This window comes from Oryza glaberrima, chromosome 10, assembly GCF_000147395.1.
Source record: "Oryza glaberrima chromosome 10, OglaRS2, whole genome shotgun sequence".
NCBI classification, from domain to species: domain Eukaryota; kingdom Viridiplantae; phylum Streptophyta; class Magnoliopsida; order Poales; family Poaceae; genus Oryza; species Oryza glaberrima.
Window position 1 is genome coordinate 21389355 of NC_068335.1, and position 265362 is coordinate 21654716.

General features: G+C 43.0%; 36 protein-coding genes, 2 long non-coding RNA genes and 1 pseudogene across 45 annotated transcripts; 19 read left to right on the forward strand and 20 right to left on the reverse strand.

The window, feature by feature from the left end:
* Window positions 1–1320: 1320 nt before the first annotated feature.
* On the forward strand, window positions 1321–6458 carry LOC127786141 (uncharacterized). 4 transcript variants are annotated; one of them, XM_052313472.1, is made up of 6 exons: window positions 1321–1473; window positions 1837–1905; window positions 2019–2157; window positions 2973–3199; window positions 3345–3602; window positions 5738–6458. In XM_052313472.1, exons 2-6 carry the CDS (start codon window positions 1861–1863, stop codon window positions 6062–6064), a joined length of 996 nt encoding a protein of 331 aa, XP_052169432.1. In that variant the 5' UTR covers window positions 1321–1473; window positions 1837–1860; the 3' UTR covers window positions 6065–6458. The 4 variants fall into 4 exon arrangements, with proteins under 4 accessions (XP_052169432.1, XP_052169429.1, XP_052169431.1 ...); XM_052313469.1 differs by having other exon boundaries at window positions 1719–1905; window positions 5738–6456; XM_052313471.1 differs by having other exon boundaries at window positions 1778–1905; window positions 5738–6456.
* A 1326-nt stretch (window positions 6459–7784) lies between these two features.
* LOC127785746 (O-fucosyltransferase 30) lies at window positions 7785–9888 on the reverse strand. Its single transcript, XM_052313147.1, has 2 exons — window positions 9403–9888; window positions 7785–9239 (listed from the first exon to the last, which is right to left on the reverse strand). Exons 1-2 carry the CDS (start codon window positions 9843–9845, stop codon window positions 8171–8173), a joined length of 1512 nt encoding a protein of 503 aa, XP_052169107.1. The 5' UTR covers window positions 9846–9888; the 3' UTR covers window positions 7785–8170.
* Window positions 9889–10399: 511 nt separating this feature from the next.
* On the forward strand, window positions 10400–13880 carry LOC127753479 (hexose carrier protein HEX6-like). Its single transcript, XM_052278964.1, has 3 exons — window positions 10400–10689; window positions 11229–11548; window positions 12566–13880. The coding sequence occupies exons 1-3, from the start codon at window positions 10533–10535 to the stop codon at window positions 13649–13651; spliced, it is 1563 nt and encodes a 520-aa protein (XP_052134924.1). The 5' UTR covers window positions 10400–10532; the 3' UTR covers window positions 13652–13880.
* Window positions 13881–14533: 653 nt separating this feature from the next.
* Window positions 14534–17613, reverse strand: LOC127753481 (transcription factor MYBS3). Its single transcript, XM_052278965.1, has 3 exons — window positions 17191–17613; window positions 15565–15773; window positions 14534–15285 (listed from the first exon to the last, which is right to left on the reverse strand). Exons 1-3 carry the CDS (start codon window positions 17465–17467, stop codon window positions 14815–14817), a joined length of 957 nt encoding a protein of 318 aa, XP_052134925.1. The 5' UTR covers window positions 17468–17613; the 3' UTR covers window positions 14534–14814.
* A 712-nt stretch (window positions 17614–18325) lies between these two features.
* LOC127753483 (uncharacterized) lies at window positions 18326–19823 on the forward strand. Its single transcript, XR_008012568.1, has 3 exons — window positions 18326–18485; window positions 18695–18773; window positions 19744–19823. It is a non-coding gene; the product is annotated as an uncharacterized LOC127753483 (long non-coding RNA).
* A 1525-nt stretch (window positions 19824–21348) lies between these two features.
* On the reverse strand, window positions 21349–22591 carry LOC127753482 (uncharacterized). 2 transcript variants are annotated; one of them, XR_008012566.1, is made up of 3 exons: window positions 22172–22591; window positions 21816–21953; window positions 21349–21677 (listed from the first exon to the last, which is right to left on the reverse strand). It is a non-coding gene; the product is annotated as an uncharacterized LOC127753482 (long non-coding RNA). The 2 variants fall into 2 exon arrangements; XR_008012567.1 differs by having other exon boundaries at window positions 22288–22589.
* A 121-nt stretch (window positions 22592–22712) lies between these two features.
* LOC127753478 (U-box domain-containing protein 35-like) lies at window positions 22713–28601 on the forward strand. Its single transcript, XM_052278963.1, has 10 exons — window positions 22713–22848; window positions 23302–23533; window positions 23636–23754; window positions 24029–24150; window positions 24229–24425; window positions 24728–24981; window positions 25157–25258; window positions 25354–25782; window positions 25989–26747; window positions 26964–28601. Exons 2-10 carry the CDS (start codon window positions 23353–23355, stop codon window positions 27147–27149), a joined length of 2349 nt encoding a protein of 782 aa, XP_052134923.1. The 5' UTR covers window positions 22713–22848; window positions 23302–23352; the 3' UTR covers window positions 27150–28601.
* A 9883-nt stretch (window positions 28602–38484) lies between these two features.
* LOC127786144 (homeobox-leucine zipper protein HOX1) lies at window positions 38485–39977 on the forward strand. The gene is made up of 3 exons (XM_052313474.1): window positions 38485–38789; window positions 38870–39210; window positions 39306–39977. The coding sequence occupies exons 1-3, from the start codon at window positions 38591–38593 to the stop codon at window positions 39696–39698; spliced, it is 933 nt and encodes a 310-aa protein (XP_052169434.1). The 5' UTR covers window positions 38485–38590; the 3' UTR covers window positions 39699–39977.
* Window positions 39978–47032: 7055 nt separating this feature from the next.
* Window positions 47033–50892, reverse strand: LOC127753159 (phosphatidylglycerophosphate phosphatase PTPMT1-like). Its single transcript, XM_052278626.1, has 6 exons — window positions 50317–50892; window positions 49790–49912; window positions 48936–49029; window positions 48326–48408; window positions 48155–48244; window positions 47033–47664 (listed from the first exon to the last, which is right to left on the reverse strand). Exons 1-6 carry the CDS (start codon window positions 50584–50586, stop codon window positions 47242–47244), a joined length of 1083 nt encoding a protein of 360 aa, XP_052134586.1. The 5' UTR covers window positions 50587–50892; the 3' UTR covers window positions 47033–47241.
* Window positions 50893–52765: 1873 nt separating this feature from the next.
* Window positions 52766–54720, reverse strand: LOC127785757 (formin-like protein 1). Its single transcript, XM_052313155.1, has one exon. The coding sequence runs from the start codon at window positions 54447–54449 to the stop codon at window positions 52974–52976; it is 1476 nt and encodes a 491-aa protein (XP_052169115.1). The 5' UTR covers window positions 54450–54720; the 3' UTR covers window positions 52766–52973.
* A 5836-nt stretch (window positions 54721–60556) lies between these two features.
* LOC127785965 (transcription factor MYBS2) lies at window positions 60557–66092 on the reverse strand. Its single transcript, XM_052313291.1, has 6 exons — window positions 66047–66092; window positions 62077–62514; window positions 61461–61681; window positions 61301–61375; window positions 61119–61166; window positions 60557–61037 (listed from the first exon to the last, which is right to left on the reverse strand). Exons 1-6 carry the CDS (start codon window positions 66090–66092, stop codon window positions 60876–60878), a joined length of 990 nt encoding a protein of 329 aa, XP_052169251.1. The 3' UTR covers window positions 60557–60875.
* A 145-nt stretch (window positions 66093–66237) lies between these two features.
* On the forward strand, window positions 66238–68102 carry LOC127753119 (phospholipase A1-Ibeta2, chloroplastic-like). The gene has a single exon (XM_052278588.1). The coding sequence runs from the start codon at window positions 66238–66240 to the stop codon at window positions 67990–67992; it is 1755 nt and encodes a 584-aa protein (XP_052134548.1). The 3' UTR covers window positions 67993–68102.
* Window positions 68103–74433: 6331 nt separating this feature from the next.
* On the forward strand, window positions 74434–80286 carry LOC127752704 (serine/threonine-protein kinase D6PK-like). The gene is made up of 4 exons (XM_052278102.1): window positions 74434–75011; window positions 75108–75206; window positions 75899–78519; window positions 79181–80286. Exons 3-4 carry the CDS (start codon window positions 77495–77497, stop codon window positions 80094–80096), a joined length of 1941 nt encoding a protein of 646 aa, XP_052134062.1. The 5' UTR covers window positions 74434–75011; window positions 75108–75206; window positions 75899–77494; the 3' UTR covers window positions 80097–80286.
* A 189-nt stretch (window positions 80287–80475) lies between these two features.
* LOC127752705 (uncharacterized) lies at window positions 80476–81921 on the reverse strand. The gene has a single exon (XM_052278103.1). The coding sequence runs from the start codon at window positions 81565–81567 to the stop codon at window positions 80653–80655; it is 915 nt and encodes a 304-aa protein (XP_052134063.1). The 5' UTR covers window positions 81568–81921; the 3' UTR covers window positions 80476–80652.
* A 1642-nt stretch (window positions 81922–83563) lies between these two features.
* On the reverse strand, window positions 83564–86111 carry LOC127785966 (aspartic proteinase CDR1-like; annotated as a pseudogene).
* Window positions 86112–88389: 2278 nt separating this feature from the next.
* LOC127752892 (protein ROLLING AND ERECT LEAF 2) lies at window positions 88390–92401 on the reverse strand. The gene is made up of 4 exons (XM_052278333.1): window positions 91120–92401; window positions 90790–90977; window positions 89524–89747; window positions 88390–89431 (listed from the first exon to the last, which is right to left on the reverse strand). The coding sequence occupies exons 1-4, from the start codon at window positions 92210–92212 to the stop codon at window positions 88633–88635; spliced, it is 2304 nt and encodes a 767-aa protein (XP_052134293.1). The 5' UTR covers window positions 92213–92401; the 3' UTR covers window positions 88390–88632.
* A 9905-nt stretch (window positions 92402–102306) lies between these two features.
* LOC127752905 (ethylene-responsive transcription factor 5-like) lies at window positions 102307–103509 on the forward strand. The gene has a single exon (XM_052278348.1). It carries the CDS (start codon window positions 102401–102403, stop codon window positions 103139–103141), a length of 741 nt encoding a protein of 246 aa, XP_052134308.1. The 5' UTR covers window positions 102307–102400; the 3' UTR covers window positions 103142–103509.
* Window positions 103510–105144: 1635 nt separating this feature from the next.
* LOC127752901 (uncharacterized) lies at window positions 105145–111058 on the forward strand. The gene is made up of 12 exons (XM_052278343.1): window positions 105145–105397; window positions 105518–105602; window positions 106753–106804; window positions 106900–106920; window positions 107007–107060; window positions 107544–107594; window positions 107789–107851; window positions 108801–108866; window positions 108973–109011; window positions 109676–109798; window positions 110351–110443; window positions 110550–111058. The coding sequence occupies exons 1-12, from the start codon at window positions 105286–105288 to the stop codon at window positions 110733–110735; spliced, it is 945 nt and encodes a 314-aa protein (XP_052134303.1). The 5' UTR covers window positions 105145–105285; the 3' UTR covers window positions 110736–111058.
* Window positions 111059–112029: 971 nt separating this feature from the next.
* LOC127752891 (protein ARABIDILLO 1-like) lies at window positions 112030–120919 on the reverse strand. Its single transcript, XM_052278332.1, has 12 exons — window positions 119270–120919; window positions 119014–119172; window positions 118847–118927; window positions 118614–118745; window positions 117828–117955; window positions 117631–117718; window positions 117158–117252; window positions 115854–115917; window positions 114619–114794; window positions 113313–113534; window positions 113041–113125; window positions 112030–112716 (listed from the first exon to the last, which is right to left on the reverse strand). Exons 1-12 carry the CDS (start codon window positions 120686–120688, stop codon window positions 112540–112542), a joined length of 2826 nt encoding a protein of 941 aa, XP_052134292.1. The 5' UTR covers window positions 120689–120919; the 3' UTR covers window positions 112030–112539.
* Window positions 120920–121470: 551 nt separating this feature from the next.
* On the reverse strand, window positions 121471–126497 carry LOC127752894 (uncharacterized). Its single transcript, XM_052278335.1, has 6 exons — window positions 126202–126497; window positions 123777–124265; window positions 122858–123079; window positions 122680–122764; window positions 122427–122537; window positions 121471–122064 (listed from the first exon to the last, which is right to left on the reverse strand). The coding sequence occupies exons 1-6, from the start codon at window positions 126316–126318 to the stop codon at window positions 121676–121678; spliced, it is 1413 nt and encodes a 470-aa protein (XP_052134295.1). The 5' UTR covers window positions 126319–126497; the 3' UTR covers window positions 121471–121675.
* Window positions 126498–128497: 2000 nt separating this feature from the next.
* Window positions 128498–131528, forward strand: LOC127752902 (uncharacterized). The gene is made up of 7 exons (XM_052278344.1): window positions 128498–128751; window positions 129199–129287; window positions 129436–129511; window positions 130167–130216; window positions 130299–130610; window positions 130762–130800; window positions 131136–131528. Exons 1-7 carry the CDS (start codon window positions 128610–128612, stop codon window positions 131322–131324), a joined length of 897 nt encoding a protein of 298 aa, XP_052134304.1. The 5' UTR covers window positions 128498–128609; the 3' UTR covers window positions 131325–131528.
* A 581-nt stretch (window positions 131529–132109) lies between these two features.
* Window positions 132110–138139, forward strand: LOC127752890 (uncharacterized). The gene is made up of 15 exons (XM_052278331.1): window positions 132110–132620; window positions 132712–132785; window positions 133366–134340; window positions 134514–134580; window positions 134663–134725; window positions 134899–134962; window positions 135060–135153; window positions 135250–135333; window positions 135421–135510; window positions 135606–135633; window positions 136013–136492; window positions 136575–136636; window positions 136716–136825; window positions 136910–136997; window positions 137124–138139. The coding sequence occupies exons 1-15, from the start codon at window positions 132239–132241 to the stop codon at window positions 137460–137462; spliced, it is 3000 nt and encodes a 999-aa protein (XP_052134291.1). The 5' UTR covers window positions 132110–132238; the 3' UTR covers window positions 137463–138139.
* An 873-nt stretch (window positions 138140–139012) lies between these two features.
* Window positions 139013–141323, forward strand: LOC127752904 (peptide methionine sulfoxide reductase A4, chloroplastic). Its single transcript, XM_052278347.1, has 2 exons — window positions 139013–139666; window positions 140842–141323. Exons 1-2 carry the CDS (start codon window positions 139127–139129, stop codon window positions 141091–141093), a joined length of 792 nt encoding a protein of 263 aa, XP_052134307.1. The 5' UTR covers window positions 139013–139126; the 3' UTR covers window positions 141094–141323.
* Window positions 141324–142277: 954 nt separating this feature from the next.
* LOC127752911 (nucleoside diphosphate kinase 1) lies at window positions 142278–144723 on the reverse strand. The gene is made up of 4 exons (XM_052278354.1): window positions 144567–144723; window positions 144429–144477; window positions 143902–144133; window positions 142278–142607 (listed from the first exon to the last, which is right to left on the reverse strand). Exons 1-4 carry the CDS (start codon window positions 144621–144623, stop codon window positions 142490–142492), a joined length of 456 nt encoding a protein of 151 aa, XP_052134314.1. The 5' UTR covers window positions 144624–144723; the 3' UTR covers window positions 142278–142489.
* A 977-nt stretch (window positions 144724–145700) lies between these two features.
* On the reverse strand, window positions 145701–146837 carry LOC127752908 (PRA1 family protein B2-like). The gene has a single exon (XM_052278350.1). The coding sequence runs from the start codon at window positions 146749–146751 to the stop codon at window positions 146113–146115; it is 639 nt and encodes a 212-aa protein (XP_052134310.1). The 5' UTR covers window positions 146752–146837; the 3' UTR covers window positions 145701–146112.
* Window positions 146838–152852: 6015 nt separating this feature from the next.
* LOC127752909 (cyclin-P4-1) lies at window positions 152853–155163 on the forward strand. The gene is made up of 2 exons (XM_052278351.1): window positions 152853–153242; window positions 154299–155163. The coding sequence occupies exons 1-2, from the start codon at window positions 152893–152895 to the stop codon at window positions 154582–154584; spliced, it is 636 nt and encodes a 211-aa protein (XP_052134311.1). The 5' UTR covers window positions 152853–152892; the 3' UTR covers window positions 154585–155163.
* Window positions 155164–158738: 3575 nt separating this feature from the next.
* LOC127752896 (RNA-binding KH domain-containing protein PEPPER) lies at window positions 158739–162196 on the forward strand. The gene is made up of 6 exons (XM_052278337.1): window positions 158739–159118; window positions 159869–160124; window positions 160672–160826; window positions 160904–161176; window positions 161409–161603; window positions 161694–162196. The coding sequence occupies exons 1-6, from the start codon at window positions 158813–158815 to the stop codon at window positions 161883–161885; spliced, it is 1377 nt and encodes a 458-aa protein (XP_052134297.1). The 5' UTR covers window positions 158739–158812; the 3' UTR covers window positions 161886–162196.
* Window positions 162197–162880: 684 nt separating this feature from the next.
* Window positions 162881–165566, reverse strand: LOC127752910 (mediator of RNA polymerase II transcription subunit 31-like). Its single transcript, XM_052278352.1, has 6 exons — window positions 165351–165566; window positions 165135–165254; window positions 164646–164742; window positions 164480–164558; window positions 163815–164131; window positions 162881–163238 (listed from the first exon to the last, which is right to left on the reverse strand). The coding sequence occupies exons 2-6, from the start codon at window positions 165238–165240 to the stop codon at window positions 163229–163231; spliced, it is 609 nt and encodes a 202-aa protein (XP_052134312.1). The 5' UTR covers window positions 165241–165254; window positions 165351–165566; the 3' UTR covers window positions 162881–163228.
* A 3020-nt stretch (window positions 165567–168586) lies between these two features.
* LOC127752899 (trihelix transcription factor ENAP1-like) lies at window positions 168587–170164 on the forward strand. The gene has a single exon (XM_052278339.1). The coding sequence runs from the start codon at window positions 168721–168723 to the stop codon at window positions 169729–169731; it is 1011 nt and encodes a 336-aa protein (XP_052134299.1). The 5' UTR covers window positions 168587–168720; the 3' UTR covers window positions 169732–170164.
* A 2769-nt stretch (window positions 170165–172933) lies between these two features.
* Window positions 172934–173631, reverse strand: LOC127752912 (60S ribosomal protein L27-3-like). Its single transcript, XM_052278355.1, has one exon. It carries the CDS (start codon window positions 173564–173566, stop codon window positions 173156–173158), a length of 411 nt encoding a protein of 136 aa, XP_052134315.1. The 5' UTR covers window positions 173567–173631; the 3' UTR covers window positions 172934–173155.
* Window positions 173632–174146: 515 nt separating this feature from the next.
* Window positions 174147–178407, reverse strand: LOC127785967 (phospho-2-dehydro-3-deoxyheptonate aldolase 2, chloroplastic-like). The gene is made up of 6 exons (XM_052313292.1): window positions 178398–178407; window positions 177326–177852; window positions 176063–176340; window positions 175499–175775; window positions 174853–175098; window positions 174147–174533 (listed from the first exon to the last, which is right to left on the reverse strand). The coding sequence occupies exons 1-6, from the start codon at window positions 178405–178407 to the stop codon at window positions 174264–174266; spliced, it is 1608 nt and encodes a 535-aa protein (XP_052169252.1). The 3' UTR covers window positions 174147–174263.
* A 735-nt stretch (window positions 178408–179142) lies between these two features.
* On the reverse strand, window positions 179143–181967 carry LOC127752900 (serine/threonine-protein kinase SAPK3). 2 transcript variants are annotated; one of them, XM_052278341.1, is made up of 9 exons: window positions 181646–181967; window positions 181369–181443; window positions 181001–181102; window positions 180859–180912; window positions 180681–180773; window positions 180454–180550; window positions 180052–180152; window positions 179849–179947; window positions 179143–179583 (listed from the first exon to the last, which is right to left on the reverse strand). In XM_052278341.1, the coding sequence occupies exons 1-9, from the start codon at window positions 181766–181768 to the stop codon at window positions 179323–179325; spliced, it is 1005 nt and encodes a 334-aa protein (XP_052134301.1). In that variant the 5' UTR covers window positions 181769–181967; the 3' UTR covers window positions 179143–179322. The 2 variants fall into 2 exon arrangements, with proteins under 2 accessions (XP_052134301.1, XP_052134300.1); XM_052278340.1 differs by having other exon boundaries at window positions 180052–180156; window positions 180458–180550; window positions 181646–181964.
* Window positions 181968–183168: 1201 nt separating this feature from the next.
* LOC127752906 (calcineurin B-like protein 1) lies at window positions 183169–187209 on the forward strand. Its single transcript, XM_052278349.1, has 8 exons — window positions 183169–183495; window positions 183636–183718; window positions 185037–185096; window positions 185211–185319; window positions 185400–185452; window positions 185673–185753; window positions 185853–185965; window positions 186795–187209. The coding sequence occupies exons 1-8, from the start codon at window positions 183417–183419 to the stop codon at window positions 186856–186858; spliced, it is 642 nt and encodes a 213-aa protein (XP_052134309.1). The 5' UTR covers window positions 183169–183416; the 3' UTR covers window positions 186859–187209.
* Window positions 187210–187514: 305 nt separating this feature from the next.
* On the forward strand, window positions 187515–192422 carry LOC127752903 (putative casein kinase II subunit beta-4). Of its 2 annotated transcripts, none has more exons than XM_052278346.1 (5): window positions 187515–187950; window positions 190683–190901; window positions 191165–191274; window positions 191367–191532; window positions 192053–192422. In XM_052278346.1, exons 1-5 carry the CDS (start codon window positions 187740–187742, stop codon window positions 192184–192186), a joined length of 840 nt encoding a protein of 279 aa, XP_052134306.1. In that variant the 5' UTR covers window positions 187515–187739; the 3' UTR covers window positions 192187–192422. The 2 variants fall into 2 exon arrangements, with proteins under 2 accessions (XP_052134306.1, XP_052134305.1); XM_052278345.1 differs by having other exon boundaries at window positions 187516–187950; window positions 190680–190901.
* Window positions 192423–194589: 2167 nt separating this feature from the next.
* Window positions 194590–198918, forward strand: LOC127752895 (phosphatidylinositol 4-phosphate 5-kinase 4). Its single transcript, XM_052278336.1, has 3 exons — window positions 194590–195698; window positions 197815–198073; window positions 198181–198918. The coding sequence occupies exons 1-3, from the start codon at window positions 194728–194730 to the stop codon at window positions 198352–198354; spliced, it is 1404 nt and encodes a 467-aa protein (XP_052134296.1). The 5' UTR covers window positions 194590–194727; the 3' UTR covers window positions 198355–198918.
* A 532-nt stretch (window positions 198919–199450) lies between these two features.
* On the forward strand, window positions 199451–202547 carry LOC127752898 (metacaspase-1). Its single transcript, XM_052278338.1, has 5 exons — window positions 199451–199925; window positions 200534–200864; window positions 201509–201629; window positions 201846–202061; window positions 202227–202547. The coding sequence occupies exons 1-5, from the start codon at window positions 199562–199564 to the stop codon at window positions 202284–202286; spliced, it is 1092 nt and encodes a 363-aa protein (XP_052134298.1). The 5' UTR covers window positions 199451–199561; the 3' UTR covers window positions 202287–202547.
* A 270-nt stretch (window positions 202548–202817) lies between these two features.
* Window positions 202818–206298, reverse strand: LOC127752893 (beta-amylase 3, chloroplastic). The gene is made up of 4 exons (XM_052278334.1): window positions 205597–206298; window positions 204436–204646; window positions 204120–204230; window positions 202818–203953 (listed from the first exon to the last, which is right to left on the reverse strand). The coding sequence occupies exons 1-4, from the start codon at window positions 206115–206117 to the stop codon at window positions 203159–203161; spliced, it is 1638 nt and encodes a 545-aa protein (XP_052134294.1). The 5' UTR covers window positions 206118–206298; the 3' UTR covers window positions 202818–203158.
* A 4967-nt stretch (window positions 206299–211265) lies between these two features.
* Window positions 211266–243398, reverse strand: LOC127786357 (uncharacterized). 2 transcript variants are annotated; one of them, XM_052313736.1, is made up of 63 exons: window positions 243086–243398; window positions 241199–241302; window positions 240973–241107; window positions 240838–240888; window positions 240570–240664; window positions 240381–240498; window positions 239705–239806; window positions 238954–239136; window positions 238716–238876; window positions 237879–238049; window positions 236920–237009; window positions 236532–236847; window positions 236317–236421; window positions 236142–236237; window positions 235994–236061; window positions 235596–235716; window positions 235338–235514; window positions 235034–235243; window positions 233985–234094; window positions 233318–233414; window positions 233010–233108; window positions 232784–232933; window positions 232639–232713; window positions 231809–232300; window positions 231347–231679; window positions 231134–231265; window positions 230872–230985; window positions 230603–230787; window positions 230413–230521; window positions 229603–229746; window positions 229184–229474; window positions 228407–229060; window positions 228062–228250; window positions 227023–227126; window positions 225963–226252; window positions 225783–225867; window positions 225383–225700; window positions 224954–225295; window positions 224387–224873; window positions 224064–224227; window positions 223091–223250; window positions 222677–222937; window positions 221437–221625; window positions 221282–221324; window positions 220996–221120; window positions 219968–220888; window positions 219820–219893; window positions 219382–219724; window positions 219202–219300; window positions 218980–219129; window positions 218121–218302; window positions 217531–218040; window positions 216981–217158; window positions 216753–216889; window positions 215833–215959; window positions 214795–215016; window positions 214357–214716; window positions 213380–213538; window positions 213025–213300; window positions 212722–212922; window positions 212561–212613; window positions 212335–212443; window positions 211266–211970 (listed from the first exon to the last, which is right to left on the reverse strand). In XM_052313736.1, the coding sequence occupies exons 1-63, from the start codon at window positions 243180–243182 to the stop codon at window positions 211629–211631; spliced, it is 12585 nt and encodes a 4194-aa protein (XP_052169696.1). In that variant the 5' UTR covers window positions 243183–243398; the 3' UTR covers window positions 211266–211628. The 2 variants fall into 2 exon arrangements, with proteins under 2 accessions (XP_052169696.1, XP_052169697.1); XM_052313737.1 differs by lacking the exons at window positions 240973–241107; window positions 241199–241302; window positions 243086–243398 and having other exon boundaries at window positions 240381–240490; window positions 240838–240889.
* Window positions 243399–250819: 7421 nt separating this feature from the next.
* On the reverse strand, window positions 250820–252741 carry LOC127785769 (BOI-related E3 ubiquitin-protein ligase 1-like). Its single transcript, XM_052313164.1, has 4 exons — window positions 252276–252741; window positions 252080–252186; window positions 251689–251996; window positions 250820–251583 (listed from the first exon to the last, which is right to left on the reverse strand). The coding sequence occupies exons 1-4, from the start codon at window positions 252350–252352 to the stop codon at window positions 251020–251022; spliced, it is 1056 nt and encodes a 351-aa protein (XP_052169124.1). The 5' UTR covers window positions 252353–252741; the 3' UTR covers window positions 250820–251019.
* Between the last annotated feature and the right edge of the window lie 12621 nt (window positions 252742–265362).

Genomic DNA, 265362 nt, shown 5'->3' on the forward strand with positions numbered 1-265362 from the left:
TCACAAATGAGGATAAGAGCAATGGACGAAAGCAGGAAAGGCAGCCAGCCTTTTGCCCTTTTATAAGCAATGACGGTTTGTACCGACCTAATCGTATTTCTAAATGGGCCTAAACATATATTTGGGTCTAAAACAGTCGCTCCCGTCTATCACATTAAGGCTTTATTTGGATAGGTCGACATTTCTATGGACCACATTTATGGGCTGAAGTTTTATTGAATTTGTCATCCTGTACACAACACAATAGAAAAAACTTGGGTTTACTCATATTGTAGCCACCTTTCCTTTAAAAATGTTCTTTATGAATTTTCAAAAGTATTTCGTTTTCTATTTATTCTGATGAAATCTATACCAAATATAAAGTTACAACCCACTAAATCTAAAACTCGATATGCAATCATGCCACAATCAATTATTACATATCAAAGCTCATGTAAGCATGAACATCATCTACAATCTACTGAATTCTACAAATTAACAAGCAAGCATATCTTATCATCACCACTCATATCATTTCCACAATATTTCAAAGTATCTATTTATCATTTTTATAATACTTAAAACATATATCTATCAATATATTCAGCATCAAAGCGCAATATCATTTGTTTGTTTCATGATTAGTATCGTAAACTCTGACGTTTCATTATTTTTTGCATTCTGCTTCTTGCAATACAAATCTTGATCAACAATCTAATATTTTATCTATTGAATTTATTTCTCTCCAAATATATATTAGTAAACCAGTTTAATTTGTTGTTAATAACTAATATCCTTTTTACTCCTAACTCGATTATTGAAAAAATATATTGAAGATTGCTTCGTAATTCCCACAGCAAAGCGCGTGTGGAAACACATAATTAAACAAAAAGTTGTATCCACTTGAGCCGTAGGCTACAACAGACAGATAGTAAAGTCTCTACAACAAAGAGCGTCTAAAGGTATGCATGGTCCATACTCATTTTATTTCAAATTGTTTATCATTCTAGTAAATTTTATAGCAAATAAAGAGCTATGGCAAATTACATTATTCCCCTTATTTATCAGAGTACATTCCAATCATTTTTCAAAGTAGTCATTAACTCTGATTACTAATTGTGGCTGCATATATAGGGTAGGGAGGGAAGATCACATTTAAAGCCTTGGGACATGAGAGTGACTATTTTAGTTAAAAAAAATGAATTGCTAATAATATGAAATGGAGGGAGTAATTGAATATGCCTTTTGGGCTGCCATCTGCCCATTGGGCTGTGACCATCCGGTTTGAGCCCATTTTACTGACCTGTCTCCCTGGGCTTTGTTGCGCGAGCACGAGCCATGGCCGACGTGGGTGGGAGAGCTCGAGCTCCGAAGATGGCAACAATGGCGGCCGGCGTCGCACTGCACCTGCACCTACAAGGTGACGCGGCCGGCCGCCGGATAAGCGGCGAAGCTGCCCAAGTTCTTCTCCTTGGGCTGCTTCTGCTTCTACTGGTGAGTTCAGAGTTCAGACTCCAACTTGGGTCAGATCTCGTTTCCATGACTCCCATGTACCCATGTATTCTGAATTTATGATCCTAGCTCAAAATTGTTTTTTTCTCTTTTTGTCATTTCCTGTTTTGATGAAACATGCGCATCATTCAAGTATTATAAATTTATAATTGGTGCCAGCCCCAAATTTGCGGAGGTTGGTACGAATAGGATTGTTTTTTTGTCCTCATGTATTTGTACTTTTGTAGTCCTGTTGAATCCACCAGAGACTGCTGCTTATTGCTGAACTGCCACATATTGCTGCTAGGAACTCACAAATTTTCAGGAGTTCTACTCGATAAACTTATCAGCACATTGCACATCCAGCTTTGCCTCTGAGTGCTTCCAGGGATGAAGGTGAAGGCAATTAGAGTCCACAAGATTGGTGGTCCAGAGGTGTGTGTTCTATACCAAGAAGAAAACTCCATCTAATTTCCTTTTCCTTATAATTCATCTCCTGCAAATCTAATCCATTTGGGAGTAAGCAGTTCTTGTTCTGATGTCCAAAGGTGCTAACTTGGGAAGAGGTGGAGATTGGGGAGCCCAGCGAGGGGGAGATCCGGATCAAGAACAAGGCTATCGGTGTCAACTATGTCGATATTTATTACCGTACTGGGTTGCATCAAGAACCTCTCCCGTTTGTTCCTGGTACGGATTTTAGTATTTTACCATCATCAATGATAGTGATGTGCTGAATGTTTTCAGATCTGGTGTATGGGGATTCTGATAACAAAATTCCAACTTACTTTGTTAAATCTAATGTCAGTTCATGGCCCGGAGAAAATTCTTGGTTGCCATCTGAGCTTATAGAGTATACTGGTAGGCTAAGGAAAAATTTTAGGACATGTTCATATTGTAGCCAAAATAAACCTTACCAAACCAAAATTTTGGCAATTTGGCAATATTGTCAAGTTTTGGCAAGATTTCTTATTTATTTACCAGAGTTTGGTAAGAAACTACATGGATGCGTATATTTGACAATTTTACCAAAAAAAAATAGTATGGTTTAAAATGGCATCAATCTGAACAAGCCCTTACTCTAGCACTTTTCAGTCTTCTATCACTGTTCACTAACTAGGCAAGTGAGCAGTGATATAGGACTTTTGAACCTTGTAATTTCTATGTAGGATTTCTCAAATCACTACAGCCAATCACCATTTGCATACGAAGAATCAGACTCGGTGTTATGCTTGAAGAGTCTTCCCCTGAATAAAGTTCTTTGGTGTTTTTTGTACTAGCCAAGCACCGAATTATCACAAGAAGTGCAGTTTGTGACTTCTAGAAAAATTGAAAACACACAAAAGAAACTGTTTAACTAATGAGTATTCAATCGAATTTATCAGAAATTATTTAATGGTATGCCGAAAAGGCAAGATCGCACTATCCATTTGCAAATGAACAGTCAAATTTGTCGAAAATGTGAATGATCTTATTCTTGGAGCATTGACTTTGTGTTCATCCAGGCAAGGAAGCAGTAGGAGTAGTGTCTGCTGTTGGACCTGGGGTAACAGGTATCGAAGTTGGCGATGTAGTCGGCTATGCTGATACTCCAATGGGCACTTACACTGAAGAACAGATTATACCGGCAACACTGGCCATTCCTATTCCACCTTCAGTGGACCACATTACTGCAGCATCTGTTTTACTCAAGGGAATGACTACATATGTCCTTGTGAAACAAGCCTTTAAGGTGATTGTTTTGTGCTAAGCTGATTCAGTAGTTCAGTTCCAACTTCCATGATTTCAGAGACACAAAACAAAAGAAAACAAAACAGAAACTGATTTTGATTTCAGAATGCAACTTAGAAACACCTCCATGTTGGTCTCTTGTGCAGATTCAGGCAGGCCATACTGTCCTAGTCCATGCTGCTGCAGGAGGAGTTGGCTCTCTCCTTTGTCAGTGGGCGAATGCCCTTGGTGCCACCGTTTTCGGGACCGTTTCGACACAAGAGAAAGCAATCCAAGCAGCCGAAGACGGGTGCCATCATGTGATCATCTACACCGAGGAGGATTTCGTAGCCCAAGTTGCTGAAATCACATCGAGGAAGGGTGTTCATGTTGTTTATGACGCTGTCGGTAAAGACACCTTCAAGGTAGCAAAACCATCCTACTCTCATTTTGCAACACCTTACAATCACTTTCACCTTCTTTGATCTTGACAAAAAGCATTGCCATGAAAATCTATTATATACTAAAAGTCCATTAATCTTCCTACAAACGCTCTCAAGTAACCACGTGGCTTCCTAAAAACACTCTCAAGCCGCCACGTGGCACTCTAATAAATTGGAGAAAATCCTACAAATTCTGAGAAAAAAAGCAAAACATCTAGCCCTTAATTTTACTTAAATTGGTGGACCCGATATTTCAAGCCATTAGATTAAATCTATTAAAATCATTCCTTCTAATATGGATCTGATCCATATGATGGAGAGGAAGGTACGATGTAGTATTCGTAAACAGAAAAAAAAACAAAAAAGATCTTTCCTATCCGATGCATATGGATGGAGAGGAATGTACATATGTACTAACAAAAACACAAAAAAAATTACATGTAACGTAACGTACGATCGTATGATCGGAAATTAAAAAGGATAAAGCTGAAAAAACTAGATTATACATAAAAATCCTCTGAACTTTCTAGAAAACGCTCTTAAGCCGCCACGTGACTCCTACAAACGCTACTTAGCCGTCACGTGGCGCTCTAATAAATTAGAAAAATCTAAAAAAATTCCGGGAAAAAAAAGGAAAACATCATATCATTGATTTTCACTTAATATGGTGGACCCATCATTTTATCTCCTATTATCTCACCTCCTCACTTTTTTATCCAAATTTTCTAGCTAGCATAAGCCATTAACGCATGATTAATTGAGTATTAACTATTTTAAACTTCAAAAATGGATTAATATGATTTTTTAAAGCAACTTTACTATAGAAAATTTTTGCAAAAAACGTACCGTTTAGTAGTTTGGGAATCGTGCGCGTGGAAAAAGAATCAAACAAACTCCCTTTCATCTCCAAACGAACACACTACATAAACAATAAGAAATGCTATATTAACTATCTATTATATAGTAAAAATCAAATAAACTTCCTACAAACGCTCTCAACCACTACAACAAAAATCTCATCTAGAGGCACTTTTGTAGAGGCGTTTTGCGAATTGCTTATAAGATTATAAGTTTCATAGTGTAGAGACACTTTATAAAGGCACTTTAAAAATTGCCTAGGAAACTTTTAGTCTAGAGACATTTTTAGCTCAGTTTATTATAGTTTATCTTGTAGAGGTAAAGGCATTTTCTTGAGACATTAAACTATGTAGAGACACTTTTTGGAATGATAATGTGTACTAAAGGACTAAATATAAGTAAATAAAGGCATAAATGTTCAAGTAGTGACATGGAGTTGAGTTGGTTAGTGCATTGAAGATAAAAATGATTAGTCCAAGAGATCATTAGTTCAAGACTTGATAAAAGCAATAAAAACTATTTTATTCTCCTTTTTTGGACTGGTTTTATATGTTTGTGATATAATTTAATGTCTCTTGAAAATACCTCTACCATCTTATAGATATTTTATAAAATGTCTCTTCGTTTGTAGAGACAACTCACCATAAGACACTTATGAGATATTTTTAAAATGCCTTCTACCATATTGTAAAGACATTTGAAAGGTGCGTCTACAGTATTAGAAAAATGTCTCTATAAAATATTTTTCTTGTAGTGAACCTGTCACATGCGTGGTGTACTACAAACACTCCTAAGATGCCATATGGCTCTCAAATAAATTAAAAATCCTAAAAATTATGATAAAAAAATAAACCATTGATTTTCCTTTAAATAGGTGAACCTAATAATTATAACTATTATAATAAATACTTTTTAAAAGAATTTTTCTATTTATATTGATTCACATGCATAACTAATTGCACATATATGAGAAGTAATTAAAGAGAGGGCTAGCAGGATAGTAAAAAACCAATGAAAGTTTGTTGAGATTTCTTCACGAAAGAGAGATATAAAGACACTTAATTCAAAATAGAAAATATATTACTTTAATTTTAATTTGTTTTGTTCGAACTATTTTCGAAACAAACTAATGCGCATGCCCGCGCAAATGCGCGGGCTATTTTCCTAGTTGAGATTAAATGTTGAATCATAGGCTTGACATGAGGTAAATCAGCTGCCTGAAACTGAATATTTTTTTGTCTGAAACTCTGAATGTGAAGGGATCAATGGAGTGTCTGATGCCGCGTGGATGCATGATCTCTTATGGGCAATGTTCAGGGAGGCCTGACCCTGTACCAGTGAGTGATCTGGCGTCCAAGTCCCTGATCTTGGGCAGGCCAGGGATGAGGCACTACACCGCCACCCGCGACGAGCTGCTGCACGCCGCCGGCGAGGTCTTCGCCGGCGTGGCGGCCGGCGTTCTGCGCGTCCGCGTCAACCATGTCTACCCGCTGCATGAGGCGGCTCGCGCGCACGCGGATCTCGAGGCACGGAGAACCTCTGGATCTGTGGTGTTGTTGCCTGCCATGCCAGCAGCTGACAGCTGATGAGAGTATCCTGTGGCATTGATGTTGTTAGAATATGTGTCGAATATACTAGTCCTATTTGGTTACAGTTGGACTTGGAGTTGTAATAGGTGTTAGGGGGTGAAGTTAGAGTCAAACTCTGTAACCCGGCATCTCTCTTAAATAGAGAGGGGGGCACCACAATGTAACCATGGCGACTACAATGTAGCGTAGACACGCAGGGAGATGATGGCGGCGTGGCCATGGACTCGTAGCGACTAGGAGCTATATTGGTTGGGGAGGAGCGCCCATAATCAGAGCCCCGGGGATGTAGGCTTCGGCTAAACCTCGTTAACAAATATCGTGTGTTCCTGTGTCGTCATCTGGCATGTCTTGGGTGATCAATGATTGAAGCGATCGGGAAGGTTAGTCGTCGTTCCGCTATATCGGCTAACTTTTATAACAAGTGGTATCAGAGCCCAAGGTTTGGAACCCGGAACAATTTCCATGGGTCACATGGTGGAGAGGCCAGGTAACAAGTCTTCGGGGTCACATGGGTTGGTGTGACAGGAGAGATTGTTGGGCCTGAGGCCAGGTAACAAGTCTTCGGGGTCACATGGGTTGATGTGACGGGGGAGATTGTTGGGCCCGATGTGTGATGGGGGAGATTGTTGGGTTTAGTCCCACATCGGTAATTGATGGTGGGGAGCACGACTTAAAAGGTGGGGGCGGTCCTCACCCATTAGACTAGTCTTTTGGGTTGTGTAGGCCCAGGACCTAAAAGTTGTGGCTCCGGTTGGACCTGTGGTGGAGCAGGCCCAATGTGACCTGGGTGGCCTACGGTTGGTGGGCCGGGCTGCGCACTCCAACAAGTGGTAGACTAACCTTTATAACAAGTGGTGAGAACAATTTCCATGGGTCACATTGTAACAAAGTGGTATCAGAGCCCAAGGTTTGGAACCCGGAACAATTTCCATGGGTCACATGGTGGAGAGGCCAGGTAACAAGTATTCGGGGTCACATGGGTTGATGTGACAGGGGAGATTGTGACTTAAAAGGTGGGGGCGGTCCTCACCCATCAGACTAGTCTTTTGGGTTGTGTAGGCCTAGGACCTAAAAGTTGTGGCTCTGGTTGGGCCTGTGGTGGAGCAGGCCCAATGTGATCTGGGTGGCCCATGGTTGGTGGGCCGGGCTGCGCACTCTAACATATGTTCTTGTGTAAACTTTGTCAAAAGAAAAAAGAGAACACTTTTGTTCAGTGATGCTAAATGTGATCTAGAGTAAAAAATTCATGGATCATCCAGCCTCATCGTTTGGTGGATGGCTGAAGCTTCATAAGCTGTAGAAAAATGAACGGAGAAATGAAATATAATTTATAAATAAAAACTTATATATTTGTGTTTTAGTGAGTTAAAAGTCAATGCTAGAAAATAAAATACTGTGATAGAACATCAAAATCAACTTTAAAATTAAGTTTTTAAAATCTAAATGTTAGTTGCGACTAATAAGTACAGGCAAACCAGATGGAGGTGATCATCATTCTGATAAACCTCATGCTGGCATGTCATTTCAAGCGGTGAACTTGAAAGATTTAACAGTTTAGCCAACGCTGATGGTACTGTCAGTCCGACAACAAGAGCAATATATAGCTTCGCTGCCTTTGTTTAAACATGATCCACAATTTGCGTCTGCATCTGCTTCACTGCTCAGTGAAGTGATTGGACATGATCTCAATTTCTCCCAAACAAAGACATGGATTTGCAAACCACAAACAGGAAGTTTGGCGAATAGATCAAAGTGAGCTATTTGATTCGAGCAATTCTTCTACAGGCTATCACTGTCATCAGGGCAAAAACTGTGAGGATGAAGGATACATTACATACCAAAAAATAAATAAATGTATCCAAACTTACAAAACTGAATGATTAAGGCACACGTTATACCTTTCTACTCAAATTAAAAAAAACAAAAAAAACGTGGGCTTTCAGCATTATATACTCATGCAGTCATGCTGCACTGGGGATGGAAGATCTCAAGGATTCAGCTTCTGTTGTGTAACGGCTCTCATATTGCTATCTACAGTCGACGAGTCAAGTAACGGTGGTTAGTTTTTTCAGGCAGTTTGCTCGAAGGATGTGTGCAGTTCTCCTACAATTGGCAGACATTGTTCTTCCTCATTGTTTCTATGCTTCCTGCTATGGTTGATCCAGCAGTCCCCACAAATCCTAGTGATGCACAGCTACAGACAGATTCTTCAACATATAACAAAATTTCTGGTAGTTGAACTGGATCACAATCCTTCCTCGTGTTTGCTATGTTTTTGGGAATAAATCCAGATCTCACACCATGTTCAGCAGCCATAAGCCGCTCTGCGGTCTGTGCCACCAGTTCATCACTTTCCTTCAGGGTGTGCAATTTATATCTCCCATCTTTTGCAATATCTGCAAGATAGGTCTTTGACCAGTTTGCTGGTGGAAGATCAGTCATCATGAACATGTGAATAGGACCACTACCCTGGGTTTTCTTCATTTCCAACGCAACAGCCTTTAACTTCTCCTTGAGTGCAGAAAATGTAGCTTTCCAGTGATTTTTGAATTGCCCATCTAACAGCCTTAGCTGTGCACAAAGAAATGGCTCCTTGATCTTTTTCCTAGCGAACTCCTTCCCTGCAGCAATGATCTCAGGGGCAAAAGGGAGGAACTCAACCTTCTCAAGTATAGTCTGTAGCCGACGATCCTTTGGCGATTCGTGGATATCAAAATATGACTCTGATCCCTTGTATGGTCCTGAGAAAAGTGTCCCAAATGCCAACAAGGAAGCATCCTCAGCTTCAGAACCAGGCCCCAAAGCCTTGTACATATCTTTGCGCCTCCTAACGTATGATATCTTTTTCCTCTTTTTCAAGTCTTCATCTGGTTGAAATGAATCAAGCGCCCCATCATTATTCTCTTGATATGTCCAGACTGTTGTTCGGCAATCGTCCTGGACAGGATACACACAGCCATTTTCGCTGCCCCCTAAACCGGACAGCATCGATCGGCATCTATCGTAATCACCTGGCAGCGATCCACCACCAGAGACAGCACAGCACAAGCCAGAGAAGCAAGTCTTGCGCATGTCTACGCCGCACCACAATGAGACAAACATCCTGAAATCAATCGTTCTAACCGTAGCCTTTATCGGCGATAGATCAATTATGTCACCCATGGATACATACCTGCAAGTTAAACAGATGAAAATAGCAATAAATATTTGGCTTTGTGTCGAATTTACCAAATGAACATGGTAATCTATGGTGGAAACCGTGAAATTTGGAAATTGCATGCAAAGAGAGTAATCTAGGATTAACCAACCCCACTTTGGGGGAGTGAGATTTTTACCTCCGCTCCCGGAGGAGCTGCATGGAGTGGTCCCAGACGGCGGCGCGGAGGTCGGAGGCGTCGGCGACCCTGAACTTGGGGCAGCTCCCGAGGACGACGGCGTGGTGGTCGAGCACCGGGGGCACGACGAGGGTGCGGTTGAGCAGCGCGGCGGCGACGACGGCATTCCGGAGCTCGCCCACCTGGTTGCTGAACCCGCTGTGCGGCGCGTACCAAAGAAACCTCTCCCCTTCCAGCTCCGGCGACCGCCCACATCTTCTGCCCCCTCCTCCGCCACCGCCTCCGAAGCCGGAGAAGGGGAGGATGGAGCGGAGCAGCGAGGAGTAGGCCGAGGAGAGGAGGAGGGAGGCCGGGATGAGGAGCACGAGGACGGCCACGAGGAGGGGCGCGTGCGACCGGGCGCTCCGCTTCCGCCACCGCCCGCGGCTCGCCGGCAAATCCATCTCGCCGCCGCCGCCGCCGACGCCGGCGAATCGGATCGGATCGGTAAGCAAAGCCGCTCCTCCCCATGGCCCACCTGCCAGATATCACGCACACTCCCACGTGGGCCCAATATGTCAGCCCGCTAGTTCAGGATGGGCCACATTAAGCTGGCACCCACCTGTCTGTCCAGAGTCAACAGCATGGGCCATGTTAACTTGGGCTTTATCACGTGCAGCAGCAACACAAAGGACAAAAAAAGAAGAAGCCCATAACCTACGGAGCCACCGACATGTGGGGCCCACTTAAAACAAGATATTATCGCGCTCTCATGTGGGCCTAACCTTGTCAGTCAGCATGGGCCACCCCGCCCATCTAGACTTACGTACTCTAAGTTGGGCTTGTTAGGCATGTGCAGCCCAGAACGTACCCCCCCCCGGGGAGGGGGGGGGGGGTGGGTCACTGACAGGTGGGGCCCGGAGAAACTGCCGAAGGCGTCAGGATCCAGAAGCTCGTGACGCGTGCGGCGGCTTGCCCATGTCGGCATCCGCCAACCCCTCCTCGCCTTCTTCTTCTCCAGTAATAAATCCACGCAAAAGCCTCGCCGCGCACCACCACCCAGCTCTCTCCACTCCACTCTCGCGTTCTTGTGGAGTCGTGCTCCACTCCGGGAAGGAAGGAGTGGGTGGGTAGGTGAGTGGAGTTGGTCGATGGCGATTGGGGCGTTCGTGGAGAGCGGCGGCGGCGGCGGCGGCGGCGGGGGAGGGGGAGGAGGGTACGGCGGGCGGGTGACGGCGTACGTGGTGCTGACCTGCGTCGTCGCCGGCAGCGGCGGGATCCTCTTCGGCTACGACCTCGGCATCTCCGGTTCGTGCCGCTTCCGCCGCCGCCGCCGCCTCGCGCGGTTGATTACTTCCTCGCTGTAGTAAATCTATCTCATCTGTTCATCTCGTCTACTGCTTGTGAGTTGTGACTGTGTCGTGTGCTGGCTCGTGGTTGGGCCTGTCTGCATCTGCATGGGCCGGTGTTAATGGCTGGCTCGGGCCCAGTCTACGTACAAGAAAAGGTTTGCAAGCTTTTTTGTCATGAGGAATTAAGAAGCTGCATTTCCAGCTCAAAAGATCTCATCTTCCAGCAGTAATGCAGCTTCTCATCAATGTTGCCAACACTTTACTCTTTGTATTCCTTTTTTTTTTTTGTGTGTGTGTGTGAGATGGAAGACGAGGCTTCTTGTTTTGTGTGGAGAGTATAGATAAAGATAAGTAATGTAGTTTGGATGATCACGCAAACATTGTTCAAGTTCTCCTGCTTAATCTGTCCACTGATGTTGTGACTTAACTACCACTAGTACGGAGGAAAGATCATGCTGAAAGCTCATGTACTCGATCGTGTATGAATTGTGGCAGGTGGTGTGACCTCAATGGACTCGTTTCTGAAGAGATTCTTCCCGGATGTGTACCAGAAGAAGCAGGACACCAGAGTGAGCCACTACTGCGCGTTCGACAGCGAGCTCCTCACCGTGTTCACCTCGTCACTCTACATCGCCGGCCTCGTCGCGACCCTCTTCGCGTCGTCCGTCACAAGGAGGTATGGCCGCCGGACGTCCATGCTGATCGGCGGCACCGTCTTCATCGCCGGCTCGGTGTTCGGCGGCGCCGCCGTCAATGTGTTCATGCTGCTCATCAACCGGATCCTACTGGGAATAGGTCTCGGGTTCACTAATCAGGTATAATTCTCTGCACATTTGATTTCAGGTCAGTAATCTCTGAATGAATGTGAATCTAGTTCAAGAGATAGTGCAGAGATATCTGTCACACATGTTTAGAGTGCCTGTTATATTAAAGAAAATAAGGAACTCTGTTAAACTATTGCACAATTCAGATAAAAAAAAACTTGTACTCCGTATGTGGCATGGTACTCCTTATGTTGTTTTAGAAGTCACTAGTACATCAAGTTCATGCCATCATGCACATCGTGATGCTATCTAGAGTTCTAGACACATGTATCAAAATCATAAATCTTGCATGCTGAACCTAACACCACACACTTGAAAACGAAATGCAGGCCATGCGTGTCGTGTGCACAAAAGTCAAGTCTTCATTGACTTGGGTTTAGAGGGTATAGACAGCGGGTTTATGTGGATGTACTTTGTTCCAAGTTGATAACACTCGACAAGAAGTGGAGCACTGACAAACTACATGGTTGTCTTTATAATATTAAGGTCTTGTTTGTGTATAGATCATTGCATTGACTTGACAAGTCATATTTTCGTTTTTGTGGCCATAACGAGTGAGTGGGTCATTAAAAAGTTAAGAAGTTTTTACAGCCTGTTGAATCTCTGTTTTGGAGAGGGACAGTGTTGACATATTGTGTGGAGATACAACGCAGAGGGAAAGCAACAAACTATGTCGTGGTCTAAAAACTTGGCGATTTACTGCCTAGATAGGAATTAGAATGGCTTATGAGAAAAACAGTGACTGTTCACTGATCCAATCTCACACTGTGCAAGACAAGGGAGATCCGGAGATAAAGCCCAATCTTGCAATCAAGATTTTCAGATAACATAGAAAAGGGATTCCACTTTGTAACTAAACTTCGTTATGCACATAATTTTCCTTCTGATGCATACTCCTAATCCTAGACTCTAATTTTTGCATTTGTTCTTTCTTAACAATAGTTTCCTCCTTCCCAAAGGACAGTGGTAACTGTACTGACGCCTTTGCTATGAAACTATATTTTGCAGTCAATCCCACTGTACCTGTCAGAAATGGCGCCTCCACGATACCGTGGGGCGATCAATAACGGCTTCGAGCTCTGCATCAGCCTCGGCATTCTCTTCGCAAATGTTCTTAACTATTGCGTTGTGAAAATCACAGCTGGATGGGGCTGGAGGATATCCCTATCCATGGCTGCAGTTCCTGCTGCATTCCTAACCATCGGTGCGGTCTTCCTCCCAGAGACACCGAGCTTCATAATCGAACGCGATGGCGACACTGACAAGGCAAGGATCCTACTCCAGAGACTTCGTGGCACCACTTCAGTCCAGAAAGAGCTTGATGACTTAGTTGCTGCTAGCAACCTCTCCAGGACAGTTCAGTATCCGTTCAGGAATATATTCAAGAGGAAATACAGGCCACAGCTTGTCATAGCACTCCTGGTCCCTTTCTTCAACCAGCTTACTGGAATCAATGTGATGAACTTCTATGCACCGGTTATGTTCAGGACGATTGGTCTGAAGGAGAGCGCGTCTCTCCTATCCTCAGTGGTCAATCGACTCTGCGCAACTTTCGCCAATATCATGGCGATGATCGTTGTCGACAGGTTTGGGCGTAGAAAGCTCTTCCTTGTAGGTGGTATTCAGATGATCCTTTCCCAGCTTGCTGTGGGTGCAATCCTGGCTGCAGAGTTCAAGGACTATGGATCCATGGACAGAGAGTATGCTTACCTTGTGTTGATCACCATGTGTGTGTTTGTTGCTGGCTTTGCATGGTCATGGGGGCCATTGACATTCTTGGTCCCAACTGAAATATGTCCACTTGAGATCAGATCAGCAGGGCAGAGTATTGTTGTTGCAGTGGTCTTCCTGATGACATTTGTGATTGGACAGACATTCCTTGCAGTTCTATGCCGCATCAAGTCAGGGACATTCTTCTTCTTTGCAGGATGGATCTGCTTGATGACAGTGTTTGTTTATTTCTTCCTGCCGGAGACAAAGAAGCTGCCCATGGAGCAGATGGAGCAGGTCTGGAGGAAGCATTGGTTCTGGAAGAAGATTGTAGGGGAGGAGGAGGAAAAACAAGCAGAGAAAACAGCTCTCCCTAGCATGTAAAGCCCTATGAATTGGAATGTATTTGACCATACAAAAACCATACAAAGTGTAGGGTTCTAATTAGCAAATGTAAGTTTGTAATTCTTCTGTCTAAATGTAGTGTGTTGAGGTGGTCAGTTGCCGTGACTGGCTCTTTCAGATGGTAATTACAAAGAAATGTAACATTAATGTTGTAACAAGGGTGCCATTTTGTTTCTGATTCCAGATGAAAAGGAAAAACTATTCCATATTCTGCAGGATTAAACGTTTCTGCTGTTCACAACAGGTAAAGTCACTCCACTTCAGGGAAAGACAGCAAAATCATTTCTTTTACACAGACTTTAGATAACCCTTTTTTTTGGGGTTCTTGGTATATGCCAACTTTTGTAGCCTGCACCAGAAACAAAAATGAAGACTTTTGCTAAAGATGTAAAAGTGGCATGATGTCCTGGATGACCAAATAATTCATGACAAATGGATTAAAAGAGCCCAATATCTGAAAGAGACCGGCCAGCAGCCACTAATGTCACCAACCACATATGTAACACTTGGTGCATAATTCAAGAGGGAGCATCTCCTCCAGAATCAGGATTGAAAGGTACAACCTCATAGTAAATCCTCGGAATATAGCATGTGCAGCATAAGAATATATCAGTGTTGTGCTGGGTAAGAAACCACATGAACGAATTAGGAATAAATAATCATGCTGAAATTATAGCAATGCTTGCAATTTGCAAACGATAAAGCTAGACGCGGGTTGCTGGAATAACAATCCATCTCCAACAAAATAGTACAGAATATAACTGAATGGCCAGCTCAGACCCTAACAGAATTGAAAAGCTGGATTCATCAGCACTCCATTGAGCAATCTAGATCAGGTAAGAGCATAGATGCATAATGAACTGAGATCCCTTCAAAATGACTGACTAATATTTTTTTTTCTTATAAAAGAGTTTACAACAGTACAACCACGAAGATCAGCACTACCATTACTGATTTTGTTAACATAGAGTGATTTATCATGTGTGCCAGACAAACAACAGATACATTCATACATAGCATAACTTACAGCACATGATACAGACTACGGAGAACGGTTAATCTTAAAATAAAAACAAAAAAACAAGGAGGCAAAGCTTATTTTGCCTGGGATTCATCTAAATGCAGTTGTGTGCAGAAGGAGATCATGCCTGTGCCCTTGTTGGTGGATTTGCATGGAAAGCTGATTGTCTATTTTGACCTCCTACCAGATTTAATGAAAGAGAAGTAGACACTGTCTCTTGATTGGACTCTCCTATGCTGAGCTTCGACATGCCAACAAGCTCATCAACGTTGATTGGGCTCTTTGAATGAACTGGAACAGGCTTGACAATCTCATGTGTTTCTTGCACAGGACCATCTTCATCTTTCCGATTTTGCCAGAAAGGAACCGAGAATTGCAAAAAGGGCGAGAAATAAGCTGGAACAATCACTGGATAGGTCGACTGCAAATTATCTGGCATGATAGCAGAAGCGGAAGAGCTCTCTGCAATGGCAGAAGTATCTGACTCCATAGAATCTACCTCCTCCTCCCCCCTCGGTGGAGGTAGTGCTGGTTGATTTAATACTTGGGTCTCTGGTTCTTGACCTCCAGGAAGTGGTGGAAGGTCCATAGACTGTAAAACCACCAAAACACAGTTCAGTTCCCCCATTAGAGTACAGAGAAAACAGTACAACCTTTCTAATTCGAACAAGGATGAAAGTGTTCTCAAGTCTTCATGCAATACATAAATAAACTACACAATTTGTTCAAAAAGATAAGTTTTAGCAATATGATATCTATCACCACACAAATGAGCAATCTCCTCGTCTCAATATAAGAATAGACCCAGGCAGGCTTATTATGCTACATGCCAATATCAGCACAATAATCGAAATAAGATCAAGCAAGCTACCTCATCTGGCACCATGTCAAAAAGGCTAGACCTTCTTTTCCTTCTGGTCATATTGGATTGGCGTATAAAATATTTCTGAGCATGACTGGCTACTTGAGTAGGTGTTCTTGAGACCACGAAATTACGAGAGATTCCTCGCCAATCACCTTTGCCAAGCTTTTGCAATCCAAGCAAAAACCTCCGGTGTTCTTCTTCAGTCCAAGGAACACCTGTCAAAGTCATCTTAATCAGAAACATGGCACACAGAATGTGGCCTGCAGGCACGCAAGTAGCGAGTAATGACTGGAGTACAAGAAGCTGGAGAACTGTAATAGTTAAGCTCCCATCATATACTGACAAAAATACCAACAAACTTGGGACTACTACACAAAATAACAGTACTGCCTATCACCAAAGGAAAATTATCCAGCCCAAAAAAGAGCCCGTTCCTAAGAAACAGGGCGCACAGAGAGAGGACTCCAATCTTAAAAGTAAAAGGATTCTATGAGATTCCAAGAGAAATGCCAGAACATAAAAGGGAAAGAGACAAATTTTATGTCTTTTGCCACCTTAACAAGTTATGCAGAAGGTTAACAAGATTAAAACATTGTCAATCTGGCATAATCCTCTTAACAGAATAAATGTCAAAAGAATAGCAAATTGTACATTTCAAGGCGATTTCTTTTATCCAATTTAGTGCCTTTCATTACAAATTGATAAAGGACAAACATATACTTTTGACTTTTCCAATACATTTAAGTCAGTAGGCATATAAGTCTAAAACTGCACTCCAAGCATCAAATTTGGATGGAAGTACAAGTTAATGAGGCAATGACAACGCAGTCTACCAATGGCATGACCTCTAGTAAGGCCGTTACAGTAGGAACTACTGCCACAGTAAAGATCAAACAATCACGTGTTGCTTTGAAGCTTTCACACATTAACATAGGCATGCCATTAGGAAGGTTCTTGGGTTTTGAAAGCTGACAGCTTGGAAGACTTTTCTTGGACCAACACCGCGAATATAACTACGCAGTAAACTAGAAATCATTCTTGCAGAGGCAAAGGATCAAATTAAAAAGTTCCACAGGATCAGCCATCATTACTCGTTGGAACGATCTGGTCTGATTCTAAATTCTTACTTATCCTAGACAAATATGGAGCTGAGCATGAGTTTGACAAAACGTCCTTGTGATCTCATCAAACAGTTGGAGGCATCTATACGCCGTCCTTGTACCGAGAGTAATTAATTGAAGTGGAGTGCCTTGTACCGAGAGTAATTAATTGAAGTGGAGTGGCGTATGCATGAGCTAAGTAGTACCAAATCACTCATCCATGACCATCAGTACAATCTGCCCATTAAATGCTTTCTCTAGCGTCTGTCCTACTTGGAAGAAACAACTAGCAGTGACTGCTAGTAGCAGTACTCCATCAAATCTCCCAAATCTACACGCCGAAGCAGCAAAGGAAGAAGAACATACTAGTAGGAATAATAAAAAAAAAAGAAAGAAGCACAAGAAGAAGAAAAACCTGAGGTTGGAGAGGATCTAGTAAGTCGCATCAGGCCAGAATGGTTTTTGGGATGATTAAATCATTGAAATTAAGGGGTTGGGAAAGAAGAAGAAGGGGGGGGGGGGGGGGGCTGACCCTTCTTGCGGTCGCGGGTGGCGGAGGAGGAGCCCTGGACGAAGTCGTCGGAGGCGTAGCCGTCGGCGGCGGTGGGGGCGGCGTCGGGGCCGTCGGCGGGGGAGGCGCCGCCGCTGGTGGATCCGGCGGCGGAGGAGAGGAGGGAGAGGTTCCCCATGCTGGCGCTCTTGCGGATGGAGCCATCGGTGAGGCGCACCCCGAAGATCTTGACCCCGCGGTTGGGGCACGTCCGCGAGTTGTGCCCGTTGTGGCTGCAGTGCGAGCACCGCCTCGTCATCCCCCCCTCCGTCCCTCCACCTTCCAAAGCTTCCCTTCCCCCACCTATGGAGATCGATCGATCGATCGAGTGGAGACGGAGATGGTGGTGGTGGAGACGACGAGGAGAGGGAGGGGGGAGAAGAGGAAGGGGAGGAGAGGGGTTAACTGCTGTGTGGTGATTGGTTAAGGTGGTCGGAGAGAGGCGAGGGCCGTCCACGTGGCGGATATTCGGGGGAAGGGGATATACGTGAGACGAGGGAGGCAAGTAGCGGCGGCTTGTGGGTCACGCCTTCTTTCTATCCGTCCACGCGGTTGGGCTTCCTTCCTTCGGCTGCTCTCCTCAGCCTCAGCCTCTGCTTCGATCGTTTCGTGTGGTGACTGGTGAACGATCCACAGCACACGGCCCCCAACAAACTCTCTCTCGCTGCTAGCTCGTCAAACTGTCGTGGTCTTTCTTTCTTTTCTTTTTTTTTCTTTTGAGCGATGTCATGGTCTGGTTTAACTCTTCTACTCGTAACTAAACAGACGTTAACTAAAGATGAAAAATGCACGGATTATTCTACGCCAAAAAGCTTATGGATTCTAGATGTGTTGCTTCTTGGTGTACCATGTAACCCTAATGTGCCATGGGCGAATGTAAATCCTGAATAGTTGAGGATTAGAGGTTTGTCTTACTATAACTATCAATACCAGGTTTTGGTTGATTTTATCAGCTAAATGCCAGCTAGATAAGGAAGATAAATCACACATATCCGATTCCTAAAGACGGAGAGTTAGTTTTGTGAACAGTAGAACTAATTCCTAACCAAATTGGAGATAACCCTCGAGCCCCACCAGCGCCTATATAAAGAGATGAAAGGCAAAGGAGAAGGGATGTCGTACTCTTTGCCTAAACCCTAAAACTTGCACTAGAAAGGATTCGTGAGGTGATCTCGAGAAGCCCTCGATGGTGAAAAAAGAAGAGAAGAAAAGAAACCGAAGAAGAAGAGAAGGAAGAAACAAAAGGAGAAAATTAACACCGATGGCATCTCAAGCAGGTCGGTGAGATTACAATTCTACATAGGTGATTTTGTATAGGCTAAAGCATTACTCTGTCAGCCAGATGTAGTTGGTGAGCCTTTTGTCATATCGTCATACTGCCTGTAGTTCGAGACAAAAATCATATTTTTCGAATATTTTACTTTTTTGGGATGGTTGCTACGATGCAGTTGAGTGGTTCAGTTGTGATTGGTGATTGTCTGTGTAGGATGCATCAAGCGGTATTTCTGATTTGGGCCTCTGGAAGATGGATTTGAGTGATGATGTGTACCAATTGCTTTCTGAAGGTACTTGTCTGCTTCGCCATTTCTCAACAACTGATAAATTTGTCAAATGTATCCGTTCATTTTTACTTGGACGTTCATCATTCAGTTGATTTGATGTACTTTCCAAGCTTTGCTTCTTAAAAGGACAAAAGAATATTTCTATATTTGTCCGGCCAAATTATCTTTAGAACACTTTCCATCTTGAAAGGCGTCAATGAAACTGTACTGTGCAAATCTGCCATAGGCATTTTTGATTTGGTATTGTGCAAACAACTACAGCATTCAAGAACTGTATCACAAGTTCACAACCCACTTTCTATCACTCTTGCTCATTGCACATTCATATCTTGTTTCAGAGAACTGTTTACTCCACTGTTGTTGCTTATATTTCCCTTCAAGTTTGGGACCTGATTCTGAATTCTTTCAGAACAATGGTGCACGTTACTGCTGATCAGCACTATTCGGTCAATAATGCAGTGCAGTCATAAGTGCACCATTTCAAGTGTATTTGTTAGTTGGTACTAAATATCTGTGCATTACAGTGTTTATATGATACTAAAACTCTTCATGCCAGAACATTTTTAGTTTAGTAAGAAACCATAAGGTCCAAAATGGTTGGTTCAGTGTTCAGACTAGCAGCTCGGCAAAATCTTCTTACTAATGTTTCAGATTAATTATATTGCTGCCATATACTGGGTGCGTATGATTGAGAAAATTAAATCTATTAGGTAACATAAATATAAGGCGTGTAGGCTTCTGGGCTCTGGAGTACCGTTGTTTTGTGCAATGTTCAACTGAGTTGTTTTTAAACTAGAGAATGAGATATAAACAGAAAACAAATCATGAATCTTCTTATTCTTTTTAATGAACTGACTGTGTTTCTTTATCATTGTTGATCCAGCCGAGCAACTTTTTTAAGTTTATCTTTTATTTCCATACATCTTATCTCTTTGTTTTATTGAAATGGATTTGTTTATCAATTCAATACCAGTGAAGCATATGAATCTGATGATGGAAACTGTTGCAACGGCACATTCGGAATATGCCAATATGGAATGGCTACCCTTGCCTGCAGGTATGCTATCTTTTTCACAACTTTTAATTCATCAAGTTCTGTTCTTTCTTTAGATTATCACTCACGTAAACAATATATATCCACCTGTTGATATGGTCCTGTACTCCAGTGTCAGTTTTTTTATATATAAAAAAAGATATGGTCCAGTCACTGCTGATGGATCCTAACTTATATTTTATTCGATAATTTGAAGATATATGCTAGTATCTTGCAAGGGATATTTCGTCCAACTGCATCAACAAAATTAGGCATCAAGATTTGGATGTTGGTAAGCACATCCTCTCTCTAGATCGGTGCAAGTGCAACCTCCGTCTTGAATCTTGATGACATTAGATGAGAATATCTCCACACGAAAATAATATAGGCCATTGCTCACTCAGTTGCTTACATACTCTGTTTTACTTTAGATTATGATGCCTTTCTACTTCAAATAGGTAAATACTCTTTAGTACAGAATATAAAAAGAAGGTAATATCTCTGTAACAAGCAAGTCACTGTCAAAATTATCCTAACACCTTCAAGTTTTTGCTATTTTTATTAACTGCGCCCTTGATTGATCCGTGACTGTCATTTTTCTTTGACGCGTTCCGTGATAGTCATGGCTTAGGATTACCGTGCATAAGGGATAAAGGTGCATGCTGATCGATTGCCGACTTTTTGAGTGTTTAGCCACGCTTTTTCTTAACTTATCCTCTTTGGTCGGTTCAACCCCATGGATGCAATTTTAATTAGTTGCGAGCAGAAAGCATATTGTTGGCTTAGATAAGCTGTCACTGTTTCCTGCTTGTAGCAATATGATAATACAGAATGCAGTAGTAGACCGACAACATTGTCCCCCGGTTTTACGAGTGGTAGACCGACAATAATCCACCTCTCGCGGTGGATCCCTTTTGACTTGAATTTGAACTCCAACACGAGGATGTCAAATATTTTTCTAGAACGCTCACTTTGTTTCACATTAGAAGACAATAATGCTAATGCCATTTTTACCTATCAATCCTATTGGAGAGACAATATTAATATGATGGTGGAGTCCATCCACGAGGTCCATAAATATGCGTCTTTATAGTAGATGTTAAGTCTAAAAATTATACAACCTTTATCAAGTTAGTGTCATGTGGTATGCTATGATTCGTTTATATATGCATCAACCTATAATCTATATAAGGAATTATGCTTCCTATAGAGTAAGGGAAAGGAATTATTGATGCTATTTGAATGTGTATTACGAGGACACACTGATAGTTATGTACGTGTATGTATTTCATGTGACCTAAAAAGTGCACTCACTCTTTCTGCAAGCATAAATTGAGGCTTGTTCAGTTTGCTATCATTTTCAACTTTATCAAGTTTTGGTAAAGTTACCAAAAAAAAGTGGCTACATTTAGTTTGTTGCCAAATTTTAGTAAGTACATATAAAATCTTGCCAAAATTTAACAACCTTGCTAAAATTTTTACAACTTTACTAAAATTTGGTAATGCCAAAACTAGATAATGTTGAAAATGGTAGCAAAGTGAGCAGGCCCTAGATTCATACTCCGTATATATTATCCATGTGGGCTGCAGGCACACAACTGGTGAAACACATGGTGACATTGGAGGTTTGGGAACCAGGGCGAGCATGGTATCACTTGAGCGTGACCCGTACGAGCACGGCAGGGATGACGATATCATCGATCGGACCCGTGGCGCGCGCGTGCGGACCAAAAATCCAAAAATCCGGACGACAACGAGACAGCCACACAAACGCGATGAGGCCGCAACTTGCACACACAAGCATGTAACGCACCTGCCTCATCCAACGCGAATAACAGTCGTGCAGCTCAAGGTGTGGCCGACCGTGCGCGTACCTGTAGTAGAGAAACGTACATGGATTTATTTTCTGGCTAGCTTCACGAGTGGTTAGCTAATTGATCTGGATTCAAAGACTCATCTATTCTATTTATTTGATATTAAATTCTTCTCTACTATTTGCGTTTTTTTCGTACCTGTATGTATACGGAGTACTTATATATATAAGGGTAGTCTGGTACACGAATTCGTAGACGTTGCACACCAGCTTCCACGACAAATAAATAATCCTGCGAGCTGCAGCTGCTCATCATCAGCTCATCCTATCCTACGGACTGCAACAACCAACACAAACACAAGTCAGTCCATGCCGAAAGAAGCCAAAGAAAAATGCATGGAAAATGTATACACCACATCATCTTGAACCAAATCACCAGATTAATCAAAGCCAACGAACGTACGGCAAGGTGATCATGATAACTATAGCAAGGATGTAAAAACAGGAGTATTATATTTTCAAGAACACGAGCAATCAACGGATCTGAACCTGAACCTGAACAAATTAAGCAATAATCGAAGCACACGCCACGGTTGTCGACGATCCCCTCGCACTCCATGCTATCACCAGTTCACCACGAGCCCAAGAGGCAAGCACTGAAAAATCCTTACCCCTCTTTCCCCGAGGGCCGCACCGCCATCTTCCCCTCCGGCGAAAGCTCGAAGAACTAGTCGCCATCCCCGAACGAACACACCCTAGTACATACCATAACCCTACCCAGCAAAAACGCATACAAAATCAAATTAAACGGGGACTTCGCGAGCTGGAACGCGAGGGAAGAGGAGCAGGATACTTATCTACATGCCTAGCCGGCTGCCGGAGGGCGCCTCCCCGGCGTCCCTGCCATCTCCGGCTTCGCCGCCGCCCGACGGCGACGCGCGCCTCTTTTTTTTTTCTTTTTTGAGCCCGCGCGTCTCTTGCTCTATTTCGGTGTTTCAAATGGGCCGAGATAGGTGGGCCTTAATGGGCCTTAATCAAATGCGAACTATACTGTAATATTGTCGATTTGGGCCGAAAATTATCCATCCAGTACAGTCACCTGACAAGTAGGCCCTACGCGCCGCACTTGTCTCGCGCTGCTGTTTTTTTCCCCCTCCTCGGCGGCGATTCCCCTGCCTCGCCGTCGCCGGAGTTGGAGACGAAGGCGGCGGCGGCGGCGGCGGCACAGAAAGGTCAGGCCTCTCGACCGAATCCCTTTCCCCTTCCCGTCTTCCGCCCCGCGCAGTCAGCAGCAACAGACGAAGGAATGCGGTGCGAATGCTTGCGAGTAGAGAAATCGATTTCTGGCTGCCGTTCATCTGCGCGTTTTGTTGCGCGCGCGCGCGCGCGAGGGAGGGAGGGAGATCCAGTAAATGGCGCTTTGTCCCGTTGCTTGCTCGATCCTCCTGCCGGCCGTGGGGGTTTTTGCCCCCCGATTGGTTCCGATAATTTGTCCCGTGTTGTAGATGGTGAATCGGTGATGACCAAGGGTTACCTTAGATGATAGGAAATGATTAGGAGTAGCGTATTTCCTCGTGATTACTGGAGCTGATACAATGCAGGATATTTTTAGCGCTGATTTGTAACATGGCAGGATTAATATACCATTGTTGTGCTGTTGATCACACCATATTTCCCTTATGCAGGGTATTTTGTATTAGGGATATAGGCAATGCAAAACTGCAAGCTGCAAAGCCATGGCCATCCAAGATAAAGTTGAGAACAACGACCCAACTGTGACTGTTGGGTTGGCCGTGAGTAGTTCCAAATCCAGTAAGTACGCCGTGCAGTGGGCTGTGAAAAACTTCTGCACCAATGGGATGGTTAGGTTCGTGCTTATCCATGTACTGCAGAGGATCACCACGGTTCCGACACCGAGTGAGTGCATATTTGATGTGTTTCCTACTGTGTAGATGTATACTTTCGTTTGTAAATCATGTTGTCACTTAAATATATCTCTTTTTCTTGCTTCTTTTGTAGTGGGCAACTATATCCCGATTGATAAAGTACGGGCTGACATTGCCAGCGCATATGAGAAAGAAGTCGAATGTAAGGCCCGAACGATGCTCCTTTTCTACAAGAACATGTGTGATGAGAAGGTATGACGTTGCCACTTCAGGCCATCCTTTTTTTCTTTTCCGTTCCAAAATGAACATTCCTAAGGGCACACTGGAGCCAAATATAATGAAATACAACTGAATAAGCACAATTCACAACAGTATTTATTCAGGACATTTCATAATGTTAATTTTGTTCAGAATTGTACTTTCGTATAGAGTCAGAAATTATGAGAACAGGTTAGAACTCAGCAATGATACTCATAGTTTTAAACATCCTGCTGAACATGTGTATACATTTTCTGATCTTGTTCAGGCTAAAGCTGAAGTACTGGTTGTCAAAGGTGAAGATGTGGCAGAAACCATTTCCAATGTTGTTTCAATGTACGAAATCCACAAGCTTGTTGTCGGTGACTCTTCTCAGGGCAACTTTATTAGGTACTTAACATGTTCTGTAATAAATAATGGTGAACTGCATGCATCAAAATGCTGATTAATTTGGTGGAAATGTCTTAGGAAATCCAAGGGTACTAGGACATCTTCTCAAATTTGCAGAAGTGTTCCAAGCTTTTGTGCAGTTTATGTTGTCTCAAAAGGTGGTTTATCCGCAGTTTATTCTCCTGGATTTGAAGGTCACAAGAGTTCTGAGCTATTCCTGTCCAGTGATAGCTCCAAAACTGAAATCCATTCAGATGATAAGCCCTCATTATCAGGTGAAGTTATCTGTCCGTAAAACTGGCACTGGAAATTTTCACTGTGTACTGTATAGACAAGATAACATAATGACTGCTTCCAACTTTGAACCTTTTCGTCCTTGGTACTCTTTGAAGCTGATATAGAATGGATCTTTGCTAGTCTTTGAGAAGTTTGTAGCACCTAGCTTCCTTTTCAAATGTTTGCTTGGCTCTTTGCATTCAATAAGAATTTGGAATCGAGGTCGTTTGGTTTTGAAATTCAGCAAAAAAGAAAAGAAAAAAAAACAGTGCAAGAAATTTATCCCTTTTGTCCAATGCAGATGCCACACCTTCGAGAAGCTTTAGATCAAACTTGACATGGGAGAATCTGGAAAGTTTATCATCCGCAGACCATGATAGACCGCGCTCCTTACATGAGTATCTTACTGAAAGCACTTCAGCATCTGTTGGTGATAATAACAGTAATTCTCCATGTGCTAGCGGTCAAACCCCTCGACCAAGTAACGTGCTTATCTCAGATAAAGCTCCAATGACAAGCAGTCCCCTGCAGGAATTGATGCTTTCAGAGGACATGGTGAGTCATTTGATTTTTTCACAGTAAAACTGTAATAAATTTTTTCACAGTAGTATAATTTTGCAAATGATACATCTTTAATGAATTGAGGATGAGCCTTCACTGTTTAAACTTCTTAGATAAGAATAGTTCCTTTTTTTTCTGAATATACAGTAACTTAATTTTCTCAATGCAGGATGATGTAAATAGCGAGCTTGAAAAGCTGAGGCTTGAACTTAGGCATATTAAAGGAGTGTGCAAACTTGTTCAGGATGAGTCCATCAATGCTTCTCAGCATGTAAGTTTGGGAGTACTGTGTTTCAACATAATTAGTTGGTTACTTTATCTCCAATAGTCAGCAACTTAATTGTCATCTTGACAATCATATGTTAGGTGACTGACTTAGCTGCAAAACGTGCTGAAGAGGAAGCCCGGCTCAGCGAGGTCTACTCCAGGATCAACAGAGTCAATGAGCAAGCACATCAAGAGAAGGAACAACGGAACGCTTTGGAGGCTCAGTGCAGGCATGTGAGGGATCTTGCAAGAAAAGAAGCTTTGCAGAAGCAGATTTTGCAGCTGAGGACTTCGAAGGAGGCTGATAAGATGCAAAGGCTGGAAAAACTTCTTGAATTAGATGGGATGTCATACTCAACATTTACATGGGAAGACATTGAATCTGCTACATCATCGTTTTCAGAGGCACTTAAAATTGGATCAGGATCTAACGGAACAGTGTACAAGGGCAATCTACGTCAGACATCTGTTGCCATAAAAGTCCTCACTTCTGACGACAGCCACAGGATCAAACATTTCAAACAAGAGGTATTCCTTGAACCATTAAAGGTTGAGCAGTCAAGTCCTAATATCATCATGATCTCCGGATCTTCAGATATATTCATAGGCTAAGAAGTAAATTGCGATAACTTTGCTATGTTCAAATATGCAGTGCTACTCTTCTTGCATATATAATGCAAGATGCCATCATTGTTATCTCTAGGAAATTCTTATAAGATGCCCCTGTTCTGCAGCTTGAGGTTTTGGGTAAGATCCGTCACCCACATCTGCTGCTGCTCATAGGTGCCTGTCTGGACAGACCATGCTTGGTGTACGAGTACATGGAGAATGGCAGCCTTGAGGATCGCTTGCAACTCAAAGGAGGCACAGCCCCACTCCCATGGTACCAACGTCTTCGCATTGCTTGGGAAATAGCCCTGGCCCTTGTCTACCTCCACAGCTCGAAGCCGAAGCCAATCATCCATCGTGACCTCAAGCCTGCAAACATACTCCTTGATAGCAATTTCACCAGCAAGATTGGCGATGTGGGCCTTTCAACATTGCTTCCGCTGGGGGATGCCTTGTCGACAACGCGCACAATTTTCAAGGACACAGATCTAGTTGGCACACTGTTTTACATGGACCCAGAGTACCAAAGGACAGGCCAAGTGTCAACAAAATCTGACACATACGCCTTGGGCATGGTTTTATTGCAGCTGCTCACTGGAAAGCCACCTGTGGGGCTAGCAGACCTTGTGGAGCAAGCAGTAGAAAATGGTCACCTTGTTGACATCTTGGACAAGAGTGCTGGGAAGTGGCCTGCACAAGAAGCACATGAGCTAGCGCAGCTTGGCCTAAGCTGTTTGGAAATGCGAAGCAAGCATAGACCAGATCTGAAGTGTAAGGTTCTTGTGGAGCTGGAACGGCTGAAAAAAATTGCCAGTGCTGTCTCTGACCCTGTACGGCCAGTGATATCTGGACCACCAAGCCATTTTATCTGCCCAATACTCAAGGTATTTTTTGGCTTATTGCAATACATCAGCTTTAAGTGAATTACATCACAACTACCTGTAGCTCATTGTCTTGTAAGAATGTTTCTGTTTCAGAATTTGAACTATATTACACTTCAAGGTGGTCTGTAATTCAACTTTTTACTCTTACCTTGTTGTATCCATTTTTTTCGAAGGGTCTGAGGTGAAACTTCATTTTGCTTTTTTTCCTCCCTGTAGAGGATAATGCAGGACCCATGCATTGCATCTGACGGGTACTCGTACGACCGGGTCGCTATCGAGATGTGGTTGTGCGAGAATGACATGTCACCGATTACAAAATCGCGGCTTCCTAACAAGGATTTGGTTCCCAACCATGCTCTGTTATGTGCAATTACAAGTTGGAAGGCAGAAGCAAGGGACTGATTGAGTGATTGTGCTAGGTAACTTCTCTAACTTCACATGGATACGGCACTCGAAGGCTGATGATGTACATGTTTTTGCCTTGGTGATGGCCTCCTTAATCTCTAATACTGTAGATACTGCGGTAATGTTCTTGTAAAGCAGCAGTTTTGCAGCATTTTCATAGACCATCTCTGAGATAAATTTTGAAGGGTTTAGAGTAGGAGTATCAAGAAGGTCATTTTGTAGGTTGGACCAGCAGAAAGTACAGTAGTACACTTCTGCAGTATTGCTTTGTGATAGTTTATACATATACATCGAAAGGATAGGAAATTCCTCTTACTTTCTTATCTTAGTATTGTGATGACTACTCTATAAATTTAAGAGTTGAGACAAATTTCCGGCATAGACTCCATGTTACTGTTGTGACTATGATGGCTATAAACTTAGTATTTCTTCCGTTCCAAAATATAGCAAGTTTTAATTATGAATTTAGATAAACACTTATTCAGATTTATAATTAAAAGCTGTTAATGTATATTTTGGGATGGAGGTGATAATATTTAAACTACCTCTGAGAGTAAAGGGTTAGCAGGTGGTCGTCGTATCCCATAGTGTTTTGCTAGTACTATTATTATTGTTACGAACCATATTTATAGAGTAAGGTATTTGCTGTACTTAGCATGTTCTGTTAGTATTAGCAAACTTGGACATGTGGTCTTCAGCTGTACATCCATGTAGCCTTGTTCAACTCGATCAGCTCCAGGTGATGAGATGATCATATCTGACCAACAATTTGGACACATCAGGTTTAACTAAACCACTTAGGAAAAAAAAACATAGCTTGAGCTGCGTGTAAGTGGATGATGCCAGCAGCTGTTCAAACTACTCCAAGTACTACTCCAGTAAGAAAAGAAAAATGATTAAGGAGAGATGAGTTAGCAGCAGTGGCATGACGAGCTAGGAGGCCGGATTGTCGGGGCTTTGGGGTTACGTGCTTGTGACATGTGGGCCCCAAGCACAGATGACGTGGACACTTTCACGTGTATATGCAGCTAGCTAGCTTAGCACTACTAGATAAGTATAAGTGTGGCACACTTGTGATAGTGTGAAGGTTAAGAGTAGGAGGAGGAGTACTAATTATAATCATCATGGTGTCATCATCAGGCAAGGTAGAGTCCCCCGACAGCATGCCGGTTTGGTGTCACCACCGCCACGAGTCCATGAGTAACATTTATTAGGGCCAATGCATTGCACGCACGCATGATTGCTCACATTCTGTTGCACTAACAGATAAATTTAGTACTGTATGACAAAATGACAAAATTAGTCCATGAGTAGTACCAATGCATGCACGCACGCACGCATGATTGATCACATATTGTTCCCCTCTTGTATCAAGATTTGATTGATTCCAAATCTAGTGATCATCATAAATATGGCGTAGTATGAAAATCAAACCTTGCTACTCCCTCCGTCCTATAATAGATGACGTTTTTGACTTTTTATTTGCAACGTTTGACCATTCGTTTTATTTAAAAAATTAATACAAATATAAAAAAGGATAAGTCATATATAAAGTACTTTTGATAATAAAGCAATTGACAAACAAAATAAATAATAATTCAATTTTTTTTGAATATGACAAATGATTAAACATTGACAAAAAAAAAACTTAAAAAGACAAGTAATATGGACGGAGGTAGGATGTTCTTGGCCTCTTAATTAATTGTTCTTTCTTGGTATCTCCTGACATAGTATAGTAACATACTTTAACTAATACTAATGGCTGGCCATTGACTGAGTACGTAGCATATACGCATTTGATCATGTTACTCATAGCTGCTACGTCGTCACGTCAACGTGCATGTAGTTAACTTAACAAACAATCAGTTGGTTATCCATTTCCATTAGGTGCATGATTACATTATTATTATTTATTGGATCAACCATGAATTCGCGGCTACCTCCGGCATGATCGACACACCTACCTGCATGCATGGAAGCCGGGGTCGCGCCACGTGCGCACGACGTGGCATGCTCGAACGCCATGGAAGCTGGGATTTAACCACGCACGACTAAACAACAAAGTAGAGTAGTATACTTAGTACTCCTATTATTGGAATTAAAGAAGTAATTAATGCTGTTGACAAGAGTTAAATAATTATAATCAACACGCACCTATTATTGGAACTTGAATTGCAAGTCTCTCCCTCGTTCGTTTCCGGAGATTTTTGTTTTTTTTAAATAATCTCCGCTAGTACGGGATCTAGCATGTATAAAAGTTTTAAAAAAATAAAATAAATATATTTTAAATTATAATAATTAATATTTAACTAATCATATGTTAATAAGCTATCCCTTTTTTAGTCGGGTCGGCTTTGCTGACCAAACATTGAATTAAGAAGGAGAAAATTCAGAACTGTACAGATAAAAAAAAACAAAAGAGAGCAAACACACATCCCGAAAAAATCAGAGGTGACACAGCTCTTACTAACAGAGCAGAAGCTCACACACACCCTTGTGCTGCTAATTAGCTGATCCCTATGGATATGGGATCCGGATCGTCTGCAGTACCGCAGAGGGGTACTGTTTATGTGAGAGGAACAATGAATTAATGCCATGAACAGTGTCGCTTTACTATAGCTACAGGACCTAAAACACTGTTGAGTACTGTTTGGTACTGTGCTAAATTTACTGTAGCGCAAAATCTGGTCCTTTCACTCTCGATCGGACGGTCCACAGTGATCTTAATGCGCAGCACTGTTTATCCTCTGCATTAGTACCTCTAATGCAGAGGATCCGAATTCATGGATATGGGGCTTCTTGCTTCAATTTCGCACAGCAGACCGGCCGCTTTCCAAGCTTCCCATTCTTCCACAATTGTGGCACAAAGATGGTCCGCTGAGGTTGCTCTTCCATCAAACACTCTAGCATTACGTTCCTTCCATATGAGGCATGTCACAAGGATCACCCCGGCGTCAAATGTCCTTCTGTCTTGCTTGCGCACTGATTTTCGGACCGAACACCACCAAGAGGAAAGATCTTCTACCGGCACCGACATGGGCGGATCTACCCATTAGGCATGGTGGATCGACCATCCCAGCTACGACTCGTGTCGCCCCACACCCCCAAGACCCTCTCCACCCCCTTATAATAGTTATAGGCCATCAAAATTATCTATAACAAGGTTTAGACGTCTGTCTCTTCACAATGCATGCACGCCATAAACAATGATCAAGACAATTATACGATTGATATATAAATATGATATGTGTTGTGTTCGATTGCTTATCGAGTAAATATCTTCATTCTTCGTCTCATCTATATTTTAAAACTGTGTCCGCCACTGGGCACCGAACAGGAAAGGCTAAGCCGATCTCGAATCCTTGTCCAAACCTGCTTTGTGAAGGGACAATCATGGAAGATGTGGGAGCAGGACTCGCCGTCGTTTGCACAAAGGTGACAGATCGAGGCCATTTGCCAACCCCGGCGCTGGAGGTTGTCGGTAGTTAAACATGCACCACGCATCGAAGCTATCCCGTTTTACATGCTGCTAATTAGGAGTAATATGCTTCTCCAAATTGAAGGTTCAAACGGCTAGCACTATAAATCTGAAGCAAGTCGTTCGTAGCAACGCTAATATGCATGCATATTAAAAGTCGGAAGGAATAATTGGCATGGATCTATCGCTAATGATCGATCCATCGTTTAATCTGACGCTCACGGAAGCAAGCTACTCCTACTAACCCATAAAAAAATAATATAGTAATGTACTCCCTCCATCCCAAAATATTTGACGCCGTTGACCTTTTTAAAAATGTTTGACCGTTCGTCTTATTAAAAAAATTAAGTAATTATTAATTCTTTTCCCTTCATTTGATTTATAGTTAAATATATTTTTATGTATATATATAGTTTTACATATTTCACAAAGTTTTTGAATAAAATGAATGGTCAAATATGTTTAAAAAAATCAACGGTGTCAAACATTTAGGGAAGAGGAAGTATATGATATATTCTACTACTACAAATCTAGATATATCTTTGATTTTTTTTTCTAGATTTATGTAATAAAATGTGTCACGTCTAATCGTATATTTGTTTTATGTGGGAGCTAGGTCACTCGCATGCACCATTTCTATAATCAACATTCAACAAGGACCTAGGAAGACAGTCCTCTAGCCATCGACGGACGATACATGGATGGATGCATCAGGCCAGCTAGCGATCGATCGATCTGGCGTCAGCGTATATGACTCTGACCTACTACTAAGTAGCAGAAAGACCTAGTAGCAGTCGTAGCTGGCTGTCCAGTTCACACATACGAGATCAACTGATGATTGATCGATTAACACGTGTACAACCATGCATGCATGCTTGGCGATAGATGAATGATCATGCATGCATCAGGTCGTCACTCGTAATCTCTGGTCATCTTTCGACCACAAATATAATAATTTCTAAGTTATTTATAAGAGGTTATGTTTAAGAAAAAAATAATTTGTTGTCCTTGATGGTTTGTGATTAAATTATGGTTGGAGGAAATTAAAACGAGAGGTGACTGTCAGGGGCGGCTCTACCTTGGTCCATGGGGATTAGGGCCTTAGGGCCCAATGGAGGCTCGAGCTTTCATTATTGACGCGAGAACCATATAAGCCTCTATTTTTCTTTACCATATATAAGATAGAAAAGGGTTATAGTTTTGTCTAGTTTGTTTACACCCAGCCCGGCTGCTATTTCTTTGTGGATCTCTGTCACTTGTGACTATTAAAATTAACAAACAACATCATAACATCATAGAAATGCTTATGATTCATAAAATTTTAAAACTTAAAACGTTTATATTTATAGATAAAGAGAGTAGCACATGCTGTATATGTGGTGCGCGTGCAGTGTGTCCACATGCATGCATGAGCATGACGGCAACACGGCATGCATGCAACGCATACAGGCAGGCAGCTTAATTGGTCGACGGATGGTCAATGGATGGATCGATGGAACCATCCAGCACAAGTGCCCTCGCGTCCAAGTTACTCCAATTTGTCATTACTAGTATCACGTACACGGTCCAATCGATTGATTCTTGTCAACTCGATCGATCGATCGATCTCATGGGCCAAGCTATCTATCTATTCTAGTATTAGTCTTCCAAAACATAATGAATCATTGATTGATAGATTGATTGGTCGATGCCTCCATGGATCATACTAGTATACTTCTTTCTTAAAAAAAAAAAAACTAGACCTATTGCTTTTATCGTCAAGATTAAAGAGAAATTAACTTATTTTATACGTGACAAAAATTAAAGAGTATATACAATCAATGAATATCAAGATAATCAATGAATATCAAGATGACTCATCGAGTTCTGGTCTCAAATATTTGATTTGTCCTTTCATTTAAATCTTATACGCATAGAGACTCTAAATCTTGTGGAGGAAGCTAAGTATGGGAGAAGATGGTGGAATTGCTAATATTGATGACATGAAATTGCACGTACACTACGTGCATCCGTTCGTGCAGCGGGCCACGTACGCGCGGACGTGGCGAGCTTGGCCACCAGGAAGAATGCATGCAGGTACAAGTGTATATGGTAAAGTACACGTCTAGATGCACAACGACTTGCTAATCCAGTGACCCATCCATGGTTACACACGTGTACATGTTACTGGAGTACTACGCGTGAGTGTGATAGATAGATAGAACATCTCGTTCGTATGTATATACCGGTACACGTACGATCGACGGGACAGACTAATTAACTACTAGTCAAAGCTTGAAATATATGGAAAATAGTAATTAATTAATCCACAGTTGATTAGTTTGGGTACGTGATTGATAAGAGTACAGATATATATCACATCACCAGGAGAAAAACCGAAGAATGCATTCATGCTACACGTTTGTACTCATGGTCGATTGGTCCTCAGCTGCTGCTGCTTACAAGTTGGTCAGTATACTCTCTACGTGATAGTAAAGGAAGTCGTTTATTCAAACCTTAAAAATAGAAATTATAAATAATTTTTAAGTTATTGAGTTTAAAAATATAAAAATTATATGAATAGATTTGTCTTAAAAAATACTTTCATAAAAGTATACATATATCACTTTTTAATAAATATTTTTATAGAATAAAGTTGTGTTTTGGAGACCGTGTCGCTATCCAAAACGACTTCCTACAAGTACGGAGAGAGTATACTTTTTTTTCTTCTCTTTGATTAATCGACTGTTGACTCAAAATATCCAAATAAAAGATTTGTATCAAACAAATTTATATACTACTCCCGCAATATATCAACCTGGTACTAAATGATATATATATCTTAATACTACCATTATGGACGGACTCTCCATCCAGATTCACAGTAGTATGACATGTTTCATCTAGTACTATATTCTTATATTTTTATATGGAGGGAATATCAAGTTATGTATGTTTTAGAAAATTCAGACAAATATATTTTTTCTTTTTTCCAACTTTCTTTCTTTTTTTTTCTTTCTTTTTGTGTGGAGACAAACCAAATATGTACTGGAATTTACTTTATGGATCGGGAGAGAATGTCAAACTGAAAAAAAGCTATGAATAAACCGCGAGCGTCGACGACGATGCCACCAGAGAGAGAGATGAAAAAAAAAGTGAATAAAGAAAAAGAAACAAGGAGAGGAAAAGAAAGAAATGGGTGATGAGTGGCTCCAATGATTGGAAGCAAAGCAGGTGTGTGTTGTCGGGGGAAGGCGAGGCAGGGGAGGCCCACGTGGAAGCCTGCCGCGTCCGACGTGGCCCCTCCCGCCCACGTGAGTAGGTGGGCCCTCCCACCCCGGTTTCCCCTCCTGCTTTCCCGCCTCGGCCCACGTGACCCCTGGGCCCACTAGCCCACTACTACCGGCTGCTGCTCCCGGCTCGGCTCGGCTTAAAATCGAGCTTGGCTTGTCGAGTTCCAAAAAAAAAATCAACCTAAGAAATGTGACCTCTAGTTTATGTATGTGGATATATGAGGTGTCCATATTCATTGATCTAGGAGGGGTCACATCATTCCCTCCTAGGCCGAGTTTAGATCCAAAGTTTTTTCTTTAAACTTCTAACTTTTCCATCACACTAAAACTTTTCGACACACAAACTTCTAACTTTTCCGTCACATCGTTTCAATTTCAACCAAACTTCTAATTTTAACGTGAACTAAATACACCATTGATTCTTTTTGGGACAGATGACGTAATCGGGTTGGCGTGGGGGCAATGCAGTGATGGGCATGATTGGGGCGATGATGCGGCGGCGGCAGGGAGAGGAGAGGAGATGATGGTTGGGTGGAAGGGGACAGCGTGGCCGCACGCCTCGCGTCGGCGTCCGGCAGCACGCACCATGGTCCATGGGCCACGTACGACCCAACTGTAGTGCATCGCCGCCGCGCCGGATTGTGCCACGTCGTCGATCTTGCTCTCGTTCATCAGCGACTAGTTCATGTCTTTTGTTGAAATGCGTAAATTTCACTATAAGAAATATAAAAAGTGGCTGCTGAGAATGGTTTCTGATCCGGGTTTATGTTTTTAATGGAAACCATGTTCAATCTGGGTGTCCACCGTAACTGCCGTGGCGGATTTATGCCACGCCTTGCTCGTAGAATCTAGGCATACCACATACTATTGATACTAAGGTCGTGTTATTTCCCCATTTTTTCCTGTTCGTACCTTTTCAAACGGCTAAACAGTGGAGTATGACTTTTGCAAAAGTTTTTTATATACAAAAGTTACTTTAAAAAAATTATATTAATCCATTTATCAAGTCTTTAAGCTATTACTTAATTAATCACGTATTAATGGGTAACACCGGAAACCACGGGGAACTCCACCTTCCAAACTCAGCCTAAGTATAGACGCAAACGCTTGTATAAACACACTTATACTCGCTCCTGTAAACAAATGCATGCGTGTACATCTATCTATATGAGTACCTCTCAAGATAGAATCTGCATGTTATAAGAGTTATGAAGTCACAACAGATTTATACCGACATTGTTAAAAGGATAATTAGCTGTAAATACGAGCATCCATGTAACTGATCTCATAATTTCGTTGGAACACATGTTTTTGTACGTACCCCTCTATCCAAAAAAATTTAATCCTAGCTATAAACCTGGACATATACGTCAGGTTCGTAGCCAGTTTTTGGGACGTAGTAGTAAGCGATAGGAATCGGTTTAATCGATAATGGACTTGATCGATACAATTAGCTCTATTGTCGTATATATGGCTGGCTGCTGCAATACACGGTTGTTGCCGACACTCTCGACTATTAATTACCAGGTTTGTTATCGCATTCGAGGATGTGCACATGTTGTGTTATTAGTGATGGATTGCTTCAATGTGGCTTACTTATTTCACTCTCATCTTTTCTTAGGAATATGCGGAAGATTTGTAAGCCTTTTTTTTTTTTGAGGTTGCAACCAATTGTCCATACTTTCGGTACGGACTACGGAGACTATTCCACTGATAGGAGTACATCTGTTATCTTTCTCTTTTTCTCTTTTTCTTTGTGGCATCTCTGTCACATCTTGGGCTATATCTTCATAAAAGAAAATAGGCACCCCAAAAGTCAACAGCTTAAAATGGAGCAATGTACTACTGCTTATACTACCTCCGTCCCAAAATAAGTGCAGTCGTGGATATCCGTGCCCAACGTTTGATCATCCGTCTTATTTGAAAAATTTGTGAAAAATTTGAAAATATTTAGTCACACATAAAGTACTATTCATGATTTATTATCTAATAGCAATAAAAATACTAATCATAAAAAATTTTCAAATAAGACGAACGTTCAAACGTTGAACATGAATAGTGCAAAACTACACTTATTTTGGGATGGAGGGAGTCCCATTTTAAGCTGTCTAGTTGCTTCGTCCGTCCCTAAAGAGATATAGGTCCTGCTTGGGGAGCTAAGGGTGTGTTTGGTTGCCTGGCTCGTCCCTGGCTCGCATCTCGGATGCAACTTGTAGACTGTTTGGTTGACTGCACGTGTCCCACAGCCAGGCCGAATAGATGCAAAAAGTCTCTCGCAGCCAGGCTGAGCAGGAACGACCGAATCGAGCTTCGCTGCTCATCCTGGCTCCACGCATGCAGCGGCGCCGCACCCGCGCATGCAAGCACTGCACCCGCGCGTGCAGGGAGAGCCGGAGAGACGATGGGGTCCCCGACACCACCCTACCTTCTTCCTCATTTCTTCTATCTTCTCTTCTCTTCGCTATTGCCGGTCATGGCCACCAGCGGCGACCATCTCCATCTCCGCCGGCCAGATCAGGCTAGCTGCAAGTCCTGCTCCTCCCTCTCTTCTTCAGCAAGGGCTCGCCAAGAGCTCTCTACCGGCGGATCCGGAGGGCATGAGCTCGCCACTGCCAGATCTACCTGCACGGAGATGTCGAAGTATGAGCTTGGCTTAAGCTCGTCGTCGTCGCCAGCGGCACCACTTTCCTCGCCGGCTTGAGCTCGTCGCTGCGCGGACACCCTCGCCGCCACAGACAGCTACCTCAAATCCATCTCCTACTCACCTTTTTTTTTTCGCCAGATTCAGAGGTTAGAAGCTCGGGCCTGCCAGATCCGAGTAACCACAACACCCTCCCGGCCGCTAGACCCGCTGCACCGACGGCGGCGAACATGCCTAGCTGGGTGGCACGAGCGGCTAGGTACCGGCGGCGGCAAGTTCCTCTGCGAGCTCTGTTCTCCTTTTTTTTTCTTTCTTTTTTCCACCGAATGTCATTAACCACTGATAAATATGGTATATGTACTGCTGTGCAACTGTATATGCTCATCCGATACTGTTTTCAATTATTGTTGTCAGGAGCTCCGAAATCAATGCTTTGTATATTTTGCATGTACTATTAAATCTGATATATATATATACCATAAATAAATACGCTTTTATTTCGTAGATGGTAAGAATTTTCACTATTAATTCTAAGTGAGGTAATCTCTCCTTCAAAGAAAGAAAATACTCATACCTACTATCCATACAACCAAACAAACAAAATCTCTTTCAAACCGTATCTTTGGTGCAAGCAACCAAGCAGAATCTCACGCTAACCTGGCTAAACCAATACAGCCAACCAAACGGTTGCATATGTATCTACCTAGCCAGGCCAAACTCAGCCTTGATGGAAGAGATGGGCCAGGCTAAAACAATGCAAACAACCAAACACACCCTGATTCTGAGAAGCCAACTTCTGAGAATCTGAAAAAGATATGTTTTCCAGTTTTTGACTTGTAGTTTACAACTACAGCTTTAGAATCTAGAAAAAAACTTAGACTGTTTGGAGAGCTTCTGATTTCTAAGAGAAGCTGCAACAGTTAAAAACTCCCCTAAACTGGTCCATAGTTTTCAGTGGTCAAAAGTGAGATTATACATGAGGTTAAGCAAATAATATACTATTCATTAATACTTGGAGAGAACAAGGAGAGGAGAAAACTAGGGGAATGAGAGAGTATTATTAGTTCGATGGTTAAAAAAATAAATAAAAAGATGAAATAGTAAATAGTATTAAGGAAGAAAAATATTTTTTGTGAGCTAAAATTTTAAACTATAATTAGATTTTCTTTTGGACAAGGAGATTAGAGATTAATGTTTGGGAAAGACTCTGCTGGTATCTCTCAATTACGGAGGAATTGAGGGTGATTGGATAAGATAAAAAGAAAGATAATCAAATAGACAAATAATACTACTCTCTATTTAAGATATAATAGTACATAGAAAAATAGGGTTAGGGGAGTATAAAAAAATCTTAACATTTGTGAATAAACATAACACACACTAGGAAAAATGTTTCACTATATTAGTAGACAAAGTGGATAAGCCTCAGGAGATATACTTAATAGTCCAGTGATAAAAAGACGTGTGGTTTCAACCTTAAGAATCCTCACCACGATTATAATTTCTTCTTAAAAAATATTCGAAGGGGCGTTTCTCTCTCTATATTTTTTTATTTTTTTAGCGTAAAGCCGTAAAACCTCAGGTTGCGAGCTATGGGCAGGCTCAACTGAAGGCATGGCCAGGAACCAGGGTCAAAGGAGCAACAAGTCATGTCCGGTGGGCCCCACCCGGCCCCAACCCCGGGGGACAAGTCAATGAGTGCCCCCGCTCCCTCCGAACAGGAGAAGCTGCTCATCATTTGCGCTGCGACGCTGACGCGTGCGCCCATTCCACGCAAAAGAATACTAGCAGCCCATGCATGCACAATACTACTACTACTAGTATTTTCTTTGACTTTTCCTGCACCCCACAAAATATCGCTTTTGATCTAATCTCCTCCTTAATTACCCCCTCTAATCAAGCTCCCCTGTCTCCCCCACGCTTTAAAAGCTTCCTCCTCCTCCTCCTCGCCAACCACCACCCTCAGTCCCTCACCTCCATTTCCATCAAGCCCAAGAACGAACTCACCACGCTAGTGTTGAGAAGTGGAGAGAGTTGAGAGGAATCAATGGAGATGATGGTTCATGGGAGGAGAGACGAGCAGTATGGCGGGCTCGGGCTCGGGCTTGGGCTTGGGCTCAGCCTCGGCGTCGCCGGTGGTGCAGCCGACGACGAGCAGCCGCCGCCGCGCCGTGGTGCCGCCCCGCCGCCGCAGCAGCAGCTGTGCGGCTGGAACGGCGGCGGTCTCTTCTCCTCGTCTTCCTCCGGTGAGTATAGATGGACGGACTTACGTCGAAGTCGTGCGTGCATGCATGGATCGATCTTACGAAGGTTAGTTTGTGTGCAGATCATCGGGGGAGGTCGGCGATGATGGCGTGCCACGACGTCATCGAGATGCCGTTCCTGCGGGGGATCGACGTGAACCGTGCGCCGGCGGCGGAGACGACGACGACGACGGCGAGGGGGCCCAGCTGCAGCGAGGAGGACGAGGAGCCCGGCGCGTCCTCCCCCAACAGCACGCTCTCCAGCCTCAGCGGCAAGCGCGGCGCACCATCTGCCGCCACCGCCGCCGCCGCCGCCAGCGACGACGAGGACTCCGGCGGCGGATCCCGCAAGAAGCTCCGCCTCTCCAAGGACCAAGCCGCCGTCCTCGAGGACACCTTCAAAGAGCACAACACCCTCAATCCCGTAAGCAAAACAATCAATCAATCAAACTAATTACCAATCCACCATGAAATCGATCAAGAACAATCCGATTGACTTGTTCTTGCTGGATTGATCAGAAGCAGAAGGCGGCTCTGGCGAGGCAGCTGAATCTGAAGCCGCGGCAGGTGGAGGTGTGGTTCCAGAACAGGAGGGCGAGGACGAAGCTGAAGCAGACGGAGGTGGACTGCGAGCTGCTCAAGCGCTGCTGCGAAACGCTCACCGACGAGAACCGCCGCCTCCACCGCGAGCTCCAGGAGCTCCGCGCCCTCAAGCTCGCCACCGCCGCCGCCGCGCCGCACCACCTCTACGGCGCCCGCGTCCCGCCGCCCACCACCCTCACCATGTGCCCCTCCTGCGAGCGCGTCGCCTCCGCAGCCACCACCACCCGCAACAACTCCGGCGCCGCCCCCGCGCGGCCGGTGCCCACCCGCCCGTGGCCGCCGGCGGCGGCGCAGAGGTCGTCGGCGTAGAGACCCCACTACTGATTAATTAGTTAATTAGAGATGAGTAGTGGCTTTTTCTTAATTAGCAGGGTACTAATTAATTACTTAATTAGGGTTGGACCCCTGTAGTTTTCTTGTTTATACTACGTGTATAATTTAGCTCTGGTTTTGAACTTTTTAGTTAGTTTCATAATCCTTTTTTTTCCTATCTCTCACTTCACCCTGTTTGTTGTTTACTCAGCAAAGAATATGGTGTCTTTGTATAAAGTGATGCATGAAATGGATCATAAAAGTTTTCAATATTAATTCCTTCATATCTGTAGTGTTCTTGGACTACTAATTACTGCCAAAAGAATGATATGATTACTACTGTATTGATGCTTACTATCCCTCTTGTGGCACTTGAGATCTCAGGATAACGATGGCTGATTTTCCTTGCTTTGTTTTGTTAATCTCCTCATATGTATAAGACCAGAGTAATTAATTAATTAATTAACAGGGGTCGAACTGTCAACGGTGCAATTATTAACATCTCCGAGTGCAGGCATCAGTGAGGATGAATTCCAAAGAGGAAATCTTCTCCTTTTCTTTCCATTCCCTGTGATCTTATCTTTGAAGCATTCTAAGCTTCCTGACAGGAACATCTAGCTAAGCTATAGCTAACTTCAGAGATGCAAAACTTGCAAGAAACAAAAGGGGATCAGATCAAGAAACTGAAGCTGAATCTGAAGCAACAGTGACAACAGTCTCTGCAAATCAATTAATCAGTCTCTGAACATGTGTGTCGCTGTTAAACAGGCAGTCAATTAATCAGTCAGAAGGTTTAGTGGTAGCTGCCGTCTGAACCGGGCAAGAAAAGATGAGCAGAATTTGACCTCTTCCAACACACAATCTGCAGCAACTTTTGGCTCATATGTTCTCTGGCCATCTTGGCGAAGCTACTACTAGTAGTACGGTGATTGCAGGGGAAATATCTCATCAAATCTGGATGAAAGCTACTGAAGATGAGATCATTGGAACAAGACGAAGTTTCCTGGACCTTACTGAACTTGCGTCAGACAGATCATACCAATCCAGTATCACTGGAATAAGGCCCTATATATTCTAAACATGTTTTTGCACGGATTATTGAGACGGATTTTGTTTACTTTGATGATAAATCAATATTTTGAGAAATAAACTTCAGTGATTTATAAATAGCTTAAAACAAGTGATCTAAATAATGCAGTAGAAGATCTTTTTTATGAGAAATTGTATAGACAAAAGATAAGCTGAAAATAGCATGCCCTAATACTTGGGATTAACATAGAAAAGCAAGCAATGGCTTAATTAGTAGTACTCGTAGATTATGTGTGAGTTGTCGCTACTATTAGTTAAGTAATCCATAGCTTAATTAGTAGTAGGTGCAGGTGTGCACGCATGATTTGGTCTGGTGATGCAATGCAATCTTGGTTAGATTTGCGCCTAACATAATCAGGATCATTAGCCTCCCCAGCCAGCATGCCATGTGCAGGATGCCACTAAACTACTAAAAATCATTTGGCATCATCATCATCCAACAGAGGCATAATGCGTGCGAGGTGATGCATCATTGTTTAACCAAAGTGATTAATTATCTCATTAGGTGTACTACTCTTGTGTGCAGGGCTTAGATGTGGAGGGATCACGAAGCAAACAGGTCCCACGCGGAGCCCCTCAGCTTAAATCCGGGAGCAAAAGCTGCAGAGATGAGAAGAAAATTTGCTAATTCATGGGACACATTTGCTCCCTGCTTTTGCTAACACCTAGTACAGTATACTATACCCCTCTTTTGCTGAACCTTGCTTTGCTTGATGAAGTTTTCAAAGCTGGTAATCAATGATGATGCCTGTCAGTTTACAATACTTTAATTGTACACTAATTGTGTTTTGTGCAGTTGTGGACTTGTGGTGTGCAAATGCAAAGTTGCTTGGTGATCAATGATTGTGCTAGTATTGCCTGCACAAAGTCCCTGATTAGAAAGGCTGAAATGTTGTGCTTACTAAGTAGTGTTCATTACTGGGGCCAATGCTACTGTCTTTTCAATTCTTTTTTCTCTCTCTTTTCTTTTTCACATGCTTTCCTGGAGCAGAGTGTAGTTAGTCAGAGCAGAGAAAGCGAGGTTAATACGAGTTTATTAGCAGGATTAGTACTCAGGAACTGCACTTTTACTGTTGCTGCGACTGTTCAGTCCAATACATATTCAGAAGGGTTAGGTAGGACATCCAGATTCCAGTTGTGAATTTCTTTTCTGTTCCTGAGCCAGCAGGTCAGCTCCTGCGCGTGCACGTAGCATCTGATCTGATACGGTGAAGCATTGTTCGCTTCTGCCTCTGAATTCTGATCCTTCCTTGGCGTAGAATGGAAGCAATTCAGAAGACCAACTCGCGTAGCTCAACTGATTCATCAGCAATTCGCATGTAGATCCTTCTGTCTGAATATGTGATCAAGCCAATGGAAATACACTAAGCTACATCGAGCTCCGGCCATGGTCAGGTCCAAGGGTTGAACTTCTGACCTCATAGATGACGCTAAGGGCATGTTTAGTTCGCGAAAAGAAAATTTTTGAGTGTCACATTGGATGTTTGACCGGATGTCGGAAGGGGGTTTTGGACACGAATGAAAAAACTAATTTCATAACTCGTCTGGAAACCGCGAGAAGAATCTTTTGAGCCTAATTAATCCGTCATTAACATATGTAGGTTACTGTACCACTTATGACTAATCATGGACTAATTAGGCTCAAAAGATTCGTCTCACGACTTCTCCCCAACTGCGCAATTAGTTTTTTTAATATATATTTAATGCTACATACATATGTCCAAGAATTCGATGTGATGTTTTTGGGGAAAAAAATTTGGAAACTAAAACAGGCCTAACACAAACAAACAAACAAGAGTAAATCACAAAACCCCAGGTTTTGAGACACATACAACATAAAACCTCGGGTATTATGACTTGTTTCGAGTAACACTAGATTTTGAGGCAAAATGTTTCAAAAAGCCATATGTTTACATCAAATACTCATAGTTTTATTATTGTATATGTTCACATTAGTAAACTCAAAATACATATACCACTCGTGTACTTTATCTTCTTCCTCACTTTTGTATTACACCATTTAAAAAGTGCAACACAAGTACACAACCCCTTAATAATGACACATTAACCAGTTACTTATATACATAAACAGCCATACTACCAATAACCGATGCTCGTTAAAATAAGTCCAAACACGTATATCATGGGAAATACTTTCATAATATATAATTAGTCAAAAACAATGATATTAGCTTAAACATGGGGTTTCTTGAAACATTTTGCCCCAAAACCTAGGGTTATTCGAAACAAATCTTAATACCTAGGGGTTTTGCATTACGGGTGCCTCAAAAACTGGATTTTGTGAAATTTACTCAACAAACAAAGATGCATTACTCTCTCCGTTTCATAATATTCGCACTATGTTAAACTATGTGATTATTACTCTCTCCGTTTCATATTATAATCACATAGTTTATATGAAATCAAACACTTTTACTTTTTACCATTAATTTTTAAAAACATGTATAATTCAACATGATAATTTACCATTAATTTTTAAAAACTTGTATAGTTTAACAGCGTGCGAATAATTATATAGTTTAACATCTATATTTTTAGAATAATCATTAGAAATACTTTCATAATATATAATTATTCGCACGCTGTTAAACTATGTGATTTTTTAGGAATTAATGGTCAAAGATAAGAATTTTTTTTATTTACAACACATCTAATTTAATACGGAGGGAGGACATCATATGCATAGAGGCCATTGACCTGAACAAGATGCAGTTCAGTAATCCGTATGCATGTGTGGTTGACAGCACGATGCATGCAGAAGCAGTTCAGAAGACGAAAATTTGTTGGTTTGGTTGGTCTCGTCTCTGTACTGAACTTCACACAGATGATGGCTATATGTCACTGACTTATTTGTGCTTTCTGAAAACCAACACACACTACAGAAATGTCAAACGAGGAGAAAAAAAGGATGTTCAGATCGAAGAAAACTCATCCATGGTGCCCATTTTGACCCGGAAATCAACTGACGATGATGTGTGCTGCTGAATTCTCATCACCATGTGCCATTTCAGGAGGCATGACCGGTTGGTTGATCAATGCAGCGATCAACCATTGCACGTGTGCATCTGAATTCTCTTCCTGCATTGCAGCCTGATCTCTCCTTCATTGAGAAATCTGAAGCAGTAGCACAGGCCAAACTTGCGTTGTGATGTACTGAACTTTCTCAGAAGCGATAGCTACTTGGTCAGACAAATCTGTTAGGATCTTTAGTGGTTATTTCTGCACGTTTGTTGAGGATCGAGTTCGCATGAATAAACAGGACAAATGATTGATCCAGTTAGAAGGAATTAACAGGTCAAGATATTATGTTTTTCTTTTCCAACACATGGAATGGCTTGTCTGAACATCTGGAAGAAACTGTACTTCTGAAGAACAGAACAGGAAACTGTCGATTAAGTTAAATTTCAATTAGAAGAAGCATGTTTAGTGCATCAAATCCATAACCAGTGATGTTGCCGTATTTAATACATGCAAATAAAGCATATGGAGACTGGAGCTAAATACAATCACATTTCAGCAACCTCAGTACAAACTTACATGAGCAGTAAATACAGGTAGAACAGAACCCACTGGTAGTTTCTTGGCAAAACTTCTAGACAAATTTGTCAGGATCTTCTTGGGTGAATATCTTCAAGTTTTGTGAAGATTCGAGTTCGCATAAATCGACAGGAAAAATGATGAATCCAGTTAGAATTATAAGTCAAGATATTCTGTTATTTTCCAACACATGGAATGGCTTGTCTGAAGCTCTGAAACTCTAGATGAAACAACATTAAAAATTCTGAAGAACAGGACAGGAAGAAGTCGATCAAGTTACTTTCATGCACAATGCAAATCCAGATAACTAAATCGGCTGAAGAATATTTGGTGCAATTGTATGCCTCTGCTCAAAATGAATAAAGAAGGCATAAATTCATTCTTGGACAGAGAAAATTCAGAAAAAGCATCCAGTAAAACATGTGGAGTGAAAATGCCAAACTGCCAGCTTAACTTGAAAGCAAGCACAAATAATGACAAAATACATTATTCCTCTGATATAAAAACAAATAAAATGGCAACTTGGACAGCACATTTGTCTACAGGCATCATGCTGAAAAATGACGTTGTCAGTCAAAGTCAATAAAAAAGTAGTTAGTGGTTAGTATATTTACTAGTAGTTGATAGTTCCCCTTCTTTTTTCAGTTGGGTTTGCAACTTTGCATAGCTACTGCTGGTTCCTGAAATCACACTGCAAAGCAAAATGGATAAAAGCACGTCATTATTTTTTTTAAAAAAGAATTCAGCTATCAACAATAGAACTCAGTTCAGTCGGCACTTTATTCACAAATAAGAAAGGGTTAATTTAATCTATGCCATTACAAATATGGTATATTAGAAAAATATAACATTACAATTCGTGTTATCGGCTCGGTGCCACTGAGAATTTTTAAAATCGGAACCATGCCAATCCCGTCACTATTTCCGTCCTCCTCTCTCACGCCGACAACCTCACCGTCATAGCCCACCCACCCCACCCCCCCAACTTCAGAGAATTTTCTTCAGTCTAATTTTCTGATTTATGCTCTGAAGAATTTGTCAGTCTTTGTTCCGAAGAAGTTTTAACTGCAGTTCTCATGGTGAAACGCAGAGAGAATCAGACGGACGTGCGGTGGCGAGACGGATCTAAGTGGGCCGACACGGCCCAGGATGACGTGGGTGACATGTGGGCCGCATTTGGCCCATCATGTCCGCGTCAGATATGCAAGCAGATTGAGGAGTCCGTTCCGTTCACTCGTCGCCGTCGCCGAGATGAGCAGCAACCGCAAACGCGAGCTCGAGCGCCTCCGAGGCGCGGCGCGGTGGCTCCTTCTGCAACGACGCCGACGCCGTCGTTTCCCTCTCATTAATTACAGATCGGTAGAGCGGATACCTCATACATTGTTCCATCGTCACCGTCCTGAAGTTGTCGTCCATCGGGGTGGACACTGGACAGCAGAGGGTATCCTCCAGACAAATAGGATGGAATGTGGAAACTCCAAGACAGGAAACTAAGAAATAGTATGGGCAAATCAATTCTATTAGCTCGTTCAAACAAAAAAAAAACATGGAAAATTAAGCTTGGGTGTTGCTATGCAATGAAAAAAGTGCCACGACTTAGATTTCACCGTTTTGTTATATAAGACTTTATTTGAATTATTTCACTGTCTGTATTGCACTTCTGATAAATTAGGCTTGAATTGTGTTATGTGCTTGAGGTTTTTGGATTGTCTTTACCCTTTTGAACTAGATGGGCACACCCATGATAAAAATCCTGGGTCTGTCACTGGTCGACGGCCGCCGGGATCGCGTCCATGTCCGACGATGCCAGCCGGAGTCGCTCGCCGGTGGTCTTGCAGCAGCTTGAGGTGTTGATACGATCGATGTATTGCCGCTAAACTGCACTGTACCAGACTCCTCTGGTATTTGCTCATTTCTAACAGAAATGGTGGCTTCATGCCCTAGTTCAAAAAAAAAAAAAGATCATGTATTGCCGGTTTCTGATACTATCCATAGATGTTCACAGAATCACAGTTAGCTCCGTTTGTAACGTTGTCTCACGTTTGGATCCAATCATCCCATTCAAGGGGGTTTCGGAGACTAAAACTCCGACCTTTTTTGCGACGGCCCATGAAGAACTGTACGTTCCGTGCGTTCCCCGTGTATGTAACAACGAAGATACATGGATTGGCTTGGTTTGTGGCCTAAATAGAGCTTACCAAATTTTGTCAATACCAAATTTTGGCAAGTTTTGATATGACTAATTTTGGTAAGGCAAAGTTGTGTTTAAATTGAAGCCAAAATAGACAAAATTCACTATTGAAATAACCCATTTTCTTAGGCATGCTAAAATTTGGCTTCAAACCAAATAAGACACTGAACACTATTGAAATTGCCAAATATTGTAAGCCTAATTTATACCTCAAACCAAACCAGCCCTATATGACTATATACGGTAGAAACTACAAAGATGTCCTTGATGCTGTTAATCCATTCATTATACAGTGGGCATGAATTCATGGAGTTTCTTCCTATTAGACGAGAGCCAACACTTCCATGTCTTCATCGGAGAAACTTTTAGCTACTAATCACATTCAATATTCTCTTCGAGCAATGCACAGCAGTTGCGTGGAAGTTAAGAGGAAAAATATATGATAGTTTCCACCGAATAATCAAGTGGGCTAGTTGGGACACATGGTCAGCGATTTGAGATACCTTGTCATTTACCTCTGTACATGTAGAAGTCAACTTATTACAGATATGTACATACCCAAGCAACTGCACTCTTTGCTTGCTGAGGAGACTGGAGTTAAGGACTTCACATTGCATTTGCATGTTCTTGGCTTTAATATATACGGATGACATGCCAGACAAAAAGTTAAAAGAAAGGTCGCGGCGAATGCAAGTCGAACGATCATGGATTAACCATGACACCTTGAAGCAAACATGGGTGAGGTTTGGCGAGTTGCTCTGCCTCAAGGGAGCAGCTCTCGCTCCCCACGCTATTGTTACTCTCAGGGACAGGGAGTGCCTCCTTGTTCTTACGGGGGGCACGGCATCGTACCCACAGGTATGAGAACCCTGCAAAGGCCGCCTGGCTCGCAAACTGCACGCGGTATACTAGGCTTATCTCCCACAAGCCACTGCCCACGTTAACGGCCAAGGTATCCGCATCATACCCTTCGAGGTCCGATTTGGAAACCATGACGAATGTCTTCTCGTCAAATGCAATGAGGTTGCGAGTGGCAAGGAACAGCGGTGGTTTCATTATTGGGCTGTCCAGGCAAATGGATTTCCCAGATTTCTTCACCCTAAGCTGGTAGAATTGCTCAACAGCCTACAAAATATGGCATGCGACACATCAGCGTTAATGAAGTCTGACTGTTGAATATGAACAAAGGAGACAAAAACATAAAGGTGTTCCTTGCATACTGTAAAGTATCTCCAAACATCTAAATCTAAAAGATTGAGTTGAACCGGTTCACAAAACAAAAGGTAGGGGCAGCTTGATAGCCACAGTGTCTATTACTATCATGAATAGTGGACAAAACCTTATCTCTTTTCTGGAACTAGCAAAAATGTAAGGAGCTCCTTGACCACTAAAAATCATTTCAAATATCCAATAATAAGTTGCATATATTAGTGTCTAACAATTTTTTTTCAAGATGGAAGTCATATAAATGGGTCCGGTTGATATTGAAAGCAGTCCTATTTAATTCTGAATGCATAATATTTTTTTTCACAATAAGAGCATTCTGAATTTAAGAGAAACACAACCATGAAATCATTCTGCCCACAAGCACAGAATTTTTTTTGTGGCAGCTTACCTGCCGCTGTGCAGAAGCTAATAGCACCCTTGGCCTGCGCAAGCGAACATGTTCATAAGCTTCAGCCGGAGTCATTTGTTTGTATTGCACCTAAGTACAGAGTTAATGGTCAGTATCAAATTTCGATTATATAATTAAGTCGTATCTGCATGGCCAAATAACCTAACATACCAAGTAGCAAAGAACAACTGTTGTGCTCCGTCCACGTCCAGCTTTGCAGTGAACATATGTCAACTTCCCACACAAAGCATTTCCTTCCAAGATTAAAACAACATAAATAAATACACGAGACAAACCTAGTTAAAAATCACAATTGCAACAGCACAATAGGATCTCTACGAAATTAATGAACTTAAATTTTTGTCCACCTCCCCATTAGAGGAAGTGAATATCACAACATGCACGAAAAGTAAAAATGTAGAAGAGCAAGCAGAGCAAAAAAGGCAGTAAATAAAAGGTCTTAAATTTTTTGTATCCACAACGTAGCAGCATATTCAGTCAAGCTTCAAGAGGAAACTGCAGTAGCATACTGCAAAACCAAATGGCGACGGCCATTATATTGGTAGAGTTAAGTACAATGCACAAATTATTTATTACAGGGTGTTGGGACCAACAAACATAAAAAACATCTCTTACTACAAACAAACCAAACCAAACATAAGGTATCAAATCACAAGTTCTGATATCTACTCATGCAATGAACAGTACAGTCAAAAACAAACTAGAATATACATAGTGATTCCGTCGTATTATAGGATATGCAATTTGAGTAGATTCTTACTGTGGATGAAGTCAGCAGCCCGGCAAAGGTTCTCAAATGATGGTGCATAAAGATAATCTCTAGTTGGTAACACCAGGTTTTCAATTCCATGAGCCTAAAAAACAAAAAGACCATTTCAGTTGTGTGACCTAGAACTGCTAGTTATTTGAACATTCGCTCATGACCAGCAGGCAGAAACAGATATATGTAAAATTTAGGGAAGTTAGCATGGACATGGCACATCAGTTGTAAATTACAAAAAAACAGCGCCAGCGTGATTAGATAACATGTAAAGATTGCACCAAATGTACAGTTTAACGTAGAAGAAAGCAGAATGTTCAAAAAGGAGCATGTTGCATGAACATTTCAATGCCTAATTAGATTTCTTTTTTCTGAACTAACACAATGTTTGCTATAACCTTGTCATTTAGGTTGACCATGAGTAGTTTACATATCACTGACCTAGGATCTTCAATCTACCTTAACTACCACAGTCAGGTAATAACAATATAGTACCTAACAAACAGCGATTTGTGGTCCCATCAGCTAAACAAAAGGGCGCTTCTAGTATTTTTCTCAAACCCTTGATCTGATGGGTGGGCATCTAGATGGCAAACACAGAAATCTCCAGTAATTGCTCTCTTCACATTGCAGTATTGCACCACTGAGACCACTGGAACCTGATTATGCTATATGCCAGTGTGGTTTACAACAAGGCCGTGCACCTCCTCGTTATCAGAGTAACAACAAATAATATGCAGGAGCCATACTCGCAGGAAAGAATTAACAAACAGAAGCAGCAAAACTTACAGAACTACATATTATTCAGCACATTTGATCAGTCATTTAGTGGAATGATTTGGCAGTGTGACTACCTCATACAGGCACCTGGGAACCAGCCTCTCGTAGGATTCATTCAGTGTCACAACACCGCAAACTCCAAGCTCCTTCAGCCGCAGAACATCGCTGGGGAAAGGAACAGCACCGAGCAGAACATGCTGATCGAAGCAAAAGAAAAGTACACAATTAGAGCAGAGTAAACTAAAACTCTAAACAGATCGAGAAATCAATACTGCAGAAAAGGTAGTGCCAATCACCCACATACAGGTCCAAAACACTAAACGAATCGAAATTGAAACAAAAATCCAAATACGGCAAGAACTATAAACGAAGAAAATCTCTTCTCCACTATGCATATGCAGTAGGAAAGACCTAACCCTAAACGTTTGGAGTGCAAACTGCCATGATGGTCAGCAAACCACCGTAAGAAGCTACATTACAGGGCAAAATCCGTCGGCGGCACAAGATGAACGCGAAAGCCACGGCGATCAACAACCAGAAGAGGGGGGAAAACCTCCAAAAACAACCGAAATCAAAAGAGGGGGTAGGAAATTTTCCCCACCTCGTCGACCTGATCCCACCAGTGGAAGTGCGGCTCGAATCGGTTCCTGACGACGTTGTACACCAGCGTCGGGTAGAACAGCATCCGCGCGCCGACGCCCACCGCCGCGCGCTTCGCGTCGAAAGCCACACGCATCACCACCCCACCCTCCTCCTCCACCGCCGCCGCCGCCGCCCCACGACGCAGCTGCAGCAGCGCCCCGCCGCCACCACCACCACCACCATCCCCACCTCCTCCGCCGGAATCACCCGGAAGCTCCTCGATCCGCATCTCCCCCTTCCCTCCACCTCCTCCACCCCGCCCAAATCGACCCGATCTGGACCGATCCGATCGGGAAAAAAAACACACACACCAGAAAAAATCCCCCCCAAAAAACAACGAATCAATCGATCAGCGGGTGGAAAAAGGGAAGCTCCGCAGCGCGAATCGGAGCAGCTGGGCGGCGCGAGGTGGTGGTGGTGGAGCGGAATCGAATTGAATTCGCGATTCCGCAACCGCGCGGAAGAAATCGAGAAATCCCCTCCCCTTCCCTCGCGCTCACGCCTCCCCACCCTCTCCTCTCCAAAAAGTCGAAACTGCCCAAACCGAGCAGCAACCCCCGCGCATCCGATTAGTAGTACACCCGGCCGCGCGCGACCCCTCCGTCTGACATGTGGGGCCCACTTCCACCGACAGGTGGGGCAGGGTAACGGGGCGGGGGCGGGGGCGGGGGCGGGGGCGTGGGTCCCCTAGAGGTGACATGGCGGCCGTTGATTTGTGGATGGGCTTGGATCCGAGCACTGACTCGAGGACGCGGACGCCACGTGGATTTGCAGAGGTGGGGTTAAGGAGATCGTGTGGGGGGTTAAACCGCTAATCCGGTAAAGTGGATAGTTCCATGCTTGTATAGGACGTTAATCGCTTAATCCATTGCTTCATCTCGCAGGGCCTTCTGTGTGTTTATGTCATTATCTTTCTTTTTTGTTTGTTTCGTTTTGGAACAAATGCACGTATAGCTATAGATTTCTTCACGAAAATAAAAGTAGAGATGTCTAATGTAATGGACATGAGTTATGGTGTGATGTAGTCACTCAAAGTATAAGGCGAATTAGTTGTTACGTGCCTAAAAAAGAAACATTCTTCTTAAGAATTTTTTCTTGTGCCGTATTACTTATGGGGTGTTAAGATTCAGGGTGTAAAGTTGGCACGTCATATCATATATTATATAGGGTGTCGCATAGGGTGTTCGGACACTAATAAAAAACTAATTACAGAATCCGTAAGTAAACCGCGAGACGAATTTATTAAGCCTGATTAATCCGTCATTAGCAAATGTTTATTGTAGCACCATATTGTCAAATCATGAAGCAATTAAGCTTAAAAGATTCGTCTCACAAATTAGTCGCAATCTGTGCAATTAGTTATTTTTCTAATCTATATTTAATATTTCATACATGTGTTCAAACGTTCGATGTGAGAGGGTGTAAAGTTTCTTTTTCCAAAAAAATTGTTAATTTACCAAAATATTCATTTTATATCTACAACCGTGTAGATAATGCATCACAGACGCTCGGTTAATAATCTGTGTCAAGTTATGCCTATTTCAATCTGTTTCAAATTGAGCCTATTTCAATCTATTACTAATTGGAAATCCAAATAACTCGTGAGTTTCAAAAGTAGCATTTGTAAAGTTGAAAACAATTAACATGATGATGACCTGTTGATATTCCTCCTAACTTTTTGCCTACCTGTTCTTTCCAGCGTAACACCTCACTCCTTCACTCATGTCTACACATTCTTGGAAGCACAACAACCCATGGACATTGGGCATTCCTTTCGATGCCTTGATATGGTGTATTGTTTGTTTGTTTTCAGAGCAAAACTTATCCCCAAATCAATTTCAGCATGATGCCAGGATGATAACTGACAAAACAACCGACAACGATGCGTCAGCAACGCACCAAGATTAGCCTAGCGTGCTTCCAACAACCAACCGATCTAATCTAGTTCTCAACAAGCTGACATAGTATACAGTAGAGAGAAAAGTACAGAGAAATGCAGTACTGAATGCAGCTTGGTCACCACAGGAAAGAAACTCTCAAGTTAATTAATTACAGGCTTAATTACAGCTACTGGTGCAACTGGGTAAATTTGGACCACTCATCCAACCAAGGATTGGAATCAAACCAGCAAGCTAAAGTCTAAAGGGTAGCCTCTGATCAGGATCAGATTCTTCACCAGCTAACTGAAGCTGAATGCTGAATGCTTAGATTGCTTGCTGCTGTAAAGGGAACTGAACTGAACTGAATGAATTACAGGCTGAAACCTGAAGTTGTTTCAGTTAAGTTCAGAAGAAGATACAGTAGAAGTAACAGATTACTGCTATGTTTTACTAGCAGATTAGCTCATGGCAAGATTTTTAGATAATGGAACAGATATCCAGTTTGATTGCCAGATGCAACAGTCGATCTCCTTGCCCAGACATTGAGCATGAACATGCACTCACTCTCATTCATCATCTACATGAATGTAATTTGTTTACAGGTGGTTCTTGATAACTACTAATTAGCTATCACAAATACAAATAGTACCGTACTATCTATCTCTGCTCAAAACGAGAACAAAAAAAAAAGTAAAAAAGTGGCGCCGGTGATCGCCGGCGGCGGGCGGCGGGCGAGCTACTTGCCGTGCTTGACACCACGCGGCCCCGCGGATTTCTTTATCGACTCGATTCTCTGCAGCCTGATCTGCTCCCTGAACCTGGCGATGAACTCCTCCGCCTTCTTGTCCACCTCGTTCTCGTCCACCTCCGGCGACGACTCCCTCCTCGGCGAGTTCCCCCTCGTCGAGAGCTCGCCGTCGCCGTCGACGTCGCTGTCGTCGTCGTCGCTGCTCTCCGAGGACACCGTCACGTTGCCCAGGATGGGGTCGCTGCTGCCTCTCTCGTACTGGAACCTGGGAATGGATTGGTACGCCCTGTAGCCACCGTACGGATCGTCTGAATCCGATCCGTGAAGAAGAGCCGGCGCGTCGCCGGCGACGGCGACGTCGGGTTGTTCTTGGCTCTGGCTCTGGAGTGATTCTCTTCCTCCTCTGATTGTTCTCACCGATTTGGCAACTGGGTAGTACGACGAGGAGGAGGAGGAGCTATCTATGGAGATTCTTGGCTTCGCCGACGAGGAGTTGCTGCTGCTACGGCTGAATTCGGAGGTAGTGAAGCTGTGGGAGGTTTGCTCCTGCAGCTCCTCCTTGAAGCTCTTCGCCGCCGTGCGGCGTTCGGCCGCCGGCGGATGGTAGCCGTGGACGAGGAACGGAGGTGGCGGCGGAGGCGGCGCCGGTGGGGATGACTTGTACGGGCTCCTCCGCCTGGAGGAGTAGTCCTCACTGGCCTTGGCTAATGTCTCCTTGGACAGGGACGACGCCGGGGAGAGCCTCTTCGGCGACGGCGAAGGGGGGCTCGGCGCCGACGCGTCGAACCTCCCCGACCGTGACCGCCACGGGATCGGCGAAGGGAGCACGGTTTCATGGCCGCCGCCGCCTCCGCCGGGCGTGTCCTGTGAGATCCTGCGCGGCCGCGCCGCCCACGGCTCGCCGCCGTCGCCGTAGCCCGCGCTGGAGGACGACTCGCCCTGCGGCTTCAGTGTTCTTACGGGCAGCGACAGCGGCGGCGCCTGCTGCGCCGCCTCCACGGCGTGGCTCCGGCCGCCTCCTGCGCCGCCGGTCGCCACCACCACCACAGGCTCGTCGGGGTGGTGCATCGCGCTCCACGACCTCACCCTGTTGCCACCCGGGCTGTCGAGCGCCACGTCGCCGCCACCGTCGTCGAACACCAGCGAGTCGTGGATCATCTGCGACACGTACCCGGCGGCGTCCGCCTTCGCCTGCGCCGCGGCATCCTTCTCGTCGCCCCGCCTCCCGGCGTCGTTCCGGCGGCTGAACAGCCCGTACGACACGGCGATCCCGACGACGAGCAGGTGGAGCAGCTCCCACACCTTGGCAAGAAACGCCTCCCCACGGCCGCCGCCGCCGCCACCATCTCCCCCCGCCGCCGGCGCCTGCGGCGACGGCACGAGGGGGAGCAGCAGCACGCACGCCGCGAACACCGCCGCCCTGAACGGGAAGCTCTGCAGCAGCGACGCCTGCGCCACCGCCATTGGAGGAAGAAGAAGAAGACGAAGAGGGGGAAGCGGGAGGCAGCGTGACGACGCTGTTTTTAAGCTGCTTTTGCTAAGTTTTTCTCTTCTTCTTCTCTCTCTTTGATAGCTTTTCGCGCGCAAAATAAAAGTTGTATCAAATTCTCTCTCCCTTTGGCTTGGGCTTTATGGCCAACCATGCGTTGGAGATGCATCGAGATTACTAGAGATGGTATCTCATCTCATCTCATCTATTCTCTCTTTTTATTTTGTGTTTTTCTTCCCCTCTACTCTCCTAGGCAAGTGTGTGTAGTTTGAGATGGTGAGGGAGGCTTGAGGAAAATGGTATAACTTAGCTAGTAAGGGAGGAATTTTGTGTGAGAAAAAGGAATATATGCACTTCTCTCCTGGTCTTCTTTTGTTTTTCACGTTTATCAGTCTCGGCCTCTGTATCATGTGATGCAAGTAACACACCGTTTAGTACGCGTGAGTCAAAAACATAAAGAAAATATGAAAGAATATGCATTTTTTTCGAGAACGGCGAAATAAGATGTTTGTCCTAACTATGATATTTTATTTTTACAATACATATGTATTATGATTGGCAGATTCCTAACAAAATTCCTATTATCCAAATGCACATGCGCTGCATATATGAGAGTTGTTCTTTTTGAATAAAAGAAAAAAAAAAGAGCTCTAAACACGCGAGTTGGAACACGCAAAAATATGAAGGAATATGCATTTTTGTGAGAACGACAAAAGAAACGAACTGAAACAAAAAAAGATGTTGTACAAACTATGGTCCTTTATTTTTGCAGCACATGCATTATGATTATCAGATTTTATAACAAAATCCATAATATCCAAATGCACATGCCCTGCATATATATATGAGACTTGTTTCTTTTTTTTTATAGGAAAAAAGTGAGCAAGTACTCAAAATCATAAAATATGTTATCTCAGATAAACATAGCATTTACACTACAAGTACGCCTTTGATTCGCTCGTGGATGTTACGCGAATATTGTGCTGCTTCAACGTGATCGAGCTCTTTGTCTTCTCTCACTGACGCGTCTCTGACGAAATGCTGATCGAGCATGCATATGCATTACCCACCCTGCAGCTGTTAATCTCTTTTCAGGACAGGACAGTAAATCCAGGTAAAACTGCAAAGGTTTTTTTTTTAATCGAACTGCATTTCATTTTATTAAGAAGTAAATTCAGGTAAAACTGCAAATATTTTTTTTTATAAAAAATGCAGAAGAGCTTCATTTCATTTCAGTGAGAAGTCAGTTTAGGTAAAACTGCAAAGATCATAACTACTGCGAGATTACAATATTAGTTTCCATGAAATGGGAATTAACATAACATATACTTCAGTCATCAAGCAGCTGCTTACTCTGCACACTAGTCATCAGTGAAGTCAGCTGCAGAACGTACGTATCCACCAGCTGGACAGTGTACCTGATCGTCAGTTGAGCACTAAAGTTACTCTTGTACATATCCAAACTAAAGGTTCATGAAAAAAATACATCTTTGTGGATTAAGACGAATATAAGCTCGTTCAACACTTTGCAGTAAACTACACCTAATCCTGCATAAGCTAGGAGTAGTAATTTAAAGACACATCATAAAGTAGAGCCAATTAACCAGCACACAGTATGGATTGGTGATTAGATGAGTTCGATACTTCGATGGTGATTGGAACAACAAAGATTTTTCACACAACTGAAACTCTGTACCAACTAGAACATCGGATATGCAGACAGAGAGAGAGAGCAATGCAATGCAAGGTGATCTGGAGACCTGAAAAAAAGAAGAAGAAAGAACATGAACATTTGCGTGGTTAAAAACCAAAGATTCCTCACTCTTTTGGGTGGCGTACGCAACTACTGCTTCTGCTGCTGATAGCTTTTCTGCAAGCTTAGGTGGGTTTCTGAATGCTGATGGTAGTGTGGCGTTCATGCATGCATGTGGTGGGATTAGTTGCGTTGATCTTGTTTTTGAGGGCAGCATGAGATGCTCCTACTCATCTCGGTTCCCTTTTGGCTTTGAGCATCTTTTCTCCTTTTCTTTTTCAAATGGTTTGGGAATTCAGCTGCTCTTTACTGACTCATCACCGCACGCCAACTTTGATTTTTTTTTTTCGTACTACATCAGTCAAATTTTTGTAAGCGAGTGTCACACTTCAGTTGATGCGTGAATCGACAGAATCTGTTGCTCTTGGTATTGTGAAGCAGGCAAGCAGCCATGGCACATGGCAGTGACTAAAGTTCAGTCTTGACTTCCAGTGCTCGAACTGCTCTAGCAACTTTCAGAAAACCTCTCAAACTGAAAAAAATGTACATCCTCGTGGCTCTTCTCCTTAGTATTTTTTCCGCGAACATGCAAAAGACTTGCATTTCTCTGTACGCTCTTTAGTAATAGAAAATAGAACGTTCACAAGATACAAATGATGAAATTATTCAAGATCCTTTAGGCCTTGTTCGGTTAATCTCCATGAGGGAGGGATTGGAGGGAATTTATCAATTTTGCTATATATTTGTCGACAAATTTTACCCCAAAAATTTGACAGATGTAATTACAGTACAATCGTAGTGTAATTACACTGTAACTTGCATGTAATTACACTGTAACTATAGTGTAACTTGTATGTAACTTTCAAAAATCTCTCCGTAACATGTTATTTCGATAAAATGGAGGTTGTGGGAATAAATTCTTTCACATATGTGTGTGCTATGATTTGTTTTCTTCATCACCAAAACAAATCTTGTAATAGATCTAACGATTCAAAATTATGTGAAACTTACATATAAGTTACACTGTAGTTACATGCAAGTTACAGTGTAATTACATATAAGTTACAATGTAATTACACTACGATTGTACTATAATTACATCTGTCAAATTTTTAGAAGAAAATTTGTCGACAAATGTATAGGTGGTCCCGAATTTATTCCACACCTAATATGATGTGGAATTATTTCTCTTCAATCCTCTCCAATCTCCTTCAATCCCTCCAAACCAAACAAGGACTTGTTGATATTTTTCAGCGAGGTATATGTGCTGGATTAGGCATGGGCCAAGAGTTTTGTTGGGCTTCTGAATGGGTTTTGTGGCCCACGTTCAGTCCCTATGTGTGCTAGAAACTATATGGGCCCGCGTAACAGTGACATACGAGTGTGGGCAGCTGTTGGGCCCACGTTCAGGTCCATAGTATCCAACGGCCACATGAAATCTGGCCCATAAAATGGCCATATTGATCGAGCTCGTGGATAGGAGGCCAATTGGGCGTCCCAGCCCAACACGGCACGGGCCCGCTAAGACACGGCAACTGTAGCGGGCCGTGCCTTGCTGGTCCGTCGGTGCCAGCCCATGGGCTAAACCTCTGCCGCCGGCTCTTGCCCCTTACCGGGCTTCCGTTGCATCGCTGGGTTGGGACGCGGATCTGCTTGTTCATCTCATAGATGAGACGAGATGAGATGAGCCTTCACCGATTGATGGTTTTGAGAGAAGTCCTTGAGAGCGTTTCTGAATAATGGATGGAATTTCTGAGCACCAAACGGGTTTTGACTGGCGTCCTGCGATATCAAATGCTAAGATTTCTGGAGAAGCTAGCTGCAATCATCCCATTTGTTAAGACGAGAAGATCAATTGATAATGACACCTGTGTAGATGATCAATTGATAATGTCTCGTTGCACATTTGCAACTTTCAGAAAAATTCAGAGTCCAGGCCATGCCATCCTACTCCATCCGTTTCAGGTTATAAAATATTTTTGACTTTAGTCAAAATCAAACTATTTTAAGTTTGACCAAGTTTATAGAACAAAATAGTACTCCCTTCGTCTCATAATATAGCAACCTAGTATCGGTCTACTGGATATGACATTTCATAGTACCCTATATATGAAATCTAGACACCATCCTATATATCCAGATTCGTTGTACTATGAAATATCCAATTGGTACTAGGTTGTTATATTATGGAACGGAGGGAGTAATATTTTTGACCCAAGATAAATTTATTATAAAAATATATTTAATTATTAATTTCTATAAACTTAGTCAAATTTAAAGCAGTTTGACTTTGACCAAAGTAAAAATATCTTATAACCTGAAACGGAGAGGGTACTTTTCAGTGATTCAGTCCATCCAAGATGAGAGGGCAAGACCTACAATTAGTTGCATCTTTATGTTTCTGAATCTGGTTTGCTTCAAAATTTTCTCACTGTCGGACTACCACGTATGTATGTTCAGAAATTTCAGATTCAGTGCTGCAGCGCCGCAGACTGAATTTTCACGGCTCATTTTGACTGAAACTAGGGTGAAATGAAACAAAGTCAACACCTGGGCACTTCAAGCAAAGATAAGTCTTGTTCCTTCCCATGAATTCAATTGAAATAGCTACAAGTAAAGCACCCTGTGCTGTGATAATTTCCTATGAAATTTCACTAGTAGAATGGAGTGTAGTACAGATAAACTACTCATGACTCATCCTTTCTGCATCCATTCTACTAGTGTTTGTAGTTTATCTGTACTACACTCCATTCCTATGAAATTTCACTCTGTAGTGTTCGTAATTCTTCACTCTTCCCAAGCTTCTCGGTAAGTAACTTGTTGACTGAAAACAAAAAAAAAATGCTAGAGAATCAGTCGATGAGCAGGCAAGAGCTTGGGAATTAGGAGGAAATGCTGCCATGCTTTCGTTGGCCGTAGCAATTTCTTGACTAGATTCTTGTACTAGGAAGCTGCTCGCTAGCGTAATCACAAAGACACGACTTGACCTCGTACTTAAGGAATACTACTACTAAACCTACTTCAAGTACCAATCTTCCAATACATTAACTCAAGATATCATCAGAATCTTTGGTACTCAACTCGTGCAAGTGGCTGGATTTTGACCAGATGGTCGGTTGCTGTTTGCCAATTTCCTTGGCTCTTCTTGCTGATGCGCAAATTAGGCCAAACTAGGATCTATCTATCTGTCTGTCTACTTATTTATGGCTAATTCTTTTTTCCTGATCAGAAACGATCCACCTCGAGATCTTGTCAATAATTTGCAGCCGCAATATCTCCAACGAGGTTAGCACCAACAAAATAACAATATCATCTCCTATGCTAGTGACATTATTCCATTGATTTGCCACCTCGAGAAACAAAAAGTTGTGACAACCCTGAAAAGAAGAAAACAACTGCAGAAAAGGATCTCCACTCCACCTTATCTCTGAAGATCATATTTCCCAATCCTATGATCCATTTCTTTATTCCTGCATCTCTCTCTTTCCTTCCTTTTGTCGACGACAGGTTGCCGTCGACTCTGCACCAGCAACGGTGGGGGCATGCAGGCACCGCACCGACGACGGCGATCGAAGAGGCCAAGAGGCAAAGTTTTGCAGTGATTTTGGTGAGTTTCAAGCATGCAAACCAAGCAGCAGCAGAGAGATTCAGTTGGGAGCCACCTAGGCATGCCATGCATCTTTCTTTGCAAAGGTTGAGACCCAGCAGCAGTGCAGCGTGCTTGACATCTCCTTGTGTTTTTCTCCTCATCATGGACCACTTATCCTATCGAGATCCACATATCCTGGCCTAGATTCGACCACATCCCATCCATCTCCCTTTTCCCTTCCTATGCAGCTCCAGAGACCTGCAGTAGACAGACTCTGCGTAGCATATGGCATGATTTCTGCATATCCATTATCTTGCTAGGCCTAGAGATCTTAACAGTTGGGCCATTATTGATGCAAAGAAAGCTGGTGCTTTGCTTCTTTGTGGAGTAGCTGTAGTTCACTGTTGTGTTTGAGTTCTTAGCATGCAAAGCAAGCATAAGTGACCAGCATGTCCTGACAGTAAAAAAAAAAAAAGAAGAAAGAAACTGAATTCTGCATGATTCTTCACTGGCTTTCATTCTCTGCTGTTAGAAGCAAGCATAAGTCTGGAATGAATGCATGATGACAAGAGAGATTGTTGTGTTTTTTACGAGAGTGGCATGAATGGATTGGCTGGGACCAATGGTCACAAGGACATGAAGGGGAAGGGTCCAATTATTGAAGCACTGGAAGAAGCTCAGAGCCACACAAGAAGATGTCCCAGCTGCCTCCTGTGATAGGAACAGGAAACAAACTAGACTTATGAACAAGATGGAGACCCTTCATGATCTCTGCATCAATATACTCCAATTTTGCAACCGTACAATACAGACAGGCTACTATCTGGTTTTCTTTTCACCAACTTATACCAACCAACCAAGGCTTAATTAAACATGTCTCGGAAGGTACTGACATTCTCACTGTATTACATAAGACTGCTGAAAGAGACGCCACATGACCCAAATACAAAGTTAGCATGACAACTACAACAACAACAACAACAACAAACAACAACAGCGGCGACGAAGAACAGTAGCTGAAGCCGATCCAGATTCCTTCGGTGGAGAATTGCGTCTGGATCACAGCACCTTGATGGCCGCCTCGATCGCGCAATGAGGAGGCGCGATACTGAGCTCTAGACTGCTGATGGATGATGATGCCATTTCCAGTCCAGAGATCATGGAGAGCGACATGTCCTCGGCGGCCTTTAATCTCTTCACATATTCAGTTAGTTCATCAACCTGACAGAAGGATCAGTTTGTGTTAGTTTTGGTCAGACTGTTGCTGGGTTCCATGAAGATGTTCTCAGATGCTGATTTTACCTGCACGCTATCGCCTCTAAAGCCTCTAGCAACTGGATAGCTTAGTATCTGCAGCAATATTAAAGATTCAGTCTTCAGATAGGATTGTTTGTCTCAAGTTACAACCAGTAATCATCTAAGGGTAATTACAACTCAGCTTGTGGCTACAAAGAAGAAAAAATGGAAGCAAAGTAGAAAATTACCGGGACATCGCCGCGATCTGTATGAATTATATCCTGGGTAGGAGGCTTAGTTCCAACACTCTGAGGACTTGGAAGCTGCAACAGAAGGTTTCAGACAAGAGCATTAGCTGCAAGATCCCAACATGTGTGGATCTGATCAAAGAAGTGCACTGTCACTGACCTGATCATCACTGCACTCAGCAACAACATCAAAGAGGCTGGCCCGGCGCTTCTTCTTGCCAGGGTTGGTCTGCCGGAGGAAGTACTTCTGGGCGTGGCTGGCCACCTGAGTCGCCGTCCTGCTGGTCACAAAGTTCTTGGAGATGCCTCTCCAGTCCCCTTTCCCCAGCTGCCTCAGCCCTTCCAGGAATTTCTTGTGCTCCTCCTCAGTCCATGGTACCCCTTCACAGATTAATCAATCAAAGGCAATTAAGTGTCACATGATCTTCACAGGAAGCAACAAACAGGGAATAATTAATTACTCCTAACTAGTAAAAAGTTTTTCAGGTCTGAGAACCTGCTTGTGGATTGTTATCGATGTGTTGTTGACCAATTGACTGACACACAAAAGGTTAATCATTTTTCTCTCTCTTTTGGAAGAGGGGACTTTCAACCAATTTTGTTGGTTGCTCAATCAAAGATAATATTTTTTTTGTTTTTTTTGCTTTCACGGATCATCAAATTGCGTCAAGAATTAACAGTGAGTTGGAAGTTTCAGAGTAAAAAAAAAGGAATCAGGTGATGGAACAAGTAATGAACAGTAGATACAAGAACAGACAAAAAGGGTGGTTGCTCACCTTTCTTCCTCTCCTGCACCTTGCGGCGGCGGCGCTTCTGCTGGCCGGAGGCGAGCTCGGAGTCGTCGGAGGCGCGCCGTTTGCCGCCGTCGGCCGGCACCGGCAGCGGGTCGATGGAGGTGAGGTTGGGCATACTGGAGCTCTTCTTGATGAACAATCCACCCTCCACCTCCTCCTCCTCGTACTCCTCCTCGTCAACTCCGCCGCCGCCGCCGCGGACCTCGACGCCGAACAGCCGGAACATCACCGGCGGCGAAGGCTTCCTCTCCGCTGCCTCCTCATGCTGCTCCATCTCGATCGGTGGCCGGTCGCTGCGTGGTCGCTTTTGGTGGTGAGAATGAGATGAAAATGGCGGGTATGAGGTATCGTCGCTGCGAAGGGGGATTATTATTGGGCTCGCGACGGTTTGGAGGAGCCTACTGCTCCCACTCCTCTTCTCTGTTTATTTATAGAGGGGTTTGTTTTTATTATAAAATGTATATGTATTTGAAAAGGATAATAATAATAAAGTTAATTTATTTTAACAGCAAAAAAGGACGAAAATTTTAGTCCTTTTGTTGGTACTCCCTCACTTTTGACTTATTTTACCAGTCAAATTTCTTTTAATTTTATCAATTTTATAGAAAAGTTTAGCAATTTCTATAGCACAAAATTAGTTTCATTAAAACTAACATTTATTATGCAGTAAAAATATATGAAGGGTCATTTAACTTGTTTATGTGTGTCTGTGTATACCATTCTACTTTCAAAATACACATTTAGATTGCTAATATGAGTTAAGTAAATCATTTGATCATCAAACTATCCACGTGAGCACATCTTGTACAAATGGTATGTCACCTATGATTAAAAAAAACACTTTTGGAAATATGAAAAAAACGTGTGTGTATTTTTCCCTTTCTCACAGCACTAACATTTAGAAATACACAAAGTTAGAGGAACACAATCATTTCACTTCTACCTGTTATTATGTTTGTTTTGTGTTGAAAAATATTACTAAATTTTTATATAAATTAGTTAAATTTAAAGTAGTCAAAATAACTAGCACTATAAAACGGAGGGAGTATTAAATTGTTAATTGACGAATCAGATGGTTTCCCTGCAACTACAGGACTCGTTGACCTCATCTCTGGCATGCCCAAGGCTAAAGGGAAGAGATGCCATCCCTCTCATTTCCCTGTCTTCCAGTGACGTCGGTACTTACGTCTAAAATCTTCTTGAAATGCTCAGAGAAAAAAAGATCTCCTTGGTTGTGCCTGTGGTAGCCGATCGAACTAAATTACAATACTAAATCTAATTGTTGGCAGGAGTTTTCGCGTCAATTTCTTGGCAACGATGAGAGACTGAACCTGGCTACGTGTACATGTATAGTGTCAGTAACTCAGAATCTTCTCTTCTTTTCTTTTTTTTTCAGGGCATCATTGTGTCATTGCCTGGGTAGCCACACTGGACAGAAAGAACATTGCAATTGCGACAAAAAAGAAAGAAATAACTGTTTGCCAATTGGGTTGCAATTTGCCTGCAGCTTCGAATATTCCACGTGTTGATCGATGAACAACAGATTCAGATATTCAGATCGTACATTCGTACGTACGCAGGTACGTTCATTCGTTTCTGTTCAGCATTACTATATATCTCGTCGATCGATGAATGAATTATTAGCTCATGGTTGCATATATATGTGGGCATAAATATCTCTCATCACATTGGAAATATCTTGCATTGCTAGCTAGCTAAGATATAGCCCTTGAATGTATCGATCGATGATGGCATAGGCATAACGTATGGTCGAGAATATATAGGTATAGCAGGACAATCGAGCAGCTAGCTAGCATACAGATATCAGTAGTATTTTTCCTCTTGCATCCTTTTCTTTTTCTGAAGAAGAATAGATATCATCATCGACTTGTTTGTCTTTTTTTTTGAAACTTCATCGACTTGTTTGTCAATGGAATGCACAGCAACATGCATCGATCGTCAAATCCGTAGTTCTGTAACCAATCATCAAATTAATCAAATCATGCATCGATGTGCAATTGTGTATAGTTACTCCATTTACGAGGTAGTACTCCAATTAGGACTAGTAGTGCTTTTAACTGTTTTTATCTTCGTTATGAGTCATGACCGTGGATAAGTTCAATTCACATTTTAAATCGATGGATTTTCATCGGGCTCTCCTCGAGGTGACAAATTATGAGCAAATTGCAGACGAGAGAAGCTAGGGTCTTTTGACAGAGAGTGAAAAACGGCAACCCTGGAATTCTCATTTTCTCCTCGTATTTGTCAACCTCCCGGTTTTTCTACCTCGTATGGTATCACCTATCCAAACCTCCTTAATTTTTTACTCAGTAGTAGATAGATAGATGATCTTAGTAACTGAAGTGGATTTACTGACTTAACTCTAGTGTTTACTCTTGTTCGTCTGAAACTAGGAATATCATACAGCCGCCGCAGTACAAAACTGAGTTAAAAAACGCACGCCTACGTAGAACAAAACTGCACTGGTAAAGTGGGCCACTTGAATAGATAAAGAAATGGCCCAGCTAGTCCTAATGACTGAACGGGAAAGTCCATTTGACGTCCCTCAACTGTGGTTTGTCTAGGTTAGTCCCTCAACTAGGTTACAGCCCACAATGCCTTCTTTGAACTGGGCTGGTCTTTACATTCTCCAAACACAAAAAACTAGTGAAAGTTTCGAAGTTGGGGGGTATGTTTTTTTAGATAATAGTTAGGGATATGTTTTAGCTGAATGAATGGTGATTGATACTCCAAAATTGTATGTGCTGTGGTCATGACTTGGACAAATTCGAGGTTGCTTAAAAAAAGACAGGGAAAATCAGTGTTTGGCAGAAATAGTGTGAATTCAAGACTCAGGCCTTGTTTAGTTCATAAAAAGAAAATTTTTGGTTGTTACATCGGATGTTTGACCAGAAGTCAGAAGGGGTTTTCGGACACGAATGAAAAAAACTAATTTCATAACTCGCCTGGAAACCACGAGACGAATTTATTAAACCTAATTAATCTGTTATTAGCATATGTGGGTTACTGTAGCATTTATGGGTAATCATGGACTAATTAGGCTCAAAAGATTCGTCTCGCGATTTTCATACAAACTGTGCAATTAATTTTTCATTTTATCTATATTTAATGCTCCATGCATGTGTCCGAAGATTCGATGTGATGTTTTTGGGAAAAAAATTTTGGGAACTAAACAAGGCCTCAATAGATACTTATGGAGGATCTATTGAGTGGCTTGCGTTTCTGCAACATTGTTGGACGGTCGACCTTCTGCTAAAGTGTGGTATCGACAGTCACTCGACATTGCCTCCTTTGCACCCAAGAACAGAAGACGGCGAACCACATCCATCTTAACTATGTTTTTTCTTGCCAAGTATGGTACCATGTTCTGTCTCCTCCTGGTTGGCCCGACCCCGCTCTTTTCTGTGGTTGTTCTCTCTAGGTTTGGTCACCGTTTGCTAGGGCTCGCTTACCTGAGTATCTTCGCAAGGGCTTCGACTCTCTGGTCCTCCTGGTTTCCTAACAACTGTGGAATGAGCAGAACTTTAGAGTCTTCGATCGCTCACTCTCTTCGGTTTTCAATGGTGCTAGAGTCTATCCTCCAGGAAGGCCGTATGTGGTCATCTGCTGGAACTGCTGCTTTTGAGGACTTTTGCTAGGAGTTTAGTGGGACTCCGCCCTCTAGGAGTTTTTCATCTTTTTTAAGTTGTCTTTTCTTTCCGGTTTTTTATTCCTCGTCCCCCGACAATAACACTTTAGTTGTTTGTGTTATGTAATCAAAACGTTGTTTTCTTCTAATATATTGTCGTGTAACTTTTTTCTATGTTCGGGAAAATATTTACGTAGGATGATGGTGTAATAGTATGTTTCCGAAGCACGAATGTTTCACGATTTAGGTCGGCATGCGATGCGATGCGACTCAGTGACTAAACTTTACTTCGACTTGACTTACTTAGTTTACGACCTTGTATTTCCCAGTCTTGGACGGTGATCTCCATTGCTTTTGTGATTTTGCTTAATCATTTTTTAAGTGGGCTTTTCAAAAGGGCTCCAATAAGTGAGGTAAATTAGTCAGACTTAATGACACAAATTTCCGTAGCCTGACAAAGTACACACATACACAGTACACGCTCGTATGCACACATGATGCACATGTCGCGCGCGCTGCCTCGCCACGCCACGCCGCGCCGCGCGGCCTATAAGCCAGACACCGGCGCGCGCGCACTCGCCACTCGCGAGCTTCTACTGCTGTCTCTGAGATACTGTCAGTGCACTGTCTGTGCGTTCCCGGCCATGTCCGCCGCCGCGGTCACCGCCACGCCGCGCCACGCCCGGCCGTCTCCTCTCAACCCGAACGCCAGGGCTGCGGCGGCGGCGGCCGCCGCGGCGCCGCCGAACGCCGTGTCCACCACCAGGACGCACCTCGCCAACCTCGACCGCCTCCTCGTCCGGCCGCCGCCGCTCCCCCTGCCGCTCCAGAACAAGGGGGCGCCGCCGGCCGATGACCTCGGCGACGGCGGCGGCGCCGCCACCCCCGACGACCGGAGCGGCCGCTGCGGGCTGCTCAACGCGCTCAACCTGTCCACGTTCCTGCCCTTCGTCCGCAAGCCGGCCGTCGACGAGATGTCGCCGCGCAGCCTCGCGCACCTGCAGCGCCTCCTCACGCTCTCGCCGCGGCCCTCGCCGAAAGGCTCCATCGCCGGCGAGTGGCGGAGGTATCACGGCGAGGACGGCTGGGACGGGCTGCTCGACCCGCTCGACCAGAACCTCCGCCGCGAGGTCCTCCGCTACGGCGACTTCGTGCAGGCCGCGTACACGGCGTTCCACTCCATGCCGTCGTCGTCGTCGGCGGCGGCGTCGCAGCACAGCCAGCACCGGACGCTCGTGCTCCCCGACCGGTCGTACCGGCCGACGCGCAGCCTGTTCGCCACGTCGTCGCTGTCCATCCCGGCGTGGGCGCGGCGGCGGTCGGCGCCCGGGTGGCTCACGCAGCGCTCCAGCTTCGTCGGCTACGTCGCCGTCTGCGACAACGAGGGCGAGGTCCAGCGCATGGGCCGCCGGGACATCGCCATCGTCCTGCGCGGCACAGCGACGTGCCCCGAGTGGGCGGAGAACCTCCGCGCCGGCCTCGTGCCGGTCGACGACGACGACGACGACGACGTCGGCTCGCCGCAGAACGCGCCGAAGGTGGCGAAGGGGTTCTTGAGCCTGTACAAGACGGCCGGCGACCACGTCCCCAGCCTCTCCGACGCCATAGTCGACGAGGTGAGGCGCCTCGTCGAGGTCTACGAGGGGGAGGAGCTGAGCATCACGGTGGTGGGACACAGCCTCGGCGCGTCGCTCGCCGTCCTCGCCGCCGACGAGCTCAGCGCTTGCCTGTCCGCGGACGCGGCTGAACATCGCCGGCGGCCACCGCCGATCGCCGTGGTGTCCTTCGGCGGCCCGAAGACCGGGAACCGCGCGTTCGCCGACCGCCTCCAGAACGGCCGCGGCGTGAACGTGCTCCGCGTGGTGAACGCCGGCGACGTGGTGACGCGGGTGCCGGCGCCGGCGATGGCGCGGGAGGGGGAGGGGCACGTGCACGCCGGCGCGGAGCTGAGGCTGGACAGCCGCGACTCGCCGTGCCTCCGCCCGGACGCCGGGCCGGCGTGCTGCCACGACCTGGAGGCGTACCTCCACCTGCTCGACGGCTTCGCCGGCTCCGGCCGGCCGTTCCGCGCCGACGCGAGCCGCAGCGTGGCGCGGCTGCTGACCTACCAGCGTCCCAACGTGAGGCGCGCCTACGTCGAGCGCGCCAGGGTGCTCGGCTTCGAGCCGGCGACGCCGCGGACCGCCACCGCCAACGGCGCGGGCGGCGGAGCCGAGGGGCATTACGGCTACTTGGCTAGCCCAACATGATCGTTGCGTACTACTACCACTGTAGCATGCATGCATTGTCGTGTACCACCTTAACTGTTATACGAGTAAATTGTATGGATAGTACAAGAACTTGTGATGTGGGTGCAATCTAGTGTGCAAACTTGTAAAATGCTTGTTTTGATACGTGAACTTTTCTTGCTCATACGAATTAAAGTCAAAAGGACATTACATAACTAAATTTTTGATTTAGATGCTGATTAGGATACTACGTAGAGACATACACTTGTTCAATAAAAAGATAGAATGATATATAGTGATCGTAGAGAAAGATATAAAATACCGAGCAATGATTCATGGGTTAGAAACATACGAAATTCAAGATAAATTAGAGAACAAATTTATAAATATAACATGTTTTATACATACTCACTATTCGTATGGACGCCACATCCTAATCAACATCAGCTAGGTAAAATTAACCTTGCTAAGCCATTTTAGACCTAGATCACACGGATTAGATAAGTTCGTGTAAAAAAAGAACATTTTACAAGTTCATATACTAAATTGCACACACCTAACAAGTTTATATACCACCAATGCAATTTACTTGGTAATGGTATTTAACTCGTAATTAAGATGTATCTGCACGTGTTTCTTGATGTGCATTAATTCTACTTTTTTTTTCTTCTCTTTTTTGGTAGATTATGTTACTGTTCGCGGCCATTTGCAGCGTGCATATATGATCAAGAGGTGATGCGGTTGAGTCAACTTAACGGTGAACTTCTTTTGAGAACTAACGATGAACTTGTTGGTGTAGTCGTACGTTATGCGTATGCTTTTTGGTGGCAAATTAGGTGGTCGTTATCAAATGACTGGTTTCTGGACATTACGAAATCTGTCAACCACCAGTGGTGAAGCTATATAGTGTTTGGGGTACACATGAACCCCCCAATTCCTAATTTCTCACTTAAAAAGACTAGAATATACAGCGTTGTATTAAAATTTTCTATATTCTCAATAATAGTGCACCCTCTTATTTTGATGCTAGCTTCGCCCCTGTCAACCACTCATGATCGTGCATCATTGGTTGCATGTGTGCATCATCAGGCACAAGCATATGTGACATACAGTACCGATTTGATGCTTGAACTACTGAAGTTCGTACCTCAAATACCATTATTATTATTTAGACAAGAGCTCCAGGACTATTTGTTACTCCTGTTGAGATTATAGGCATATAATGATTTAATCTATTCCATAAATAAATCATGACATTACAGATGAAAACTAGCATAAACGCATCATTAGATCTACACATGTAAACTATACAGTATAACATGAACAGATCAAATATGCGCAACATATTGAACACGTACCGAGGTGACGGAAAGACCGGCTGCTTGGTCGAAACTTTTCGCAGGCGTCTACGAAGGCACGAAACACGCGAGCGAAGAGGAAGGCGAGCCGTCGCGAACGAACAGGGAGCAGTCGCGCGAAGCGCTTCCCAAAAACCTTATTGCCGCCTTCTCCCGGTGCAGGACGTCGAAGGCAGAGGTTCCGGAGACCTGCTCTCCCGATCGCCGGTGCACGCCGGCGAGCGAGATGGAGTAGTCTACGAGCGACGGTGCAGTACAGAGTAGGAGGCAAACCCTAGATTGATTTCGCGTATGTTCCGTGAAGACGGCAGGTCGGTTTATATAGAGAAGGGTCGCTTGATCAGGGCGCCCGCACGATCTCTACTGCGCGTAACCGAACCGGATAAGTCGCGCGTAACTTATCCGGACTCCACGCCATTTGCACGCACCGAATTTTTCGGAACGTTTCCAAAACAAAAACGAATCCAAATTTGCAGCAAAACAAAACTGCAAAAGGAGGCTGCATCTGCGCAAGGGTGAGAAGCCAATTTTTGGGACCATTCAACGCGTACGTCGTGCACGCGCCCTGCCCTGCCCTGCCCTGCCCAGCCCAGGCGAGGCGAGCGAGCGCGCGCGTGTGTTTCCCCTCTTCTCTCCACCACACATGCTTCAAGTGGCTAGGAGGGCATCCTACCTTTTAAGGAGGTCCCCCTCTCCTAGAATAAGCAAGGTGGTACTAAACTCCACATGCATGCCATCCCATGAGGTGGGCTTTTGTGATTTTCCAAAGAATTAATCTTCGAGTGGGCTAAGGCCCATTCATTAATTCCAACAATCCCCCACCAAATCTCAAAATCCCACTGAGATTTGCCTTTTCCAATGTACTGTTTATATACTAGCGGTTTGATGGAGACCGATTAAGGTTGAACATCCACCTAGAACTCCAAGCTACACTTACTCACAACTTGAACAATGGACTACGCCTTGAATTGCAAGTCTTGTGCAAGCAAGTTTCACTCAAAGTCTTATCTGGTACTAGACCGTCTGTAGACTACCCCTCGGGTGGAGCGTATAAGTCATACTCCTAGGTTTTTAGTAAGCTTCCTAGAAGATTCACCCAAAATCTTCATAGACTGCGACCAACAGTCAAGCTCACAAAGGTGAGTTCTTTCAAGAATGCTCTGCAGGACAACATCTTCGCTAATTAAAGCCAACAGAACTCATTAAGGCATAGCCAACCTGCCTTGCAGCTCACGAGAGTACATGCATCTTCACTTGGAGAGGGTATATATTGGTACTCTCCTCTAGTTTACTAATGATTTGTTCTTCCCAGGATCTAATTCACGGGATCTCCGATCACATAGACTGGGTTACCACCATAGTATAACTCACATAGGTCTCAAACCCATCTCCTTCGATGCATTGTCTATCACATTTCGTGATAGTCCCTTCGTGAAGGGATCTGCCAGGTTTCTCGCTGTTTGGATGTAATCCAACGTTATAACTCCGGAGTTTCTTAATTTCCTGACAGACTTCAATCGTCTTTTCACATGTCTAGACGATTTCATATTATCCTTAGAACTATTCACTTTGACAATTACCGTTTGATTGTCACAGTTCATAAGGATAGCCGGCACCGGTTTTTCAACAATAGGCAGATCCATTAATAGATCACGCAGCCATTCTGCCTCAACAGTAGCAGTATCCAGTGCCGTCAGCTCTGCTTCCATGGTTGACCTCATCAAAATGGTCTGTTTGCAAGACCTCCATGAAACAGCACCACCACCCAGTGTGAAGATATATCCACTAGTGGCTTTGATCTCATCCACATCAGAGATCCAGTTAGAATCACTATAACCCTCCAGTACCGCAGGATACCCAGTATAATGAAGCCCCAATTCCACAGTACCTTTCAGATAGCGCATTACTCGCTCAAGCGCACGCCAGTGATCATCTCCTGGATTAGAGGTAAATCGGCTCAACTTGCTCACAGCAAAGGAGATATCAGGCCTAGTTGCACTAGCCAGGTACATCAACGAGCCAATGATTTGGGAGTATTCCAGTTGATTCCTAGCAATTCTCTTGTTCTTGCGAAGCAACAAGCTAGGATCATAAGGTGTTGGAGAAGGCTTACTATGAATGTAGCCAAAGCGATTCAAAATCTTCTCCACATAATGAGACTGCAAGAGTGTAATCCCATTCTCACCTCTAATTAACTTAATGTTTAAGATAACATCAGCTACTCCCAAATCCTTCATATCAAAATTTTGAGACAAGAATAATTTAACCTCATTTATCACCTCAAGGTTTGTCCCAAATATCAGTATGTCGTCAACATACAAGCACAAAATAACTCCCTCACCCCCACCATGGCGATAGTACACACATTTATCTGCCTCATTGACTGCAAAGTCTGCAGATGTCAATGTTTTGTCAAATTTCTCGTGCCATTGCTTAGGAGCTTGTTTCAGACCATACAAAGACTTCAACAATTTGCACACTTTGCCTTCTTGACCTTCAACTACAAACCCATCAGGTTGATCCATATAGATCTCCTCATCCAGCTCTCCATTAAGAAAAGCTGTCTTAACGTCCATTTGATGAACGAGAAGACCATGTGAGGCTGCTAGGGAAAGTAGCACACGAATTGTGGTCAATCTAGCAACAGGTGAGTAAGTGTCAAAGAAATCTTCGCCTTCTTTCTGAGTATAGCCCTTAGCAACAAGCCGAGCCTTGTACTTTTCAATAGTACCGTCAGGCCTAAGCTTCTTCTTGAACACCCACTTGCACCCCACAGGTTTACACCCATAGGGTCGCTCTGTCACCTCCCAAGTCCCATTCATTAATTCCAACAACTCTCTCTATAAATAAAAAACGAATTCCCTGTGTCCAGATTTATATTCGTGAGCTATTCTTTTACTACGATGAAGAGAGTGCCAAAGAGGTTAAGCAAGCTTTCGTTCAAATGCTCGAGCCGCTGAAATCCATGTTGGATTCACCCCCCATTCGTACAAGATAGGTCATATATTCACATGAGTTTCGTAACTTCGTTCAGAGGCTTGTTTCTGAAAATCGGTAGAAAGAAAATCTACTCCATATATATAATATGCATCACTCTTTGAGGAAAACAATACATTCCATCCGTCCAAAAACATAACTATTTTTGGAATTTAGTTTTTTTTCCAAAATTTAAAATATTTCATCACCTATTTCATCTCAACTAATCATAATTTTCTCCTATTTAATGTCCCGCTACGTTTTCTTATCAACCAATAACAATCTTTCATCATTTTATTTGACCTACTTTTTAGATTTATGTAAAGTCTCTATAAATACATTTTAAGATATGATAAGTGGATGTTTCTTTCTTTTTATATGTGTGTGGGGGGTGGCTGAATGTAATATGGGCAACAAGGACAGTGACAGGAGTGGCAACATGCAGGGACAAACCGGCCTCTCTCTACCACGTTCACAGCGAGAATGCAAGTGGATCTGTGGATGCATGCCTCGGTGGCGTGCGTGTCAACAGTGGTCAGTGTAGTGGATGACACATTCTTTCTCCCCTCGCACTGTCGGAGACGATATATATGATTCCATCAGTTAACTTCTCTCAAATCAAAATTTTCGTTTAAATATTTTAACTTTTATTCAAGTTATAACAAAAGCTGTACAGTTGTAGATTAAAAAAACTACAAGTGATCATTTCCACATCTATTTTATATTCTCACTAGCCATTTCTCCGAATCCAAAACTCTCCAAACAAATCTAGTTTTTCTCAAACGTGTAATTGGATTGCACGTCAATATATTAAAAGAAAAGAATATTTATTACGCAATACAATCAGCCCAAACAAACCTAGTCGCACACTATCATGCAAATGCACCTTAGTGGTAGTGGAGTAGATAAGCAGCCAACTATCAAACCGCAACGTGCTCAATGCTAACGACGTGCTAGCCTATGGCTTATTTTACCTTTTAGCTCTAATAAAAATAAAAAAATATATCTAACTGCTTCAGCAGACACACCTGCTTGTTGTCCTGCTGTGGCTTGCGTTAGATTTGTAATAATATAGTTTATTATATGGTTGATTGATTAATTAAATTATTAGCAGTCCCTTAAAAAATAATGTAGCAGTACTTGTGTAGTACGGACTATGTATATATTTTGATGTCAGTGTATGCATGTATGGGAGTTGAAAGAAGCTCAGAATTTTAAAATGAAGTCGTCATACTGTGTAAATCATGTTGTATTACCGTAACCACTTGCCGTTGCTTCCGGAAATAAGTTTACTTTAGATCCCTCAATTTATCATTGAATCTGAAATCCGTCCTGAACCGTACTACCAGATATGACGTGTTCATCAACTTTCAAAACCAATGCAAATAAGATTCTAATGCGGTTTCAACGGTAGTTTCGGCTGACATAGTGCTAAACCGGGTCCCCTTCTCCGCCAACCTTGTGGCTCCTCGGCACAGAGAAGGATGGCGGTCCATGGGTGGCTGTTGGATGCCGGGAAGGAGAAGAAGCAAGAAAGGAGAAAAGAGAAAGAAAATAAAAGGAAGGTGATACCCACTGCATTTTTTTATTTTTAATCAGACACTCACTAACATGTCGACGCCATGGTTTTTCTTGACTTTAAGTGCCATGCCAATGTCATGTAGGCGCCACATCAGCCGAAACCACCATATTGGGATCTTATTTGTATTGGTTTTGAAAGTCTAGGGATGCGCCATATGTATTGCGGTTAGGTATAAATTTTAGACTCGACGACAAATTGAGGGATCCAGTGTAAACTTATTTCTTGTCTTGGTGAACTACTGGGCCCAGATACCCAGTCTGACCAAAAGGCCCATTTACAGGTCGGCCTGCCTTGTCTCGCTGCGTTGCAATTGAATACGGCCCAACATGGAGGCCATTACTGGCAGGCCTGCTCGCGGTTCAGCAAAACGGCCCATTAAATACTCGGCCCAATTAATCTTGGTGAGTTCGAGGCTATCCCATTCCGGCCCAAACTGCTGGTGAATTGCTCCTGGGAATACGGCCCAAATTGTTCGGCCGCGCTTAGGGCCGTTGGATCAAGACGGATGGCCTGCGATGCTCCACGTAGTCGACCAGCCATCCTCCGCCCTCGTCGCCGTTTCCGCCACCGTTCCCGGCGAGCTCCGCCGCCTCCTTCGCCGACGATCTGGTCTTCCATGGCCAGCAAGGGAAATTCTGTAGATCTCAGGATCTCCCAACCCCCCCTCGAATTCGTCCAACCCGAGTGGAACCGCTCGCTGAGAGGACAGATCAAGAGGTTGGTGGTGGTGCTCTGCTCGGCGGCGATGGTATCCTCCTCCTCCCCAACCTGCTTGGTCCACGCCGCCTCGGATCGATTCCGCGGAGATATCTATGGGCTTTCCTCTCGCCTCCCCGCGCCGCCACGGCAGCGCACACTAGGTCATCAACGGGCGGATCGCTGGGCGGGATCAGCCGCCCCCATCGATCTCGCCATGGCGGCGAGGCGAGTCGTCAGCACCCTCACTACGCTGCGCTGCGCCACCCACTTCTCGTCTGACGAATCTGCCGTCATCGGTTGGGATTGGGATTTGGTAGTGCGATTGTTGGTGTTCGTTTATGTGCAGGGTGTGCCATTTCTTCAGTCCTTCGATACATGGAAGTTCATGTGTGCCAATGAATGTACTGTTAACAGTTTTGCTGCAGGTCCAATACATGTTCTCTACCACGATGCCGCAATTCGTGTGGATGGTGATTAAGGGCAATGCTGAATTGCTGATGCATTTCTTGTTTGAATTTCAGAAGGCGATTGGAGCCGGTGATCATTTGCTTGGGGTTTTACGTGAATAAGATGGGCCAATGTGCTTTGGATAACGCCCTTCAGACTCAGACTCTTCAGTGGTAAGGACATTGGTTCAAACCTATCTAATGTTTTGTAATTGATAGAACTGTCCGGTTTGACAATAGATTTCAAGCATTAGCTCAAATATTTATATTTCTGTAGATTTCTGTAGATTACATTGATCTAGCTGGCTAATGATTTGCTCTTGCACTTCTTGTCCTTGTTTGCAACTTGCATCCTGATTATTAATTTGTCCTTGGTGAAGTCTTAAGTGATGATCGTACTGTTAAAAGTCAAAAACTATATGCTCATGGATCTTCCCGACTGTGCCACCACTCCACGGTAGTGGCACAAAAACACGAGTTATCATCAATCAAAACACCTAGTGCAACTGAGTTAGTCTGCAAAGCCATGCGCATACATGTGTTCCTTTGGTTTGATGAAGTAATGGAGTAATCGAAGTGTTGAATGTGATGAACATCTCTCTGTTTAGGTCTCTTGTCAGAATGAAGATCTGTTTTTTCCCCAGCAAACCAACACCTAAATGGTGCTGTGTGCCAACTGCCGTAAGGCTCATCCAGTGCTCGTCTTTTTTGTTACACACACTATTTCATGGTCAACAAAAACCACAACAACAACCAGCTTCCTTGCAGACGTTGTTCCCAGAGAAGATTATTTTGGCTCTTCTTCTACATAGGAGTAGTACGTTGCAGGCTTGCAGCTGATGTCTCTTCTTCTTTGATGATTACAGGTCAAAAGCTATTTGTCATTTCTCTGGCTTATTCACAGAAAGCATTCTTCCAACTACTGCTGCAATGCTGCTGCTACTCCACTACAAACAAAACTAGGGAAAAAAGAAGCAAGGATGCATCATCAGATTGTGTGCCATGATCCAAGCCGAAGCTCCATCGATCCGTACACGAAGCAGCAGCAACAAACTTGTAGCACACCACTAAACTAAACTCTGATGACTGACAAAGTGAAATCGGCGCATCAAAGAACGAGACACACAGGTAAGCACCACATACCCCCTTTGACCGATCTTGCCTCAGCTACAAAAGACATGCTCGCTTGGATCAAATCTACAAAAAAAAATGCAACTTCAATCTCTCTTGGATCAAATCATCAAAAGACATGCTCGCTTCTTTCAAGAAAGAAAGGGAAAGGAATCTGGTGATGGTCTCCTTTCCCTTTTTTTTTTTCACCCTTTTCTAGAATAAAGGGAATGTTGGTTTTGAACAAGATGATCCCTAGGAAGGACAGTTTAGGAGGTAAAGAATATGCTACTCATAGCAATGACATTGAGTAAGATAGAATGCTCACTGTATAGAAACTGAAACACAACGCAAAGTTCTATAGGTTAGGTGCAGAGTAAGTAAGCCACAGCATCATGCCATTAAAATGTGCCAATACATAAGGTTACCGCTCCATCCAAACAATGAGTAGATGAGTACTAGAGTAGTACTATTATATAGTAATACCTTCGTGTTGTACAATATTAATAGTAGTTGGTTTGAACAAATTAGAAGATGTCCTGAAAATTCAGGATTAGTCCCCATTGAGTGCTCAAAGACTTTGTCATGACTATATAATTTCGAGTACTCGTAGAAAATAGAGTTTGTAGACTAAAGTAAAGTGGTTTAGTCATCTAATTTGGGTCCACAATATAAACAATAATATTAGTTCGCTCACATATTCAACTCCAGGAATTTTTGAAGCAAGAGATATATCTAGCTAAAAAAAACTTGAAGTTGGAGTTGCCAGTCCATAGAGAGAACAAATTTGTGAATCACTGCCTCTTATATATAGTTAAGGTCTCCTTTGGAGCGTATGATTTTCGAAGGAATTTCATAGGAACTGAACTGTTTCCTACCAAGAACCCATAAAAATCCTGCTTTTTAAAGGTTCCCAAACCTGTTTGGAACATGAGAGCTGAACCATTTCAAGCGAAACCCGCTCCAAAACCGGTATAGCATACCCATTCCTTAGGCCCACGACACTGACAGCCGCAGCTTATCAACCAAACCCTCTAGTACTACTGTACCTGTTCTTCACTAACGGTAATATAAGCATTGCAATCAAACAGCAACATCTAAGCAGCCGAAGCAGAGGAAGAAGACAGCAGCAACAGCAGCAGCAGCAGTTCTTCGGTTCTTCCTCTGTTCCTCTGCAGCTCACTCGGATTCTCTCTCTCTCTCTCTCCTCTGCAAAGCCTGCAACGCCTGCTGCTGCTGCTGCTGCAGTTTGGTTTCTCTCTCCATCTGCATCCTGCAGCTTCTGTCCCTTCTCCCCAACCTCTTTTGTCCGTTGCATTTCACCTCCATTAATCCAAGCACAGAGAGAGGAGATGCATCCGCCACGCTCACTGCACGCCAAGCCGCCAAGAAGCCACGGTCACCACGCGCGCTCGCGCTCCCAGCTGCCCACCGCCATTTCTGCGCCCAACCAAGATTTCCAGTTCCAGTTCCAGCTTCTCCCCAAGGTGTTCCAGTTCCACATGGACGTCGGCGGCGGCGGCGGCGGTGGTGGTGAAGGGAAGTCGTCGGAGAAGAAGGTTCTTGCTCAGCTGGAGCAGGTGAGGCTCAGCATTGCGTCGAGCGAGGACGAGGAGGACGGGGACGCGCCGCCCAGGAGCTCCTTCTCCGGGGCGAGCCACCCGCCGGAGCCGGTGGATGAGATGGATACGGTGTTCGTTGCCGTGGATGGCCGGGACAAGGCGGCCAAGCCGGTGATCGTGTGGGACGCGTCGCCGCCGCTGAGCGGCGCGGCGAGCCCGCACAGCAGCATCGACAGCTCCGGCGCGGCGGCCACGGTGACGAGCATCGCGCCCAGCTGCACCGTCACCAGCCTCAGCGCCAAGACCAGCGTCAGCAGCAGCGCGGCCAGCGACGGCAGCGGGTGGAGCAACAGCACGGCCGGCGCCGGCAGCGCCGCCGGCGGAGGCTCCGGCGGGAAGCCGCACAAGGGGGGCGACCCGAGGTGGAAGGCGATCCTCGCGGCGCGAGCCCGGGACGGGCCGCTCGCCATGGGCAACTTCCGCCTCCTCCGGCGCCTCGGGTGCGGCGACATCGGGACGGTGTACCTGTCCGAGCTCAGCAACGTCGCCGTCGGCGGCGGCGGCGGCGCGGCGAGGGCGTGGTTCGCCATGAAGGTGATGGACAAGGCGTCGCTGGAGAGCCGGCGGAAGCTGAGCCGGGCGCAGACGGAGCGGGAGATCCTCCAGCTGCTCGACCACCCCTTCCTGCCCACCCTGTACGCGCACTTCGAGACCGACAGGTTCGCCTGCCTCGTCATGGAGTTCTGCCCCGGCGGCGACCTCCATGCTCTCCGGCAGCGCCAGCCCCGCAAGCACTTCCCCGAGCACGCGGCGAGGTAATTTTCACTCCACTTTAATTCCATCTCTTGCTCTAGGCTCCTAATCTTGATAGGATTAGCATTCAGCAAGAAACCATACTCTGTTTAAAGTGACAAGATCAGGTATGGCAGTTCAGAGCTGTCACTGGAGAAATCTTTCAGTATTGCAGAAATTTTCTTCTCTAAAAAATTAATCTTGCCAAGCCTGAAGCTGGAACTGATGCATGATTGACACATTAACAAAATGGCTTAGTTTTTTTTTTCAGCATTTCAATTGACATTAGTGTATTAATAGTATAGTCAATGGATTATGCTCCGACTTCTCGAGTGGGGCATTTTGCCTGTCTGCTGCTTTTTCTATGTTGTGGAACAGGATATCTAAAATTAACAAATCTAGCAGACCACAAAGCATGTGTCAGTTGTCATGCTAAAGGTTGATAGTAGCATTTTGCCCACTAACCCATTTTGTGTTCGAATTAGGTATCTCAAACATAGACATCTTTTCCGATCTGTCCCTGAATTAACAAACATGATTATCCTACTTGTTTTTCCCAATATTTCTGATGTATCATGTAATCTTCTTCATGACGTTTGTTTGATCCGCCATATTCTTCTCTTCATCAGCTCATCTTAAACTGAAGCATACGATTTATTCTTTTCTTTTCCGGGGCTTTTGCAGGTTCTACGCCGCGGAGGTGCTCCTCGCGCTGGAGTATCTCCACATGCTCGGAGTGGTGTACCGAGACCTCAAGCCGGAGAACGTCCTGGTGAGGGACGACGGCCACATCATGCTCTCCGACTTCGACCTCTCGCTCCGCTGCGCCGTCTCGCCGACGCTGGTGATGTCGTCGTCCCTGGGCTCCGATCCCAAGAGGGGCAACAATGCGCAGTCGTGCGCCGCCCAGCCAGCCGCCTGCATCCAGCCGACGTGCTTCATGCCCAAGCTGTTCGGCAAGAAACCCAAGAGCAGCCAGCCGAGGCAGAGGTATCAGCAGCAGCAGCAGCAGCTGGCCGCCGCGGCGTTGCCGGAGGTGGTGGTGGAGCCGACGGGGGCGCGGTCGATGTCGTTCGTGGGGACGCACGAGTACCTGGCGCCGGAGATCATCAAGGGGGAAGGGCACGGCAGCGCGGTGGACTGGTGGACGTTCGGGGTGTTCCTGCACGAGCTCATGTACGGCAGGACGCCGTTCAAGGGGCAGACGAACCGGGCCACGCTGTTCAACGTCGTCGGCCAGCAGCTCCGGTTCCCGGACCACCCGCCGACGAGCAACGCCGGCAGGGACCTCATCAGGGGCCTGCTCGCCAAGGAGCCGCAGGGGCGGCTCGGCGTGAAGCGCGGCGCGGCGGAGATCAAGCAGCACCCCTTCTTCGACGGCGTCAACTGGGCGCTCATCCGGTGCAGCACCCCGCCCGGCGTGCCCAGGGCCGTCGAGCCCGTCGTCGTCGCCGCCTCGGCGGTGCCGGCGACGGCCAAGCCGCCGCCGGTGGACACCGTCGAGATGACAGTCCACAGCAATTGCAACAGCAGCAAGAGAATGGCAGGCCCTCCAGAGGTGGAGTCTGGAGGCAAGTACCTAGACTTTGAGTTCTTCTAGCAAGGTGAATGCAAAAATCTGCCAAATATTGCATCAGGCAGCTGAGAAAATATGAAGTTTTTAACCATATACTTGTTGTAGTTTGAGTTGTAACTGTAGTCACTAATCAGTGAGTCCCATACTTTCAGCATTTGGGCAAAGGCATTATCTGAATCTGACCAACCAGCTGAACTGCTGTGTTTTTCCCCTCTGTTGTTGCAATTCTATATTTCTATCACAGATGAACTAGTTAGCACCTATAATACTCCAATAGTAGGCTTAATGGAGTACCAAAAGTTTCCAATGTACAGCATGTTAGTGACATGCATAATCACACATTAGTTCTTGCCATGATTATATACAAAAACGTTTACAAGAGCATGCATAGATGTGGGAAGCATTGTGTATCAAAATGTGAATGCCCAGAGACACAGAAGGGTAGATTGTGTAGAACAAGAGAAGGAATTAAGGATACACTTCACAAGTCACAGCATTAGTAGTACATCATTAGTTAGTAATAAGCATTAGTAGTACATCATTAGTTAGTAATAAGCATTAGTAGTACTAGATTAGTGGGTTACAGGACGAGGTTATGTGAGGCGGCGTCGGCGAGGCCGACGCCGGCGGGAGGGTTGCGGTGGCGGGAGAGGGCGCGCAGCTGCGCGCGCTGGCACTCGAGGTTGGAGACGAGATCCACCCTCTCCTCCCGCGGCGGCCGCACGCGCACCGCCCTCGGGAACTCCACGAACCCCTTGATCCCCCTCGCGATGTGCGGGTTCTCGCCGCCGCCGGCGACCTCTCGCCGGTGCAGCAGCTGAGGCTGGCCGCCGCTCGTCGTCGCCTGGCTGATCTGCTGGCTCGTGGGGCTTGACTTGCCGGTGGTCGTCGGACTGCCGCCGCCGCCGCCGCCGCTGCTGCTGCTGTTGTCGTCGTCGGCGATGGCAGTGGCGGCGGAGGCGGCGGCGATCTCCCGCAGCGCCTCCTCCATGGCGGCCTTGGCGTCGGCGAGCTTCATCTGGACGCGCTCCTCCCGCCAGAGCTCGGCGACGCGCAGCATCCGGCGCTCGTCGTCGACCTCCTCCAGCGCGCGCTCCACCTCCGCGCGCATCTCGCCCACCTCCCCGCGCATCCTCCTGCACTCCGCCTCCGCCGCCCCGCGCCGCCGCCTCTCCTCCTCCAGCTCCGCGGCGAGCACCTCGCTCACCGCCTCCGCCTTCCGCCGCATCTGCCGCTCCACCTCCAGCTCCACCCTCAGCTCGCTCACCTCCACCCCCACCGCCGCCGCCGCCCCGCCGCCACCGCAGCGATACCACTCCACCATGTCATCCTCCACCTCCACCTCCATGCCGATCATAGGATGCCGAGACGAAGCGCTCGAGGAGGCGTGGCGGCGCGGCAACAAGTAGGGAGGGCTCGTGATCGACAAGGCTAGTGGTAGTGCGCCATGATTGGGGCGCGGAGGGGGAAGATTCCTGGGGCTTGTCTCCGCCATGGCCACCACCACCGCTTTGATTTTTCACCTACGCCATGGAGCTTTTTGGCGAGGTCGGGATGGAATATTTTAGTCGCCATGAGTGGCTCCAGCCTCCACCGCGTGGCCGGCATGGCATGGTCGCCGGCTTTGTGAGCTGTAAAAGCGACGAGAGCTAGCTAGCCCTAAGCCCTAGCCCGGCGGCGGCCGGACGAGGAGGGAGATGGTCACGTCGTCGATCACATGCGCGGATCCCGATTCCGATGCCGCCATGATGGCGGGCTCATGCTCCATCTCTCCTCCTGTCCTGCTATTGCAACGCCGCCATGAATGATTCTTGAAGCTTTGCCAAATTGCAATGCATTGAACGATCGTTAATTAGGCCGTGTCCAGTTGTTTTGGCCAATTTTTTTTACATAGGACACACATTTAAAACATTTAAAATATTAAATGTAGATTAATAACGAAACCAATTACAGATTCCGTCTATAAACTGTGAAACAAATCTATTAAGTCTAATTAATCCGTCATTAATAAATATTTATTGTAGCATCATATTGTCGAATCATGGTGTAATTAGGCTCAAAATATTCGTCTCGCAATTTATATGCAAACTGTGCAATTGATTTTTTTACCATATTTAATGCTCTATATATATATATATATCCAAATATTTAATATGATGAAAAAGTTTAAAGTTTGAAGAGAACTAAAGAAAGCCTTAATTAATTCGGAATTGATTTTCTGCTGCAATTGTGCAGGCAATTACTCCATGAATTGATTTTTGTGTGTTGCTGCTAGATGGATGGATCGATCTGTTCTTTCGTGCGTGGATCGATGTGATTTGTAAGGATTGCATGGTACGCGAGGTCGTAGTAAATGGCTTTCACTGACGCTTTCGTAACGGGCACTGGATGAATCGCCATGAATCAGCAACATCCGTGATCTGATGCCAATCAATGCTGCTGCCTGTACGTGTTGCTGGCTTTGCTGCAGTGCAGTGAGGAAAAAGTACACCGAAAGTCCCTCAATTTGTTATCGAGTTACAAAATCATCCCTCAACCGTAAAACTAGATACCGGACGTCCCTCAACTAACAAAACCGTTCACTTTATATCCTTCGGTGGTTTTGACGCTGGTTTTGTCTGACGTGGTGACTAAGTCAGCGTGGGACCCACGTGGGCCCCACATGTCATAGTGCCAGGTCATCTCTCTCCTTCCCTCTTCTCTCCCTTCCTCATCTCTCTCATTTCTCTCCTCTCTGCAGGGTGGCTGGCGGTGGGGAGGAGGTCCGGCGGCGGCGCGTGCGACGTCGAGGTTGGACCATCGGAGAGGCCCGGGAGGCGGCGGAGGCGGCGGCGACGATACGGGATAAGGGCGGCGGCGGCTGCGACGCTTGAGAAGGGAGAGGCGGCCGGCGGCGCCGACGCCGTCCACGTCAACGGCGTCGCCGGCGGGAGTATGTGACCGCGGGGCAGCGGCGGGCGGAGCAGGCGGTGGCGGGAGGAGATCTGCAGCCATGGACGACGATGGCGGCGGCGTCCTCGCTCTCCCCGTCCCGCTCCCGCAGCGCGCCTGCCCGCCGCTCGTCTCCTCCGCCGGCCGGCCGCTCCCCGCGCAGTCTGCGGCGGCAAAGGTTCCCGAGGATGGACACCGGCTGCTGCTCCGTCGTCGCCACGATCGCCAGGCACAACGTCCCCTGTTGCACCGTCACGAACGCGTTCTCCTGCTTCAGCGCCACCGCCGAACTCCAGCGTCAAGTCCGGACTTGCCTGTTCGGTTTGCTTCCTGCTGGCTGTACACATGAGGTCATTCAAGATCAGTAACTCATACTCTATTCTAGCAAGCTGGCTGTTGGTGAGAATTCTGAATTCTCATTTCATCGCCTAACGAAGATCGAAGATCGGAGTGTTATACATCAATCAATTTCTCAGCTGGGAGTGTTACTCCTGTATTGCTCTACAATTTATGGGTCATGTAATTTGATCTCTCACAGAATCTATAGCGAGGTAAGAAAGCGAAACCGGCGCCACAAAATATCTTGAAATTCTGCTTGTTCATATCATGTTCTTTTGATTAAAGAACAGCTTAGCTTGAGATTGTTCTGTTCACTTGCAGTTTGCAGGAGTAACACAGCTTATTTTTGCATTTCTGTATCTTACTATCCTTTCTACATAAGTACTGTGATTATCTGAACAAGATGGACTTCTGGAGATGTTTATCGATGTGATTTGTGATTCTCTCTCTGGCTTCCACCTCCCGCCCGGCCACCTCGTAGCACAGCTGCAGCAGCCCGTCCGGCGACTACACCGGCGGCAGCGTGATCCGGCGGGAGAGCTCGTCGACGAGTGGTTCCATCAGAGCTGGGTCGAGGAATGTCAGCGTACCGGAGTCCGCGATGATGCGCGAGCTCGCCGCCGACGCCACGGTCTTGTTGCCGACCTTGACGGAGTCGAGGACCACGGTGTAGTACGTGTCCACATCCCCGGCGACGAGTGGCGTGCTCGCCACGCTGGGCTCGGTGACATTGGCGAGGGCGCCGAAGAAGTGTTGACGGAGTGCGAGACGAGGCAGTAGGAGAATCTCCGGCCGAGCGACGCCGCGCCACCGAGCTGCATCACGAGGGAGACCGCGCCGCCGCCGAGCCCGACTAGCCCGTCGGCCGGGAACGAGCTGGCCGTCGCGGTGGAGCCACCGAACTTGACGCTGCCCACGCCGCCTCGTGGTCGTGGGTAACGGCCGACGGGGGAGCACGTGCGCCGCTCCTACCCCCGCCGCCCCTCCCCCACTGCTCGCCTGCAGCTCCTCCCCAGGGCCGGTCCTATGATTTTGAGGGCCATAGGCGAACTTATCGTGATGGGCCCTCTAAACTATATAAAAAAATTTGTGATATATATAGACGCTAATTTTACTTGCAAAACAAAAATAAATACATCCATATATTAAATTTAACATGTCTGGTAATTATTGAGAAATAAAGTCGACCAAAATAATACCTTAGAACTAATATCATTACCTTAGTGAAAAATAGAACTCCATCATATTCATTGCTTCTTATGAAAAGATACTTCTTTGGATATTTCTTGATGCAAAATCATCAAGAACGGTATTAAGATCAATAGTGTCCAAGATATCATTCTCGATAGAGCACATAACCAAGCCATTTAACCTTTCTTGCGACATAGTTGATCTCAAATAGTTCTTCAACAACCTCAATTTTGATAAACTTCTTTCAGCTGAAGCTACCGTCATCGGTACAGTTAAGAGAATTCGATAGGCAACTGAAACATTTGGATAGCAATCTATATCCATAACAGACTTCAGAATCTCAGGCGCGGACATCGAAGATTCTGACTAAAAATCATTGATCTAAACATCGGATGAGTTCTCATGAGTAAGGGCCCCTTTGAATCGCAGGGTAGAAAAAACAGAGGAATAGGAAAAATACAGGATTCTAGCAGGAATTGAAGTGTAAAACAGAGGATTGCAAAACACATGAAAAACACAGAAATAGTCGTTTGATTGGAGCGCAGGAAAAACACAGGAATCGGATGAGAGAGATAGACTCAAAGGAAATTTTCCAAGAGATTGGAGCTCTTGCTAAATTTCCTCCAAAATCCACATGCAATGTGCCATTCCATAGGAATTTCATAGGATTTGGAGAGCTTCAATCCTTTGAATCAAAGGGCCAAATAGGATAGTTTCCTATAGGATTTGAATCCTATGAAATTCCTACATGAATCCTTTGATTCAAAGGGGCCCTAAATGTTTTCGCAAAAATCTTGCAGTGCGACCAAAGATCTACTTCATCGAAGGATTTTAAATTTTTAGAGTTGGCCCCCCACCATCATGGGCCCCCGCGGTCGCCTCGGCTGCATAGGGCCAGGGCCGGCCCTGCTCCTTCCTCCACCGCTACCGCGTCGCTCGTCGTTGCCATCACCGCAGCCGTGTTGCCTGCGTCGCAACAAATTGGAGAGAAGTCAGATAGAGATGAGGAAGGGGGAGGAGAGAAATGACATGGCACTCTGACATGTGGGGGCCATGTGGGTCTCACGCTGACTCAGCCGCCATGTCAGACAAAACCAGCGTCAAAACCACCGGAGGATCTAAACTGAACGGTTTTTGTTAGTTGAGGGACGTCCGGTATCTGGTTTTGCGGTTGAGGGACGATTTTGTAACTCGATAACAAATTGAGGGACCTTCGGTGTACTTTTTCCGTGCAGTGAAATGCAAAGCCCGGTGGACTTTCTGACAGACCAAACTGGGCCGGAGGAAAGGCCCATAATAATGCAGCTACGGATTTGGGCCGTTTTGATACACGGGCCTATGGATAGGGCCGTTTTACCACTTCCGTTGGAGCGTGTTGTATTTTGGGCCTTTTATAGCATTTGGTTGTGGTTCCAAAACTTGAAATTAAAGAGGGCAGCGACCGCCGAACCAATGCTTTCATGGCGCCGCCGGTGCCAGCGAGGCCGCCGCCGCTTCCCTCGTCGGCGACGACCGGCCTCGCGCACTCGTTGGTACGTCACCGCTTGCTCTCTCGATCATACTTGCATACTGGTCCATGGCACGCATGGCGCGTCGCTTTCTATCTCTACCTAGAGATACTGGTACTTGGATAGTTGGATCCTAGATTTATAATTTCACCGCATTGTGTTTGTTGTAAACCAATGCGCTTATTAGCAGATCACCGGATTCGTTCCCCGTCTCTTCTACAGCAGTAGAGATGTTAGAAGATGTAGAACACCTGCGCGCTTTCCAGCCTTTCCTTTGTCCTTAAGAACATCGCAGATGTAGAAAATGTACACAGATGTAGTATGAAGTTCTTTCTTAATTATAGGTCTAATCTCGAGTACAAACCCACATATATGTTTCAAACCGCCCCACTATATATAGAGAGAGGTCTTAGGAGGAGATACATTTTATCTCTACTCCGATTCATATTGGCCCACGAGAAATCTATCTCCTAGAGATTTGTTTCACAACAATATTCACTTTCTTCTATTTGGATCCTACAAGTTCCACCAATTAATTAAGATTGCATACAGTTTGTTACACTGCATGCCACACCTCCGATTATGATTCTTGAAAAGAATTGGTCGAGACAGGCGGGTTTTTTTAACAATGCTGAACATTGATATCTTTTTTATATATTTCGATCGGATGATGTATGGAAATCATATGCATAGATTTGCCTAAAATCTACTGTTACGAAATCATGATATTATGAATTTTTCCTCTCTTGTTTTCAAATATTTTGCAACCAGAATTAGCAATTAGAGCCTCATTTTGAAGACCTTATAGTTCTTGCTCACAGAAATGATCGAGTGAGCATGCATCATCATTCGTTTGTCATGCACATGGCCATAGCCCATAGGCGTAGAGCCCATCACAAGCCACACCACATCATTAGCACTGTTCCATATAGAACATCATCATACAATGCATGACCAGAGTAAAAAAAAAAAAGGAAAAAAATACTGTGATCTTGCCTGCCACTATCATGTCTCTTCCAAGTTCTTATCCTCTCTCGTGTAACAATAGAAGCACCCACTTATAGGTGCCATGGTATTGTCTGGTCCAAAACACCCAATTAACACCTACACTTGCAAAAGGGTCAGCTACATACCAAACCAGACACACTTCTTTATCACCAGATTCTCTATCCAGCATGAGAGTGTTTTTTGGACCCTTGCCCTAGCCCACAAATCATCTCACAACTTGGGCATGAAACAGCAGTGGGGACCCAACCAGAGTCACAAAATTGATCGGTTTTCGGTGGTCAGTTTGTGGAAACCGGTCGGTTTTAGTTGGTGTTTTATAGCATTAAATGAAAGTCATTAGTTTTTTATCAGTTTTCGTAAACCAAGTTTTTTTTATCGGTTTTCGTAAACCAGTTTTTGTTCCCAAAAAGAAAAGGAATGTTGATACCATATGCCCCAAGAATTCTCTCCATGCTTCCAGCCATCAAATCCAACAATGTGGACATGTGGTACTAGTAGGACTAGTATCATGCATGCCATGGAGATGAATGCCACAACCACTTTTTCATGCCCTTTCACAAGAAAGAAAGGAAGGAGTAGAGTAGTTGCCCTTTGCAAACCAACAGCCTTGTCATGCATGATGCAGCTGTGTCCAACAACCAGCATAGGTCCAAATTGCCAGCCTTGCTGGTATTCATCTCCCAGCCAGCCAAGCCAACTATGTTGTTGAAGAAGAGGGCAACTGGTTATCACTGATCAGATATTCAGATATATTCAGATATGCCATGCAATGCAAGCTATGGCAGACAAAGAGGGGCATGCATGAGTAGTGACACAGCATTTGACTAATCCCTTCGCGGCTAAGTCACAGCAACTTTAAAAGGCAGGTCCTTTTTACAGTTGTTGCAGACTTGCTGGCTTGATGCAGGTAGGAAAGGAAGAACAGACGAAACTTTAGAACGAAATGCATGTGCAAAAGCAGATATGATTATGTGTCGTTTCAGACAAACAACAAAAAGAGGCTGTGGTGAGTTGTGAGCATCAGAGCATTGGCCAAAACTCCAGAAGTCTAAAATGACGTTGCTAGATCATGTTTTAGTTAATCTTGGACAATGCAGCACGACATTAATTACATGGGGACCAAAATGGGACATCAAAGATTCAAGACGAATGTCCTCCATCCAGACAGTCAGACAGCACAAAGATGCAGGGACAGCTCCAAGTCTCCAACCACTGGAAACATAGCTAATTCAGTTCAGAATTCTGACATTTTTTTCCCAGAAGAACAAATGGTTAGTTACTATCTTCCATGGGAGAAGTGCAAGCATAACTCGCCGTTAGATTTGTGACCACAGCGTCTGTACATTGTAATCTTCCCTTGCACTTCACAGGACAGGCAAAAGAACATCAACAATCCTGAGTAAAATCATTTATCTACAACCAAAATGACCAACTCCCAACAAGGCAAAACATCAAGGGAGCCTTCTCCCCATATTCTCATCACTAATTTTAGCTATATATATTGCATTTTCCCTATATAAATTACTGAACCACCCAAAAAGACTTAACGAACGGTTTCTTGGAAAGTCTGGCAGCACAAGCTTCTACCGCACCGATCCAGCTCGCCTGCAGACAACGTCAAGGGCTTCAACAACTGTTCCTGAGAAACCAGCTATGGCTTGGAACATTCCTGGCAGGCCTGTTTGGATGTTGTTCAGTGTCATTGATCTAGTTACCTCCACTGCCTTAGCATGCCTTGTCATTTCGTCCTCCACCTTCCGCCGACATTGGGCAATCTCGGTTTTCTTCTCTGCAAGAGGATCGCGGGCATCGAACGAATGGCTTTCAATGCCATCGCGCCCACTGCCAGGAAGGCCAAGGCCAACCATTGAATAGGATTGGTAGTACTTCTTCTCAATGGCTCGAAGTGAGTTGGTCTTCTTTTCCAGCTCCTTTGAATATGTCTCTGCCCGCTTTTTTATTTTCATCTCCTCTGCCTGCTTAGTGTAGATTACATGGACAACATTCACAAAGCTTTTGATAGCCTCTGAAGCCGAAGCATCTGGAAGCCGGTCCAGTGCTTGCTTCCACTCATCACAGAAGGTGGTGAGTTCACGAGAGATCAGCGAGGTGTAAGCCTCTTGTGGGATATTACTGTCCACTTGGAAGAGTGTGAGCTTCAACCAGCCATAGAGGGCACGTATATAATCACGTTGATACTTGATGAGACGGTTGAAGTTTGAGTGCCATGCTGAGACAGCAGCCTCAAGATCACGGGTTGCAAGCCGGTGGAGGTCAGATGTTGACTCAGCCATGGAATTGTCTACCAGACCACGGACTTGCTGAACAATTTCATTCTGGATCTCATGGAAATGGTTCATTGATCTCCACATGCTCAACAGCCTGCATATCAATATTCAGATACAATTTAAATACTTGCACACAATGTCACAAAATCTGGTATCATAGATGTCAGAACAGGGAACAAGTCTTACGCGAAGCAAAGCTCGACAAGCTGTGGTGCAAGCTCATTGTCACGCACCCTGACAATGGCTGAGGATGTGGTAGTTGCAGCCTGTGAAGTCACAATGATCAACGATTGCAGCTTGTTTATGGAGGCCTTGGTCTTATCCAGCTTGGTACTATCCCTCCCTCTGTATTCCAGGCTCTGCAGAGTAGAAAGCTTCTTCTCGTGCTCAATCTTAACGCTCTCTCTAGCCTGAAGCAGTAAAAAGTTAATACATATGGGAATAGTTTCATAAACTGCTTAGAGAATAGAAGCATTTAGTAGACACCTGACAGTAAGAATCCATTATGTTCTAGATTGCAGAAATAAAAAGAACATTGGTTGGTCTCACTCAATTATCGAATAGATATGGTATAAGTCTCATGCCTACCAAGGGTAATGCCCCTAAAGGCCTAAACATCTCTGGACTCTGGTGCTTTAGACATAGATACGCTAAATCTACCTTTGGCATTATGAGGTATATTTATGTGCAGTAAAGACAATTTCTTGAGGATCTAAACCTTCACCCACAAAGAATCTCAAAGGACAGGAGTAGTTTAGATATAAAAAGAGAATAAAGCAAGGGTAGAGGATATGAAGGTGTGGTTGAGAGATCAATGGCCATGTATTGTGCCTGCTTCCTTTAATGAAAGTAGTGAAAATTATCAACCAAATGCTACAGCTGTTTCAGAATCCAGAGTAGGCAAGTGCAGGACCTCTGTAAAGACGCTTTATGCAACAGAATCAGATTCTTCTACCACATTTGCTGAACAAAAGGCGGGCTGCTCAAAACACCAATTTCAAATGAGGTGAAGCTACACCTAATCGATTAGAAGCTACACCAGAAGTGTTAAAGTTAGCCTCAATTCATCCTTGATCATTTGACTGCTAGGTAGGCCTATGCTGCAATGCCAAGTGCAACAGTTCATGCATTCTATTCTAGCATCCAACAAGGGTGGCTACTAGAAGATTACACCTCATTAAACTTGCATTGCTGCTAAAGTTGTGCAGTGACCTAAATTATCGGTTAGTCCACTACTATGCTCTAGCAAATATATATAGCTGGATAATTTTCAAGTGGAGCCAAGTGAATAGTTTGAAGATGCTTCACCGACAACGAATGATTGAGGCGCGCAACAAAAAATGTCACAGCAAACAAACACCTCAATTCTAGTGGTGTGCTCATCTCTCAAGTATAACCACTAACCAGCAGTCAAGAATGGCATTGTAATCAAGTGCCGATGAGCAGAATTACCTTGACCTCCTGGTAGAGCTTTTTCTCCCAGGCCAAAAGACGCTCCAGCGTCGACCCATGGCTCTTCCCTTCCATCGACTCCATCTCTAACGCATTGGTGTCCAACTTGTAGCGCACAGCCAATGGTGGCTTTGAAGTCCATGTCGACGACAGCGACGATAGCAAGCTGTTCGAGTGGTACACCGTCTCTGCAAAGGAAGAAATCGAATTAAGTGAAATTGTTAAGCGATCGCTTGCGTTTTTCACTAAAAATGTACATTGCTACACCAATTCAAACCACATTATAGTTTTTGTTCAAGCATAATATGTCTGCTATGAATCTCTGATTACTTTTGAGCTGCCGGAAGTTGCGGTCCAGCTGCGCGCGGCTAGCCTCCAGGAGCTCCGAGACGCCATTGCCGGCCTCGGCCGCCTTGACAAAGTACTCCTCGATGGCGGCCACGATCTCCGCCAGCGTGCGGTGGCGGATCACCATCCGCATCTCGGCGGCCGCCGTGACCGTGGAGGAGGAGTCCCCGGCCTCCGACCTCTCGTCCCTCCTCCTCAGCGGCAGCGGCAGCGGCGCGGCGGCGTACTCCGACGGCGCCGTGCCGCCGTACTCCGATCTGGGCGCGAAGCCGCACTCCGATCTGTTCCCCATTTCCCCCTCCTCCGATCTGGTCTCCGAGGTGGTCGTCGACGCGTAGTGGTCGTCGTCGTCCTCCCATCCGCCGCAATGCATCTCCTCCTCCCTCTCGTCGTCGTCGTCGTCGACCTCGTCCTCTTCCTTGAGGTGGTGGGGGTGGAGGTAGCCCCGGGCCTTCTCCTCCTCCTCGAGCTCGCGGAGGCGGTTGGCCTCCTCGAGGTCGGCCTTGCGGCGGTCGAAGAACTCGGAGTCCGGCGGCGACGGCGGGTAGAAGTTCTCCCAGTCCCACGCCGACGACGACGACGGCGTCCCCACCACCGGCTTCCGGAACGACGACCGCGCCGGGCTGGCGACGCTGGAGTCGGACAGGATGTGCGGCACCTTGAGGCGACGCGGCCCGCCGCGGGGAGCCCTCACCGCCACGGGAGGAGGCGGCTGATGCGACTGCGTGGGCGGTGGCGGCGGCGGCGCCTGCTGGTGCTTGGGGAGCAGCGGCGTCGGTGGCGGGAGCGAGGACGACGCCGTGGATGACGGCGGCGGCGGCGTCGGCGTCGGCGCCAGCGCGGGCGCGGCCGTGGTGAGGAGCACCGGCGCGGTGTGGTGCGACACGGCGAGCGACGGGTGGCCCTGCGCGAAGCGGGAGAGCGCGGCGGCGGTGAGGCGGAGGGAGCGGAGGTAGTCGGCGTGCGCCGACGCCAGCTGCTGCCTCGACGCCACCGCCTCCTTCATGTGCCGCCGCCGCTCCTTGCACCGCCGCACCGTGTCCTCCTGCTCCACCTTCGACGCCGTGCACCCCATCGCCCCCCACCCGCGACGCGAGCGCGCGCGCGCGCTTCCCCTCCTCTCCGATTCGATCTAACGCCCTCTCCGATTCGCCGTCGTCTCCCTCCTCGCTGCGGCGAGAGAGAGAGAGAGGAGTTGGCTGCTCTACTCGAGTGGGAGGAGTGAGCTGCAGCTGCTGCTTCGCTTTGCTTTGCTCTCTATTCTCGCTTCAGTTGTGTGTGGTTTTTGGTTTTATTTTTTTTTCTCGCCCTTTCGCTTTCGTGTTTCCTGGCCCGGTAGCCGTGTGGGGGGTGGGGGCCATGGCGAGTAATTTTGATTTTATTTTTTTTTTGAAGGTTGTGACTACACAGTTTGAGGTAAACTGGTTTTTGAAGCCTTTTTGTTTTTTTAGGAGGTTCTTGAAGCTTTTTTTTTTAGCTAAAAAAGGTTTTTGAAGCCTTTTTAGCTGCTTCGCTCACCATGAAACACCACAAATGTGCGATCATAACTGTTTTTTTTCTCTGTCAAACTTATGACACAACATGTTTTCCCTTTTTGCTTTTAAAAGGATATCTTATATAATGGACATATCACAGGGAAGGTTTTATTGGTGCTTTTCAGCTTGTCAAACATTGCGTTGTAAGCGGCTTTCTGTTTAACCCGTTATGTATGTTAGGCATTGTTTTTTCCAACTTATTTACTGGAATATTAAAACTGATTATTTTGCTTCGTGATTAAAAGGAACATGTTTTCTTAAGAAAAAGCATTTTCTACTGTTTAGATAACTTGTTTTGGTTATTTGTTAAGTATTATCTAAAAAAAGTTATTTGTTAAGTTTATTTCATAAAATATGCATTTACATTTATAATCAAGTGGATGTTTGCAATAATAATCTGCTTAATAATTTAAATCAAACATGTGATTTTTTTCTGAAGTTTTCTACCAAGTGTCCTCTAAGCAATCCCAACAGTTATTATCAGATCTAGTGGCTCTGACGAACGGAGAGGAACCAACGGTACATATTTGCTCATCAGAATTGGTCCAACCCAATACAGTGAACAATAATGAAGGACTACTACGTTGCACACTGTCAGAACACAACATCGTCAGAGAAAAAGGCTCAACTTGGAGAAAGATGAGTCCAAAAGACACCCTCTGCTCTAACCACCATCACAAACGTGATTTAACCGGTAAAGAAAAGATCAAATGAGTAAATTAACAGAGAGATCAAAGTGATCAACTTACTTAATTACCGGCATCTAATGATACCCCTGCCATTGCTAATCTCCTCCATTTGATTACTGCAATTAGTACAACCGGTGTTTTTTCTCGCCTACTTTTATGCAGTTGCAGGTAGGATTATTCCAGGAAAACGCCGTGCTTAACGTGTTAACGACGGTGGCTTCTTCTGAAGAAGAAGGCTGAGCAAGTGCAGTGCAGTACTCTGCAGTGGCCACACTTCGAAGCACGATCTTGGTCGGTTCCCTTCTTTAATCGCCGTGTCGGCGCCTTTCACTGTTTATTAACGCACGATGCCGTTAACTTTTCACATAACACAACCATTCATTTTATTTAAAAATTTAATAAAAAAGTGTAAAATAATATGTTGATGTTGTAGTTCCTTTGATGATAAAATAAATCACAGCAAAATAAATAATATCTACTTCTTAATAAAATAAATGATCAAACATAACGTTAAAAGTTAACGGTGTCATAATACATTATGAAAAGAGAGGGAGTATTAGTTAGCACCAGTGAAAAACTGTAGCTTAGCTAGCCTTTGCTAATTACGATGGGCCGTGCAGTATAATCCGTGTGTTTCAAGTCAACATTGGCTTAGGTGAGTCCTAATTACTTAATTAGGGATCCAAGTATATTGTTAACTGACCATGTAGGACTATGCGGCATCCCTGTCCCTGTGGACCACCACTATAGAGCATCTTCATTTGCCAGAGCACAAATAGCATTCTTTTTTTTAAATCACTCCGTAATTTGTTAAAGAACAAATAATGGAAGTGTGGAAAAGAGCAGGGAATGGGATGAATACAAAAGGCACAAATTAGTTATGTTTCAATTTGCACTTAAAATATAAGTTCCATCGACGAACGTGTGAAACTTCCAATTCCAAACGCCGAGAGTGCGCCGGACACCCCACGTGTGGGCGTAGAAATGGTGCTCCCCTGCACTTGCTGCTCCTCAATAGCTATTTCACATTCTTTTTTTTTCCAAGTTGGTTGTTTGGTTTACATTCTCTTGGATATGTGCCTCAAAAATACCTCAAGATTTATACAAATATAAAAAAGGTTTTTTATACAATTGGGCTGCAGCTGTGCAACAACCACAGCTACAACATTGAGCAAATAAATTGTAAAGCTTTAGTTGCGTAGCCAGCTATAGTCACAACTCAGCTAATACTGAATGGGTCCAAACATAGTAGAGTTGGTGATGTGCACATAAATCTCAAGATACATTCCAAAAACGCTCATGCTATGTGAAGATCACGTATATGTGATATTCTCTTTCCACCTCACTTCCGTCTTTTGCGATTTGAGTTGGTGACGTGCACATAAATCTCAAGATACATTCCAACGACGCTAGTGCTATGTGAAAGACCACGTATATGTGATATTCTCTTTCCACCTCATTTCCGTCTTTTGCAAATTGCAAACTCTATCAATAGCATCCTTGGAGCCTTGTATGCACATCTCTACTCTTATCTTTTTTAGAAGCCTCCCACATCTCTACTCTATAGCACAAGCTTTATCTATCCTTCAAGATGAGTTCGTTATCGATCACAACCTTTTTAGCTTGCATGTACGTGTCACCTTATGTGTGTCGATCCATCTATCTAGCCAGCAAGATCTCTGCTTTTATGCCTTTGACATGTTATAAAGTGGTGACGATATATAGTAAGCAGTCCAAGAAACCATATATGAAAGTATGCACTTTGCATTTGTAGTTTTGTATGTGTAGTGGGCAGAAGAGACGGAATCACGGAAGCTGCGCCGGTGGTTTCAGGCTTTCAGCCTACCTGCATTGCCCCTGTACTGTAACACCAGAAAGTGCTCTGTGCTGGAGAGATTCTGGGTTGCAAAAGTTCAGAATAGAAATAAGAAATCTGATTTGGCGATTTATGTTCTTGCGAGATTCTTTGGGCCGGATTGGAAGAGTATATATAGGCTGGCATTTTGGGCCGTCTTGGTTTGATTCATGGTAGTGTGATGCTGAAGTTTCATGTCATCTATTTGGGCTGAATAATACTGAGTTCTTTTGGTTGGCCTGGCCCTTGCTATATTTTAGCACTGCTGCAATTTTATTCAGAAAAGAGAAAAAGGCTTTATGCATTTCATGTTCATTTTATCGGCCTTGCCCATTTCAGCCCACCCTAAGGAGGAGGGAAAGAGGGAGAACAGTTCAGTGCGTCAGATGATATCTGTCATCCTGAAAATCGAAGTTTTCCCCCGTGTGTGTTCATAATTCAAATGAACATGTTCAGGATAGTGTCTTACTTGGGGATTTCTTGAAATAAAAGGGATGTCTATTCAATCGGAATTAAGAACAGAATACTTATTTTTATTGAGATTCCACATCCAACATCTGAACGGGAACCTTCTCACCCTGAGCCATGTCTCAGCGGGCTGGCGTGCTTGGGAGGGAGGCAAAGTCGTTTCCTCTGTTTTACTGATTTAATTGTATATCACCGCAAGAAAATTCACTGTAACTGTTAGAATCTTGCATCATTTATAAATCTACGGGCTATTCAGCACAAGTGTTGTTCGCCAAACTTTGGAAGCTTATTAATATGCTGAAGCAAATGCCAGAATCTTTTGCCAATTATTATCACAAGTTTTTTGCAGTGAGATTGTGAGGGTAAAAGTCTTCCGAACAAAACAAAATAAGGACCATGGATGATATGCCCGACACGTACAAGCAAAGCATGCGTCTAAAATTGGAGTACACATATACTGTTTGTAGTCGAGGTCCTGACGTGCCTTGAATGGAGGACCCTTGATTCTCGTTGCGTACGTCTTGAAAATATTGGAAGCTTCACAGCATCGCCAAGCAGTACACGACCTTTCCATGAAGCACCTGTACAGTCTTTGTTCTGCGTTCCAGGATGTATGGGTATCCATCGTTTACGAGATTGGCTCCGATTCAATAAAAAATACTTTGAGATACTGTTTCAAATTATTTTTGATTGTTGGATTTAATAATGCACATTCTGTTCAGCTAGATCTAACGATCCGAGAAAGATACCGGTACCTTGAGTTACTTTTTGTTGGACCGGAGTAAATCTCATCGTTTACACATTGACTTATTAAGATGCTGCTAAAATTTAAAATTTAAATTTTGATATTGAAGTTGGTTTTGATGTTTTTAAGCCGTTGCTTCTTATAACAAATCATGGGTAACCGATGGGCTACTATGTAGTAGTGTCAAAACCCTTTTAATATAGTTTATTTTCTCTGGAGTTGTGATAAACAGAAAAAGAAAAACATGCTTGTAAGTATCACTTGCATATCCTTGTTCCCAACTATACGCACCTACCTCGTTGATGCCTCCACGTAAAAAAGAAAAAAAAATAAATATTTTCTAGTTTGAAAGAAATGCACACTTACTGTACCATTTTCATAGGAGAAAAACATGCGAGAGATAGCAAAATTAACAAGATGTAGTAAAAGTCTCTGGTTATACGAGCAACTAAACTAATTAATGTTGCGTTGTTTGACAGAAATTTAAGAGTAAACTCCACTGTAGTCTGTAGATAACCTTTTATTACCGATGGTTCGTCTTGATTATCTTTTAATCAGTATTTTCATTTTAGATCGGGTATTTTTACCTTTGTGATACTTTAGACAACCATCAACTATTTTCACTCTACATACAACTTGCATATGCAAAACACATAATCTTATATATAAATATGAGAGTTCATTGTAGAGTATGAATCAACGTACTCGTGATTGTTTATATGTTTGAAAAGAAAGTCGGGGTGATCTAAAATGAGAAAAAAAAACCTAATTCAAAGTGAAACATCGATAATAAGATGTGACCCAAGATAAATTTACTCAAATTTTAATATCCCTGATGCTATTGCACTTGATTAGCTTGCGATTTTCGTAACTGCGGGGTTAAGAATTTTTTAGCTTGTCTGTTAATCAACCAATCACCTCATGGTTTCTTCCAAAAATCTCAGTCACATATTTATCCGTTGGATCAATCCAATGCCATATACCTTTGTTTCTTCAACCTCTCCTGACGGTGCTTTCCAACCAAGAACTCACCACGGCCATGAACGTTCATGCTTTGATTTCTATCGCCGACGACGAGCCTCCACCGCCATGCGTGCTATTCTTCCCCGGCGACGGTAGGCGCAGTCGAACCAATTAAACTACGATCGGATTTAACGACTGACAACTTTTGTGTTTGACCTATCTCGTTTAATTTATTGATGCTCTATTCATATATTAAGCAAACCTCTTCATATTCTTAGATAGGAGTAGATAGATAGACTTAACGACTGCACAAAATACAGGGGCAAAAACAAAAGAATCGACTCGATCAGGGTAATCTTGCTATGAAATTTTCAACACCACTCTAAGCTAGAATCTAAGATAGCTTAGCTAGCTAGTCAGTACTTTTACTTACTAGTTACTAGTCAGTTTGACTTCAAAGATGCAAGAATATATTAAGCACATAAATTGCTTAACACAATAAACGTAACGCAACAGGACAAGCTATATAGATTAATTAGTTAATTAATTAATTGAGCTAGCGTCAGGCAGGTGAGCAAATGAGACCAGCAGCTTTGGTTGATTGATTCTTTGACCACCCTGGCGTAGCAATTTGATTCTTGCCATTTCCAGCCAGCCACTCACAGTGTCATCTCCGACTTGTCCAGAGACTGCAAAAGAACACATACTCCTACTACATATGCATGATGCTAGCCTGTATGACTTTGGACCGGCTAGCCTGACTAATTTGTATATTGCTGTTGAGCGTTAACTCGATACTGTACATGTCGTTAGCTGACCGGTAAAAAATCACCAAGTTAATTAATTAAATATAGCTAGCTAGTAGTGTTACTGATACAAATTTAAGTGACTCTTTTAAAAGTAATTGTTTGTTAATATTTGAAGACTAGTTGCGTATAACTCTAGCTGGCTGGTATATATGTACTTAGGGTGTGTTCGCTACTCCAGTTTCCTCAAGTGCACAGTAAACACGAAAAACGAAGCGGTCCATTAGCACGTGATTAATTAAGTATTTGCTATTTTTTTAAAAAAAAATGGATTAATTTAATTTTTCTAAGCAACTTTTGTATAGAAACTTTTTTAAAAAAACGCACCGTTTAGTAGTTTGAAAAGAGTGCATGCGGAAAACGAGGGAGATGGGTTGGGAAAAAGGGTTTGCAAACACACCCTTAATTACTAGTGAAGAATGTTTGCAAGAACAAAATTTAAAGCAACTTTGAATTGTAATCCAAATAATATTTGAATTTTTAAAGTTTGACTTTTAAGAACAAGTTTAGGTAGATTCTTCTTCTCTCTTGTTAGGAAAAACACACATGCATGTACACTAAAGGAGAGTTGGAAGTTATGAAGAAAAACATAATTTTATCCTAAAATCAAACTAAAAAATTAAACTAAGCTTTGATTATGCGTGGAAGCTAGGGAGTCAAGTCTACACTCTATATAGACTCGGATTGAACGGCACCGTGGACTCCTATTGTCTATACTCACCGCCGTGCACGGTTGTACTCGCTCCATTTTTTAATAGATGACACCGTTGACTTTCCTCACATGTTTGACCATTCGTTTTATTCAAAAAATTTTTGATATATATGCAAGATGAAGATTCCTGGAAACGTTCTAATTAACCAAGGTAGTAGCTAATCACGGGTTAATTAGAGACATCGTCAGATATAGCTAGGTTACAAACCCATGGATGACGCATATATAGTCGTCTTTTTGTTTTGACTGTCCATGTATCCAACTGTAAATGCAATGGGATGTTTACGTTGGACCATTGGAAGTTTGGAACAAAGCCCTGCATGCCTATGTGACTATTGCTGAGTTCGTTAGGCCCGTAGAACACGTGCGGGAAGCGTGCTGTCTCATCTGAACGGGTGCAAATTAAAATGGATTATTATTCACTGGATTGTCTATTTAATTATAGGGACGAATAAATATTTTGATGGATAAGCTTAAAAAGATACGTACTCGTGATCTAAATAATTCATCAGAAAAAAAAAAGTCTATTTCAAGACAGTGTGAAATAAATATATAATATTAGTTCAGCCAAATCTTGTTCGATTAATGCCCAAAAGGAAGAAGTCGGAGGGATTAATTTCACATATCCATATAAGTGGAATAAATTGAACCTCTTTCAAGGGTCCAACAGGGATTTACCGAGGAATTGATCCGCAAAAAGTAGGCTATAGTTGGCAAAGTTTATATGAAAGGATTGTCGATAGTTATACTTTTAATGTTTTACAGATATACTAATAAAAAACAGTAGTCAAGTACTCCCTCCGTTCCATAATATATGAGATTTTGAATTTTTGATTGCAACATTTGACCACTCGTCTTATTCAATTTTTTTTACAAATATAAAAAACGAAAAGTTGTGCTTAAAGTACTGTAGATAATAAAGTAAGTCATAAATAAAATAAATAATAATTTCAAAAAAAATTTGAATAAGACAAGTGGTGAAACGTTGCAAGCAAAAACTCAAAATTCCTTATATTATGGGACGGAGGGAGTACTTAAATATGTGCATCAAGATTGTATCAATAATGACCTAAACAAGAAGTAAAAAAAGAGGGGGTTGGATGAAAAACGTAGTACTCCAAACAAGTCAATTTACCGGTAAATTAAGAGAAATTAGAAGTTTGGTTGAAATTGGAATGATATGATGGAAAAGTTAAAAGTTTATGTGTGTATGAAAGTTTTTATGTGATGAAAAAGTTGAAAGTTTGAAGAAATATTCTGGAACTAAACACGGGGAAAAGTAGGCCATATCATTTTGCTGTTATAAAATTAAATTGCATTCTTCTACTGGTTACACATACCTGATACGCGTACTGCCTATAGACGTGTAGTAGCACGTGCACTGCATGCTTTCTGGACACGGCCAACTTAACTGTCGTGTCGTCAATAGGAACAGACGAACGATGCGGTTTCATTTTCATTAGCCGATCGATCGATATCTCCTGCCTCCGCTACTTGCCAAGTTGCACTAACATGCGTTCTCATTTTTATTTTGGGTACTGCTACCTTCGTTCCATTTTTTTTAAGTCGAATTTATTTAGCTTTATCAATTTTTTTTTAAAAAATATAACAATATTTTCAACATAAATCAAAATAATTATAATAATATATTCAATGTATATTTAATAAAACTAATTCGGTGCTACGAATATATATATTACTATATTTTTTCATAAATTTAGTCGAGCTATTTTAAAAATTTAAGTTTAGAAAAGTCAATACAGTGGGAGTAACTTCTAATACACGGAGGGAGTACAAATCATTCTAGTACCATGCTACAGCCCGCACATATGCATCTTGGTCGGCAACGTGTGACGAGAGGTACTATGCCATGCATGTATCAACATTGATTCATATACAAGTGATTACCCAATTAAAGTCCAAATTCATGTCTAAATATTTGTGTATAAGGGTTAGGCTCAGCTTGAAACGTATTATAGAGCTTTTTTAGAAATTATTTACTTGATTATGAGGATATCAAATGCTTTAATAAACAAATTTAACAAATAGTTTTAAACAAATGATATAAGGAATGCAGCATAAGATTTTTTTTTTTAGAAAATGCATTTTTCTAAGCGTGAAATAAATAATCCATTTCAACATTTTGATAAACAAAATCTGAATAGAAACACGCGGATGTTGAGTTGTACTTACTTTATAATTTTAATTTTCATAAAAATGGATTACAGCTTGGATCAAGTTTTGTTATCAGAGCTTTTTTTAAATTATCTTTTTACCTTGGACCAATTAACTTTATATTTATTTTTCAATTTAAGATCATTATCTATCAGAATTTAAATCGTAGTGACAAGGTTTCAATATAATTTGAGTAAATTTCACAAAACTACAGGTATTTTGACCAAATTATCACAAAACTACAGATTTAAGGAGTTGTATCACAAAACTACATATTTAGCACTAAATTTATCACAAAACTATAGATTTTAGATTAAGTATCATAAAAATGCATATTTAATATTGAACTTATCACAAAAATACAACTTTTGGAGTTTAAATCGCTAGCACCATTGTTATGGTGGAGCTATAAACATCATTACTTTGTGATTAAATTGATTCTAAACATGTAGTTTTGTGATAATTTAGTTACTAATATGTAGTTTTGTGGCACTTCATCTTAAATGTGTAGTTTTGTGATAAATTTGGTGTTAAATGTGTAGCTTTGTGATACACCGAGTTAAATCTGTAGTTTTGTGATACACCGAGTTAAATCTGTAGTTTTGTGATAATTTGGTCATAGTATCTGTAGTTTTGTGAAATTTACTCATATAATTTTAATGGGACACGCTGATTCCGTTTGTCACCATAAGCTTGTCTCATAGACGTATCCACGCGTACACGGGTGTTCGCTGATCATCTCCATCTCATATACTCCATCTGTCTAAAAAAGCCAACCTAATAGATTCAAACACCACTATAGACTAGGATGTGCCATATCCTAATGCTAAGTTGGCTTTTTTTTTTTCAACCGAGGGAGTGCATGTCTTACAAGACAAATTTGCACATATGTGAGCGTGGTGTGATGTGTTGTGGGTTTAAGGGACAAATAAGAAAAGAAGATGCTTTTCATAATGTTCTAAAAAAAAGAGATGGTTTTCAGAAGCATCGCACGCAAGGGGCAATGTGGCTATTAGAACAGTCACTCTCCACCCTTAGCTACAGCTACTACAAGTTGAGACGACGTTGATGTTGATCTCGTCGTCACAAGTGAGACCGGGACTAGTACTCGGACCAGAGAAGACAAACACTACGACATGATAGATGCGGCCTCCTCCTCCCTTCGTGCGCCTCGAACCCTCCGCGAAGCCGCCAACCCCCACCCCTCTCCCCCTTTAAATCGCTCGCTCGCGCGCCACACTCCTCGAACCACCACCACCACCACCACGTGTTCGATCGCGTCCTCCAAGCCCCAGCACCTACGCGTCGTCGCGCCATGGCCGGCTTCGGCTTGGACCAGCACCTCGACCTCATCCGCGCCCACCTCCTCGACGACGCCCACCACCACGTCCTCGCGCCATCGCCGTCGCCCTCGCCACCGGGTACTGGGCGTGTCAGGCCGGCGCCCGTGTCGCTGCCCCCGAGGCCGCCGCTCCTGTGGGCGGCGGCGTCGGCGGCGCCGCGGCAGCAGGAGGAGTGCTTCGAGCTCGGCGGCGGCTACGCAGGGGAGGGGGAGGGGGAGGAGGAGGACGACTTCCGGCGGTACCGCGGGGTGCGGCAGCGGCCGTGGGGCAAGTACGCGGCGGAGATCCGGGACCCGGCGAGGAAGGGCGCGAGGGTGTGGCTCGGCACCTACGACACCGCCGTCGAGGCCGCGCGCGCCTACGACCGCGCCGCGTTCCAGCTCCGCGGGTCCAAGGCCATCCTCAACTTCCCCAACGAGGTCGCCGCCGACGCCACCGTCAAGTGGGCCCCTCCCGTCGCCCCTATCCCCGCCGCCGCCATGTCCGCCGGAAGAGGCAAGAGGGTGAGGTCGGAGGAGCAGTACTACTTGAGGGAGGTGAAGAAGGAGAGGCTGATCATGGCGCCGCCGGAGAACTCCTCGTCGTCGTCGTCGTCGGCGGCGGCGGCAGCCGGAGACATCTGGGACGAGCTGAAGGGGATCTGCAGCCTGCCGCCGCTTTCGCCGCTGTCGCCGCACCCGCACATGGCCTTCCCGCAGCTGTTCGTCAGCTGATCGATCGCTAGCTCCGGCCATGGACGGCGCCGTGGCGAGCTTGGAGTGCAGCCATGGCGCGCGCCCGGCGCGGTACACGCATGGCTGCCGCGTGGTGGTGTCCGTGACGTCACGTGCGAAGGATATGGCCTTAATCCTGAATTAGATAGGGTGTTCTTTGATTAATTCGCTAAACTTCGTAATATTAGGTAATCGATTTGGCTTTCGGCCAAATATTGAATTCTTTCGTTCTATTGCTGCTCAGGTGATCGATGATCATAGTAGCTTCATGGCGATTTGTCAATGAAATGATATAAATATGTATTAATTACAAGTTGAAGAGTACTAATGAAGAACATCAGAGGCTCAGAGCAATTGAGCGCACATCTCGTTAACTCCAGTCTCCTTTTGGAATGATTGGCTAGTAGTACTTGTAAGACATCGACCGTTGAAGTCGTGATGTTTGCTTTCTTCTTTTCCTTTTTAGAACACGTGATTTTGCTTTTGACTATGCTATTTGATGATTAAACAGAGAAGAAATATTCGTCTAACAAGATCATATCACCGAGAAGACTAGCTAGGCGCATGGAGTAGTACTGGAAACAAGCTCTGCTAAGACCCTCTTTGTTTAGGCTTAAACTTATTGAACTAAACTTTTAAGTCTTGTTAATCTAGGCCCGTTTTGGAAAAAAAAAACATTAGCTGTAATTTTTCTCGAAGTTATATATTTCTTGCACTAAAAAATTAAAAAATTAGAGAGATAATTTGAGTTTCTAAGATGGATTATTTCATTTATATTCTAAATAGTAAAAACGGAACACTAAATCTCTATGATTTTATTCCCTTCGTTCAAGTGTAAATGTCAGTTTTAACTTTAGATTGGCATATTTTGATCAACAATATTTTTCAAATAATCTAGCATCAAAATTGTATCATTATATTTGTACTAAGAACTTTACTAATACTCTCTTGCATTCGAATATGTTTGGTTTGACACGCTTAGAAATAATGGTCAAATTTCATCTACCTCTAATAAAAAACGGATGACTAGTAGGAGTAGCATTCAGACTATTCAACGGGAATTCCATCCCGGGCCAACTCATGGAGTGTGCCACCTTCCGGCCCAGGGATGGTCACCCTGGGCCGGCTAACAAGGATACGGCCCAGATGGATGCGTGGACCTCTGGTAGACTAGCAGCAGTGCGGCCCATGTACATTGCAGGAATCCCGTGTGAGCCGAAAAGATTGACCAAATAAGCATTATGCTTTTTTTTTAGAAACATAGGCGTTCACAACGCCGCACGCAGACACACCATATATATATATATATGAGTACCTCGTACCACTAAAAGAATAATTAGCTGTAAATACGAGCACTCGTGTTAAATCTAGGATTTAAACTTGGATGAGCTAGTTCCACCACAAGAAAACTGTTAAGCTACGTTCAACTACGGCTGAATTGTTGTCCACTTGAGAGAGTTCTGGTCACAACAAGTCAGCAATCAGGATATTGGCGAGAAGCCTACTCTTCTTCTTCTTGATGAATGTTGCCAATGTGGTATGTGGGCACAATTTGCACAAAATGATGCTTGTGGGCAACAACTTTAGCTGCATTAGCGTCATCTAATTCAGAACAAAACTTGAAACTTTTCATTTTCCTTTTTTTGAAAGGATCTGAAGGCTGAATGAAGCTTGTAAGCAAAGTGGAACACAAAGCTTAGAAGCGACTTCACTGATATGTGGGCCCCTTCCCTACTGTAGGTCCCGCGCCACGTCAGCTCTCGACGGCGCTCCTCCTCCAACTTCCAAGTCGCCGGAGCGGCAGTTGGGCCAGTTGGCCTGGGCCCACTTCACCCCAACCGAAAGCCCCCCATCAAACTGACATGTGGGGCCCACCCAAAGCCTACTATCTCCGCGACTACCGGACTGGCAGTTGGGCCAGTTGGCCTGGGCCCACTTCACCACCACCCGAAAGCCACCCATCACACTGACATGTGGGCCCCCACGAAGTCACGCCGCCTCCGTCTTCTACCTCCGCCTCGTCGTCACAAGTCACAAGCACAAGAGGCGAAAGCGCGGCGCCGTCGCGGAGAGGAGAGGAGGGCGACGAGGGGGAGGCGATTCCCAAACCCTAGCTACCCTCGCCGCCGCCGCCGCCAGCAGCGATGATGGCCTGCGCGCTGCGCGGTGCCGCCCTCGTCGGCGTCCTCCTCCTCGTCGTGGCCTCCCCGGCGCTCGTCCCGGTGGCCTCCGCCGTGCCCTTCATCGTCCTGCACGGTTAGGGTTTTTTTTTTCTCTCGCTTGTTTGCCCCCCTAGGTTTTGTGCTCTGCTGGTGCTTAGATTTTGTCTGAGGTTTTGCTGGTCGTGTGTACTTGTCTGTGTCCGGGCGCACGCAGGGATCGGCGACCAGTGCGAGAACGGTGGGATGGCGTCCTTCACCGAAATGCTTGGGGAATGGTCCGGCTCCAAGGGATACTGCATGTAATGGCGCCTTATCTCCCCCCATCTCTCTCTCCCTTGTGTTCTGGAAGTGGAGACTGTTCGAGCTGTGATATTTGTGAATTGTGATGTTGCCTTTTGTTATGACGAGAAATTAGTTGCTGTTTCAAGTGCAATTCTAGTGCTCTGGTTTCCATTAATATATATGTACAGGCTATTAATTAATTATTTCTTTGTTTTTCCATGTGAAATTGTTAATGCGAATAAATATAGATGCCCAAATTAGATATGGTAGCCTTAATTATATATCCTTGGGGTTGGGGAGGTTTAAAAAGGAATAGACTGAAATACTCCACACATATTTAGCAAATCACAAGGATAATGAAGTATGATGAGACGATTACTGTCAAGTTCCATTTGTTAACTCGTCCCTGCAATTTTGTGAGGAGGATCTGGGAGTAACATATACAGTTTTATACATTTGCAAAGTCAACCACAGTTTCTGTTATGGTATGTACACCCAATGTGTGATCTCACAACCAAACCAATTGATGTCCCAACTTCTTTTTTGAGAGTTTAGCCCATGCTGCATTTGTTTCAGTCAACCACAATAACTGTTTCTGTTGTTGGATGCCTGGAGATTTTATCGCGACATTCACCTCTTTCTTACACGTTTGGGTATTCACGTAATCTGTTGTTTCAGTATCTTATTTTTCGTACCTTACCATCCTGCTCTCTATTTTTAGTTAAATGTCAACTGTTGTATGAAGCCAAGTTTGGGCAATTCAATACATCTTAGAAGTCTCCTGACTTTATGCCATGTTGAGGAACTAATATGTTGTCTGTTCCAATTGTTTTTACATTACTTAGTATGGCCTTCCTGGCTGTTGGAAGTGAATTTAACCTGTTGCAGTCCATAGTGGGGATAATGAAGATTCTGATATGCTTCATAATTTTGTATTTGTTCCTGTGGAATGGGCCTTAACAAAATATGCAGAAACAACTATTGTTGAAAAATTCATCTAGTATTATGGTATGTACACCCTAGTGGGTGACCTTACAACCAATTGATGCCACAACTTTGTTTCTTGAGATGTGTTACATCATATATCAGTACAAATTTTAAAAAGTTTGGCACATGCTGCATTTGTTTGCTAGTTTACTTATGGAGATTAAATGTATTCCTCCTCAGTGAAATTGGAAGAGGAGCATGGGACTCTTGGCTGATGCCACTTCAAGAGCAGGTTGATTTCTTGCCCTTGATAATTTCCTTTTTTTTAAAAAAAAATCAAATAGACTGTTCTTGTACAAGTTTCTGAGATTATGTATTCATATACAGGCAGACACTGTTTGCAAGAAGGTGATTCAGAACCTCCATCACTTCTATTTATGTACTGTATGCTGAATTCTCAAGGTACTATATCATTGCTGGAATTGATTTTCCAGGTGAAGAAAATGAAAGAACTCCGTAAAGGTTACAGCATAGTTGGCCTTTCTCAGGTGTGTTCATGCTATTATGCTATTTTATGTTCATGACAATAGCTTTATTGTAACATGCAGGTCTGTTCTTTGCTTCTTGTACCTCTATGCATTGCTGTTCTTTTGTTATGTCTTCTTTTAGTCCTAAGCCTATTTGATCAGTCTTGGTTAACCCAAAACCAAAAAAAAATAATAAAATAAAAATAAAAATAAATCAAACGAGGCCTGTGTGGAAAAAAAAAAAGTGATTTTCCTCTCTTTGTGCTGCTGCCGAACGCAACCTTAGGCCTGTGCGGACATGTCTCGCTTTTGTTCTATGTGGACCTCTTGAGTATAAAACGTAGGAGTGTGCTATGTGACCCTGCGATAGATTTTTATTTGGGTTATTGACTTAGTGGGAGTTTTGTTTTCAATGCCATGTATTTTCACTAGAGAATCACCTTATTGTTTCTTGTTGCATGTCAAAATTTCCCTCATATGTACCCTTTTTGTTACCTTTTACAGGGGAACTTAATTGGTCGGGCAGTAATTGAGTACTGCGATGGTGGACCACCGGTAGGTGAATCTAGTTCGCTTCCTGATGTTACAATCATAATATATTTTATATGGTTTGTTATTAACATAACAACACCAAGGTGAGAAATTTGATGTACTTGTGGTTTACCATATGCGTCCCAACCTTTCTTGATCCAAATGATGCCTTGGACCTCTCTTATGTACAGTTATAGTTTATTTGCTGACTGTAACAGGTAAAGAATTTCATCTCGATTGGTGGTCCTCATGCTGGTACGGCATCAGTACCACTTTGCGGTGTAAGCTCACTCTATCCTCCCCTGGTCTCCTTCTTTTGCATATGCGTATAGACCAGTATTTAAGAGTAGACTGCTTGGTATGAATGACTGAAGGTTTTTCATGCATATAAATTTACACACTCTTAATGTTTAGTAGCCAATGGTTACTAATAAGCAACAGGTAGCTATTTGTAGAATGACCTATAGTTAAAACATTACTCCCTCTGGTTTAAGATATATGTTATTTTAGCTCTATCCAACACTGAAAAAAAACTAGGAAAAGCTAATGTCATAGATCTTGACATAGAGCAAGGAACACTAATATGAGGGGGAAAAAGTTATATAAAAAAGAAGTTTTTGCCCAAAGAAATCTTTGCTAGAATGGCATAAAAAATGGACCGGAGACACTTATTGATAGAACATGAATATGTCATATAACATAAAATTTTCGGGGATGATCTGTAGCATTGGCCAAAACATGTTGGATGCAGTTTATGCTTGCTAACCATCCATTTGCACAGCTATCTTGACTCACTGGAGAAAAACAGCAATGCATTACAAGTGAATAGTGATAACTTCTTTCAATTTGCCAGATTTCAAGGGAGGGAGAAAGCATGCTTTGAGTCCTGCATGAATATGTTTTTGTTCGTTTCTTTGTTAACCTAGATCACTAATTGACTGTAATTTCAAACAGATTGAGGTGGTATGTTAATTTGTAAATTAGCATGAGGCCTTGAGACTGCTCCCTTACTTTTGTGCATTCATATGAATGAGCATGCCTCCAAGTTTTCCGTGGGGTTTACTTCATGCAATGTTTTCTCTAGTATCTGAATAATGTAGTTTCTGGTAAACTCATCTTCTGTCATTTATAGCTGCACTAGGAACTTCAATTCTCAGGCTAGTGACGTTGCTATCTAACAGTTAAACAAGTACTGTTGCGCTACTAACCCTTTCTTCTTCTTTTTTGCAGTCTGGCATCGTTTGTGTTCTTATTGATGCTCTGATTAAATTGGAGATATATTCAAACTATGTACAGGTGTTTATGACTTGTCTTTTTTTGCCATGTCTTAATTGTTAGTATCACTGTTAGGCATTACACACATCATTTCTCTTTAAGTAACTTGAAATTGGTGGTATTGCAGGCACACCTTGCTCCTAGTGGTTACCTAAAGATACCCACTGTGAGTTTTCTATTCTATATTTTCCTTTTAATTCCATAGTACCAGAACCTCTGTTCTTCATTTCCCACTCCTGTTTCTATTACCCAGCCATCAGGAGGGGTTGGGAACCCCTCCTCCCCGGCACGCAAAACGAAGCTCGTATTATTGCATGATTAATTAAGTATTAACTTTTTTTTTGAAAAATAGATTAATATGATTTTTTAAAACAACTTTCATATAAAAAGTTTTTGCATAAATCACACCTTTTAGCAGTTTGAAAAACGTGCGCGCGGAAAACGAGAGGTAGGTTGGGAAAATGGGGGAAGGACACAGCCTAGTGTTTTAACTAACTCAGAATTCTTATTGGCTTGTATGGCTGTACATTGGTATCTAATGTGCAATAGAAGGTTGAGTCCCAATATATTCATTAACGTGCATGGTTATCCTGCATGGGCTATTCATTAGTACAGGTTCTTGTGGACTGCAAATCTGTCTGTAACAAGATACAACTTACAGCGGTAAAAATACCACTGTACCAGTTAATTAACTACTCAATATATGTAACCATTAACTGTGAAGCCCATTTTGACCTTTCCACCTTGTTTCAGGATAAAACTGAGCTATTTTGATTTACATGCATGAACAAACCTTTTAGTTAGTGTAACCCATCTTCTTAATTCTCCAGGATATGACAGATTATTTGAAGGGTTGCAAGTTTCTTCCAAAGCTTAACAATGAGATACCAAGTGAAAGAAATGCTACGTATAAACAAAGATTCAGCAGCCTGGAAAATCTAGTATTGATTATGGTAAGATGAACACGTAATTGTTGCTATTTGACATACTCTGGGTTGGGTACTTGTATGTGGTGTAGATGGAATATGCTGTGTGCAGTCCTTGTTAACTTTATATATATAGCATTATGCATTCAAACGATCATATCGAACAAGATAATCAATTTTTTTTTTGCGGGGGAACAAGATAATCAATTAAAAGTTGTTCTACACAAAAACAAAAGAAAACAAATAGAATACATCTATTTATTTTTTGAAGGCACAATACATCTATTTATGATCGCGATGTGTAAAACAATATGCTTTTAGTAAGCTACATAAACCTTTTGGTTCATTAAGTCACACATGCATTTTGTCTCGTGTTTTGTATAAATGTTGTTGATTTATATAATCTTACTGAACTCAAATGCCATTTATGCATGCCCAAAGCAAATGGATTTAAGTTGCAACACATTCAGCTTAGTTTTTATATCTCAAATAGCTGACTTTTAAGATAAAGGATTACAAGAAACATGAAACCATACTGGACCAATCCATCTGCTGATACCCTTTTGAACTGCTAAACAGTTTGAGGACGACGCAGTGTTAATACCCCGGGAAACGGCATGGTTCGGGTACTATCCCGATGGCGCCTTCAGTCCAGTGCAGCCACCTCAAAAGGTATACGTATATCTTGAGTTGTTGTACAGAAGACATAGCATGCTTTTTGTTTTAAACTACTGTTATTTAGGGGTGTGTTTTAAGTAAGGCCATTTTTGTGTGATAGACAAAGTTGTACACGGAGGACTGGATCGGCTTGAAGGCTTTGGACGAGGCTGGGCGTGTTAAGTTCGTATCAGTGCCAGGAGGTCACCTGAGCATCTCCAGAAGTGACACGAAGAAGTACATAGTGCCATACTTGAAACCGGACGGATCATCCAGGTTGGGCATTCGTCGCATCTTGTCGGATTGATTCACGAGAAGAAGGCGTTCCGAGTGACCAGTTCTAACGTCACATGGATTGTATGTAAGCTCTGAATTGTGGACTTAATTGTTGATGCCATGTAAATACCTTGGTAAAGGTAATGGGGTAATGGAATACGTCGTGTACTGTAGGGCAGGTGGTTAGCGTACCTGATCTGCAGAACTGGCGATGCTAGTATTGTGCTGCCTATTAGCAAAACGCAATTGTGGGCTTTTATGTAGCAGACCTCACTAGGAAAAAGTCCAATTCGACAATCTCGTATATAGTTCGGATTTAATTCAACAACAGAAACAGCTATAATGACTCCTCCAGTTACTAAAATAAGTGCAGAATGACTCAGTAGTCAGGATGGTATGTGACGCCGACGTAGCAACTAGTCATAATTTTTTTATAAAATAAAGTAAGGCTCCCATGTCATCCTCCCCCTCTCTCCCTCCTCCCTTGCTGCTCGTACAGTGCCACCGTCCAGCCACGCCCTCCTCTCATGCCGGCACTGCTGTTTCTGCCTCCTCCGTTGTCCTTGTTGCCGTCACCGTCCATTGCGAAGAACGCCAGCTTTGGTGTGTGCCCCGTTGATGTGCATGCATGTGTGGTTCTCAGAGTACGACAAACCGAGTACGCGTGCCAGGCCGAGATGGCGACGATGGAGCCGAAGAGGATCCCGACGAACGATGCATGGAGAACCCCCCCCCCCCCTACCCCTTCCGGAGAGGGGGGGGTGGGGGGTTCCTGTCAATCGTCGGCGCACGTACGTACTCCATGCCGAGGCCGGGGAATGCAGAAGAGATCGTAGGTGTCGAGTGAAGAACCCCATGCCGAAGAAGAAGACGATGTTGGGTTTGATGGCACCACAGACTGTCGACGAAGGGACCGATCAAGGTGATGTCAATGGAAGGTTTGCACGGCGGGAAAAAACACGCCGGCAGCGATGGTGCCTGCCATCTCCGGCGACGCCCACCACCGTCGCCCTCTCCTCGCACAGTATCTTGTGTGGCGCCGCTGACGTACGGTAGAGAGTAGTACAACTACCTTTGTTGGTAAATAGAACTACGAGGCATGCATGTTCCCGTGCGTCCGCGCTTCTCAAACTGTTAAACGGTATATCTTTTACATCAATTTTCTGTAGAAAAATTGCTTTAAAAATCATACTAACTCATTTTTCTTGCTTTAAAAATCACACTTAATTAATCGTGCAGCTCCATTTTTCTTGCTGGAGGTGAGGGTTCCCATCCCTCACCCAAGTACTCCACTAAGCACCAGTTTTCACTGTACACCTTGCAAATTCCAGAAACATAAACTTTATATAGTAATCAGTACATTTACAAAGTTACAGCGCAGGTGGAGCAGCCTAGTCTGGCACCACCACACCTCATTAATCAACAAATAAACTTACTGTATACCGCATGAAGGTCCTGAATTCCCATCGCCGGTGACATTTCAAAGTTACTTTTACACACCAAATGAATAAAAGAAAATTGCACACGCCCCCCACGTCGCAAACAAAAAAGGCAAGAAAAACTACTCTATGGGTTCCCCTCATGGAGAGGCATGAAGCGACTCCCCAACCCTCCCGATTGCCTCGTTCATGTTTACTCAGCTCACAGCTCTCTTTAGGTGATTCTACCTACATCCCGAAACAAACAGCCTGCACATGCCGAGTGGTAATGTGACACAAGCTTTGAAAGCCAAAACATTACCTTGGGCCGCAATTTTGCGATGTTTTGAACAGGCTGAGAAGGCTGCTGAAGAAATGCCTTGTTGGAAGATTAGCATAAGCTCCACTGCTGTGCTTTCATGTTGAAGTCCCTGTCTGATGGTGTTCCAAATTTCTGAGGACAATTCTTGCAAAGACTTTGGCTTCGATAGAAGCGGTCGTGGCTGCTGCTGCTGCGCGCAAGACTCGAGCTGCCCCTGCTTTCTGCAGGAGACCCGCATGGTGCACTGCGTGCCGACCTCCAGGGATTGTGAACTGCATTATGTTGGGAGTATTCTCATTAGATCTATAAGTATGTTTTGCTGGATGGTAAAATCATTTTGCATCAAATAGAAGAGCAGATGGAAGTCCTCTTGTGTGAATGTCTGAGTATTTTGTGTGCGCACGTGTGTTTGAGAGATAAAAACACAAATACATGCAAGCATGATATTAATCATGAGGTATGGTTCCTCTTCTTAGAACAGATCAATGGTGCTCAACTTTCATAATGTCTTGTGCATGCGGAATAGCCAAGGAATACGTTGGTTCTCAATAGATAGGGGTCGTCAGAATATTAAGATGGTACGGCAGGAAACAAACCTGAAGAAGGGCAAAGGCAGCACAAGCGCGAAGAATTGATGCAGGATTCCGGAGCATGGCAACAAATCTAGCGATCTCGGCACCACTGAAGGGAAGTAAAGGACTATATTAGTACTACATTCCTCTTAGCTACATTGCTACCAAGACAGGTCCAAAATAAGATGAACGGGACAAGCATGAATCCGGTTTAAAATGTTCCACATGCTCTGCCTAAAGAATAGCCAGCTAAACTTCAGGAATAGTAAAACTTTAGTGAAAGAATAAAGCCAAACCTGCATCTCAGGTGTCCAGCTTCTTGTATAAACACTGCATCAGCAATCTGAGATAGTGCTGCTGAGGCTGAGGAGGTGGAAGCCGTAGTGAAAACTTGTGGGTCCGAAAATGTCAGAACAAAAGTCTGTATATGCTTCAAAGCCATTCTCCTAGCTCCCTCAACATTAACACTCTTGGAACTGCCCTCTGATGACGTCCCAACCAATGCAACCTCATCCATTCTGTCATTTGAGAAAATTCAGTTTTAGACTTTGCAAATTTCTTATTAAGATAATATTGCACATCAGCAATGGCCTATGCACTACACGTTTTTTGTCAAGCAAAACACAGTCCGATTATACAAGTAATCTGCTAGCCATGCTAGTATGCTGCGAAAGATAAAGCCAAGTACATCACATTGTGATACTGTGTTAGCATCTACAGTTAACTGCTTTCAAGTAAGTAGTACAAGGAAATGGGAACTATTTAATATAAAAATATAACTATTAAATACAGAAAGAATATAATTCTTAATAGCAACAACAATAAAAATAATGCTGTCAAGTTTCAATGCAAAAGAAACCAATTCAAATACTGCTGCAAAAAAATAAATCTTATTTGCCAAAAAAATGCCATGTGCTTGCACAATTTAATACGACAGTAGGAAAGTTAGCAGGGGATGCACACCAACAATAGGCTGATCTACAATGGTAAGTTAACTTTTTAATTCCTCAGAAGTGGTTTTTACCAATCATTGAATACAGACGCTCTCTCTCTCTCTCAGAGAGAATATGTGGAGCCCTTAAAGTATCAATGTATCACTCATGGATGTTATTCTTCAATAAGGAGAGTAAGGAGTTAAGGTAACTATAGTCAGACATTACTAAGAAAACAATTAACAGAAGCAATATATACAAACCAACTTAAACGGAGCTTGTAGGCTCATAGCTACAAACTAGAATGTCAAATGAGCCCTAAACTTGCAATCTAAGTTGCTGCTGAAAAATAAGCAACTTGGTGATTAATTGAAGTCACCAAACTCTTTTATAAACCAATGCATATTTTTCTGTGTGTGTAGAATAACTAATCGTCATAATAAGGCTCGAAGCACTGTGTATATTGCATTCAAGACAAAGGTATATCACAAAGAACATGAATAGATAGAATTATGAAGATAACACTACTGGATCAATCGGCATTCTAGAATAACTGTGTGCTGTTAGCCTGCTGGTAGAGTTTAAAGTCCTTATACAAATCAAAATTGAATGAAATACACCATAATTCAAAAGCAAACAGATAAAATAATCGGTTTGAAAAACAACATACCTTCCATCGAACATATAAGCAAGGGCTAGCGCAGACATGAAACGTGCCATTTTTGACCCTGATGATGAGCAAAGCCGCACTAGAATAGGAACCCCACCTTCTTCAACAATACGGAGAGCATTACCAGAATAGAAAGCAAGATTCCATAGTGCCCCTGCAGCTGTCTCGTGAACATCCTGAATAAACAGAAAGTCGTCATATCTAGAGTAAGGAATAGCATTCATTCCCAATGACAGATAAAACATTTATTCCCAACGATAGATATAACAATCTACAGTAACTGTCAATGCCAACGTTCCTTGTTTTATCCATAATTTTATTTTTTTTTCAAAAAAAACTTACACCCGTTACCATATTAAAAAGAGAGAGAAAAACTACCCTCTTTATCAAACAATGGGCTGGGCTGTGCACTCTAACAAACAAACAGAATAAATTGACGTGAGATCAAAGTACTATCAAACCATTAGAGAACAAATAAATTGCATGCCTGCAGCAGGCAGCAGGACAATATTAATACTCAAATAAATGATGTTTTCCCCATCAGAATATGTTCTCTCAAGCAATTGGAATAATATTATATAAACTGGAATAACATTATATAAACAGTGGCACAGCCAGGATTTTCCTAGGCATGGTTAGAAAACAATGGCATGAAGCAACAAATTAAGTTGAAATGGATTAAGGATGTTTAAATCTGATAAGATAAATGAATGTTTTTAGTCACTTGGACATATAAGTTGCATACATGTGCGTATATGTTAGTAAAAGCATATACTTGATCTTGTGCCCAAAATAAATAAATAAAATCAGGGTACAAATATATCCCCATGAATCATCGCCACTGGATATAAAGTTGACCAAAAAAGTTTAATACATATACTACATTGAACTCCTGAAAGGCATGTACAAAAAGAATAACACGACGAGTGGTAGCTTCATAAAACCAGAACATTAGGTAAAAGCACAAGCTGAAGGTGGCGCACTAACCATGAAATTACTTATAATCAAGTAGCTACTTCAACAAACTCATCTGTTTGTTCATGGACAATACTAGTCAAACGTATCTCAAGATATGACAGACTACGGCATGGAGCAACTAATATTTCCAGGTGCCAGGCAGAAGGTCTATCATAAAGAAAAAAAGTGATTTGGAGTCCCTAAGTAACAGAATGTATTCGCACATCAATATATGATGTATCAGACATAAAGAATATACAATTGTAAATGAAACTTACTTCAACATCTGATTGTGCCAGTGTGAGCAAAGGTGCGACACCACCCTCCTGTCCAATTGCCATACTGAAAAAGGCAAATAAAAGTTGTCAACAAGAATGTTGGAGAAAGGAATAACAAGCGATAGATGGAGAAAATTATCTGGTACGGAAAGACAAGAGAGATGCAGTTCTCTTTATTGCAGCAAGTCTGTAAAAAAGGCCAACTAGGGAGAGAGAGAGAGAGAGAGAGAGAATTGATTACAAGTTGCGACCTAAAAGGGGCGCTCCTCATTCATTTACAGGCAGTTATCAGACACTCGCCTCACACTGTGCCTACACTTACCCTCCAGACAAAAATTTCATCCATCGCTTGCACATATGATCTGGAATTCATCAGCACTAATTTTCCAGTAGCTATATTATTAACCCAAAACAGACCACACCCTGCTACTACCATCTAACACCAGGGTCACCAAAAAAGTCTATGGAAATAGGAGGCAATCTACAAAAAAAATGGTTAAAGTGGATCGTGTGCTAAGATAATGCAATTCAAAATAAGCATGCAGTGCAAACCATCCACCATCTATATCCATCAAGCCATCAAGAGCTTTGAAGTTGAGTGCGAGATTGAAGTGTTCAAGTGTGGTCCTGAATTTAGCGCAGGCACAGCTGTCATTAAGGCTGTGTTCTTTCCCCTTCTTTCCCAACTCACCTCCCCCTTTTTTCGCGCGCACGCTTTTCAAACTGCTAAAAGGTGTGTTTTTCACAAAAAGTTTTCTATAGGAAAGTTGCTTTAAAAAATCATATTAATCCATTTTTCAAGTTTTTTAGGCTAATACTTAATTAATCATGCATTAATGGGCAACACTGTTTTACATGTGGGGAGGTGGAGTTCCCAACTCCACCTCCCGAACTCAGCCTAAGTGTAAGTGTGTAACTAACTTTGATATCAGCATATTTTCATCATGTGTGAAGCTATCTGATATGAATGTTAGGGAATATAGAAACTCAGGACCAATCTAGGCATACCACAATGTGCAATTTTTAACAATTGCTGTGCATGACATCTAAAAGTGAACTGTGAACGGATTCAAATTTGACTTAGGAGAGTAAGTGTTTTTTTAAATTATTAATACACTTTTCTTGATTGACACTAAGCTAGCTTTCACTAATTCCAAAAAAAAAAGTGCATTACTAAGTTTAAGTGTTTATGGACAATCAACTTGTACACTTCATCAGCTAGGCATGTCACAAAGAATATCTTGAAAATAGGTCAATCTGGTAGTTGGTGCAAGTTCAGTTCATGAGCAAGCATATGAAGTTACCTGTTAGCTTCTGAAACAGATAGTCCCCATAATGCGCCAGCAGCTCTCTCCTGAAGGCCTTCCGAAGCATTCAAACATTCTTGTGCAAGTGAAACCTAAAATATGAAAGCCATCTATGTGAAAAATATAAACAGCTTATTTAAGTCTATTTATGAAAAGATGGGAGGAGCACACACAAATGATCTTTAAAACATTGTGTCCTAGAACCAGTTCCACGGGTAAACATAGAAGATTTATTATTATTTAGTTGATAGTCAGTATAACACAGTACTAATAAACATATTCAAGAGAATATGTTCAATCAGAATTAATCAAATAACTAGAGGTTTCTACAGACCAATATTTTTATTCAGAACTGCTATATGAAAAACTTTATAGAGGGATTGCATCTATTTACTGAACTAGATGTACTGCTTAATACAATGTTGATCAAAGGATGCAAAGCTGTGTTAAAGCACAAATGGGGCACGTACCAAAGCTTCAACGCCACCCGCAGCAGCAATGCCTTCACGGTTTCTATCATCAAATGACAGATTCCACAGAGCACCAGCAGCTTCTTGTCTAATTAAATGCACAGGAATCACAATATTAAATTAGGATAATATAAAGTATAATTTAATGGCAAAATCAGGCATTGCAACTTAAAACAGCACATCAGCTAGAAGTATACCTTACACCCTCATTTTGAGAGCTTGTTAGCTGCACTAATGCCTCAAGAGCCCCTGCTTCCTGACCCACAGCGGCATTATTATTGTTGTTATCTCCATGTGCGGCTAAGTTAGCTAATGCCCTTGCAGCCTACATGAACAACAGTGATAGTATTAGAAAGTAAATGCAGTAAATATACAGTGATTGTGAGCATGGAAAAGACAAAGCACTAGGTAGCAAGTTAGATGGAGCATTTATTTGTAGAGCTTAAAACGCAGCAAACTGCTACTATAAGAAAATAGCAATTTTAAGTGGCTCCACGACAAATCCAATTGTTTTAAAGCAGATATAGATTGTGCAAGTTGAGAATAAACTGTATCTTGGAATTACATGTACATGGTAAGAGTCCAGTCAGCATCCCGACAAATCATTTGAGATAAGTATGGCAGGTACAGACTTTCCTTTCTTATAGGAAATTGGGAATCCACGTGGCTCATGCCATGAGATTGAGAGATCTGATAAATATAAAAAATCATCCAAGTCCATGCATGAAAAGCTGCACCCAGTGCTTAATCAATGAAGTAGGCGTGAACCAAGAGATCCTCATTTGGCAGGATAAAGTTCAATATGCAAGCATAAAATAAAGATAGCATGTGCACAGGTCATCCCGTTTTGTCTTTATCGTGCTTCCTATTTTGTAGATCTTGTACCGTTAGTTGTATTATCAGAGCTAGCAAAAAAAGCTATGGTATAACTAGCTGACTAGAACGAATGCGTACAAGCATGACGACATGATGTACCCGCTCACCTGTTCTAGGACACCCTCAAGTTTACATGATCGAGCAAGCATGACCAAAGCATGGACACCACCAGCCTTTGCAACTTCCATGCTACACTTGTCATCAGCAGCTAGGTTTGCAAGTGCCCCAGCAGCACGTTCCTAAAGAAAAAGAGCAACCGTTATAAAAAATTTATTATCCAGAAAAGGATAGCAAGAAGCATTGAAATTACTGAAAATTGAGAAGTATCAAAGATACATACAAGAACTCCATCAGTCCCAGCAGGCCAGCGGAGTATGAGATCGACCAAAGCCTTTATACCACCAGCTGCTGCAATGGCTGCCTGAAAAAGAATAATCAATATATTGTTAGTACCAGCAACACATCAGACATTGCAATCAGAGTATTCAGCATCCAAGGAGTGACAACCTTGTGCTCCTCACCCACGGAGAGATTCCAAAGGCCACCAGCAGCTTCTTCAGCAACAAGCCGATTCATTGACCTGGCCAAATTGGTTAGTATTGTGATACCTCCCTCGTCTGCAACTGCCTTTGCAACCTTGGCATTCACCGATAAGTTGGCAATAGCCTGAAGTCACATTAACAACTGTAAGAAAATGGTAATACCAAACATAGTAGATATCGGCAATTAGATCCAGGGATTCAGCTAAAATGGACATTATTACCTTTGCTGCTTCTGACTGTGCACTCTCCCTTGAACACCTTGCAAGGTCCAGTAGCATTGGAATGCCCCCAACACGCATCACTGCCTCTGATCTTGCAGCATCCACATTCGCGCTCTCGTCATCAATAACCACAAACGTAGCAAGTGTGGTAGCTGCACGCTCCTGCACATCCTCCTGAGAGCTCTTCACCAAACTCAGCAGCATATCTGCGCCCTGCTGCAGCCAGAAGTCATCCATTCCTTGCGGGTTGGACTCCGCTATCCGTAGAAGTGTCTGCGACAGGATCCACTCGAGCCAGCTCATCATATCACCAAGTGCATTGTCTTTGCCCTTCCAGTTACATTCATTGAACACCTCATTCTCCTTCACAACCTTATCAGGAAAAAGTGAGACGACCGATTTGAAAATGTGGCTTGTAATGGTGAGTACAAGCTTGCCCTTGGAGTTGCTAAATGCTCCAGGATTGTGTGCCTGTTCCTCCTCAACAGATTTGCAGTTAAGCGTGCATATAAGCTTGAGGGTTTTGGAGTGGGAGATGAGCCTAGAGATGGCACTTGGTGAGACATCGGTGCGGGACACATCAACGGCAACAAGGGAGGGCAGCTGAGCCCAGGAGGTGGATGCTGTAGCCCATTTCAGGTTGTGACATCCAGCGACGGAGAGGAACCGGAGGGATAGGATGCCGGCGATGGCGGCCTCATCTACGGATCCGCAGTCGAGGAAGGCGACGTCTTCTAGGAGGGGGCAGTAGCGCGCGAGCGCTCCGATGGCGTCCGCGTCGGCATCGCGGAGACCCGAGAGGCGCAGGCGGCGGAGGCGCGAGCAGCAGAAGGCTACTTGGCGGAGGGCGTCGCTGGAGATGCGTTCGAGTGGGTCGGGCCCGATCTGGAGGCTCTCGAGGGCCTCGTGCCGCGCCGCGAGGACGGCGAGCGTGGCGTCCGTGAGGCCGCGGCAGCCGTCGGCCACCACCTCCCGGAGCCCCCGCGCGCGGAGGCCCGAGGCTGCCGCCGCCGCCTCGTGCCCCCGCAGCCGCAGCCGCCGCAGGCTCCCGCACCGCGACGAGAGCGACGACGCCACCTCGGCGTCGCACCGGTGCGCGCGGAGGTCGAGCGCGCTCCACAGGCACGGCGACGCCCCCAGGTCCCTCCACGTCCTGCACGCGGCCGCCATGCTCGCCCGGTCGCGGTAGTTCAGTCGCCCGAACAGCTGCAGCACCGTGTCATCCGGCAGCGTCCTCCAGTCCACCACGCAGCTCCCGCTCCCGCCACCGCCACCCCCCCTCGCCGCCACCGCCACCCCCAAACCCCCCCGCCGCCGACTCGACGACGAGCAGCTCACCAGCTCCCTCTCCTCATCCGCCGCCACATCCTTACCCTTCCCACCGTCCTTGCACAGCCGGCGGCGCACCCGGCGCGTCATCCCCACCCCTCACGCCGCCGGGATCGAGTAGGGTTCGGTGCCACTCGAGCCCCAATTCGGGGGAGGGGGATCCGATTCGCGGGCACGCGGATGCAGGAGGAGGAGGGCGGTGGTGGTAGCTCCGATTCGCGCGCGGCGGCGGATCGTGCGGGGGTGGGTGGATCGGCTCGCTCGCTCGCGCGAGGCGAGCTAGCTTCCCTGCCCTTTCCTCCTCCTCTGCGGTGCGGTGACGGCAAGGGGAGAACTGGAAGGGGTGGGCAATTTATATATAGCGTATGCGGGTACGCGTATGCGTATTCCGGGCTCCAAAATACGGCGACCTGGGCTACGGAGTATACGGTAATACGGTATATATATATAGCGGTAGTAGCAGTACGCACGTAACGTCAAGGCAAGGTAAAGCTGGTTTATGTACATCCTGCAGCTTTTGATCAGCTCGAGAGAGGAGTTTTTACTGTGTTTCAGAAGAATGTAAATAAATTTGATCAGAAGAGAATCGAACTTTTGGAATTGGAATCCGAGTAGGAAAGGCAACTTCACTGCATTGTAGCTAAAAAATGGGTTGGGAACTTGGGATGTTCAAAAGGATTTTGACGACTTCATGCACAGGCCATATTAGCATTCAACGCTGGAAAACGGATATTACACGTTAAATGGAGTAAAGATTCCACGTTTACTGACATCTACAAAAAAACAATCTAGCCAGTTTCAAGGAGCGTAGGGTGTGTAGCAAAGATGGTTTAAGAATATCAGATGCAGCCTACAACGACAGCGTCTCTATGTGTTTTAAAGCGGAAAGAAACATGTGTCTTCCCTCCCATTGTTAGAGCAAGGCATACAAAGCTCACATTCATCTTCTGAGCTATCATCAGATCGATCAGCAACTTCAGAACAAGCTGTTACCCAGGTACATCTATCGATATGATACAAATGTAGATCCACTGATTAAAAGCTGCACATCCCATTGTTAGAGCAAGGCCTGCAAGTTCATTCATCTTCTGAGGTAACATCAGATTGATCAGCCTCTTCTTCCTCTGGCAAAGGAGAGACAATTGCAGCACAGCAGAAAGAATCACGGTCCTTCAGGAGGAGGCAAGTTCCATCTGAGTTCCATTTCAAGTCCACAACCCGAAAGTTTGGCAACGGAACGTTGACGCAGCATGCACCAGATGGTGTCCACATGTACAGGTGCGGACTCTCCGTGCAGAAAACAAGGCGCGGGCAATTAGGGTCCCAAGCGGCAGCACGGATTGGATCTTTCTGAACAAGAACAGCAGCAAGATCAAGGCGGCAGATATCCCATATCCAAAGAGCAGTTGGCATATTGTCATTCCGAGTGAAGAAATAGTGACTGTCGCTGCTCCATGACAGCATACCTGCACATGAATTGCAAGGTGAGATTAGTTCAGCTACAGAGAAAAAAGAACCCTTAATAGTAGAATATGAAATGTTAACAATGCAGTTTATACTGAACCATATTCTACTAGAAATTCATGAATGGCCAACACAAATCACGCAAGGGGATTTTAGTACTTAGAAGGGTTATCGATAATGTTTATAGTAGGAACCATTATCACAGTTCACAAAATGAATTAGAGATCTACTGCACATCAGATACAGAATGTGTAATAGTAACTACAGTAGTTCACAAGTTCATGACACTGGTCACAAGTGTATTAGGCATTAGGAAAAAGACCAACATCCTGATCCATATGCATGAGAAATAGGAGCAACTAACCAATTCCCTGCTTGGGGTTGGGCTTGTCTGTAACGGGTTTCTGTGAAGGCAAAGTGATTGGAGCATCCATCACAGCATACTTAACTCGAGAACCTCCCTCTGTCCCATTTTCTGACCACAAAAAAAGATCAGTCTCCAAAACTAAACATAAGGTTAGCGCTGGCCCTAACACAAGGCATCATAAAACATGCCAAATAATTTATCAAAAAAGGAGGAACACGATGCGATATAAAAGTATCGTTAGTAATCTCACCAGCACCATTGCCTTGCATGTTACGGGAGAATCCTTCACTTAGGCATAACTCTGACATGTCAAGCTGCCATGGATCATCCACTTCCTGTGACATTTTGTAGTTACAATCAGATACCATGAACAGAAAAACACTAGATCTGCTAAGATGTCAATTAGTGATAGATATCAGTAGGCTTACCTTAAATATAGCAGCATTAGTAGGATTTCGAATAGATGCTGCGTGTGAGAACTCAGCAAAAGTTTTCCATGTCAGGTGGTTCAAGGTCCGAACTGCTTGATCATAGCTGCCAACTGCTAAAAACTGTCCACATGGTGACCACGCAACAGTTTTCACACCTAATCCACTTTCATATGCTAAGTACTTGAACAGGCACCTCCCATCCGGTGAATATATCAGAACCTGTGACAATCATGTTCTTAGGATTATCAGTTTAAATCCAAAAACTGCTAACAACAACATAAGAGTAGAACAAGAGATTAGTATCCGTTGAGATGAACCCTATATTTTATCTAAAGCAGAAAAAAAAACATAGCTCGATAAAAACAGACTGGGATGAACCCTTAAGAGTACAATAAGAAATTAGTTCAGCTACAGAGAAAGGAGAACTATTAATAGTAGAATATAAAATAAGTTCAGCTACACAGAAAAGAGAACCCTTAAGAGTAGATAAGAGATTAGTTTCGCTGCAGAGAGAAATGACTCAATGAGCTCTTGAACAGGATATTGGTTAAGAAATAACCCTGTATGTTTTGGGGGAGTCATGACCCAATATACCAACTGATTGATCATTAAAGTCCAACTAATAACCAGATCCGTCAATGTAATCAAATATCAACCGAGAAACTTGAGTAAACCAGAATAAGCAAAAAAAAAATTGTTATAAGTGCCATTTGAAGAAAAGGTGGTGTGGTTTGCCATACATGCAAGATAAAGTAATTCACAACCAGTGCCCATCTAAATTCTGAAGTAAATAAGTGACCCTACCAACAAAAAGTATTAACAAGTTATATGCATATATAATGACATACAGTAAATGATGATGATTTTCAAAAGTAAGCAAATAAAACAACAATGGGAGTACAATGAAGAGATGCACCTTGTATTCCAGAAGTGAATCCCAGACCACAATAGCACTATCATCTGGTGACCACTCAACACCTGCCAAGTCTACCGTGTCAACAGCAAAGACACTCATTATCTCCCAGGAATGGCATGACAGCAAATTTACATAATCCTTGCAGTCACGCCTAGTACAGATTGCAGCGAACTTCCCGTCTTTAGTAAAAGAAACACCTCTGGAGGCATGCTTTGGCCACTGTACATGTATGCATGCTGTATTTACAAGAGACCAAACAGTCAGACGGAGCTGAAACTCTGATGTTGTTAGTATATGACGACTGTCAGGGCTCCAGCGAGCATATGCAATCCCAGCAGGGCCCTCATCAATCTTGCAGGTCCAGTCAGGCTGGCTCAGTGACCAAGCCTGCACCATGGGTCGCTTGTAAAGTCCACATAGAATATACTCTGAATCCGGTGCCCAGTCCAGAAAGCTTATCTTGTCCACACATGAAAACAACTGCACCACCTGCATAAATTAAAGCAAACCATACATTGTTGTCAATTGTATTCTCTAGATATGACTAGCAGTTCTTATATAAATCTCCCCAGAAACAGCATGCACTCATTAGCCACTATACGATACCATTTGGTATTAACATTTCTTTGGTCCAGCCATACTGCCAATTACTCATGAACCCTGGCTACAGATCAGGCAAAACAAGGAACATTTCATATTTTCTGTGAATTAGAAGGCTCAAATTTTAGCTATGCCAGATGACAATACCCCCTATCACAAATTCAGCAACTACTCCAGAAGGCCCAAAACTTTTAAGCCTGCATTCCAATTCCCAAGCACTAAGTGTGTGCACCCAATATGATGCCCATTGGATGTCAGTACATACTAGGAGATGATTGTGAATTGGTAATCTCTCTCCTACACAGTTTCAACAGTTATTACATAGAATATATGGCCGACAGATTGTCTTATTAATACAATATATTCCTAGAGTTATACTGTTCACAAATATGCAAAAGATTTGTGGGGTTATATAATAGTACAATGTATTCAGGCATTTATTGCTGTGATATGATTAAAGGTATGTTAAAGGGTCAGTGTTCACCAAGGCACTATCAGATAGTGGATCAGTACAGTCCTTGCCCGCCCAGCCAGATACAAAGCTAGAAATGAGGGAGGGGCCAGCAAGAAGGCCAAACCAAGGGAGCAGAGAGTTGAGCATCCGCAGTACAAGTAGCGGCGCCAATTAGCCAATTACAGTGATGGGGCTGAAAAATTCAGGCTGAGTGGAGGCAAAATCTGGTGCCTGAAAGATGTACTTCTCACCTCAGATCTGGCCAACTTAAAGTAGAACAACAGACAACATAACCTGAGAGGTGGCATGCAGACATGGTGGTGGAGGATGACGATGCCATGGCTGCACCCCTACTTGCTCGCTCAGTCTCAGTCTCCTATGCCAGAATGTAATGTAATGCCGCTGCTCTGTGTGCATGTTGTGACGGGGGTGGGGGTGGGGGTGGTGGGGGGGATAGCCTATTTTGTCGCTTTTGAGAAAACATTAAATGCTAGGCCTAGGCCTTAAGCCTGCCTACTCCCTTGTACGTAGTCCGTATACGTACTAGGGCAATGCCAGCTACCCCAAATTGTCTATTGCCTCCACCTTTGCCCCATTATCTACTTTCTCATAGGTACTTCCTCTCCTCTAAATCATTCCCCTTCCCTTCCCACTCAGCATCTCCCTATCACAGGGCCCGTCGTGCCCACCATGCATGTCTCCATACCTTCTTAGATCATCGAGAAGGATAGCAAGTCTATGATGTCAAGCTCTACCTTAGACTTCCTACAGCCACCCTAGGCAAGCTGACCTCCTAGCGCACCTATTTTGGCAAAATCATGGTAGGAGGGTGCTGCCTAAAACTAGAAATTTCCATGTCAATCACACCAAATAAAGAAATATTTTCACTGTTTAGTTGGTGAGCCTAAATTATACATATCTGGCTTATCGAATATAGATATCATATCTACATAAGTATTTGAACAATGAGTAGGCTGATGATTTTAATCGTAGGTATTAAAGGCACAGTACAACATATAGTCTCATTATCACTCTCCTCAAACATAAACATGCATATCATGGTATCTAGTCCGCACAATTGAGCAGGTAATCTAGCTAGCTTGGTACTGATTTCGTCCATCCAGTACATACTGAAAATTACGCAAAGCAAAACCTACCCTGAACCCTAGGCTACGGATCGGGCAAAACTAGGCGCAATTCCTGAACCAGAACACTCAAAATTGAGCCCAGCGGTAGATGGCATTTCCCCCAACCCCAGATTCAGCGACTACTCCAGAAGGCACAAACCCTAAACCCGCATTCCAGTTCCGGACCACTAAAACAGGATCAAGCGGGGGAGGAAGGAGGTGGGGGGGGGAATGGCGCGGATACCTTGAGGGAGACGACGTCCCGGACGACGAGGCGGTAGTCGACGGCGACGGCGAGGTAGCGGCCGTCGGGGGAGAAGCAGCACGGCCCCGTCTGCTTGTACGCCTCCGTGAACTCCATCCCTTCGCCTTCCCCTTGTCACGCGGCGGCGGGCGGGCGGGCCCGGCGCCGGATCGGGCGGCGGAAGCGAGACGGGGGGGCTCTCGCCGGCGTCGAGGTGGGGGAGAAGAATGCAAATCTACTCGCCTGAAATTTTTTTTTCCCTTGCTATTTTGGACGCCCCGTGGTTGGAATTTGAAATTGTTTGGAGGGTAGAGATGATAAGTGGGAACGTATGTACGCGCACCACCGCCTAACGAGTGGGAACGTTGTCTGTGCCCGTAGAGCGGAGCAGCGGTAGGCTCCTCCACGCTCCAGTGCACCCGATCGTTGTCGTTGATACGGTGAGAATCATGTAATCCCATGTTAAAATTTTTCAGCATGTCACATCGAATGTTTGAACATCTATATAAAGTAGTATTAAATATAAACACTAAAAAATAACTAATTACACATAATGCGACTAATTTTTGCGAGATGAATTTTTAAGACTAATGGCTCCATGATTTGACAATATTGTGCTATAGTAAACGTTTGCTAATGACGGATTAATTAGGCTTAATAAATTTCTCTCGCAGTTTACTAAACAGCTTGTTTGGTAACTCGAGGGAAAGGGATTGGGAGTTTACACGAGGGAATTGATGATGAGATTAAGATGGGAATTTGATTTTTAATCCCAATATCTTGTTTGGTAAAAGTGATGGAAATTAATAGGGTGTTTAGGAGATTAGGTCATTAATAAAAATGGATGGCTAAGATTTGTTTAAACAAAGTAAAGGAGGAATTCCCTCCCAATTACCTGCCCCTACTCAGGTATTGAAAAGGAGGGAGTTCCTTCCTCAATTCTCCATCCCCATCCCACCAAAATTCTCATGCCTCCCAACCAAACAAAAACACTTAATAGCCTCATCTCTCTAAACTCCCAATCCCTGCTAAAAACTCCCTCCAACCAAACAGGCCGTAAGGGATTATGTAATTAGTTTTTTTATTAGTGCCCGAACACTCCATACGACACCCTATATAATACTCGATGTGACACGCCAAAATTTTACACCCATGAATCTAAACACCCCCATACTCCTACATGAGTTGTAAAAAAAAGATTATTACTTACTATACAATTTTCTTTCATGTATTTATATATTTTGTAATTTGATCAATTATTCAAATGTTTCAAATGACTGTGTTGTATGGTGTGATTTTTGGAGAAAAAAATGCAATTTACATTCTTGATAAATCATTCGAAGGTTAAAAAATAGTTGAGGTGATGTGGTTTCATGAAATAAAAAGATAATTAGTATTAACTATATTTAGTAGATATGAACTTTATAGGTATATACGATACTTTGTTTGTCGATGTTTTTTAGCCTTCTATCCACGATTTTAAATGTATACAGTTTATTACCCCCTTTGTTTCATAAAAGTACATATAATTTTAGACCGGCAATGTTTTAGTTTCATCGGTCCTGTCTTATATCAAACTTATATGAATATTAAAGAAAAAGAAAGGACAACATATTACTTAAGCATATTACGTTCACCATGTAAATTCCATTCATAATAATCAAACAACTAAAAGATATCAATGATCTAATCAAAGCAATTATTAGTCAAAACAGCCAAATACTTAAAGAAAAGCTAATTATTCTTCCATGGGTAAGAAAACGGTCGGAATCAGTAGCATCTCTTCAGAACTAACCGGTAATTGACCATATTTATCATTTAAACTACTCAGTATCAACATTAATACGATAAAAAAAATTAGAAAAAAAAAATTTAAAAATAGACAAAAACGATACGATCAGAAACAATACCCCTTAAACAGAAACAATACCCCTTAAACAGAAACGACGTCTGGTCGATCGGGAATTTCCGTGACCATTTTCATCCCTAGGTAAGTGACATAACCATCGACAGCGAAGTGTCTATAATAACTCATTGATCTCAAGGTACGTCGACCCATTATTTGAAGGAAATCAGATAAATATATGCGCGTATTTATAGGAGTTAGCGTGCGCGCGTTTATATAAAACCATGAGTCATACCATGTTTTTTGAAAAATAAATTATGAAAAAGGAGGGGCTATAGAGGACCCATGTAGAACGTGACAATGTCAGCCAAGGATATAGAAAGGCTGCATCCATCTTCCAGCCCAGGAACACAGTCGCAACTATTAATCTCAAAAGTCCAAAAACACCCTTGTAGTCTTCTTAGCCAGTGGCAATAAGCCCAAGACCCAACGGCGGGCTGACGGCTCACAATTCCCATCCTGCCGCCGGCGGCTACCGCGGGCGGTGCTCGACTCGACCTCGATGGCGAGCTCGCGGGAGCGGAGGCTTCCGCCGCCGGCGTACCGGATGGAGAACCCCTTCAGCGTGAAGGTGCTCCAGGTCTTCACCGGCTTCGGCGTCGGCTGCGGCGTCGGCATCGGCGTCGGCCGCCCCATCTACCTAGGTATAGCAAAGCTTCCGAAGCTAAGTGATTCCGCCGTTTCCTGGATAGTTTGGGTCTGGGGATTGGGATGGACATCGATCCGGTCGGCCATGAGTCGGTGGGTTTCGCATTTCGTCGAGCGGCTGAGGGTTGTGATTATTGCCCGCCCCTGGCTTGTGGCCATTTCGTCGAACAGTTCGTGTCGTGTGTCACCGCACATAGTTCCATTGCTTGAACTGTGGATAAGATAGTAGATGATAAAAATGGGATGTTTGCTGGTGCATAGGAATACAGTTTACTTTTAGTTAAGTCTACTAGTCTGTCGAACTGACACTGGTATTGTGCACTTCCCCTCTTCACAGACTACAGACCACAGTTACTGCCCCATACTGCCATACTATAGGGCATTTAGGGCTCGATGATTAATTTCAATGACTTTAAGTAGTTGGCTTCTGTCTTGATGGATAGGTGTCATACCGGGGCTTAATCAAGTTATGACCGCAACAAGGGGCGCAACGGATGCCTTTTCAGGCGTAACAAGGCATGTTAATTCCGCTGTAAGTAAAGATAATCCTTGTGTAACCACGAATAATTAGGTGCCAATCACGTTAGTAGGATACTTTTGACTTATGTTAATCTAATTATGTATTTTGGACTTGTCTCGATCTAATTCTGCTGTTTTTCTTCCTTATTTTTGTGCTCTAGCTAAGGAAGTCAGGGTTAAAGAACATTGAAGCAGGCATTGGCTGTGGAGTTGGTATAGGCCACGGTTTTGGAATAGGTACATATTGCAGCTTTTCCATGTAGTTAGTCCTCTAAATTTTCTTTTGGTGCTGTCCTAGTAGGAACTATTGTCAGTCAAGGTCATCTTTTGTGCTTGATATCCTCATATCTTGAGCATATCTTTCCTGTTTATTACTTTTGCAGTGATCACGCCATTTTTTTTAACATTTGTATTATCAGAAACCAAAACATGTGTTCTTGCTAGGCGGTGGCAATGTCATGCTTTATTCATAGTTTCTTTTTTATACAGCAATCAGATTAAATTTAGGCACCTGGTGAATTGGTGATACTTTGATTCTTTTGTATGTTTTTTATTTTCATTGACTGCTGCAGCAGATCTATCAGTTCATCTAATCTAGTCCAAAAATGAAGTGATAATTGAGGGGACTCATTTAATAGAACCACATTTCATACTTTCGCACCTAGCATACTAGCACACTCCCTAAATAGGATCCATGGAAATATCTATAATATCTGCAACGCTTCCAGGTCATTGTTTTTGTTAGTAGAAATCATCAGCTGCCAAGCCTCTGCTATTTTACTCTTATTTATATTCTATATCAAATGCTACACATCTGTTAAATATTTTTTCTTGCATAAGCATGCAAACTTGTTTGATCTGAAGCTGAACCATTAAGTATCTCAATACTCAGGAATTGCATTGAAGCCACAAGTAATTCATGGAATTCAGTCAACCGTTGGAGTACAAACCTAAACTTTGATCACCTGAATTTTTCTTTGTTTCCCTTTTTGGTGTATGAATTCTAAGGGAACTTTTTCTCTAGGAACTTATGTCTAAGTTCACTTCTAGGCTGAAGGATACCCCAACTTTGTCATCTGCACCAAATATGGCTGGTTCTGTGCCTAGCAATGGACAAGCTCCCAATGGTGTGTCCATTGATCTAAAGGCTAAGACCACGAAAAGTAATTTCCACCATACAAGTAATGAAACATCACAAGTAAAACCAGCTCCTGGGTTGCAAAGCCAGCATGGAATGCAACCAGATATGACTGGAAGTCGGACTGAAAAGGTTGTTGCCAACTTTCTACAGTCTCCCCTGTTCCAGGATGAAACCAAGATGGACATCAGAGATGTGGTATGCACTAAAACATTACCTCAAATATCTAACCTGCACTATATATATTGCACAATTATGGGTTGCCCCTATGCCTCTCGCTGCTAAAATTTGCTTAGTCAGACATGTTATTCATGGACTTTGAACACTCTTTTCTTTGTTCTTTTTGCAGGCTAGAAATTCACATGGGATGGATAATGTGCTGGAATTGGTGAGTCCAGTTATACCTAGTGTTTCTTATGCTATACTCCATAATCCCACTCTTGCTTGGTTGTTCCATCCTCATTCTTTGAATTTGCTATGTTCTACTCACGCCATCCCATACAGCCCCCTTAACATGAAGCGCCTCTAATAGTCTAATATTTTTAACAAGTAATGTAGCATTAAAACATGATTTCACAAGTAAAGTTCTATAACAGAATTTTGTCTTGCATTTGTTTTAAAACTTAGTTTTGTATAGTGTACAGAATGGTCCACGGTTGTCTTTCTACCTATGTTTATGCCTTCACTGCTGTCTGCTAACTGAGCTTTTCATTTCTGACCCAGTTGCTGAAGCACCAAAGAATTATTGACGAACTGCGGGACGAGAACGACAAGCTCCGTCAAATGCTCATAGAAGAACTCAAGGTTTCTCCTTCCAAGTTACAATTAGATCATAAAAATGGAGTGAAGGCCTACAACCCATGCTCGGACTGCTTTGATTGCCGGAGGCGAAGTCGAAAAACAAGAAGATGATAATGGAATTGCAGGATTGCATTTTGGCTATTTTCGCAATCCTTTGCAATTTCTTGGATTCTTCAGTAGCTAAATAGTTCATCGGATTAGCTTTCGACATAATATCCTCAGCAGAAGATCCACTCTTGTTGTTCAGGCCAGTTATGTTACCTATCTCCTGTACATTCGTGAACACTTGATCCAATTGATGCGTTACTTCTGTGCTGAACATGCGCAGACTGATAGCATAACCGTATAACTTTTTATAGCATAACCGTATAGCTTTTTATAGCATAACCGTAAAAACTCTTTTATATAGTTATATTTTAAATATTTTTTATAAATATAACTTTTTATAGCATAACCGTATAGTTTGAGAAATCAATGACAAAACATGTGTACCGGAGGCGGTAATACCTTTTTCTTTTCTGCCGAAGTAGAGAGTTTTCTTTCCTTTTTTTTTTTTTGTGATAGGAGTTGAGAGTTGAGACGTGCCAGGTGGAGTTCTACTGCAGCAACGGGGGAGGCTGCTTTTCTGTGTACGCTGGTGTTTGGGCCGTAGCAATTACAAGCCCGAGAGAGGGAAAACCGCGCGGGAAACGCCACGTGCTCAGATCCACCCGCTCCCCAAAACTCCCACCCCCCCGCACCAAAATTTTTCCCGCCTTCCGCCCACCACCAACCCACAAAATCGCACAACTCCAAGGTCCAAATCGCAAAAAACCAACCCCTCCTCAAGTGAGAAACCAACTCCAAGGACCAAATCGCAAAAACACCACCCCCTCCTCAAGAACAAGGTAGTAGTAGTGTACTAGTGTTCCCCCCATTCTCTCTCCCATTCCCCAAATCCTCCGCGGCGGCGGCGCCTCCTCCTCCCATGCCTTCCGAGCACTAGCGCGGCAGATCCGATCCGAGCCCCCTCCACCCTATCTCCGATGGACTCCGAGGCTGCCGGCTCGTCGGAGATCGAGCGGGCGTGGCACCTCCTCACCGTGGTCATCCGCCTCGGCCGGCCCGCCGCCGCCTCCGACGTCGCGCACTTCGCGACCGCCGACGACGTCGAGCGGCTGTGCCGCATCCCCGGGTCGCCGCTTCGGCTCTCCGGGGGCGTCGTGGCGGCTTCCGAGACGGCCTTCGTGGCGTTCCTGAGGTACGTGGGGTTGGATGTTCCGCCGCCGAGGGTGAGCCCGAGGGCGCCCGATGATGTGATGAGGTGGTTGCGGAGGCGGGTGCCCGTTACGTACGAGCGCAAGCGGAAGGCGTCAGATGCGGGGCGCTTCGTCGCGAGGAAGCGTCTCCTGGCGGCTACCGATGCTGGTTACTTTGCTTGTTTTTCTGTACTGATGTTGGTTTATGCGGAGCCATCAGTAGTGTGGTTTTGAACTCCATTTGGGAAAATTTTGTGCAGATTTGCCGGAACACGAGCTGCGGCAGTCGCAGCAACTGATGGTGCAAAGCTGTGCTCCAGTTGCTACTGGAGAGGTGTGCTATCTCTTTCAACCTTCAAGTTTTTCTAGTAGCTTTGCTGTAGATAATGCAGGGAAAATTAGGTTATCACACTGAGGGCTTGTTCAGTTAATCCCCACGAGTACAGGATTAATTCCATACCTAATCCCCTCCGAAGCCCCTTGTGGAGGGATTAGCCAAACAAGGCCTGAATCTGCTGTCCTACATTTCTGATTTACTTTTTGCTCGATAATTAATTACAATTGGGGCTTGGTCTGCTCCTTCTGTGGACATTTCTCACTGCAAATGACGAGAGAGATTTCTTTAGTTGACTATTTGACTATTTTGGTCACTAGGTTGATGCTACCTATTGAATTGACCTGCAATGTTCTCAGTGATTTTATGAAATAAGCTATGCAGTCCAATGCTTTGATACACATTTTTATGGACATATCGTACTCTCAAAATGGATGACCCCATGAAAGATAATTCTCTTGAATATGTCTCAAGTTTGTATGTTAGTCTTGATCTTGACCCTCCAAATAGTTAAAACTTTCATTATTAGTAGAATTCACCTATTACTTCATTTTTCTCTTCTTTCTGTGTCTTGCCTCAGGTACATCAGGAGGCTACCCAAGAATTGCAAGACAGGCTTCCTAGTCTCAACATATTTACTGCTCAGCGCTCCTTTGAAGTTTCAATTGGCTCTAATGTATTTTCAGACATTGAAATTAGCATGCCTTCTCTTCCGTCCAAGATTGACCAGTTTATAGGAGGCAATGATGGCAGTGTTCTTGTGAGCATGGCTTCTGCACTAGTGCCAAAGGAGGTGACAGACATGTCTGGCTGTATCAATATCTTCCATGCTACAGTTGACAGAGAGAGTACTAGGATTGGTGAACCTGAAGGATCAGCTTCACTTTGTTGTTCTAGAGTAGAGGACTGTGAGGAACTAGAAAAGGAGTCCACCCTCCTTACTATGGCAGTTGGCTTAGCTGTGGGAAAGAAAAATGGGATTGAGCAGGATCTGAATCTTAGACCTAGCAGTCCTAGAAATTGTAGCACAAAGGCAACAGATGATATGGAAACGTTCGATGTGATTTTGAAAGAAGCTGAAGCTCTACAATATTGCAGCCCAAATGCTCAATACCCACAGAAGATCCTAACTTGTGGTCAGGACAGTGATGCTCTAGTAGTTAATGCTCATGTGGCAATTCATGAGAATAAGATAGAAGACATTACATTCCAGCCTCCTGAAGGCACCAAAACAGAAGCTATTGTACATGAAATGGTCCATGAAACTATGGGAAGTTTGTGTCAACCTTCTTCAAACACAAAGGTTGAACATGCAGTGTTGCCACTACAAGCCCCAACTTATGGTTGTATTAGCAATGAGAACTTGAACATTGCTGCTGAAAACAGAGCAAGCACACATCAAAATCATGTGGAGCCATCAACACAGAACGAAGTGGCTGTCAGATTATCTAAGAAAGAGCAAGATAGAAAGATTATGAAGCAAAGGGATAAGGGCAAGAAAAAAGAAGCACTGCCCAAAGAAGATAAGGATCAAGTTGCAGCAAAGGTTCAAAAGGTTAGTTTGTCCACATGATGATGACTCAACTGTTGCTATTTCAGGTTCTTTCTATTTATGAACAGTTTCATGCACTACTGATGTGTTGTAACCATCATGAACCTTGTATTTCTTTTGAAAAATAGCTTATACTGATCTTCAAAAAATGATTTATTGAATGTTGCTGCTTGCAGGGTCATACAGAACCAAAACCACTGCCTAACTTCAAAAATTTTGAAATTGAAGAAGAGGAAGGTTCAGGTGAGAATTTCTAAATATTTCTGTTAAAACTTTCTTGGTTTATATTGATTGCTGACCAATGTGAATGTTTACGCATACTCAGGGGGTTACGGGACTGTTTATAGGGCTCGAAGAAAATCAGATGGAAGACTGTTTGCCATAAAATGTGTGTACATCTCTTTGCTAGTCTCGATTTGATGTTTTTTCATGTGGATTTGTTGATCTATAAATGTATCTTCTGTTGTTTTGTCTTTTGACAGTCTCAGTCATCTTTCTATAATTATATGGCTAAGATCTTTACAAGAGTTAACCCTGCACCTGTATTTTTTTTATTAACAGGTCCTCATGCAAATGCTCATTCACATCATGTTTACAATGAACAGAAGATGTTGGAACGCTTTGGGTACTAATAAGTTCATGTCCTCCGAAAATTTTATAATGATATTTTTCTTGTTCCATGCAGTAACTTTAAACATATGTATCATGTTTTTCTGCTGCAGAGGCAAGAATTTCGTGATTAAATATGAGTGCTCTCTTAGGAGTGGTGATCTAGAATGCTTTGTTCTAGAACATGTTGAGCACGATAGACCAGAGGTTGAAACACTCATGTTGTCTCTGATGTTTATTTTTCCTTTTATTGGCTATTCATATTGGTCCATCTTTTGTTGAATATTTCTTTTATCTCTGCAGAATCTGAGAAAAGAAATAGGTTTGTTTGATTTAAGGTGGTATGGGTTTTGTCTGTTCAAAGCGCTGGCAAGCTTACATAAGCAGGTCTGGTTAAATGCATGTTACCTTAGTCAACTGCTAACTTGCGTTTGTCACCAGCTTATCTTGGATATCTGATATTTCTGTTTCCAGGGGATAGTGCATAGAGATGTCAAACCTGGAAATTTCCTGTTCTCCCGTAAACTGGCAAAGGGGTATCTTATTGACTTCAACTTGGCAAATGTTAGTGCATATACTTATCTCCCAATCTGATGCTCGCCTTCTGTTTTCTTTATGCTAATTTTAACATTTTGTGTTTTCCCTGAAAATCCATGCAGGACCTTCACCAGAAGTTCTTTCGAAACAGTAAGTTCACTTTCTAAGTTTCGAATTTTGTTTTGAATTTCGATGGTTAATTGCAGTGCATTGATTGTTATCTGTTCTGTGTTATTGCCTCTTCCAGTTTTAGGCTCTCTACTGAATATAGCTCTTGAAAATTTCCATGCCGCTAATAATATCCTGGGAAATATTCCACTTTGGAGCATTTTATCTTAGTGTTGGCATGTTAGCATTATTAAATTATTCCAACAGTTAGTCCAAGGTTTGGAATGATTAGGCTATTTGAGGTGGTAACGAATTTATTTTTTGAAAATGCATTCTGCTTCTTATTAAATGCATTTCAAACTCTTCAGAATTGGAATGTTTTAAGACTGTTGCTGACTGATATTTTGGTTTAATTGGTTAGGTAAATCTGAGACAATCTCACGTGGGAAGGATACCATATCTCAGCCTGCACTGAAGTCTACCCCAGTGGTTCAGGCCAAAGAACCAGTTGCCGATTCAAAGCAGCTCCTTGGATCCAAGAGGAAAAGATCCAACAGAAGCCCAGTGGGTAGTGCACCTAAGAATGATAATAAAAGTAGGCATGGTATCCAAGCTGCTGATGTGTCTGGTGTAACCTCTGCCAAGGATCCTACAAGCACGAAAACATCATTAGACAGGTTGAAGCAGCCAATGCCCTACAAAGGGCGGAAGGAATTAATGAACTTCTTGCATGATGCAATGCAAAGTCCTGACAAAAATACTTCGACAGCACCTGTTTCCCAAAGGAAGATGGTTGCTGCTCCTCTCGGAAATGTGGATCAGAAGCTCTTTATACTCACCCCGATGCCCCTGTGTTCGGGTGGTAGTGCTATTGCTGGTTCTGGCATGCTTAACAGCAAAGGTGTGTTACAAACTTTATACCTTCTCACTGAACCCAGCATCCTCTGAGATGTTTCATCTATATAAATATCTCAATCTTGCAGGAAATGGAAAACATCGAAGAGAAGGTCCATGTGTTGGAACTAAAGGATTTCGAGCTCCAGAGGTTTTAGTCTCTTTCAAACCATGAGAGCTTGTCTTTTAGCTTTGCGGGCCATGCATTTATGTGGTGTCTTTACCTGCAGGTTCTTTTTAGGTCTTTCCATCAAGGTTGTAAGGTTGATGTCTGGTCAGCAGGGGTGACACTCCTGTACTTCATAATTGGCAAATCGCCTTTTGGTGGAGATCCTGAACAGTGAGTTCACTAATGTATTTTGCAAAGCTCTGATTCCTCAACATGTTAAAGGTTGTTGCTGATGATATATCTTCTCAAATACAGGAACATCAAGGAAATAGCAAAGCTTAGAGGCAGCGAAGAACTATGGGAGGTGGCGAAACTGCACAACTGTGAATCTTCCTACCCATCGGTAAGTGTTGATAACCTTTGAACATCAAGGAACTGTGAAGCTTAACCAAAAGTGTTGATAACCTTTGAACAGCTTTGCCGAAACAGAAACAGCGGTGATTCTTAGAACATTTCTCATTGCTTTCAGGACCTATTCGATGCCAAATCGTTGCGCTCAGTGGATCTCAGGGAGTGGTGTGCAGCCAATACGCGCAGGCCGGAGTTCTTCAAGTCGATACCTGACTCATTGTTTGATCTTGTAGACAAGTGCTTATCAGTCAACCCCAGGTGCAGGATCACATCAGAGGATGCTCTGATGCACGACTTCTTTGCTCCGTGCCATGATCTAATTCGGCAGCACAGGCTTGCTAGAAGGCCAGCCCCTTCTAATAATCTGCCATGTTTGCCTCAAGACAAATCGGTCAAGGCAAACGAGTCGAAGCGATCTTCTTCCACCGTGCCGACTACTGTTAACTCTGTAAGTTGATTGCCTCCACCAGCAAATTAACCAGTGTGCCAATAGTCTTAACTATTTTGCTCCCTCAGATGTTGATGTAACCATGTAAATACTATATATAACCCCCAAAAATATGTAAGATGTCAAATGTACCAATGTTTGCTCCAGATGGCAGCGTGATGTACTGGTGTTGAATTCATGCACGATGATCATGTGCTACTTGATGTACCTGTCAATGTTGATAGACTGATAGTGGGTCACGTGTGGGCCCAACCTTTGTGGGACGTGGGTCACTGACGCACTCCTTTGTGGGACGTAGGTCACTGACGCGCTCCTCTGACGTAAAGTTAGATAGACGTGGGGTCACTGACGTGTGGGTCCTATATGTCAGTGACAAAGTCCTTCTAACTTTATGGCAGAGGAGACTCATCCAGACTGATAATATCGACCAGTAGACCATTTTGCTTCCTGGAATCGAATGGGGAAAAAAATTTTCTCCACTTTTGTTCATTATTGTTCACTTTTTTATATATGCGGTGTACATTTCGTGCGTACCACACGGTATACGTGGTCTACCATTGAACCATCCGCATTCTGCTTCGTCAGTCAACATCATTCACTCGTATGTACTCCATCTGCCATGCCATTTCGCAGCAATTGCAACGCTTTGCTGACCACGCGTCGCGCATAACCCTCCTGATTTCTTATCCAAAACGATTTTGTCAATACTAAACCCAAACAAAACCACCGTCTAAGGGCTATTCACTTTGATGCTAAAATAAATCTTACTAAATTTTTATAATACTAAAATTTTGGTAAGGTTGATAATATTGCCAAATTTTGACAAGATAGCTATTTTAGATGTGTTCACTTTATTGCTAACGTACATGCACCCAATTTTGGTCATTACTGTGCAGTTGCCAAATTTCTAGTATATTTACCAAAGTTTGGTAAGAAATGAAACAGATGCACATTTTTTTTAACTTTATTAAAAAATTGTATGGATTAAAATGACATCAAAGTAAACAGCCCCTAAGGCTGAGTTCGGATGGGGGAGATGGGAACCCAACTCCTGCGCACGGAAAACGGAGCAATCTATTAACGCGTGATTAATTAAGTATTAGCTAATTTTTTTAAAAAATGGATTAATTTTATTTTTTTAAGCAACTTTCGTATAGAAACTTTTTTTAAAAAATACCATTTAACAGTTTAAAAAACGTGCGCGTGGAAAACGAGAGAGAGGGAATGGGAAAAGGTGCATGCGAACACAGCCTAAATGTTGTCCACTTCCCCGGCTGAACGGCAACCAGATACAAGTAACCACCACAAGCCGTTAACCCCGTTGTTTACCTCCTCCTTGATAATCTAACAGCGTTTAATTCCCTTCAAACAAGAATATTCCGTTGGATTCAAAACACTAATCCAATATACAGGATTCAAAATTCAAAATGGATTTGCTCCAAAATTCAGAATTTGTTTGTATTTCGGATGGATACTGTGTGGTGTGTGTGTGGCTGAAACCGCGAGGCCGCCGCGAGAGTTGAGAAGCAGCAACAGATGCAAAAGGAGAGAGGCCGAGAAGGGAAGGCAAGCGAAGCAACCACACCAGGCACCAAGGCACCAACCAACCGCGCGTCGAAGCTTCTGGGCCACGCCGCCACAAAAGCCGAAGCGGAAAGGAAAAGCCTCCCTCGATGCCTCCTCTCCTCGCCTCCACCTCCTCCACGTCCCCTCTCCTCCTCGCCTCTCGCCTCCGCGGAGGCGGCGGCTGCGGCTGCGGCGGCGCCCCTCTCCTCTACCGGACGCGCCGCGGCTTCCTCGCGCCGAGCACCACCACCACCCAGACGACGAGGACGAGTTTCGCGGCGATGAGCTGGCTCGGGAAGCTGGGGCTGGGCGGGCTGGGGGGAAGCCCGCGGGCGTCGGCGGCGTCGGCGGCGCTGGCGCAGGGCCCCGATGAGGACCGCCCGGCGGCCGGGAACGAGTTCGCGCAGTTCGGCGCCGGGTGCTTCTGGGGCGTGGAGCTCGCGTTCCAGCGCGTCCCCGGCGTGACTCGCACCGAGGTGGGATACAGCCAGGGGAACCTCCACGACCCGACCTACGAGGACGTCTGCACCGGCGCCACCTACCACAACGAGGTCGTCCGCGTCCACTACGACGTCTCCGCCTGCAAGTTCGACGACCTCCTCGACGTCTTCTGGGCGCGCCACGATCCCACCACGCCCAACCGCCAGGTCAGCCAGCCACAGATTAACTCGATTCACAAACCTAATCGCATGATTTCGTTTACCGTACCTTGCTCTATGCTTAATTTCGGGTTCTTTGATTGAGTGGGTGGCAGGGAGGTTCAGAATTGGGGATTTCATTTACGATAATTTCGTGAGGGTTTAGTGGAATTGAAGAATTAGGCTACTGATATTACTAGTTCAGTTAGTAGGAGTCACTAGACAGATATTCTACTGCAAATTTTTACAGAGAAGAAGAATTCCTCGCGAGTAAGGTAAATCACTCTATATACGAAAGAAACGTGGGTGCTGTCGTGCACAGTAAGAGCTCAAACCTGTGACAAGTGCGGCATAGAATTGACTATCAGTACTGCGGTTTCTTAATTAGCTTGCAGGTCACGGCTGACCGGAATTATTGATGAGTTCCTCACCAACCAAAGGAGCTTACTTTGGCCTTATGTTCTTTACGCAGTTTTGGTTTACAGCAAGTACCACAATCCCATAATCCTGAGCACTGGCAGAGAATAGACTGTCATAGCGTCATGGTTGTGTTAGGCTGTGGGCACTCAGCGTTGATTGTCCTGTTCATGGGACCATTGGGCCCAATGAATCAGGTTCTGTTATATTGGATCAAGAATTTGCAGCATCCCAGCTGCAGTTTGCACTTTCATCATCAAAGGGCCGAATACCAAGTGGCTACCTGCATATTAATCTTGAGCAGTCAATGTTATAGTGTGGGTACTGTTAGCAAGTATATACCATCATATTGGTGTTATCGGTTGGTTTGACAAGCATCTAATTTTGTAGTGGTGCTGAGTCTAGCATGTCTTGCAGTGTTTGTAATGCATAACCTTGCACTTGGGCAGCGCTATGTAATTTTGCAAGATCGATTGCCTATAGTATGTACATTTAGTGTTCACTAATTTATGTATAACTTGCATCTTGATTCTTTAGATTGGTGGACAATTGACTGCTACCAAGGAGTGCCACCAAAAATAACAAACTAACTGAAAAAAAATAACTTAGCCTGTTATTTTGTTCTGTTTTCTGAACAAACCAATGCTGATTTGCATTAGATAAACTTGTTCCTAGACAATTAGATTCTATTTCTTTCAAGCATCCGTTTGACTGTTTGACATAACTGAAGTTTCTGATCACATATACTCTGAACTCTTTGTATGCAGGGTAATGATGTTGGGACCCAATACAGGTCAGGTATCTACTACTACACCCCTGAGCAGGAGAAGGCGGCAAGAGAATCTCTGGAGAAGCAGCAGAAGCTTCTGAATCGGACGATTGTCACTGAAATTCTTCCTGCAAAGAGGTTCTACAGGGCAGAGGAGTACCACCAGCAATACCTTGCGAAAGGCGGTCGCTTCGGGTTCAGGCAGTCTGCGGAGAAGGGTTGCAACGACCCCATCCGTTGTTACGGGTGAAGGGCAAGTTTGAACCAGAACGCCACACAAGAACAGTGCTTGAATAAGGATAAATAATAGCCAGACAAAAATTATGCAGCATAATACTATTTTGTTAGCTTTGTTTGTATCAATCCATCGATTGTAAAAGATGAGCTGAACCTGGACCATGATACTTGCCGCTGATTATGTACAAACCACCTTAGAAAACTTGATATAGTATTATCCTTTTCGATGCGGGAAGAAAACCACTTTTTCTGATTGAATTCATTCAAATGGCAATAGCCAGTAGCACTTCAGGAAATGCAGTGTGCTCTCCAATTCAAGATGAAAGTCACTCGCTGAGAACTCAGACACTACAGTGAGGTCATTGACGAAAAATGTTGAAATTCACCTGTAAAAAGGTAAGTTTTCTAATCTTCTCATCCAAAAAAAAAAGGTGAGTTTTCTCTAGCGATCTTTTTTGCAATTGTGTTCGGAGTTACATGATTTGCAGTGTGCGTATACAGATATCGGAGTATAGTGGTGGTAGTGGACTGTAGTAGCATTTTGAGTTGTGATACGTTCTACTGTTATGGTTGCTGATAACTGTTATTTTTACCATCATCTTTTTACAAATACTCCATCCATCCTCATCCATCCTAAAATATACAGGACATTGGTACCATGTGGTAGTACGAATCTGTCTATACCAGGTAAGATATAAGTATGAATTAACTGTTGTTATATTTTATTGAGTGGTCTCATCTATAACTGTTGCTATATTTTAAAACATATATTTTGTTGTTATATTTTATTGAGTGGCCTCATCTATAACTCTTGCTATATATTTTAAAACAGAGCAACTAATTTCGTGAGACCATAAATCATGATTTAGCACTTCACTACATAAGCAAGAGCATGCCAGGCAATGTTTGGTTGGTGCCTATGCTCACACAATGAAGGTTACGCAAGGCTTAGCTAACAATTTATTGGCAATAACCAATATCGACCTAGTTACACTAATTTACGTATAACCTGTATCTTGATCCACTAGATTGGTTGATGCCCCACGTTACTGACCTCTTAGACAGGTTTGCTTAGACAGGTTTGGTTTCCTAACGAAGAGTTGCACCAAAGAGAACAAACTAACTGAAAACGAACTTGTTATGTTCAACACAACTTGTTGCCAGCACTTAAATGATAAGGCTTCAAACACCATGCAATGCAACTCCACATCAAAGGATTAAAGCAATACCATATATCAAGAGCAACTGGTAAATGCATGCATAACATGCAACATAATGAAGAAAAACTTCAGTTCGCACAGACAAAGGTTCTTGAGATGCTGATCTCAATTCTCAACTATAAAATAGCAGCTAAACAGCACGGTAGATCTTCAGATGCCAACTCTCCAGGTTCATAGTGACAAGGCATTTTAGACCTCATAGATCCATGGGTGCTGGTTGCTCCTCCACTCGGCGATGCCCTCAGGGAACCACAGAGCAATCTCCTTCCTGGCGTTCTCGACCGAGTCGCTTCCGTGGATGACATTCCTGCAAGGTATGAGGTCATCTTTAGAACTTGGATTCTGGATACATATTTAGGTCTATGAACAGATGAGAACTCAAAGGGATAACATGAGTACTAGTAGAAAGGTAAATTTGTAGGACTTTAGAGCACCATTTGGTGTTCTGTCGACCATACTTGTCCTTACATACTCCCTCCATTCCAAATTGATCTACATATAGTTTTTCTGAGGTTATTCCTAAATGATCTACATATTTATGTTCATTTATTAAGTCTATTCGTTATTTGTGCATTGGAGTAAATGGACATTGATGCATGTATCCATGCACACAAGTATTTATAACCCACATGCAATACCTTGATTTGCTATTGGCTAGGAAATATTGGGGATGGTGCATGCATCGAGTTTGTTGCTAGAGTAAATATAGTATGAGAGAGTTATTAGCTTTTCTTGGTCTTGGTGTACCTATGAAATATATAGATCAATGTGGAATAGAGGGAGTACAAGGCAATCATGTGATAGTAAGATGCCAGTCCCAATGATTGTTTTTCGTTTTTGCTGGTCGAAATGATGAAGTGTTATTGGGCCATTGAAACATTCACATGGTAAAATGCACTCTTATTCATTAAGAAAGTATATATTTTTTCTGTGGACCACGAATTAGACTTGGAAAATTTGGATGCAAGGTTAATCATGGTAAACCATGTAGCACATGGTGCTGTCCCACAGTGGACCCATAAAGTGATATATAAACCAAAATTCAATCAATAAGATACTAGTAGTAGAATGAATCAGCACGGTTGCAATTATTTGGTATGATTGGACAGTGTATCACTTGGTACTTCAAAGTGCATAAAACATTGCATATGGCCCTGTCAGATGCTCTCACCATGCTTAAGCTAGACAGAACTATTTAACAGGGAGTCAGTCAACTAAGCTCCCAGGACAGACCAATGCTATATATTGCACAATAAAATAAACAACACACCAAAATGTACTTTAGAAACATAAGTAATTTTGAACTACACAAGCCTTCATGTGCTACATAAGTTTAGGTGTTTCTCCAAAAGCATTTAATACCATGCCTCTTGGGAGGAAAAAAATCATTTTAGCATCTGTTTCTGAAAATAAAGCATCTTAGAATAACTGTGATGGGCATCTCTAATTATACTCCAGTGGAATTTGCATTTGAATCTGGCGCACAGCAACATATGAGCAAATCAAAATTAAGAGTGAGCAAGCAGTGGAGGATGCAACTGAATTAAAATTGATCACCCACTGATGAATGTAAACCACAGAGTGAATGAACGAAACCTGACCTGCCAATGTCGACAGCGAAGTCGCCACGGATGGTGCCCGGCTCAGCGGCCAGGGGGTTGGTGGCCCCGACGAGCTTGCGGCCGGTGGAGACGACCTGCTTGCCCTCCCAGACCATGGCGACGACGGGGCCGGAGACGATGTACTCCACGAGCCCTCCGAAGAAGGGCTTGGAGGACAGATCGGCGTAGTGCTTCTCGGCGAACGACTTCTCCACGTTGATGAGCTTCATGGCTGCATGTTCAGATAGCATATCAGCAAAAAGAAAAAAAATCATCGCTCCCCACAGAGCAATCGATGCATAAATCATCAAACAAGCCACTAATTAGACCCACGGAGTGAGGAAAGATCGAAGAAATTAAGCTACTCAACAACAAAACATGCTTAGTTTCAGAGGGAGAGAGAGAAATTCCTTTTAACACATAAATAGCATGGCACATCGTGTTGTGTAGCACAAAGATTCAATCTAATCTTCTCACGGTGCAGCGCAAGCACAAATCAGGATCATTGGCAAGGTGGGCATGGTTACCTTTGAGGTAGAATCCCTTCTTCTCGAAGCGGCCGATGACCTCGCCAATCTGAGCAAAACAAGCAAAAGACAAACACATTGAAGCTAAGCACTAGCCAACACCAAATCGATGCGAGGGGAAGTGAAAGGTAAGCTTACGAGGCCCCTCTGGACGCCGTCGGGCTTGATCATGATGAAGGTCTGCTCCAACGCCATTGCTACCGAAAAAAGATAAGCTCCTCGAGATTTCGGGGTCTGGTTTTGGAGGTGGTCGGCGCCGTAGGTTGAGGGAGAAGGGAAACCCTAGCCGTGGGTGCCCCTCCCATATATAGGCCTCCTGCACTGTCCGGCCCAACCACGTGAGACACCGCGTCGATCTCCACCCAACCCTAGCTAGACTCGCAAACTTGGGCCCAAATTAGATCTCGTGGGCCTCCAAAACGGCATTCATGGCCTGAGCCATTTCACCCCTGTCTCCATTTCACTCGACATTATAGAGAGTAGTAGTAGGAACTATACTAATCACTTCATCCACTCATCTCAAAGAAAATTAACAAATTCTTCCCGGTGTACATTGTTTGATTTTTTTTCTCTTCCGGATAATGAGGTGTATATGCTGAATGCGGTAAATTTCTGCGTTCCGAACTAGTAGTGAATTTGGAACGAGGGAGTTTCGTAGGATTTTCACAAGAAATAGTTCATTGACACCAAAGGAGGCTTTAGGTTCGGATCTTTTCAGCTTATTAGTCGGATTATTGAAACGGATGGTTTACTTCATACTTGAAAAAATAAGTTTTTTTTTTACTTGGACAATTTGTTTAAGTTAGTTCTTAAATTTATTTCTCAAAAAAAAATAAAATATATATTGTTCTTATAATAAAGTTCATAATCTGCAACAACAATATCCACTGTAAAATAAATTAAAAAAAAGGCAATAGTGTTTGTGTCAATGGGAATAGTTTTGCTGGCATTAGCTGACTTTACTTGCAAGTGTACCGGCACAAAGAGAAAGAGAGGTAGGCACATCAGCACATGGCAAATTTTGCCAATTAGCAAATGCATCGGTGAAGCGAAGGCGACGGCGTGTGGAGGCTGGAGCTGGAGGAGGTGCGACCTTGCAAGTGCAACTTCCAGGAAGCATTGGCGTTGCCGTTGCGTTGGTTGTTAGCAGTTAGGTGCGCTCGTCTCTCACGGTCGCATGGTACGATTGGCAAATGGCAACTACACTTCCACATTCTTCTCGAAGAAATGGAGAGAAAAAAGGGTATAAAACCAACAAACTTCTTGGAGGTAGTACGGCATTGCAGGACCATGAATAATTTCTGAACTTGAATGAATGCAGCAACGACTTGATTCTTCAGTAATTTCAGAGATCATCAGATTCAGTGGCCAAAACACAGAGTATTCTCTAGTCATTTCTTGCAAATGTATTAGGTATTTGATCAAGAACTCAATATTGGTCAATCCTCTATTGCTACAGAAGAATGAATGCCTTACCAAGAAACCTCTCAATTCCTTTTCTCAGATCGAGTTGAGTCTCTCTCACTATCTATACATTCTACGGATGATTTTTTTCTCTCTCTTTTTTTTTCAAAAAATTCTATGCCAAGATTGACTTTATCAAGAACAGCCAGGCAGATCTGGCCAATTACCTGTTGAATCGTATGATCAATTAGCTATAGCTCGTAGTAAGTAGAAGTGTTTGTCACTTCGGCGATCTTGGCGCCGCCGCCATGGACCGCCGCGTCGGCCCTGCCTCGACGTCGCCGTCCTCCTTCTTCTCCACCACGGCCGCCGTCTCCTCCTCGCCGTTCTCCGCCGCCGGGGACGGCAGCGAGGGCCCCTCCAGGTCGTCGCGGACGCGGAAGGAGGCGTGGAGCACGATGACCGGGACGCCGACGGCGAGCGCGGCGAGGAGGTTGGCGATGGCGCCGGCGGCGGCGAGGTCGGCGAGGACGAGCGCGACGAAGACGAGGGCGACGAGGCGGCGGTCGAGGAGGCGGCGGAGCAGCGCCGAGTTGGGGAACACCCGGAGGAGCCCCCCGTAGAGGAGGAGGCCCTTGGAGGCCGCCATGAGGAAGAGCATGGACGCCCTGTGCCGCGGCGCGAGCGACGCCAGGAGGAGCGCCCACTGCAGCGCGGCGTAGTGGAACCGGAACGTGCGGAGGTTGCGCACGGCGCGCACCGCCGCGGCCTCCGCGTCGGCCGCGGCGCCGAACGCCGACGGCCGCGGCGCGAACCGCGCCAGCGCCCGCCGCGCCCCCCTCGCCGCCGCGCACGCCCTGTCCGCCGCCGCGCACGCCGCCCGCCGGATCGCGCCCGCGCCCGCGCCGGCCGCGACCATATCGCCGAGATTCGCGCTGCCGCCGCTCGGATCCCCCGCGGCGTCGGCGTCCTTGCACGGCTCGCTTTCTTTATTTGGAGGCGGAGTCTGAGACACGGGAGGAGAGGCGAGGTCAAGACGCGGTTTTTAACGGGTCGCGCACTTCCGGGAGACGACCGGCGCGTCGCCTGCGCTGCGAATACGAAAAGAATTCCGGCTGCATATCGCCAAATTTTAAATTTTTAAGCTGATTTTGAGGGGTTTTTTTTTATCAAAATTTATTTTTCAGTCAATAATTTTAAGTCACAAAAGTTTTATTCATAAATTACTTCTTGTTTGCAAATATGCGGGCAGTTCGGCCCCATCTTTTTCTCATCAGCTGCTGCTAAAATTTAATTTTAAAGTTAATTATTTTGTGAGGAATTTTAAAGTTTTTTTCATTGAAGTTATTCTTTTAAATTAGTATTCAAGTCACTAATAATGTACTCCCTGCGTTTCTAAATATTTGACGCTGTTGACTTTTTAAAAATATGTTTAACCATTCGTCTTATTAAAAAAAATTAAGTAATCATTAGTTCTTTTCCTATCATTTGATTCATTGTTAAATATACTTTTATGTATACATATAGTTTTATATATTTCAAAAAAGTTTTTGAATAAGACGAACGGTCAAACATCTGCTAAAAAGTCAATGGCGTCAAATATTTAGAAACGGAGGGATTATATGTATAAAAGATTTATCCATATTTTTTATTATGTTATACATTATACGGCGTATTATCGGTATTTGACCAAACTATGGAGCCTTCGTCGCCGTATTTGCAAAAAAAAAAAAAAAGAAAACGGGGCCGTTTCCACTAGTTTTTCCGTGGAATTTTTTGTTGCGATCGCCACCGACCTCATGGTGCCATGGACCATGGTGGTGTGGTTGGTTCTTCCCAAATGTTCGGCCGAGTCCACCAAGACACCAACATCCTCTTCTGGCGCATGCTAGCCCAGCTGTTTGTTTCAATTTTTTATTTACACACCTTAAAAAAATCTTACTAAAGTCTTAATCGTTTGATTTAACTTACAGACAATAATGATTTACTCGCAGCATGCCATATGAGCGTGTATAATAAGAGTTTCATAAGAAAAACTTTACATATAGCCTTTCTTTATTTTGTTTCCCTTGATGATCTTTTTTAAAAGAAAGAAATATTTTTGTCATATTATTATGTTGGTGTTGGAGCCTAAAAAAATATAGATTTGACAAAGTAGTAATGCATGTTAGTAGTAGCAATCAGTGGTCGGGCTCTGATTAGGTAGTATTTTGTTTGCAGACTGGCTGACTGAGTTGGAATATTCAGAGTTTCACCGATTCAGTCTTCAGACAGTAACAAGCTTGATTACTGCAGAGATTGGGGAACAGTGTGCTAAAATCAGTGAACCCCCACTTGATTGGGTTCCTGCTTTCTTGCCCAGAAAATTGGAAGGGTGTACTAATCAAAAGTGAGTTTTTTTTTAATGATTTTTGCTCCGGTGCCTTAACGGAGACATCACGGTTTTTCGCTGAACAACCGGGGAGGTGGATACATCACCAACCTAATAACAAAGATGAGAGCATAAGGGAAAAAAGATGCTAGGTATTGTTCTTTGCTTGGTCGAAGAACACTATCAGAAGAGTCTGGACATCTAGGAAAACGATTGCTTAACATTCACTCAATAAAACATTGTATTAAAAATAATATATTCACTCGAGAACAACAGACTGTGGGCTTGTTCTTTTCTTCAGGTTAGCCTGCGTGCGTGCGTGTGTGTGTTGTGTTGCCCAGGTTATTCAGAGTTCAGACAATGAGACACTTTTAGCCTGCGTGCGTGTTGTGTTGCCCAAGACGACCTTTTCTTTCTCATACCACAACATTCAGTCAAAAAACAGCATAGACCTAGGCTTCCTTTTTCCCCTTTTCTCTGAAGAACCTTATAAAAATCAGCCTGGCTTTACAAAGTCGTTTCATTCCAACAAAGAAAACTTGCAGGATCATTAGACATATAGTTCCTGCTTACTAACTTCTACTCCTCTGCTAGTACAATACGAGCTTCTTTCAGCGAAAAGATTGCACGATTTGTTGGCGATAAACTCTACAAGCAGATCATGTATTCCAGAAGAAGGTACATACAAAATTCATCTAGAAAAATCGTGCATGGAGAAATCTACATGGATCAAGTTATACTGGGCCCTGCCTGAGCTTAGTAGGCTTCTCTTCTATAAGTGGGCCACTTTGGGCCTTTCCTGCTTCCCCTGGTATTGGACCTGAGAGGCCGTGTCGCTGTTCCTTTTTCTAGCTCGGGCTTCAAGCTCGGGCTTCAATAGCACTAGGCCATGAGCCTAGTAGGGTTCCTAGTATAAAATGCTCACCTTTTCTCTCAACAATGGAAAATGGTAACCACAAACTAAAATTCAACTGAAAATACAACAAAGGAGCATATGAGTAGGTGACAGTTCCAAGTCGAAAATTCAGGACAACAATAAAACGTGCCATGCAAAGACTCTGTGTTCTTCCCCACCTTTCCCAACTCACCTTCCCTCGTGTTCCGCACACACTTTTCAAGCTACTAAACGGTATGTTCTTTACAAAAGGTTTCTATACGAAAGTTGCTTTAAAAGTTCATATTAATCCATTTTTCAAAAAAAAAGAGACTTAATTAATCATAAGAACATACGTCGCTCCATTTTGCATGCGGGGAGGTGAGTTCCCAATCTCACTTCTCGAACACAGCCTTATGTGAGCAGGCAAAAAAAAGTGGGATATACTCCATATCAGCGGTACTCTGTATTAAGGAGGAGGTGACTTTCGAATCCAAGCTAGCTAGTGCGCTAAGGGTGTGTTTAGTTCGTGTAAAGAAAATTTCTGGGTGTCACATCGGACGTTTGACCAGATATTGGAAGGGGTTTTCGGACACGAATGAAAAACTAATTTCATAACTCGCCTGGAAACTACGAGATAAATTTATTAAGCCTAATTAATCTGTCATTAGCACATGTGGGTTACTGTAGCACTTTATGGCTAATCACGGACTAATTAGGCTCAAAAGATTCATCTCGTGATTTTCATACAAACTGTATAATTAGTTTTTTTATCTATATTTAATACTCCATGCACGTGTCCAAAAATTCGATGTGACGTTTTTGGACAATTATTTTTTGAAACTAAACAAGGCCTAACTTATGAGTCTTTCTATAGGCTAGCATCATGTGAGTGGGCTAGTCAGCCTGGGTTCAAGACTCACCTCCTCCTTAATACCATTGATATGGAAATTTTGGTAAATTTTGTTCTCAGTTTATTGTCTAGATATGGTAACCACTCTTCGAACCGTAAGAGAGATGTGGAGCTCGTGCTGCTGTCAATTTTTTTTAAGAAAAAATAAAGAGAGAGGAGACGAGGTTGTAATCACGTAGGGTAGTAGTAGTAGATGTATCTGTTCATCTTGTTCTGAGATCAGACAGTTGGAACAAATACAGCGCAGCTAGGGGCAGCACCACACCCAGCAAGCCAAGTAATACTGCTGCTACACTTGCCTCATGCTGCTTGGAAGGGACAGACAAACCGAAACAGATCGACCACGCATGCTTTGCTAATTGCTGTGCTTTGGCGTTTTCGCTGTAAAGTCTCCTCCTCCTAAATCCATTTCTCACTCCCTCACATTGTTAAACAATCAATTAATTAATTTGACAGCTAATCTAACAACAGATGCATCACTCTAAGATGCTACTACTAATCTCCCTGTGGCATGGATAAGACACAGACACTTGTAATTCATAAAATGAGCATATGCATGCACACTGAATGAGTGTCATCACAGCATTAGATGGGATCAGGGTGTCATGTCATGCAGCTTCATGCTAGCTACTAGTAGCTATACTAACTTTCTCTCCATCTTTAACAAAAGGAGATAATTAAATCCTTCACTTAGACCGGATGATTAGCATCTGAGGGCGACGCAATGCAGCATATGTGCATGAATCATGATCATCATCATCAGGCTTTCTGCTGTGACAGGACCTGGAAAAAAATTATTCTAGTAGCTTTTGGTTTTGTGTTTAACTATATATATGGTGATAAATTAAGCCACCCTGATCACATGGATCAGAGTCTGGCTGGACCACGGGATCCCATAAAATCGGCTATTAAATCGCAAAAGGGGGCAAAAAACAATAGCAATATTCTGGATGAACTGCCAAGGTGTCTCTCATGTGCATTCTTGTGGGTATATTCCTTCCCTCTTCTACTAGTTTTCGTCCAAACTGTTCCATCCATCTGCATCTTTCTTCAGATCAGTTCACAATATACTTGTACTACCTCATTGGCACAGGCACATTCTTGTGGGAGAAATTTTGGATAGAGAAATGGAGATGATGCTCCTGATGCTGGGAAAGAACATCACATGCTTGCATGCTCCTCGACGTGATGAGCAACATGTAAGTATATGTTAGTACTGCAGTAGTGCCCTTGCAGCATCGATCACCAACCAATCTGTCGCCTGCATGACAGAATCTGATTGTCTGTTCCTCACAAACATGTCATATTCTGATGCCTCCTAGCAATCTGAATTACTACCATATTAAAATTTTCACCCCTCCTGATGGTGTTTTCACCTTCTGTTCTGACACATATGTTAAGATTTCAAGTTATTCAGGGAAACACTTGTGATATGTATATTCACCCATCCCACCAGGGTTCAAGTCCTGTTGCCCATGAATATTACAGACATACTAGTGGGCATTCAATAGAATTTAGTAAGATCAGGGATGTGTTGTGGATTCCCGTCTCTTTGAGCATGTGTTAGATGGCGCATCCGTCATTGTGTGAGTGTGGTGTTACGTGTGTAGTGTTGTGCATGCATTTACATCTGTCGTGTAATCGCAAAAAGATTTCAGGTTGTTCAGGTGTGTATGTGTTCAGTGTATCTCTGAATTGATCTGTGCTGTTGCTGCATATGCTGAAGCTGACACACATATGTTCAGTTTCAGAGTTCAGTCTTTTTCGAGTGTTCAATGTATCTCTGAACTGATCACTGTTGATGCTGAATATACTACGCTGAAGACGACACTGACATTTTGACTAACTGGGTGCCTATAATCAGCACGGAATACACGAGGAAAAACAAAAAATGAAGCGCCACTAATCAGTTAATTACCGTTTCAAATGATCCATCATTAGCCGATACACGCATGAATTTTTCGTGCGGAATGCCCACTGCTAGAACTGCGAAACACCCTAATTCTCGCTGAATTTGTGTGCATGTATATCCATCCATTCATCGTTCGGCTGCCTAACAGCTGGAAAAATGACTTTGTGCATCTTGTGAGAATTGCAGCTAAAGTCAGGTTAGCTCTGAAAGTGCTCTACCCTCCATTCTTGCCAAGGTTAAATTCTTCCAACCAATACACGCTCTCGAATCGAACCTTATCACTCTTGTCATAAATTAAGCTGCAAGAATCAGATGATTCCACAGTTCAGATAACCCTCAAGAAAAGAACTTCACAAGTTCAGAATTCAGACTGACTTAATTCACCAGGTTGCCGAAAATTCACTGCAAGTACTAATGCAGTGCAGCCGTACGAACCTATCTGTACGGTCGATACGAATTTAAGCAAAAATCCGATCCATCATTATAATCTAAATTTGAGAGTCTGATCAAACCCAGATTTAAACTAATTTTTACCAGGTTGCTCAAAATTCACTGCACGTACTAGTGCAGTGCAGCCGACAAATCCATCTGTACAGTTGATACGAATTTAAAGCAAAATTAAATCCATCTTTATAATCTAAATTTGAGAATCTGATCAAACCCAGACTTAAACTAATTTTTACCTGGTTGCTCAAAATTCACTGCAAGGACTAGTGCAGTGCAGCCGACAAATCCATCTGTACAGTTAATGAAATTTTAAAGCGAAATTCAATTTAAATTCGAGAGAGAGAAGAAGAAGAAGAAGAAAGACAGACTAATCATGCCAACTTGCAAGCCCAAAGACCCAATCTTTCCTTAGAAATTTAATTTTTTTTTTCATCTCTTTCCTCGCGTTTTCCCTCCCTTTATAACCACCACCACCATCTCGTCTCCTTCCTCCCGCTCGCTTACTGCTCGACTCGTCGCCTTCCTCCTCGTGGCGAGCGATCGATGAGGACGGGGGAGGTGGCGGAGGCGGTGCCGAGGGTGGTGGCGATCCTGTCGTCGCTGCTGCAGCGGGTGGCGGAGCGGAACGACGCGGCGGCGGCGGCGGCGGCGGTGGGGGAGGAGGCGGCGGCGGTGTCGGCGTTCCAGGGGCTGACGAAGCCGGCGATATCCATCGGAGGGTACCTGGAGCGGATCTTCCGGTTCGCCAACTGCAGCCCGTCGTGCTACGTCGTCGCCTACATCTACCTCGACCGCTTCCTCCGCCGCCGCCCCGCCCTCGCCGTCGACTCCTTCAACGTCCACCGCCTCCTCATCACATCCGTCCTCACCGCCGTCAAGTTCGTCGACGACATGTACGTCGCTGCACCACCACTCTCTCTCTCTCTTTTTTTTTTTACTTCCCAATTCCCCATTTCACGCGAATTACGCACGACAACGCCACCGACAGAGTTGCTTGCTTGCGATCGTCGTCGACAGAATTGTAGATTGATTCAACGGTGGCATTTGTTCGTAGCTTCTGAATTTCAAATTTTGAAACTTCAAGAGCAAGTGTAGATAAAAAACGAACTCTTTTTCTATCTTGAAAACACAATTGCATAAACACTTGCACCGGTTAGATTAAAAAAAGTTGCATATTCTTGTATTATCTAGCCAGCCAAATCAAATCGAACTAAATCAACCTGAAATTCTGAGCAAAGTTGCATAATGCAGCAGCAGCATGATCGCATAATTCGACCTTTTTTTTCTCTTTACAATCGCACAATTCGACTTTAGTAGCGATGTTGCTTGGCGAAATGTGATCGACCAATCCTTTTTCTTTTTCGTTTTTTGAACCAAATGTGATCGACCAATCGATGGATCGATCGATCCCCTTTGGATTGATTGGCACACGAGCACTGCTGCACAGCCCCACCACTGTACCACAGGCATGTGGTCCCCACTCACAGACCTACTAGCTAATCCCCTTTTTCACCTAGCAATAGCATTTTCCAACTGGCATTGGCAATGGCATCAAATCCAAGCCATCGTGTTGGTCACAAATCCAAAGGACAGTTGTCGAATTCGAGGTTGATGCGGCGGCCATTCTACTACCAAATTCGCCATTCTTACCAAAGTGACAGACACCTTGGGTGTGTGTGTGTGTTTGTCCTATCTACCTTCTCACAGGCTCACATTGCCCTCAAAACAAGCCACTCGGTTTTGTCCGTTTCGCCATTGACAAGAGCTATTGCTTCGGTGACATGCTGGCTGGCCTGGCCATCATTGATCAGTGGTCTAAAACTCTGAATATGCTCTTCTTCTTGTCGTAGTTTGGAATATGTTTTTTTTACCGGGTTCGTTTTATCTTTCGGTTGAACTGGTCGGTGCATACAATTCAACTTGATGACCGTGACGATGCGTCGATGCAGATGCTACAACAATGCCTACTTCGCGAGGGTGGGAGGCATCAGCTTGATGGAGATGAATTATCTTGAGGTGGACTTCCTCTTTGGCATCGCCTTCGACCTCAATGTCACGCCGGCTGCCTTCGCCTCCTACTGCGCCGTGTTGCAGAGCGAGATGGCCTACCTGGAGCAGCCGCCCGCCGTCGATCTCCCCAGGCTGCACTGCTGTCCGTCCGATCAGGACGATGCCGGCTGCCATCACAAGCAGCAGCAGCAGCAACAACAGCAGCAGCATCAGCTCGCCGTCTGAAGGTTCAGGAGTTCAGAATCAATGAGAAGTTCAGAGCTCTTCTTTTTTGTCACTGGATGTGGTGTCAATTTGCCTTTCTTTTTTCTTTTCTTTAATCTTTTTTTTACCGTGCTTGGTACATAGGTGTTAGTTAATTGTGGTTAGTGAAAGAATTGAGCTTTGATTAGATAGGTGGATCATGGTTCATGGATGGGTCAGCTTCTTGGGATATTTTTTTCGCCATTGTTCGTTCGATGGATGGATGGATCATGGATAGGTGGATCAGCTTTGGGATCTTGCCATTGTTTTAAGTGATGCTAACTTGTGCACATGTGAGTCACAGCACACTGCATGTCTCTTGTTTTCTTCCTTTTTTTTTCTCTCTTTTATTTTCCTCTTTTCTGAACATTATTCGCGGCAGGGGCAAGAAAAGGGTAGGAGAGATATCATGGGATTGTGGCGACAATTGGGTTATTGGTCAGAACATGGCATGTTTCTTCAATGTTTGGACGAAAATGATCAGCTCAGCATCTCTCATGAAAATGAAAATTTTCGATTATATATTTGATGGGCATAGAACCTGAAAACTCTGAATAAATGCAGAGAGCAACTGAAAGTTGTCAGTCTGAAATAGTAGTCAGTTGATGGTACTGGCATAAATGTCACTGGAGTACAATTCCATTAATATGGAAAGTCCACTAGGGCAAGAAAGAACCAATTGTTTTTGTTCGATCTACCAGAAGAGAAGAAGTTCCATTGCTTTCTTCATACTCCAGAGCTCTCCTACTAGTTTAGTTCGCGAAAAAAAAAATTTTGGGTGTCACATCGAATATTTGACAGGATGTCAGAAGAGGTTTTCGGACACGAATGAAAAAACTAATTTCATAACTCGCCTGGAAACCGCGAGACGAAATTATTAAGCCTAATTAATCCGGCATTAACACATGCGAGTTACTGTAGCACTTATGGCTAATCATGTACTAATTAGGCTCAAAAGATTCGTCTCGTGATTTCTATGCAAACTATGTAATTAGTTTTTTTATCTATATTTAATGTTTCATGCATGTGTCCAAATATTCGATGTGATGTTTTTGGGAAAAAAAATTGGAACTAAACAAGGCCTTAACAGCAAGCAACAAACATGCCAGAGTTGCATCAGGGGTTACAGGAGCAGAAGTATATGAGTCACAAAAAGGAAAAGAAAAAAAAAGAGAGGAACACAATTAAATGCAATGTCAATTCACCTCATGTACTTGTCCAAAAGGGCCAAGTAGATGAGAGATTCTACTACAAGGAGATGGAGAGATTCTCATGGCAGCAGAGGCATCTTGGGCGGTACTACCTCTGTTCACAAATATAAGCTATTTTAGAACAATATTGACTTAAGTATTTTTAACTATGACTGCCAGTAAAAAAAAATAAAAATCAATGACTTAAGAATGATGTTACAGCAATTAGAGTTAAACAAACTATCGTAATATGCAACTCTTTTTATTTGAAATAATTATTTTTAAAAAATACTTCCATTGATCAAAATAACATATTGGTGACCATGTCCAAGTCCAAAATCGCTTATATTCGTGGACGGAGAGAGTATATCAGACAGGTAATTAAAGGGTGCCATTACCATGAACAGTAGATGCATCATGTCATATACTATCTATGCAGATGTTAGTAGTGGAGAGCAAGGAGGAGGGGTGATAAGAGAAGAGAAGAGAACGTGGTGTGCATGAGGTTTGTAGGGCTAAGGCAGTGGTTGTGGAGGGCAAACACTGCGTGCCAACTTTTGAGCTGGGGGTGTAATATATAATGCCTTTGGCCTTAATGCTGTGAGCTGGACATGAACATGGATGGATGCCGGTCACAAGAAATTCGGCGGTTGCAAATGGTGATCTGATGAGATGACCAGTGATGCAGGGCGAGGTGAGGTGAGGTGAGGCTTAATTGCAGCCAAGTCAGAAAGGAGAAGTAGTAAACGATTCCCTCTCTAGTCTCTATGCTCATTTGACATTCCAGGTGAAGGTTATGTGCATCCTAAGCTAATGTGCTGTACTTAGTGATCTAAGCTAGTGCACTTATACTATATTGTAACTAGCTTGTTCTTAATTGCGGCAATAACAGCATACACAATTTTGTTACAGATGTGGTTTGTATTTTGTATTTTTTTAAATGAAAAGGTCAAAATAATTTATTTTGAGCTATTACCTTATGGTAAGAAAATTGGATTTGTTAGAGTGTAATATATTTGGGGGAAGATGTGTCGGTGGGTAAATGTTTAAGCTGATGAAGTGTTTCTATTGGTAGAAAACTATTATGGACAAAATTAAATATATGTGGTGAGAATTGGCATGTGGGTACTGAACCATGTGACTCCAGAACTGCCAAAGCCAATGGTATTTGAACCTGTGATGTGAAGCCTAGCTAGCTAGCTAGCCCATGCAATGTGGATCAGTGGCCTAAAGAATCACAGGAGTAAACCATCAGGGACAGTGATGATTCTTTGGGCATTTGCTTTTCATAAAGGCTTCCATTTGCTTTGGTTGTTCCCCTGTGAAATGGAGATGGATTTTGGTTGGGAGCTTAACTTTATCTATGTACTTTGATGCCAATGCATGTGTGTGCCTTTAATCATTCTTGTTGAGTTGCTGGTACATGTCTTCTGAATTCCATGGCTTCCATCCTTTCTTATCTTCTGGAATAGTGACAAGTGCACTAATTGTGGCTCCTATGCAATAGAAGTGAAAACAGGGATGTCATGAGCTCAGGACCACCACAGGGGATTTACTAGGGGTTGAAGTATACAGTAAAAATAGTTTCTTTTCTTAACATTTGAACTCACAATATGAAATTGATCGATGCATGATGCATGAAACTCAACAATCAATTTTACCCGTCTCCAGTAAATTTGCACAACCTTATTAGGTGCAAATTTTGTAAGGATAGGCAGGTGGTAAACATTACAGAAGCCCCAAAACAATGAAGACTGTACTTTTGATGTTAAACCCTGCAGCACAGTTTTCTTGCAAAGATAAGTTGACCATCAAACAATTAATGGGAAAATTTAAACCATGCCACACAAAATTTACAAAATTTGTGATATGCCACCCTGACTCACATGCCATTGACTCATGTGGGTCCTACATGTCATTGAGATACGAGTGGCATATCTCAAATTTTGTAAAATTAGGGTGGCATGGTTCCATCAAACCTAACATTAATACCCTATTTGATTAATACCCTGTCTAGAAACAGTGACCTCTGGCAGTCTAGGATATTGCTTCCTACACTAGTTGTGTACAACCATGACTACTACAGTACCACCCAGTAGATCACCATCAGATAACATGGAAGCTAGAAACACTTGCACATGATCGTACCCAGCTCATACGGGGTGACCAGCTCAGTACAAGATGACAAAAGGCACTCTATCATTCATACTTCGGTCTACCATGTGTTTATTTGAAGTGGATACTATTACTCTCTATACATAAGACTTCGCTCTTTAAAACTTGCGAAGTCTGGGCCGTTAGATTAGGATCCAAAGTTTCACATATCCTCTTCTCTATCAATCGCACATCCTCCTATCCGGAGGCATGATTTTGTTAAACAGGAGAGTTGAACGATGTAATTTTAGAATTTTATTAAAATTCAAATTTAATGTTTTTTTCTTTAGAATTTGTTGTCATGTGTAGGGCCCAAGCCTAAGCTGACCTACACGTTGCTCCTTCTCCTGCTCCTTCTATTTCTCAAAAATGAAAGTGTATAATTCTATATCGGACATACAAAATTGGCATTACTAGAATTACCATATGAAATGCTTTTGCAACAGTAAGGTTCTTTTTTTTTAAAAAAAAACTAACACTAAGGTTTCTTGAACCACAGTTTTCCGCCTTACCTCCCTCGTTTAGTAAGGTTGCCAACCTTAGCTGTTCGTTTTACACGCGCACGTTTCCTAAACCGTAACACATGTGAGAATGACAAGTGGGCCACAGCTGAATTCCAAAGCCTAAATGTTAAGGCCTTGTTCAATCGCGGCCCATCCAAATGAGGCCCAAACGGCAACACGAGTAGGCCCAGGAAAACGTAAACCCCGGCCTGCTAGTAGATTTGGGCCCATAGTGCCGCTCGTGTGAAATCAAACAGATCTCGTGCTCCTCTCCTCCTCGTCGCCGTCTGCCTCCCACCACTTGACAACAACAAAGTCTCTCTCTCTCTTCTCTCTCTCGCCTCGACGCCCCAAACCCTAGCCATGGCCGACCCAGCCGCTGCCGCCGCCGCCGCCGAGTTCGGGGATCCCGATTCGCCGCCCGCGCCGGCCGCCGAGGAGGCCGAGGCGGCTGCGGCGGTGGGGGAGGAGGCAGTCCCGGCGGCGGAGGCCGCGGCGGCGAAGAGGTGGCCCGGGTGGCCCGGGGACAGCGTGTTCAGGCTCGTGGTCCCCGTGCTCAAGGTCGGGAGCATCATCGGGAGGAAGGGGGAGCTCATCAAGCGCCTCGTCGAGGAGACCAAGGCCAGGGTCCGCGTCCTCGAGGGCCCCGTCGGCGCCACCGAGCGCATTGTGAGTGCCCCGCGCTAGTTAGTTTATCGAGTGCCTATGTAGTTCTTTCCGTTCAATTTGTCGAGTATTTTAGAAGCTCTAAATTTGACATTAAATTGTTGGATTGCCCGGTAGGTAGGATCTTTTCTTAGAGATGTTATTTAGTGCTCTGAATTAGAGATTTTGTGAGTTAGCTGCTTAGGTTGGGTGTATATTCAGTAAAAATTCTGTTGATTGTTTTGCTTTGACTTATATATGTTAGCCTATGAGTTGCTGCAATTGTTAATTGCATTTTTTGTCATGTCAAATAATAGAGCAGAGGTGGACAGGTGGTTTATATTATTCTTAAATTGGTTAAAATTTCAAGCCAAATTTAGAGCTGATGTTGATTGCGTGTAGTATTGGTGTGTGGTGGTGGCCTTATTGTAATTATGCTTGTTAGGGTGGTCTTATCCTGAAGTTATTGGACTTGTTATTGCTTACGATTGTAGGCAGTTCATCTCTCAAGATGATGGTAGTGAACAGATGGCATTCAATATGTTTTCCTGCATTTGTATCTCGCCTGGTTTGGTGTGACTCAAACAGAACGATCTTATTTATAATTTGGTTCAAATTGATGAAAGCAATAATCTATCATTCTATCTGTTCTCTGAATGTGTTCGAAATTTGGTATTGGGCACTCACTTTAGTGTTGTTTGCATTATTGTTTAGTCGTTTGATGTTATCCTTTGGATTCACTAACTGAATCAATCCCACGCCTCTTGGTTATAGGTTCTTGTGTCTGGGAAAGAAGACCCAGCCTTGGAGCTTCCTCCAGCTATGGATGCTCTCATGAGAGTTTTTAAGCGTGTCAGTGGTATAACAGATGGAGCTGCTGAGGGCACACAGGCAGCTACTGCACCTGGTGTATGTGCTGCCCGTTTGTTGGTTCCTGGAGCTCAGGCAATTAACCTAATTGGGAAGCAAGGTGCTTCAATTAAGGCCATCCAAGAGGGCACTGGTGCTACAATACGGGTTATATCAATAGGTAATGTACTCTCGCTTGATGCATAGCATGTTAATACACCATTGCCTTTGTGCCAATTTGATGGTTAAAATTTCTGTAAAAGTTTGATTTTACACCAGGGCTTGCTGTGCATTATTCTGTGATCCTTTGTTTATACTGTTTGTATGGGTTTAAGGCTTTAAGCAAGTAATAGATATTTTGAAGTCTTCCCCTGTTAGTATTAACCATGGTCTTGATATGCGTATTTTATTCAAAGAAAGCGTGGTAGAGCACTTTGCAGGTCTTCTTGCATGGAAGAACGTATCATGTCCATTCTACTCTTGGTCACAGTCAGTAGAAAATATTGTGGGAAAAGTTTCAAATTAGCACATAACATTGTTGCGTAGAAAACCCAAAGGCTTAACTTTTCTAGATGTAGAAAGATATCAAGGGATCAACAAAAATGAGTTAGTACAATTTTGTACAAACAAATGCGTGTTGATGGTATTGTACTTAAACACCCTCTAAAATTTTCAATTACCCTGAAAAGTGACAGCAATATATAATATCAACTTATAAATTTATGTAGATGAGCGAGAGCGACCTTTCTATGTAATTGAAGATGAAAGGATAGTTGAGATCCAGGGGGAAACAGAGAAAGTCCTAAAAGCACTTCAAGCAGTTTCTAATCATCTCCGGAAGTTTTTGGTTGACCATAGTGTACTTCCATTGTTTGAGAAGACTGTAAGCACATTTATCTCATGTTTTACTTTACCCTTCTTATCAATCCTAATATATGCCGTTTCCGATTTGTTTCTCAGAATGCTACAGTAACTCAAGATCGCAGCACTGATGCTTGGACTGATATATCACATCCTTCAATTGTTTCTGCACAAATAAACCAACCACCTCCTGTGGTTGATGAATATATTCTTCCAATGAAGAGAGACCCTCTGTTTCTCGAACGGGAACCATTGATAGACCACAATATTCATCGCTCAGGTGTTTCGCTTTATGGGCGGGATCCTGCCTTGTCAACATTACGAACCTCTGGAATACATGGTGGTGGACCTGGTGGCCCTCTACTTTCACAGGTATGATTGATCTTGGGTTTCACATGCATCTTCATTTTTTTTTTCTGATGAGCTGTTTGCTGGAACAAACATGATTCATGTGGTTCTTTGATTTTGAAATCTGTTGTAATTTGAGTCTCTTTTGCCTTTGATTATGCATCCTATCCATTAATATATGTTTGCCAGTTATTATTTATCAGTACAAATATTTATTTCCTCGTACTGTTTACGGACTAGAACACGTGGCACGCAGATAACTCAAACAATGCAAATTCCCCTTACCTACGCTGAAGACATAATTGGAGTGAAAGGAGCAAATATTGCATACATACGAGCTAACAGTGGTGCAGTCGTCACAATTCAAGAGAGTTTGGGGAGCCCTGACGATATTACTGTTGAAATGAAGGGGACATCATCACAAGTACAAGCTGCCTATCAACTCATCCAGGTAATACCATGGCATATATATACTCCTTAAAATTTTGTATTTTCAAGTTTCAGCCATAAAAATCTCTAATGTCATGTCCTCCTCCCTCAGGATTCTCTGGCGGCACATAGGGATTCTGTCAGGAGCAGCTATGCAGGATTAGATCCAGTATATAGGCCAAGCTATTCACAGTATGGCAGCTCGACCTATCCGTCGTCGTCATTGCCATCGTATTCTAGCATGGATGGGGGTGGATATTCGTCTTCAGGTCTCGGTGGATATGGGTCATCTTACCGGTACTAAGCAGTTAGTCGATAGGCTTGTTGCCTCCCTGTATCCATCCCTGGGCCATCCTTGTACTGAGCCAGCAATAGATGTTTTGATGGCTTTTGTTCTTCTCGGCTGTAGTCCTGCAGAAATCATTGTGTCCCGGCAAATGTTTTTGGTATATCTGCTTCTGTTAGTGTGACAGGGCATGTGGTTTATATCTCATCATGGAAAGATGCCCCTAATTTTTCATAGTTTAGTTGCATTTTTTGTGATTGTTATGGTTGTGTGGTCTACCTGTTTGTGTTGAAAACGGATGAGTCAATGCACGTGTTATGTTCATCCAATATTTTCATGCTGTAAGCATATGAATGAAAAGGAAAAAAAAGTACCGTGAAGCATAACTGAAGCATAAAGTCGCTGTTACATGTAATACTTTGATACTGTGCCCTTCTACAAAATATATGAAAAAGAAATAGCCGTGACAACTAGATGATACTTCAACAAAATCATTTCTACCAATACGATCTTTTACGTACAAAGATAGCAAAACTAAGGGCCTTTGAATCAAAGGATTTATATAGGAATTTTATAGGATTTAAATCCTATAGGAAATTTTACTATTTGGCCCTTTGATTTAAAGGATTGAAGCTTTCTAAATCGTATGAAATTCCTATGGAATGGCACATTGCATGTGGATTTTAGGGGAAATTTAGCAAGAGCTTCAACCTCTTGGAAAATTTTCTTTGAGTCTATCTCTCATCCGATTCCTGCTTTTTTCCTGCACTCCAATCAAACGACCATTCTTGTGTTTTGCAATCCTCTATTTTACACTTCAATTTCTGTCAGAATCCTATGTTTTTCCTATTCCTCCGTTTTTTCTACCTTGCGATTCAAAGGGGCCCTAAAGCTTCATATTTCTAGATGTACAAAGAATGTGAGAATATCACTGCCGACCGACAATATTAAGTTGATTGGACCTTCAAATTGATCCCGTATCCCAATACTGTTGTTGTAACGATGAACTAATGAAGAACACACTACCGAGCGTAACCACTTCATCGTACCCTGAAAATATGGGCTCTGTGAAACAGGCTTTTACTGTGGATTCTCTGGCGTTTTCAGTGATCTTCCAGTGACCAAAAAATTAGTACTCCTATAATTACAAGGCCACATAGATGAGCCAATCATTCAAGGGCCAAGCGTACAGGACATATTGTTATCCAAATTACATCTCCAGCGGCACAAATAGGAGTAACTGTTAGCTTCTAAATTGCTGCAAAATAAAGGCCTACGAGGAAATAAATATGAAGATTACTCTTCACTTGCATACAATGTTGTCTGTCTGTTAAAGTTGACCAGCATGTTCCACAGTTCCACTAGCCCATCCTGTAGTGACAAGAAAAACAGTATATCAGTCATATCGAATTGTTTTATTGAACATAAATACCATACTTCTGAGTTCAAAACATACGGAACAGGGACGAAAGGAAATAAGCTGCTGTAGCTACATGACACACTTCAAAGTTTAGGCAATTCAACTGACTACTCATCTTTCAGTCATAGCAATCCTACTGTAAACCTTGTACTCGCTGACAAAATCACTGAAAAATCCTGACCATCTGGAAAACTCCGTTCCCTCACCATATACAAACACACAACGGGAGAGGGAGGAGGGATGGAGAAAATAAAAGGAAAAACACAACAAGATTCCTCTGTTCAGTTTTTTTTTTTTTCAACAAATAACGATTCCTACCAAAGAGGAACAATTCAGCTCTCCTGCAAAAGCACATTGAGAGCCTCAGCCGTCTTTCCTGTATAACAGGAAGAGGATCTTCATAATCTAGAAAACAGAAACAAAAATATGTTCGCATAGACGGAAAACAACTCGCAAGGCAAAACATCACTGCAAAGAAAACAAACAACTTCATAAGAGATATGGATGATTGTAAGGGAAGTGCATACTTTCTCTTTCTACCACCCTGTCCACCCATGACATTTCTCATGTCGTTCTTTGGGATATTGGTGCCAGGGGTTCCTGCAAACTGCATAGGAGACATTGCAGATGCACCAGCTGCTGACATAGGTGGCAAAGATGATGATGGTGCAGCAACAGGTGGAACCACGGTCGACGGCACTGGTGCTGCTGGGGGCACTGTTGCTGGTGCAGGTGCAGGTGCAGGTGCCGGAGTTGGTTCAGGAGGAGGGCGGGGTAAGATGTGCTTCAACCTATTGTTCCTATAGTTTTTCCAGAAGAAATATTGCTGCCTATGAGCAACTTCCTGCGAATAATTTGATGGAAGGAATTAGTTTGTGCTACTGATGCTAATAAAGCACAACAGACAAAACAGAATTACGAATATGCAGTACAATATGAACAAATGATATGCTTCCAATTTGTTCAGTTGCCCCCTAACTAATTCATAAACAAATAAAGGTGCCCATTCATAAGTCTGTAAGAACAACAATAATAAAGTTTTAGCTCATCCCCATTCACTAACAATCTACAGTCAAAGTACTACATTCCAAATACACTTAATAAAGGGGAAATCTGAAAGGATGTTATAGGCGGTACTATAAAAGGTTGAAATGGCACATGTGTACTAGGAAAAAGGGTTTCAAAGGGTCACCTTGCTTGCTGGATGGGCCATTGCATTCCGGAAATTCGCATTTTGGAGGAGCTCAAGAAAGAAAAGGCAGTGCGGATACCTACACAAACAACAACCAGTGTGACCAAGCTATTTTGTCACAGCAAGCACCTACTAGCAAACAGATCTAAATTATACGGCCACTCACATTATGTATTTGATGTACTCCGGACGCTGCCAGTATTTGAGATACTTGAGATACCCGATAAATGCCTCATCCTCAAAGTACCTATTCTGTGCTAGATCTGTTTCAACATAAGAAATATTAGCCAAATGCCATTTTACATACAGTATTAATTTCAGTACTCATTTAACAAGTTTGATTCCATTAAAAATAGCAGAAGCATTGAGAGTAATTGGGCATAAGCAAAACATAATCCAGACATCCATACCTTCCTACTGATCAACATACACTTCAATTATGCATCCAATCTACGGTACCAGACTACCAGCAAACTAATTACTCTAGGCAGTGTATCACGCTTGCTGACCAACACAATCAAATTGCTGTTTATTTTTCCTTAACTAATACCATCAAGTCAAAGATTAAACACTAATTTGTTCAATAAACCTAATGAAAAGATCCGCGGTAAAACCCCAAGCCAAGTGAAACGAGAACGAGGATACAGTACAGTACAGTGGATGTAGGTAGGGTTTGCGAGGCACTGGATGAACTCGAGCTCCAACAAGAACCGCTGCCTCGCGTCGTTGGGGTCAGGCGCCGGCATTGCCTCCGGCTCCATCACGCAGCAAGCACCTGCAAGTGTTGGAGAGAGAGAGAGAGAGTTAGCACGACTGCTCCGGCTGGATCCCCGATCTACTCCGGCTCAGCATAGCAAGGGGGGAGGAATACCTCGAAGGCCCTGGATGCGCGCGGCGCTCGGACGGGAAGGGGAAGCCCCGCCGCTGCTCGCGCTGAGAGCCGCCCTTCTCTCTCTCTCCCCCCCCCCCCCCCCCCCCCCCCTTGGACGAACCCTAGAGCGAGGCAGCAGCAAAGAGGGCCGCGGCGGCGGCGGCGGCGTACTCGGCGTTCCCCTTTGCACTGGCGCTCAGGCGGCGAGGGCAAAAGTGAGGACCGATTAGATCAGGGACAAAATCGTCCATGAAAACAAACTAAGAGCAAAGATAATAAAAATGGAGTAAATTTCACGATACTACATAATACTTTGATAATAAAACTACATATTTAATAATGTGTCACAAAACTATAGATTTAGTGTCAAATTTATCATGGAATTATAGATTTAATGTATTATATCATATAACTATAGATTTAACAACTATTTTATCATAAAGCTACATATTTACAACTTTAAATAAATAATAGTGATACGATCTAAACTCTAGAACATGTAGTTCTTGATAACTTCATCACTAAATTTGAAGTTTTGTGATATGGTGCATTAAATCTGTAGTTTTTGTGAAAAGTTTGACGCTAAATCTGTAGTTTTATGATACTTTGATCCAAGTGTCTACAATTTTGTGAAACTTACTATAAAAATGAGAAAATAAGGAGAGAATGGCACTAACCGGAATCATTCGTACCGCGGGACATTTAATTTATTGCTACTTTAAGATGTGGCAATTAATTATTTGCCACTCGTTGTCTATAACATGTCGGCCCTCATGTGTCTATAACATGTGGATCCAGTGACAAATAATTTAGCACCACTCGTAAAAGTGGCAAATAGTTAATTATTCTGTGAATTAATAGATGTGAAATGTTGTAAGACGTTAGTGTTACATACTATTAATTTCTTCGCATGAGAAGGGGACACGATGAGGATGAGAGAAATACACAATGCTTCAACAAATACATGTTATTTTAAAGTTAAAGTTTTTCCCTCGCTATTATTTTCCAACCTTCCATTGCACACAATTTGATAGTAGAATCTCATATTGAGGAAAGATGCTTGGTTGATTTAGATCACATAGGCTTATCTCCAACTATAAGGGCCCCTTTAAATCGTAGGAATGAAAAAACAGAGGAATAGGAAAAAGACAGGATTCTGACAGGAATACAATTATAAAACAGAGGATTGCAAAACACAGGAAAAACACAAAAATGGCCGTTTGATTGGACCACAGGAAAAACGCAGGAATCAGATGAGAGAGATAGACTCAGAGGAAATGTTCCAAGAGGTTAGACCTCTTGCTAACTTTCCTTCAAAATGTGCATAGGATTACCCATTCCATAAGAATTTTAAAGGATTTGATAGGATTTAATCATTTGTTTCAAAGGCCTTCATAGGATTTTTTTTTCCATAGGATTGAAAACCTCCAAAATTCCTACATTTTTCCTACAAATCAAAGGGACCCTAAAAAAAGAAGGAAAATCTAGTGCGTAAAAACGGATGTTTAGTTCATCCTTATGTAAACTTATGGGACGAGAAAAAAAAATATAATGCGGTTACACTGTATGAGCTGCAAAATTGTATGATGGTCTTGACACTCAAAACGATACATCAACCGAACAACAGCTCTATCCAACGCAGCTCCGAAGATCCAATTACTAAACCCAATAATATCTCATGTGGAAAACAGGTTTAGGTAAGACAGGCTTGGTGATATGAGGCAGACCTCAAGCTACATACTATATACTAGATAACTAAACACATTTCTTTACTTATGTATAAAATTTATAGAACAAGTCCTTGTATGTTTCTGAGAAAATAATTATAGCCCTTTATGTTATACCAATGTATTATTGGTGTATTAAATAACATGATACATATTGATGAAATATGAGATATTCCTTGAATTTTATCTTAGGGTCATGTTATTTATGGAACTTGATAGACATAGCTCACGTTGTCGTGACAAACACCTACTAAAATACACACAGTAGTGTGATGAATGATAACCCCTTTGAAACGATTCAAGAATGCTCTGCTAGTTTACTGTTGTTAGGATCACCTCCATTCGTTTTGATCAAAGGGACTGTTTGGTAGAGCCTTTTAGATCCAAATCCAATAGAGTTGAAGTTCTATCAAATGATTGAGATCCATGCAAAAATGGAGCAGAGTGGGTTGGATAACTCTTACAAGTTGTACTTGTGGTTTAGAAGTTCTTTAAGGAAATTAACATTGATATATATTGGTTGTAAATTTGAAACACATATTCATGTCTTATAATCGTACATCAAAATAAACGTAAGTAATAATCATATTTATCCTCTCATCTCTTTCATGATTTCTGAAGATGATAGTAGCTTGTAAGTATTGGAGTTGGATCCCCGCAAAAAAAAAGTATTGGAGTTGGATCATGAATTAAGGATTTAGGACAATTACATATTTACAAACACATGCTAGGATTTAAGAGGTTGCTTGGCAAATGGGTTAGGAAAATAATCTCACCTACCAAAAAATATATATTTTTAAATCCTAGCCATCCATTATTCCTTCCTCATTGTTTTTCTAACCCTTTATCCATTTTGCTATCCCAACATTATCCCGCTTATCTCATTATTATCCCATCACACCCTACGACTGTCAACGCTTTCAAATGGGCCCTAGCTGCACGGCGAAACCAAACGCAGCCACGCCGGCACGGCACGCGCGTGGGCGTGGTGGCCGTAGGCCGTAGCCGCCGCGCCGCGCGAATAAATTAGCAGGCGAGATCGGCCGCCATCGCAGATTCACGGGTCGAGACGGGGCACAGACCAGACGGCGCGGCTACTCCCCATTCGAAAAAGCCACGGGCGCATCGCACCGCACCGCATCCGCGCGGCGGAAACGGAAAGCACTAGCCGAGAGGGACGTCCACCCACCCACCAGGCCACCACCCCCCCCCCCCCCCACCCCCGATCCGACACGGCACACGCCCACGCCCACGCCCACGCCCACGCCGCGCGCCGCTCCATCTCTCGCCTCGCCCCCACGATGCCGCGGCGCCGTGCCGTGCCACCACTCCCTCGCTGGGCCGCCCCACCCACCACCACCACCACCGCGCCGCCACGCGACAAACCCCGCGGACGCAGAGGCAGAGGCAGAGGCAGAGAGAGCCAGCCACCGCGCGCGCCGCACGCCCACCACCACCACCACCACCCACGCGGACGCGGCCGCCGCGGTTCATTCCCCTCCCCCCCCCCCCCCCCCCCCCATCCCGTCATTTCACCTCCCCGGCCCACGCCCGCCGCGCGGCCCACCTCCGCCTTTATGACCGATTCCCCATCCCCTCCTCTCTCCTCCACCACCAAACCCTAGCTCCCACCGCCGCCGACGATGTCGTCCTCCTCCTCCCCGCCGCCCAACCCGGACGCGCTCTCCTCCCCGGACCTCCCCCCGCTGGCCGCCCCCGCGGCGGCGGCCGCGGCAGCCGCCGCCGCGGTGTCATCTGGTGGCGCGGGGGGCTCCGGGCGGAGGCTGCCCCCGCCGTGCTGGACGCACGAGGAGACGCTGGCGCTCATCGAGGCCTACCGCGACAGGTGGGAGGGGCTCCGCAAGGGGAACCTCAGGGCCTCCGACTGGGACGACGTCGCCGGCGCCGTCACCGCCCGCTGCGGGAGGTTCCCCACGGCGACGCACAAGTCCGGCGTCCAGTGCCGCCACAAGATCGAGAAGCTCCGGAAGCGGTACCGCGCCGAGAGGGCGCGCGCCGCCGGCCGCTCCAAGGGCCCCAAGTGGCCCTTCTTCCCGCTCCTCCACGACCTCGCCGGCGGCGGGGCGCCCGACCCTAGCCCCAACCCCATCATCAAGATCAAATCCAAGGGCCCCGCCGCCGCGGCCGCCTCCCCCTCACCGGCGTCCCCTTCTCCCGTCTCCTCCCCTTCCTCCGAGGAGGATGAGGAGGAGGAGGCGGCGGCGGACGCGGGGCGGAGCAGGAGCCTTCACGGCCTCATCTCCAACGGCGGGAGCGGGAGCGGCCTGCGCTTCACCATCCCCAAGGCCTCCCGCTCCAAGCCTGTGGCGCAGCGAGAACAACCCACCGCCATCAAGGTGGAGAAGAGCGAGGAGGACGCCGAGGCGGAGGCCATGGCCGAGGTGGCCTCGGCGCTGCGCGCCGTCGGCGACAAGTTCCTCCGCATGGAGGAGCGGAGGCTGGAGATCTCTCTCCAGATAGAGAAGGAGCGGATGGAGTCTGAGATGAAGCGCACCCAGACGCTGCTCGACGCCCAGCAGCTGTTCGTCGAGGCCTTCCTCGGCAAGCAGCAGCACCACCACCACCACCACAAGAAGGCCAAGGTGATCTCCGCCGCCGCTGCCGCAGCAACAGCCGCCATGGATGAGGATTGATCAACTCCATGTTGTTGGTATGGCCTACTATGTGTTTAGTAATGTTTACTTCTCATTGTTAACTGCTGGTGTTAGTCGTTGACTTGTGATAATTCTACTAGCTGTTGTTTGTGTTTGGGAGGGTGATTAAAGTAGTCAGGTGTAGGATATGGAGTGGGGGAGTGAGGAGGAGGATTAGGAGTGAGTGCTCAGTTAAGCTACCTGTAATCAGTTCAGTGATCTTGTGCTTGAGTTGCTGCTGCTGAAGCTGCCTTGTCCAAATACTTCTGTAGTAGCATATTATTGTCAGGTTTTTACTCAATCAGTGTCCTGTGTCATGTTCTATGTTTTGATGATCCTAAGCCTTGGATTATGTGACAGTAACTTGAAGAAGCCTTGCACTGTAGTAACATGTTTTTCTCCATGAATCAAATTAATGGCTGGTTTAAGGGTACTATGATAGCTTATCAGTTCCATGGACATCTGGACAGCTGAAAACAACACTCTGGATGCATCAAAGAGGGTATAGCGAAATGTGCCGGTTTCTTCGCGCTTCTTGCTCTTTTGCACTCCAGAACAAGACTGAAGAGTATCCTGCACTTAAGCTTCTAATTTATTCTTTTGTTAGTCAAGTCTTCTTGAAAACAAAAAGGAACTTCGACTAGCCTTCTGTCAAAGTTAAATACAAAACGAAGCAGAAGAGAGTGCTGACATCGGTCCTATTATTTTAATTGTTCAAATGAAATAAAGAATGACAGCAATCTAGTAGGACTATGTTTCATTAAGCCAACGAAATTCTGAGGTAAGGCAATGTTTCATTAAGCTGTTTTATTTATATGCTTTCCAACTAATAAATGGTGTCCTTTTGTGCGAAATCAAATAAATCTGTTTTTCAAGTTTAATATGTATGTTTTGGGACCGAGGTAATGAGCCTGATCGGCACACAAATGCCCGCATTCAGCATGGGGTCATAGTGTGTGTGGTAATGACAGATCTGCAAGTGAATTCCTCAGTTCGCACTGCAAATGTACTCAGACACTAATGGTCAGTTCACCAAACCATATGAGCAGAGCAATCGTAGTAAAGGCCAAAAACGGAGTCCTCACTAGTGAAACTCAATGCTTGCTCGTACCTATGGAAAATGAAGGCACTCATGAGATGTCCAGAATTCAGCCGTTGTAATGATGGGGCACCGTCTGGTTTTCATATATTATAAAGGATGATTGTCAATATATTTTTACTGGAAACTGGATTATCCCTAGATACAATTTGTCATGTCACCATGATTATACAAAGGGTCTGATGTAGACAAACCATCTGTGTTGAATCAGGACCAGACAAAAGAACGCGCACGTCCTGTCAGTAGTTTGGAAAATAAACATTCCAGTTCTTATGAAAAAACCACTAACAAAGTGCAAATTTTTTCGCTGAAAACTAATTGCAAAAGGTCTAGCACTTGATAATAGACGCAGACTTGCAACGTATCAACGTATAATTGTTCAAACTTGCATATTAGATATACACGCGGCACTCCAATGAGGCTCCAAAATCAGCTTCAAATTTAAGGTTGAAAATTCAAATTTTAGCTGATAAGCATAAGCATAAAGAAAAAAAAAAAGATGCCGGAGGCCTTTTATTATTCATACATTGATCATGTGGTCAGTTTGGTTGTCTCAGAAGTAAGAATACATGGACCTGTGGAGAGATGTGTTACGAATTTATGATCCATTTTTCTTCAAGAAACCTTGATATAAGATCGTCCCAGGTGTGGAACAAATAGAAATGAGCATTACAAAAATGATAAAGCAATCACACAGTGCACAACCTTCATCGAGTTAACTCATTCCCGCTGTGGCACAACGAGCATTCTGCAAAACAATATCTCGAAAGACAGCTTGACACACAACTCACAAGTCACAGCACAAACAGAACATGTAGAGTAAACCAGAATAACAGAACAGCATCCAGCCTTGTAAACAAATAAACAGAAAGAAAAACAAGGAATGAAGTCCAGCGCCAGCCAATCAACTTGCTACCTCTGAGCACAAGATTGGCATCAGTTCTATCAGGCCCCGAAGGCTTCTTTTGTGACGCAAGAAATCACATCTTCCATGTTCTTTTGTGATGCAAGAAATCGCATCCTACATAACATGATTGACTGCCAATATGATAATGTAGTAATGCGATGGGAAAAAATGATATGATGAGAACTACTTCCTCCGTTTCACAATGTAAGTCATTCTAGCATTTCCCATATTCATATTAATGTTAATGAATCTAGATAGATAAATATGTCTAGATTCATTATCATCAATATGAATGTGAAAAATGCTAGAATGACTTACATTGTGAAACAAAGGGAGTAAAGTTTATCTGACATTCTGACCACCCAGGGGTGCGACTACTAATCGAGGCAGCTTTGTTCGAAATCAACCTATCATAAGCTCCTCTATGGCGTACAGTAAGTTTCAAGACATTTTCAAAATCAAGCAAGATGTGCCAAGGTAGTTTTTGCCAAATATCAAGCATTGCTCCAGCTTACACAACAAGCAGCAATGAGTATTTATAAATTTGGCCCCTCAAAAACTACACACCAGCCAAAAGCTACATAAACCATAAGATATTGGAATATCACCTAACTTCAAGTGTCTCGCCATCAAAGTCAAAACGGAGCTAAGGTCAATGACATCCCATAACATATCTCAATCTTCAAACTTATTTAAACAAGAATATTAGTGGTGCAAAAAAAAATAGTAAGCAGCATTCCCACACTAGCTGAGCAAAATTTCCAGACCTACCAGTGAAGTGTATGCAAGCATGAGGCACTGAATTAGGACATCCTAATTATACTTATTTTTTGTGAGTAGAACACCATGTGGTACTATCTCAGATTTCTACAAGGATCATAGGGTAGGCAACCATTGGTTGCAACAACTAAAAGAATGAAAACATTACTTATGAATGTCCTATTGCATTCCTTTATTCAAATCCAACAATGTAAACACATAATCAGCTATCCGCCTGAACCTTAATACTAGAAGCATCACATAATCCATCCATCCAGACAGGCTCATGTTGCACACCTTGGCACCAACAAAGCAATGAGCCAATGACTAATAAAACACTAATCAGGGAATTTAGCGCAAGCAATCGACATCAAATTCAAACTATAACTAAGACAAGAAAATGAACCATAACCAGTGCGAAAAATTGACACAGAACGTCTCCCAATATGCTTCTTTGATAGATCCATACTACTAAACATCCACACCCACACAAGCAGGCAGTAGTACCATTACATCAGGGTGATTGAGATTAATTTAGAAAATCCAAAACCATTCATTGGCTGCTACTCAGAAAGCGAAAAGCTTTAGAAAAAGAGAAAAAGGATGAGATGGCCGTGCACCAGTACCATCCCATCGCCGCCGCCGCCGCAGGAGAGAGCTCAGAAGCGGAGCTTGGTGAAGAACCACCTGTTCTTGCCGGTCTTGAAGCGGTCCTCGAGGCGCGCCTTGGCGGACTTGCAGGCGGCGACCTTCTTGTCCCTGGTGGCGAGCGCGTCGGGCCCCGCGGCGACCTCCTTGAGGTCGACGTCGAGGGTGTAGCGGGTGGGCATGAGGTGGGTGAAGTTGACGAGCTTGAGGAAGCACTTGACGCGCGACTTCTTCGCCGTCTTCTTCGCCGAGTCCTTGCGGATCACCTTCTTGGGGTACTTGGCGAGGCCGGCGACGAGGCAGTGGCCGTAGGGGCGGTCGCGGGTGCCCTCCTCGAACACCCGCACGATCACCGCCTTCCGCCCCGCGAACCTCCCCTGCAGCAGGATCACCGCCTTCCCGGGCTTGAGAAACTTCACCATGGCTGATCTCCTCTGCTGCGCCGCCGCCGGGGAAGATGGAGTTAGGGTTCGGGGAGAGGAGAGGCTTTTTTTAAGCTCTTTTATAGTCGGGTTGCGGAGAGGATGGTTTAGGGTTTGGGGTGGGGATAGAATGACGTGTTTACCCCTGGGATGCGGTCCGTTGGATGCGAATCGGGCGGGTTTAATTGATGGGTAGTGGTGGTGGGGCCGATGTGTCAGTGGTAAGATAGGTGGGCGAGCGTAGGGGCAAAATGGGAAGAGTGGGAGCTGGGCTGAGATGGGCTTTGCGCTCTTGAGTGCCATGTAGGCCCAGTTATCAGACGGCCGGCACAGCATCTGGCCCACGTCGAGACTTAATGTACAGAGGATCACAGGAATTTTGCATGATGTTCAGAGATGTTTTTTTGTTTTCTGAATGTTCTTAGGTTTTTTAGACTTCAGAACAAGGCTTAAGATAATGCATGCGGCACATACACCATTTAGCTCCTAATTATTCTTTTGATAGTCAAGTCGTCTTATTGAAGAAAAGAAACTTCGACAAAGTTAACTACTAGTGAAGAAATGAAGCAGAAGAGAGTACTGACGTCGCCACGCCGGCTCTATTTTTTTTTATTATTCAAAGGAAAAAAAAAAGAATGAACTACTCCAAGCTAGATACTATCTCTTCTTGTAGGGCCAAAATTCCGAGCTAGATATCTTAAGCTACCGCCCTGTACACCAACCTATTCCAAGCCCTGTCTCGTTTCTTCCTTAGCCTGTCAGCAATGGCGAAAGCCAGCTCAAGCGACTGCGATGCATTCAGCCTGGGGTCGCAGTGCGTGCGGTAGCGAGAGCTGAGATCATCAAGGGTCACCGTCTTGGATCCACCAATGCACTCTGTAACGTTCTGCCCTGTCATCTCCAGGTGAATCCCTCCAGGGTAGCTTCCCTCTTGCTCATGGACATCGAAGAAAGCCCTCAGCTCGCACTGCACATGTACAAGAAGAAACACAAATGGTGTCAATATGTCAAATATTCATGTGTAATAAGTCAGTTGTTCATCAAACCATGAATGGCAAAGTCTCAGGGCTTGTTCAGATTGATACCATTTTAAACCATACTATTTTTTTTAGTAAAGTTGTCAAAAATGTACATCCATTTAGTTTCTTGCCAACCTTTAGTAAATAAATAAGAAATCATGCTAAAACTTGGCAATATTGTCAAATTGCCAAAATTTTGGCAATGCCAAAAGTTGGTAAGGTTTATTTTTGCTACAATCTGAACATGCCCTCAGTTCTTACCCTTACCCTGATCGCGTCGAATGATCTTGTCTTGAGACCACATGGTGCGCTGATGGTGTTCCCATGCATGGGATCACTGACCCAAGTGACAATCAACCCAGCTTGGCGGACTGCTCTGATCATATGTGGGAGCTTAACGCGCGTGTTCTCAGCACCCATTCTTGTGATGATTGTCAGTCTTCCGGGCTTGTTGTGAGGATTCAAAATCTCACACAATTTAACAAGCTCTGAAGGTTCGAGCTTGTCACTCACCTTTTTAACACAGAAAAAATTAACTATGTGCATAGACAACTCGTTTTGTATAACAAATAACAATAACCATAAAGTCATGGCTACTGTACTTATATTTGCGATGGCATGGTAAACATGATATACAATGTTTTTTTTTCTGGCGGTCTTTCAAAAAATAAATATTTTCCCCGACAAATTAGCATTTACATCTAAGGCTAAACAGCATAAGACCGATGACTGATGATGAACTATGGTACTACTAGTAAATATTGTTACTTGTCATTTGAGATGGAGCTTAAGTACCTCTAGTAGTCCAATGCTGATACATAGTTTGAGAGTTTCAGTAGATATATTACATATTGAAGATATTGGCTGAAAGTCTTATACAAATAAGCCAACTTTGAAGAGGTGGATTGGTTACCTTTACACCTAGAGGGTTGGAAATACCACGAAGGAATTCAACATGAGCACCATCCAGTTGTCGAGTCCTCTCCCCAACCCAAAGCATATGAGCAGAGCAATCGTAGTAAAGCCCAGAAATGGAGTCCACCCTAGTCAATGCTTGCTCATATGGCAAATGAAGGCACTCATGAGATGTCCAGAATTCAGCCGTCGTCATGATGGGATGCTGAGGAGTCAGACCAGCAGCAACCATAAATCCGATGGCATCGTGAACCCTCTCGGACAGCTCCATATACCTGCTCACAGAAAAAAACAAAAGAGGACATGATCTTGGTTTCCATTGTATAAAGGATTATTATCAATGATACTTACTAGAAATCCCTAGCTACTATTTGCCACGTCACCATGATTATATTAAGGGTCTGATGCGTACATGCCATCTGTACTAAATAATGCAATTCCTATGTCTGTTGTTTGGAAAATAAACATTTGCATTCATATGAAACAACCACTAATATGCGTAAAGAGTTTTGAATAAAACTAATTGCAAAATGTCTAGCACTTGAGCTAAGCTAACAACTACCTGTCCCCTTGCGTGCTGTCCCTCAAGAAGTCAAGATTCCACTGGGTGACTCTCTGCAGATCTGCATACCCTCCATGAGCAAATCCTCTCAGAAGATTCAGGGTGCTCGCGGACTGGCTGTAGGCTCTAATTAACCTTTCAGGATCTGGTGCACGCGACTTCTCATCAAAACCATCGCTGTTAATAATATCACCTCGATAGGAAGGAAGTGTCACTCCATCTATAGTCTCAGTTGGGTTTGATCTTGGCTTTGCAAATTGGCCAGCCATCCTTCCAACCTGAAATATACATTGTCAATCAGTCAATCTCTCCACCTGTCTATCAGCACTTGAATCATTAAATGTTAAGCCATCAATGGTTTGAAGAACATAAACCTCAAAAAGAAAACTGCAAATACACTTTTGTTTGTCAATCTAGATTCCAGAATAGACTAAGATACTGAATCTAGCTTGTCTTTTAAACAATATGAATGCTTATGGTTTCATGTGTGCACTGGTGGCCACGTCTGATCCCTGTCTTTCTTGCTGCTGTACCTTGTCTGTCAAATATTGGGGATGGAAATTGGCGATTGACTTGTTGATCCGTTAACTTAAGACTCATAGCATATATAACTGCTAACAATCAACCATCTATGCGACTATGCCTTTCAGGGGGAAAAAACAGAAAACTGAATGGATGAATCCGCGCTGTGCCATAATTTATAAATTATAAAGCCTGATCTTTCAGAACTTGACAGCGAAGTCGACACGATTATGTCTACATCGACCGATCGCCATCTCAAAGAGAGATTGTGAAGATGACAGCTGGGACCCTGCAACAGCTTAAGCCCGAGTGATCAGCCACATGACATATATTCGTTCTATCTGAATGCGCCAAAAACCCAAACAATGCAGCGTGTGGCGGACAGGAAACAGATAATTTTCGATCTCGAATTCCAATCGGGTATAAAATGGAGGAAGTAGATTTTGATCTCCTCGTTGCTTGCATGTTACTCAAATGGTTATGAAAAAATTTGAGAAGATGTATTAACGTGTGTAATATATCACTCCACAAATTCAAATTCAGCTTCTATATCTGGCAACAAAATTAATTGTGAATATATGTTAACTACCTGCGGTTCTACATCTCGCAACAAAATTAATTGTGAATGTACGTAAACTAGCTGCGGTTTAATTAATTTAATTTTTTTACGAGATCGTTAGGGATGGATTGGAGAAGGAGAAATGGTGAGAAGATGAAGCCATGGGAGTAGGCGAGGAGGACCTTGATGGTGGGCATCTGGCCGCCGAAGGTGAGGACGACGGCCATCTGGAGCATGAGGCGGAAGGTGTCGCGGATGTTGTTGGCGGCGAACTCCTTGAAGCTCTCGGCGCAGTCGCCGCCCTGCAGGAGGAAGGCCCGCCCCATGGCGGCGTCCCCGAGCCGCTCCTCCAGCTTCCGCGCCTCCCCGGCGAACACCAGCGGCGGGAACGACGCCAGGTCGCGCTCCGCGCCCTCCAGCGCCGCCGCGTCCGGGTACTCCGGGATCTGCCTCGCCGGCCGCGCCCTCCAGCTGCCCGGCTCCCACCCGCTCGTCGCCGCCGCCGCCGCGCGCACCGTGATCATCCCCCGCCGCCGCCGCCGACGGCCGGTGGACCGGGCGTCCTCGAGACGCGTGGTGGCATGGACGATCGCCGCGTGCCCAACGGTGAGAGCCGCCATGGCAGAGTGACACGTCACCGAGTGGATCCGCAGCCGGAGGCAAATCACTGGGTATTTATATGTAGAGCCGCCGTATAATACTCCAGTCACTACGTATAATAGTCACAATTTTTTTAGACTAACCAAAACGAAGCAACTACAAATCGGCCGCATGAAAAATGCAGAAGTTGTTTCATCACTAGACTTAAAAAAAGTGTTTTAAACAATTACAATATCGTCTAAATTTACTTGAAACATTTTTCAATCATGCGGTAAACAACAAAGATACATTGATTGAAACATTAAAAAAAATCGTGAAAATCTACATGTTTCAAACAAATGCAACACCGTTTTACCCCAAGTTGAAATATTTTTCTAGCACGTATGAAACATCAAAAATCCAAAAATATACCGGTCTATATCTAGCTTCCGCCTCTTAGGTGGTCGAATCTTTAGCTTCTTCTGAGCCGACCAAAATTCGAACAAAAACATCTCCATGAAAAAGATAATGGGAACTAAAAACCCGATTAGTACACCTATTATATAATAGTCACAATGGTGTACACACACTGAAGTTGTACTGTACGTCTATACAATAACCATTTTATGAACATGGTACAAATATGTAGATGTTCATAAGTAACAACGCACATACTCATCTCCATACGCATACACACACATTATCTATAGCATATCCGAATAACTGGATAATGAAACCGACAAATCTCGCTGTTTCTAATTGAGCTACACTCACCTCACTACGCTAACCTCAAAGCTTAGGGCCCCTTTATCACAGTAATAAAAAAACGGAGGAATAGAAAAAACATAGGATTCTGACAGAAATAAAAGTGTAAAACAAAGGATTGCAAAACACAGAAAAAACGTAGGAATGACCGTTTAATTAGACCACAGGAAAAACACAGGAATTTGAGGAGAGATAAAGACTCAAAGGATTTCTTCCATGAGGTTTGAGTTTCTTCCATGAGGTTTCTATCTCTTGTTAAAATTCCTCCAAAACTTGTATGGGAAGAGGCATTTCATAGGAATTTCATAGGGTTCATTCCTTTGATTTAAAAGTCTTTGTAGGAAAAGTTTCTAGAGGAATAAAATCCTCTAAAATTCCTATGAATTTCCTTCCAATCAAAGGGGCCTTAAAGTTTTATTTGATTAGAATATTGAACAGATTATCGTTTTGATTATAGAGAGAATAAATTATTTAAGAAATAAATTTAACAAATATCTTAAAATAGAAAAAATATTTTGAGAAGCGCAAATAATATGTTTAAATAATCCAAAGACAAGGAAGTGTAGCACAAATAATCCAATTACATAATTCAATGAATAAACTGGGAAAATGACCATGCAAACTGAATAGTCCTTGCCAAATGATCACACGAAACTGCAAACAAATAATTATTTTTTTTCTTTATTATTTACGCTGCAGGAAAATCCGGTGCAGAGTATACACGGCAGAAAATGCATCAGAATACACATATCATTTGGTCTGGCGATCACGTATATTCCGGATCATATTTACAGCTGCAGCACAACGACCATGGATGCATATGGATCATGGATGGTCAGTAGGTGTCATACTCATCGGCGGCCTCCTCTTCGTCGTCGCTCTTCAGCTCGGCGAGCTCCGCGAGCAGCGCCGGGTCGGCGGCGGCCATGTCGCCGGGGACCTTGGCCTCCTGGATGATCCGCATGATCTCCTCGACGGCCTGCGTCGGAGGGGCGGCGTCCGTGTCCTTGTAGTCGGCCTTCTCCCTCTCCGATATCTCCTTTGGCAGATTCTTCAGAAACCACGTGTGCTTCTTTATCTCAGGGATCGTGATCCTCTGAACATCAAAAGTTCAGGGATGCAAAAACTCGAGTTAGTTAAATTCAGAGGGAATCCATCTCGTTAATTAATTAGAGACATAGTTTGAGCATTAGAACATATAATTGAGATCATATAGGCCGCATTACAATGAGTAAGATTACAGGTAGAATCTGAGTATGATTTAAGGTTAATTTTCCCTTCGGAGTAATCTAAAGTTTGGTCTAGTTTGGCAACTTGGGATCTCACTTAAACTGGGAGGTAAAGTGTGTGAAATTAAGTACCTTTGAAGGATCGGCAACAAATATTTGAGATAGAAGGCGCCTGCAGTCGGAAGACACCCTCACGTAGTCCGGGATGGAGTATTGCACGCCAAGAATTCTCTGTCAAGTGGAACAAGGCATGCATATTCAGAGTTTCAGACTCACCATTGAAGCAAGGTGTAGAAAAGGCTTAGATGATGAACAGAGGGAAATGGAGCACTTACGCTGATCGTTTTGCGGAAATTCCTCGGATCACCTGGATCTTCAAACGGGTATGAACCGACGAGCATCACGTACAGTGTCACACCACAGGACCAAACGTCTGCTACCTGGGTAAGGAGACGCATTACCTCAGATCATGCAGAGATGCAATTCTATGATGCGATGTTCCAGGAACTTCAGTAGCGTCCTAACATTACTGAAAACGTAAAGCTTATGCTGTTCGGTTTGTTTTGCACTCAATGTAAGTATTTCAGCTGCAATGGATCACTTTTAGCTAACGTCTAAATGCTCAATTGCTACGGTTCCATGATGCTAGAAAAGAAAAAACAATAGTGGTAGATACTGCTATCTATCTTTACTTTACAGCCAAATTCAGATTGCAAAACATAGAAATGAGAAATAACTTGCCTTGCCATCATATTCTTTTCTTGAAAGAACTTCTGGCGCTATGTATGCTGGAGTACCAACTGTAGACTTCGGCTTCGAATGCAGCAAAGCAGACTGAAAATCAAAGAAGCCAAGTTGTTCAGTACTCCAGTTTGATTCTACCAAGAAGGCAAGAACAATTCAATCTATTTCTAGTAAAGTACTCTGAGATGTAGAACAGAACTAGTAGCATCCATGTTAGCACCTTTGAGTAACCAAAGTCACAAATCTTCACACGAGGTGTTGGGCTTCCATCCAGGAGGGTGTTCTCAAGTTTAAGATCACGGTGGCAAATTTCCTGCATTTTGCAGAAGCAGTTAATGACCACTTAACTTAATAAGCTTACGATGTGCCTGTTATTAGCTGACACAAGCAAAACATACCAGAGAATGACAGTAGCTGACACCTGATATTAGCTGCTGGAAGAAGTACCTTGCCTATTGTCATGAATCAATTATTGAGCACAGATGGTTTGCAAAACGGGAAGATTAGCTCACAAGAAGACAAGTAGGGCCTGAAAGCAACCTCGTCTTCGCTGAATCGCCCTGCGGTGCAGATTTGTTCAAAGAGTTCTCCACCAGCAGCATACTCCATGACAATGGCTAGGTGTGTGGGTGTCAAACAAACCTGCTCTTGATCGACACACAAAACAAGAAATCGTTATAGCAGTTGAATTCACTTCGATCTTAAGACGATACACTACTTACTAATTGTATGGTAAGTAATCAGCCAGGGTAAGCTTTGTGCTTGATAGATGTATAAACCCAAAACCTTATCATTTTACTTTCTACAGTAGCAGTGGAGATCAGCTCCATCTAGTTTGACTGTTTGACTGACTGATAATCAGTGAAGCTGCCGAACGAACTGATGAGTGAAAAGAAAATCTGAATTACCTCCTTAAACCGAATGATATTGGGATGCCGGAGCGACCTATGATTGATGATCTCCCTCTGCACATTTTCATCAATCTGCACACAGAGCAAACCAACCATCCATGCATCATCAATCAATCAAACTAAAAGCTAAGACTCGTCATGCATCTGGAACAACGAGTTGCTGAAAACATCAACTCGCACACACCATCAAATTATCAATCAGTCCGACGCAAGAAACTGCGAAATTAATCACAAAAGGAGAGAAGAGAAGACAGAGACAGAGGCAGCATCAGACCTTCTTGCCCCTCTCGATGTACTTGACGGCGACGAGCTCCTTGCTCCTCTTGTCCCTGACCAGCCTGGCCACCCCGAAGTTGCCGGCCCCGAGCTCCTTCAACGCCTCGTACCTCTCCTCCATTGGCCCCCTCGAAACCCAAACCCAAAGAGGAGAAGTCGCCGCGGTTCGAGACCGAAGCCGACCACCCAACCAACCCAATCAGAGGCGAGCTAACCTCCAACCAAACCAGACCAAATCCGAAGAAGGGAGGCGGCGAGGTGGAGGGATATGAAATTCTCTTCGTCGCCGTCACCGGAAAGCGACGAGGGTCTCTTGGTCGGACTTGAAGCCGAAGCGAAGCAGCGACGGCGACGGCGAGGTGCGCGACACGTGGCCCCCACGAGTGCCGTCGCTTGTCACATGGGCCCCACGCGTCAGCTCAGCTAATCGGCGGGCGGGGTAGGAGTGGGGCCCGTGGATTAGGTGGCGTGTCCTGTGAATACGACGTGGCGGTTTCGTCGCTCCGGGTTGCCACGTGGCTCCATGTACGTATTATATGGAGGCCCACGCTCAGAAGAGGGCGGTGTCCAGAAACATGGAGCTGGGCTTTTCTTTTCCAAAGATGCTGGGCCGGTTTTCTAAAGTGCAAACCATGGGCTGCACGATAAATTAATTAATTAATCAGTTTTAGCTAGTAATCGTTAGCAAAGACGTTGGTTAACTTGGTTTTCTTGCTAGTTTCGTAGGGATTTCAAATGGTTATGAGCAGTCGTTCAAAAAAAAAAAGATGGTTATGAGCCAAGCAAACCATGGGACTACTATCAATTCGAAGCATCCGCTCGAGAATCTTCCATCGGAGATTTGGAACAATGTTGAATTTCTTCGATGTGACATAAACAATCTGCCTGGTCGTGGTTCACTACTGTGGTAGTAGTACTATTAGATTACTCTAATTATTGCGCGTGGCTGAGCTAAACCATGACACAGTAGTGCTGGAATTGTTGCATGTGACCGAGAGGTTAGATTAGCGCAAGTTGGCTTGCAATTTCTTTGCGAAATCGTATGATCTGCGAATATTCCGTGTGGCTCTGCCACTTCTGGCTGATTGGAGTTGCGCTTAGCCGTTGTAATAGTTTTTTTCTTTTTCTTGGTTTTTTTGTTTTTGTCTTTTCTTCTTTTTCTTGGCATAAGCCAGTCTGTCTGATTGCGTTATGTAAACAAACACCTTTTTCTTTTAATATATTGACTTATAATTCTTTTAATATATTGACTTGTAATTGTTTTGCGCGTTCGGAAAAAAAAAATCTGCGAATATTCCCAGCTGACCAAAATGGGAATGGACGACGACGACGAGGTCCTCCCTTCTTCGCTTCTTCCAATCCATGGGGCCGCAAGTCCGCAAGGCCCGCGCGCACGTGGGCGCGGTGCGGGTCTTCTTTCCCAAAAGAAGTCGGGGGAAAGCGAGGCGCAACGGACTCGGGGCCCACCTATCGCGTAGGTAGTAGGACTAGGAGGAGGCATAGCCCGTCTCGTCTCGACACCCCTCCGACCCCGACGCGTCGCGCACCAAACCCCCCCGCCCCCAACCCCGACCTCCTCCCGTGCTCCGCGCTCCGATCCGCCGCCGCCGCCGCGCGCGCGCCGCCGGGGGAGTGCGCCGGCGTGTGGTGGTGGGTGTGTAAGGGTAGGTGGAGGGGTGGGTGATGCGAGATCGGCCGCGGCGGCGGTAGAGGGGGTGTGTGTGCTCGGCTACTCCGGTGGGTCGGGTCTGGGCGGGGTGCGCGTGGGGATGGGGTGCTTCCAGTCGACGGCGAGGCGTCCGCGCCCGGGGTACGAGGACCCCGTCGGCCTCGCCTCCGAGACCGCCTGTGAGTTGTTGTTGCTGTACTTGCCACTTGAGGAGTACTCTACAGTACTGTATTTCATTTCATTTCATCAAGTAGTTCATCTGATTTATGCAATCGATGGGCATACTGGAAATTCTGAGTTAGTTGTTTTGGGTGTGTAGTTAGCGTAAGTGAGGTGGAGGCTTTGTTCGAGCTGTTCAAGAGCATTAGTGGTTCTGTGATCGACGATGGGCTCATCAATAAGGTGAACATCTAACTGTTTCTTGGGGGTATCTCACCATATTGGCATCATGGCATGTGTGATTATGAGCATCCTGATACATTTACTAATCTGCTTTTATAGCTTGTTGTGGAATTACAAAATTAGACCTTGCCGCATTCGAATATATCTACTGTTCCGTCTTTCATCACCATATTGGCATCATGTCATGTGTGATTATGAGCATCCTGATACATTTACTATCTGCTTTTGTAGCTTGTTGTGGAATGACAAAATTAAACCTTGCCACATTTGAATATATCTCCATGTACTGTTCCGTCTTTCGCTGGATATGAGAGGAGGTGCTCTCATATCGGAATTTATTAAGAGGGGAGTGAGGCTCGAACCTGGGTCGGCTAGCCCACAACTTGTGGTGCTAGCCAGAAGACCCCCACGCCTTTCTCACTGTTCCGTCTTTCAGGTTTCAGCTGCACAAATTATGTGGTGGATGCCATTTTCTGTGAATCGTTTTGCTATGCTGGCAGTTCTATTCATTCATCTTTGAAGTGAGCATGAATCTTTGTTGTACACACCCCGATCCTTTATTCCTCTTGTACCGCTCATTGATTATGTGTTTGCCTTCTAAATTGTTGAATTTTCTGTGTATCAAAATGTGATTTTTTTCCTCAAAGTTTAATAGGAAAAAACTTGTTCCTGATATAAACCATCTGGCTACTATCACAGTATAACAACACAATGATAGTTCAAAGTTTGAGTCACTTTCTTCCTGCCTTGTCAATATTGATTTGCCGTGCTATAAAGCTAGACATAATGCGTTTCTCTTGCATCTTCACTTTTGTTTTTTGCATCTTCTTGTTGCGTCTTGCGTGGCGAAGAAGTTCATTAACTGCTATCTGAGAAGCCATACAGGTTCATGCACATCTGCTAGTTCTCATGAACTATAATCTTGACATCATCAGTAGCTAAATTCACGGTATGAAATTAGGGACTACCTATCTAACGTTCGACATAAAATCCCCCCAAAAATATGTCGTAACTACAACACAATAATAGTGTAATTGCAACGTAACCAGCATGTAATTACAATATAACTAGGGTGTAAGTGGTATGTAAATACACCATAGCTCAGTGGGGAAGTGCGCACGCATGATATCCTTGCGCCTGGGGTTCGATACCCAGCAGCTACAGCATGCGGAATTTTTTCCCCCTTCCTAGCACGAATCTCAGAGCACATCGTACGACCCCAAAACTGACAGATTTGTCCAAAAAAATATGTCGAAAGTTATTTTGCAATTCCGATGAAATTATTATAATTAATACCTGACATCATTTTGCTATGCAGGAAGAGTTCCAACTTGCATTGTTTAAAAACAAAAGGAAGGAAAATCTTTTCGCTAATCGGGTATCCATCTCCTTATCAACCATTCTCACTTAGGTTCTGTTAGTAAATATTCTGAGTGCTTTCAGGCACAACCTTATTCTATCACTTGAAATTTACACAGAATGGACCTTGCAGATATTTGACCTTTTTGATGTGAAGAAAAGGGGGGTCATCGACTTTGGTGACTTTGTTCGAGCTTTAAATGTATTTCATCCAAACATCCCAATGGAAGAGAAAATTGATTGTAAGTTATTGCCATTCTGTTTTATCTCAACTTCGTTGATACCATAATTTCACTTCCTAAATGATTGACCCCTTGGACAGTTTCCTTCAAGCTATATGATATGGACAACACTGGGTTTATTGAACGAAAGGAGGTAATGTCTTACTATTTCTGGGCCTATGATTCTGCATATGCCAACTGTTTTCTGATTCGGAATTTAATAAAATGGTTATGCCAAAGATATGTATTGGTGGTAATCCAGTGGTTTGTAAGCAAACTTCTTTACCTCTGAAGTAACATATTTACGACATGCTTTAACATACATCCTATTGTTCGTTGGTAACTAAAATTTCTATTCTTATTCTCTTGTACAGGTAAAACAGATGTTGATTGCTCTTCTAGGTGAATCAGAAATGAGATTATCTGATGAGATTATTGAGACAATCCTTGACAAGGTTTGGACATTTGATTAAAAAAATGTAGTTAAAATGTACGTAATTCTGGTGTCTTATGACAGAGTTAAGACTTACAATGACTTATGTGGTTAATGGCAGACGTTTTCAGATGCTGATACTAATCAGGATGGGAGAATAGATAGAACAGAGTGGGAGAATTTTGTCTCAAGGAATCCCTCTTTATTGAAGATAATGACTCTTCCGTACCTCAAGTGAGTATAACAGAGAATAGAAATATGGACACATTTTACTGCTACTATGTTTATCTTCCATGCTCTAAGAAATTAGTGGTGCTGTTCCAATTTCCAAAGCTTAGGCCTATGCCATCTAAGAAAAGATAAGATAGACTGAACTTTTGTAAGCTACGACACTCACACCTCAAGTGAGTATTGCAGAGAATACTTATATGGAAGCGGTTTACTGCTACTATCTTTATCTCCCATATTCAAAGAAGTTAATGGTGTCATTCTAATTTCCAAAGCTTGACTGAGGTCTGTGCCATCTAAGATAAGATAGACAAATGAACTTTCGCGATCTATGACTCTTTCGTTCCTCAAGCGAGTATGACAGAAAATAGAAATATGTATGTGTTTTACTGCTGCTATGTTTAACTCCAATACTATAGAAATTATTGGTGCCACTCCGATTAGCAAAGACTTTGGCCTATGCTAGCTAAAAAAAGATAAGATAGACAAAGAACTTTCACAATCTAGGCATGTGTGGAATTAGAGGAGGGTTGGGTGGGGCGTAAATTGGGTAAGGTATGCATAATTCATCAACTTCTAAATGTGACTCATGTTAAATAGTGCTATATAGTTGCCATGAGACATTTATTTATCGCAGTAATAAATTGTTTGACCTATATTTCTATTTCAGTCATCTAAAACTTGCAAAAAGAGATCAACTATGTAAATCTCTGTAGATATTTGGTTTCAGTGTGGTAGATTGCTAGACTACTTACAAACATTCTTGCACTTTCCATGAACATTTGACATGCTGCAGATAACATCATTTCTAAACATTGTTGCTTGCATTTTTCAGGGACATAACAACCACATTTCCCAGTTTTGTATTCAATTCTGAGGTTGATGATCTCGTCACATGATCGTGTTTCTGTTACCGGTGTACAGTTAACAAAAACAAAAGGAGTTGATTTATGAGTGAAAGAGGCAGAACATTCGCAGGTGCTATTATCATACAAGGAATATAATTGCGCAGCAGCTTGGAAGCGTATAACTTCATTGATGATGTCGTCGCACAGGATATTAGCGTTGTTGTTTTAGTGTTGTTGATTAGATTCGGATGCTAAGCATGCAGAAACCAGAGAATGTAACATTTGTATGTTTGGGTTTGCAGTTTTCAGGTCTTTGCCAACTATAACATCTTATCCTTGTCCCCGTAGAGATATACAGTATTTACCTAGTTTTCCAAACATGAGTGGAAAATCTTCTGTCTATCTGGAACCACCCTTTGTGTTGTTCTGTATAGTACTGTCTCTTTTTTGTTTTAACCATGATGATGGTTTCTCGTAGAGTGTTGCGGAAAGTTAAAAAAGGGGGAAAAGGTAAAAAATGCATCGTAGTTGGGTTTTCTTGGCCCATGAAGCAAAGTATGTGGGCCTCACCTGAGCCCAGCAGGAGCAGCCGACACCGACCGGGAGGAAATCCCGAAAACACCCCCGGCCTCCACGACAGAAAGAGGCGGGGTTAAAAATATCTGCGCCGAGTTGGGGCGTCATTTTTGCGGGAAACCCCCGGGCTCTTTTCGTAATTACAGCGGCCGCCCACCCACCTCACGCACGCACACGGGCTCCCTCTCTCGCTCTCGCTGTCCTCCTCTTCCCCGCCTCGTCACCACTCCGATCTCTTCACCTCGATCCTGCGCCAAACCCTAGCCCCGCCCGCGAGCGCCGCCCTCGCCGGCTCGCCCTCAGGGGGTTGCGAGAGAGCAGAGGCTGTGGCAGGGGCGCGCCGCCGTAGGTAGGGTATGAGCGGCGCGTACAGGGATCGGGGGTTCGGCGGCGCGGCGGCGGAGATGGACCGGAAGCGCATCAAGGACGTGCTCGAGAAGCACCTGGACAGGTCGTCCCCGTCCACATCCAGGGGGGCGGCGGTGGCCAAGGAGAGGGACCGCCTCGCCGCCGCAGGGGGGAAGCTGCCCGCGCCGCTCGGCAAGGCCGGGAAGGTCTCCGATGGTGGTAAGGATCTGGCGGTTTGTTTGTTCCGCGCGAGGGGTTGTGTGCTGTTTGTTTTGACGGTGGTTGGGGTTGGTGGCGTCTGGTGCTACATTGCCTCAGGTCTTTGCCTGCTTTGGTTAGATGATGATGCAGCTTCTGTTTGTTTCTCGGGTAGAATCTTAGGGTGAAATTTGGTGCGCTGTCGTGATAACGTAGGCTTCTGTATACTTTCTCCGATGGATGAAATGGGATGTAAGAGTCTGGATGTTCACCGCATTAACTGGAGCTGAAGTAAGCGAAGTTCTACATTTCTGTTTGAACTTCACGTGAATACCATCCCACGTACTGCATTAATTGATGTTATGACTTAAATATGTTCACGAAACATCGGTTAGTTCTAAACAATGTTTTAAAAAGCGGTATGTAGTTTTGTGCGGTCACCCCGTATTGTAGCACTTATGCGGCATAGTCAGACGCTTATGCGGTATAATCGACCACTTGTACGGCTAAGCGGTACAAGGTTGGGGCACCTGTTCCTTGTATGTGGCAACCTTCTTTTTAGATGCTGGTTCTAGAAGCAGTAACAATTACTAAATAAATAAACGTGCGCTGGAAGTTTATGAGAAGCCGGTCAAAGTAGGGTCTTAATGCAGTCAAAGCATGCAATGGTGAAAGAATCAGATGACAGAAGCTACAATAAATGTAGGCAAGTATGGGTTAGGGCACCTTATGATATAGAATTCTTAGGCAAGTTGGTTTTTGCGAGGCATTAGGGTAACTGGCCACATGGAATGGAATTTTGGACTGGTAGTTATTCTACCATGGCAGTGGCTGTTTAATTAGGTATGCATGAGACACAATTAGAGCAATGTATTTTTGTTGCAGTGGCAATTAATGCGATGAGTTAAAGAGGTAGCGAAGAGTTTGAGACGCGTGAATGCCATTTTGCATACAGTCGTCTTAACAGGATAATATTGAATTTATCGAATGTTTAGCAGCCCCCTTTATATGTTGATGTACTGTAACATAGGACTGAACTGGCAACGGCATCCATATGTAGCCCTAACAAATCTCAGAAGAGAAAACTAACATGTCCAATTGAAGGACCTTCTATATGAGATGACCCAATGTCTTGAATAGTTTCAGTCATATTGTATTGTTTGTTTGTCTTTGGGGCCAGTGGAGATCTGAAGAATTTCTCTATCTGTGAGACTAACATGATATTGAAGGCAAAGAGCAATTGCTAAAAGCATTAACATGATGTCATGATGTTATATTAGTGCCTTGATAGGTTACTGCTTTATGAGGAACTCGTTTGGCATGAAAAATCCTCCATTTGCTTCCTTACTTTATTGGTTTTTGTCTCTGTAGAACATTTATTTTGCTTTCAGATGTCAATTACTCTATTGGAATTTTGGGCATGTCATTAGCTGTAATATATACGGTGTTGAAATAACTTTCAGCTGTGTAGTGACAAATGATAAAAACTCGACCCAAGGGGAGAGACATCCCGAAGGCATTACACTTAAGGTCGAAGAAAAGGCCCTGAAAGCCGGCTCTTGCTTGTACAAGGGCTCCATTGCCACAAGCCGTATCTTAACCCATACTTTAGGGACCACACACCGAGGGTCCTTTTGTTTGTGAGAACCAGGGTTGAAACCCTGGTTGACAACTTCACAACTGGAGGACTTGCTGCCGTGCTATAAGCATGTTCTCAAAAACTTGACCAACCTAGGGGGAACTAGGTGCCTTTTTTATTTAAGAAGAAATAGGCACCTGAATTCGCTTCGATGAGGACTTGAACTTGGGCGGTCTGGGCATCAACGTCCTCGACCAACTGATAATGTCTTTATACATTTCACAGCTCATGTTGAACCAAAAAAGGGGCATAATTGCAAGCTTACAGTTATATCTGTAGCCAGTGGGCAGCGGTAATTAATTGTAGTTTTTGAGTGATCAGTTTCCATAATAAGAACCGGGAGGAACCAAATGTGATGGCATAGCACTTGGGGAGTTGGGGTATAGTCAGCATTGATTGATCTCAACTCTTTTGTTTCCATTTGTGTCATACATTCCAGTTTGACCGATGTTTGCACGTGTAGAGCCATCATGATCTGATCACACAGGAAGACTCTCTTTTTGTTTGAATTGAAAAGGGAACTATTCCAGTGCCTCCACTGATGACTCACTGAACATGCTGCTTCACTTTGACCATTTTGTTTGTCAATTTCGCTTGATATGCAACCAGGGCGGTAACACACCTATTGTGGGGTTGATGTGAACAGAAACTGGTACATCATAATAGCACCAAAAGAAGAGGATAGATTGCACAATAGATAAGTAGAGCACCAGCAAGCAGAAGATTGAACCTAGGACTAGCATCTTAGTACTCCAACAACACCTTCTTTAATGAGTTATGAAGGAGGGGGTAGGAGGTTACTTTGACTTGGAAACCATAGAAACTCTTGGGGATGTTATATCAAACTACACTGAACTTAGTTTTACAGTGATATGAATGTTTGTGCAGTGATATGAATGTTTCTTTAATTTCTCTGTGCATCGATATGAATGTTTGTGGTTTTTCAATCTGTAAGAAAACTGCTTGCTTTTATTATACACTTGAAATTCATAATATTGTTTGGCAGGGTATTACTTGTGACTATTGCTTTACTGCAGTAACTGCAATTATTAATATGTAATTTTTTAATCATCACTAGGTGCCTCTAATCCCTTTTTTCTTTTGGGTGCAGCAGAAGAATTTGAAACTGACAGTGAAGATTCAGATGTCAGTGGTTCTGAGGGAGAGGACACATCTTGGATTTCATGGTTCTGCAGTTTGCGCGGCAATGAGTTCTTCTGTGAGATCGATGATGATTATATACAGGATGATTTCAACCTTTGTGGTCTGAGCAATCAGGTGCCATATTATGACTATGCACTTGATCTTATCTTAGACATCGAGTCTTCTAATGGTGAGATTATTTTTCTCTTAAGAAAGTTACTAATTCATTATTTGCAGTAAAATACACTGTTCATATACCATTTATGAATGTCACTAGCTGCAACCTATATTTTTCATACCACTTTGTATCCTAACATACTTTTTTATGTTCATCAATCTCATTTTCTAAATGAGCTATTTCCAATAACCTATTTATAAACATTCCACAGTTCAAAGTCTGAAACATGTATTGTATACACATACACCCTTCTAAGTCAGACCATTTGTATACAGGTGATGTGTTCACTGAGGAGCAAAATGAATTAATTGAGTCATCTGCAGAGATGCTGTATGGATTAATTCATGCAAGATATATCTTAACCAGCAAGGGTCTGGCTGCAATGGTAATCTGCTAGCAGTTTGACCATATTTGATAGGCTATGCTTGCTTCCTTGACTACTTGAATACTAAATTATTCTGCTTTTGCCTTCTGCAGTTGGAGAAGTTCAAGAACTATGACTTTGGAAGATGCCCCCGGGTATACTGTTGTGGCCAACCCTGTCTTCCTGCAGGGCAATCAGATATTCCTAGGTCTAGCACAGTGAAGATATACTGTCCAAAATGTGAAGATTTACATTATCCAAGATCCAAGTACCAAGGCAGTATCCTTTTGATTGTTTGTCTTAGATGTGTTTTATATGAACTGCTTTTTTTCTTAATAAATTGTACTCATATATGGAGTTAAAAACGAGGTGATATCTGATAGGGCATAAATTAGAAATTGTGATTTCCTAAGCAGAATCAGACTTATTATTCGCAACAGCTAAAGCAAAGCACAACACGAACATAGGCAGAATTATGAATACATGACCCATTTGTGCTGCTCTCTAAAACACATCCTTTAAAAAATCAAACTACTGAGTTTTTATGCCACCTGTAATGGATTTCACCACTCTCAGTTTCTCCAAGTTATAGGTTGGTTTTTAGGCAGCACTTGAAAAGGGGCTCTGTGTAGAGGATTCTCATTCAAACATGGTTTTCCTTTATTTTTTTTATGCGACTCATACAATTTGATTAGATTTGTTTGGAACATAACCATGGGTAAACAAACATTGATTTTGTGCTATCATGAATATTGTGTTACTATTTTTCTTGCACTTGTATCTCCTTTACTTTGCTAAGACATTGACGGAGCGTACTTTGGGACAACATTCCCACATCTCTTCCTGATGACATATCCACACTTGAAGCCACAAAAGCCATCTCAGCAGTATGTTCCAAAAGTTTTTGGCTTCAAACTTCACAAGCAGTCATGACAAACTTGTACGGTAAGCTGCTGCTTGTTTTTACCTAGTTTTTAGGGAGAGAACATTGTGGCCCGAAATTATTGCGGTCTGTTGATGTGAGAACATGTGAGCTTGAATCTCGCTGTAATTGCCGAGCAACTGTATCTGTTTTTGTACTGTTAATTCTGTGATCCTAGGTTGTCTCACTGTATCAAATTATGTTAATCCGCATGCTTTTCGGGTTATATTATATGGATTTTCCCCCAGACTTCGGACTTTACTCTCACTGGGTAACATCGTGACACTAGTAAGCAAAAAATTATTCGGTATTTGCTTAATGATTGATCGCTTCTTGGGTTGCTTCTTCTTGCAACCTTTTTTTTCTCAAAGTTTTGTCTACTGGGCATTCTTTTATTCATCCAGTATATTTTCATAACCATGGCATCTACATTGTAACAATCTACTATTTGTTCCCGTGCTTTTTGTTTCACACGTGTTGCCACGGCCTTTTAAGGGCCGTGCTTGGTCAACTTGTTCTTCGATTTTTCTGGGTTATTATTACCACCTTAGTTTTAGTCATACTGCTATATGGTGCCTTCTTTTGTTAGCACTGGAATATACTGTAACTAAAATATTCTGATTCCTGACACCCTGAAAGCTTGAATATTAATCATTAATCATTAAACACACGTAGGATCATGTCGTTGTTGTGGTCATGTGGATAAGCATGCCGATCTGAATCGACTTATCAGCATCTCGCGGCGTTTTTTCCCCCCTGCGTCTCTGTCGAGCCGACGACCAGATTACACATTTCATGCGTGCATACATGCGCCATGTCCTTCGTTTTGACGTGGTGACGCTCCCAGTATGGCAGTGTGCACCGAATTTTCACCCAAATTGTCTGTAGATTATTTAGATCGCGGTCAGCAACACAATCATTTGAGAGTGAGAGAATGCCCAAGAATATCCTTGGGAAGAACATGTGGATATTTGTATGATACAATTCGATCAGTTTTCTGCGAAATTTTATTGTGCCTTGTAGAACTTTGAAAGACCTTTTTTTGGAATTGAACAAGGTCTAGATCAAAATGATGAGGATCAACTACTTGGGAAAAGTGGTCAAGGACCCACTTTTCTAGGGTCTGATTCTAACTCTGGCCATTAGTCCTTGGTTTTCCTTGTTGCTGCACACAGAGAGAGAGAGAGAGAGATTAGACAGACAGATCCAAGGTAAGCAGAGCCGCAAGCGAAGCACACGGAAATAGGAGGGGAGGCGGCTGCTTGCAACTTGTAGCTGCCTGTCGTCGTCCTCGTCTACTTCCGATCCTTGTGCTGGTCCTCTCCGCACACCACTCTTCATGCACTGCTTATGTATCTATAAACCACAAGCAAAAAGAAAAAAAAAGTTCTAACAATACTATGTTAGCTGCTGAGTGCCATTATTAGAGTGTTAAAACATACTATTACTAACTGTGGAATGGTGGGCGCCCAAGATTGCTAGTGTGTGCCTTATCCTCTTGGTCGTTCCTTTTGATTATAAAAAAAAATGTACATATTTCAGGACTGTTCGATATGTTGCCAAAATCAACCTTGTTAAAACGCCAAATTTTGATATATGTTGACGTTACATTTTTTTTTTGCAGTGTTGGATGTGTTGGTTTATAGCTTCGTCATATTTTAATGGAGTAGCATGGGTAGTATGTTTAGTTTATTATCCTATATATCTCATCTTTCAATGTTTATTGACTCCAAGCATTTGGTCTCTCTCTCAAGGTTATATTACCTTGTTTATGCAAGCAAAAGTAAATAAATTACTAGTTAACTTAGTTATATCTTCATTTGATCCTATTTTAATGCTTATGAACGTTAAAGCTATAAAACTACACGAGCAAAAGAATAAATTTGCTCATTAATCAGAAAAAACAACAAATGACATTAAATTAGAGCTAAGGACGACAACTACAACTACAAGTGGAGCAAGACAAAGACATTTAAACAAGAAAAAAACATTTAATTTTCCTAGTCACCCTTATTTAAATAACTTCAAGAAGACGACATGTCGTATAGTGCTACTCTACACAAATGATTGTTCCAATTTAAATAATCATTTTCTTTTTTAGGGTAAAATAATCATTTTCTATCACAGGTTTAAACAGAATCAACTTGTTGTGGGAAATTCAAATTCAAATTCAATTTGAATTATGTTAAAAGCTAGAACAAAGGGGGAAAATATCACAATCAATTCGTAGTTTTCAGAGGAGAATTGAATTTGAATAAATTCGTTTAAAAAACATCGAACAAGAGGGGAAAAAGAACCAGCGGGAACTCAGGGAGGAGGAGAACAAACAAGAGAGGAAAAAAAAAAGAAAAAAAAAGAGAGAGAGAGAGAGACCCGGAAAAATCGGTGCAGAAAAGAGAGAAAAGCGCGAGGCGGCTGCCCCCACCCCCACCCACGCCTCCGCCTCGCCACGCACCCCCACCCCATGTCGCCTTCTCCCTCTCCGGCCACCGCCTCCTCCGCCTCTCGCCGGCGAAGCAACCCCCAATCCCGGCCGAATTGATCCCAATTAGATGCACCACCACCACCACCTCCCCGTCGTCGCCCCCGCCGCCGCATCACCGGACGCGGCCGCTGCCGACCCTCCCCCCTCCTCCGATCCCAACCACCTCGGGCCCCCTCCCGCCCTCCGCATCCACATCCCCTCCAGCCCCCACCATGCGCTCCCCTCCACCCCTCACAAGCGCCCCGTCATGACTTCCTCCTCGGCCTCGTCCACCCCGACCAGGCCGTCCCCGTCGCCGTCGCCGTTCGCGCCGCCGCGGCACCGCCGGAAGGTCGCCCCCGCCGCAGCGTCGCCCGCGCCCGCCGCGGCCGCGGCGGCGGCGAGGCACCTCCTCCGCTGCCTCCACCTCCGCCTCCGCCTCCTCCTCCTCCTCTCCCTCCCGACCCTCTACTTCCTCTCCCCATCCCCGGCCATCCTCCCGCGCTCCCTCCTCGCCGACTTCCTCTCCGCCGCCGCCTTCTCCTGCGCGCTCCTCCTCCTCCTCTGCCTCTCCCTCCCGCGCCTCCCCTTCCCGCTCCCCTTCCCCCTCCCGCTCCGCCGCCCGCGCCGATCCCCCATCCTCTGGTCCATCGGCTCCTCGCCCTCCGCCTCCGCCTCCGCCCCCACCACCGGCCATTTCGTCCAGGTCTACAGCAACGGCGATGTCTACGAGGGCCAGTTCAACCGCGGCCGCTGCACCGGCAGCGGCGTCTACTACTACTACATGAGTGGCAGGTACGAGGGGGACTGGATCGACGGCAAGTACGACGGCTATGGCGTCGAGACCTGGGCCAGGGGAAGCCGGTACAGGGGCCAGTACCGGCAAGGGCTTAGGCACGGGCACGGCGTATACAGGTTCTACACCGGGGATGTGTACGCCGGAGAATGGTCCAATGGGCAGAGCCATGGGTATGGCGTGCACACCTGCGAGGATGGCAGCCGCTACATTGGGGAATTCAAGAGGGGTGTCAAGCATGGACTTGGCCACTACCATTTCAGGTGTGGGACTGAACTTATATATTTCATTTGCTGCTGCCTGCTAGAGAATTTGTCATTGTTGTGAAATTAGCTGTTGCAACTAGTTAAGAGCATGTTTATGATCCATCATTGGTCAGTCAAATAGATATGGATGTTGCAAAATGTTTAGTGGTAATGTCAAATTAGGCAAATGCATGATTGTTTAACCACAGTATATGATAAGAGTGAAATTAGCATGGTTTTGGTGTTTTGCACCAGCGATTGCTAAATTGTTCCCATCCTTGTGGATTTGTGTATCCAAACAAGTATCTTGTAATTGGTTATAACTTATAACACAGTTTTATCTTCGAACCTTATCTGCTTATACCAGTAAGTTAGGTGTTGCTTAAATGTTAGATCTTGTGAAGTTGAGCAGAACGTTAGATTCTCTATTATCTATGTAGTTGTCTACTATGTTGCTTTATATGCACTGAATTTTAGAGCTTTTCCTAACCCTAGTAGATAATGTATTAAATGTGAATGCTTCATTTGATCAAAGGGAATGACTTCCATTAGCTTATTGTTTACAAGGGAGAGATGAAATGTTGGGCTGGTAGTGGTACCTTCTTCTGAAAGATCCAACTTGGAATTTACTTTTGCCATTTATGGTAGATTCTGAAAAAGTTGTAATTATCACTAGGGTATAGCCTCCAACGACCCTGTATTTTTTTACCCTCTGCCCTGCTCATGAATCAGAATATAAGGTGTTCCTTTATGTTCTCAGCCTATATCATTAGGTAGGAAATCAATTTGGTGAAGCAGAGCAGATTACCAACTATAGAGATAAAAGTTAGAGCTGTAGGGAAAACTGATACTTTTACCACCTCAGTCTACTAATACACATCATTTTTTGTTATCACTTATCATAAAGCAAGCTTTTTTTTACACTTAATGCATGCCTATATTCTTCTAGAAGACGTTTTTAAAGTTAAAACAAGTGATGATTTGCCTGTTTATGCTAGTCTAGCTGTGTTTTGTGAGCATGCTTAGCTGTCCTCCTGTTCCATTTCTTCCTGGATTGTTGATATGCTGTTAGAAGCTGATCTCGTGCAAATTTGCACTGGTCAAGCTGAGCACTAGTTATTTCACATGTGGAATACTGGATGTCTAATTTGATCCATTGCATTTTGCTTATTCCATTAGTTTCCATTTTTGGTTCTTTCCAGCCATATATCTCTCATCTCTCTGTTGTATTATATCTGTCTTGATTGTTTGACTTCCTACCATAATCCCATGTGTGTGCCTATCCAAGTAGTGAATTAGTGATAATCTGAAATGGAAAACAGGGTCCTCTCCTCTGTTGGTTTAGCTTCTGGCATATAGCTCTTCTAAAGCTAAATCTGTTTCTCGTTGTTGGGGATCATTCTGTATTTGTTGATTAGGGTAATTGTTGGTTCATTCTTAGTTGTAGCTTCAATCTAAATATCTAATGCAAGCAGTCTTTTGGTATCGCTAATACTAATATGATTGATGTTCTCTTTTATTTATGCTGCATCGTTTAACCGTGCGGGATTTGGCTATCCATTCTCTGTTATTAGTTATCTAGATTTATGTCCGTAATGCTTATTGATTTATGTCTGATTGGTTACGAGCTATATTAGTCATCGTTGACAGTGTCATGTCATGACGGGCTGTTTGGATTTGGAAATCCTACTTTGTTGTCCTGTGTCAGGGACGAATATTAAAAATCCATATATATACTATACCTAGTCTTTTCACTTCCATCTACCAAATTAAAACTTGATGGTGTATTCATTTTTTTTTTTTTTTGCAAAGTTTATGAGATAGCATGATATATTGTGTGTGATGTATGTTAGTTGTACCAGTCTACTACATATTTGAGTACCACTATCTGTTTGTATATTTCCTTATCTTTCCCTTGTTTACAGTTTCCCGTGTGAAACTTTGTTCTTCTCTACAGATTCATTTTAATAAAAGCTGTATGTTTAGATTTCCACATAGCCCATAGGCCATAGATGCATTGTTGCAGTTTAGCCTGATTCACTAGTGCTCTATATATCTATTTATACGATGCAGCATCCTGTACAATGTTTATTGGGTTGACCTTTGAACTAACATTTTGTTAACTTGTGTCAAGGAATGGCGATACCTATGCTGGGGAGTACTTTGCTGATAGAATGCATGGCTTCGGAGTCTACAGTTTTGCCAATGGTCACAGATACGAGGGAGCTTGGCATGAGGGTAGAAGGCAAGGATTAGGCATGTATACTTTCAGGAATGGAGAGACACAAGCAGGCCATTGGCAAAATGGAGTTCTTGACACCTTGAGCACCCAAAACATTATCCCTGGGTCCCCTATAGCTGTGAACCATTCCAAGGTCCTCAATGCAGTGCAGGTAATGTTCCTGAACACTATTACGCCATTAGCTGTCAGAAAGTTTCTCTGGCCATTTTTGCTTAGTACAATTCTACTCTCTAAGTTCTGATTATGTTGCACTATCAGGAGGCGAGAAGAGCTGCAGAGAGGGCCTATGACGTCCCAAGAGTCGACGATAAGGTGAACAGGGCCGTTGCTTCAGCAAATAAAGCAGCCAATGCAGCCAGGGTGGCTGCTGTGAAGGCTGCACAAAAGCGCATGCCAAATAATGGCAATGATCTACCGTTGTCAGTAGTGTGAGAAGGAAAGCCAACATAAGGTTGGCACGAAGCTGCTTCGCGATGTCATCGCGTTGTTACCAATTCGCCCGACACAACCTTCCACTTCCCTACAGGGGGAAGTTGCTCCACCCCATCGGGCCGTGGCGATACCCTGAGTGACTGCCGTTGCAGCAGAGCTTCGGAACCAGAGTTTTCCGCCATTCCCTCCATACATCTTTTGTGGTGTCTTTTGCGACGCAGCAGAACTCCTGCGCAGAGAGAGAGAGAGCTTCCCGTTGTCGAAGGCAACTGATCGAGGTCAGTAGGGTTCTCGTGCTTTCTTTTTTTTTCTCTTCTTCAGTGTAATACTCATCCTATGTTTAGAGATACGATGATGTACACACCCCCAACATCAGGAGACAAAATCTCTGTTGCCTTTTGTCTCTTGGCTTTAAGCATGTATAGAACCTACATATTCCACGGTGCCGGCCGTGCTGGTTGGAGGAACCGCATGCCGCCCCCGCCATTGTCTGTACTACTTTGTACCTGAACGCATAAAGATAACCATGACCTTGAATGAATGGAATGCCTCCTGTTGTTTTCGTGGTTGATGTGTAACTGCACATTGGATTATACTATTACCATTAGTAGGTATAGGAATATATGCCAAAACCCATTATCATTTGTGGGGACTGGAAACACGAGCTACCAAATAATTGTGGATTGATCAACAAGCATTTGCATCTTGAAGGAAATTATTGGCGCACCCAAAGCACAATTCATAGCATACGATGCTGCTTGCTGTTTAATTAAAGCATACAAACTGAACCGAATAGTGATTACTCCAAGAATAAATTGGCATTACAAATTCAAACCAAATGCTGCTCAGCTAAGTAACAATTAGAAAAATCAGAGATGAGAAACGGCGATGATACCGGATTACTCAGCCGTCCGTCAGGAGTCAAATGCCGCGTTCAAAAATTTACATAAGCGATCTGTATCATCAGCGACAGCTTTGGTACAGTTCAATCAGAGCCGTCGATGACTCGATCGACGGTAGGATGCCGCGTCCTTCCCGAAGAAGGCTTCACCTGCCGCGTCTTGCGGGCTCGCAAATACACGACGCGTCTCAACGACTCCACCACGAGCCGAGCCGAGCCGACGAAGAAATCGTTGCCAACCAAATCCACCCGCCGATTCGCCTCCCCCCTCCTCGCCGGCGGCGGCGACCCCGCGGCGGCGGAGAGATGATGATGCTGATCGACTGCTCGGGCTGCCGGACGCCGCTGCAGCTGCCGCACGGGGCGCCCTGCATCCGCTGCGCCATCTGCGGGGCCGTCACCCACGTCGCCGCTGCCGCGCCGCCACCGGCCCACGGCGACCCCGCCCGCGGCGCCGCGGGGCCGGGGGCGGTGGCGCCCCAGCACCAGGCGCCGGGGTGGGGGCCGCCTCCCCCGCCCGCGCACGGGCGGAAGCGCGCCGTGATCTGCGGGATCTCCTACAAGTTCTCGCGCCACGAGCTCAAGGGTTGCATCAACGACGCCAAGTGCATGCGCCACCTCCTCACGACGCGCTTCCACTTCCCCGACGACTCCATCATCATGCTCACCGGTAACTACCCGATATTACCTCCCTATTGGTTGAATTCTGGTTCGGGTATCCTCAATTTCGGGGTTTGATTGATCCCCCACCCCACCAATAGTGGCCTGCGTGTGAAGAGATTGTTCTGGAGCGAATTTCAGGGCTAGGGTATGATCGAATCAGGGAGCTGTGGGTGGCTTTGCATTTTGATGAATTTTCTGCTCGCTTTTTATTTTACTGTTGCGATGAATAGGCAGGGGCAAATGATGAGGAATTGAGAACTGTATTTTTTTCGTTGGCGATATCAAAATGTAATTTAAATTTATTCCTGCCTCAATAAACTACGTATGGTTTCAATTTGAAGATAAAGCTGGTTTGGTTTGATCCATCACACTCTTTAGGGCTGATATAAGCTAATGTTGTTGTGAGTCATGGGCTCATGTTTTCGCAAATTATGGTTTTACTAACTAAATGGAATCTAGTAGGATGCAAATGCTAGACTGAAAACATTTAAGACAGGAAAAGGGCAAAGTATTTTTTTGTCTTATATTATCTTTCTGGTATATGAAATTTGTTTTCTGATGATCTGTTGAAACTGATCATAACCCAATACTATTGGTTTATTTCTTGTCTTGCAGAAGAACAAACTGACCCTTACAAGATTCCAACAAAGCACAACATAAGGATGGCCATGTATTGGCTTGTACAAGGTTGCCAGCCTGGAGACTCATTGGTATTCCATTATTCTGGTCACGGAGCACAACAAAGAAACTACAGCGGAGATGAAGTTGATGGAATGGATGAAACCCTCTGCCCATTGGATTTTGAGACACAGGGAATGATTGTGGATGATGAAATAAATACTGCTCTTGTCAGACCACTTACTCCTGGAGTTAAACTTCATGCACTGATAGATGCTTGTCACAGTGGGACTGCACTTGATTTGCCTTTCCTCTGCAGAATGAACAGGTTCGCTTATCTCGTGCAAGCTCTTTTTTTTTTGGCACTTGAATGATAAGTACATGGACTTAACCTAATGGCAATCTTATTATCCTATCTTCACTACAAACTATGTTTGCAAGAAAGATGCTATTTACTTCTGAACCAATTTGATTTGAATGCCATGTTTGTCTGATTATGTTTCAGCTGATGATGATATGATTTTGGAGCTTGCTCAAATATTCTATTGAAATGCAGTTTGAGGACAGCATTCAATTATTTTTTTTGTCTCATGATGATTATATTCTGTCATCCTGCTCAAATATTTTTACTGGAATGTAATTTGAGGGTAGAGCCAGTGAACTATGTTTCTTAGTCAATTATGTCAATGCAAGTAGTTACCCTCTTGGGACTGTCATTTGTTGGAAACAGTTTTGGTGTGGTACTGTTCACCATCCGTTTATTTTCACAACTTACTGCTAATTTGCCCATAGTATGTCCATCAAAATGTTGTCTATCCTAGGACAGGAATGTGCTGTTTAGAGACTATGCTGTTTTATTCAGTTGGTTTTGTTTTGGATTCCTTGGTTGTAGTGTTTACTTTACAAACATAGATCTGTAGATCTTATGATGGAAATATGTTCAGCTAATATCCCTGGTCTTCTTTGGTACAGGAGTGGGCAATATGTATGGGAAGATCACCGACCTCGATCTGGTGTCTGGAAGGGCACTAGTGGCGGCGAGTGTATTTCATTTAGTGGTTGTGACGATGATCAGACATCTGCAGATACTTCAGTAAGTTTTTGAATTCATTCCTTCTCTGTTAGCATCCTAGGCTGTCATTCCTTATTCTCTTCGAAGTTAATATATGCTTAAAAGATAGCTTTGGCAAGGACTCTGATTGCAGATCATGCCTGTTCTGTTACTGTTCTATTGGTCAGTTGTGTTCTATTCTGCTTAACCCAATTTATAGGTATTAACATTTGATTCATTTGCACTTGTTCCAATCAGGCTTTGTCAAAGATCACTTCAACTGGCGCTATGACATTTTGCTTTATCCAAGCAATTGAGCGTGGGCAGGGCACCACCTATGGGAGTATCCTGACCTCCATGCGTTCGACAATACGCAGTACAGGTGATTCAATGGGCAGCGGAGGTGGTGCTGTAACATCGCTAATCACAATGCTTCTTACAGGAGGCAGCGTTAATAGTGGCGGCTTGAAGCAGGTAAATTCTGGAGTTTGACATATTCCTCTCTATCTAGTGATTATTTAAATCCTATTTCCGTGGGTACAATACAAAAACACACAGAACATGTTCTTTTGGTTGTATACAATTTCCATTCCCTTTTCAGATTGTCAACAATACTAACTGCTTTTCTCTAATATGCAGGATCCACAGCTAACTGCAAACGAGCCATTCGATGTGTATGCGAAGCCCTTTTCTCTATGACACGATCCTGGTATTCTCCACCGCGTCTATGATTATATCACTAGTCCCGTATAAATTATCATGATGTAAATTTCACTGTTGAAAGGGCTCCATTTCATAAATAGAGCTAACATGTTGCATGTATTGTTGCTCATTACATTGTTCACGCCCTTTGGAATGTGATTTGTACCTTGGTCACATTGTTCCTTGATCAAGACCATATTATGCTCAGTGCAATATGCACGGGTTAATGAGATTGTAGCATATGTGTTTCTTTCTTTCTTTCTTTTCGTTCTCCTTTTCTTCTCTCTTGTCCTTAGATTTGAAAAGTCCGGATGCAGGTTTTGGCTGTTGCGTCCTGCTTATATATGTCGTAGTTTGACTCTGTAAAGTACGCGTGAAAGGTTGATTTTTCAGGGAAAAGAAGAAAAAAATCCGCAGGTTTGATTTGGTCGCCGTCTGCCGGCCCAATGTATCCAACATAAACCTGCATAAAGTTCAAACACAAAAGTTCAAAAACGTCGGCCCGATCCTTACCTTATTATCTGCTACTTTGAACAAATAGAACCCAAATTGTTTGCTGCTGCAATAGCTAGCTTTAGAGTATTTCCTTGCAAAGTTGCAAAATTATTCTTTCAGCTAACAAAGCTTATTACATGGTGGGCAGTTTACACATAAAAAGCTGCCAAATTGGAGTACAGTTCTTTGAAATATGACCAAAAAAACTTATATGGCCTAAATATGAACTAGACATGATGCCTGCTCAGTTGCTGACTATAAAACTCTGCAACCTGCAGACTCCCCGCATAATCATATATACACTTCCCTTTCCCGGTGCACGTAGCACCGTACCTATACACAATAATGGCGGCGCCACGAAGCTCGCCTCCATACTACACGACGGCGGCGGCGGCGGCGGCCGCCTCGGCCTCCGGCGCCGCCCTCTTCTCGAGGAACCCGACGTAGAGGTCCGACTGCTCGGTGTCGCAGCTGGGCAGCGCCGCCCGCTCGCCGCCGTCGGTCATGGCCCTGACGAACGACACGAACTGGCGCCAGTTGTCGCCGTCGAACAGCTTCTTGTTCATGCGCAGGTACGTGAACGCGCCCAGCCCGGCGCTCGCCGCGGTGGCCACCACCTGCGCGAACGCCGCCTCGTCGTACCGCTCCAGCGCGTTCTCGCCGGCGAGCCCCACGCGCGCCGCGCGCGCCGCGGACCGCACCTGCCGCACCAGCTGCTCCGGCGAGCACCCGGCGTGCTCCGGCTGCTGCTCGTCCCGCATCTCCATGCACGTGAAGTTGAGCACCGCGCCGCGCCGCGCCAGCATCGCCGCGACGGGCGCGTACCCGTCGCGGCGCCGCGTGTTGTAGTACCCCGCCGTGAGCTCCGCGGCGTGCGACCGCGTCCGGTAGTGCCAGTGGATGCCGGCGACCTTGGCCGAGAGCGCGGCGCCGGTGCCGCGGAAGACGGCCTCGGCGGCGGCCAGGACGCGGTCGCCGTGCTCCAGCAGCATCCCGGAGTACCACCCGAGGAAGAAGTCGCCGTACTCGGTGCACCACGTGCCGTCTCGCCGGAAGAACCCCGTCTCCTCCGGGAACTGCTTGTACTCGCCGGCGTCGTGCGGCCCGCCCCTCCCCCACTCCTCGTGCCCCGCCGCCGCCGCCGCCTGCTGCAGCGACGCCCTCATGTACTGCACACCAATCAACCAAACCATTCACCGTTAATCCCACTCACAAATCACATTTCACCCATAATTTGATAATACTTTTGCGCGTTCGCGAAAAAATAATTTGGTAATTCCAATCACAAATCACATTTCACCGATAATTTGATAGGTTAACGTAAAGAAAGAGTACCTTGTCATAGCATTGGAACTCGCCGATGCCAGGGAAACGCCATGTTCCATTGGCCTCAGGATACGAAGGATACCTCAGCTCACCACAAGGCCCCAATCCTACTTGGATCTCCTGCAATTTTTCACAACGAAATCAAGATCAAACAAATTGCTTGGATCGATTAAGCAAGGATGTGGATGGAGATCGATGCAGGGTTAATGGTTAATCATATTACCAATTCGAAATCGCTAAAAAAAACTGTCGCAAGTTTTTTTTTTGTCAAAACAATTTCAAATGCAACTATAGTATAATTGTAGTGTAACTACAATGTAATTACCACGATGGTGTTGCCGAGGTAGCCGCGGAATGTGTCGCGGAAGCTGCGCATGTAGTCGGAGTAGACCTGGATGGGCGTCCTGCCCTTGAGCACCGGCAGCGTGTCGCAGCCGAGCGAGATGTACTCCGGATTCCGACGACCCGACCTGTCCGTGTACACGATGTCCGGGTTCGACTTCATCTCCTCCAACACCCATCCCGGCAACGGGATACTGCATCAACATCAGCAAAATCACATATGAGCATAAACCATAAAACACTAATCATAATTAATCCAATGAAACTGTCACAGAAATCATATGAACTGTTAGAACTCGATTTTGATCTCTTTGTTGAGTTGATTTTGGAATTAATTAGTGGTGGCAAAAGCAGGTGTTTGTTGGTTAGCAGTAGCCCGGTTGCAGTTGGGAGGAATCTTTTGATCCTTTTCCTTCTTCCAACTCCTGTGACAGCTTCGTATCTGTTGTGTTCTTTAGCTATCGCTTTTACGCTTTTTCCCCCTTCCCACTTGGATAATTTTGATTGCTTATTGCTTCAGAAAAATACACGTATATTCTTTGCGTGCAAGAGACCAACAAAGAATGAACAACCCCTAAAAAAAACATTTAGTTTCTAATCAAATAAAATCTGAACCATTTCCTCAAGATAAGCAGATCATTTGGCTATATATAGAACATAGAATAGAACCAAACTAAAAAGTTTTTCCTAATCAAATAAGCTTTCCCTTAAGCTAAGCAAATACAATACAATCTGAAACATTTTTTTAAGCTAACCAGATGGATCATGGATTGGCTAGAACAGAGAACAACAGTTGCAGTTGCAGAGCACTCCAGGTTAAATACGTGATCCAAATTTTAACCCCACAATATATTCTGATTAGTTTCCTAGTAGGACTCAGTGTCTTTCTTTTATCTTCTATATATACTTTTGTAAGTTGTACGAGAAGGTGTGAAGTTTTCATTGTTCTTCCTCTACGTTTATAATCAACGACTCTACGGTAAACATTGCCGGTCGGCACCCATGGTTTTTTTCCCGAAAGAGTTTTTCACGTAAAATTCGTGTCTCCGTTGTACATCTATGTTTATAACACTCCGAGTCCAAGAAATTAAGAACAAAAAAAATGGAGGAAATTAGTTTAGGAGGTGAGGTTGGGTAGGCTTACTTGCAGGAGTCGCCGACGTTGCCGCCGCACTGGTGGAAGGACATGACCATCTGGAGGCGGAGGCCGGCGCGCTCCACCATGCGGACGAGCTCGCCGTAGCCCTCCCAGTCGTACCGCCGGGGCCCCTCCCGCTCCACCACCCCCCACCACACGTCCACCATCACCCCCTCCACCCCGCCGCTCCGCAGCGCCGCCAGGCTCGCCGCCAGCGCCCGCGCCCGCGCCACCTTCCCCCCCGCCCCCACCGTCTCCAGCGGCAGCATCACGTACACCGCCGTCCCCTTCCCCAGCCGCTGCCCCTGCCCGCCCCCGCCCCCGTGGTGCAGCAGCGTCGCCGCCTCCGGTGACGCCATCTCCTCCATCGTCGCGTGCTCCACCGGCGCCGCCCTGGCGAGCCGCAGCCTGCCGCCGCTCCCCGGCGCCGGCATGGGGACGACGCAGCACGGCGGCGCGTCCTCGCGCTTGGAGGACGGGTCGAGCGGCGACAGGAACGACGTGGATGAACGCAGCGTCAACGCCATGGACTTGATCTCGAGCTCGAGCTTCTCCGGAGAGGAAGATAATTAAGTAGATAAGAGGTGCTTAACAACTAACCAAGATTGATTCGATCGGAGATGAGGAATTGAATTGAATTGAATTCAAGAAGAGAAGCTTTGATTTCTTTCTTGCTTGGATTTGAAGAGAATGAAATGAATTTGGGAGGGAAGAGTCGCTGCGGGTATATATAGAGGAAATCTCAACTATGCGTGTGATGGCGACGTGCTTATCGTCACTTAACCAAGTGATCAGTGCTGATTAGGATTGTAAAGCTAAACTAATAATCTTTCCTCCTCTGGCACTCTCACAAGTAAAGCAAGTAGTAGCATTGCATCGGTATGCATGTGATTTTTGTATATATTTTTTTCTCTCTAGTGTGCATGCTTCCTGGTTGGAGATTATGGGGGAGGATTAGATCAGCAGCAATGGCCTTATCCATTATTTTTGGAACTAAAAAGTAATAAAGATTTCAATTAATTTTTCGTCGTTTTGAGCAGGCACAAGCAGCTGATCGTTGAGTGTTGTATACGCTTCCATTGCTCTGTTGTACTGAGTACTGTCAAGTGACACCTGTTCAATTACAAGCTACTTCTAGATAGGTGGATAATTATAGAATCAAACTAAGGCGATAATCTCTACTAATCCACGTAGTTAGCCAGATGGATCGAGCTGGGTGAGACGGCGACAACGTAGCGGTCAAATCAAAGGGGTGCAGTGGAAGAAGATTCAGTACACGTACGCGTACGCTTTTACACTTGGCTGCGAAGAGAGAGAAGGGAGAACGGATAAGTCTTACGGGTGAAACGGGGCGTGTAAACGGAACGGATATGTGGACCAACGTGAGGTGCTTACGTGGCAAGCATTGCCATGGAGGACAGTGCGCTTGTGAGGCTGCTGGTGGGCCATGGCTGATGTTGGTGACATGACATGTGTGTGCTAGTAGCGTTTTCTAGATCGAGACTCCACAAGAAATTTGTGTGGTCTCCGTTTGTTGCTGGGTTTGGTCCGTCGGAATTTGGAGTTGGACAAAAATGCAGTAAAAATGCGATGAATTTAATTTACTGTGGTGGTATCATCTTCCGGGGTAGTTGGTGTTTGGTGCGTGGTCGGTGTGGAGGGTTTGCGACTTGTCGGCTAAAATCCAAACTTGGGTGACTCACTGCGGTGTCTGCATTTCTCGTCGAGATGGGCGAATCAGCCGTCGTACACGGATCGATCGGCATCCACCCATGAGAATCACGCACGCTCCTGTCGGTTAACCACACATCGATCTGTCGCACTTGGTAGTGTAACGTGCTGCTTCCTCCGTTTTATAATATAAGACTTTCTAGCATTATCTATATTCATATAGATGATGTTAGCATTTTAACATTATGAAACGGAGGGAGTACTGTAGTAGTAGTATAGTACTCCGTCACTTGCGAATCTAGTGCTTAACGCACGGTCAACTTTCAATACGTACGATTCTCCTTTGCCTGCATGACAATCAAACGGGATAAATTACTGACATATCCTATGTGGAGCAGCGTCACCTCACGCGTGTTAACATACGGAGTGGTATGGTAGTAAACATGCAACGCATGGTTTAATTAGCTAAATCGACTGTACATAGCCCTTGTTTAGTTTCAAACTTTTTTTTTCAAACTTTCAACTTTTTCATCACATAAAAATTTTTCTACACACACAAATTTTTAACTTTTCCATCACATCGTTTTAATTTCAATCAAACTTCTAATTTTAGCGTGGATTAAACACACCCATAGATAGACAAATAGAGGAGAATGGTGTAGCAAGGTGAGGTGGTGGTGACGCGGCCGCGTGTAGGCACCAAGTGAAACGCGTGGACGGCGTGCCGCGCTTATCCGTCTCGTCCCCAGCATCATCGTCTCCGCCCCACGTTCACGGGACGGGACCCAGCCGTGCGCTTTTTCTTGGCTGCTTCTTCTACCGCGCACAGGCACAGCGCAGGTGGTGACCTTTTTGCTTTTTGGGTCCCTCCTCCTTCCAAGTTTGTGGCTCTCCTTTGCACGCTCTGGCTACTTTTGTTGCCATGTGTGATGTGTTTGCCTAGTGCCTATTGGTTTGGTTTGGTTTCTCTCGTCCCTTTCCTCTTGTGTCGTGTCGTGATGCCGTGATGGTTTGTTGTTGTGCCTGTTGAGAATAAATTGAAGAGAAGAAAATCGATCAATGCTCGCTCGCCCACAAATTCGTCAAGCATATGCTTTTGTGCGTGACAGATAAATAGATAATTCGGAGCAATTTTGCTACATATTCTAGCATTGCCCACATATAAATGTTGTATATGAATGTAGGTAATGCTAGAACGACTTACATTATAAAACGGAGGAAGTATTTATCAATCAATTTTCTCACAAAAATTTGACATATGTAATTATATATTTATAACAATGTAGTGTAATTGCATTATAATTTGCATGTAACTACAATGTAACTTTCGTATAGATTTGAACCGTTAGATTTATTTCAAGATTCGTGCATGTGAGGAAGGAAAAAAAATCACAACGCATGCATATGTGATAGCATTCGGTCAAACTACCTCTATTTCGAGGAAATAGCGTGTTACGGAGAGATTTTTAAAAGTTACATTGTTATATGCAAATTATATTATAATTATACAACGATTATATTATAATTACGTCTGTCAAATTTTTAAAAGAAAAATTATCAACAACGGTATAGATAGTCTTCTGCAACGTGAACTCTACTGTTGCCAACGTATTTGATATCGAAGTAAAGAACAGGAACTTGAGCTCAGATTTTTTTTACTCTAAAAGTTCAGGTGCTGCAAATTAGACCTTCCAATAGGATAAGGACCCATTGATTACCTACGATTGATTATAAACTGTAACGGTTTATTAATAATAGAAAGTAATTTATAAATAAAACTTATATATACTTGTTCTTAGATAATATTAAAAGCTAATGCTAAAAAAACCCTACGTTAAAGAAATATACCAACTTCAAAATTAAAATTTAAAATTCAAATTTGGACAACAACTTATAAGTCATAGGAAAAAAAACCGTCGGAACCTGAACCGTCCAGCTGTCCCAAGAAAAAGGCCTTCCATCCTCAGCTCCTCTTGCCTTTTTTTTTTTCAGAAATATCTCTCTCGCAATACCCTATATTATTTGATATTTCCTCCTTCTGTATGAAGTATTCATACGCAGCAATGCGTACAGATGCAGAGCACCGGTCGGCTTTCAGTTTCAGGGAAGTAGCCTTGGCCTTCACGGGACCGCGAGTATATATCGCCATCTTTGGCCTTTGGTGTTCTTGGCTTCATCTCCCTCTCCTCCATAGTAAGTGGACCACCGGCCGGTTGCCGGCTACGGAGACGCATGGATCGATCCATCGAAACAGCGAGACGATGATATGTGTGATCGATCGATGGATGCGTCTTCCAGGAGTGGATCAGCGGATCGATCTATCTGATCCTGAAATGTTAATTCCTAATCCATCCACGTAGCTAGGGGTGCAAGACTGCAAGTTAGGGAACGACGGTGAATGATGGATGGATGGATAAACTACAGATAGGAACACTTGGCTGTCAAGATCAGACGGCGTGTGCGTGCTTATCCAGGTGAGGTTTTGCTACAAAAAAATCTAGCTTGGTCCAGGGGAGAGCAACATGGTAACATGGCATGTGATGGAATCTACCATTTTCTCGTAGTACCAAACTGTTCCAGAACACATTGAAACAACCCATCTGCTTGTAAGAGACAGGTGGAGCTGAATTTTGCCCGGCCAAGATTTTCTGAAGTGCCCCGCAAAAAAAAAAGATTTTCTGAAGTGCCTAGACGAACTGGTTTTCAGTTGTGGAGATCGATGATGTTTCATAAATGCGAGTCCACTTAGTACTCAACTACCGACTTTGAAATGCGAAACAATTCTTTCATTCAGGCTGTGTTTGTTCCCTTCAAACTTTCAAAAATTCTATCACATCAAATGATTAAACATATGCATGAAGTAGTAATTATAGACGAAAAAAAAAATCCAACTACACAGTTTACATGTAAATTACGAGACTGTCGAGGGAAGTCCCTCGATAGCGGGAGGTTATGAGACCCCTCTTGAACGGCTGCCCGTTCAATCGGATGTGACCGGTAACAGGCCGGTCACAGACTGGTCACGTCCGATTAACGTGGGTCAGCTAGGCAGCACTGCACGTCTGCCCTTACCGCATTAAATACGGTGAGGGACAGTTGGGGCACTGCGCATTGATGGCTGTTCAGCCTAGGCCCCCTTCCCGCTCGCTCCCCCCCCCCGCCACATGGCAGCTGGGCGAGGGCCTTGGGGCGAGGCAGCGGGAGAGCCCGAGGGGCACGACGTGGCACCCCGAGCCCCCCCGGCCGCTTCTGTGACTCACGATGTGCGGGAGTAGGGCCAGGCTGTAGAGCCACGCGGCTAGATGGAAAGGTAACTTTCCCTCACTTCGCATACCCCCGGGCCCATATCTCCAACAGAGACGAATCTTTTGAGCCTAATTACGCCATGATTTAATAAGACGATGCTATAGTAAACATTTGCTAATGACGAATTAATTAGGCTTAATAGATTTGTCTCGTAGTTTACATATAAAATCTGTAATTTATTTTGTTATTAGTCTATATTTAATACTTTAAATACATATCCGTATACTTCAAAAATTCTTTTTGAAAAGGAACTAAACACGGCCTCAGTCAGACTAAACTGAACACAAATAAAAGAAAAGACAACTCATCTATTCATTCAACGAAAAAAAATGTCAGTCCAAGTAAGTCAATGAAAAAGCTTCTCACTCCAATCAGTTAGTTAATCTGTCAGTTAATCTTACTAACTAGTAAATACAAGGAGCTAAAAACCCTACCCCTCTTGATTGACCACCATGGTCTGCAGCTCCCAGCTCGTGTCTTTCTTTACCCTTCCACTTTCCTTCAACCTAGTGATGAACGAGCAATATAAAACTAGCTGGAATCTTCGAAAGTTATGTATTGGAAAAGAAGGGAGCACATACCGTAGGAACAAGCCTTAAGAAAAAAAAAACATGTACCAATTTTACAATTTCATTAGTGCGGACGGTTCCTCAAGAAAACAACCAGAATGACATTTATTCAGTGCTGCAGAACCAGGCTATGCGCCCAACCGCTTACATGCTTTTTATTTAGTGCTGAATAAAAGTACAACCGATTTTACATGTACAAAATTTACAACCCCTTTTCTGCTGGTTGACAAGCAGACGGATTGTTTGGTACAAGTGCTCGACGTACAAGCTTTGACCCCAAGGGTCTGACAAAGGTAGAAGCAGAATAATGGATTACAAATGGGAGCAAATGTAAACCTGAAACTCTCATTTCGGACACATCTTGCACGAAAATGCTGGATCTGTCCTGCTCCTGACTCCTTTCTTACACGCATGTATACGCACCTATGTTATGTACATCACTTTACATGTGTCTAGTGTCTACACTAATGCATGGCATGTTTGCCTCTCATCTCAGGACCTCTCCAATGCTTGCTGGGCATAAGACTCTGATACCTTCTTAGGTTTTAGCTCACACTCTTCTTTTGGCCGCCGCATCGCCATGAATTGCAGTGACTTGCTCTGAACTTGGTAAACATAGCATCCCCATGGGTAGGCATCTGACGAAGCCCATACAATTTGCTCCTCGTATACTGCATCTTCCGCAAATCTCTCACTAACACAGAAGGCAGAGTCGAGAGGGGGCTCCTCAAAAGCAGATACAGCCACGCATCCAAGAGCTACGTATCCTTCAGGTGGCCGTGGAAACCATATTGATACAGGATTCCTGTAATCCTCACCACAGTTTCTCCAAACCTATTATGCCAGGAAAACAATGAACAGAAGTGCACATCCCAACTCTAGAAAATCTATATGTAATTAAATGAAAGAGACCATATAACATTATAATAGCTCCCTTTTTAAAATATATGACGTCGTTAACACAAACGTTTGACAATTTGTCTTGTTTATTTTTTTTGATTTGACGATAAATCAAGTTACAATAAAACAAATGATAATTAAATACTTTTTAGTTAAGACGACTGGATCTCAAAAGGTTAATGACGTCATATATTATAAACAGAGAGAGTATATTTTTCTTTGTTTAGAAATATATTTTTAGCAGAAGCTCAAAATTAAATAAAGTAACAAGGGAGAAAATATCTCATTAAACACTGACCAGGTCATAGCCAAGTGGCAGAGCGAAATTTCCACCCACATTTTTGTAGACAGCAGCAACATGTGGTGGATGAATGCCAACATGAGCAATATCTCCGATTGAGACATACCTAAAATTAAGTTGTTAAATATTTGCAGCAATCATCAAAATAGGATAACTTTATTCGAAGGAAAGCATAAAAACAGGTAAATTAGAGGGACATAAGTCTCATTTCAACATTTCATACCCACTAGGGCAGAGAGGCCTCCAGATACTAAACACCCTTCCATCATCTGCAACCTGGAACCAAAACCACGGTTTATTTTAAACAACACATATCATGAATATAGAAGAACAAAAGATCAGGAAGATTATCTTTTAATCATAAGGTAAAAGTAGCTAATTTACCTGCTTTGAAAGTAGTTTGCATCTGCTTCGAATTTCTTGTTCACTGCTCCACATGTTCTGGAAGTTAACTGTATCGTTAATGAGTCGCTCCTCAACATTACTTGCTGCTCCCCTTGGGCTTAGCAAAGGCCTAGCAAAACTGTGGAACTCCCTCATATCTTCATCAAATGCGAAATATACATCGTGCTGGCCCCCAGGAACCTATTTTGGTTTGGATCAGAAGTATGAGTTCAGTTGTTTTTGTTTTTTGTTTTTTTGCAAAAGCGCGCGCACGTGCGTGTGTGTGTGTGAGAGAGAGAGGACCTTCAATGGTACAACTTTCATATCTGCCTGGTGAGATCTCCACATCTTTCGAATTGAAGAACAAATTAGAAGAGCCTGAGGTTCATGCTCCTCATCAACGTTGCACTTTATAAGCCTTACAAAGTTTTCAGACCTCCTAAAATTCTTCAGATGTATGATTACGTGAGAAGGCCTTTGATACCCAGCTTTTGCCAGCTCCAATGCAAGCACATCTTCCCAAGGAACGTCCCAAAGTATTTTCGAAGGCTTCTTATCCATTTTATCTAGATCCACGCACTACACAAAAAGAACACTGGGATTTAGTAAAATAAATAGAAGCAGTTTACTATGAGAATCAGACAGAAAGAGGCCTCACCTGAAGCAGTATCACTCGTTTGTTTGTTACCAAAGCAACCTTCTGATTTTGTACGATAAAATGATCTTCATAGTAATCTGACCATGCATACTTTGAAGGTTCCCGAAATAAATCTGTGCATGCAAAATATCTGCTAGCCTCTGCTAGGTAAAGGGCCATCTGGACAATTGAATGCTCAAATTAAGTGTATAGCATCAACAATATTCATTGACTGAAGTAAAACCAGTACTATGAAACAAAAACTATCGCTCCTTGAAACAGTTATCAGAAGGCTAGCACATAATGTTAACCATCATTTTCTACTGCAGCATACTTGCAGAACCTACTATGCAACTGTTTATCAAGAAAAACAAATACATCTGTCGTGGGTGGAGGCTACAGGTCTAGTCGGAACTGTTATGGGCTGGCCTAATTCGCACTATCATGTGCTGCAGCCACTCAATAAGGCGGAAATGCCACTCACATGGCAAAAAGAAAGACAGAAGTGATGTAGCATAAAGGCTACTGTTAGATATAAACATTTAGGAGTTGCATTGTAGACAACTAGAAGGAATTTGTACTAGAGATAAGAAGCACAATCTACTGCTTAAAAGTTGTTAAGAGGTAGAAGCCAGCCTTAAAAAGGCTGCTGGCCAGACTAAGAATAACGAAACATGGGATATAAAATTCTTTTAGGTCTCGTCTTCCCTTAATGTCTCTTACATATCTTTTTCTCCTCCCTACCAAGCACCCTCATTCTGATATATCCATAACAATATTTTTTTGCGAGGATTTACATAACACAATTGACGGTGAAAGGAAACTATTTTGAGGTAGAGGTATTTTTAGAGCATCATTTTCAGGAATAGCAGTAAGTTTCAGCAGAACAGGGTGTTCAACAAACTTAAGTGGCAACTCTATTACTCTGTGCACCATTTCGCAAATTTTACATATCTATAATACAATTTCTTAAAAACAAATAAGGGAAAATCATGTACCTGGCCCGCAGCTTGTACTTTGTCGTACTCTCTTATTATACCATCTCGGTGTATAGCACGAGGATCTCTAATCCTCTGAGGGGCATGTTTATTATTCAGAATATCCACGCATCTCATAAAGCTGGCACTAATTCCATCAACTGTCAATGAGAAGAAATCAAAGGCCCCACTTAAGGGTTGGACAATAAACCCCACAAAAGCACGGCCAAGACCATGTGCAATGCCAATTGCACCATACTGTCGGGCACTCTCGACTGGCTTTCTTAGAACACCAGAAACCCCAAAAGCCAAACCTTGAGCAAATGCTTCAGTCCCTTGAACTAGTCCATCACCAACACCAGTTATTCTCCTTGACCAAACCTGAAACACACTTAACTTGAATTGCCTGGTGTGGTTAATATAAACAGGGATGGTGAACCACCAGAGCAGATGTTTTACCTGCTTTGATCTCAGCTGAAGAAATTGCCCATCAGTAGAGAGCTCTGCAAACCCTTTACTAAGTGATGACAAAGTTGATTTTGTCACTCCAAGAAAATCTACTGAAAATATTAGGTGCAGAGGATTGTGGATCAGATCTCTCTTGATTCGGTTCGTGATTGCGGGAATGATGGAACTCTTCCGCATGTAACGACTTCTGTGCATGACCTTACGCAGATGCACCTGAGGCAAACATCAATGGAAGAATTTTCAGTTCATGAAACTAAATAAGTGACTGCAAATACATTCGATAGTTCAGAAATGAACTGTTAGAAATAAAAACATCTGCAAGATTAACCCTCTTATACTGGTATCCTACATTGTTTAGATAGAATACCAAAGGTGAAAATTGCTTCTGCTCTCAGCACCAGGGTCAACGTATTCAGCTCAGATCGTCATTCAAGAAATAAAAGCTAAGCCATTAAGCTTGCTCTTGATTACAGTAAGCATGTCCAGTAAGCCTAGATATCGTTATCTTCTTTATGAAACCACACCGACGCAGCTCATGGTTTGATCTATCAGTACTACTTGACTTGCACCCAACCAGATGAAATATTCTTGCACAACCAAAGTTAAAACTTATTTAAAGTCAATGGGACAGGAACCACCGAAGAACACTCTATCAGATTGATCTGCTATGAAAAGAGTTATCCACCACACATGATAGCCTACACTGATGCCACCGAGAAAAAAGGGGAATTGATTTTTAAATAAATAGGCAAGTGGGTGCTGACAGTCACTAGACAATATGGCACACCTTTCCCTTTCTATAAAAAGGAGGAAAAAGAATCAAGAAGTTTCAAACAGTTTTGATGTAGTGGCATTGAACTTCATAAGTTACTCAAAGAGTACTAGATTCTGACAAAACTAGCACAGAAAGATCTTAACTTATCTAACTGGGATAAGGCAGGTAATAGCCAAGAAACATGATGTTTGGTGTATTGAAGTTATTACAGTCTGGTTCTTGAATTCTTTGCCCAGTAAATAACATCATTTTACCTGAATCTTAAGTGCATTGCCTACAGCTGATAGGACAGGGCTCCATATGCCAAGGACACCACGTGGTCTTTGAGTAGGCGCAGTTTCCAGAGATATTTTCAACCTTATCTCCGATATATCAACAAGCCTGTAATTTGTAAAATAATTTGTCAGTATACCATGTGGTATCTGTGTTAACTCAAACATATGTGTACTAAAAGAAGTTATCATATGAACTAAATAAGAAGACCACTACAATGGAGCAGACTACCTGAAGGCAAATAGTTAGCAAGCGTTTTATGGTTATTGATTCTTGTACAGTTCTACCACTGCATTAGGTGGGAGTAGAATGAACACACAAAGTGGAGATGTGGAGTGGTGCTTGTTTAGAGCAGAATAGGTAGAGTGGCCAACAAAAAAGAAAAGGAAGATCAGCTGGCATCTTTCTTGTCCTTTTCTAAGGGTGAAGGCTATATACGGGCCTAGATTTATCTGGATCCATAATCAAAGAGTAGCATATCACACCCATTCTTCAGCACAAAGGATTCTACGAAAGAAAATGAAACTGCAACCAAGTCATACACCACCCACCATAACATGGAAATGCTGATTTCTTTCTAAGTGGAATCAAATTGATATGTGAAGGAAATCAAACTGGCAAAAGTGCTATTTTTACAAGCACAGAGAAACTATGTTACTGAGCCAGTCTTCAAACTAACATCTTAAATCATGATCTGAGTGCTGTTCGTAGAAAACGTAAACCATCTATCTATATCAGGATAAAATGTTCTGCAAATCCAGAACTTCGGATTTTGGTGCTAATTATTAGTGCACAATTCTGCATTAATAACAGAAACAACTCAAATATAAAGATACGTCAGCAACAAGATTCTACATCTAACATTTGCTACTAAATTTTAACAGTGACGTGACTTGCTTACTCTATTCGTATCTCAGGATCCACTTCTGTTACAGTTGAGATGTTGTTGGTGCTGACAAAACGAAGATTGCTGTAGAAATCAACCAATGCCCAAATAATAGGTTCATGAATATTCAACCTCCATGTTTGATCAGTTACCTAGAAAAAAAAATCCAAGAATGTTCCATCTTTAGTATTATAATAAATGGTGTATAGCTTTGCTTCTCAGAAAACTCAGCAACAACATTACCCGGATATAGACATGTGGATAGACTTGAATACCATTTGAAGTTACATTGCTTACGGCGATGTTTGCTTTAAATACAGGATGGTTTGAGTCAGGCATGCTCTCAGTTGCCAAAGCAACAGGCATTATAGACAATGGCAACTGATTATCTAGTTGCATATGGCCAATAATTAACTTAAACCTGAAATATTATATATCATCAGAAAAAACTCAATGGTGCATACAACAATAGCATAAGACAAAGGAGCTAAGAGACTTGTTTCCAAGCTATGCTCGTTCTTAACCATTTAACCATTATTCAGATTGACGGCTACAAAACAGCTGCTCTGGTATGACTAGATCACTAGAGCTATGAATCTGTCTTTACCACATCTTTTGTCAAAACGTCAGCTTCAAGAACTAAATAATTTTACAAAATGAACAACCAAGGTCAAAGCGATAAGTATTTTCAGAATTTTCCAACTGATGGATATGCTCTTTGCTTTAGTGAAAAAAAAATATTTTCATCAACCATGCATAAGTACAAACATAGTTGATGTAGTCGTCACTATACCTGCTAGTGGTACCAGAATTGTAACCAGTCATGTATGAAATAAAAAGCTTCTGCAGATGTAAGTACAAAAGCTCTCTCGGTTTATGATCAATCAAAGAGACTCCAACAACTCCAAGTTCAACAATAAGTTCCAATAGTCCAGCACCTGTATCTGTATCATTTTGCATAACTGGCGAGGCTTGGTGATCACCCAGATCAGATCTGTACCCTCCCTCTTGTCTTCTTGGGTAATCAGCAAACTTCAAAATCTTAACATCAGCGGTCTCAACTATACTGAGCTTGAGGTGATGTTCTCTAAAACCAGCGGAACATTCATCAGGGTTTTCCAGGTCAACACACTGAAAGAAAGTAACATCTCCTTGCTGGATGCTAACATCAAAAGTTGTATGTCCATATGGGTCATCCCAAGAATATTTTTTGGTTGAAAGTGGTTTCACTTGTATCCAAGAATCCTCTCCCAAACCAGACTGTCGAGCACTGATAGTTGTACTACTTGTCCGGTTCTCAATCCTGCATGCAGACATGATAGTAGGGTCATAGTTAGATAAATAAGAATCATGTTTCTGCAAGCCATTAAAATCTCTTACTACCTGATTGGTCCATCTGATGGCCCCAAACGAAATACAATCAAGAATCTTGAACCTTCCTCATAGCCACGTATCTCAGCTTTTATAAATTTCTGGGTACCATCCTGCTTTCTCATTACTATAACAATGGTGTCTTCTTTTACTATATCCAGAGGCTGACACCAGTCAGTATCCACAAGCCGGACCTTCAGAAAAGAAAGTTTGTAATTGCAAAATGAATGCCATTGAATTGTTCAGCCAATAATTTTAAAAAATAAAATGAAGGTAAGTCATGATATCTTGTTGATACTAGAGCGCATGTATAGTATCCTAAGTTCCTAACAAGAGGACAATTACCCTCCTTTTTCCTGAGTTTTGCAGGCACTCATCTTGATATTTGCATGCTAGTCTTCTTTTCAACATAAATGATGTTTTGCATAACCAAACTAATGAGAATGAAAAGTTTGAGATCAAAGAGAGTGGGAGACACAGGGGCATCAATCCATTGCAAGTCTGTCCTTGAGTAAACCATGCATAGTTTATATTGTTTCTGTTTTAAAGTGATAATACTCCATACTGACCATACAGCCACACATTTTCAAATAACAGTGGTTTGCATAACCAAATCTAAGCTGAGAAATAAACAAAATAGTGTGCTAACTAAAATGTACAACATACAGAATGTAGAAAAGACCTACTAACTAAAATATTGCCTAAAAATCCAGAGAACATATAGAACACTATCACCAAATATATTACATGGTAAGAAAAAGATTTGGCTGGAGCAAGTAATGACAGTTGTGTAGTTCTGAACAATGGCTTCATGAAAATTTCATTCATACAAGTAACGTAGCTAGACCTATCATTAAGAGTGACGCCATACCTGCAATTTTTCAGTTCCTCCTGAGTGCATAAAAGAAACCCTCCAGTCATGTGCATGTAGCACCTTTGGCTCATCTTCAGCACTAAGTTTTATGTAAAAATCTTGTCCAGCCCTGTTTGTGAATGTTATGTATGGGCGTACATAGATAACCTGTTGGTGCAGCATGATGATGTCAACTGACTTACACTTGTGATATGAAGCTGCAGATTAACATGCAGTTACCTTTGTTGGAACAGCCTGATATGAGGATGGTTTTGAGCAAAGAAGAATATGTGTGCATTTTCCATCGTCATCATAGGCAGAAATATCAACAGCACCATCCTGAAGAGATAAAAGAAACATCTTAAGAATGAAGCAGTGCACAAGAGAAGGAGATGATGAATTCAAAAAATCGAAGTGAACCATGTCGCCAAGAGGTGATAGTTCTTTGAGCAATCCAAACTGTCCACTCCCATGTCTGCAGGCACTTGCTGAGAGCCCTAAGCCTTTGAAGTTCAAACCAGATGCTATAGTGTATCCTTCAACCAATTCTTCATGGTTTATTTCATAAAGGATTTTCTCGCTCCTTTCTGAACGAGGGCGTGCAAGAAAACGCCTCTTGTCTTTTCTTCCAGAGATATCAATTAATTGCAGGTTAATCGGAGGCAGTCTTGCAAAAGATATCCAATAGGGAACATATATTCTGATAGCTCTTGCCATCAAATAGTCCTCATCGCTGCTTTGTTCAAGTACAATCTGTACAATCCTAAGGAAGAATGAAGACAATAAGAACATGGTAAGTGCATATTTAAAACTGCCTTGAATATAATCCACACAACATTTCCATGTTTGAATTATTACCTTTCAGATAGAGAACTTCTTAGATTAATAAATTTTGATGGAGCTACGGTGGGATGTGATATAGGAACAGGTTCCTTAAAACAGGAAAGAAACATGTCAATACTGATGAAAAAGTTGAGACAACAATTCAAAATATTTTTTTACATACATGTGATGTCCATCCCCCATGTGGAACAAGTGACAAGTACAAAGGATTCCTTGGATCAACATGTTGGACCCTAACCACCTCACCAGGATTTAAGGTACCCTGCGAACAACTTGTATCTTCCTCATCAAGGTGGCTAGCACTAAGAACATAATGTGCAGAAATGGGAAGATAGTATGATAAAGACAATGGTGATCTGATAATGATGCTCCAGTCATATATTGGATTTGTGTGAACATCTTTGCCTATTTCCTTGGCTTCTATACTTAAGCAAAACCATAGCCCTTGAGAAGTACTGGAAGTGCCATCTGATTGCGCACAGAACAGTAAGTTCTCTGATTCATACAGATCAGATACACATATGTCAAGGATCTCCTCATTGCGGTACTCAGTTTGGCTGCGTCTCTCCTGAACATCACTCCAGGAGTACTGCACTAGCTCATGATGATTTGTTGGTCTTAGTTGCAGCGTATGAAGCACAACAGGATTTGAGATACCTGACAGGGGGATTGGAGCAGTAGAACCAGGCTCTAGAAGTCCAACAGAAATGTGATCATCTTTATTAGAATTCTCACCCTGTCCATCTGATTGAGAACTTAGAGAATATCGTCCTTTTAGGCGCAAGTCGACAATAAAATCAGTCGTGTTAGTAATTGATACAAGGGAGCGCATGCTAATATATCTATTGCCCTCCTTGACTGTAGCTTCACTAGCAATCACACAATTGCCAAACCTCCAACATGCTGCTGGTACAGCATAGTTTAGCTTCATATTTGTCCAAGGCCCTTCTTTGGAGGGACTAATTTGAATGTATCCAGCCTTGCTTCTGGCCTGATTGGCTCTACACCCCTGTTTTGTGCTAGCCCTACCAGAAATAAGCACTGCAAATCTTATTTTTCCACTAGATTTAACACTTTCATGTTCCTGCAATTAAGTACATGGAATGTCATGCAATATTTAAAGATAAACCTGCCAGAAGCACAATGTGTACACTCTATTATGAAAACTAACTATTCAGTGCCAGTTCTCACCACTGTTTTGGTTGAAGTAAGACCTCCTAAAGTCAAATCAAATTTTGCATAGTTAGAACCAGAGGCAGAAGGAAGCTTCTGCACCACTTGCTTCAATGGAGTAGAGTAAATACCAACTGGTTGGCCTGTTGGTAAAACATGACATAAAACAAAATGTTTAAGAAAATAAAGAAAAGAAAAGTAAATGTTTTGTATTCTTCTTCTTCTTAATGAAAGGAAGCGCAGTCCTCCGGCGTTTTCAAGAAAATAAAGAAAAGTAAATGTGTTGCACATCAAAACTACAAACCTCCACCAGCATCAAGAACAACAAATTCCAGAACATAATTATCCTGAAAAGGTTTAAATAACAGAATGGAGATCAGGCAGTAGCCATATCACGAGAACAAATACCATGTAAAGTAAGTGCAGCATATTATTTTAGTATATTTCCAATTTACACACCTCGCTTTCAACTTTAAAGAAGAACATTTCATTCCATTCCACCTTTCTTATGTTTTGTGAAGATTGGTCTCCAGCAGCAGCACAGGTACGAGCACTTTGTTGCTGAACACCAGATGCAATACAATCTTCTGAATAGATCCGTAGTGCTACCATATATTCACCAGTGGCTAGTCCTTCACCAACCTTAATCTGGGAAGGAAAGCCAAGTTTATGACAGGCAAATATTTTCCTCGTGCAAGAATAGATGACTTCAACAAGAGTTAAGTACTTCTAAGCATATAGCATAAAGGTGTACACAACAACAAAATTAAGTGAGCCACAATAATCATTCCATATGGAAATACAACATCATAAACGTGGCCACAAGTAGATAGCTATGTAAAGCTTATGTGTTTCTCCTTCAGACGATGTTCAACAACCTCGTAGCAAGTGAAATATTTACCGAAGCTGAATCCAAATGGAATTCGTGTGCTGCAAATAGGTTTTGAATTGTGAACAGAAAAAAATAACCTTCAAGTTTTTTATGATAGTATAAAAATGAGTAATCATTGATAACATGGTAATGTGGGCACTTTTCCTTTAATCTTCCTATGACAGTATCATAGGACGCATGATGTTATGAAGAGGTCAGCATCTCTAGACCTGCAATACTGATTATCGATGCCTGTAACACAAAGTCCATGGACTCAATGGCCTTTTCGATGGTTATGGGAAGGAATGGAATCTATATATTTGAACAGAGTGTTTCCAAAGATTGAAATGTATCTACTCGGGTCTTTTAAGTTTCTCGTATGTTTGCACGTGGACATCCTGTTTTCGCATTTTTGGACAACGGAGACGACATTCAAAATAGAATCACCTACAAGTTACAGCAAAGTTTGCCGAAGCCTGGAACCAAGTGCACCAACCAAATTGCTGACAATGAGCCAGAATAATTGTAATGTTTTGTCCATTAGGTCACAGTACCATGCTGGGGACCAGTAATAACCAACAAGTGATAACGGGATTGGTTCTAGTTTAGAATGCCATGAACATTTGTGCATTTGATAGACATAACAGAACAATTATCAGAGTGCTATTAAGGTGCCAAACGCGAAATGTAATTCAATGAGAACCAAGTAGATGAAAAGAATTTCAACCGCTAACATGTTATCAAGAAACAAGCAAATGCAAATGCAACAAAAAGGAACACTTGTTCATTCAACACAAACCACACAAAATCGAATGCAGAAGAAAGTACCTCAGCATTGGCAATAATAGCAGTAACCATCAAGCGATATAACCTAACAGATCTCCCCTTTAAATGAGAATCCAGAAGATCCCTTGAAGCTGGAACTTTTATAGACCTATCATCCCCAGATGACAGAAGTGTAACATCTGAACTCCTATATTCAGTGGTTCTAATGTATATGTCTTGGCCAAGTTTGTTTTGTGGGATAACATAATAACTTCTTCTTTCGTGCACATCAAGAATCGACCTTTCACTAGTAGAAGACGTTTCCTGGTCATCATAGAATGAAAGAACAGTACCTCAGTAGACAAATGATGACAGGAATGAGGAGGTGCTTAAATATAGATTAATATTGTTTAAGTCTTTTAGGTTATCAGAATTGAACACTGACTATGTAGTCAGAATCGTAAATAAATGGCATACCATCCTGTATAACTCATTGCCAAGGCTAATATTGTTCCAGCTAGCATAAGCTTGTGATAACATGTTTGTATTGGAAACTGATATGTTCATATTCAGATCTCGTGTTGAGGCAATACGAAGTTGCCCTGGAGAACCTGGTGTGTTCATGTCATATTGGTACCTAAGATCATTGCCAGAAAAGGGAACACCAAATTACAAATTAACAACAATTCAACAAAAGTAACGAGTCTTTCATTTAGTTATGTCTAATGTATAATGTTGCATTTCATATGGCTAATGGACCAACAAAATAAGGCAAAACTAATCTGTAAATTACCCAGGTTCAGTAACACTATCACCAGTATCATCATCATCATTATTGTTAGATGAAATGGCTCAAACAATTAACAATAACAAAATCAAAACATGTAAATAACATAATCCCTCCAGTCACAAAAAAAAAAATGTTTGGGACATTGATAGTCTCTACAAAATACAACTTTTACAACTACTGTCCAAAACATATCTTTGACTATGATTTTCTATTATAATACATGCAAAAAGTAAGTAAATATTTAATTTTATTAAAGTACTTTCTAAGACTAATCTATACATCATGTTCTATAGTCTTCAAACTAAATATTTTAAAAGTTATTGATAATCCAACGTCAAGAATCATGGAACCGGAGGGAGTGATTTCTACTACTACAATATACTTATGGAACCCAACAATATTACAATATTATGAAGAAAGTACTTTTGTAACAAATCTACACATATGAATTTCATTTGTCTAATTCGAACACACATGCTCAAAGTTTTGAAAGTTTGACCTATATTTTTTTTCTTTGGATGCAGGGAGTCACCAAAAAGGTATCTTCAATAACATTGTGCTTAAGGCACTGAAACAAACTACCGCCAGACATTGTAAAGTAGGCAGGACAACAATAAGAATCATAATGATCTTGTAGAGTTCAATTCTTGGAACTGTTACCTAAGAAAGCCATCAGTTGGTTCAATGAAGGGCTCCCATGAATTATACTTGTCATTATAAGATCTTGCCGCAAATGACAAACCCACAGTAGCATTTAGATGTTGAGGACCACCATGATAACTAAACCCCACACTATTAAATGATATTCCAAATAATGGTACCATCTGCAAAACGAAAAGGTTGGAAACTTAATATGGCTAACACAAACATAAGTAAATTAATCCGCATGGGATGAATAGTTATAACACCGAACATAAATGGCATAGCCCTGAAACCTCAAATAAATTGAGGAACTTGCTAAAGTACAGTAGCACAAGACTTACCATTCCTCCATAATCATCAAATGAAACTGCAGAAAATGATTTGATTTCAGCATCAATAATTATGCTATCTGAACTGCTGGATGTAGGTGGACCAGCAAGCTTCAGGGCAAGTCTTCTTGGAGGTTTTCTAAATCCACTTCTAACAAGAAATGTACCAACATCATTATCAACGGTCCATAAGCTAAAACTTTCAGATGTTCTAGCACCAGATGAGTCCCACACGCTTTCCTCCGAAAATTGGCCTCCCTTCACCATGTCACTTCTAATACATCTTAAGAAATGCAAGTCCTCTTTCGCTGGTGAACTTTTAGATGCAACACATCCTAAAGCAACAAAACCTGGTGGAGCTTGAGGAAACCAAAACGATACACCCTCAGTACCCCTGTGCTTCTTAATTCTACCAACAAGCTGATAACCTTCAGGAGCTCTGAGAAAGGTATCATCGCCAGAATTTCGAAGTACAACAGCTGAATTTGGTGGCTCATACCTACAACCAAAAAGTATTTTAATTTGAATACCATAGAAAGTTTAGCCAGAAGATCAGAAAGTTGACTGTAAAATATTTACCCGTTAACAGCAATGTCACCAAAGTAAAACATTCCTTCAGACAACATTGGACGCCATATAGATAGTTTCCTTGGTGAAGACATGCCATTATTAGACCAAATTAGTTTAAAGCTTGCTACTGCTTCAAATAGCCGACCTGAGGTCAATGCTGATCTCTCTATCTGCGAAGCATCATTGTGACTATCTTGCCCTATAGAGCTAGTCTTGGAAGAGTCCGCATCATTGAACAGCATATGGCGAAGATCATATGCATTTCCATCTACACGCATATGTGCTGGATCTCCGGGTAAAAAGGAACCAAAAGCATTATCAACCCGCCAGAATGACATATTGGCATTACCGCTGAAAAATATAAATTGAAAAATATAATGGATGTAGAGTTTTGTAGTCGCACAAGAAACTTAAGCTCAAAGGTAATGTTCATAATACCTCAGTGGAATGCAATCCCTTAGGCCACATGAAGAAACCAAGGAAGCAGACAAACAAAAAACTGACGATAAAGGTGGTTCAGCAGTTCCAGTTGAAGAAACACAACCCAATGCAACATAGCCCACAGGTGCTACAGGTAACCAAACTGAGCAGAACCGGTCAACATTAGAAGGCTTGTTCTTCAAATCTTTCTCACTGTGTTGAAGTTCATTTGTTTGTGGAGGTCCAGATCGCCAAACTAGCTTGTATGACAAAGGCCTTTTGACCCTTACAATGTTTGTGTTCAAAGCAAGAACTCCTTTAGTAGGAGAGTCATTCCTAACATGGAATATGATAACCAAGGTTAAAAACATTTCATAAAAAACAAGGAGAGAGATAATATAGTTAAGTAACCAAATACATTGGTGTGAGGAAATCGCCAAAAATGGCATATCCAGATGGAGCACGCGGTCGCCAAAAAGAGTATACTTGATCGCTCGCACCACCTAGAAAAAAGAATCAATCTCCTTAAAACTTGAGGCATCTGAAATTAGTAACCACAAATTAGGAGCATCCAACAACAAAATAACTTCTACCATACCCTGCATAGTCACAACTTTATCAAATTGAGAGCACACCAGTGACATTTTCTTAGATGACATCCTGAGAAATGCTGAAATTTCTTCCTCAACAGCTAAAAACAGCCTCAGAATACTGAAGGAGAAATTCATATAAATCTCAGAAACCAGCAGATGCAAATTTGTCTTCCCAGATGCGTTTGAATATTTCACAGACATGTCAAACGGTTCTATAACTCTGATGCCATTACTCTCCATCTTTAAACCGAGTATGTTTCCACTCATCTCCATACTGTCACCCTTCATTATAAGCCTGTCACATGAATAAGAATAACAACTAACAATCAATGACCTGAACTGCTATTAACATACATAGTACGGTAAGACAAGTACATTAGTTAATGCATTGACAAAAGATGAATATACCTCCCTCTACAAAAAATCGTGTTTTTTCTGGCATGACACAAATATAAGATGAACTGGAATACATCATTGTATGGTCAGATATGTCATTTAGAAGTTAGAAGAAAATTGATGGGGAACAAAATATATGCACGAAAATATTCATAGTTTTTCTCCTATGAAATATCTTTTTGCCATTTCAAGACTTCAAGACAAAGATATATTTTATGTTATTAAAAAGGACCAACCATCGGTACTTTGTGAAAAGCGTTTGAACATGATCTCAACATCAAATTTCATCTGTACTGCATAGTGACGAAAAGAGTATTGCATCTAAATCATGCATTACCGATATTTTATGCCACTGAAATTTTGCAGGCACGATATTACAGTACAAAACCATTTATTTTTGGCATACTTCTGGAATAGCACAATGGAAAATGGTAACAAAAAAAAAAATCCTCACAAACTTCTTACAGAAACTGATGTGGCATGTTATGTGTGCGTCTTGCTTTTTCATAACCACCAATGGATTAGATTCAACGGTTGAGATATTTGTTTGTAAGAATTGTTAGTACATATATCACTGCTCTTCAAAAATTCTTATGTTGAATATTTTAGAGTGGTTTTAAGATAGAAACTGTGAGAACTACTTTATCCAAAGGGTAATAGAGAGCCAACCTGCAAAATGCATCTGTACGGGCATGAATAACCTTAGTTGATAGTGCTAAATTTTCACCAGAACTTCTTGATGTGCTGTAGAAAGTAAGCTCTGGTCCAATAGCCTGGGATAACAATATTCAAGCGTACAATCAACAAATGGGAATAATGCAATGCAGATTCAAAAATCACAACACGCAGGATAAAACAATAACATTAGTGGTATCCTGGTTGTGTTCAGAAAGATTCCACCAGGCAAGTATTCATTGTCAGCTGGAACTGTTTTAAAAACATTGCAGATTTAGATGTGATTATATTAGAGTTCTAAGTTAGTCTTTGAACTATTGCTGATACACATAGCTGGCTTGTGGAAATGTTACTAGTAGATTGATATTCAGAACATGTCCCTTGTTTTTTATCTGCACAAATGGCTTAAATAATGACTTCCTCACAAAGTAAAACCTGCATGCACAATGAAATATAAAAAGTAACTTTAAGCATTTAAACGTAAGCAAAAATGAGCTAGGTGCCCACACTCGAGGTGCGCCTCAGAGAGACTGTCCAACAATTGAGTTGTAACAGATTTATCCCCAGAATCTACAAAAATTCAGGTGTGTGGTAGGGGCTGCACTCATGGGTGCGCTCATGTCTAACATGTAAACTGTAGCCTAAAATAACAGAGCAAGGTGGTGGCCAACTGGCCATGATATTGTTTCCAAATACAAACTGCATTCACAAAGAAAAAAGAGGAATCCGGACTGAATTCAGCACTCTGAAATCCAGTGCGTATTTCCTTATTCACAACAGTAACCATCTGGAACCAATATTTAACTTTCTTTTTAGGAGAAACCAGTAATGAACTAGAACTGTCGAGAGGGATTATTCTAGTTCCAAAATCAAGGGTCTGATCAGGGCAAGAAAACAGAACACACATAAAGCCATCTCCATCTCTCGTTTCAACTTTTACAACTGACTTAGAATCAAGTTTATCTGATTCTAGCCTACAGCACAATGGCCAAGATTAAGTACCTCAGGTATAGCTAGATGTTCAGAGCAATACCTGTATTTCAATTATGAATTCTGTTGATCTATTGGCACTAATATTTTTTACAACATCTTCAGTAATTTCCTCACTGTGAGTAGATAGAAGGCCTTCATTTTCGCTTACTAAGTAGACATGATCATTTTCTGATGCTGAATACCAGCAATTACTGACGAGAGATATACACGAGTCCAAATACTCACCATTCTGCAGCAAGATATTGTGTTGTCAAGCCAAAGAAATATATTGTAAATTACTACTCCCTCTGTTTTTTTTAAAAAAAAAATTTGATGTTGGTAGAAAGAAATGTCAAGTAAAAGAAAATGGAGAGCAAACAATAAATATTGAAAGTGTAGAGCATACCACTATCGTGACATTCCGAAATTGCAACCCCTTACCACAGAGCACATGAATGAATCTTTCAGCACTAGGGCCTGACAGAATTTTTCCCTCCCTATCCCGCAAATATATTTTGCCACCTTTTCCGTCATATATATAGTAGTCGAACTTCTCATTATCAACAATCAGAGGTTTCTGAGGTGAAATACTCATAGTGGAACGCTCCTGATAGTAAACTTGATCACTGAATACCAGTGGAGAAGTCATGTGCAGAAGGTCCTTATCTTCATCATTAGATAACAGACTACGAGCAGATGGCACAAAGAACTCGACAATTGCTAGCAAGAAATCAAGTGCCACAAGAAACTTGGGACGCTGAACACACACAGACACAGTTGACGAAGATTTTCGCAGGATAGCATCAAAAATGAGCATTGAGGGGATTGGCTCAAGGCCTAGATCTTTTTGTATTCTTCGTTCACCTGAATCAAGTTCATTAGGATTATCATAGCCATCAGCAGATGATGTGTCTCTAACTGTTGCTGATTTCCCAATGGCAAGCCTTAACTCATCTTTTGTTCCTTCACGGTCATCAAAAACAGAAAAGCCTTTGAGAGTAGCAAAAAGAAAGCTCTCCTCCCTCGTATTTGATTTATACAGAAGCCATGCGCCACTTGCCTGAGTACAGAAGATTGCATGACAATGTAAGAGTATACTCTACTTGAATCAACTTAACATGAAAGAATCCTAGTATATATAGTATCAATGCGATTCCAAAGCATATTACTCTTGAAACTTTACCTGCATGCTAGCCATAGGTGAGTCCCTTGTCGATCCTGAATGAAGAGAAAGCTCAACCAGATTTATCGAAACAGATATTTTATTAGTTATCCATGTCTCCGCATCTTGAGACAAATCTTGAATACTTTCAGATGAAGAAGATGAAGATACATGAGATTCAGCTGTAGTAGTTCCATATCGAGGATCATCAAGAGCAGGCACAACATGTGGTGTCTCGGAGAAGTTTGACAATGCACATTCAGATATAATTTCATATTCTCGATTGGATAACGCTGCTTTCAGAACATCCACCTAAGAGACATTGGACATGAAAATGGATTTCCCAATGACACAAAAAGACAAATGATAAATTGTTGCTTACTGTACTGAATCTAACCAGGGAGCTTTCATTAAAAATGCACTTAGAGAAAATGATCTACCTTAATTGAAGCCTCCACCACTGGTAACTGATGCATCAGGTCACGTAATGATCTATGGATCTCGAAGGAGAGACCTTCCACATCTTGAATTATAGTTTCACCACACACCATATTCATACCAATAGTTAGATTTATGTCCTTTACCTGCAAAGGTAAGTATGTAACCACAGTTATAAAAACAATTTGAAGGTCCATGGCAGAAAGTTCCATTTCTCCAAGGAAAACAATACTAAGAAATATAAGTTATTTTCTCCCCACAAGTGCTCCTATGTTTCAAGTTGGGTTAATTTCCAAATTCCAATGCCTCCAAAATTAACAAAGCTCTCATGTCCACTGGCTGAAAATTATGCAGGAAAATAACAATATACTTTCTTGTCCAAAAAATATATGTTCTCAACAGATATAAGGAATACAGCGTAATCATCATAAGGAAGTACAATTCCCAGAATCCCACTTATTTTTCTGCTCTGTTCTTATCACCCAACAAGGAACAGCAAGTAATGAACACATCGACACATTTTGATGTAGTTCTCAAGCTCAAAAACTAACATAAACCTGAAAAGGAATATGCTACAACATGTAAAGCTTCTGAAATCTCCATTCCAATGGCATCAGACTAATTATATGGTGTAAGTCATTTCTCAATGGCTAGGCTATCTCCATCTGTTGCCCATGTTCCTCTTTTTTCTTTTTCTTTTTTTTACCATGTACGGTTTTTTAGGTGTCAATTAAAGTTTTCAGTAGGGCTCTCCCCTCAACCTCCCCATCCAAACAGGGAAATAAATAAACATGTTGACACAATGAACTTACCGTAACCGTTAAAATTTCTAGATGAACAGCGCTCATCTCATTCTTGTCACCACCGATCCATTGGAATTTATTTTGGATCTTTATGTATAGAACATCAAGCTCCAAGAAACTGCAAACCAAAGCAAGGCTCTTTAAAATATCATAAAGATATGTGCGTACTATCAGTACATGTCCACAAACCCATCCTTACTCAGAACTATTAGTTTCACGAGGCATAACAATTATAGGCCTACTGAAAGAGACATCCAATTTGAGAGCAGGTGATCCTTCCATATCAGTTTTGCTAACCCACTTCTCTGAGTTAGTTACATTGTCTTTTAGCTTTACAACACTATCAGAGCTCTTAGGAACAAGGCCCATGAAATAATTGATAATCTGCACACAGAGTATGTATGAGAAAAGAGAACACTTAAATCAATGGCAGAAGAGGGAAAATTAGATGAGCACTAAACAGCATACCTCTTGAACAAAACGGTTGAGATAAACAATTCTAACTTCTGAAAGCTGCGCTGATAGACTATAGTCATACCCACTATAGTCTTCGTCATCAACATTGTATGAACTAAAGTCAATCTGCACAAAGAATTAAAAAGTTGTTTGTTTTCTTTCAAGCCAGAAGTAGATAGAAAATGTAAGCATAAGCAGTTATTCCTCAACAAAAATGCATAAGCAGTTACAGCATACAACTAGGGAGTCCATTGAGTTAATCAAATGGTAGTACCTCCACAAAAGAACTTCCTCCTGGATTACGCATATCACAAACCCAAAAGTAGGGATGATTGCAAGAAAGATTGTCATCGCTTATTTTAAGGTTTCCAAGTGCAGCCTCTATACTGAACGACGATGTGAACACCTTAAAATGCCAGGATAGTCATGTATTAGGAAAATCAAATCAAGATCAATCATATCCATTAGAGATAGATGATAATCATACCTTTATATCAGTTGAGAGGTTATTTTGTGATAAAGTAGCAAGCCGGTCACCATTTTCATTCATTAATAATATTTGTGCCTCTGCCATGCTTGATGTTAGATGAAAAACTGTTCTGCTTTTACCTTTAGCCAGTAATCTTTTTATGACTGGTCCTGCTTCCAGATCAGACTTAGGTTCCTCAACCATATTATGTTCTACAGGATCCGATGTTGTATCTTTATTTTTATCAGCATCAGGGACATTTGCAAGGTTGATGGCATTCATAAATTCCATGATTGCAATAACAGTTGGTCGATGACAGAAAAAGGTCAGAGTAGCAACACTTATCACAACCTGGTAAAAACAACAAAAAATCCGTCTGTCACACAATTGGGAGAAATAGTACTATCCATATAAATTTCGAAGTATGTACCCCTTTATGCAATAAAGAATTGCTAGATACTGTCATACTGAGATATTTACCCTGTTATCCAAGTTGTTGTATTGAGGGGACTGCTGATCATAAATCACAATCTGAGCTTTCACAAAACTTTCAAAAGTAATGTCCCCTGAAGTGAATCCGGCAGATTGAAGCTCAATATCTGGCAGCAAACCAGGAATTCGACTGAATGCAGGAGGCTGCAAAGAAGGGAGGCTAGTAGGCAAAAAGTTCTGTGTGCTGAAATAATCTGATATACTCCTCTCATGCAGCATAGGTGTTTCAAATTCATCAAAATCATCTGATGCTTCAAAAAACCTTTCTTCACTGTCACTTTTCTTCAGTGCAGTACCTCTAGGTCCTGCACTATTCTTTCGACTAGGAGTTGGGACTTCATTGGTTTGCACGCTATTGATAAAGGATCTCGCCAAATACCTTGGTACAGGACTACCAGGGTAGTTATACTGATCTTCAATTTCCAGAGATCGCAAGATAGTACCGATTAGTAGATTGCCACCCTTCATTGAGAGTTCAACCTGTTTGTTTCCACAAAAAAAAAAAACGTAGCTTAATGAATCAGTCATATAACAAGGACAAAAGGTAATTTCTTACTCCCTCCATCCCGGAATAAGTTCATTTTTTGCCCCTCTCATTTGTCCCAAAAATAAGTTCATTTTTAAGCAATCGTGGTATTGTGGTATCGGAGTTTATAGAAATAGGGGATGAATGCATTGGGAGTAGAAAGTGCTGAATAATTGCGTTGGGATTTGATAAAGTTGGGGTATTTTAGTCTTTCTGGTTTTGTATTGGTATGTGTGGGATGGGTGAAAATGAACTTATTTTGGGATGGAGGGAGAAGTGAATAAAGAGTTACCTGGCCACCAACTGCCCGAAATTCAAACAAGCTGCTCTCCTTAGCTAGCAGAACTTTTTTGAGTTTGTGGTTGCTCTACAGAAAAGATGAGTCACACCATTGATTCAGATGCAAGTTTACAAGGAAAATTGGGTAAGAGGCACACCTCATATCCACATGAGAAGCAGATCTTTAGCTCATCAAGAATGCCAGCAACGAACAATTTTTCAATGCTAACATCTTGAAAGCTGCCCTTGAAGGAATGGGTCTCTGATGGGAATGCAACTTCAGGAAAGCTGGAAAGTGCGGCAGAACCCTGCAAACAGACTAAATTACCTGGATAGCAATAGGATATAACAAAATTGAACATATGAAAAAGGACCAAAAAGTACCGATGCACGGTATATAGCACCCTGCAAGCGGTTCTGCCATATCCTTCGTGCTTCCTCATTGTCAAACAACATAATCAAAGCGCCAGTGTCTTCAAGAATCTGTACGAAATAAAGTTAATTGGAAGTTTAGAACTATCAACTATGTCACAGGGATTCATGTTCCATATCTACATTAGCCCACACTTGCTTACTGTGTCAATTCTGGCTTGCCATTACTGACGGAGTAAATTATGATACAACATGACTGATTGTAGTCTAATAAAAGAAGTAATTTACAGAATATAATGAACTCAGCTACTTGACCGTTCCTTGGGATTAACTTGGCCAGAATCATGAAGTGCCAGGATATTCTGCACACCACTTGTAAGCTCCATAGGAACCTGATGGACTTGTTTATTACGTAAGCTGTGATTCAACACAAAAGATTAAAGTCAAAATAATATATCCACCTGCATAAAACTAGCATAAAGATTATAAGCCATTTACAAGGTTAGATCAAAGTTATTCTCATCACCATAGATGAAAATGCAATAAATTATTGTATCTTCATGGAAACATTGAAGACATCAAGCCATGTCAAAATATTGTTGTTCTTTCAAGGAAATATTAACAGTGTTCACTCCCTAAATAGTAAATAAGTAATATATGGTAGGAAATCACCAGCACAACACCATGATACCTGAGAAACATCTAAAGACTAACCTACCAAGAATCTTGAAAGGCAACTTACTAAAAGTTGCGATAAAGATCCTCTCCGCAAATATACGCTGAAAACTACTAGTGGCTCATAACAAAAACATTCATAGATATTAACAGTTTTACTGAAACGAAACCATAAGTGATTAACTTAAGGTGTAGTATTTATAGCACTTCCAGACAAATCTATTTGGAATTAAAAATGCATATAGGTGCACTCAACTGTATATTAAGATACAAAAGTCCAAGAGAAAATAAAGCACAGCGAAAGTGTACAACCTGGACCATTGCTTGTATGTTGTCGATGTCGGATTATCAAATACATAAAGAAATGGTCCCACCAGGCGCAGGTACCTACGTTGCCAAGTAGCTTCTCTGTTTCCAACACCCTGATTAAGGTAACAGGGCAAATAAAAGTATTAGCAATGTAAGTATAGATTGATTAAGGTGAGAGAGCAACTAGCAATTTTGTTCTCTCCAACATCCACTTTAAAATAATATACTCCATGTATGCCACATTTCATTTGATGGTATCACCCAACAACAGTGTTTCTTTGCCATGGTCAATTCAAAGCACAGCTTTCAACTGTCAGAACATGCGTAGGGCTGCCCGGGAAAATGAAGAATGAGGTAATAACTAACAAAGGGTTGTCCAGGGAACTAGAAAATGAGGCAACACAGAGAAGCAAAGATGTTCGGAGGTGATGGCCTGTGGCTAAAGAACCTGATTCAGAGTGGCATTCGGCTAAACGAAATGTTAGGACCAGCACTCATCTAAACATCAATTTTGAGTTGGCACCAACAAAATTTAAGAATGCAATCATTAAGATCAGAATACCACGGGCAACATCAGGAAAATCCAGTTGCTTTGAAGTCTATATAACAAGTACTGTATTATATTTCTTTAAGGAATGACAACCATGTCATCATAAAATTGCATCTCAGAAACCTAAGCAAAAAAAGTTCATCACAAGCACCAGGTGAATGCACATATGCATTACAGGTGAATTATGATTAAAAGCAGAGTAAAGCATGTGTCAATTTCAGTATGGTGTTAGTCTCCTATCAAATAAATGAAAAAACGACAATCAAATTAAGTTGGATGTACCGGTTTAATTGAACTCCACTCAGTGAGTTCGTATGTTGACCTCTTAAAATCATCTTTTCTCAAAGATATACAGATCATATGGCCAATTGGCCATTGTTCATTTTTGCAAAATAAGGTCATGCAAAGTTTACTGTGTCTACCCCTAATCCCTTATGCCCCCAGTTCATGATACATGCAACACAGATTACAAATCCAGTTCAAGAGAACAGAAAAGTGCAACCTTCCATGTGAGAAGAGATGACCATCCCTCAAAGTCAGCCTGATCCCACAAATGTGCAAGATCTGAACTGTTTTTGTCGCTATCATTATCTTGAAAAATCTTGAAAATTTCCATTAACCTATGATAGCGTGCTGGAGAGAAATGAAAACCCAGGGATGGAACCCGTACTGCCATTCTTGTAGAAGGGTATAGTGCACTTTCTAACTGGATCTGAACAAAGGAATAAAAATTTATTAATGTCCTGTTGATTATATGTACTGTTATCATATTAACTGTTTTGAGTAAATGAAAACTAGTCGTTTACCTGCTGAAGCTTTAAAGCAATTCCACACTTGTCGATAACTGACAATAAATTTACTTCATTGGATCTTTCATTCCAATGGTAATCACCATCCACTAAAAATGCAGATACATCACTTAGCACTAGATTGAAATTCAGATACATATCCTGCTCTTCTGAAGCACGGGAATCCCATATCTCCTGAAGCAACAAATAAAATCAGTGGCACATTACCCCCAACCATGGGCATATAAAATCCAACTTTCAGAGAGTGCACGTGACCTCCGTCCGAAGAATTAAATTCCCTAGGTCAAGCAAAAGCTTGGTTTCATGTATGTCATCTGGGCGGAACTTTGTCGGAACAGTAATTTTGGGGGCAGCAATATCCAGATTCAGTGAAAATCTACCAAGGGTATTGTGCATCAGTCACCATTCAAGAAGGGTTTGACAAGTAAAATATAACTAAATATTAACTATACTAATTAGCATAGAAGAGACACGTAAGAAATGGAAGAGACAACAGCATAGGAAAATGCAAATCAATTTCCCTTGCTAACAAACATAGAAACAACAAACAGCTAAATCCCAGTTTGAAAATGTATTAATCAGGCTAGTATCCATTTAAACTATAGTTTCTAATGTCCACATCAAAAGAAATTTGTCAGTGTAAGAACACTAACCTGGACTGATCTTTTAGAACCCGTGACATTTGCTGTTGAGCAGTGCGCTTCACTTCATCTAATGTCATCTTCATAAATTAAAAAAATACGGAAGAATTAAATATCTGATCATAGGAATAAGTATTTTACAAATGAATGTTGAATATACCTGCACAGCAGCAGCAGTCTCTATCGCCAGAGTCTGGCTAATGGTAGGGCTACTCTTGAAGAATGCAACGATTTGATCAATAGAATCCTTCAAATACTGCCACAGAACAGGAACTTTAAACATATAATGGTAGAATAAACAAATACACATTAAAGGTTCAAAATGGATAGCTCACAGTTATGTAACAAGGAGAAGCTTTAGCCGTGAAACTCCAGTCCAGTTGCTCATCGAAAGGTTTGTAGGAGAAAATGCCAATAAGAGAATCGGTAACACTTGCACTCTGTCAATTCATATAGATAGCGGCATGTTTGAGTAACTTTGCTGTCAAATGAATTTCAATTTTCAGGTAAAAGCACCTAAAACAAAAATTAGAGAACCAGATGGGCAAACCTCAGCAAGCAGACCATACGGAGATAAAAGCTTGTAGGAACCAAGCTTCAGGTCAAAAATTTTTGCCTCTGGATACATTTTCAAGTTACAACAGAAATCTTCACATGACAGATCAGCAAGATACTCTGAGTTATCGATGATAAGCTTCGATGCATTATGCTTCATGCGTATTTCAAAATAGAACTGCATCAATTTCATATCCTGTTGAACAGGAATATAGTCATCATTTTCTTTGTAGCCAATAATCCTATTCAATCTTTCCCAATCTTCATCACTAAAACTCTTTGAGTCTCCCTCATCCTTTGAAGAGCCAGTCCTGCACACAAAAGATGAATTAATTTCTACACCTTCCACAAGCATAAAGCGCAAGGTTTGTATCCGAACTAACCATCCAAATGACCACCAGGACTGCTGCTTATTTTGTTGAGCATATTGATGTGTTTCTGCTGACTGCTCTACAAACTTGTGGGCCAACATCCTGCACAAATGATAGTAAAAAAAACATCAAAAAACTATATACTAAACTAAATGCATTGAGCAATGAAGAAATGGTATAAGAACATGCACATGAAACAAGGCCTGGAGCAGAAGTTTAGTTTAACTCCATGTGTTAGTGCATGGATAATTACGGACAACCTTCGTTCTATTCTCTATGGCTCAAATGATCATGAAGTTGAACAGGACACTCATCTATTCATTGTACTTGTACATGTAAAAGCATAACAAAGCTATGAATCATATACTAAGTATTATTCATAGGACTAAAAAGGGCCATGATGTGTGCATTGAATTCAATAAAAGGAAATTTTAAACAGCAAGAATAACATACATAATCAACAGGAATATTCTGCAACAATTGCACAAAAGACAGGCATGTAACATGAGTAGTCATTGTGTCAAACAAAAAGGAATGCTGAGAAGAGCCAATGGAGTACACACTTTTACATTAATCAAGCATTTCAGTGTACTAAAAACAAAATGGTGTACGACAAAGCAGGTGAATAGGAATATGTAATCAGCTCCTTGATGTTCCCTGGGAACAGGGAAGTCATCGAACTACAAGCACATCAGGAAATAAATCAGCCACTGCAATATGATGAACTTCTTGCACTGACCAATGATCAACATTCAGTATGTGTTACATAATGAAATTGAAAATATGTCAATCTCACCAACTTCTTGCTTTCACATTTGTGTGGATAGCTGGAACAGATCTTATGGGGCATCACTACCAGTTTTTCACTTAATTACTATCTCAGGGCAACATCAGGGAGATGGTAATTCTCTTGGTGCATAACACAGAAAGCAGAAGTAGCAACAATAACTAGAAAAAGAAGAAAGAATTACCTCCATTGTAAAATGACTTCTATATCTAGTTCACGATCAAGTTTCTTTATATCCTCGTTATCATCAACAACCAATCGGCTCATGTCAGATTTCAATAAGGATGCATATACAGATACATATGTCTTTCTAAGTCTTGCATTTTTCAATAGTTGCTCCCATGATAGATTTCCACTGCATCCATTAGGAATATCAACATAAAATAATTGATAAAATCATACGTACAGGGGGAGAACACCATGAAAAAGTACAAAAGTTAAAACAATGCCCACAGCCATATGTGATTAATTAATAACATGCTTTGGGTATAATCAGAAATAGGAAGATTGAGAGAGTGATTTACAGTACAACAAATAAATGCATCAAATCTATTGTCTAGGCTCTCCAAATTGGTGCTGCTTGATTGCCTTGTTACTGCCCAACTCCTTTCTAATCTACAAAAATGTTTGCAGCAGCACAGCATGTACAGTTTCATAAAACCAATTAACCAGGCATTTACAGCAAAAGACTAATGCTAGAAATCATGAAATGTCAAAAAAGGAAGACATGAGTCTGAGAATGAGTAAAATAGATGTCGGAATGCATGCAAGATTTCTTGTTAAACATCCTTACAGCAAACTGTTAAACATAATCCTGTTTCATGCTTATAAACAACTTCGCATGATCACTATCATTAAACCTTGATTGTTAATACCAACTACAGAATTAACATCGAATGAGAGTACCTTCAAATATAATCTAGCGGTACCATCATATTCCAATAAACATATATTTATCCACAAGGAATTTCTATCTGTACACCATGTGGAAGCCAGAGAAAGATATGCAGAAAATACACACCTTGCTTTCTTTGTTTCATGAACCACCACCTTGTATGCATACTTCCACCAAGACCTTGGGTCAGATTTGACTGGCAAAGATGGCCGGTAGTGAGCATATTTGAGACGTTGATTAAAAGAAGAAAAATTATCAGCCATCTTCAAGACGTCCCTGTAGCCATCCTGATATAAAGAACAAGGCGTACACATTCAACAGTGCCATTGGCACAGAGGGAGAGAGAGAGAGGGAGAGTACAGACCTTAGACAAAGACAAAGTAACGTCATCCAAATCAACAGCTGCATTTTGCAAAGCCTGTCCGGTTTTCTTTGCTTCATCAAGTTGTATCTTCGTATATTTGGCTTTGCCAGAGATAGGTCGTAAAATGTAAGTGTGTGTTTTTGAAGGAGGATTAGAACTGTCCTGCTTTCTGAACTCAAAAATCTGAAATACAATTTATGAAGCAGCAAGAATTTGTCAAGTGGAATAAAATTATTGGATGTAAACAGTGATATTGACATGACCCAGCTTACGAAACCTCACTGCAACCCAGTGTCAGGAAATCTAGGCACAGTTTATGGCTGTTCAGTTAGTTAATGAAAAATGGACAACTGTATATGTGCAGAAGTATACAGTAATGATCGATGGTATGTTTTGTTATTAACACCGCCAAAGTGCCAAAATTATGGATGGGGAACAAGAGGTGAGATTAAGAGATAGGGATGAAAATTTGCTTAGTCCTCTCAAAAGATAACATTTCCTTTATATAAGACTTCCCTAACAATCTCAGTTGGGTAACTAATAGACTAGATGTACAGCTAAAGCTAATTATGATTGTTGCAGCTAACTTGCCAACTTCCTGAACAAGCTAGGTGACATCCTGCTGTATGCCTGCCTTCTTGAATCACTTAAATGGTCCCATGCAACAGGACAGGCAGTCATGGCCTCGTGCATAATATATATGCTCAAACATCAATTTTTTTATTAGCAATTGATTACAGATGGAAATTACCTGACTCCATTCTGAAGGTAATAGATCTTCCCAGGACTTAGCCACACTCCAAGGACTGCTATCAGAATCAAAATACAATGCCAGGCTCTCAAGTTCGACTGACTGCAAACCATTTGCAAATAAACTATAAAAAATCAAGATCCATTGGTATGAAAATTATGAAAGATTGTCACAAGGAAAAGAAAATGGACAAGTACATTACGCCAAAGATTCTTAATCAAAATACATTCGCATCAACTAGAGATGTTTCTTGTGTTCCCTACTGTTCTAGAGTTCAACCTTCTGTTTCTTGAATATCATAAAATACATCATATGCGCTTTAAGCTGTTCGATACAACTATACATCCATAGTGCTCTCCTCCATCACTCTAGAATTTGCATCAACAAAGTTCACTACTAGGCTGCGGATGGCTTTGTGTCATGATAATAGTGTGTTTTGGCACCTATTTTTGTCCAAATTAAGATTTGTATTCCTTAAATGAAGGATATTTGAATTGCACGCCCCTTTTTTGAGAACGGAATGTGTCTTATCGACCAAATGGCATTGAAATTGGTGTCCATGCCCTAACTTTACTTTCCAGAAGGTTTAGTAGTGAGTTGCATAGAGATACCGGTATCCAAAAAGTAACCAGAGCTATTAAGGATTATCAAATTAGTGAGCACCGAAACAATATACCTTCTTAACTCGGTCCAAATCCCCGCCTGTGGCAAAAGTCTCCTTTCCACGATCATCCACAGTAACTGCTGAAAGCTTTGAGAGTGCCAAACCTGCTGCAAAAGGGTGGCCTGGATTGCTATAGAGAACAAGTTATTATCATTCTATATGCATTTTTAAGAAGAAATTCAGTAAACAGGATTTAAGTACCTCTCTGTGTCCTCATATCTGATATGAATATTGCTAATTGACAACTTAATATTTCCAATTACAGTGCTAATGAAAGACCCAAGCCATGACGAATTCTTCAAGAACAAAAGTGCCAGTAAGAAATAAATGAAGTGTTCCAAAAATAATGAATGTTAAACACACAACATCAATCGAAACAAAGGTAGCCAGATTGACTATCTGGCCAACTAGGTGATCCATTATCATCAGTACATAAACACATCAGCGAAAAACTAAAAGGGCTAAATACCAGTTCAGATTTCAGCTGTTGTTGGCTCTCCAATAACTTCATTTCCATTTCCTGAGTGAATAACCACAGATCATCAATGCATATGGCACTGGCATTGTTTCCATAACTCACTTTAAAAGGTCACAAAGTAATTACCCTGACTCTACTTCTTTTTGCCTCTTGAACGGCATCCTCACTGCAACCTTCAACTTGTGTTGCTGGTTCAGCTAATATAAATATTCGATCAAGATAAACCAAAACTGGCTCTTGACCAAGCCTGCTCCACGGGACCTAATAATCATTCACACATTCATTCTTTAGCTCAGCACTTCATATCTTAAGGCAAAAGTAAATGCACTGAGCTGAAGCAATTACAGCAAACCTTGAGCTTCACTGAACCAAGAAAACCAGCTTTCACCCTCACAGGTAACTTTAATGAATTGAGAGCCTCAGGCTTCAACTGCATGTTCGTGAGTTCTACATCACCTGAAATAGTATTTCAAAAAAATGTAATAGCATTAAGCAGCAAAAATGGATATATTTCATTGATAAACAGGGTCAATAGCTAGCAAAAGGAAAAACAAGTGGGTTTACAAGTTCCTTCTGGTATTTGACCAAGTTCTAGGAACAACACATTGTGTTCTACTCTAAATATAATAAATGCATGCCATTGTCTGTTCTGCAACGAATACATGCCACTATTTAGATGAAACAGCTGAATATCATAGAATATTCTATAGGTGGCCTGAGGAGTTCCCAGCCCATCCGTCCATGATGCCACATGATGGAATTGCCATCTGATGCCTACTGTCATATGCTTCTCGTGATAAATAGCATCGTGCAAGTTGAACAAAATCCTGTGCATACTTTCATGAACTATTGAAATCCATTCCATATACAATGTGAATTTACCTACAATCGTCGTAACATGCAAACCACGGATACAGTCGTTTGATTTGTCTATGCAATCACTCAAACAACAATTTCCCTCAAAACATCTTGATGCTCTTACTGCCAACCATCAACACATGTTTTGGTTGATTGGCACCATGGAAAGCATATACCTAGTATATGTATGAATAGACCATCCAACTTTACAATTCTTCACAGAACTGGCAACAGAGAAGGACCAACTTCATATACTTTATGCGCTCAAGCTACAGGATCTACAAGTGAACACCACCCTACTCTTGTTTTCTTGCATCTTTATCTAGTTTATCCAAAAGGAATGGTCGTCTAGACAGTCAGACCAAGAAAATCATACATAGTGATAGTACTACTACTATTCCAATGATCACCTTGCATATTTTTAGCCATACACCACATTCCAGGCTTCCAGGCCATAACTGTCAGTGATAAGCAGAAGTAAATTGTCCAAACCGATAAATTCCCTAAATTCTGAATTACAGTTGCAACTCTGAGCGCTATGCTCTTGTAGTGTCGAGTAACAGCATCAAGATGTGTCTGTTAGCTAGAGAATTCAAGCGGTTTCTGGATTTCACCTAGAGGACATACTGGTGGCATGTCTAACATTTGCCCTCAATCTTCTTACATGGCTGCAGCTCTTGAATGGTATTCGTCCATGTTAAACATCCCAGATAACCGTGACATCTCCACCCTTGTCTGACAAACAGCTTCCTAATTCAATACTCTGAGCACCTATTAACACTCCACGATTTGACAGCAACCACAACTCACACTCTCACAGTCGCCAAAAAGCACTTGTATGAACTGCTGAGGTGCTGATACCAGCACAGCTTGACAAGATACTTTCGATCTGCAAAGCACTTCCCAGTCACTGCTCCGCATTATCGACATTGTCACTGCTTGTACCAACACTTGCATTCACGAAGTTTATGTTCCAATTGTGGTCCACGCATCAATGCCAGTCAGTTTAGTTCAGAAAACCAATGCGTACACACACCGATGGTCCAATCCTACATTGCTACCAACGAAATCAGCTTCCACATGAAGCAGCATCTTATGCAGACGCCAGCCATTTCCGATGGCACAAACGAATCCAACAATCACAAACTACACACTCAGATTGAACTTCCTAAAACTCCCAAACCATACGAAATCGCTGCTCCATAGCGATTCGCTACCTACCACTGCTTCTGCTGCAACCGCCACTACTCAGAAAACAAAGCAGAGCCGCAGCAAAAGTAGAGAGTAGCCGACTAAAGCCGCACGAACTAATCATCATCGACGGAAGCAGAGCGAGAGGAGGATAGGGAAAGGGGGGGGGGTGTGCGAATGAGGTCGTCACCTCTCCACACGCTGATCTTGAGGGCCTCCTTGCTGAGCCCCCGGACATAGTTGCCGAGGTACTTCTGCAGCAGGAAGGCGACCTGGTCCTCCAACATCTCCGCCGCCGCCGCCGCCGCCGGCGATCGGCGCCGCCCGCCGACGCCGCGAGAGCGAAGAGGCGAGCAGAGATTGGGGCGAGATGCCTCGCGCCTCCTCCTCCCGACCTTCCCTCCGCGCGCGAGAGATGAGAGAATCAATCGAGGGCACTGGACTAGAACTCAGTGGAAGCAGGCAGTCCACCACGGGTAGTTTCTGTGTCGAGGTAGGAAAGGAGATCGCTAGAAGGAGGAGGAGAAGAAGAAGGCGCGAAAATTACGGAGATGCCCTCGCGGTCGCGGCTGGGATGAGACGGGTGGCGTGGCGTCGGGCGATGTACGTGGTGCGTGCTGGTTAGTTACCGGCTCGGTCTGAGTCGTGTGGTAGTGTCCAGAGAAAATACACCTGGATTTGTTAATTAGTAAATTAAATAATTAATTGATTAATTGCGATCAAACCGAAGGGCGAGAAGTAATTAGAACCTTTTTTAATCGCGCAAGCTGGATGGATGGTCGAGCAAAGTCATAATCACGGTAGCAAGTGACTACCAAACCAGCTTATTGTCGTTGATGAAAGATTAGGAAAAAGGAAAGGGAAGAGAAAAGAAGAACGCGGCGTGGCACGCAAAGTGCTTAACCAAAGCAGGCAAATGTCGACGGGGGATGTGGACGACGCTGACGCCGGATGCCTCGTGTGCGGGGCGCGCGTGACGACTCGAGCGAGCACGCAAAGCTACCTCTGCGGCGTTGTGCTGCCGGCGTGGCCACGCAGCCCAAGGCGCAGCCAACGACGACGCGTTCGTCGCATCGCCCCCGGCACGAGCGCGACACCTGCCCCTCTCTCTGCCACCGCACCCGCCAATACGTGAGCCGCCCGTGGGTAGGGGCAACCGAAACAGGATAACAACTGAGGCTGGTTTAGGTTCCACGCTAAAATTGAAAGTTCGAAGGAATTAAAACGATGTGATAGAAAAGTTGAAAGTTTGTCTGTATGAAAGTTCGATGTAATGAAAAAAATTGAAAGTTTAAAGAAAAAAGTTAGAATCTAAACTAGGCCTGAAAGGGTATTTTCCTCGTCATCCACTCTTTCGGGCGTGTTTGTACTTTGTAGGAGTATAATGTACGTGTGTATATTTATAAGGTGAGCGTGTGCGTGTTACATACGTTTGCGTTTATAATGTGTTTAAAAAAAAAAGCCGCAATGCTACACACACAGCACATCGGTACATCACAGGAGTATGCAAGTAACATTGGTTAGACTGAATGACTGAGTGCCAACTACTGTCAGTCGGTCAGATGCTATACTGATGCTAATGCAAAAGGATCAATCAAAGGAAAAGAGGAGGAACAAAAGTCACCTCGAAGAACAACTCCTTTGGATGCCGGTACGCTAGCTTGGAAGCTCGATGGCATTGGCCAAGGCTGTCTTCTTTTCGAGCTTATTCCTTTCTTCTACCACACTCTGCTAGTTACTTACAAGAATGGTGATCTGTTCTGATGGGAAATTCCCGCTTTACCAGCCCACTGGAAAGAAGCCCGTCAAGAGCATTTCTGCTCTTCCATTTTGGAGTCAGCCCAGCCCGTTAAGAGTAAGCTACACTAGCATTTGGCCCACGTATCATTCTACTGTCATGACCGACTAGGCCTAAAAATTAAGCCCACTAGAACTGTTCGGAGTTCGGCCCAAAAATCACCCTTATACATAAAAATGGTTTATTCTCTGGGATCAAATGCTTTCGGTCATTGGATTTGGAGATTTGGAGTTTTTCAAATGAAACGGAAAAAAAATGCTTTGGTCATTGGATTGGCACTACCAACGTCCAGCCAATGAGGTCATTAGGCAAATGTCAGTGTTTATCTTGCCTTTGATCCTATAGAAACCAAAAACGGATGATGACACCATTTCTAGAACATACTCTGCCACTACCAGCATGATCAACCGATCTCTTCTTTATACTCAATCCGTTTCAAAATATTTGACACCGTTGACTTTTTAGTACGTGTTTGACCATTCGTCTTATTCAAAAAAATTTAAATAATTATTTATTCTTCTCATATCATTTGATTCATTATTAAATAAACTTTCATGTACACATATATTTTTACATATTTCACAAATTTTTTTGAATAAGACGAACGGTTAAACATGTGCTAAAAAATCAACGATGTCAAACATTTTGAAACGGAGGGAGTATTTGTCAAGCTTGCTTTCTCTTCCAAGCCACTCGTATTGCCATGCGATTGCAAAAACTTATTCCTTCTGCGGTTCTGCCTATTATCTTTATCGTATATACCAACCTTTTTTTCTTCTTTCCTCCCCAGAACGCCTATCTCATTTGACTAGTTTGCACCTGACAACTACCTCATTCCCAATCAGACAACAAGACATATAGACCCATACAAAGTTGCAAACTATAATTCAGATACGGCAAGTAGCAACAGAACAAGATGAGACAACAGCGTTACGGTTAGAATATCACACAGGTGGCAATTTGGCACTGATCCATCTGAAATGTGACGCCCATTTTCTGTGTGCAAACATGCTCGAATAGGAGTGTGTGCATCTTGTTTATGGTAGCCAAGATCGAGAGAGAAGCAAAAGCATCCATCCCTCTATTTATCTGTATGTCAGAGCTAAGCTCAAGTAATTTCTCCTGCCTCTGATGAATTTTCAGGCATTTATAAACAGACAAAAATGGTAACATCATTCAACACTCATGGATCTTCATGCTCTTAGAAAAAGATAATAATACCTCTAATTCTCAGACGTGATGCACGTGATCACCTGTTTACATGCATCTTGATGATGCGGATTACCAGTCCAATGTAATCAAACAGGCGTGTTTAATTTTGTGTAGTACGGGAGATCAATCAATTCAAGATTGACATGCAACATGCATGGATCGAGATCGCAGTGGCGGTAATAAATGGGTTGATTGGGTTGGGTACATATCTGTCCTACTGGTTGGGAGAATACGGATTACAGTACGTCCTTGGTGTATGTTCAGAAAGAAATTGGAGTACTGGTGGTAGTAATTAAGAGGAGCACTGTATGAGAATGGAGTACAGATAAGTATAATTAACTGGTAGAGAGTAAAGAAAGATTGTTGGGCACATGATCCTTGCCTGCCCAAGAACCGAAAGCATGAAAGAGGCGGCAGAAAAGATTCAGAGAAGTGGATATCCCCTGAAAGAAGCCTCCAGATAAAATAGCCTTATTCCAAGCAAAACTGATCAGGTGACCTCCCCTGAAAGAAGCCTCCAGATAAAATAGCCTTTTGAGAAAGCTTAGCCAGCAAAAAGTAAACGATCAGTTACTAGTGTTAATCAACTGCAATGATCAGTGCTTTGCCTACCTTGGCCTACAAATCAAAGTACTCCCCCCCGTCCAAATAAAAAGACAAATCCTAAATTTTCGTGTCCAATTTTAACTGTCCGTCTTGTATAAATTTTTTTATAATTCGTATTTTCATTATTGTTAGATGATAAAACATGATTAATATTTTATGCGTGACTTATCTTTCTATATTTCTTTTTATATTTTTTTCAAATAAAATGGATGGTCAAACGTTGGACACGAATACCAGAGTTGTCTTTTTTTTTTTTTTTTTTTTGACAGAGGGAGTATCTATCTAGGTTAGCATGCTCTGAGCTGGACTCAAGTAGTGTAGTCAAGTAGTCGTATCTGTCAAGCTGTGTGCAGAAAGCCAAGCCAATCTTCACCCTGATCAAGTGATGCACACAGGTGAAAACTCAACCTTGTCGATTATCTTGATGCCCATTATAAAAGCTGACTTGTACTAGAGTGATTATGAATGGCCTGAAGCGATAACGTACAGCAGTTAATGTGTGCTAGTAAAGGTTTTGTTGGATTAATTGCCGATCGATCGATTGGTGATTATAAATTCAGAACTGCAGTTAACAGCAAGCAGGGTTGCATCGATCGATTGCCTTATCATCTCGCAAAGCGATATGCATGATCGATCCATCGATCTACTTTGGATTTCACGCTAATGTGCATGCATGCATGTGGACAGACACACATGACATACAGAGTACAGTTTGGCACCTTTCGTCGCTGCCGGAATTGATGAACTAACAAACATTCCGGACAGAGTAGAAGAGAAGGAACAAATCAAAATCGATCGAAGCTGCGTACGCAAGCGCCGATGATCGAGTGAGTGACAAGGATGGCAAACCAGACTCAGCAGATGATGGTTGAGATCAGCCTCGATGATCTATCTATCTATCTATCTGCTCGTGCACTGCGCTACAGGCCAGCAGCTAAAATTCGACACGAAACTTATCGATCGAGAGCTAGCTAGCTAGATAGCGTCGACCTGATCAATCGTGGTATATACTCCCTCCATCCTAAAATATTTAACGCCGTTAATTTTTTTAAAAATGTTTGGCCGTTCATATTTTTTGAAAAAAATTAAGTAATTATTAATTCTTTTTCTATCATTTGATTTATTGTTAAATATATTTTTATGTATACATATAGTTTTACATATTTTACAAAAATTTTTGAATAAAACGAACGATCAAATTTTTAAATTTAAAAGTATTTAAGGAACGAGAGAGTATCATCTTGATCGACTGAATCATCCTTAACGCTAAAAAGACGTCTACGACTGAACTCGAGATGGGCGAGATCGGTGCATCTGGTTGCATGGATGGATAGATCTCGATTGATGTAGTTGAGAGGAAAAGGCGATCGAGATCGATGCAAGATCGTCCACGTAGCCGTCGAACATGTCCTGTCAGGTTAGGACCAAGCTGACCTGGCAGCCACTAGCCTCGAGTCTGCATGCACACGCATCACCAATGTGTCTAACAAACTATACGAAGCAAGATGAGCCCTAGCGAAAAAAGTAGTACATCCATTCTAAAATAATTATAAATATAGATTGTTTAGTATATATTTAAAAAGAAAAACTACGATAACTCTTATTAAATAGTGTGTAGATAAAAGGCTCCCATCGGATGGCTTAATAAGCCAAAGAAACAGCCAAATTTTGAGATTGATTTTGAGATATTTTCAACGTAGTTTCTTTATCAACATTGTCTTTTAAATCACCAAGAATACATTTATAAAAGTTTTATCTACAAATTCATTTTTATTTCGTAATAAGCCGTTTTGGCTTATTGGGAAATAAGCCAAACGATGGGAACCAAAATTGAGATGAAAGTTGAGAGTAACATAGAAAAAAATTAAGTATATTATGGATGCTCTGAGTTTATTGCAGGATGCACATGACGGGACATGGCACTACGTAGGGACTGCTTAGCACAACTCCAGCTGTATCTCAGCCAAACAGTTTCAGCTCCACCTAAAATGAGAGCGAAGGTGGGTTGAGCTCTCTCACAATATGAACAAGAGGTAGAGCTGGGTTTAGGTAGCTCCACTCCATGCCTAACTCCTAGAGATAAATTTAGAAGTTATGGCTCGACTGATCATTGTAGCTACTTGATGGGCTGGCGATTTGGGCCCACGAGCTAGCTAGTCTCCTTGACCCACCTGTCAGATGCCACCCAGCAGCAAGGAACAAAGTTGCAGCAAATCGAGCGCTCGATCGTGGCAGATCGAACTTTGGCATATATACACGTAGGAATAGTTTATATGTACCCAGTCGTGATGGATATCGAGTCGTTTAAATTGATTTCTTCCATGTGTGTTTGGGCTTCTTAACTTCTTTTGCGTGCTGTATAGTATATTGCATTATGATCGAGTACAAGTACACGTACTCCTACACTGTGCCGGACGCAAGTTTGCTCGTTGTTGAGTGTGTGCACCGATCTTGATCAATGATACTCTGCTTAGCCACTATTACTACACGTGTATTAAGTCTAGAATAAATTGGTCTCGCTTGTACACACTTGAAACATTATAAACATGCTACTATGTTTTTTTATAAGCATATTTGAATATAATTTAATAGTATGTATGATTGGTGTTGAAAATATTACTATATTTTTTTATAAGCATGATTGAACTTTAAATAATTTTAACTTTAGAAAGGTTAAATTATCCTACGATATAAAACGGAGCTGTATACACTAACTTCTTTGCAAACTGAACAATAAACCAAAATACCACTGCATGCATGCATGTGTGCATTTCATTGTGGACTGCTCCTTTCACGGTGCATATACCGTGTCCTCCTGCAGCAGCTGATGGAGATGGATATCAACGGACACGTCTGGAGTAGCAATTAACTCCTGTGACTTTTTCAGAAGATGTAGCTCATGACACAAGTACGTACCGTGTTGACAAACCATACAAGAAAATCGGAGTTTTTTTTTTTTTTTTTGTCTCTCTACACGCCGTGCTGGTCGGTCGACCTGTTCTCCACCCGCCAGCAATTAACCTGCACGCGATACAACCAACATGGGCCACGAATTGAACACTACCGTCTACCGTACCCCTCCGATTTTTTATAGAAAAGGGCCTTAATTTTTTTTACATTCGATTTATTTCAAGAATCAATATAAATATAAAAATATAAATCACGTATAAAGCATCTTTAATAGTAGTAAATTAAATAACTGCAGAATAAATATTTTTAAGTAAGACGAATGTTTAAAGATATGTTAATAAGTAAATTAACTGTGTTTTCTTAAAAAAGGAGGAAAAATAGAGAGCATTGTTCGCTCCCCACTCTATTGCTGAAATGAACTGGCATTTCATTACTGAAATACAACTGGTAGAGTAAGGTTTTGTCTCTACGCATCACACTGGTGTGACGGTGTCATCGCACCGCGATGCACCGAACAAAAAACAACTGCTACAGCAGTGTTATGCAGTATACTAAAAATCAGAGATATTGGTATTTAGCAGCAGCATCAAACATGTGGCTGCTATCTATACGTAGTATCAGTCTGTTTAGCGTTGCTTGATGTATCCTTGGTTAGTACGCAACCAACAAGTACACGAGGAAAAAAAAGAAACTTGACAAGGGCAGGGCATGCAACCAATATCCGTACCAATTCCAGTACATCCCTGGAAATTCAGAATTCAGGCGGTTCCGTTTCAAGCTGACGCTTCAATTCAGACTTGAGACGCAACATTTTTCTTTTCTCTTCAAAAAAATCTTCAGAGAAGCAACAATACCACACCTACAACATTTCTACAACCTACTCCACAGTGCACAGTCTTGGTGGGCCCAATTCTGGACAGCGGGGCCCATCTCTACTGCGACTGGGCCCACGGCCCAACAAAGCCTCCTCCACTCCTCCGCTTTTGATTCGCTGCTGCGTTTTGCATCGCGACGCGCGCCCATCCGCCCGCCCGGCGAACAACCGACAGCGCCGCCGCGACCCACTCCCGGCCGCTCGATCGCAATCGGACGGCCGCGCGCGCCCTCACGTGATCCCCGCGCATCTCCCGCCACTACGCCCCCCTCGCCTTTAACTGCAAATCGCCAACTGCGCTGGTGTCTGGTGGTACACATCTCGCTGCACTTTTTACTGCAGCAACTGTACAACGGACCAAATCACACAACACAACGCAGTAAAAAGAAGAAAAAAATTGCACTCTAGATCGATAGCGATCCAGTGTCAGTGACTGTGATTAACCCTCTGAAATAGTATATGATCTTGACTAATAATGATACAACCGAGCAGAAAGATGCCAATTATCATTTGGTCTTGACTAATATGATCTGATAACAGAGAGATCGAATTGATTAAGCAATGCAAAAAAAAAAAGAAACTAATACTAATAAAACTTTACAATTTTTCATTCATTGTTCAGAGTTTGGCTTTCAATGGCCATGCATGTCCCGAGGAGGAGGGGAGCAAAAAAAAGAAAAGAAAAAAAGGCGAGGCATTTCTGTACCAATCGTTTTCTTTTTTTTCACGAGATGAAGACCTGCACGGTGCCGGTGACCGCGCCGCGGCACGTGGGGCAGGCGGCGGCGATGGCGGTGGAGACGGCGGGCTCGCACGCCTCGCACACGCAGAGGTGGCGGCAGGGGAGGAGGACGACGGAGGATGGCCTCGCCCGGCACGTCCGGCACGGCCGCGACGGCGGCGGCGGCGGGGTCACCTCCTCCACTCTGTCCGGGTCGACGAACCCCGACTCGGCGTCGTCCGCGGCGGCGGCGTTGGGGTTGATGTTGTCGTCGTCCTCCGGCGACTTGCTGCCCCTCGCCTGCGCCGCGGCCGCCGCCGCCTGCTGGAGCTGCGCGTGGAGCGCCGCGGCGGTGGACTGGTCGGCGAGCGCCTTCGCCTGCCACGCCGCCGCCTCCGCCCGCAGCCGCGCGACGCGCTCCTCCAGCTCGGCGCCGCGCCGCGCCGCATTCGAGGCCTCCGCCTCCTTCTCCCTCATCCGGCGCGCCGCCGCCGCCTCCGCCGCGCCGAGCAGCGACCGGTAGTGCCGCCGCCTCACCTCGCCCAGCGCGCGGCGCAGCCTCTCCGTCTGCAACAAGCAAAAGCGACGCCACCACCATCATCAGAAAACACATCGCCGAACACCACCAGCGGCAAGCAACGAATCAAAACGATCGACATCGACGATCCTCACATGATCCTGGAACATACGCGCCATCTCGTTCTTGCACCGGTCGAACTGCGTGGCGAGCTCGTCGGAGAGGAGAGACGACGCGGAGGAGGTGGTCGTCGTCGACACGTGCTCCGACCCGCCGTCGTCGAAGTCGAGGCGGAGCCCCGTCGCCGCCGGCGGCCGCTTGTTGTGCAGCTGCGCCAGGCTCACCACCTTGTGCCCCTGCGCCTGCGCCTGCGGCTGCAGCGACAACATCTGCGGCGGCGGCGCAGCAACCATGGCCGCCGCCGCATCCGCCTCTCGCGGCCGCTTCCTCGAGTTGCCCCCATCTGCAAAAAACACCATCCATCTCAATCTAATCCAAGAACCGGGGAAAAAACACGCAGATCAAGAATCAAAGGCGATCAGTTACCTCCATCTCCATGCGAGAAGTCCAAGAAGAGGGGAGGCTGCTGATGCTGCTGGTAGTGATACTCCATGCCCGCCGGCCTGGTGGTCTCCGGCGAGACGACGACGCCTCTGCTCAAGAAATCCAAACCAAGAACACCAGAATCAATCACCCCATCCATCGTAACTCTTCCCCGATCAAGAGCAGCGACGGTGAGTACCTGGCGAGGAAGAGAGGAGGAGGCTGATGCTGCTGCTGGTGGTGATGGTGGTGGTGGTAATGCGCCTGAACTGCCATTGGTCCGCGGCAATTGCAAGCAAGGTGGGGGAAGAAAAAGAAGGGGGGAAGGAAGAGGAGGAATGAATCGAGGCGCGCGCCAAGTGTGTGAGGAGGCACCCCGGGGGCGGTGGTGGTAGGAGAGAGTTGCGGGCAGCGCGAGCGAACTGGTCCTCTCCTCCTCTCCTCTCTTCTTTTAATCACGGCTTCATCTCTCTCTCGCTGTTTCTTTTCTCTCTCACGGTCTCACCTCACACGCATCGCCTGGCCTCGCGCATGCAGACGCAGCAGCAGAGAGAACACGAGGAGGCGGTGACCCGCTGTTGCGGCTGATCGACCAGGACGTATTTGTTCCTCCCTCCTCCCCGAATTGGAGATCCATTACGATTGATTCGCATTTGCGTTACGTGAAAACAAAACTGGAGTTTTTGAATCTACGCATTTAAATTGCACCGTGTTCACACTTTTTTTTCCCCGTATGGCTAGATAAGGAAGTAATTAACCCATGTTCTTTTTAGTGTATATTCACCGAATTATTGAAATGAGATCTAGGTTTTAACTATTAAATTGCTTAGCCCTTTCATATTACTCCCTCCGATTTTTAATATATTGCGCCGTTGATTTTCTGAGATATGTTTCACCATTCTTCTTATTTAAAAAATGTAATTACTATTTATTTTATTATGACTTGATTTATTCTCAAATGCTCTCTAAGCGTGACTTATTTTTTTATATTTGCATAAAAAATTGAATAAGACGAATGATTAAACATTTATCAAAAAGTCAACAACATCATATAATGTATTAAAAAATGGAGGTAGTATTTATTAAGTTTATTTTTTAATTTATCTCTATAATTAAATTGATAATTTAAATGAAACGGGGCCTTAATGTGCTGATGATTTGTATTGTTGGTGAGTATAATTAGCCTTTTCCTTTTTAATAGATTTTTTCCTTTCCGTGGAGCTAACTACAATAATTGGTGAAGATATACTACTAATTTTATCATGGGGAAAACGGGCACGAAAAACGCTTTGTTTTTTTTTTTTTTTTGCAAACGGTGGGCTTTGGGTTGGTGTTGTGACTTGTGACATACTATCAGATCATGTCACGGAACTATCTTGAGATTTCTTTCCCTTTTGTAATCAAAACTCTTTCTGTGAACGATGATGAAAGCTGTTGAAATACCCCAAGCTCTCTTGATGCGGAATAAATCTGCAAGATATCCAAAAGTTCATTGCAACCTCCAAGGGCTCTAAAATGTCTGGCGTGCATTTATCAATTTCGCGCATGGCAACCAATAAAACAAGGTTAAAGAAAGTGCCATTGCCAGCTATATATTGCGAATTAATATTCTGATATTTTTTAAAAGCATGACATGTTTTTCTTGTTTCAGAGTCCAAAATATTCTAGCCATAAAGTTCATTACGAACTGTTTGTGCACCCAGCTGCATATGCCCTGGCTCTCCGAATTTGAGCGGCAATAGCTATGGCTTTCTTTCACCGATAATCACGATCTGAAAATTTCATAAATATTGGACCATTCTATGATTCTTTTATTATTTTCTCCTAATCCTACGGTTCCAGAAAACAATCATAATCCTGTCACCTTCTCGTATGCATGAAAATGTTTAATTCCAGCCGTGCAATCAAAATTCACACTTTTCACATTGCCATGTCAGCGTTGTGCCGTTTTGTACGCTCCAAACACATTCGTGATGTCTGAAATTTTGAATGGTGAATGTGTTGTCACTTAGCATCTTGTGTTCTTGGCAGAGCGAATAGGTCAGTGTCCGTGTTCAGTTTCAGACGAGCAGATTGGTAGATTTTGAGTTTTAGACGGACAGATTAGCCGGCTTTAAACAGGGTCGTCCTCACGTTTATATTCAGAGTCCTGACTAGATAAACGAGGCCTGAAAGTCTGAAACACATGCGACGTAGCTTTCGTTGCTTTGGTCAAGCACAAAGCCATGGTTTGATGGTTTCCATCGTCAAGATCGATTGTTACCCACTAGCATGTCCAGTAGTACCACTATGATTTGAGCTGCTGACAGCTTGCTCATTTTCGTAGCAAATGTCTTGTTTTTCTTTCTAATTTCAAGGTATAGCTAGACGGGCGTCTTCTGAATAAATACAGACTACAGAAAAGCTTGCGCCTGAGAATTTTACTCCTATACAAGTTCAGAGCCGACAAATTAATCCGAGCTAATAGTATACTATAGATATAAGTACTTATATAGGACTATGCTAGACGTTTTTATTGTAACCTTGGGGAAGTAGATGGAAATAAAATACTCCATCCGTTTCAAAATGTTTGGCACTGTTGACTTTTTAGACTTTTTAGTATATGTTTGACCGTTCGTTTTATTTAAAATTTGTGTGAAATATATAAAATTATATGCCTACATAAAAATATATTCAACAATGAATCAAATGATAGGAAAAGAATTAATAATTACCTAAATTTTTTGAATAAGATGAACGGTTAAATATGTGCTAAAAAGTTAACGGCGTCAAACATTTCGAAAGTGAGGGGTACTAAGTTAGCTTTTGTTTGTTTTTGTTTTGTTTGGTCAAGCTGTAGGTTAACTAGGGGCTGCACAGCACCAAGGAAAAATGAGGTGGTAGTGGCTGCGTTACCATTCAAGACGAGGCGATGGGAAAGAGACGTTGCATTGCATACTCGCAGTCGCATGCACACGCACGACTGACTGCCGCCCCGCACTGTGGTCTGGCCTGGTTGACTCGCCGAACAAAATTACAAAAAAACCTGAAAGAAATCAAAGCAGAAACCGCGGATGCGTCCGTTTGGCGGAAGCGATGATGCCGATACGATGCGATTGCAACGCCACCAACACGGCAACGGCGAGCGGAAAGGCACCGCAGCAGCAGCTGCAGCCTGCAGCGCGACGCGTCGTGTGCGTTGCGTTGCCAGTGCCAGTGCCACCGGGGCACGCGTACCAAACCGTGCAGTTAGCAGTTATCACGGTTATCACGTAAGATAATGTTTTTAAAACCACCATATATATCGTGATAGCCGTTAAATTTAAACACATGCATGGAGCATTAAATCTGGACGGAAAAAAATTACATAGTTTTCATGTAAATTGCGAGACGAATCTTTTGAGCATAATTACGCCATAATTTGACAATGTGGTGATTAATTAAGTTTAATAGATTCATCTCCTAGTTTACAGGCGGAATCTGTAATTTGTTTTGTTATTAGTCTATGTTTAATATTTCAAATATGTGTATGTACTAAATTTTTTTTTATCAAAAACAACTAAACCCGGCCTCTATTCCAAATGGTTTGGTAAACATGGTTCTGCACTCGCGTGGCGTCCACCGTCCAGCGGCGTAGGCTGAACGCGAAGGGCACGACCGACAGACAGACACGGCGCCGGATGCCGATGCGCGGCGTCGACGGCGACGGCGGCGACGACACGGCCGCGTTTCGTGGACGGCGGGGCGCTCTTCTTTTTTTTACCTATGGTCTCGAGCTCTGCATCTGCACGGAGCACTGTGCTGTGCTGTCCGTACGATGTTCTTGGCAGGTCTCTCTCCTCCTCGATCGAAATGGCAGCAGGCCTCCGCTCCGCTGATGTTAAAATTTGTGGACACATCTCTCATGTTTTCACGCGAAAAAGGTTGCGAGAGACAGTGCAATCCAACCCCATTTATTACTGCTTTCTTCTTCTGTTCATCGGGTATTGGAGTTACTAGCAGTCTAGCACTACTCTGCGTTGCGGATTTACCGGTAGTGAAAAAAGGACAAGCATATGCTTTCCCGAAAGCAAAGCCACGCTGATGCATAGTAGGAGGAGGAGGAGTTACGCCAATGGCAGTCAAACCAAACGTCGTCATCTTTCTCATGCTGATAGGAGTAGGAGTGCTCCTTTTTTTTCTTTTGTTTTTCATTTGTTTATATCGATCTAGAAGTATAAGCTCAGTGCATCGAGCAGTGCTGCAAGCAGAAACCTGACATGAATAAATTAGCAACAACAGCAGCAGCAGCGATGCTCCACTCCACTCCAACAACAAAAATGAACGGCTTAGCTAAGCTCTATTACGAGTAGCTAATTAACCCCGGTTGTTAGTGCATCTACCACTAATTGACCTGTTACCACTTACCATTACCCTACCCTATGGCATGCATTGCAATTCGCAAGCACCATAATTAAGCATCATATCGGGGAAAGGGGTAAATGCAATAGAAACGGAAGAATTGAGTATGAAGTGCATTGATGCGTACCATGCTGCACACGACGCATGATATGATTTCCCTTTGCAAGTGTAACAAGCAAGCAGCGAATCAATGGCCCGGAGAGGTACTATGACAGTGAAGAAAAGGCACCAACATGCAACATGCCTGCACTGATGCACTTCCTAGCTCATCTTGGAATTCGCATGCATCCATGCATGTTGCTTGCTAAATCAGCAGGAATTAATACTTCAACCACTACGGAGGATCGATCTATCGGTCGTAGCACTGCCGAAAGGAGCTACATGAGAATAGACCCTTTTTTTTTTTTTTTACACAGCTCCAGCTTCAGCTGCATCTTTTTTTTTTTTTAAGCTGAAGCTCAGACAAACAGTTTTAGACTCTGTTTAGATGGGACTAAAAAATATTTTTTAAGTCCTTATCACATCGGATGTTTGGACACTAATTAGAAATATTAAACATAGACTATTAATAAAACCCATCCATAATCTTGGACTAATTCGCGAGACGAATATATTGAGTCTAATTAATCCATGATTAATCTATGTGATGCTAAAGTAAACATTCTCTAATTATGGATTAATTAGGCTTAAAAAAATTGTCTCGCAAATTAGCTTTCGTTTATGTAATTAGTTTGGTATGTAGTCTATATTCAATACTCTAAATTAGTGTCTAAATATAGATACTAAAGTTAGTCCCTAAATCTAAACACCACCTTAGCTTCACCTAAAATATAGTAGCGGAACTAGGTGAAGCTCTTACAAAATGAATTAAAGATGTGGAGCAGAGTTTAGGCTGCTAAATTTAGAAGTTGAAACTCTATTTAAATAGACCCTAACCCTAGTTAGGAGTAATTTAATTACTTACTAACACACGATGCGTAACCGCTAGGGAGGTCGGCAGGCAACAGCAGCTGTGGCATATGCATGAAAGGTGCTTGCCAATTGCCATGCGTAATAGGATGCAATATATGGATGGATGGACCCTCACGCCGACGGTGGCCGACGTGTGTGTTATCGATCCACGTCGTGATCGTGATCCCAAGTCTTCAACAGCCGGCGTACGTCCGTACGAGTTGCCTGCGCTACATGAAATGCACGTTCAGGTAGCTAATCAAACTTCTTCACTGCAAAAGAAAAAATGAATTACCCCCTCCTCCGTTCAAAAAAAATTTAATCCTAGTTACAAACCTAGACATATACTCCCTCCATTCAAAAAAAAACCAATTCCTAGCTATGAATCTGGATGAGGAATTGGTTCTTTTTGAGACGGAGGGAGTACGTATCTAGATTTGTAGTTAGGGTTTATCTTTTTTTTTTTGACAGACTAGTACTTCCTAACTCGATCCCTCTCCAAATGTTCACGTGCATGCATATAGTCTGAATTGTATATATTTAGAACATGTTCTTTTTAAGCTATTTTACTAGATTATTGAAACATATTATTTGTGGATCATGACCTAGAAAAAGCTCGTAACATGAAGTTGTTGTTTTTTTGTCTTTGAGCAATTATCGGGTCTTAAAATAAATTTCCATAAAAGTGAATTATATTGCTTTGGTGAAGCGAAAGATTTTGAAAACGAATACATGGAACTCTTTGGTTGTTCCACTGGTCAATTTCCATTTCAGTATCTGGGTATCCCTATTCATTACAGGAGATTAAGAAATACCGATTGGAAGGAGGTTGTAGAACGCTTTGAAAAGCGTCTAAGCAGTTGGAAAGGAAAACTCCTATCTACCGGAGAACGGCTAACATTGATTAATTCGGTGCTAAGTAGCCTCCCGTTGTATATGATGTCCTTCTTTGCCATACCAAGAGGGATACTTACAAAGCTTGACTACTTTCGCTCCAAGTTTTACTGGCAAAGTGATGGTAAAAAAAAAGTATCGTCTTGCTATATGGAACATACTGTGCCGCCCCAAGGAACAAGGGGGATTAGGAATTCATGATTTGGAAATTAAGAATATGGCTCTACTTAGTAAGTGGTTATTCAAGTTGCTCTCCACGGAAGGGGTTTGGCAACAGCTGATGCGTAATAAGTATCTCGGTGATAAACCTCTTTCTCAAGCTCAATGGAAGGCAGGGGACTCACACTTTTGGTCTAGCCTCATGAAGGTGAAACGGGACTTTCTCCGTTTTGGATCCTTTATAATTAAAGATGGCTCCCAAATTAGGTTTTGGGAAGACAAATGCTTGGGCAATTCAACCTTGAAAGAACAGTATCCTTGCCTTTACAACATAGTTAGGCATAAGCACGCTACAGTTGCACAAGTTTTTGAAAACAATCCTCCATCTTTTTCATGGCGAAGAGACCTTATAGGATCAAAACTAGCGGTGTGGAATAATTTATTACCGCGCATCACTGGTTTTCATTTAACTCAGGAGCAAGATGAGTTTCATTGGAACTTAACCTCACATGGGGAGTTCTCGGTGAAATCTCATTATCTAGCTCTAATTCACAGCAATGTTCCCAACATTAATAACCGTCTTTGGAAATTAAAGATACCCCTAAAAGTTAAGATTTTTCTTTGGTACTTGCGCCGTGGAGTGGTGTTAATGAAGGCAATAAGAACTGTTGTTTTTGTTGCAATGACGAGACAATTAGACATCTTTTCTTCGAATGCCATTTTGCCCTTTCTGTTTGGTCCATCATCCAAGCAGCATCTGGACTTCCTCCACCACATTGTGTAGCGCATATGTTTGGGAGCTGGCTTGATGGAATTCATAATAATTTGAAATCACATGTTCTGTTAGGAGCAGCTGCTACTTGTCGGTCGCTTTGGCTATGCAGGAATAATGTGATTTTTGATTAAAAAAAAGTCATATCTTCAATTTGCAGGTTATATATTCTCTTATCCATTGGCTTCGTACATGGGCTATCCTACAGAAGCCTGGTTCGCGGGATATGGTAGTTGTGGCATGTCAATATTTGGAGAAGGTGCTTAAGAAGTTTTTTACCTAGGGATATGGGTGGCGATCTAGTCTTAGAATTGATGGTCCTTAAAACTCTGTGCTTTTGGAGGAGATGACCAAGGAGTTGTTCATGAGTGACAATTAAGTCGTTAGATTGATGGTCCTTAATACTCCATGTCATTCTTTTTTCCTTTTGAGTGTGGTTTTATTTGTTCAGCTGTGTGCATCTTAGTTATGTAGAGGCCGGAAGTGTTCTCAGGATAACTGTATCACCTTGATGTAATTGACTGAGTTCAATAAAAGTTTCCATTATCTAAAAAAAATTATTTGCTTTATGTTTTAAGAAACATGTTTCTCTTTTAGCTATGCACTCAACTTAGGGGTTTAATTGAAAAGTTGATGGGTCTCCACGCTATGGATCAAATAGAGACATGTACCATGAATATTATAGTATTTAGAAATTCAACAATTATCATATTATAAAACCTAGCAATTCGCTCAAGATTATGGTAAAATTCGGAAATGGTGGATATAGCAATAAAATCATTTTCATGCTCACATTATTTTCACTATTTTTCTTTATTTTTGTCGGTTACTATTTTCACACGGTTCTGGGTCGGTAAAAGTTAGAAACGAAACGTTGGGTCAGGGATTTTCCGTGACCACATTCTCCTCCATAATGCACGGGGCCAGCCTCGTTTTGTTTTCTGGCCCTATTTAGATTTCAACTTTTTTTTTAACTTTTAACTTTTTCGTCCTATTGAACTTTCTTAGGACATCACCAATGTATATAGGGCAAGTGATCCATATAGATAGGACCCACATAAATAGACTCTAACTATAGCAATCTCCACAATGTATATAGATACAAGGTAGCATTAGGAGATGAGAGAGATAGAGATAGATAGATATTATTTATTCCATATGGGTAGTCCATATGCTTATGGATACCTTTTTATTATTTTCTTCATGTGGACTAGTTGCACAATGGTAATAGATAGCTGAATGGAATATAATATTGCCTATGGACTACTTTTGCTTCACATTGTGGATGCCCTTATATACATAAACTTTTAACTTTTTCGTCACATCGTTTTCATATTGTTTTGGTCACATCGTTTCAATTTCTTTAAACTTTTAATTTTTGCGTGGAACTAAACAGTTGCATTGTTTTCTTTTCTGTTGCGTTGCATCTCCAGTGATCTGTGCGTCTGTGTGGGGGCAACGTGATGGTTACTACTGTTGCTGTAGGAGTGCAGGAGTGGAAGCTGTCGAGTCATCGAGATACGCGAAAAGAAAGGAGGAAAGCTAGCAATAGCATAGCAGCTCGGTCCACGACCACAAGGCAAACTGCAAAGCAAGCAACCAGGCAGGCAGGAAAACCAAAACCAAAACCGAAAGGGATTGGATTTCATTCACTGATGATTCCTTTTTCCCCTTGCAGGATTCGATTCGATCATCTCACTGCAGTTGCTTGCCGCTGCATTGCGCTTGCAGGCAGCACAAACACACTAGCAGGAGTACACGATACGCTGATACGCTCCGTCTAATAAACATCTGATTTGATGACTCTCTACTCGTGATCCACGGCAAAACTATTGACAGCTGAAAGAGACTTCTCCTGCTGCCGTTGCTTGCTTTTCATGAGTATTACACAATGCCGTTGTCACTACTACCTGTACTTGACAGCAGCTATATACTGTAGGTTGCTCCATCGATCTGTGCTGACAACATGGATTGGTTCCACTAGCTACCAATGGTTGGTCTTTAGTGGTTTTTTTTAAGATAATGAAAGCTTTACTAAAATTCAGTTAAATACATCAAGATGATACATTCTAACTGAGTCCACCCCCGGCCTCTACATAGAATGCACATAGCCAAAAAACTGGACCTAAGAACACTTCCTCGTCACAAAACACAGAAACTAGTGGCTATCAATCCGTAGACTAGATCGCCACCCATACTCCTGGGTAAAAAACTCCTATGCCACCTGGTCCAAACTTTGCGATACCAGCTGGTCTTTAGAGGTTTGGCGGATCAAACGACGATGGATGCAGTAACATGAAAGAAGAAATGCGTGTTTTGTTACGAGTAGTGCAATAATAACAAGAAAAATATATACTATATGGGTAAAAAGAAGAGCACTGCGTGGGTGAGTGCGTGAGGTTTATAGTGCTCGTGATCTGAATATCTGATCCGATGCTGCTAGCTGCTGCTGGTCGATTGCAACATAACGACCATTTGAGGTGGGGCGGCTCAGCTCAGCTCGCTGCTGCGCCAGAATTTACGCTACTCCTCCTACTACCTGCTCTCTATATACAACCTACGAGTATGACTATGACTCACCCATCCACTCTACCGATCGATGCATCTATGCGAAGATTGAACAGCCACAGTGCTCGCCACCATCGACGCTGATATCGATTCCATGCATCTTCCCGTCCAAAGATTGAACAACCACACCGCATCTATGCGATGCTAGTACAGTACTACGCAGAGATTTGGTTCTTAACTATCATTGCCACAATTCACTTCAGACATTGTAGTTTACATACTGTAAGCCATACTTATAGCTAAAAAGCTAGGCAAATGATTGTGTCTATGACATGTGGTACAAGGTGCTAAGAAAGTATCGTAATCACAACTATGACAATCAATCCAACACAAGGTTAAGAATTAGTGATAATCCAATGTGTATTGTGATAAGTTAAAGCATTGAACCAAACCCTCTCCGCATGCACCAAAGCAACACTAGTACATTGAAATGAAAGAAAGAGTGTACTGCTGGTGACGCAGAGCTGCCGACGAGATCTGAAGCTCTGAATTGATATCTCTCTGAATCTCTGGAAATTGGTGATCACTGCTCACCGTCCTACACCGAGTCATCATCGCCCATCATCTCTCATTCGCAGCAACAAGAACTGAACGAAACGAGGGCAAAAAAGAAAGATAAAATTCATGAGCCCGATGTCGCAGTCGCGTTTCCTTTTCAGACCTCGGAGCTAGCACGGCGCGCCACAAAGCTTCGCTTTAAGGCAAAATGATTCATTGATTAATTCCCAGTTTCTCACCACAAATCTGGTTGCATCTTCCCTTCCTCTCCTTCCGCTTGAAATCTTCCTTCCTTCTTTTTCTGAAGTGACACTCCAAAATTCGTTTTTAAGAGTAGTTTCTTTCATGACAATACAACTTTCAGAACAAGGATCTAATTTATGATCCTGCTTTTACAAGAAATATACTCCCATATGTTAGGACAGGTCCACTTCAAGCAAGAGCACTCGGTTCGGATCCAGCAGGTGCCACAGCTTATTCCAGAATTTCAATTTCTAAGGAATGGAACGATGGATTAATGCGCAAGCTCACCGTCACTGAACTTCTGAACGGTGTTTTTTATTAAAAAAAAGTTGTGTATATGAATTCCTTAGAATATTGTTTTAACTCCATTTGTAACTTTGAACAATTATCACAAATTTTTCAGCCATTCATCCATTCGGCAAAAAAAAGGGGGGGGGGGGGGTTTAGATTTATAACCACCCCATATGTTTGTCAATAGAATGCTTATTTGGTTTTACTACTACTCATACTTTACAGGAGAAGGGGAACAAAATGAGAAATCAAAGATAGCAACTACTACCTCCGTCCCATAAAAAATCAATTTAATATTGGATGAGACGTTTCCTAATACAACTAATCTGAATACAAGGTTGAGCTGGAGTACAGCAAAAATGTGACCAGGTGATAGCCAATCCAACCGCAAGCAAAGCAGCCAGCTGACAGACGCAGAACAGGCTCTCGTGAAGCATCAGAAAAGGGTTGAGATGTCACCGATCTCCAGAAATTTAAGAAGCAACCATAAACTGTTCTTGAGCGACAAATAAGGCTTTCGCCTTAGGATTATAAAATGGACATGCATGCATGTGCTTTCAAGAAAATGCTGCTAGTACTAGCACTGTTCCTTCCACAAGCTACCATCACAGGCAGGCAGGCCACTAATTAGATTCAGCAGTTGCGTGAAAGATTATCTGTCCCAGAATCCAGACCTCACAACCACAAGGATGACAACAACTGGCACCACTAATTCCCAAGCATCTTGGCAACATCACAATCAAATTGGAGTATACAATAAATGGATGGTGAACTGTAAGAAATTAGCCCCCTTTTTAGGTCATCTGTTACTACAAGTCTTGGCAGATATATTACTTACACGAAAAGCACACACAGAGGATTCTGATTTTTACTGTACTATAGCTAATTATAAGCCGTAATGCTTATTAACGTATTTGTGAGTAGAACTTTTGTGTGTGTGTTTTTAGCGATTTAAAAACCAACACTGCAAGATAAAACTATATAAAAGAAATCAAAATCAACTCAAATGTGAAATCATCAAATTCAAATTTTGTTGCTGTCAATGAAGAACAGCAAGTGTACTGTTCCATCCAAGCATAGTCAAACGTTAGCAGTTGTGGAACGTTCTCTCTCCTGTGTAGATCGCACTCGTACGTGCATTTGATCAAATAATATTGGCTGTCATGCTCATCAAGCGCGCATACACACTACTGTTGTTCCAACAGTTGTTTGCATGATTCATTTGCAATTATCTTTCAAACTAGCTAGCTTGCCTGCTCAACAATTATTGATCATCACACTGGACACAATGCTCAATGCATGTCAAAGATCAAAGGTTAGCAAACTGTACTCCTTGTCGATGGAGGATGGCCATCAAGAGGTGAAATGCATCATCACTAAATAAAAGCATTGGTAGTACTCTTAGTAGATGATGGCCTTGATGAATGATGATTATGGTGACAGGTGTTTGGAGGGCCTTAATACCAGCACTGAGTGACTACATGTTCATATCTCTGAATGTAAGCCTCACAAAGTCACAAGGGAGGGAGGAGGGATCAAGATCTAGCTAGAGGCCGGCCCACAAACAAAATTGAGGTTTATAAAGCATTAAAGGGGAGGAAACCATGGGTGTTGGGGAATCAAAGTGAGACTTTGACATATATATGCATCATGAGTGAATGAATGAGAAATCCGAGATCTAAAGCCACCAGGAGTGCTCACCAAAGTTGAGCTCAACCTTTCATCAGAATAATTCTCATTCTTTTTTTATTGTGGAGTTATCAGTTACCACTAGTATGTTTTCAGGAGTCTTGATCTTTGTGGTGATACACTCATGCAAAGTAGTGCACAAACACCAGAATCAACAAAGGTAGGTAGCTAGCTAGCTAGCTTGCACAAGCACAATTTTGAGGGCAAGGCAGCGGCTGTTTTTTTCATGAAAGGGAGTGGACTTGAAGAAAATCAGATGCAAGGACAAAATCTTTATTAGTGACGCTAGGCACTGCTATTCACCATTGCTTTACTGGCAATTCAAGTCGTAACTGAAATATTCTGATTCCCCTTGTAATTTGTTGGTTATAAGAATGTTATCGTTTCGAGATGACGAAACACGGTCCAATCTGAATTCATAGATATGTATTTTGATCCCTGCGAACCAGATTTATATAATTTTCCGAAGAAGGGTGTGTCTTGTTCTGTTAGCATGTGGTCTGAAATCTGAATCTGAATGTGATCGGTAAATTTGTGCAAACAACACAAATGCATCATACTTGGTCAAATTGCATCATCAGGATAATATGGTGTCGTAAAAAAAAACAATTAGAAATGCTCTGTATTTTGGTTACCTTCTTGTCTCTTTGAAGAAAAGTGAGAAAAGATAGAAATTAGGGGATCGGAGAATTAAACTCCGAACTTTCCTACATGCAAATAACTTTTGATCCCAATCTCCTATGATCCCATCCATGGAGTAGAAGTAGTAACACAGATGCTACACGAGAAATGTTCTGATGAGACCTTCGTCGTTCACGTAGGCTGGCCCTCCGCCGTCAAC

Excerpts from the sequence above, each read along its gene's own strand:
- LOC127786141 (XM_052313472.1), top strand. The coding sequence starts at position 1,861 with ATGAAGGTGAAGGCAATTAGAGTCCACAAGATTGGTGGTCCAGAG. Across the intron at positions 2,158-2,972 it reads ACCTCTCCCGTTTGTTCCTG|GCAAGGAAGCAGTAGGAGTA; the intron begins GTACGGATTTTA and ends GTGTTCATCCAG. Across the intron at positions 3,200-3,344 it reads TTGTGAAACAAGCCTTTAAG|ATTCAGGCAGGCCATACTGT; the intron begins GTGATTGTTTTG and ends TCTCTTGTGCAG.
- LOC127785746 (XM_052313147.1), bottom strand. The coding sequence starts at position 9,845 with ATGGATTTGCCGGCGAGCCGCGGGCGGTGGCGGAAGCGGAGCGCCCGG. Across the intron at positions 9,240-9,402 it reads CAGCTCCTCCGGGAGCGGAG|GTATGTATCCATGGGTGACA; the intron begins GTAAAAATCTCA and ends TTTAACTTGCAG.
- LOC127753479 (XM_052278964.1), top strand. The coding sequence starts at position 10,533 with ATGGCGATTGGGGCGTTCGTGGAGAGCGGCGGCGGCGGCGGCGGCGGC. Across the intron at positions 10,690-11,228 it reads CTACGACCTCGGCATCTCCG|GTGGTGTGACCTCAATGGAC; the intron begins GTTCGTGCCGCT and ends GAATTGTGGCAG. Across the intron at positions 11,549-12,565 it reads GTCTCGGGTTCACTAATCAG|TCAATCCCACTGTACCTGTC; the intron begins GTATAATTCTCT and ends TATATTTTGCAG.
- LOC127753481 (XM_052278965.1), bottom strand. The coding sequence starts at position 17,467 with ATGACGAGGCGGTGCTCGCACTGCAGCCACAACGGGCACAACTCGCGG. Across the intron at positions 15,774-17,190 it reads CACCCGCGACCGCAAGAAGG|GTGTTCCTTGGACTGAAGAA; the intron begins GTCAGCCCCCCC and ends TGACTTTGACAG. Across the intron at positions 15,286-15,564 it reads TTGACATGGTGCCAGATGAG|TCTATGGACCTTCCACCACT; the intron begins GTAGCTTGCTTG and ends GTGGTTTTACAG.
- LOC127753478 (XM_052278963.1), top strand. The coding sequence starts at position 23,353 with ATGGCCATCCAAGATAAAGTTGAGAACAACGACCCAACTGTGACTGTT. Across the intron at positions 23,755-24,028 it reads AGAACATGTGTGATGAGAAG|GCTAAAGCTGAAGTACTGGT; the intron begins GTATGACGTTGC and ends GATCTTGTTCAG. Across the intron at positions 24,151-24,228 it reads TCTCAGGGCAACTTTATTAG|GAAATCCAAGGGTACTAGGA; the intron begins GTACTTAACATG and ends GAAATGTCTTAG.
- LOC127786144 (XM_052313474.1), top strand. The coding sequence starts at position 38,591 with ATGGAGATGATGGTTCATGGGAGGAGAGACGAGCAGTATGGCGGGCTC. Across the intron at positions 38,790-38,869 it reads CTTCTCCTCGTCTTCCTCCG|ATCATCGGGGGAGGTCGGCG; the intron begins GTGAGTATAGAT and ends GTTTGTGTGCAG. Across the intron at positions 39,211-39,305 it reads AGCACAACACCCTCAATCCC|AAGCAGAAGGCGGCTCTGGC; the intron begins GTAAGCAAAACA and ends TGGATTGATCAG.
- LOC127753159 (XM_052278626.1), bottom strand. The coding sequence starts at position 50,586 with ATGCGGATCGAGGAGCTTCCGGGTGATTCCGGCGGAGGAGGTGGGGAT. Across the intron at positions 49,913-50,316 it reads GGTGGGATCAGGTCGACGAG|CATGTTCTGCTCGGTGCTGT; the intron begins GTGGGGAAAATT and ends TGCTTCGATCAG. Across the intron at positions 48,245-48,325 it reads CAGTTGTTCTTTGCTACTTG|GTGCAATACAAACAAATGAC; the intron begins GTATGTTAGGTT and ends CTCTGTACTTAG.
- LOC127785757 (XM_052313155.1), bottom strand. The coding sequence starts at position 54,449 with ATGGCGGTGGCGCAGGCGTCGCTGCTGCAGAGCTTCCCGTTCAGGGCG.
- LOC127785965 (XM_052313291.1), bottom strand. The coding sequence starts at position 66,092 with ATGGAGATCACCGTCCAAGACTGGGAAATACAAGGTCGTAAACTAA. Across the intron at positions 61,682-62,076 it reads GGTGCAGGAGAGGAAGAAAG|GGGTACCATGGACTGAGGAG; the intron begins GTGAGCAACCAC and ends TAATCTGTGAAG. Across the intron at positions 61,167-61,300 it reads CAGATCGCGGCGATGTCCCG|ATACTAAGCTATCCAGTTGC; the intron begins GTAATTTTCTAC and ends ATATTGCTGCAG.
- LOC127753119 (XM_052278588.1), top strand. The coding sequence starts at position 66,238 with ATGATGCACATGTCGCGCGCGCTGCCTCGCCACGCCACGCCGCGCCGC.
- LOC127752704 (XM_052278102.1), top strand. The coding sequence starts at position 77,495 with ATGCATCCGCCACGCTCACTGCACGCCAAGCCGCCAAGAAGCCACGGT. Across the intron at positions 78,520-79,180 it reads TTCCCCGAGCACGCGGCGAG|GTTCTACGCCGCGGAGGTGC; the intron begins GTAATTTTCACT and ends GGGCTTTTGCAG.
- LOC127752705 (XM_052278103.1), bottom strand. The coding sequence starts at position 81,567 with ATGGCGGAGACAAGCCCCAGGAATCTTCCCCCTCCGCGCCCCAATCAT.
- LOC127752892 (XM_052278333.1), bottom strand. The coding sequence starts at position 92,212 with ATGGGGTGCACGGCGTCGAAGGTGGAGCAGGAGGACACGGTGCGGCGG. Across the intron at positions 89,748-90,789 it reads AGCTCTACCAGGAGGTCAAG|GCTAGAGAGAGCGTTAAGAT; the intron begins GTAATTCTGCTC and ends TTACTGCTTCAG. Across the intron at positions 89,432-89,523 it reads CTTGTCGAGCTTTGCTTCGC|GCTGTTGAGCATGTGGAGAT; the intron begins GTAAGACTTGTT and ends ATTGATATGCAG.
- LOC127752905 (XM_052278348.1), top strand. The coding sequence starts at position 102,401 with ATGGCCGGCTTCGGCTTGGACCAGCACCTCGACCTCATCCGCGCCCAC.
- LOC127752901 (XM_052278343.1), top strand. The coding sequence starts at position 105,286 with ATGATGGCCTGCGCGCTGCGCGGTGCCGCCCTCGTCGGCGTCCTCCTC. Across the intron at positions 109,799-110,350 it reads AAAATCTAGTATTGATTATG|TTTGAGGACGACGCAGTGTT; the intron begins GTAAGATGAACA and ends ACTGCTAAACAG. Across the intron at positions 110,444-110,549 it reads CAGTGCAGCCACCTCAAAAG|ACAAAGTTGTACACGGAGGA; the intron begins GTATACGTATAT and ends TTTGTGTGATAG.
- LOC127752891 (XM_052278332.1), bottom strand. The coding sequence starts at position 120,688 with ATGACGCGCCGGGTGCGCCGCCGGCTGTGCAAGGACGGTGGGAAGGGT. Across the intron at positions 117,956-118,613 it reads TTGAGGGTGTCCTAGAACAG|GCTGCAAGGGCATTAGCTAA; the intron begins GTGAGCGGGTAC and ends TTGTTCATGTAG. Across the intron at positions 115,918-117,157 it reads TCTGTTTCAGAAGCTAACAG|TATGGCAATTGGACAGGAGG; the intron begins GTAACTTCATAT and ends TGCCTTTTTCAG.
- LOC127752894 (XM_052278335.1), bottom strand. The coding sequence starts at position 126,318 with ATGGAGTTCACGGAGGCGTACAAGCAGACGGGGCCGTGCTGCTTCTCC. Across the intron at positions 123,080-123,776 it reads ATTCACTTCTGGAATACAAG|GTTCTGATATATTCACCGGA; the intron begins GTGCATCTCTTC and ends TGATTGTCACAG. Across the intron at positions 122,765-122,857 it reads CTAATGCTGCTATATTTAAG|GAAGTGGATGATCCATGGCA; the intron begins GTAAGCCTACTG and ends AAAATGTCACAG.
- LOC127752902 (XM_052278344.1), top strand. The coding sequence starts at position 128,610 with ATGGCGAGCTCGCGGGAGCGGAGGCTTCCGCCGCCGGCGTACCGGATG. Across the intron at positions 130,611-130,761 it reads AGATGGACATCAGAGATGTG|GCTAGAAATTCACATGGGAT; the intron begins GTATGCACTAAA and ends TTCTTTTTGCAG. Across the intron at positions 130,801-131,135 it reads TGGATAATGTGCTGGAATTG|TTGCTGAAGCACCAAAGAAT; the intron begins GTGAGTCCAGTT and ends TTTCTGACCCAG.
- LOC127752890 (XM_052278331.1), top strand. The coding sequence starts at position 132,239 with ATGGACTCCGAGGCTGCCGGCTCGTCGGAGATCGAGCGGGCGTGGCAC. Across the intron at positions 134,341-134,513 it reads TTGCAGCAAAGGTTCAAAAG|GGTCATACAGAACCAAAACC; the intron begins GTTAGTTTGTCC and ends TGCTGCTTGCAG. Across the intron at positions 134,726-134,898 it reads AAGACTGTTTGCCATAAAAT|GTCCTCATGCAAATGCTCAT; the intron begins GTGTGTACATCT and ends TTTTATTAACAG.
- LOC127752904 (XM_052278347.1), top strand. The coding sequence starts at position 139,127 with ATGCCTCCTCTCCTCGCCTCCACCTCCTCCACGTCCCCTCTCCTCCTC. Across the intron at positions 139,667-140,841 it reads CCACCACGCCCAACCGCCAG|GGTAATGATGTTGGGACCCA; the intron begins GTCAGCCAGCCA and ends CTTTGTATGCAG.
- LOC127752911 (XM_052278354.1), bottom strand. The coding sequence starts at position 144,623 with ATGGCGTTGGAGCAGACCTTCATCATGATCAAGCCCGACGGCGTCCAG. Across the intron at positions 144,478-144,566 it reads ACGGCGTCCAGAGGGGCCTC|ATTGGCGAGGTCATCGGCCG; the intron begins GTAAGCTTACCT and ends TGTTTTGCTCAG. Across the intron at positions 142,608-143,901 it reads TTCGCTGTCGACATTGGCAG|GAATGTCATCCACGGAAGCG; the intron begins GTCAGGTTTCGT and ends CATACCTTGCAG.
- LOC127752908 (XM_052278350.1), bottom strand. The coding sequence starts at position 146,751 with ATGGTCGCGGCCGGCGCGGGCGCGGGCGCGATCCGGCGGGCGGCGTGC.
- LOC127752909 (XM_052278351.1), top strand. The coding sequence starts at position 152,893 with ATGAGGACGGGGGAGGTGGCGGAGGCGGTGCCGAGGGTGGTGGCGATC. Across the intron at positions 153,243-154,298 it reads GTCAAGTTCGTCGACGACAT|ATGCTACAACAATGCCTACT; the intron begins GTACGTCGCTGC and ends GCGTCGATGCAG.
- LOC127752896 (XM_052278337.1), top strand. The coding sequence starts at position 158,813 with ATGGCCGACCCAGCCGCTGCCGCCGCCGCCGCCGAGTTCGGGGATCCC. Across the intron at positions 159,119-159,868 it reads TCGGCGCCACCGAGCGCATT|GTTCTTGTGTCTGGGAAAGA; the intron begins GTGAGTGCCCCG and ends TCTTGGTTATAG. Across the intron at positions 161,177-161,408 it reads GTGGCCCTCTACTTTCACAG|ATAACTCAAACAATGCAAAT; the intron begins GTATGATTGATC and ends CGTGGCACGCAG.
- LOC127752910 (XM_052278352.1), bottom strand. The coding sequence starts at position 165,240 with ATGGAGCCGGAGGCAATGCCGGCGCCTGACCCCAACGACGCGAGGCAG. Across the intron at positions 164,559-164,645 it reads GAGTACATCAAATACATAAT|GTATCCGCACTGCCTTTTCT; the intron begins GTGAGTGGCCGT and ends TTGTTTGTGTAG. Across the intron at positions 164,132-164,479 it reads TGGCCCATCCAGCAAGCAAG|GAAGTTGCTCATAGGCAGCA; the intron begins GTGACCCTTTGA and ends AATTATTCGCAG.
- LOC127752899 (XM_052278339.1), top strand. The coding sequence starts at position 168,721 with ATGTCGTCCTCCTCCTCCCCGCCGCCCAACCCGGACGCGCTCTCCTCC.
- LOC127752912 (XM_052278355.1), bottom strand. The coding sequence starts at position 173,566 with ATGGTGAAGTTTCTCAAGCCCGGGAAGGCGGTGATCCTGCTGCAGGGG.
- LOC127785967 (XM_052313292.1), bottom strand. Across the intron at positions 175,776-176,062 it reads GACAGCACGCAAGGGGACAG|GTATATGGAGCTGTCCGAGA; the intron begins GTAGTTGTTAGC and ends TTCTGTGAGCAG. Across the intron at positions 175,099-175,498 it reads CCAACCCTCTAGGTGTAAAG|GTGAGTGACAAGCTCGAACC; the intron begins GTAACCAATCCA and ends TGTGTTAAAAAG.
- LOC127752900 (XM_052278341.1), bottom strand. The coding sequence starts at position 181,768 with ATGGAGGAGAGGTACGAGGCGTTGAAGGAGCTCGGGGCCGGCAACTTC. Across the intron at positions 180,913-181,000 it reads GGCGATTCAGCGAAGACGAG|GCAAGGTACTTCTTCCAGCA; the intron begins GTTGCTTTCAGG and ends TCATGACAATAG. Across the intron at positions 180,153-180,453 it reads AGAATATGATGGCAAGGCAA|CAGACGTTTGGTCCTGTGGT; the intron begins GTTATTTCTCAT and ends TTACCCAGGTAG.
- LOC127752906 (XM_052278349.1), top strand. The coding sequence starts at position 183,417 with ATGGGGTGCTTCCAGTCGACGGCGAGGCGTCCGCGCCCGGGGTACGAG. Across the intron at positions 183,719-185,036 it reads ACGATGGGCTCATCAATAAG|GAAGAGTTCCAACTTGCATT; the intron begins GTGAACATCTAA and ends TTTGCTATGCAG. Across the intron at positions 185,754-185,852 it reads TTGAGACAATCCTTGACAAG|ACGTTTTCAGATGCTGATAC; the intron begins GTTTGGACATTT and ends GGTTAATGGCAG.
- LOC127752903 (XM_052278345.1), top strand. The coding sequence starts at position 187,740 with ATGAGCGGCGCGTACAGGGATCGGGGGTTCGGCGGCGCGGCGGCGGAG. Across the intron at positions 187,951-190,679 it reads CGGGAAGGTCTCCGATGGTG|CAGAAGAATTTGAAACTGAC; the intron begins GTAAGGATCTGG and ends TTTTGGGTGCAG. Across the intron at positions 191,275-191,366 it reads GCAAGGGTCTGGCTGCAATG|TTGGAGAAGTTCAAGAACTA; the intron begins GTAATCTGCTAG and ends TGCCTTCTGCAG.
- LOC127752895 (XM_052278336.1), top strand. The coding sequence starts at position 194,728 with ATGCACCACCACCACCACCTCCCCGTCGTCGCCCCCGCCGCCGCATCA. Across the intron at positions 195,699-197,814 it reads CTTGGCCACTACCATTTCAG|GAATGGCGATACCTATGCTG; the intron begins GTGTGGGACTGA and ends ACTTGTGTCAAG. Across the intron at positions 198,074-198,180 it reads AGGTCCTCAATGCAGTGCAG|GAGGCGAGAAGAGCTGCAGA; the intron begins GTAATGTTCCTG and ends TTGCACTATCAG.
- LOC127752898 (XM_052278338.1), top strand. The coding sequence starts at position 199,562 with ATGATGATGCTGATCGACTGCTCGGGCTGCCGGACGCCGCTGCAGCTG. Across the intron at positions 199,926-200,533 it reads CTCCATCATCATGCTCACCG|AAGAACAAACTGACCCTTAC; the intron begins GTAACTACCCGA and ends CTTGTCTTGCAG. Across the intron at positions 202,062-202,226 it reads ATAGTGGCGGCTTGAAGCAG|GATCCACAGCTAACTGCAAA; the intron begins GTAAATTCTGGA and ends TCTAATATGCAG.
- LOC127752893 (XM_052278334.1), bottom strand. The coding sequence starts at position 206,117 with ATGGCGTTGACGCTGCGTTCATCCACGTCGTTCCTGTCGCCGCTCGAC. Across the intron at positions 204,647-205,596 it reads AACGTCGGCGACTCCTGCAA|TATCCCGTTGCCGGGATGGG; the intron begins GTAAGCCTACCC and ends ATGTTGATGCAG. Across the intron at positions 203,954-204,119 it reads AGTTCCAATGCTATGACAAG|TACATGAGGGCGTCGCTGCA; the intron begins GTACTCTTTCTT and ends ATTGGTGTGCAG.
- LOC127786357 (XM_052313736.1), bottom strand. The coding sequence starts at position 243,182 with ATGTTGGAGGACCAGGTCGCCTTCCTGCTGCAGAAGTACCTCGGCAAC. Across the intron at positions 240,499-240,569 it reads AGATATGAGGACACAGAGAG|CAATCCAGGCCACCCTTTTG; the intron begins GTACTTAAATCC and ends TGTTCTCTATAG. Across the intron at positions 236,062-236,141 it reads AGACTGCTGCTGCTGTGCAG|ATGACATTAGATGAAGTGAA; the intron begins GTATATTCAACA and ends TAATTTATGAAG.
- LOC127785769 (XM_052313164.1), bottom strand. The coding sequence starts at position 252,352 with ATGGCAGTTCAGGCGCATTACCACCACCACCATCACCACCAGCAGCAG. Across the intron at positions 252,187-252,275 it reads CCTCCTCTCTTCCTCGCCAG|AGGCGTCGTCGTCTCGCCGG; the intron begins GTACTCACCGTC and ends TTTCTTGAGCAG. Across the intron at positions 251,584-251,688 it reads CGCGTATGTTCCAGGATCAT|ACGGAGAGGCTGCGCCGCGC; the intron begins GTGAGGATCGTC and ends TGCTTGTTGCAG.